This window comes from Alexandromys fortis, unplaced genomic scaffold (genome assembly GCF_014885135.2).
Source record: "Alexandromys fortis isolate MF-2015 unplaced genomic scaffold, M_Fortis_MF-2015_v1.1 scaffold_75, whole genome shotgun sequence".
Classification (NCBI taxonomy): Eukaryota; Metazoa; Chordata; class Mammalia; order Rodentia; family Cricetidae; genus Alexandromys; species Alexandromys fortis.
This window is the reverse complement of record NW_026067956.1, coordinates 3,413,058-3,635,438: the sequence shown is the minus strand read 5'-3', so window position 1 is coordinate 3,635,438 and position 222,381 is coordinate 3,413,058. Positions and strand designations below refer to the sequence as shown.

At 43.7% G+C, this 222,381-nt stretch overlaps 7 protein-coding genes across 10 annotated transcripts; 4 read left to right on the top strand and 3 right to left on the bottom strand.

The window, feature by feature from the left end:
* The first annotated feature begins 17,651 nt into the window (after positions 1–17,651).
* On the top strand, positions 17,652–143,382 carry Wdfy2 (WD repeat and FYVE domain containing 2). Of its 2 annotated transcripts, none has more exons than XM_050152181.1 (12): positions 17,652–17,983; positions 62,107–62,174; positions 76,591–76,664; positions 100,557–100,611; positions 110,420–110,570; positions 118,144–118,256; positions 128,553–128,679; positions 131,534–131,639; positions 134,430–134,531; positions 135,656–135,786; positions 137,591–137,699; positions 138,781–143,382. In XM_050152181.1, the coding sequence occupies exons 1-12, from the start codon at positions 17,847–17,849 to the stop codon at positions 138,808–138,810; spliced, it is 1,203 nt and encodes a 400-aa protein (XP_050008138.1). In that variant the 5' UTR covers positions 17,652–17,846; the 3' UTR covers positions 138,811–143,382. The 2 variants fall into 2 exon arrangements, with proteins under 2 accessions (XP_050008138.1, XP_050008139.1); XM_050152182.1 differs by lacking the exon at positions 17,652–17,983 and adding an exon at positions 24,001–24,229.
* A 23,599-nt stretch (positions 143,383–166,981) lies between these two features.
* On the bottom strand, positions 166,982–182,928 carry LOC126507671 (beta-defensin 109-like). 3 transcript variants are annotated; one of them, XM_050152349.1, is made up of 4 exons: positions 182,716–182,928; positions 175,036–175,122; positions 171,111–171,326; positions 166,982–167,257 (listed from the first exon to the last, which is right to left on the bottom strand). In XM_050152349.1, the coding sequence occupies exons 3-4, from the start codon at positions 171,166–171,168 to the stop codon at positions 167,052–167,054; spliced, it is 264 nt and encodes an 87-aa protein (XP_050008306.1). In that variant the 5' UTR covers positions 171,169–171,326; positions 175,036–175,122; positions 182,716–182,928; the 3' UTR covers positions 166,982–167,051. The 3 variants fall into 3 exon arrangements, with proteins under 3 accessions (XP_050008306.1, XP_050008305.1, XP_050008304.1); XM_050152348.1 differs by having other exon boundaries at positions 171,111–171,290; XM_050152347.1 differs by lacking the exon at positions 171,111–171,326.
* Positions 182,683–184,844, top strand: Defb108b (defensin beta 108B). The gene is made up of 2 exons (XM_050152160.1): positions 182,683–182,785; positions 184,684–184,844. Exons 1-2 carry the CDS (start codon positions 182,683–182,685, stop codon positions 184,842–184,844), a joined length of 264 nt encoding a protein of 87 aa, XP_050008117.1.
* Positions 184,845–190,284: 5,440 nt separating this feature from the next.
* LOC126507577 (beta-defensin 130B) lies at positions 190,285–193,679 on the top strand. Its single transcript, XM_050152116.1, has 2 exons — positions 190,285–190,342; positions 193,498–193,679. Exons 1-2 carry the CDS (start codon positions 190,285–190,287, stop codon positions 193,677–193,679), a joined length of 240 nt encoding a protein of 79 aa, XP_050008073.1.
* A 7,224-nt stretch (positions 193,680–200,903) lies between these two features.
* On the top strand, positions 200,904–206,983 carry LOC126507575 (beta-defensin 43-like). Its single transcript, XM_050152114.1, has 2 exons — positions 200,904–200,961; positions 206,829–206,983. The coding sequence occupies exons 1-2, from the start codon at positions 200,904–200,906 to the stop codon at positions 206,981–206,983; spliced, it is 213 nt and encodes a 70-aa protein (XP_050008071.1).
* Positions 206,984–209,429: 2,446 nt separating this feature from the next.
* Positions 209,430–212,790, bottom strand: LOC126507644 (dehydrodolichyl diphosphate synthase complex subunit Nus1-like). Its single transcript, XM_050152278.1, has one exon. The coding sequence runs from the start codon at positions 212,709–212,711 to the stop codon at positions 211,827–211,829; it is 885 nt and encodes a 294-aa protein (XP_050008235.1). The 5' UTR covers positions 212,712–212,790; the 3' UTR covers positions 209,430–211,826.
* A 7,010-nt stretch (positions 212,791–219,800) lies between these two features.
* Positions 219,801–221,604, bottom strand: Defb135 (defensin beta 135). The gene is made up of 2 exons (XM_050152115.1): positions 221,547–221,604; positions 219,801–219,970 (listed from the first exon to the last, which is right to left on the bottom strand). The coding sequence occupies exons 1-2, from the start codon at positions 221,602–221,604 to the stop codon at positions 219,801–219,803; spliced, it is 228 nt and encodes a 75-aa protein (XP_050008072.1).
* Between the last annotated feature and the right edge of the window lie 777 nt (positions 221,605–222,381).

The window sequence follows — 222,381 nt, the reverse complement described above, 5'->3', positions numbered from 1 at the left end:
CAAAAAAAAAAAAAAAAAAACAAACAAACAAAAAACAAACAAACAAAAAAAAACTAGGGCTAATAGGCCAAGCAGTGATTTAATTAATACAGTTTCTATGTGGTTATTTCGGGGCTGAGCAACCAGTAACAAACAAGCATCCTCCTACAACACTACCCAGTCTCAGGTGTTTTGGTAGAGTAACCCCCCCCAAAAAAAACCATTGCTTTAAATAATATAAAATATCATGGGAGTAACTTTAACCAAGCAAGTGAAAGAAGTATACGATAAAACAAAACAAAACTTTAAGACTTTGAAGAAAGAAATTGAAAATGGTATCAGAAAATGGGTAATCTCCCAAGCTCATGAATCAGTAGATTAATTTAGTGAAAATGGAAAACTATAGTAGAAGCTTCTTAAAAGATATACATATATGGAAGATATCTAAATGGAATCATCAAATGACCTCAAAAAATCTCAACTGAACATCTCTTTCCACCAAGCAACACCTCTGTTGCCAGGAATAGGTTATATCTAATTGAATTGTTGGCCAAAGAGGCCCCATGGAAACCCCAAACAACCGAGGATATTGCCAAGCCTGTTGGTTGATCTCCACCAACTGATGGTAAGGCCCTATTGTTGAAGATGATACTTCACATATTTTGTTGAACATGAAAAAGATGAGTTGGTGCCTTCCTAGAGATTTCCACCCACTGACTAGGATTTATGGTGATAGAAGACACTCAATATCCTCCACTGACTTTTACATGAGGGCACATTCTGGACCACACGTATGCAAGTATATCACTCACACAGAAGCCAACTTTTGGAAGGCTCTAACTTCCAAAAGCTATTAACAAGTTGACCTGCGGTAGGATGGGTGTTAGCAAGTCAGTGTGAAAACAGCAGATTCTCTCATTCTCCTTTTCCTCGTAGATTGTGCAAGGGCATCCTTGGAAGATTCAAACCACAGCTGGAGGCCTTATGAGTTTTCAGCATCAGGGAAGCCAATCCTTCTTCTTCCAGGCACCGAGGAGGCAGCAGCGAGCCAGCCGGAGGTCTCCTGCTCCTGTGGACTGGAAGTGGGTCTCCACTGATGGTACAGCAAAGTTTCCTCTACACAGGCAAAGCAGACAACCCATTTCGACTTCTGCAAATCCCTGTCATTACCGCGTGCTTGTATCTCTCACAGTATCTATACCACAAATATTCATTGAGTAGCTTCTTTAACAGACTCTGGCAAGTGCTGGGCATTCTGATGTAAGTTAGCTCTCAGGCGCAGCACTTGCAAGACTTGTGGGAACACAGCCTCAGGGACAAATCTCAGATCAACATATGCGGTGCAATGGTAGGAAAGGTCCATCAAGCACCCAAGGTGCAGATATAACACACAGAAGGGACTGGTTGACTCCTTCTAGGGCGATATCTTGGTTTGGGTTTGAAAGGTTAAAGAATGTTTCCCAGGCGAACGGAAGGGAGTGAAGGGAGTGAAAGTGGCATTCGGAGAGGCACAGAGGCCAGACAAAGGCAGGCCCAGGCCAGGAGCTATAAACTGATAGTGAAAGAACACAATGTACAAGGTACACTGGAGGCAGGAAATTGCTGGGGTTTCCAGCCAAAGGTGTCTGTTTTCTTTGTGAGATAAGAGAGAGGTTTTCAGAATGAAGCAGGCACAGGCTCAGTGGGAAATCTGAGGCTTAGATGAGCTGCGGAAATGTCCGTAAGATGAGGAATGGGGCAAATCTGAGAAAGGCTTACGGAGGCCTTGTAGGACAGATGATGATCCTACATAAAAGACCAAAAGGTATGGAAAGAGCTAAAGACAGAAATTGTTGCCGGATGCAGTGGCACATACCTTTCCGAATGAGTTATTAATTTTTTTAACATGCATTGGTGTTTTGCCTGCACATATGTCTGTTGAGGACGCCGGATCCCTCGGAACCAGAGTTGGACAGCTGTGAGCTGCTGTGTGGGTGTTGGGAATTGAACCAGGGTCCTTGGAAAGAGTAGCTGGTCGTCTTAACCACTGAGCCATCTCTCCAGCCCCACGGCACAGGCCTCTAATCCCAGCACTCAGGAGGCCGAGGTAGGAGGGTATCTGTGAGTTTGACGCCAACCTGAGGTCTACGTAGTGAGTTCCATGACAGCTACAAAGTGAGACCCTGTCTCAAAAAAACAAGCAAACAAGAAGAAATTGTTGTAGAGTCAGGTGGATCTCTAAGTACACGTCTAAGCCTGGTCTACAGAGTGAGTTTCACACAGAGAAGTCCTGTCTCAAAGAGGAAAAAAAAAGAAAAGAAAACAAAATAAGAAAGAAAAAAAGAAAGAAAGAAAGGAAGAAGGAAATTATTTAGCAGAAACAAGTGAGAAGCAGGACTGTATGTGCCAAGATACATTTTATGTAAAGACCACAAGAGAAAATTACCATTTCCTCATATGCATAAGGCCCCTCTGGCAGGGTGCATAGGAATGTGACTACTTGGTGCCCATGATGGCATTCTGGGGCTGAGGAAGGAGGAGCTGGGAGATTATACTGTGTAGACCTTTGAATTAGCATAGAACCCTAACTACCACCCTAACATACCTATAATCCCCAACTAAACTATTGTAAAGGAATTCTCTAAAATCTTTGAAGTAAAATACTTTAAAGAATAATGTGGCAATAGTGGGAAGTAACATTTAAAAGAATGTCTGGGGGTATTGGGAAGTAAAATAATCACATTTTGACCTCCTGGTTGTATTTCTTGAAGATCATATGCTTAAGCCTAAACTGGACAGAGGTGAAGGGAAATATTCATTTCCATTAGGGGTTCCTATCAGGGTAAGGTGAGTTGGTTGAGCCATGGGAACTAGAATATAAATGTATCTTTAGAAAAAAAAACAAAGGACACACAGGCATGTGTACAGGCACAACCAGGCCTGCTAACTGCTCTGAGATAACACGCCTCAAGCCACTCCCTCCTCCATAGTAGCCACATTGCTTTGGTTACAGAGAAGCAACATCTCATAAAGATTTCTAATCACTTTATTGCATCTGTTGATGCAAAAGTCATATAAGGTGAGTTTATATCCTCCCTAAAGGATCTAGGGAATTCAAACACTCTAATTATTATATCAGATTAGCGACTAATAAACCAACTAGCTTTGTGTGTGGATTGTTGAATAAAAAACATCATCATGTAGTCGTGCCTTTTTTTTTTTCAAAAACAATATTCTGGGTGTTGTTCAGCAATGAGCCAATGAAGTGTTGTGATAGGCAAGATAGTGTCAAGCCAGGGAAGACTAAATCATGGTCCCTATTGTCCTGAACCACAGGTAGCTATAAAGAGTAAACCAGAATCAACTGGGAGGCCGAGAGATGGCTCAGCCAGCAAAATGTTTGCCTTGCAAGCAGAAGGACCTGACTTGGATCTTCAGAATTTAAGTTTTAAAAAGCTGGGTATTACACTGGGGAGACTGAGACAGGCAGAATCCTGGGGCTTACTGGTAAGCCAGTATAGCTACTTAGGGAAATTCAGGCCAGTAGACAACCCTGTCTTAAAAAAAGAAAGAAAGATAGCTGGGCAATGGTGGTACTTGCCTTTAATCCCAGCTCTTGGGAGGCAGAGGCAGGTGGATCTCTGTGAGTTCAAGGCCAGCCTGGTCTACAAGAAAGCGTTCCAGGACAGGCTCCAAAGCTACACAGAGAAATCCTATGTCAAAAAACCACAAAAAAAAACCCCAAAAAACAAAAAGGAAGGAAGGAAGGAAGAAAAGGAAGAAGGGAAGAAGGAAGGAAGGAAGAAAAGGAAGAAGGGAAGAAGGAAGGAAGGAAGGAAGGAAGGAAGGAAGGAAGGAAGGAAGGAAGGAAGGAAGGAAGGAAGGAAAGAAAGGGACCAGCACCTGAGGAACAATGCCTGAAGCCAACCTCTGGCCTTTAGATGCACATACCTGTACACATCACACACACACACACACACACACACACACACACACACACACACGAGAATACAATGTGATTCATCTGTGGAATTCCGTGGCAATCAAGAGAAGGCAGGGAGTAACTCAGAATGCTTTGTGGAGAAGCAAGTATGTAAACCAGTGTAAACCCTAGCTTAAATGAGGAGCTGAAGTGAGGGTGGGGAAGACATTCTACCCAGAGGTGCAACTTTGTAGAGGTAGAAAGTTTGCAGGAAGCTCCGGGTTTGACCTTCAGCACAAAAAGAAAAAAAGAACAAAAGACAATTCAACCAGAGGACTCTGTGCCCAAAGGCAATGAAGTACAGATGACACGTGAGACAGTCTGGGCTGACACCTTCACAGATGACACATGATACTGTCTGGGCCGACACCTTCAGCGGGGTATTTTTCATGAATTGACAAGAATCCGTCATGGGAAGCAGGTTGAGACAGGTTACAAAGTATCTAATGTGTCTGCCTAACGAGTTTGGACTTTGCCTTGTCTGCAAGACTGTCTTCTCAGTGCATGCCTGGAGACCTCTACCTTTGCCATTCCCAAACACCTTTCAAGCAGTCTGTCTTTCTGTCGGCTTCCCTGGTCTTGGAAGGTGAGTTTGAAAAGTTGCAAACTTGTTGTTTTCCCTATTCTTCCTATTGGTTTGTTTGTTTTAAGAGTCTCATGCATCCCAGGCTGGTCTCAAATTAACTATGCAGCTAAGGATGGCCTTGAATCTCTGATCTTCCTGCTTCCACCTGAGTGCCAAGATTATAAGTGAGCCCCGATGCTGGAATTTAATCCATGGCCTCCTGCACACTGGGCAAGCACTCTAACAGCTGAGCTACTTACCCAGCCTTACTTCCTCGTCTAGTAATCAAAATCTGACATCTGTCACTATTATTTTCCTTTGATAAACCATTTAGCGGCATTTCCCTGTGGCAAGGACTGGGGTCAGAGCTTTATAGACTTATCTTATTCTGTCCTCAAAACCACCCCTGGGAGATTGTGTTCTATTCCAGATTCTTGCTAACAGTAGGTAACTGGATGGAAAAGAGGACAGGATTGCCCCAAGGAAAGGCTGAGAAGGGTTATTGTACGTTGGAGGATAGAACCGTCAGAGGCATCTGTACCCAGGCCATGAGGAGCGGGGAGGGAGAGAGGAAGAGGAGAGAGAGAAGGGTTAAAAGAGGAGCCACAGACCAAGAGGTCAAGAGAGGAACAAGGAGCCAAGAAAGTATGCAGACGAATGGCGGTAAAGTGGACAGTTTCCCCAAATGTAAGATGGGAAGGTGGCTGGGGTGTGCTCCCCTCTTTTGACTAGGGATAAGAACAGAAACATGGGTGTAGACCGGTGACCGCCATTTCTTCTCTCCCTTGCTGGTGCCCTGGGCTCCAGTGGAAGTTTGGAGGGCTGTCTCTTCAGTTTGCAATGCCAGTTCAGGCCACCCTATAACGGAGAACACAGTTTGGTAAAAAAGACGTTCAGAAAAATTAATAAAATCCAGAACTGATACAAGGGGATGCTTATGTACGCTCTGGTCATTTCATAGTACCAAAAGTTAAAAAAGAAAGAATGAAAGAAGGAAGGAAGAAAAATAATAAAGAAAACTAAAACAGGAACTCTCCCCTTCTGTCCAGTAGAGACAAGACCACGAGTCTGCTGTGACACACAGTAAGAATGGGGGGCGTGTTGAGGTTTGGTCAGTGGTGGAGTACTTGTTTAGATGTGAGAGGCCCTGGGTTTGATGAGGAGAGCAGAGTCACAGACAAGGGAGTAGTAGGATGGCTTTAGGAAGGATTAGACAGTAGTAGATCAGAGGCTAAGAGAGTAAGAGTTTGCTTGAAAGCTGAGGTGGAGCACGGCAGGCTTCTGAGGAGGAGCACGGAGGGCCTCTGAGGAGGAGCACGGAGGGCCTCTGAGGAGGAGCACGGAGGGCCTCTGAGGAGGAGCATGGAGGGCCTCTGAGGAGGAGCATGGAGGGCCTCTGAGGAGGCAGGTGGGAGGTGCACCAGGGCCTTAGGAATGGCGAGCGATTCAGACTCTGGAGCTGCCTATTTAGCAACTGTTCTCTTCCCATTCAAATTTCTCAGTCACAGAGTTAAGAACAACTGACCTCATTCCTAGTTCTTGGGTGGGCCCCAGTCCCCATGACCCATTCTCTTGCCACAGATGGTTCTCAAAAAGCATGTCCTCCAGGCCTAAGTGAATTAATTAGTCATGGTGTCCTCAGGGGACAGGGACACACTCAGTGCTATTGGACATGGAAGAAGCATGCAAACCTAAGATGGCTGTTTCTCATTTTGTTAGGCTAAGGAAAAGCAACAAGAAGAAAAAGCTGTCACAGAGCACTAAGGGGATCGCAAAGAAACGAAGCCGGGGACTTGACTGGACTTTGATGAAGTGGCCAGAGGCCCTGCTTTCATTGTTTAAACTAGCTATCGGAGTGGCTTCTCACCGAAACCATTTGACTCTGCGGTGTTGCTGGCTTGCGCTGACAGAGGATGGAAAACGGGCCCTGCAATGAGAGCAGAGTCTGCTCTAGAGACACAGAACGCTCCTAAGCTCCCAAGGCGGTTGGTCACGTTAGGGAGTGACATTATCTGAGATGACTTTTTTTTTTTGACTTTTAACAAAGAGTTTTATTGTATTCATTGAAATATTTTTTTTTTAAAAAATAGAGTTATCTCTCATAAGTGTCTGTCTTTAACTCTTTTTTTCTTTTTCTTCTTTTTTTTTTTTGTGAGCTTAGCCTTTAATGGCTGAGCCATCGCTCCAGTCCCTTTTATGACTTTAAAAAGATTATGTAGCCGCAGTGTGGGTGACCTGGGGAGAGCAAAGCTGAAGAGGGAGGAGCCCAAGTCATGTCTCCTCTTTTACTATTCCTCCTAAAGTGTCACTTTCAGATCCAATCTGGTTTTTTGTTTGTTTGTTTTTCTTCAAGACAGGGTTTCTCTGTAGCTTTGGAGCCTGTCCTAAAACTAGCTCTGTAGACCAGGCTGGCCTTCAACTCTCACAGATCTGCCTGCCTCTGCCTCCGGAGTGCAGGGATTAAAGGCGTGCGCCACCACAGCCTGGCTCTTCCCCACCAATCTTAAGAGGGAATTATCTTTAAAAAATATTTGAGAGAGGCCTTATCATACAACAAAAGTATATGCTCTACTATGTTCATAGCAGCATTGTTTGTAATAGCTAGAACCTGGAAACAACCTAGATGCCCTTCAATGGAAGAATGGATGAAGAAAGTATGGAATATATACATATTAGAGTACTACTCAGCAGTAAAAAACAAGGACTTCTTGAATTTTGCAGGCAAATGGATGGAAATAGAAAACACTATCCTGAGTGAGGTAAGCCAGACCCAAAAAGAGGAACATGGAATGTACTCACTCATATTTGGATTCTAGCCATAAATAAAGAACATTGAGCCTATAATTAGTGATCCTAGAGAAGCTAAATAAGAAGGAGAACCCAAAGAAAAACATATAGGCATCTTCCTGAATATTAACCTTCATCAGGCGATGAAAGGAGACAGAAACCCACATTGGAGCACCGGACAGAAATCTCAAGGTCCAAATCAGGAGCAGAAGGAGAGAGAGCACGAGCAAGGAACTCAGGACTGCGAGGGGTGCACCCACACACTGAGACAATGGGGATGTTCTATCGGGAACTCACCAAGGCCAGCTGGCCTGGGTCTGAAAAAACCTGGGATAAAATCGGACTCTCTGAACATAGCAGACAATGAGGACTACTGAGAACTCAAGAACAATGGCAATGGGTTTTTGATCCTACTGCACGTACTGGCTTTGTGGGAGCCTCGGCAGTTTGGATGCTCACCTTAATAGACATGGATGGAAGTGGGTGGTCCTTGGACTTCCCACAGGGCAGGGAACCCTGATTGCTCTATGGGCTGAGGAGGGAGGGGGACTTGATTGGGGGAGGGGGAGGGAAATGGGAGGCAGAGGCGGGGAAGAGACAGAAATTTTTAATAAATAAATAAATTAATAAAAAAAAGATTCAATAAAAAATACTTGATTCAGCCTGGTGCTGGTGGTGTTACATGCCTTTAATCCCAGCATTTGGGAGGCAGAGGCTGGTGACTCTCTGGTTCAAGGCCAGCTTGGTCTTCAGAGCTAGTTCCTAGACAGCCAGGACTACATACAGAAATCCTGTCTTGAAAACAAAACAAAAAATAAAAATAAAAAGAATCGAAAATAAAAAGTTTTTTTTTTTTTCGAGACAGGGTTTCTCTGTAGCTTTTGGTTTTTATCCTGGAACTAGCTCTTGTAGACCAGGCTGGCCTCGAACTCACAGAGATCCGCCTGCTTCTGCCTCCCGAGTGCTGGGATTAAAGGAGTGTGCCACCACCGCCTGGCTGGATTTTTGGTTTTTTTTTTTTTTTTACAATTCAGCCAGGTGTCATAGTTCACACCTTAATTCTAGGACTCAGGAGGCAGAGGCAATAGGAACTCTGAGATCCAAGCCAGCCAGAGTGACACATGAGACCCTTTCTCAGAAACAACAAGAAAGCCTAACTTGGGGATGGAGAGACGGCTCAGAGGTTAAGAGCACTTGTTGCTCTTGCAGAGGACCTGGGTCTGGATCCCAGCAAACGTGTTGGTTCATGACTCCAATTCCAGGGATGCCTTTTTCTGATCTCTAAAGGCACCAGACGTACATGTTGTATACAGACACACATTTAGGAAAAATACACACACGCATAAAGTAAATCTTCATAAATTCAAAAGTACTTCATTTGAGAGTGTATAGTGTATGTTTACAGAAAGCCAGACCTTTCTGTGAGTGAGAGGAGCCCAATGTTGGGATGTACTGTTCGGATGTCAGTAACATCTTGGTCTCCATTTTGCTCCGGCATTTGCGGTTCTTCTGTTCCTTATATGAACTTTCCCCACCTGATCAATACAGCGATTTCTTCATTTTAAAGATTTGTTTGGTTTTGCTTTCGTTTATTTTGGGGGGGGCAGTAAAAGAGTAACATTAAATCCTTCCGTACAAAAGTCCCTTTCCCTGGACTTTGCTGCTCTTCAGGGACGTGAACTGATTGATCCCAACCAATTTCTTCGCAAGTGTCTTGGGTAACAAACATTCGTCCTGATCTTTTTGACCTCTAGGACAAATTATCAAGTCAACTCTGTTGATGTTGATAGGAAAAGCATAGGCACTGGCTGGGAGCTATTTTGAAAAGATCCAAAGGGTGGGTCGGTCTTTCTACCTTGGCTGTCATTATTATTTTCCCCCATCAGGCCTTGCGCTCCATGCCAGAGGCAGGAGGTCAGGAGAGTGTTTGCCTAAAAGTTTACAATGTGGAGTCCAGGGTGGGCAGTGCTTTACAGGAGACGGTGTTGATGAGGCAGAGGCATAGACGATAACAGCTGCTTCATCTAAAGTGAGCTATGCCTATTTTATTGGCTATAGAAGCATATGAAAAGTATTTAAAAGTCTCAACAGATACATCCAAAAACCGTCAGATTCCATTTCTGCCCAGATTCTAGGGACACCATTGCAATTTTTGCTACTAGCCAGTGGACTTCAAAGAGCCTGGAGGAGAAAGACAAGTTCATTCTTCATCAACGGAGCCATTTCTCTTTCTCATTTGTATAATTTGCAGCGGAGAACTGAACGAAAAGCAGGCACCTGTTGAAAAATGTGTTATTGCCAGATTTGTCACAAGACATAAATTGTCCATTCCTTAACCAAGGAACTATAATTATACTTGCGCTTCCAAGTTAATAAATCATTTTGCCTAAATGACGATATGTGTCCCACCCGCATCCCTCCCCCATTTGACTATCCCTAGAGTCTATATTCGTGCTGCGTTGGCACTTTCTTCTAAATCCTCTTCGATGCCATCCACTTGCAATGGCCGTCTCCAAACCCTTATCTTCAGCAGAAGCCTGACTTGCACTTACTAAATTCTTGTCACATCAATTCCTCTTGTATACTTGTTCCTTGTCTCCCGGAGCTGGAGGCCTTCTAATGCTAAATTCAGGGTAAGTGCGGCTTTGGGCTCTGCCCTTGATTTCATAAGACACTTAGGAAATGCAGCGTCCAGTAACCAGCTCAGTACCTGGTGCACAGCAGAAACTGAATAAATATTTTCTGGGGAAAAAAAAAAGAATGAATGAAGAGAAGGTCTATTGAATGGTAAGTGAGGCTGAGATTGCTGAGCTAAACCAAGGACATTTTTGGTTATTAGTCCCCCGAGGTTTCTGTTCTTGCTTCGGTTAACCACCAGTTTTAGAGAGCTGCTCTGCCCTCACTTTTCCTGACCAAGTGCCCTTGGGATTTCCAAGCTTTGGGTCTTCTAAGAAGCAGACCTCCTCAGCTGTCACCTCTGCGGCTTCTGTCTGTCAGCGCAGAGCCAGTGACGGTGACTGTGTTTGTAGTGGCGTGAACGTTCTGGGAAATGCCTTGCTTTATCTCCCCTTCCACCTTCTCCACCCTGACACTGGGCTCCAGTCACCTTTTGTTTCCCTCTGGTCTCTCAGTTCCTGTGTAGAGAATTGCAAGAGTTGATCTTCCTCTGAAGCTTAGGTAAATCTAGCTGACGCACATTGCTGGTGGGAATGCAACGCTCCTTTGGAAGGCAGCTTGCCAGTGTCTTATAAACCTAAACAGTCTTACCATAAGATCCAGAAATCTTGCTCCTTCGTGCTCACTCGAGTTAGCTGAATTACGTATACACTAAAGCGAGCACAATGATATTTGCAGTTACTTTGGTCATTGTTGCTGATCCCTGGTAACAAACAAGATGCCTTCAGTAAGTGATGGAGAAGCAAAGGATGGTGTGTCTAGATAATAGAATATTTCTCAATAATAACGAGAAATGAGTCATAAGGACATGAAACACCACAGAGGACCTAAAACCCAGGTGAGCAAGTGAAAGATGTCTGAAAAGATTGCAAATTGTATACAACCATGAAACATTCAGGAAAAAACATGAGTTGCTGACCTGGAGACATGGAGTGATAAAGTCCTTTCCCTGCACATTCCCGGTCCTATAGCAAGTCTTTCTCTGTCCTTCCAGCCAGCTCCCAAATAACAATATGGAGACTTCTTATTAATTATGAAAGCTTTGTTTGACTTAAGTATTTTTCCCGACTAGTTCTTATAACTTAGTTAACCTATAATTTTAAATCAATATTCTGCCCCGTGGCTGGTTTACCTCTTTTTTTTTTCTCTCTCTGAGATAGGTTTTCTCTGTAGCTTTGGGTGGGGTCAGTTCTGGAACTAGCTCTAGTAGACCAGGCTGGCCTTGAACTCACAGAGATCTGCCTGCCTCTGCCTCCTGAGTGCTGGGATTAAAGGAGTGCACTACCACCACTGCCCGGCTTGAGTCAGCTGGCAAAATCTGAATGCCTAGCTTCCTCCTCCCAGTTCCTTCCTCTCTCTCTCCTTCTTTCTGTCTCTGCTTAGAAGTCTTGCCTAACCTCTTCCTGCCAAGCTATTGGCTGTCAGCTTTTTTTTTTTTACACCAATCACAGCAATACATCCTTACACAGTGCACAAATATCCTTATGTATTCAATCCCCAGAGCTTGTAAAACAAAGCAATGCTGTGGAGACAGTAAAAAGACCAGTGGTTGATAGAGGTCCGGGAGAAAGAGGATGAACAGCTGGTGCACAGAGGATTTGGGGGAGAAATAAACTATACCGTGTGATTTGTACAATGGTTGACACATCTACGTTTGTCCAGAACTGTAGGATGCATAATTCCAAGAATGAAGCCTTGTGGAAACTCTGGGTTCTGGGTGACAGTGGCAGCCACCTTAGCTCACTGTTGGAAACAAATGCTCCACACTGGTGGGAGATGTGGGGGCAGCTGAACCACCGTAACTATTAGCGCGAGGAGTATATGAGAACTTACTCTGGTTTTGGCTCAATTTTGCTGTGACTATGTTGTTACAAAATAAAAGTTATTTTAAAAAGGTAGGAGCTGGGCTGCCAAGATGGCTCAACCAGTAAAGGCACTAGCTGCCAAGCCCGATGACCTGAGTTTGACCTCTGACACCCACATAGTAGATGAAAAGAACCAACTTCTGAAAATTGTCTTTAACCTTCATACTCAATACTCAACTCCCCTATAATAAAAAAGTGAGGAAAAGTTTTAAGAAGGGTAACATAAAAATAGAAAGGTAGTAGATAGGGTACATAGGTAAACAGATAGATGATAGGTAGATAATGGATCGAGAATACATACGTAAATCTAGCTTCATTCCTCTATATGTGGAGAGCTTTATTATTGGCCTATATTGTCTGGGTTAAAGCAGAGGAAATGGAAAAGATGATTAAGAGAGAATAGGGCAAAAATTAAAAACCTAAAAACGTGTTTATTGTGTTTTTAGCCAGGCACTGTGGTGTACACCTGTAATCTCAGCACTGAAGGACCAATGCCAGCTTGGGTTGCACAATGAGACATGGTCTCAAAATCAAACCAGTGGGAACTGGAGCAATGGTTCCTCAGTTAAGACTGTGTATTGCTCTTGCACAGGACTCAAGTGGCTCACAGTTTCCTGTAACTCCAACTCCACAGGATCTGGCTTCCAGCAGCACCCACACACATATTACACACACACACACACACACACACACACACACACACACACACACACACCCCAAAACAAAAACACCTTCATGGCAGTTCCCAGAACAACTGAGTACAGAAAGACAAACTATTTTCTTACTCACTGGGCAACAGTAAAGATACCTGCCTAAACATAAGCATTCATTAGCAACAGTGGAAAATCCAGCAGCCTATATGGTCCTTCCTTGAGGAAGACAAAAAGATTAGGGCTAGGGCTGGAGAGATGGCTCAGAGGTTAAGAGCATTGCCTGCTCTTCCAAAGGTCCTGAGTTCAATTCCCAGCAACCACATGGTGGCTCACAACCATCTGTAATGGGGTCTGGTGCCCTCTTCTGGCCTGCAGGCATACACACAGACGTAATATTGTATACATAATAAAAAAAAAAAAGATTAGGGCTAGTCCTCCTGCTGGAGGCCCCGCTTCCACACTGCCTTCAGACTTTCTATGGTATTTTAAACTAGACTTAGAATGCTCCCTACATTAAAAGTACTTGGAAATACTGTCTACACTACTCAGACTATGCTAAAAATTAGTAATTAAGGGAGAGGGACTAGGGCATTTATATTTTTAAAAATGCCCAGGCATTTTGGTGGAGTGAGGTTTCAGAACCATCAGACTTTAGGGTATTTATTTATTTTTTATTGTTTTTGTTTATTTATTTATTTTTTATTGATTGATTGATTGATTTCTGTACTGGGGATAGAGTCCTGGCCTTCCAGTATGCTAGGCTAGCACTGTACTACTGACCTACATCTTCAGTCTCCACCAAACCTTCCTGCGGAAGGAGCTCGTGTGGCAGTTGAAAGGAAGGGGAAAGAGGAAGGCAGAAGGTTTGTTTTCTACTATTCTTTGATTGGAATGCAAGCGCGATTTGTCATAGTGCTTGTACACTGTAGAGTGTAAGTAGATGCTTCTTGTCCGGACTGTTGATGTTCCCAACTACCTGGCAGCTGTTTCCCAAATTACCACACAGAGGCTTATGTTAATTATAAATGCTCAGTCAATAGCTTAGGCTTATTATTAGCTAACTCTTACGCTTTAAATTAACTCATATTCCTTATTTACACTCTGCCACATGACGGTACTTTTATTAGCATGGCACGTTCATCTCCCGCTCCCTCTGCATCTGCTGGCGACCCTGACTCTGCCCTTCTCCTTCCCATCCTCCTTAGTTTGGTTGCCCCACCTATAGACTTCCTGTTTAGCTACTGGCCAATCCGTGTTTTATTAAATCAATTTCAGTGACAAGTCTTTACAGTGTACAAGAGGATTATCCCACAACACAAGAGCCTTTGAGTCAGTCAGAAAACTCACTCAGGTCCCCAACTGAATTCTAAACCAATTTACACAATGAAGGAGGAAGTTACTGTGAATTTCTTACCCTCAGACTTTTAACAAGTCTTAACTTTTAACAACTTTTAACTTTAACTTTTAAAAGCTGAGTGAGACTTTTACTACTGCAGCAATTTGGTCTGACTCTGATGGTGGCCCATGCCCCTTACTAGCAACCCATCCCTCACCAGTACATTCCATGGTCTTGAGACAAAGGTGTCAACGCTTTCCCATTTCTTCTCTTGAACTTCTTCCAGTTTCTTCCCTCTTGCCCTTGTCCTTTATAGCTGTTCCTTGCAAGATACAGGGATTATTCCTCCAAATGAAGGCTCTCCATTTTCCTTCTTCCTCTTCCTCTTGTATAACCACGGTATAGAGTTGACACTAGGAATGTCCACAGATGTCGAATACAGGGCTCGAAAGATTTAAGCCGTTTGCTTCAGTACACCTTGTGAAGCTCTCATTTCCTCTCATCCCTTTGGTTTGGAATATCAGTTCCTCTCCCTCCACAGCCCTTTGTGTCTTTCCTCTGTGGCCGTGGATTTTTACCCTTGCTCTTGAATTCCTACCTGAAGGTTGGTGTATGGCCACCTGCCAGGTAATGTCCACTTATGACGGACCCACTACCCCTATGGGTCTCAGACTTCTGGATGCACCTGGATTCCTGTGTATTTCATCAGACGACTCCCAGGGGCCCAGACCCCACCCTGTCTTCTATTACCAGTTTAGGTTGTTGAATGTGCCAGAAAAATACAAGTTGTTTGTTACTAAAATGGGCTGTGGAGTCTGTTGTGACCCTTGCTTTTCTTGTCGGGAAGTCTTTCATAACTGGCCATTCAAGAGTGAGAAGTTAATCTAATAGAGATCATTTTAATACACTGAGCAAAAATAGCCTTGGTAGTGGGTTACAGAGATGGCTCAGTAATTAAGAGCACTTGTTAGACCCGGGTTTAAAACCAAGCATCCATATCATGGCTTACAATAATTTTTTAAATATTTATTTATTTATTTATTTATTTATTCATTATGTATGTAGTATTCTGTCTGCTTGTATGCCTGCAGGCCAGAATAGGGCACCAGACCTCATTACAGATAGTTGTGAGCCACCATGTGGTTGCTGGGAATTGAACTCAGGACCTTTGGAAGAGCAGGCAATGCTCTTAACCTCTGAGCCATCTCTCCAGCCCCGGCTTACAATAATTTGTAAATCCAATTCCCAGGGTCCATCTCCTCTGACTTTGGTGGGCTCCTGCATACATGTGATACACATACATATATTCAGGCATACATACATATACATAATATAAAATAAAACAAAATAGTTTTAGAGAGATGGCTCAGCAGTTAAGAGCATAGGCCACTCTTCCAGCAGAACTGTATTTGATTCAGAGTATCCGCTGGAAGCTCACAACTGTCTATAATTCCAGTTCCAGGGGATCCAATGCCTTTCCCTGGGCATCAGGCACACACATGGCGTAAGAACATACATGACCCCAAAAAACCCTCAGACTGCTTTAATCCTCCCTTTCCCAATTCTGTGCAGTCACTAATCAGATTTTTTTCGTCCACGTAGTTTTGCCTCCTCTGGATATTTTATGTAAGTGAAATCTTAAAATAAAACAAATGACTCTTTGTGACTGGTTCCTTTTACTTTGTATTTTTCTTTCAAGGCTCTCCTATGCGTAACATGTATCTATATTTTATTTCTTCTGCTAAAGAAACGCTTAGCTATTTACAGCATTTTATCTGTTAGTAGATACTGAGGTTATATGAACATCTTGGCTATTCATTGTTCTCTTGGCATTATCTTCCCAGTTCGCACATTATCTCTTGAACACTCAATGGCTTTTCTAGCCAGAGATCTTCAGTCCTCTACCTTTCTCCCATGGAACTCTCCAAGACATAATGTTAGCCATAAACAACTAGGGGGAGGAAGGGTTTCTTTTATTTCACAAGTTACAGTCCATCACCTTGGAAAACTAAAGTGGGATCCTGGGGCAGGAACCTGGAGACAGGAACTAGAGCAGAAACTACAGAGGAACACTGCTTGTGTTCCGCCATGGCTTGCTCAGCTTTCTATTTTCTACAAAGGATGGCATTGCCCGTAGAGGGCTGGTCCCTCACTTATCAGTTATATTTCAAGAATATCATCAGTTGAAGTTTCTGTTTCCAGATGATGCTAGTTTGTGTCAAGTTGACAAAAACTCGCCAGCACAAATAGCATATTCAGTTTTGTGTGAGCCCATTTTCATCTTTCTTTGGTCTAGATGCAGAAGTGGAATTGCCAGGTCACATGGTATCTGTCCTAAGTAATGTCATGACCGCTCTAAAGTACATTTGAGTAGATTTTTAGTTGTAGATACCAAGGAGAGCACAGTCAGAGATTTCTGGGATAGTTCAGTACAAGGAGGGAAAGTAATAGACTAAAAACCATGGCCAGTAGACTCCAGGCCACGACAAAAGAGAGAGAGGGAGAGTGAGAGAAGAAATGTCAGGGTTAAATAGGAGTGAGAAGTTGGGGGAAGTGAGCTTGAGAAGTTTAGAGTTTAGGGTCGGGGGCAGGGTGAGAAGAGCCACAGGTCCTGTGCGACCCTGGAGGGCTAGCAGGCACTTTGGTATTTCAACAGGCACCACAGATACCTAGTTTTCAGGAGTTCCCCCCTTTCCCCCCAGAGACCAAGCCATTTCACATTCCCACCTGCAGTGTCTGGAGTTCCATTTTTCCACAACCCAGTCAACGTTTATCATCTTTATTATAGTCATTCTATTAGTTTTTTTTTTTTTGGGGGGGGGGGTTCGAGACAGGGTTTCTTTGTGGCTTTGGAGCCTGTCCTGGAATTAGCTCTTGTTAGACCAGGCTGACCTCGAACACACAGAGGTCCGCCTGCCTCTGCCTCCCGAGTGCTGGGATTAAAGGCATGCGCCACCACCGCCTGGCTCATTCTGTTGTTATTAACTGTCCATTGCTGGGGATTGGAAACAAGAACAGACAAAAAGGCTAAGTTCAAGTCCTTTAGTCATATAACACAAAGAGATGATTGACATCATGATTCCAATACATCCTCGAAGAATCCTGTTTGATTCTCTTTCCCTACTCCCAATCCCCAACTACGAGGGGTGGCGGTGTTTTGACACAGCGAGAAGACTTGCTCAGCAGGGTCTGCTCTTTAGTTCTCCCCCTTAGATACTAGCTTTGACAGTGACTTGAGCAATCACCCACAGAAGCCGCTGGGTTTCCTTTTCCCACACCTCTCCTCCAGGGCTGAGAAGTGGGAGTTACAGCCTTCTGGAACAAGGACCGGAAGAAAACTACAACACCCAGGAGTCCAGGCGGTGCTGGCAGGAGAGCGCGCTCCATTCTGGCCGATAGCACAGCGCCCTCCCCGGTGTACTACTGTTAAAGCCTGGAGGCGAGTCTCTCTTCAACTAGTTTAGCCTCTGTCCTTCTTCCAGGCCCTTTTCCGGCTGGGATGACGCAGCTTTTCCCCGCCCCATTCTCCGGAGTCTGGAGAAGGAGGGGCTCTAAGTAAGCGCCTTCACAGATTTTCAGGGGCGGAGAAGGTAGGCTAGGGCCCTCGGGAACAGAGCGCATGCGTCCCAGAGCTGCAAGGCTACGAGAGTTTACGGAAGGCGTGTAGGGGGGCGGGATGACGGGACACGGTACGGAAGTGGCTGCTGAAGTGACGCACGCGCATTGGCCGCTAGTGCCCATCCTCCGGAAGTGGGGCGACCGCCCTGCAACAGGCCCCGCCCCAGCCCCGCCCCTGCTCCCCGCCCCCTGCTCTCCTAGGTGGCGCCGGCTTGCGGCCGGTGTGGCGCCGGTATTGGTTCCAGAAGCCGGAGCGGACACGTTCCCTGGACAGGCGTCAGGGCTATGGTCGCCAGCTTCCAAAGGCCCGCTTTGCATCTCAGCCCGATCCTGAGCGCGAACCTGAACTGTCTCCTCAGCCCAGTCCCCCGGAGCGGTCGGCCGCTCCCCGGGCGCGCCCCCTCCGATGGCGGCGGAGATCCAGCCCCAGCCCCTGACCCGCAAGCCGATCCTTCTGCAACGGGTCGAGGGGTCTCAGGAGGTGGTGAACATGGCGGTGATCGTGCCTAAGGAGGAGGGTGTCATCAGCGTCTCGGAAGACAGGTATGGACTGCTTGCCCCTCGGCCGCGCGGAGGTCCGACCGGGGGGTTTGGTGGGAGTGGAGACCGTGCCTACTGGTCCAATTCCGAGCGCGGGGACTGGCTCCTGGCGGAGTCCGAGTGGCCCTTGGGCTGACAGTGCCGGGGACACCAGACCAGGGTCCAGATTCGGGGGTGGGAGGGGCAGAGGGAGGAGCCGCCCGGCCTTGCAGGTGTGTTAGCTTGGAAGAAGCCCGCCGCGCCAGGATGATTTGGGGACGCTAGTTGGTCCAGTTCTTGACTCCCCAAAAGAGAAAGGAAACGCTACTACTTTCTTCCACACATTCTATCTACTGACCTGTGTATATCCAGGACATTTTTCACCGAACTCAAGGACTGTTAAATTGTGAAGACAGTAACTGTGGGCTTCTGCGTCTCGTGCCTTTCTTTCCTAAGATCTTGAAGCTCAAGAGGGAAGTTTCTGGAAGTTGCAAGGCGCCACTTTTGCAGACAACTACTTGAGTTCCTTCCCTTTGCCTGCTTCCTTTCCACTTGCTTAGTTAGCAGAAGTAACTCTAGTTCTTCTGCCGTCAGTGTTCTCCCCTGCACTGCGTTTTTGATTTCCAGAGGAATGCCACTTGAACATGGGAACTAAGGTAATAGACATGAAATATATATGAAATTGGGTAATATCCACAAGCATCCTAAAAACAGTTGTAACACGGGAGAGGGATGTGAATATCTGAGTTTTTAGCTTCAATCAGGTGGTTAGGTTTGATACCATGTTGAGGTAGTTTTCTTCCATCATGACTCCTAAACTTGTAAAGGTAGAGCAAAAGTGTTCACTTTTTTTTTTTTAAATAATCGTTTCGGCACTTTCTATGATGTAAACTCAGACATTGTTACTTGAATGGTCCCTTAGGTTCTTGAATATAACTAGGAAGAGTGTCTTACATGTGTATATTACACATCTGCGTCATGCTTGGAATAAAGGGCACAGGCTTCATTTCCTATGCAGATCCGTGGGAAAACACTGGCAACATATGGTCAATGGCAGTCAGTCCCGGAAGAACAGAAGAAGTTGATTGAGGTGAACGTGGGAGCCTTTGAAATTCATAAGGAAGTCTTATGACAGTGTTTCACTTTTTCCTTTTGTGTCGCATGCTTAGATGGCACCAGACCGCTTCTGGGCTTCCCCCCCCCCCTTTTTTTTTGTCAAAGAATTATCTTTTGGGAATATTTCCCATAAAATATATTGAAGAACTGTATTGATAAATGTCCCTTGCCATTACTGGAGATGAAATTGTTTCCTAATTTGTAAGCAATTCATAAGTTCATTGAATCAAGTCAGAGGAGGAGAAAGCTTGTCAGACCTCAGCTCCTTCAAATTAGTTTCGAAGCATCTGATTCTCATTCCAATGTCTTTTCCCTGAAGGGAACAACTTTAGTGGAGGTGCCAGTTCAGTGTCTAGAGAAGCTAACAGTGTATGTGGAAGAAAGTGAAGAGTAAGTTTCATTTCATCGCAGGACAAAGGAAGCGCAGTGTGTAGTTATCTTTTGCTTTTCTAGTTTGCAGTGTATATAACAGAATTTATCTTATTGTGGAGTTGCTGTTGAATCAGCCCCTACAGAAAGCCAGGGTCCTTGGCTTCGTAAATCTGATTGTTCAGGTTGGCAAGGCTGTGCTTCTTTGGGTCACTCAATCATGAAAGTAACTGTTTCAGGGAGCATTTTTAGTTATTGTTTTCACTAAAAGAGAATTGATCTGTGTGTGCTTGCTTCTCAGAATCAATGTTAGTGCCTCGTGATATAATGCTAAAGATAGGAAGACAGAATATTGATTTTTTTTTCACCAGCACTTACAAAGACATTACCATTAGCTGCTTTGCCAATTCATTATTGAACCACGAGGGTCAGCTACAAATAATGCCATAGCATTGTTCTTAGGAGACCCTCATTTCCTTTTTTAGTTCTGGCTCATTATATGTGTATGTGTACCTTTGAAAAACGCTTAATATTCTTTGTTTTAAACAGTAATATACATACTTCGTGTCTATTTTGTGTTCTGTGAATTCTCTAGGGAGCTTTGTGTGTCTTATCAGTTGTGATCTACACAGTGCCTGGCACACAGGAGCCCCTCAATATTTGTTGTATCAGTAACTGTATAGAACCTCCTTCCACTCCGTTTCTGGAAACACAGCATCTTAACTGTTCTGGATTTAATTGATATTTGTTGAGTGACTACTTTGATGGCCCATGAAAACCTTATGTAGATGAATACACATTTGTGGGAGAGGTATTAGACTAGGTGGCCTCAGACGCTTTAAAACTGAGACGTCCAAACATTGCTTCATTCATCCCATTAGACAGTTGGGTTACTAATGTGTTCTCGTGTGTGTGTGCATGACTGTGATGCACACAGTTGAGTAGCAGAAATTTTAGAGTACAGGTTTTGTTTTGTGTATGTGTGTGGTGCTAGGGATGCACTCTTAAGTCTTGTGCATTCTAGGCAAGGACTCTACCACTGAGTCACATCCCGGGGCCAAGAATATTATGTAACAGAACAAAACCCCTAGTTTTTTTCTGGAAAAAGTTCTGGAAAGAGAACTTTCAGCTGGGGAAGAGTGGCTGGGCTCCACAGTCCACAGCCCTTCTTCTCCTCTGAATCCCTCTTCCTTCGGAAGATTATTTCACTTGAAGAACATTTTCACCTCAGCCTTCTCTCATTAGTAAGCAGATGGTTCTCAACTCTTCAAGTGAAGAATAGGTAAAAGAAATCTTCGCTTTCATTGTTAGGGATCTGTCATACACCCTAATTTTATGTGTTATGTTGCTGGGATTAAACTTGAATAAGACAAAATGGTTAAAAAAAAAAAAAGAAGTCTTTGCTTTCAGGTTCACTGTAGCACAGTTAGGACAACTTGGAACTTTACATGATATCCAAGGAGGAAACACAGGGAAAATAGGGAATATAAGAACAAACTGAGTCTCTCACCAGTTAAGCTCTCTGCCCTGACGCAGATCTATTTCCAGAACTCATTGGCCTTGCGGATGCTTTGATTTCCGAGGATTCACATGGTGCACGTATATACATGCAGACCCGACACTAATACATACATACAAAATAAGAATTTAAAAAGATGGATGAAGCCGTTTTGAGAGCAGAGCAGCAACTCAGATCTCTGTGCTGTTTCAGTAGAGCCTAAGGTGAAGAAAGCCAGGCAGAACCTCTGTCCAGGGGGGAGCCAGCCTGTTCAGATCCCTACCTTGGTCTTAGTTAGGTTTCTATTGCTGTAATAAATCCTTTTCTCAGAGAACTTGGGAAGGAGAGGGCCATGGAAGAGTGGTGCTTACTGGCTTGCTGTCCCCAAAGCTTGCTCAGCCTGCTCCCTTGTACTGGCCAGGACCTGCCCAGGGTACCACACCCACAGTGGACTGGTCCCTCCCACATCAACCATTAATTAGGAAAATGCCTCACAGACTTGCCGGTCTGGTGGAAGTATTTTCTCAGTTGAGATTTTGTCTTCTCATGATTCTAGTGTGTGTCAAGTTGACAAACTAACCAGCACACCTTCCTAAGTTCATTATATGCAACACTATCTTACCATACAGAGTCTCTGTAACAGGTAGTTTCTGTTAGTTGTTGGAAGCTGATATTCTCCTCTGGGTGGTCAGAGAAGTACCTCAGATGGGTATTGTAGGATGAATAGGAGTTAAAAGGAGAAAAATGGGGTAAGCCAAGCCTGGTGGTGCAGCTACTCTTAGAGGCTACTCAGAGGGTGAGTGAGTAGGGTTACGTGTTTGAAGCCACTGCAGCAATTTAGGGAGATGAGCCTCAAAATAAAACAGTGAGAAATGGACTATGGGTATGTCAGTGGTAGAGAACCGTTGCCTGGTATTCACAAAGCTCTGGATTCAACCCCTAGTGCTACCAAAAGCAAGAACAAGATCTGGGGTAGAGGACAGGGTAGTCTAGACAGTGGGTAAGAGAAGCTAGTACCTGTGAACAGGTTCTAAGATCAAGATCTGTGGTAGAGGACAGGGTAGTCTAGATAGCAGGTCAGAGGGACTAGCACCTGTGGGTAGGCGCTAGGGAACCAGCTAAGACTGCAGCCAGTCTGCACTAGTGGCTGGGCCCTCCCCCATCAGTCATTAATTAGGAAACCGCCACATAGACATGCCTGTAGGCCACTATGATAGCGAGAGTTCCTCAACTGAGGTTTCCTCTTCCCAGTTGACTCTAGTTTGTGTCCAAGTTGACCAAAACCAATGGACTCAGAGAGGTTAAGCACTGAAAAGAGGACCTTGGAGAACTTCCCTGTACTTTGGCTATTCGGAACCAACCCTTTCAGCAGCTTCCTTTAGGGGAGAACTCATGAATGATAAGGGACATCAGAAAAAGGAAACCTGGTGCCCAATGGCTAGCACAAAGGAGACTGCCAAATGGACCCCTGACTTTGAGTTGTATGGGCTGAGTTTCCCAGGCAGATATTAAAGCTGAGCCTGAGGCAGCTTGCTTTAGGCAGGCTGGGGTAAAGATGGCAACGGACTGTACTAGAGAGGACCTGGCTGTCTGTCTTTAAAGCTTCACACCTCTAAGTCTTGCAACTGACCTGTTCCTAAATGGCCTTCATTACTTAATTTTATTTGGAAAAGATAGGTTAGACTTTTATTTCTTATAAATCATCATAATAGTGGTCAATTTACTACTGATTCTTTTTCACTGTGAAGTGAAATTGCACAAATACTTACATAAAGCACAGGATGGAGTTTTATGTACCATGGATTTTTAACATTTGTATACAGTTTTTGGAAAAGAGCAAATCAAAGTTTTTCCTACAATTGAAACATAGTTATGAAAGTTGAGGATTTCTTAGAGTGATGGGCTGAAGTCCAAACTCACTTTTGACTATGTGAACTCTATTGAATGGCATAAAATAAGTAAACTTTCACCTTTGTACTAGAGAGCTGTCAGTTGGCACTAGTGTTCCTGTTTTCAAGTTCCCAAGGAGTTTGCGCCATGGCCATGGGATTGTTGAAAGTGAAACTTTTACTCTGCATTCAAGCTGTGTGGGTGCCCAGGAATCTGCAGGGGGCTGCCTGTGTGGCCCTGAGGTCAGGAGCAGACTGACTGTCAGATCTTCGTGGGAAAGTGTGTTTAGGATTACTAAGGCCTCAAGGCTGTTGACAGCTCTGACTTTCTTTTAGATTGTGGAACCGGATTTTCTGCAGGACTCTACAGATCTTAATCACTTGAATTGCAAAATTGGAAAGTGCCAGGATGGCATTTCTGACACTCTTGACATGAATGATTTTGAGCCTGTGATACATACTCCTAGTATAGAACAGAAGACACTTGAAAGAGAGAATCCTGTCCAAGCAAAGGAGATCAAAACTTCGAAAAGCAATCCTACTTTGTACTTACAGTGTCTTTCTTTGCTTTGTCATTTGGCATAGAGATAGGGACATTTTTTCATTTGTTACTGAGCATCATCTTGATGTCATTAAAAGAATTTGGAAGAGTGGGGATGTAGTTCAGTTGGTGGAGAGCTTGCCAAATGTGGAGGAAGCGCTGGATCCACTCCAGATCCAAATAAAGGGGGCCTGGTGGTGTACACCTCTAGTGTCTGGGAGGTGGAGGTCAGAGGAGCTGAAGCTCAAGGTCAGCCTTGGCTAAATATGGAGTTGGAGGTCAGGGGGGGAATATACTGGAAAAAAAAAAACCATAACACTTTGGAGTTTGGAGGAAATGAAGCCACTTTATGGCATTTAGAGGTTAGTAAATTGTGATTTAAGGCAGGAGTATTAATCTGCTGATACCTGTAGTGTTAAACTGAATGGTATATAGTATATACTTACTTACTGAGACAGAAAGCTCCTCTGCTCAACTAGACTGTTGGAACGGAGTATCAGGATGCTGAAGGCAGCAACTCCTCCTCCCCTCAAGCAGGAGGCCTTTGGGGTTAACCATTAGTAAAAATTAATCCAGGGCTCTAAGAAATAGCCAATAAGGCCGAAAGAGAAAAGGAAGTGGCCTACTTGTCCTCGGCAAGGGTGCTGCTTCGTGCGCTTCTGTTTTTAATTGAAAATTCTTGGAAGAAAGCTGGGGCAGAGGCTGAGACCCCAGCCAAATCCGTTTCGCTGCATGTTCAGCCTGAGTCTCTTCATCTGGGAAAAGTAGGGAGTTTGTGTCTCTTTGTGCCCTTGGGGCGACTGGATGAACAGAAGATCCCCGCAGCCACCTCACTCCGAAATCACCAGTGAAAAAGAGTAAGGTGGGGAGAAAGAGCATGCTTGTGTGAGATTGTCCCCAGTTCATGGAGCAACTGAGAAGCAATGCTCTTCGGAGCTTTTGGATAGCAGTGGTTGTTTCTTCCCGGCAGAAAGCTTGCAGATGTGTTTGTTTTGTTCTGGTGCCTAATATCCAGTGGAACAGGCTTCACTTTATTCCTGCTTCTAGACGGATCCTTAAGTTTCAAGTAGTGAACATTTTAGTCCTGGGTAGCTCGCTAGCACCCAGTCAGGCCTTGGGGGTGCAGAGTAATGTTTGGGAAATTGATCAGAAATCATAATATTTAGTTCCCCCCCTCCCCCATCTCACTCCCTCCAAAAGAACTGGGACAGGGAGTGAGATCCCAGCCAGCTCATTCTGACCTTGGCATTTCTTGGGTTTCCTGTGCTAAGAGGTGGTGACCTTCTCCTGTGACTTTCTGCTCTGTCATCTCTCTTTTGATTGACTTCCTGACCTGCTAGAGGGCTGGGAACCAGAGTTTGGAATTCAGTTTTCTAGAGGGGCTGCTCAGGTCCTTTCTCTGCCTTCATAGTTTTAGTTTTGTGTTCTTTTAAAACAAACCGGTGTGGTGGTTCATGCCCTAGAGGCAGAGGCAGGCGGTTTGGACCTCTGTGAGTTCAAGGCCAGCCTGGTCTAGGAGTGAGTTCCAGGACAGCCCGGGCTACGAAGAGAGACCCCTTCTCAAACAAAACAAAACAACAATATAAAATGCAGGTCAACATGGGGGTCTGCCTTTCCCTATGAGCCGACCCCTACCCCTGGTCTTCCCTGCCTTTCTGAAATTTGTACTATAGTTCTGGAATCAATCCAGTTTGAATGGAAGTGAATGGAGTTCACAAAAAGCTGGGACTGCAGCAAGGGAGTAGTTCCTTTTGGCTTCCTGTGGTGTGTTCCCTCATTACTGATTTATTACTTGAAAAATGATGCATCTCACCTAATTGTAAATGCCATTGCTGACCTCTGTATGAGGAAACTTTTCTTTATAGCTGGACAGATATGCCTGTAATATGCTGCCTAAAGACCTTAGTGCATTTTCTTATAACTACATTTATTTTATTTTATTAATTGAAAATAAAGTTGTTTTCATACAGTATATTCTGATCATAGTTTCTCCTTCCTCATCTCCTCCCAGTTCCTGTCCACCTCCCCACCTTTCCATCTCCAGGCCTTCTCTCTCTCTTAAGAAAACAGTATCTTTTCTCTAATTCTAATGAACAACTTAATTTTAAGTGATGATGATAATTCTTCTGGAATATTCTTTCATCTTAAATGAAGACAGTATCATTACAGTTAAAACAATAGCTGCCTATTGACCTCAACCCACTGTGCTGTCAAGTATTACCTTCCAGCAGCTTTCCTGAAGCAGGCTTCAGAAGTACCATCTAGTCATACTTGTCTGTAGAACTGTCCCCACTTAAAACTCTGCCAGGAGCTAGCTAGTCCTTGCCTATCATTTTGAGTGGGGATATGGCTTTCTTTCCTTCAGTGGTCACTGGTGTCTGCTAACTGCTGTGGCCTGTCTTTCCTCGGCTCCTTATCGTTGTCACTCGTGTTACTGTTGGTTCTGTGTTTAGCAAAACTGAGAGTGGGTGGTGGGGTAGAACCCCGTCTCACTCTTGGTTTTAGTGGAAGTGCTTGTTTTTTTCTCTCTCTTTTTTTTCTTTTCTATTCAGCAGGATGTTCATTCTGGGCTTGCTGTATAAATACCTTTATTATGTTGAGGTATGTTCCCTCTATTCCTAGGTTCTCTATGATGCTTATCATGAAAAGATATTGGATTTTTCTTCACTTAATGAGATGATCATGTATTTTGTGTCCTTGAGTCTATGTGATGAATTCAATTTATTGACTTATTTATATTGAACCACCTCTACATCTCTGGGATGAAGCTGACTTGATCATGGTGGATTAACTTTTTGAAGTGTTTGAGTTCATTTGACAAGTATTTTATTGAGAATTTTTGTGTCCGTGTTCATCAGCGATATTGGCCTAAATTATTATTATTTTTTTTTTTATTGGATCCTTGCCTGGTTTTGGTATCAGGGTAATACTGGCTTTGTAAAAAAGACTGGGAATGTTCTTGCCTTCTGCAGAAAAATTTCAGTAGTATTAGTGTGTATTTTTCTTTGAAGGTCTGGTTGAATTTTGCACTGAATTTATTCAGTCTCTGCTTTTTTCATTTGAGAGATTTTTAATTTCTGCTTCTATCTCATTGAATGTTATGGGTCTATTTAAGTAATTTATTTTCTCTTATTTTAGCTTTGATAGGCCACATATATCAAGAAATCCATCCATTTCTTTTAGATATTCTAGTTCTGTGGAATACAGATTTTTAAGATACGTCTTTAAGAGTCTGAATTTCCTCGAGAATTTCCTCGATATTTGTTGGGACGCCTCCTTTTTATCTCTGATTTATCCACTTTGATCCCCACTTTCTTTCTCTAGGTTAATTTGGCTAAAGATTTTCCAGCAGTGTTAAGCTTTTCAAAGAAAGGACTCTGTTTTATTGATTCTTTGTGTTGTATTTTGTTTCTGTTTCAGTAACAGCCCTGATTTTGGCGATCTCTTCCAGACTACTGCTTTGGGTGTTTTTTGTTCTGGTTTTCCCAAGGCCTTAAGGTGCATTATTGAATTATTAACTGACATTCCCTCAGTGCTTTTGATGTAGGTCTTTGTTGTTAAAATGAGATGCATTTTAAGAAGGGTCATGCACAGTAAGAAGACTGAATATATGACCTAATCTATCAGTCAGAATAGAGACCCACTCAGACTCTGTCCCTTAGTATAACCAGCTCCCTCTTTCTTTAGACACCATAAAGAGACCCTGGATCGTAGCCTGGGCCCTGGAATAGCCGTATCCTTGTGGCCTGCTATCAGTCTTGACAGTGTCCTTTAATCTACAGCGTTGTTTTGCTCCAAATAAAGTTTCCTTGCTGCTTCTGCAAATCTATGTGTGTCCCCATTTTCAACTCTTTGGGTAAGAGGCCAATCTGCTACTTACCGTCTGCTGGCAAGCTCTCATAGTACTGGGAGGTGCTGTCTGCCCACCTGAGGAGAAGAAGAGCTTCCAGTGCTATTGCTCATTGGTGAACTGACCTGCTAAAGCAAGATGTGCCCCCTGGTGCAGTAGTGGTCTGGCTCTTATAGTGGAGTGGCCAACTAATCGCTTTTGTATTGGATTAGAGGTTTGCTCCACAGGACAGAGTTCCTGTCTGGTATTGTAAGGCCCTAGAGGGCCTTTCTGTTGTCTTTCTAAATGGACATGTTGTTAAACTGCCTTCCAGATGTTTATGTGTGTACACATAGATTAGAGGCTGCCCTCTGCCTTGACCAGAGAAGCTCCTCTCTCTGTAGAGCTTGGCAGTTAATGCAGAGACTCTAACTAGTCAAAGTGCTGAGAATAAGGGACTGTTGAGTGCTTAGCTGCTCTGTATCTCACACACTTATCCCCGCCCCTACCCAAGGGGTCATAGGAAAGGAGAGCAGAAAGAATGTAAGAAGCAGAGGTGGGGAGGCGTGCTCTGAAGTGCTGTCTTCTGGATGTGCTATGGCTGTTGTACTCGTGAACTCTCTACAGTTGTGGTTACCTTAGCAAGACCAAGCAAACAAAATCAGCTAATGTTCAATCAGGCAGCACTTACTAGATTCAGTTAGTGGGGTGTGGGAGGGTGATAACATGCAATGGGGGAGCAGAGAGTTGGGAATGGACATGTTTAAGATACATTATATTATTTTTTGAGACAGTGTTTTCTGTGTAACCTTGGTTGTCCTGGAACTCACTATGAAGACCAGGTGGCTGGCCTCTGGTCTCTGTCTCCCACGTGCCACCATGCCTAGTAAGATTCATTGTTTATTTTCCAACATTGTTTAAATGTATGAAATTGTCAAAGAGTAAGTGAAAGGTATTTTATTAATAAAGAGAAAATAAAGTCCCTTACAATTGCCTCAGCGCCGAATACCTGCATTTAGTGTGTGGTGAGCTGGGCAACCCGGTCTTCATGGGAACACTTCAGCGGCTTCCGTGGGAAGCTCCTGGGACATTTGAGTGGGAGCTGCATTCTAGGTCTAACTCAGAGTGCACACTGTTTTGTTAGCTCCCCAGGAAAAATCCTCTTGGACTACTGCTGATAGGTCAAAGATGGATTTGCATTGTGGCTGCATATAGTTCACATTTTCTTCCTACCCACACCCTGTGCCCAAGTCCAGAAGGTCCAAAAGTGGCAAAGGTAGAGTCCCCTCTGTGAAAGGTTGGCTAACTTTTGAGGTGGGATATGTATTATTTACTCATGGCTACAATAAAATACCTGACAGAAAAGCAAAGCAGAGAGGCTTTGTTCGGTTTGCGGCTGAAGAAAGAACGCAGTCTGTTAAGGTGAGAAAGACAAATCTGCAGTGAGCATGAGCTGACCACGTCACATCTGCAGTGAGCATGAGCCGACCATGTCACATCTGCAGTGAGCATGAGCTGGCCATGTCAGATCTGCCGTGAGCATGAGCTGACCACGTCACATCTGCAGTGAGCATGAACCAACCACGTCACATCTGCCGTGAGCATGAGCTGACCACATCCAGAGTGTTCTTACCCCTTCAGTTAAATATCTTAGAAAACACCCTCTCAGATATCCCAGAGTCGTGTTTCCATGTCGGTTCTGAATCTAGGCAGGTTAACATAAAGATTAATCATCATAGGATGTGAGTGCATGGGCCACTCCTCTTACTAGCTAGAGCTAGTCACAGCCATAAGTGGACTCAGAGTTGTGTCATTGTTGCTGTCCCAAGCCTATTTGTCTTTCTTTACCATAATGGTCAACTATCTAATTTCTTTCAGTGGTGACAAATTTAGTAAGCTTTTGAAATGGGGACTCTTAGCCAGGGTATGGCAGCATACACCTTTTATTCCAGCATTCGGAGATAGAGGCAGGCAGATTTCTATGAGTTCTAGGCTAGCCTGGTCTACAGAGCTAGTTCTAAGAAAACTAGGGCTACATTAAGAAACTCTGTCTTAAACATAACAAAGAAAAAAAAAAGAAAGGGGTATCTTTCTATCTTATATTTCCCAAACCAGTCTCAAATGATCCTCTTGCCTCAGCCTCTTGGGCTACAGGTATGTGCCAGCATGCCTAGGTTATTGGTTATTTTCGAGGTCTACACATTGATTTGTAACTCTTAAAGACCTCTAATATTGATTGGATTTAGCCTGTGTCACTAAGAATGCTTGTCACAAAACAGTTATGTAGGTAAGATTCAGTGCGAGCACCAACAAGCAGGGACTTTGTTCTATTCTCTGTGTTTAGTACCATGTCGGATACACAGCAATACTCAGAAACTTAGTGAGTGTGGATTGAAGGTGTCCAACCACTGAAAACTGTTGCTGCTGCTTCATTTAGTCAGTTTGCATGTGTAGTATTTGAAGAATACATGTATTCGCAATAGTTCAATATTTCACATTTTATAATTAGGTGACGGTCATTATAGTTTTTAATTTTGTGATTTTTTTTTAGAAAGTATCTTTTGTTTTCAGAGAATCTCTTCATCATTGAGATTGTCTCTCTCTCCTTCCTTCCTTCCTTTTGACAATGTTTCTCTGTGTAGTCCTGGCTGTCCCACTACTCACTCTGTAGAGCAGGTTGGCCTTGAACTCAGAGATCCGCTTGCCTCTGCTGCAGCTGGGATTACAAGAATGCACCACCACTGCCCATCTGAGATTTTCTTCACTAAGCATGAAATGTCTCCCTAACTGAATGATAATCTTTACATTTATAAAGCATCTTTACTTATTTACTTTTTTGATTATTTTATTGAAATAGATTATTTTCTTACATAATATATCCTAATTACTGTTTCCCTCTACTCTTCCCAGTTCGTCTTCTCTTCCCTTCCCATCTGAATCCACTTTCTTTCTGTCTCTTTGAAAGAATTGGCTTCTAAGAGATAATAAGAAAATATCACAAAGTAAAATATAATAAGACAAAACAAAGCTAACACATCAGAGTTGGACAAGACAAACAGAAGGAAAAGAGCCCAAGAGAAGGCCCAAGAATCATACGCCCGCTCGTTTGCCCACCCAGGAATCCCATAAAAACACTAAACTGGAAGCCATATTATGTACATGCTTGTATATGAGTGACCCGGTGCAGACCTGGGCAGGCTCTGAGTTCACATGAGCCCTGCTCATGCTGATTTGTTTTCTTGCTGTCTTCTGTTTCCTCTGGCTCTAACGTTCTTTCTGCTAACTCTTCATTAGGGTTCCCTGAGCCATGAGAGGAGGGATTTGGTGGAGAAATCCCATTTAGGGTTGAGTGTTCCAAGGGCGTTCACTTTTATAGAGCATTTTTAGAATTGGCAGTTTGTTTTCATGCTTCAGCGTTTGATTCTTACTATAGTACCATGAAGTCATAGTTTCTCAATGCTCTTATCTTCACAGTTGTTTGCTTCATCCTCTTTTTAGGTTTATTTTATTTTATCTGTATATATGTATGCATGTGCATCACATATATGCCTGGTGCCCTCAGAGGTCAGAAGAGGGCATTGGATCCCCTGGAACTGTGTACAGGCAGTTTCAAGCTGCCATATGGGTGCTGCGAACTGAACCTGGGTCCTCTGCAAAAACAGCCAGTGCTTTTAACTGCTGAGCCATCTCTCCAGATCCCATCTGCATTCTTGATGGCTGAGAAGTTAACCAGAATCTTCTTTTTTTTTTTTTTTTTTTTACAAGTTTTGTTTGGGTTTTTACCCCTGTCTCATGTGACTCTAGGCTGAATCCTGTTTTGTTCAAGCCTGCTAACATTAAGTTCCCTTTGGCAGGATTGGTTTAGGTCTAGGCATGTGATCAGACATTTAAGAAGGAAGACTGTTGGAGGTAAAGCAGGGAAGCACACGTTCCCTCTTTGCTTGGAAGGGATTCTCAGAGAAGGAAGGACTCCTTTTTTCCCTGTGCCCGTTATCTTGGCTGGTTGTCACCCTCTGGGGCTCGTATTGCAGGAAGGAGAGGGAACCTGAAAATGTGGACATCTGTTGCATATAGCTGAAGAAAAAGATGGAGAGAGCCAGTTGCCACATTGCCAACTTTGGGGCTGACTTACTTCATGACTCCTAGCTAGACGCTGTCACTCTACAGGAAAGGAATGGAGACCCAGAGAGCTCGAAATGGAGTGACCACCACCAGCAGCTGATGAAGCCACTCTTGAAGTCATAACTGTAATGTGGTTACTGATTCCTTCTCTGGTGGCCCCTGTTGGAGTGGACAGCATTTCTGAAAACAGTCTTGCTTGGATTTGAGAGGAAATGAATTGACAAGGGAAAGTGTTTTATGTCTGAAATAGTTTTAGATGGTTCCTCATTATTTGATGATTGGATGACCTCTGAAAATGCTGCTCTGGAATTCTTACTGCTGGCCATGGTGGCATTTGCCGCACCATGACGCGTTTGCCACAACCCCAGCCTTCAGGAGGCAGAAACAGAGGATGCTATGGATTCTAGACCAACCAGGTTCACATAGTGAGCTTCAGGTCAACACAGCTTTGTCAAGAAGACCTTTCTCAAGCCACAAGCAAACAACAAACACGAATTCTTACTTTGATTTCATTTTCTACTTTTCTTTACCTGAGATGAGGAATACATCAATATATGTTCTTGGGAAGGATCTTCTTGGTAGCAGAGTGGTTCAGTCGTTCCTCTGCTTCTCCTCATCTGCAGAAACACTAAGGAATATGATTGATGCTGGTAGAATTTGGGACATCTTCTGGAATATTTCCTTAATTGCAGATTGATTAATAACATCAAAAAACCCAATCAGTCTTTCTTTAGTGCTAAAAATTCTCCAACTGTTTTCTCCCCTTGCGGTGCCCTGATGAGGGTGCTTTAACACCAGGGGACCGCAGGTGACACCTTGTGGTCCTGGTTACTGACTTCTCTGTAAAGACCACTCAATGTCTGCTGTAGTGCTTCATGATTCGGTTCCTCTTTTTAAAGTAAAATGTGGTTGTGAATGTAGAACTTGCCCTTTAAGCTAGCAGAGCTTTTCTTCAGGAAGTCGCTCAAGTCATGAACATGGAAAGGGTGTTTTGCTGTGTGGTTTAGATACTAAATTCTGCTGGAGTGATGAGAAACCCCAGGTCACTAGCAGTGTTCTAAGTAAGTTGGTGGGCTGCCCGCGAGTGGTGGGAGGCTCAAAGAAGCCATCCGAGGCCAAGCTGCTTCTGCCTGGTCATGCAGCCATTGCGGTGATCTCATCTGGATGCTGCTCTCCAGTCATCCCTGGGGCTGCCTTCCAGACAGCAAGGAGGAAGAGAGCAGATGGCAAGGGCATCGCCAGCTGCACCTGTTCTCAATCAGCCCCCTGGAAGCTCAGTTCAGTGACTTGTGCTCACAACTCTTTAAGCATCTAAGAATTTATACCATTGTTGTCTGTAAACTAGCGGGACTTGGGGAGAAGAGAGTGTCCGAATATTTATAAAAAGCCTGCTGCACACTGGACGAGGTGCTGGTTCTTTTTGCGTGACAGCACCCTGAGAGGCCATATATGCATGTGAGAATAAGTAAGTTTAGGGAAGACCTAAAGAGCTGAAAAGGGAGAATTAATGTATTATTTGTAAAAGCATTCACTTGATTGTCATGCGGTTGTAGTGAATTTAGAGGATTGATGCCTTGAAGTTACAACAGGAAATTTTGGCAAATGTAAATGACATTCATTTCAAAAGCCAGTGTTAAGAGGCCTGCAAGGTGGTTCAGTTGGTAAAGGCCCTTGCCTGAGGACCTGAGTTCAATCCCAGGACCCACATGGGGGGAAGAGAGAACGGACTCCTTCCTGCAAGTTGTCATCTGATCTCCACATGTGTGTCATGGCACATGCACCCCTCCCCTAAATAAACAATAATTTAAAAAAAAGTTGGTGTTGAAAGCCATTATTGTAAATGAAAGCCTGTAGGAAAAGTATTAGTAATATATATTAAAAACTATATTTTTTCAAAATAAAAGTCTCTACAAATACATAATAATAAAAATCTCAATTTTGTTAAAAACCTAAACAGGAAGACATTGCAAAAATGTTGGAAATAAATAATTGGATCATTACAACTTAAACAATGAAATACACTGAGTTTCCCGTCTTGACAAATGTTTTTAAAATTTGATATTATGCAGTCTTGCAAGGCTCTGAGGAGAGAAGGAGCCTCCATCACTATGGAGAACAGCTGGGCCGGGCATACTAGCTGAGATATACAGCATGGCCTTTGACTGGGTAAATTTTAGACAGGTGTTAACATGGTTTCACATTGTGACTAAGAAAAATGTGGGTCAAGCTGTGTGTATCTGTGAAGGCTTGGATATCTAAATCGTTTGATCCATACAATGTAATTATTAGCAACATTGTCTATCGGCTATTAAGTTGCAAAATAATGTGTAAGCCGGTTTTATGGAAATGCTTAAATTCCATGTATGTGTAAAAACTCTCGTTAATTGTTTTTATTTTGAGACAAGATCTCATTGTGTAGTCATGGCTGGCCTAGAGCTCACCATGTAGACCAGGCTGGTCTTGAACTCATAGAGATCTGCCTGTCACTGCCTCTAAGTGCTGGGATTATAGGTATATGCCACTCTCCCAGTTGTGATTGTTCATTTTTGATGCTTATAGTTTTGAATTTTTAAAGTTTTACATTATGTGTGCAGATGTTTGACCTACATGTATGTATGTGCCATGTGTGTGCCTGGTGCCCAGAAAGGTTAGAAAAAGGCATCAGGTTCCCTGGGACTGGAGTTACGGATGGTTGTGAGCTATATGGGTGCTGGGAATTCTGGAAGAGCAGTCAATGTTTCTAACCACTGGGCCATCTCTCCAGCTCCATATTTGAAATTTTTGCAAGGGTAAATTGACATGTATGTTTTGCAAGAATGAGTCATCAATTCTTTAATTAATAATCACCTTCTCAAAGGAAGAATGTTTGAAACTAAGAGGACATCTCTGCTTGATTCCTCAAATGTTAGAATGCAGAAAGCGACGTTTATGACTTGTCTTCAGGGAGGTGTGAGGGTAGCAAAGGATGGTTATGTGGTGACTAACAATCCTCAGAGAAAGGCCAGCTTCCGTTTCACTGCCTAGTGTTCATTTCAGCTGGAGTTGAAAGGCAGTTAGCAGACAATTGCCCGATCTTGGGGTCTTCTTGGTGATGGTCCGTGACAGAGCGGATCACAAACAAGCCAGAAGAAACTTGAGCAGTGTGAGTGAGGGTTTGGGAGCCCCTGCATTTGCCAGCAGGAACTGTGTAGGGTGTGGCTGACCATGATGCTCACTTAGGAGAAAGGAAATGGGTTTGGACAGTTGCTGTGTGAATGAAGGTCAAGCCGTGCAGAGTTCTGTCCTTTCAGGATGGCCTTCTCTTTGTGGCATCCTGCAGTTTCTCTTCCGTTCTGACCTTCTTTCATTTTCCATAATCATCCTACTCTTTTTATTCTTTCTGTTTCCAGGAACTCTGCTCTTGTGTGTCTTCCTTTCACTCCTGTTTTCTCACAAATGAAAAGGCTTTTGAGGACTTCCTGTTCCTCATCATGGACCATTTACACAATAGATCTTCCCCTAGAATCCAAGATAATGGAGAAGAATCTCAATTGCCTTTTGAAAACAGTAGGCCGAGTCTCAAGAGAGATGTCATGCATTATGTCCTTAGAATTCCTTTCCTGAGATAATGCAATCAAGCACTCTGAGCCCTGAATTTTCCGTCTGCTAAATTCTTTGACTTATTGGTTTAATTTTCTTTTTTAGTCATCAACAGGAAAAAGCTTTTAAAAGGTCTTTGCGAGATTTCAAGCTGCGTTATAAAACATGAAGTGTGTGTGCTACTCGTTATTCTGATTCCCCACCATTATTCAGCAGTCTTGGTCTGACCATAGCATAAAATCCTCTAACGGGGCAGCTACATCTTTATTGATGTAGATATGTGCTCTACTGTTCAAGTGCGGAGTGCTTTGTAAGGAGAAGCTGCACACACTCTCTGAATTCTACAGAATGTTGAGTCCAGATGTAGCCCCCCCTCCAATATTTACTGCTACATCTTGGCAGCATTTCCTGAGGCGTGTCAGATCAGGAGAGAGGACAGGGAAGAGAATTGCTGAGCGCGCGCACGTGCACGCGCACAGACAGACAGACAGACACACACACACACACACACACGAGCACTTCTTATGTGCTAGCACATTACTTTAAGAAGTTAGGGCAGTGGCTGACTCTCCTCACATGACTGTCAGTGGTATTGGTGATAAATTAAGAATCAAAGCCAGGCGGTGGTGGCGCACGCCTTTAATCCCAGCCCTCGGGAGGCAGAGGCAGGCGGATCTCTGTGAGTTCGAGACCAGCCTGGTCTACAAGAGCTAGTTCCAGGACAGGCTCCAAAGCCACAGAGAAACCCTGTCTCGAAAAACAAAAAAACAACAACAACAAAAAAACCAACCAAACAAACAAAACAAAAACAAAAACAAAAAACAAAAACAAAAAAAAAATCAAGATGGAACTTTCTTGGTCTGGTAATAGCATCTTGAGGGCCGAGATTGTAGGTACCACACAGGTGGTACATGATGTGTGACCAGCAAGTTATAGATTCTCCCTGACTTACAATAGGATTGTGTCTGCTTGCTTATGGGAAAGCTCGAGAAACTTGATAGATATCCTAAGAGCTGTGTTCCTGAAGAACAGAAAGGATTAAAAAACAGGATTATGGGGAAAGGAAGAAAAGAAGAAAGGAAAGAGAAACTTCCTGGTTCCCATCATTAATAGAAAATAAACGTCAAACGCATTTATTCCACCTGCACTGCCTACCATCTTAATTCAACAACACTGCACGTGGAATTAGTTGTTTGCCCTCATGTTTTTGACTGGGAGCTGCAGTTGCTACCATCCAGCATCCGGAGAGAAGGCTGGACTACAAATTGCTACCCCATGGAGAGAACCACATTCAAAGTTGAGTTTCTACTACAAGAGTTTCACTTTTACACCATTGAAAAATAAGCAAGTCAGAACACTGGAAGCCAGTGGCCACCTGTAGTTGGATGAAGCTTGTGTGAATAGATGGATGAATGAATGAAATCACAAAAAGACCACCCGGTCCTCAGTCTGGAGGATTTTGTGTTTTAGATTAGTTAATGGATCTGGAAAATGACTGGTGAATGCTTGAAGCATTTCCTAACTGGTAGAGCACAGTGTATTCTGTCTGCCCTGTGTCAAGTGAGCCTACCCGTTCCTTCCATTGCAAATGCCATTCTTAGTGTGTAGCATCCATCCCCAGTAAACTAACTCAGATTCTCAGGGAATGTTGTTGGAATTTCTTCAAACACACAGAGCATTATAGTTCTAGAAGGTGGACACTTGCCAGTGCAAGACAATAAGGACTTTGCCTCCTTTCTGCATGTGACTCCTGGAGGAGGGGATGGTGAAGAGGGATAGGCGTCCACATACCTTCACCTTGCAGTGGCCACTGGCTGCTGTGAAATGGTCGATAGTGGCGAGCTGCCGCGCTCAAAGGAGGAAAAGGGCCAATGGTGCCTTGCTTTCTTTGTGTCCCCTTCTCTCAGCTGTGACTTCCCCCTTGTTTGTCACAAGAGATCCCTTTTCTGCTGATAGGTAGACCAGTTTTCGCAGTGATTCTCTTACTTCTTCCAAAATGAGGTCCTTCAAATAAGATTAGGGATGACTTCCCTAATGCTGCTTCATGGATGGCCAGTCAACCTCTAGTGAGAAGAACCATTTCCTTGTTTACCTGTGTAGACAAAGCGAATGCTGTTTTGTTTTCTATAATCTGGGCTGATCTTTCTCACAGGTTCCTTCCTTGTACAGAAACATACACAGAGGCATATTCTCAACACAAAACAACAGCTCTCATTTTAAAGGGAGTAAGATGTAGCTCATTCTGGAGCCATTTTGAGCAACTATGGCCTGGGGATACAGATTTAGGTTACCCAATATTCTGTGTTCCAAAGTGAAAGCAGTTTCAGGACATTTTATAGTTTTACAAAACAAAGTCATAAATTTCAGCCAGTTCACAGTACCAGAGGGAATTACAGCAAGATGGGAGAAGCTTTTCTGTAGGCCCAAGATGCTCTCTGATGACATTCTTAGCTTGCTTGGTGAAAGTGAGTAGTCTGTGTCCAGATGCTGGTTCTTCACCTTTCATTTTTCTAATTAAGATGGTGTCTGGAGAGGGGGAGTGGTTGGTTGAGAGGCTCTGTGGGTTGATGGACTCCGGAGATGCTCTAGTCACCTCTGGATCCTTTTTAGCTCAACAGGGGAACAGCTGTGGCCCATGGCCTGAACTGAAGAGTGGTAAAGAATGATTCCCTCCTTGATGTCCCCTAGTGGAGACTTAGGTGGTTCTTGTCCCTCTTGGCCGGGCCATGCTTGTCAGTGCTTCTGACCAGCTCTGATTCACAGAACCTTCTGGCTTCCTTCATCTGGTCAGGCTTTCTAAGTCTTGTGGAACCAAAGCCAGGGTGGTAGGGGAAAAACAAACTGTAGCTGTTATTCTGACTGGCCTTAGCTCTGGATTTTTTTTTTTTTTTTTTAAAGCGGGCTGCCTTAGGCAGGAGATGGTGTGGTGCAGCCTGTGCGTCAGTCTTTACCCAGAATCCCATGTGGAAAATGCAGCCCAATCTTCTGGCCTCTAGGTTTCTTTTACCCGTGAGTGAGCATACCTCGTAGGGGGGAGGAGTGGACACACATGCTCATGTACTTCCTCTCCTGCTGGTGACTTTCTTAGAGTCCCCAGGTCCCACTGGCCTCAGTGATGAGGTCCATTCTTTTTCTTTCTCATGGCTCTCTAGCATTTCTGCTAGAAGCCTTGCCCAGGGCCTAACAGATTGTGGCTATTTGTATTTAGAACATAACTTGAAGAAATAGCCCTTCATTAGGTGCAGAGTTCAAGGGGAATTACCTGGGAAAACAGACTTAGACACACTGAAGGGCTATTTTGATTTAAGAGCCTGAAGGATTCTTCAGATTTTAAACAGTTTTGAGTAATAAATTATTTGAAATAGTTTTGAGTAATAAAGTAGAAATGTCTTAGCACTCTGATTAACAGTTATAAAGGGCGTATTAAAGATTACAAATTGTTGTTCCCGGTTCCCTCAGACACAATTGATCAAGGACAGTTTCCCTTGAGTTTCATTAAAATAAACTGAAGTTTAAATAGGGAAAACACGTTTAAATTTATTGATATATGTAGTAATTACTTAAAATGGTTGATTTTTTTTTCTTTTACATTTATTTGGTTGCTTTGTGTAGAGGTAGGTTCTTAGGCGCCGAAGCATGTGTGTGGAGGTCAGAGGACAACTTTCAAGAGTTTGTTTTCTCCTTCTACTATGAGTTTCAGAATTGAACTCTATCATGAGGCTTAGGGGCAAGCATCCTTCACTGCACGAGGGAGCCCGAATGGGAAGATACCATCCTGTAATGAAAGTCGTGGCAGTTCGAATGAGAATGGCTCCCATAGGCTCATATATTTAAATGCTTGGTTTGAATCGCTTAGGAAAGTTTAGGAGCTGTGAGTATCATTGTTGGAGGAGGAGTATCATTGGCAGTGGACTTTGATTTTCCCAAAACTCCGACCAGGGAGGCTTGTTCTCTCTTCCTGTCATGTACTTGTGGGTCAGATGTGAACTCTCAGCTAGCGCTCCAGTGCCATGCTTTCTTGATTGCCTGCCATGCTAGGTGGTCATGAACTAACCCTCTGAAACTGTAAAAAAAATGCTTTTTTTTTTTTTCATGAGCTGCTATAATGGGAATTTTCTTTGGGCCACCAACCAGCTCCCAAATAAAGACATGGAGACTTATTATTAATTATGAATTCTTGGCCTTAGCTTAGGCTTGACCTACTAGCTCTGTTAACTTAATTTGACCAGTTTCTATTTATCTACATTTTTCCTGGGGCTTTTTACCTTTCTTTCATTCTATATGTCCTACTTTCCTGCTTTCTCTGTGTCTATCTCTCTGGCCCCTGGTGTGTCCCTGATGGTTCTTTTCTTTTTTCCCCTTCTTTCCCACCTCCCCAGCCTAAAATCCTCCACCTACTTACTCTCCCTGCTCCAAAAAACATCCTCATGGTGTTCAGAGGCTTGTATCCTAGGTGATTCTAAATCCAGTCACATGTTGACAGAAAAGATTAACTGTCACCCCTGTTTTCAGTGAGGGAGATAATAAATCAGGGCATGCACAGTGCTCTACAATCCCATGCATTTTTACATGTGTTACTCTCCACGCTTGTAGAACCTCAACAGCACCATCAACTTCCTTTTGCTGTGCATGGTAGAGAATTAGGAGCCTTCACACATAACTCAACTTGAAAGTCCCTACCTGAGAAGCTCGGTTTCTCAAGAAACCCATGAGATATAGTCAAGGGCAGTTGAGCTTCCTCTTCCCTTCAATATCACTTCCCTTTTATTTCTTTGATTTATACACATTTTCTCTTTTTAGCTTATACAAGTATTCTTAGGAAAAATATGAGGTCTAAAAAAAGCATAAGAAGCAAAAGATGATAAACTACTCATGATCTTCCCACTGTGTTCAACCATGATATATCTTTACTCACAAATGTACTTTGTCTCACACTGTAGTACTGACTGTAGCCCAACCCGGCCTTGGACTCATAGCAATCTTCCTGTCTCAGCTGGCCAGTTTGAGATTAGAGGCATGAGCCACAATGCCTGGGATTCACGTATATGTGTATTTATAAAGTTACAAAAAGCTGCCAGGTGACAGTGCACATCTTTAATCCCAGCACTTGGGAGGCAGAGGTGCCTCTGCCACCAGGGTCAGCTCTACTGTGCTGCCCAGGCGAGGAGCAGGGCCTGCTTTCCTGAGTGCTGCAGTTGGTTAAGGGGGAAGGTCAGTTCCTTTGTCTGTTGTAGGCAGAGAGAGGCAAGAGGGGCAAAGGGTAAGAGGGCATCTCTCCCCGCCCATACCTCCACATGACAGACAAGTAGACAGCTCTCCCACACCTCCACCAACAGGGTAGGCTCTATTGTGTTGCCCAGGTGAGGTGCGGGGCTTGTTCTCCCCAGTGCAAGCTTTGAATTCGTACAGGAGTAATGGAGTAAATCTTACTCCATTGACTTAGCAACTTGTATGGATAAATGAAAACCTAAGGTTGGACTAAGAGATGACTCAGTGGTTAAGTGTACAAACTACACTTCCAAGTTTGGTCCCTAGCGTCCCTGCCAGGTGGCTTACAACTGCTGTAACTTTAGTTTCAGAGGATCAGACTCCCTCTTCTGGCATGTGCACATACCTCCTCGCTCACATACACATAATTAAAATAAAATAAATCTTAAAACCCTCTCCGATTGCAGGTAATAAACACAAGTTAGAAAAGAGACTATAAAGCTAATTGTTTTTCTAGGTCTAATTCTATCATGGGTTTTTTGTTTGTTTTCAATGCTGGAATAAGTACATAAGTACGTGTTTGCTAATGAAAGTCTAAAGTCCATTGTGAAGCCTCATAACTTCAGAACTGCTGTTCAGACTCAATAGACGCTCTATCTATCTATCTATCTATCTATCTATCTATGTATATATATACATATATACCTGCTTTGGGTCCGGTTAATAGTTAATTTTGGTGTGTGATTTTTTTATTTGCAAGTTTTTTTTATAATAAACTTTATAAAATAAAAACCCTCAAAGTCTATCTTACTCCTCTGTGTCTCTGTGATGTATATTATGGTGGTAAATTATCATATTTTATTTGCACTCACCTAGAAGCTAGCTCTGGAAATAAGGATGCCTCTTCCCCTCATTTATAGCAGCAAGGGGAGAACTAGCAAGGGCAATGCTGGAGCTCATCCTGGTAGTCAAGGCAGGAGAGCTGACAGGCTGGCCAGCCCTGCAACTACTCGGGCCCAGAACTGGGATTATAAACAGGCTCACACCAACATCCAGCCCATCTATCATCTGCTGGAGCATGTGAAGGGGCCAGTCCTGCAGACCCAAAGCTGCAGTCTCCACAAACCCAGGGCAACAACAGGGTAACCAAGAGAGGAGCGCCAGTGAGGGCCCAGCATCAACAGTGTAGCAGAAACCAGAGGCCTCAAACCAAACTAATGACTCCCTGCAATGAACACTTGCGCACAAAGATATATGGTGAAAGGGTTTACTGTGTGACTCACTATGTCAAACTGCGACTTCCAAAACAAGATTTCTCCCTTTTTTTTTTTTCTCTTAAATTTTATGTTATTTTATTTGGGGGTTGTGGGAAGGTTGCAAGGGCAGGCAGATACGAAGTGACGGGAAATGAATAGGATCAATATGCATGATATGAAAGACACAAAGAATAAATGAAAAGTTAAAAAAAGAATTCAAAGCTTGACTAAATCATCAGTTCTGTAATTATCATTAGCATAAAGAAAAATTATAATAGCATAAAAGACTCAAAAATATGCTTTCTGTATATTCTCTCTGGAAAAATGTTCTTAATGGACGATACATAATCAAGTGGGAAACAAACTGGATGAAGAGCCTAAGAAATTAGAATGTATACGGAAGTACAAAGGAAATAACAGTGAGCAGTACCACCCCAAAGCTGCATGGTCTACACAATGTGTGTTCATGACTTGAAGTCACAATGCAAATACTTAGAAAGGGCACCCTTTGTTTAAAAATCATATGACAAAATATTTCTTATTATTTCAATAAAACCTGGGAGGTAAGAGAAAAGGAAAAAGAAAATAACATTCTAAAATGCTCATATGGCCCTTGAAAACTGATTGTAGTTAAACCATCTCCAACCAAGCTACTGTTGTGTATCCCATGGCATAAAAGCGCCTGCAGGGGAAGAGAAGCTGAAAGTGCAGCCATGGGAAGCACAACAGTGTATAGAAAGCTCAGGCAGGAACGCAGTTAGTTTCTGTTGGTTGTGAACATTCGATTTGATGACATTAGCAGCTGCTATTTCTTCTATTACTTGGAAGCCTCACCCAACAGGACAAACTTCTCTACCTGAGACCCCTCTCTCTATGGGGAACTCAGGCTGGCTGCCCTAGGGAGGCTGCCACAGTGGACTTCACTTCTGCTGGATGGTTTGAGCACCTGCTTTGATGATTCTTCCCTTCAGCCCTTGCTCTTTATTCTTTTGCTTAGGTTTACTATATACTTAATGTTCCAGGTTGGTTGTTGTTGGTTTAATAAAACATTCTAACCAAAAGCAACTTGAGAAGGAAAGGTTTTATTCCAGTTTACAGTTAGTCCATTGTCAAGGGAAGAGCTCAAGGCAGGAACCCGGAGGCAGGAACCAGAGCAGAAACCAAGGAAGAAAGAACACTGCTCGTTCCTAGGCTCACATTCTGTTGCTTTGTCCTTCCTTCCTTCCTTCCTTCCTTCCTTCCTTCCTTCCTTCCTTCCTCCCTCCCTCCCTCCCTCCCTCCCTCCCTCCCTCCCTCCCTCCCTCCTCCCTCCCTCCCTCCCTCCCTTCTTTCTTTTTATTTTTCTTTTTTTTTTGATTTTTGAGACAGGGTTTCTCTGTAGCTTTTTGGTTCCTGTTCTGGAACTAGCTCTTGTAGACCAGGCTGGCCTCTAACTCACAGAGACCCTCCTGCTTCTGATCCCGAGTGCTGGGATTAAAAGTGTGCGCCACCACCACCCGGCCCTGCTGCCTTTTTTATACATTGCCGGCCCACTTGGCTAGCCATGATACCACCCATAGTGGCCTGGGTCTGCCTCCATCAATTAGTACTCAAGAAAATGCCCCAAGATACTCGCACAGGCCAGTCTGACAGAGGCCCCTTTTCACTTGAGGTCTCCCAGGTGTGTCAAGTAGACAATCAAGATTAGTATCACACTTAATAAACTCACTCATTCAAACTGAAGATACAGCTATCATAGATTACTATCTATATCAAACAGAACAGTGTGGCGTTTGAAGTGTGTGGGTGTGTATATGTAGGTGTGTTCATTCCTTTGGGTGTGTCTGGAAACCAGAGACTGACATCAGGATGTCAGCCTCAGTTGAGACAGGATCTCTGGACCTCACTATAAGCCCTGAGCATCTCCTGTTCATAGTGATTTTCTTTTCAAGCTTTTGTGGAAGTATAGATGTTTATTCCTTTTCTTTACTTTAGAATTTCCCCAGGCATCCACTGGCCCTTTATGGTGAACTTTGCTAACCTTCGAGTGACTAATTTCAATCTGATCAGCTCAGGTTTTTTTTTTTTTTTTTTTCTTTCTGAGACAGGGTTTCTCTGTGGCTTTGGAGACTGTCCTGGAACTAGCTCTGTAGACCAGGCTGGTCTCGAACTCACAGAGATCCGCCTGCTTCTGCCTCCCAGTGCTGGGATTAAAGGCGTGCGCCACCACCGCCCAGCCAGCTCAGGTTTTAAACTCTGCTCCTCTCCCATTCCTTACTCAGTTACTACATTTGTAACTGTTAATTCACCTCAGAAATTCTGGTCTCCTTAAAACTCATGTTGAAATGTAATTGCAATTGTAAGAGAACTGTGGAGTAGGATGGCAAAGAGGGCTCTCCCCTAATGAATTGGCCAATGCTGATAAAAGACTCAGACAACTGAGCCTGGTGACTCCTGACTCACTCATTTCAGGACTTGGAAGGCTGAAGCAAAAGGATTTTTGTTTTGTTTTCTTGTTTTTCGAGAAAGGGTTTCTCTTGGCTGTCCTGGAACTTGCTCTGTAGATCAGGTTTGCCTCTGCCTCCTAAGTGCTGGGATTAAAGGCATGCACCATACCGTAACCTGGCAAAATTTTTAATTCAAAACTTCTCTCAAAAAAACAAAAATGTTTGGGTGGGGAGAGAGGGAGGGAGAGAGAGGGAGGGAGGGAGGGAGGGAGAGAGAGAGAGAGAGAGAGAGAGAGAGAGAGAGAGAGAGAGAGAGAGAGAGAGAAAGTAAGCATCTTAAAAGGCTGAGAGTTTCAGCCATCGCGGAATGACAGGAAAGCAGGAGGAGGTCCCTTGACCTTGGGCATCCTGGTATCCAGATATGTAAAGCCAGTGAGCTAGTATATTTCCATTCATTTTAATGCCCGGTCTGTGGTGCCCCGTTAGCAGCTGCTTGAAGCTGACAGACACCTTATGTCTTTGACCAGCTAGTTCTATCAGTCAGGTGATGAGTTTATCTAATTATTCTTTATCAGTAAATCTCAGGAATCAGATAACTGGGTAAGAACCTGAATGATTAGAAAAGCAGCAGAGAAGCGACCAGTGACGACCTATCTCTGTCTTTTTAAGCTCCACAGGACACTTCATATCTTTCTATCCTCAGTCCTCCAAAACCTCTATGGTTAATTTTGGTCAGCTAGTAGCTAGCTCTGCCTTTTCATTCAAAGCAGACTTTATTGTCAGAACACAATCAAAATATCACCCAACAGTCAGATCTTCTCATTACGTAATTTCTTGCTTTTCTGTGCATTCAAGACTGGGTTGACCAGGTCTCCAAAGGCAGCAGGTCAGGTGTTCTGCACCAAGCCTGCACCTTATGCACTGCTCTTGGGCTAACAGTTCTGCATTCCGCCATCAAATACTATTTTCTGTTGCTTGGTTTTTATCTTTTCTCACGGTAGCCCTGTATTAGTGATTGCAGCATCTTTTTTGGATCACAGAGAGTGTTCAGAGAATGTATATTTTGACAAATGGTTCTTACAGTTACCCTAATTATTCAGGCTTTTCTACTTCTCTTAAAACAATTAGTCTGGCTCGCTAGATTCTCTCTCCTCTGCCAAGTGAGTGGTAGTTGGTTCGTTTTAGTAGTTGATACTGTGTTGTCAGAGATTATGTAGGTCATTGTTAACTCTCCTCCAGGCATAAATGGAGAAAAGAGTTAAGATTTGTCTTTTTTGTTTGGGGGGGGGCAGCTTTGAATTCTAATAGTATGGGATAGCGATGGGGCTGCAAGTAGTGGGAGACAGTTGCAGGACAGAGTGGACCTTTGTTCAGAAACAGTGTTCTTTTGTGTCCCCTTGGCCCCTTGAGGCATGCTGGGGCCTGGCCTTGGCATCTAGCAGAAGTGCCTACACAGCTGCTTCATTCCCTGGCCTCCTACAGTACAGGAGCCACCAGAAGGCTCTGCAGGGAGGATTGTGTGGGGTTGGGTTCTCTGAGGATAGCCGCATGATGGAGAGTTTAAGCTTGATTCCTAAGGTCATTGTGTTCCTATCCTAGTTTTGCTTGTTAGTGTGCGGCATAGGCTGTCTATTGACTCTCAGCAACAGTTTCCTCATGTGCTTGAGAATCTGAGATGTGCAGTGGCTTAAGGTGCTTATAGGGTGTCTGGGTCTCCTAACTGATGAACGGGAGCAGTTTACTGTCAAAGTGCTGGCTGCTGAGCGAACTGTGCCTTTCTTCATCTATTTTTAAAAAATAATTAGAAATCATATATGTATATGTACATACATATATGTATTATATTACATATATAAATTTTACATAAATAAAAGTAGTTAGTCATTGGTAGAGAAATTTCCCTACTAAATTTGGGGTACACATACCCTTGAAGGGATGAGTAGAGTCTTAAGTGTCTTGGTTCTAAATGTTCATGTGTAATTCTTTAAAAGTACCTAAAGTTCATTTTTCAAATAACCTGAAGTGAGTAAAAGGCCCACAGTTATTATATAGCTATGATTAAATTCACATTCTGCACATTATTTTTAGTATGTATTCAGTGTGCTTGCTAGTTGGACCTGTGTCTTAAAGTGGCAGGAGAGGACAGTTGGAGCAGGCACTTGGGTGTAGATCCTTTAGGCTGCTTTTGAATTCCTAAGAGGCTAAATGACTTACTTGCTTCTCTTTGCCATTTATCATCTTTAAAAGGGACATAGTGATAATGCTAGCTTATAGGACTGTAATAAAGATTAAAACAGGTAATTCTTTTAAAGTAATTAAAACTGTGCTTGGCTGAGTGTAAGGGCTTTAATAAAGCTTGCTGTTACATTTTAAGATTTACCTCCTGTTCATTGTGGACTTTCTGTTTTGGATCTAGTTTCAGAACTAAGGAGCAGAAGAATGTAGATTCTTCTCTTTCATGATTGTCGTTCCTCCTCATTTCTAAGCAACAACCATTAAAAGGCTTCAGTAACACCAAGAGCTAATTTTCTATGTAAGTAGTATTGTTCGTTACTTATTGTAACCATACCTGACCAAAGTAACTTAGAGAATGGTTTACTTTGGCTCACAGTTGGAGAGGAAGTTAATCAGCATGGAAGCTGGGCTGGGATTATAGCCTTGAACTACCAGACCCACTTTAATATGTGCTTCTGAAAATGCGGACTAAGTCTGTAGTCCTATTGCCATTAAATGTGTCCAATCTTTCTTGATCTTGGAAACTAAACAGGGTCAGGCCTGGTCAGTACTTGGAGAGAGACTGCTTGGAGATTCTAGGCTCTGTAGGTAAAAAAATAAAATAAAATAAAGTAAAAAAAGAAGGAAATAAAGAGGAAAGAAGGAAGGAAAAAAGAAAGGAAGGACAAAGAAAAAGCAACATTCTAGCCTTTTTATACTCGGGGTTTTAAAGTATGGACCCAGGTGAGAGTTAATTGAGCTAGTGTAAATTTACAATACCTGCTACACATTAAGACTGCAGAACATTTTTTTTATCCTCATGCATTCACTACCAAGAAATAAATACTAGAAAAATAAATACTAAAGAAATCAAGGAAGATTTCTTTGCTAAAACATTTATGTGCCGACCAACTGGACATGTAATTTGGATTAAATGAATTTCCTCCATATAAAAAAAAAAAGCTGGAAGACAGGTAGTTGGGGACTGTCTTGTAAAGATCTGACTTCAGAGATATGTCCTGAAGGTTTTGAGTGACTTACGAGGAGCTGGCAGATGAATTATGAAATGAGCATTTTTTCTTTTTTTGGTCATCCTGTGAAGAACACAGCTCTGTGTAACAGACAAGTGGCTTTGTCATGCCTTCTCCTGCACCTGAAGACTTGGCTTAGGATAGGTGGGGCTAGATGCCAGGAGGCCCAGGAGCTTTTCCATGGTGGCGTCTCAGTCGTAAACCTGCTGCCATGCTTCTGTACCCACCTCTTGTCCTCTTGGTCTGATTTCCTCTTCTCTGAGTATTAAACAACTTCAGAAACAATTTCATGGCACATGTTGAGGATCTCCAAAATCTGAAGTTGGCAATACTCTAAGTTAGGACATTTGAGGACCAAGTAAGGCTACAAGTGGAAAATTCCATTCCTGATCTCATGTGGTGAGTCATGGTCAGAAGGCAGACGCACCGAGAATGTCAGTAACATCACCTCGGGCTGTGTGTAACAGTGGGGTTTGTGTGTGCACTTGAGTCGTGATCCTAGGCTATTTCATTATCTATGCACAGGCATTCTAAAATATGAAACGCTACTGTCCTATGCATTTCTTTTGCCCCTTTTTCATGTGGCCCAGACTAGCTTCAAATTGACTCTTAAGCCGAGGATGACTTTGAACTTGCTGATTTCTTGCCTCTACCCCCCCAAGTGTTGGTGTGCACACTTGTTTTATGTGGTGCTCGGAATCAAACTTCATTCACGTTAGGCAAGAGCCTAGCAACTGGGGCTTCACTCCCAGTCTTAAACAGTTCTGGAGAGATTTGCAGTCTGTAAGAGTTTGCCTTTCCTGTTACACATTGTTTCTGAAATGGAAATACAAATGGGATCACCATCTTAGAATTTATATGAGAATTAAATGATGTAAACCAGGGAAAGCGTTGTGTGTCCTAAAAGTACATTGTCACTGTTTTGTTTGTCTGTTGTTTTATTTAACTCTTGCTACTAGTAGAATACTGTGGTTTCGAAGTGGTAGGCAAGGAGAGTGTGTTGCCAGTCTGTAGTGCTATTGAGAGGTAGGCTTTAAGAGGCAGTGTCTATACATGGATTCCCTGGGGTCTGGGATACAGTCTGTGGCCAGGTGGGTGTCTGAAGGCTGGGCCCTGCCAGGGCTATAATGTTTGGAGTGGCCTGTAATCTCCCTGAGGCTATGATGTTGTCCAGGCTAGGGCTGCTGCCTAGGGCAATGTCTGGGTCCATGGCCTTGCGGCAACATGGGTCTGGGTGATGTCCATGGCTCCTGTTGCCACCGAGGGCTCTGCAGATACCCAGGTCCTGTCAGCCACCCAGGACCATGTTGGTGTGAGAGTGTGTGTGAGTGGGCTGGATCTGGGGACCTGTGGACAGAAATCTGGCCTTACTGCCTGTTGCGTTGGGTGAGAGCCTGGACAGTGCTGGAGAGTTTGCCTGGGTAGTGATGATGAGGGAAAGCTGGTAGGTTGACCAACCCAGCTACCACCCAGGCCCAGAACCAGGATGTTGGGTTAGCTCAACACAACATCCACCGCACTATGAACTGTTGAAGCACATGAAAAGGACAAACCTACCAATCCAAAACTCCATGTATCTCCATGACACAGGACAACAGGCTATCTAAGAGGAGCCCCAGGGAGAGCCCAGTATTGATGATGTAACAGAAGCCAGAGGCCTCAGACCAGACCAAGGACTCGTGGCAATGAACACTTGCAGTAAAAATGAATGGAATATAGGGTGAATTGTGTGACTCACCAGGCTGCACCACAGCTTTCACAACAAGATTCTTCTACCCCCCCTTTTTTTTTGTTTGTTTGTTTGGTTTTTCCTTTTAAATTTTGTTTTGTTTTGGGAATGAGGTTGCATGGGCAGAGGATGGGAGTGAGGGGATGGGGCAGTAAGTAGAATTGGGATTGCATTGTAAACCGCCTTGGGTGGGTTACTCAGTCTAGGGGTGTAACCCACCCTGCAGTTCAGTAATTCCAGGGTCCCGGAGAGGTACTATCTGTAAGATAATGGGCGAGAGAGAGGAAGGAGGCCATGCTAGGTTTGTCAGAGCCTCCGTTTATTAGAGACAAGGTTACAGTTTATATAGGATAAGGAATTGGGGGGGGGGGCAGAGGGGCTGGATGTGAAATTCACAGAGAATCAGTAGAAGCTGATGAAAAGAAAAGAGATGGGTCTAGAAGGAGGACACTAGCCATTGAAGAGATCACTGGGGCCTAGACTTTTGATTTTCTCTCTTTGCTTCTTGACTCCAAGAAATGAATAGGTTGTCTCTGCCACATACTTCCACTTTAACGTGTGGTGCCACTAGTGGCCAAAAACCATAGGGCCAAGCAACCATGGCTGGAAACTACCCAAATGATCCTTCCCTCCTCCCAGCTGCTTATCTCAAACATTTAATCACAGACAGAAGGAGAAGTGGTGGTTTTGATCAAGCCACCACTCTCCACTTCTCTTCCTGTATCAGGCTGGGACAGACTAAGTTCCCCTTTAAATGGAAGTGCCTCATACACTCTCATTAGCCTTTTAGCTCTTAATGGAAGGGATAGAATTTTGTCTTTTGCTGAGTTTTGCTTATTTTTCACATCCATATGTGGTGTGTTCACGTACTCTTGACTTATAAATGTGTTTTAGACTAACAGGCCCCTCTTTTATGGTTAGCAAGTGTAGACAGAGGTTTTCATTGTGACTACCGTCTCTCCAGTAACCACACAGAGACTTATTAATAATCATAAATGCTCAGCCGTTAGCTTGGCTTGTTACTAACTAGCTCTTCAACTTAAATGAACCCATATTTCTTATCTACGCACTACCATGTGGCGATACTTTTTCTCTGCATGTTATGTTCATCTCGCTTTTCTCCGCTTCTTGCTGGTAACTCTGCCCTCTGTCTTTCCCATGCTCTCTTTTTGTCTGCAAGTCCCACCTGACCTTTTCCTGCCTAGCTATTGGCCAGTCAGCTCTTTATTAGCCAATGAGAGTAATACATATTCACAGTATACAAAAGGACTATTCCACAGCAATCAGGTTACTTTGCCTGTCATTAATAGACTTGTTTCTGCCAGAGGGGACAGAGAGGAAATTGATCTTGACGTCTTTTGGTATGGTCAAAACCAGTTAGTACTCGTGCTTTAGGCCAAGGAAGATCTTCTTAAACATGGAAAGCAACATCTGGAAGGAGTCAAAAGACTTTGCGTAGTATATTCATGTCAGACAGACAGAGGCACAGGAGGAGTACAGTGGACCTGGTTCAGGTCTTCTTTCATCTGCACAATCTGTTTATTCTTGGATCAGGAGCCATGTAGAGAGATGTGGGCTTGCTTAGACAGGTGAGGGACAGACTACAGTTCAGAAAGAGACCCATATGTTCAATTTGATTTTTGGAAAAAGAACAAGGGCAACTAACTGAGTAAAGAAAGCATATTCTTTTAAGTACACGGCTCTGTACCGGTTGATATCTACTCTGAGAAAATGACTTCAGGCCGTTGTGTACTCCTCCACAGACAGAAATGGACAGAAAACAGTTACAGATCCAAATGGAAACACAGGCCAAAATATTTGTGGTATGAACTGGATTGCAGTGGCACATGCCTGTGACCCCAGCACTCCAGGAGGCTGAGGCAGAAGCATCATGTGTTTGAGCTTGCCTTGACTATGTGTGAAGGCAGAGAGATCAGTCGCTTAATAAAAGGCATCCCACACTAGCTCAGAACTAAGGAAACAGATCAGTGTTTATTAAGGGGAGACTTGCAAAGTCAGGATGTTCTGCTTGAACGATGGACGAAGATCAGATCCAAAGCAAACTGAACAGCCAAAACGGGGTCCAGGGGCAAGCAGAGAGAGGAAGGAAGGGGCCAGACAGTGTCTAGGTAAATAGTCCAGTAGGGGGTTAGGTATTAGCTGTAACCTTCCTGCAGCGTGAGCAGTTCAAGGCCAGCCAAGCCCATCTCAAAAGAACAAGGGCTAGAATTTCAGTTTGGCAGGGAAATAGTCACCTAGCTTATGTGTATTGGTTACTGACAAATATCTGATCAAAGCAACAGAAGGAAGGGAGGGAGGAAAGAGGGAAGGAAGGGGATAGGTTTCTTTGGTCCAGTTTGGAGGTATAGTCTTGCATGGGGTCCTTTTCCCCAACAGAACCGCGAGGCAGCTTGACCATATGGGAATGCTGGGACTCTGTTCATTTTCTCCTTTTCATTCAATTAAGGACCGTCATCCTTGGGATAGTGCTGCCCACATTCAATGATCTTTCCTCCTAAGTTAAATCTTTCTTCAGACTCCCCATTGACACACCTACCTAGAGATGTGTTTCCATGGTGATTCTAGATCCTTTCAAGTACGGGATTGCTACTAACAATCACAATTGGGTTGGATTGCCAACACTGCACACGAGTGCCAAAATACACACACATGGCCAGAATTTGTCTTTTATTAAGATGTTCAGAAAGTTCCACTGTAAGGTGAATATTGAGATGCACTAGCTAAGCAGATGGTGGATGCTGGGGAGGACACAGTGTTTTAGCAGCAGGCCAGCGTGCATAGGGACACAGAGGAATAATGCGTCAGGGCAGCCAACTGGTAAAGCCAGCCTATGCAGGTTTACAAGTGTGCAGTGACACAGAGAGGACAGTGCAGTCAAGATTTTCATTCTTAAAATTTGATTTGTGCAAGTTCTAAAATTGTAAGGTTTTATTTTTCATAGCTTTTTAAAATAGTAAAATAAAAGGACTAACAAATCATAAGGTTTTTTTTAACTTGAATTATTCTTTTATTTGGCGTTTGCCTTCTTCTGTATTACTTATCTTATCGGCTATTTTTCTTATTGTTCCTCCTGATGCATGAAACTGAAAACTGGCAACTGCTGAGCAAGAGGACTAAGAGTAGTTTAGCGAGAACAAGGCATATTGGGAGCTGGGCTGTGTAGGGCAGGAGCAGCAGACATTGGTGAGATCCTGGAAGACCTGGTAAACCACAGAATTGTACTTAGTCCCGAGAATGCCGAATGACTAATGTAATTACGTCATCTCAGAGAAGGGTGAACTAGGAGCTAGCAGTCTGGCTAGGAGCGTATCACAAAGTGTAATAAGGCAGTGTGGCTAGCAGACAGGACCCAACTCACACTAAGGATGGAGGTAGAAATGACAGGGGTTAGTAATTTATTGGTTGGTAGAGAAATTATCCCCTGACTTTAATTTTTGGTTAATCTAATATGCTTGAATGAGTGCGAGTCAAACTTAGCAATGGATTGAAATAACTAGAGTGATTGAGCTCTGTGCAGTGTGGTCTCTCAGAGTCAAAGAGAAACTCATTAAAGTGTTATCAGAGAGTTAATCCATCTTCCCAGTAAGTACCCATTCATGAAAAGCTATGCTGTGTGACTCAGGAAATGCAGATCTCATTCAGTGTTTTCCATACATCACTCCTGGGACAGTGCTGGCTGGCAGTCATACTGGGGACCGCTAAGCTGCTCACACTTTCATCTCCGCAGGGCTTCTCTTCATGCTGGTGCCTATTACATAGAACAGGGATTTCCCCGTCAGGCCTGCATTATAGAATGGCCTTTAGTGCCATGGGATTGTGTGGCTTCCCAACTTTCACTCAAGAGTTTTAGGTATTTAGTTCTTTTTGCAGTTTAGTGAATTCTTGGAAGTTTTAGGGATTAAGCTGTAGCTGCTCCTTTGCTTCCCCAACCCCACCCCAAGAAGCATAGATTCACAAATAAATGTTTCGTGACCACCATTTCTCCAGCTTCTTGACACATTTAATCAGTTTACTTTTATGTTTTTTTGGTAAGTAAAACTTGAATCCAAGGAGATCAAGAAGTAATTATTTTTGCCAATAGTTACTTCTCCAGCCAACATATAGAGAAATTTTTACTGTTTTAGGTCCATCTCCATTTCTTTGTACTATGCATTTGACATGTCGGGGAATATTGATGCTATTCTTTGGAAATTATAGGAAAGGTTCAATGTGAAGAAAAGCTAATCTGATTTGACTCTGAGGTGTATCAACATCATGAACAGACATTATTTTAAAAACCCACAGGAAGGCAAGGTAGGTGGTGGCTCATGCCTTTATTCCCAGCACTCAGAAGGCAGAGGCAGGTGGCACTCTCTGAGTTTGAAGCCAGTCTGGTCTACAGAGTGGGTACCAGGACAGCCAGGACCACACAGAGAAACCCTGTCTCAAAAAACAAAACAACAGCAACATTCCCCCCCCCCCAAATCACAAACACCCCCCTCCCCACAACACAGGAAAGGTTATTATGGGGAGATATGTATATGCTTGGAAGAGTGGTTGGATTTTGTGAGACTTTTTTATGTTTTCTTGTTTTTAAAATATGGGTAATTCTGTTGTAGTCAGCTAACTTCCAGACTGGAACAGTGGCAACTTTGTTGGCTCCTTCGTCCTTTGATTCCATCTTCCTTCTGTTGTACCTCAGTTGTTACTGCTGTCAAAATCAGTGTCCAGAGACTTCTCTCATGATGCAAACATGGTTCAGAAACTCTTTTTATTTTTCCTTTTTAGGGTATCATGCCTGATTCTTTGAGCCCAAGTTTCAGTTGGACTGAAATGCTGCCCTGCTCTGGAGTGCCCAGATGGATCCCATTATCACACTGTCAGCTAGACTGGCTTTGGGTCACTCCGCTTGCTGCTATATTCTAATTGCTGTGTTATTGATGTCCCTATGAAAACGCCAATTTTAGAAATTCTGAGTTGTATTTATTTATTTGTTTAGATTTTTTTTAAAGACAGGGCCTTTCTGTGTAACTCTAGCTGGTGCAGTTTGTTACCTAGACCAAGCTGGCTCTCACAGTGATCCTCCTGACTCTAGCTCCTGAGCGCAGGGACTACAGCTGTGTGCCACTGCTTATTCCTTTTTTACTGCGCATAGCTAGTTGCAATTTTAGGTGTATTTTAGGTGACTTTCCGTATATAGCCAGTATTGAATATTAACACTCTTCACTTCCAGAACATCTTCATCATCACAGAGAGACTGTCCTTTCCTTCCCTGTAGCTCTGCTGTGACTTAGGTGACAGGAGATAGCAATTGCTTCCACTTGCTGATCTGGGGTCCTGACAGTCAGGACATTCTGAGTGGCTTCTCTTGCTTCTCAGTGTTAATATGACATTCCTCTGGAGCCTTCATTCCATGCCTGCCACTGTCACAGGTGACAGGAATTTACCCACAGTGGATGGAGCCAGGATCAACATTTAAATATAGGCCATTCCTCCAGTAACATCCAGGTTCTTCCTTCTGGGCAGTGCTGACAAGCATGAGCGAATCACTTAGGTTCAAAGTTTCTACTCATGGTTCCTTTGCTATGAGAACAGATGACATTCCTGACAACCAGGCTCTGCCAGCCTCTGACCCACTAGCACGTCACTTCTGCTACCCTCTATTATCAAGAATATGTTTATCTTTCTCTTTTATGTTTTATTCTTTTTCCTTTATATATTCACCTTAGCATTTGAAAGCAACCCCTCTGTTAAATAGCATAGGTGATAAAAATATCAGTATTAGAACATGTAAACCCAGAGATATTCTTAAGAGTTTAATATAAAAATACTAAAGAAAATACAAAATATAAAAATACTAAAATTTTCACAGTTGTCAGGACTCCTGTCTCCCAGGTGAACAGCCTTGCTTACTAGTGCTGACTGCTGATGTCATGTGTCCTCATAAAGACGCAGCGCAGAGTGGTCCTGGAGCTTTGTCATGTCTGACGAGTCCCAAAGGCCTCATGAGGGCTCTTCCTTAGTGAGAAGTGCTGTGCAGAAACACAGCAAGCAGGAGAGTGTCAGGAAGCCAGATGCCCACAGTGGTGAAGGACAGAAACTGCAACATGCTCGCCACAGCTTGAGGGAGCAGAACACATAAAAGCCAGACCACAGAGCAAGGACACAGTTTGCAGACACAGGTACTGCTTACTCCCACAGCTACTCAGTGAAGCCCATGGGACTTCCTCCAGGGCCCAGACTGCTACCCAGAGACCCTGGCCAGAAAATCTGCCTCTGGGTACCAGTACTTGCTCACATTAAAACTATAAGTAAAATGAGTTTACTTATAGTTTTGCCTAAAACTGGGGAGAAGAAAAGGTCCTAGTCTGTCTCTACTTTATCCACAGCACTCTTACAGTTTACAAACAAGGTGGCAGGGAAACTCAGAAGTGCTCAGTGTTAACCATGATCTGTGACCAGGACTGGAGCTAGAGTTCATCGGCATTCCCAGCATGGTGTGAGATTTCCTCTAGGAACCCTAATCCCTGTCATCATTCATACATGGGTGGTGACAGATGATAATGCAGTTGTGGTCATCATCTTCGTTATGTGTACCTGTCACATGGGTCCCTTTATCTTCATTTTAAGCCTCCATTTTATCCACTTAAAAGTACTTTCAAACCTGACAGTCATGCCTCTTGTGATTTCTGTAACCAGTGTAAACTGTGAAGGTTCTCCCAGACTGTGGAGTAAAAGAGACATGCCTCCGGTGGTAAAATGTCCAGGGAAGGTGGCTGTCACGTGCACACCTTAAGGCTGATAATGTTTGTTGAGCTGTAATTCCTTCCACTCAAGGAGCTGGGCTGTGGCACTCTACACCTCTTCTCCAGCTACCGACAGATGGCGCTGCATCAAAGAACATGGCCAGTGTCTGTCTGTGAGTCAGCAGAGCAGTGTAGGTCTTTAACAGTGGGGTCCTTGATTTGAGGAATTGAACTCTGAGGCAGAAGCGACCAGGGACTGGATGGCACCCAGCTTTAATTGTCGTTATGCACTGGCAGCTTCTGGGCACCAAAAATACGTAGGGCATCAATGAAGATTAGATTTAGGTTATTTACTGTGCGAGTTGAATGCAGTATTAGGAACAACATAGTCATCAGAAATCTATTATCCAAGTGAGAGCTTTTTCCTTTAGGTTAATCTCTCACATCCACTTTCTCAGAATCTCTGCAGTTGTCTTTGCGTTTGGAACATTTTTTATCCATTAAACCAATTACTGTAAAAACTACCAGAAGACACTGACTAACATCCCATTGCTCAAACTCTTCCTACTAACGACTTGCCAGGGCTGCCCTGTTCCTTGTCTGTGTGTTGCGGTGGCAGCGAGTAATCTGTTGGAGAGGCTTTCCCTGGAAACCCAGATTTACCACACACAGTGGAATTTGCTCTCTACCCCTCACCCCAAGTTACTTCAGTGATGAAAAAACAGTTGTCCTCAGGGAATTGAAGCTTGTTGCCATGGTAACTAATGAAGGTTGCCTCATTCTCAGGCACATTTTTAAAGCCTAGATTTCAACATGGATAGATTGTCTTTTTTTTTTTTTTTTTTTAGTAGCTTAGCAACCTGTGATACAATGTTTGTTGACACCCCAACCCTCCCTTTTCTCCTCAGAAAAGTGAACTCTGAAGATAGTATTTGTTCACTGTGAGTTTAGTGTAGTTTTTTAGGTATTTAGATGAGAATGATCTTACTTTCTAGATCTGAAATCAGGGCGCATTCTGTCTCTAAAGGGCCGTTCCTTTGCTTTTCAGTGACCTAAGCTGGGAGATCCTTGCACTTGTTTTTCTCCCACACCCCTTGGCTGTTGGCTATTCAGGGGCTGTGCGCAGCGTTCTCTTCTTTACTGCTCTCAGCTGCTGTGTGCTGTGACTCCTAGCTCACACCTTACACTGAATCCCAGGCAGGCAGTTCCTGCTCTGGCAGCCCTGAGTGTACTCTCCCACACTCAGTGTGTTCCAACGTAAACACTGCTTTCCACAAACAAACAAACAAAAACCACTTGCTAATAATGAAAGGTCCCACTGTTCTCAGATAGCCACAGCCAGTCGGCACCCGAGCCTGACAGTACATTTCTCAACCACTAAAAATCTGTCCTTGTGGTTTTAGACCCTTGGCATGATCTCTCCCTACCCCTTGGTACCATCACCCACTCGCTCAGTGCTAGGTCAGGATTGATCAAGGCCATGTGGAAATAAAATAATAAACCAACCTCAGCAGAAGCAGGACGATGGAAGGACCCCAATCTCTCCCTGGCAGTGGAGTCATTGCACCCAGGCGCAGGGGACTTGGGGCTTTATTGGGAAGTCAGGGGACCTTTGGGGAGAGAAGTTTTATCAGTGGAGGGAAGTTTTATCAGTGGATGGGTCCCTTACAGGCTCAGGGCTGAATGAGTTCAGCAGATGTTCTGTATGTTGTTTTCCGGTCAGGCAGGTGTTCTTATCCTTATGTTGAGTTGGGAGTTTCTCAGCTGTCTCAGGTTGTTTTAGGTCATTAACCCCGCACTGTGCTGGAGATATGTTGTACATGATAGGCAGTGCTCTACCACTCAGCAGAGTCCCCCAGACATCTTGTCTTTTTTTGGGGGGGGTGAGGGGGTTAGTATAAATTGAAGTTTATGGGGGTGGGTATAAAGCCAGGTTTGTGTTAGAGGCTGAATCACTGAGTAACCTTTTGCAATTGTTGACAGAATGTTGCAGATCTGGAGCCAGTTTTCTGGGGCTGTTTTTCAGTCTCTTTGAAAGTCTTTTATTGCCCACTCTGTGTCTGGCCTGACATCCTTTTGACTATCACTTAAACCTTTGACATGTAATTTTTTTATGCATTTATTAGCATATGTTAATTATACTTATTAGGCATCATTGTATCATTTTCATGCATGTGCGTAATGTATTTTTACCATCTCTTGTCCATGTCTACTCCTCACTTTTCCTATTTAAGCAGCTTCTTAGCAGAGCACTGGCTCCCACCAGTAAACTAAGAATGTCATCACTCTTGGTCCCAACCAGTGAATTGATTTGGTCTGGCTTTGTTTTGCTCTGTTACTAATAAAAGCACATGTATTTACTGTCAGTGTAGAACACACTATTTGATATAACCCAATTCCTGTTCCCAGACCATGGCCTGTCATAATTGGCTCAGAATAAATTACCTCTGAGGAGAAAGCAAACCAATTACTTTAGGGCAATCAGGACTTTCCCTGCTTCCCGCAAACAAACAAATGGGGTTCTGTCTCTAGCTCCTTATTCTAAGTGGCCTCTATAGCCCTCCATGCCCTTCTGGCTGCTCCTTTTCTCACCATTGCAGCTCACTAGGGCAGTCTCCCTGTTTGTCCATCGGCTGTCCTCAGGACCCCTGTATGCTCTCATAGTCTTTAGTCCTTACCTCCCTTTACTGTAGTTCTGCCTCTGCCAGCTATCCCTGTGAATGCGTGCAGCTTTCCCCCACCGGCCCCCCACCATGAAAGAGGGCAGGGCAGTCAGCAGGGGCCCAGTTTCCTTTCCCAGCACACTGACCTCTACTGGCTTAACCCGTCTCTGAGTTATAGTTATTTTCCTGTCTTCTTTGCTTCCCTTCCTCCCTCCACCACCATCTCCAGTGAAGCAAGGGATATGAGATAGCTGGTCACACTGTGCCTGCAGCTAGGAAACAGAGATGAATATTATGTTCTGCTTTTATTCAGGGTAGGACCTGAGCCCTTGTGGTGGTGCCAGTCACCTTGACAATGAAGACGAACCATCACACCTTTTATTTATTTGACTAGTTATCCAGGTTGTGCTGGCAGTGGCTCAAAAAAGGGGAGCGTACCTTCCTTCTTCCTAATTTTTAGGGGGAGCTTTCTGTAACCAGTGAGGATGCTCTGAGTGTGAATTCTCCATGAATGCCTAGTGTGGCTCATCTTCATTGTCTGCTTGGCTGGATTTGGAATCACCTAGGAGACGTTGGGCATGTTTGTACCAGCATTTACAAAGAGAATTTCAGAGAGAAAGACTTGCCTTGAATGTGAGTGCTTACATCTTGTAGATGGGGTTCTGAGTTGGATTAAACCGAAGGAGGAGAAAACCAGCTGCTTACCAGCATTTGTCTCTCTATTCTGTGCTTTGTTCTCAGGTGACCACTCACCATGTCTTCAGACTGTAAGCCAAGATAAAACCACCCTTTAGCTGCTTCTTTAAGTATTTGGTTTGTAGGGACAGGAAAGTAGCTAGTAGATGCCCTACATTAAGTTAAGGAAGACTCCTTCCACTTGAAGTGTACTCTTTTGTCATGAAAAATTGAATTGTGTTAAATGCATTTCAGTTAGATCAGCTACTTTCAACCTGTGGGTAGAGACCCCCTGGGAGTCAACCAAGACCATCGGAAAACACAGATATTTATATTACAGTTCACAATGGTAGCAAAATTACAGCTATGAAGTAGCAATGAAAATAATTTTTTGGTTGCGGGGGTCACCACAACATGAGGAACTATATTAAAGGGTCACAGCATTAAGAAGGTTGAGAACCACTGAGTTAGATGATCAGAGATGCTCTACTTTACTGATAAACTGTGTTATATGGGTTGATTTTCTTACTCTAAATGACCCTTGGATCTTGGAACAAGTCCCAACTGATCATGATGTACGATCCTTCTGTTGTGCTGTTGAGTTTGATTTGCCAGTGTTTTATTGAGAATCTTGGCATCTATATTCATAAGAAATATGAACTTGAGATTTTTTTATGATGTGTTTGCCTAGCTTTGGTGATTTTTTTTCTTCATTTATGGGATGGGTTGGGTTTTAAGTTTATTTTATTAGTTCTTTGAGGGTTTTTGGTTTTGTACAGTGTGGTTTATTCATACTTGCCCTGCTCCCGTACCTCTTTCCAGATCCACTCCACTTTGTCTACCCACTGACCTTTGTGCCCCCCGCCCCCGTCTTTTTAAACAAAGCAAAACAAATCCATTGAAGACCAGTTTGTGCTGCCCAGATATCCTTGCTATGAGGTCTTCCGCTGGAGCATGATCAGCTCATCTTAGAAAACTGTCTCCTCCCTCCCAGTACCTAACAGTTGCGTCACCATTTGCGTCACTGCTGGGGTGGACTTGTATGCCAAGCCCTCCCTCCAGGCTGGCGTTTGGTCTGCCTTGATCTGGCACAGGCTTTGTGCTCGCTGTCACAGTTGCTGGGAGTTGACGGTGCAGCTGTTCTGCTGTGTCCTGAAGATGCTCCTCTGGAGTCATCCACGTCTCCTGGCTCTTACTCTCTGTTGCCTTTTCTGCAACGATCCCTTAGCCTTGGGATGTTTGTGTGTGTGTGAAGTATATAAATTTCCACTGGGGCTAAGTAGTCACTTACTCTACACTTCGGTCAGCTTTGGGTCTCTCTGTGTTAATCACCATCCACTGCAAATGGACACTTCAATTAGGGCTCGGAGATGCCTTGGTCTGGATGCCCACTTAGACTTTCATTTTTGCAGGGCAGGTCAGCAGATAGTTTTGGTTGATAGTTGTTTCATTAAGCACCTTCCCTCTTTCTGTCCTCCAGTCTATGAGAAGTTGGTTATTGATGCCCTATTGAATGGAATGAGTTTTTTTTTTTTCTCTGCCTTTAAGATTTTTTTCTCCTTGGTGTTCGATGATTTGATTTTAATCTGGGTGTTAAATCTGGTATAGTCTATCTTCTTGGAGTTCTTTGAGGTTCTTGGATGTGTATGTCTTTCACCAAATTTGGTAAATTTCTATCTGTTTTTCCTGAAGTGCTTTTCTCTACCTTTCTCTTCTTGCAGGACTCCCATGTTTGTGTGCTGCTAACCTAAACCACGCGGCCCAGCTCCCCTAAGCTGAGGCTTTGTTGTTGCTTATTTTGTTTCTGTCAGTTACTCTTTTCTGTGGCAGCCTCTCATCCGGGCTCCGTTGTCCTAGCTTCAGGCTTGCCTCTTCTCTTTTGTCTGCTCAGACCTCCTGCAGGTCTTCCCTGGTCTTTCTTGTTTCTCTAGCAGTTTGGTTTCAGCTACCGTGCCCTGCAGTATTTCAGCCCAATTTCCTTATAGACTGTCCATCAGAAGTAATACTCCCAGTCCAGTCATACATTCATACTGGTTTTGTTTTGTCGTCTGTGAGTTCTTAGGCGTGCTGCCAGTAAGCCCAGTGCTTGGACTTCTTCCTGGTTAATTTCTGTCAATTTTGTTCTCCCCTTGAGATGATCCGTGCTTTCTATTTCATTGTGTACTTCACAGTTTCCTGTTGAGAGCGGGTAAGAATGCAGTAACCCTGGGAGTCAAATTCTCTGGAACGTAGCTGTCTTACTTATCTTGTGGTTTCTACAAGAACTGTATTCCCTGTGTATAATCTTTGAAAACTCTTTTCCGCTGTCTCTGAGGTCAGCCAACAGTCTGGGTCCAATAGGAAAAGGAATGTTTCTGTCATTCATTTCTGTAAGGACGTCCTTCAGCCCTAAGAGGGTTGAGTCAATGGTCAGCCTCTGTTGTGGTCACTCACTGGACACTCAGGGAAATCAGAACACATGTCACCACATTGTCGAGGACTTGTCTCCACTCTTGCTCCAGCAGCCTCCATGGCTACCTGCCATATGGAGCCTGGATGGTGGAAGATACTGAATGCTGGAATTCAGTGCCATGCCCCTCCCTCCTTTTGTTCCTAGTTCAGGTTCCTTCTCCAGGTGATGAAAACATTATTTAGTAGACCTCAGAATTCGAAGTAAATGATTTTAGCAGTTCTTGTCAGCTCGGTAGTTGATTTGGTAGAGAGACTGATTTTTCAGTGTTTTACCTCAATATCTTCTAGGATATCACTCCTGTATTGATTCCTTAATTTAAAGGGGGTTTTATTTATTTTATTTATGTGTGTGTGTGTGTGTGTGTGTGCGTGCATGTGTGTGTGCGCGTGTGTCCATGCATGTGTACCTGGAAAAACTGTTTCTTGAGATAAAAGCCTGGCTTACAAGGCATGAACTTAATTGTTTTGTCCCTTTCCTGTTATATGTTACCTATTATTTTATGTGATCTCTGCACTTTACACAGAGCAGTTTCTCTGTGGTTCAGTAGTAATGACCTGTGGTTTCCTAAAACAGTGGATGCTTTCAGCTCACTAAGACACTTGGAAAGACAAAACAGTAAAGTGAATTTTTTTTTAAACTGTAAGGAATATAAGATTATTGGATAGACTCATGTAGTACGCATCTCTATTATACCTGCCATGAATCTGTACATATATAATATTGAAAGGTTTGATTTCTGTGTATTACTGTCTTTGCATGTCTCCAAAGGCTGTGATTTCATGTATCCATTTTCCTCTGTTGTAGGACAGTTCGTGTTTGGTTAAAGAGGGACAGTGGACAGTACTGGCCAAGCATATACCATGCAATGCCTTGTAAGTATCTTGGTTTCCTGAGAACACAGATTCTATCCCAGTGGCCCTTCCTTCCCTGTTTACCTTTTTGTATTTTTATTTCGAGTTGTTAAGCCATTTATTCAAAATTCAAGACACTCAGCATTGAGTATTCCATTCTCAAGAATTGAAACATTCTAATTGGAAGTGATTCTGTTTTTACCAAAATCTTTCTGGAGAAATATGTCCTTGCACTACTAATTGGTTCAAGAGTTTACTAGTTTACATCGTTGGCATAAACCATCAAGGCAATAGTGGACTCAATCAATGGCAGCAACCAGTTTTCCACTCTGGGAGATCACAGATCTGAAAGGGGAGGAGAGGACAGGAGCAGAGAGGTGGGTGAAGAATAGAATTTCCTAGATTCTAATACAAGTTCCTCTGCAGCTGAAAAACTCACCTGTCAAGTTAGAACATTACTTTTAGTCTAGAAATGTCGTTCTTTAAAATTAGTGAGATTTGCCAGGCAGTGGTGGCACATGTCTTTAGTCCCAGCACTTGGGAGTCAGAGGCAGGTGGATCTCTATGAGTTCAAGGCCAGCCTGGTCTGCAGAGCAAGTTCCAGGACAGCCGGAGCTGCAACACAGAGAAACCATGTCTCAAAAAAGCAAAAAAAAAAAAAAAAAAAAGGAAGGAAGGAAGGAACAAAAATTAACGAGGTTATTTATTCTATTGTTTGTTTTGGTGTAAAATAATTGTTTGATTTTATATGGTAAACATTTTTTTCTTTTCTTTTTTGTTAAGATTGGGTCTTACTGTACACCTTGTCTGATCTGGAACTTGCTATGTAGACCAGGTTGGCCTTTTGCTTTTGTCTTCCCCTGTATCTCCATTGTCGGGGACTGGAGTACTGGGATTAAAGACCTGTGCAACCATGCCCAGCGTCCATTTAAATCTTAATTAAAGTTGGCATTGTAGAAAAATCTCCCTGACTTGTTAGGGCTCATACGCTCCTTGACTGCTTGTAGTGTAGGTCTCGTCCCATCCGAAGTATCCCAGCTTCAGAAGTATATGACACTATGCCAAGCCAAAGTAGGTTCTAGGTGATTTATTTATGCCTCTGACAGAGGAATACTATAATACTTTGCCTATCCATGAGTAAATGATTTATTTTTTATAGTTTTTATACAGTGTATTTTGATTGTGTTCCCTATAACTCATCCTAGATCCTCCCCATTTCCTTACCCATCCAAATTCTTGTCCTCTTTGTTTCAAGAAACCAAATGAAAACAACCCTCCAAAATGAAAATCAAAACAAACAAAAATCACTAAGATCCCATATGTCAAAGCAAAACAAAGAGCCCCCCCCCAGCCTACCCATTCAAAACTAAACTCATGGAGTTCGTTGTGTTGGTCAACTACTCCTGGAAATGGGCTGCCCTAGAGTATGGTTGATATAGACAGTGACAAATCCATTGGCAGGGGGAACCCCGATTTTCCTTTTCCTTGCAGGTATCAATTGTAAATAGCTTCCTAGTTAGTGGTAGGGCTTTGTGTCTACTTGCTTTCTGGGATTTGGCTGGCTTGACTGTGCAAGGCTTGTTTGTGCTACCCCAGTCTCTTTGAGTTCCTATGCGAATTAGTCCTCTTTTGTCTGCAAGACACTGGTTCTTTGGGGTCACCCATTACCTGTCTCTCATACTCTTTCCACCTCCTTTTCTGCATAGGTCCCTGAGATTTGAGGGTAGGGGTTTGATGAATACATCCCTGTTAGGACTGAGTGATCCAAAGTCTCTCGTGCTAGGCACATTGTACAGCTGTAGATCTCTTTGTTAATTATCATCGACTGCAAGAAAAGCTTCTATGGGTATGCCAATATGTCATTTGGAGGTATTATGTTATGTTCCTTTATCGGAATAGTAGTAGTAGGATTTCCCTTGGGCCCATGACTTATCCAGTCTCAGGTATTTGGCCACATTAGCAGGGTTAGATATGGTTTCCACCTCTCAAATGGGCCTTAAATCCAATTTTAAAAAGTTGTTGGTTACTTTCATAACATTCACGCCATGGTTGAACCAGCATATGCTGCAGGCTTGTTGCTATGATAGTCAGTGGTATTGACAATGACTTTTCTCCTCTGGTAGTGTGCAGAGTGCCTTTTAGTACCGGGAGTACAACTCAGTATGGGGAAAGCTTCTAGCTGATAACACCTCAACTTGTCTATGTTTTGTGATTCAAGTGTTGTCAATAGCAATAGGCCTTACCATTAGGTTGTAAAGAGCAACCAGTAGACCTGGTAGTAGCCTGTGATGTAAGGGGTGGGGTTCATGGAACCATTTTGGGCAATAGCTGAACAAGAGCCCTGGCGTGTGAAGTTTTACTTAGTGACATAAAATGTCTAGCTAAGACAATTGTCTTCTCCATTATAAATGACTCCATTTGGATTTTTCCATTCATGTATATATTTTAGGAAGCTTCTATGGTTATAGGTTTCCATATGGGTTTTAAAAGCCATTTATTGTGAGTTGTCCTTCACCATATTCCTTTCTTACCCTGCTCCCCCATCCTATTCTCCACTTAGTCCTTCTTTTCTAGTTTCTCCTGTGTCTTTATATAACCCTATATTTTCCCTTCACTGAAAGTCTGCTTCTGTTCCTCCTCAGTGCTTTACTAGGTGCCTAACATTTGTGGTTATTTGGATTGAAACACTTATCTGCAGGTTAAAAGCTAATACTATGTATAAAAGAAATAATGCAATATATGGTTTTTTGGGGGCGGTCTAGGTTACCTCACTCAGGAAGATTGTTTCTACCTGCATTCACTTATTTACAAATTTTATTTTTTCCTAGCAGTTAAATAATATTCTACCAAATAAGCGCACCACATTTGTTTGTCAGTTGATGGACATCTAGCCGTTTTCAATTTCTGACTATTATGAATATAGCAGCAATGAACATGAATGAGCAAATATCTCAGAAGTAGAAGTAGAGAACTTTAGGTATATATCCAAGAGTGGTATAGCTGGAAGGTTGATTTTCAGCTTTTTAAGGTACTTCCACAATGGTTTTCACAGTGGTTGTACAAATTTCCATTCTTACTAGCAATGAATAAGTGTTCTCCTTCCCCCAAATCCTTTCCAGCATGAACTGTCATTTGTTTTATTTATTTTGACCATTCTGACTGGGGTAAGATGAAATGTCAAAATAGTTTTAATTTGCCTTTCTCTGATGGCTAAAGATGAGTACATACATACATAATGTCTTACATTACTTTAAGTGTCTCTCAGTCACTTGCATTTCGTCTTTTGAGAATTGTGCTTAGTTTTTGTGACAGTTCGAATAAAAATGGCCTCCATAGGCCCACAAGGGAGTGGCACTATTTGGGGGTGTGGCCTTGTTGTCGGAAATGTGTCACTGGAGGTTGACTTTGAGATTTCAGAATCTCAGGCCAGGCACAGTGGTTTACTCTCTTTATAGAACTCTCTGCTTCCTCTCCAGCACCATGTCTGCCTGCGTGCTCATGCTTCCTGCCATGATGACAACTGACTAAACCTAAATCTGTAAGCCAGCCCCAATTAAATGTTTTCCTTTGTAAAAATTGCTGTGGTCATGGTGTTTCACCACAGCAGGAGGAACCTTAACTAAAACAGTTCTGTACCCCATTTTTATATTGCATTGTTTTCTTGATATCCAATTGTTTTAAATTCTTTATATAGTTTAGATAATAGCCTGCTATCAGATGTGTAATTGGTAGCTTGCTGCTTTGCCAAATGATGGTGTTCTTTGGCATATAGAACCTATTCGGTTTCCACTCTAGCCTGATGCTTTGTCCAAATGATGGTGTCCTTTGCCATACAGAACCTATTCAGTTTCATGAGATATCAATAATTAATTGCTTATCTAATGCCTACAGTATTGATGTTCTGATAAGAAAGTCCATCGCTGTGATAACGAGGTCAAGCCTGTTCCTCACTTTCTCTTTTACCAGATTCAGGGTATCTATGTTATGGTCATATCCTTGATTTTGGGGTTGAGTTTTGTTCTGGGTGATAAATATGAATCTGTTTGCATTCTTCCACATGCAGCCATCCAGCTTGACTACCTAGCACCATTTGTTGAAGATGCTGTCTTTTCTCCAGTGTGTATTTCTGTCTTCTTTGTCAAAAAATCAGATGCTCATATACGTGTCGTTTTATGTTTGGGTCTTTGATTCAGTTCCATTGATCAATGTGTTTATGTCAATACAATGCTATTTTTTATTATTATAGCTTTATAGTACATCTAGAAATCAGGAATGATGACACCTCCAGCAGTTATTTTATTATTTGAGATTATTTTAGCTATCATTTTTTTATTTTTTTGTGCGTGTATGTGTTTTCCATATGAAGTTGAAGATTGTCTTTTCAATTTCTGTGAAGAATTATGATGGAATTTTGTTAGGAATTGCATTGAATTTGTATATTACATTTGGTAGGCTTGTCATTTTTAAAGGATTAATCCTACTAATCCATGAGCATCTTCTGATGTCTTACTCAATTTCTTCAGTGTCTTTTTATTATGCGAGTCTTTCATTTGCTTGGTTAGAGATACCTACATATATGCAGCTATTATGAAAGTTACTATTTCCTTGGTTTGTTCCTCAGAGTGCCTTTCATTTGTGTCAAGGAAGGATACTGATTTTTTATGTGTTAATTTTCTACCCTGATACTTTGTTGAAAGTGTTAATCATATGTAGAAGTTTCCTGGAGGAATGCTTAGGGTCTTTTTTGAATAAAATTGTATCATCTGCAAATAAAGACACTTTGGCTTCTTCTTTTCCTATTTGTATCTCTTTGATCTTCAGTTGTCTTATTGCTCTAGCTAAGTACCATGTTGACTAGGTATGGAAAGAGTAGACAACCTTGTCTTGTTCCAGATTTTAGTGGAAAAACTCTGAGCTTCTCTCCATTTAAGAGGATGTTGGTTGTGGGTTTGCTGTAAATATCCTTTAGTATGTCTCTTGTATCCCTAGTTTCTCCAGGACTTTTATCATGAAGGGATGTTAGATTTTGTCAAAGGCACTCTTTGCAATGAATGTGATGATTATGTGGTTTTTTTTTGAGTCTATCTGTGTGATAAATTATGTTTATTGATATTTGTATGGTGAGCCATTCCTGTATCTCTGGATTGAAGCCAAGTTGTTCATAATGGATGATCTTAATGATGTGTTCTTAAATTGGGTTTGCAAATAATTCTATTAATAATTTTTATTTCTATATTCACATAAGGGAAACTGGCTTGTAATTTTCTTTTTTTGTTGTTGGGTCTATATATGGTTCAGGTATCAGGGTAATAGTGGGTTTGTTAAATTGAAAATGTTCCTGAAGCTTCTATTTTGTGGGATAATTGGAGTATTAGTGCTAATTCTTCTTGAAGGTCTGGTAGAATTCTGTGCTGAATCCATATAGTCTTGGGCTTTTATTTGGCTGGGAGATTTTTAATTACTACTTTGATTTTATTAGGATTTATAGGCCTATTTAAATTATTTCATCTTGATTTAACTTTGCTAGATTGTATATGTAGAGAAACTCATCCATGTTTTTTAAGTTTTCAAATTTGGAGAAATACAAGTTTTTAAAATATATCCTTATTATTTTTCAAATTTTCTTGATTTTTGTTTCTGTGTCTCTGTTTTTATCTCTAATTTTATTAATTTAGATCTTCTCTCTCCTTCTTGTGGTGAATTGCCTAAACATTTCTCAATCTTGTTGCTTTTCTCAAAGGGCCACTCTTCATTTCCCTGACTCTTAACGTAAAGGAAGGAAAGGGTATTCCAAGCAACTGGAACCAAGCAGCAAGCAGCTATAGCTATTTTAATATTTGACAAAGTAAAAGTCAAACCAAAAGTAATCAGAACAGATAAGGAAGGACACTACATACTCATTAAAGAAAAAATCCACCAAGAGGGCATTACAAGTCTAAATATTTATGTGCCAAGCCATAGCACCCAAGTTCATTAAACTTCTGCTTCTCTTAGAGTTTGTAGAACACTTGTAAAGGCCTTTCTGTTTTTTAGAGTCTCCATTGAAAAGTCAGGGGTTATTCCAGTGGGCCTGCCTTTATATGTGATTTGGTTTTTAACTCCATGTAGCTTTTAATATCCTTTCTTTGTTCTGTACATGTAGTGTTTCTATTATTATGCACTATGGAGAAGGTTTTTTTTTTTTTTTTTAGCTTGCCTGTTTGGTGTTCTATATGATTCTTGTACCTTGATAGGCACCTCTTACTTTGGATTAGGGTACTTTTCTTCTATTTTTGTTCTTTTATTGAAAATAGATTCTTTTCTCACATAATATAGTCTATTACAGTTTACTCTGCCTCTGCTCCTCCCAGTTTTTCCCCATCTCCTCTCCCATCTGGATCTACTCCCTTTCTGTCTCTCATTAGAAAAGAACAGGTTTCTAAGTGATAATAATAAAACAATAAAATATAATATAAAACAGTAATTATCACACCAGAGTTGGACAAGACAAACAAACAGAAGAAAAAGAGCCCAAGAGACGGAACAAGGTTCAGAAACCTAGTTGTCAACACACTCAAGAATAAAAACACCAAACTGGAAACCATAATATGTACGTGGAGGGCTTGGTACATATCCATGCAGGACGTGTGCTTGATGCTCTGGTCTCTGAGTTCATATGAACTTTGAGATTTAGAGAGCCTTATTTTCTTGGAGTCCTCCATTCCTTCTGGCTCTTGCACTCTTTCTGCCTGCAGTTCATCAGGGTTCTCTGAGCTTTGAGTGGAGGGATTTGATGGAGCCATCCCATTTAGGGTTGGGTGTCTCTGCATAATCTCTGCATAATGTCTGACTGTTGGTTTCTCTAGTTGTTCCCATCTGCTGTAGAAGGAAGCTTTTCTGATGATGCTGAGAAAGGCACTGATCTAGAGTATAGCACAATGTCATTAGGAGTCACTTTTTTTTTTAAGACCAGTAGTATTGATTTTACCCTAGACTGTCTAGTCTCTGGTTCTTGATTACTCAAGCAGGGTTGGGTATGGGTTTTATCTCATGTAGCGGGCCTTAAAGTCAAATCAGATATTGATTGGTTCCCATAAGGTTTGTGTCACCATTGCCCCAGTGGATCTTGCAGGCAGGACACCATTGTAGAACAAAAGGTTTGTGGCTGGCTTGGTGTTTAAGGTTTTCTTTTGGTAGCATGTCAAGTACCATACTGTACCAAATATGCTAAAACATAGAAGTGAAGGCTCTATGTAGGCACCGGCTTGACTTCTCCATGTTAAATGAGTTGTGTAGGTATTATGTTTAGCAGTGGGGCCTTGCTGTCTGTTTGTGGAGAACAACCCATTTCTCTTGGCAACAGCATGGGTTGTTTGGGGATCCCCTTGGGACCCTTTTGGCCAGCACTCAATCAGATGTAACCCAATCCCCAACCTGGAAGCTTCATTTGGTTATATGAGATGGCCATTTGGGACTGAGTCTCCAATTATTTGATGATTTCATTTAGATTGCCTTCATATATGTATATATTTTAGGAACCTTCTACTATATAATCTACCTCTCAAATGATTCTTACTTTTAGCTGTCTCTCCCTATATTCCCTTTTTCACCCCCTGCTTCTCTTTCTTACTTGATCTTCTGGTTCCAGCCCCTCCCTCCATCCATAGCTATTCTGTTTCTCTTTCCTAATGAGACCTATCTGTACCTTCTAGTTCCTTACTCTTCCTATCATTGGTTCTATAGATAGTAGCCTGATATCATTGACTTAACAACTTATACGTGGATGTTAGCTATTAAGTCTATGATTTAAAAAAAACAAAAAACATTTCCTTTGCTTTTGACTTGTGTTTCTTCCTCTTCTTCTGTACCCATGGTCTTTCTATAGTGTCCCTGATTTCCTGTATGTTTTGTGTCTAGATATTTTGGGCGGGGGGTGGGGAGAATTTAACATTTTCTTTCTGAGCTATCCATTTCTTTTACCTTGTTTTCAAGACATGAAGTTGCCTCTTCAGTGTCTTGTAATCACTTGTTGAGACTTACCTCTGAGATTTTTGTTTCACTTCCAAAAGTTTTAATCTTCAGTTCGGGTTTCCTTAATGATTTTATTTCTTTGTTAAATTGTGCCTTCACACTGTGATGTTTGAAGTCATGATGTTCTTGGCATAGATATCTGCTGTCTCCTCTGTTGGGTGGGTGTTCTGTTCCTTGGTTGCTGTTGCCCACTCTGGGTCCTATCCTAGTGTGCCTGTGGGGATCCTGATAGAGAATGTGTCTGTGGGTGACCGACTGTCACAGAGGACTAGAGATGGGATAGAAGGAAAGACTGGAAGGGGTGACAGGAAAGAACTAGGGGACCCTGGGTCTGGATCAAGAGGTAGAGTCCCTAGGGGAAGGAGGAGAGCTGGACACATGGGCTTCTGTGGGCAGGACTGGGAGGATGTGTGGAGAGCCGGAGGACAGGAAGGGTAATAAAGGTTGCTGCCCTGAGTCCCAGCCTGGTGTGGCCACTGGAGTCCCTTATGGAGAGTGGTTCTGCTGGTCAGTCAGGGGGTGTCACAAATATAGGTGGGCTAGATGGGCTGAGAGGCCAAAATAGGCATTATTAAGGATATGGTGGGTTTGGTTGTTTTCAAATTATCTTTGAGGCTGTCGATGACTCCAGAATTTTCTGTTAAGTAGGTGGTAGCCACAAAGCTGACCTGATTTTTCAACCCATTTTCTATGAAGAAGAAACTTTTGGGGATTCTATGCTTTGCCTGTTTTGGTTCTAGCAGACAAAATTATAGGCTATAGGCCTGCCATTTTAGCTGCCTCACCCTGCTAACGTGAACTGTTAAGCTGTGGTAGGAATCATGTTTTAGGAGCATGGGGCGAAAAAAAGGAAAATTTTGATTTTTTTTCTTCCCCCATGACTTTAAGTGAAATAACCAGTTTTTTCCCCTGGTCTTGCCTGTTCATCGTACTTGACACATGGCTACCCAGAAGAGGCAAGGAGTGGTCATAACTGAACGGGGATTTATAGCTCCTGTGTTGTGCAGAACAGGCAGCAGAAGCACCTGGGCAGTGTGACGTAGGTATTGAGTAAACACCTGTGGAATGATGGCCTCTAATAACAGATGTGGTTTCCCCAAGAGCATGAGCTCTGCTTCTCTAATTGTGGTACATTAGCTTTGAGAAGTAAGACTGTTTAGTTATTTGCTCAGCCTTCAGAAGGGAATTAAAGCAGACCTACTTCGATCCTTAGATGGTTTTCAGCATTGCCTGAGCAATTTGTTGGAATTATGCTATTGGGCTCTACCCAAAGCAGCTGACTTCGAATCTGTGTTTTAGTAAAATCTCCAGGTGAAATCAATGTGTATTAAAGCTGAGAATATGATCTTGTAACACTATAGTTTATGTGTTGCTGAGCAATATGTACATATTTAAATGAACCCAGGTGAAGCCCTGTGCATATACAATATTGATTCATAAATACATAAATGATGTTAGTCAAACATTTACAACCCGTCTGTTATACATAGGCCAATGATGGGTGCCAGGGGTTTGCAGATGAAGAAGGTTCATAGAGCAAGGCGATTTCTGAAATTTTTCATTCTTGAGTACTTTCAGTATTGCACACAGGTAAAAGAACAAACAAAGTCCATATATATATTCATCACAGTTGTCAGAAATTAGTCTTTATTGTCATAGTGAAACCCATTACGTTATATGATAATTTTAAAATAAGTTAAAAAAAAAACAGAATTTGGCTTTTATTTTCTAGGAATCTTAAAAATTCAGGGCACATAGTAACTAACTGCTTAGCAAGTATTTCAGTTTTACTCAGCTTGAGAGTAAGAATCATATTGCATAAGGAAAGAAGCTATACTTAACCATAGAGAACCTGAAGTGGATTTAAACTTCTAATGAATTGTTCTGCAAACTTTCCTATTAGGAGAGAGAGAGAGAGAGAGAGAGAGAGAGAGAGAGAGAGAGAGAGAGAGAGAGAGAGAGAGAGAGAGAGAGAGAGAGAGAGAGATTACTTAGTATTATCCCTAAATTAATGGTTAACTGGTATTGGTTATAAAATAAATGAAAAAGAAAGAGAACCAATTGAATATATACTACAAGGCAGCTATGACCATGTTGTGTGTTTATACTGGTACAAAGTAAGTAATATTCCAAATGCAGAATGTAGCTTCTTGACTTTGTCCTCTAGAATACTTTTAAAATATAATAATTGTTATGTTTGGTAAGAGAGTAGGTATTCTGTATCTTTGGTAAGAAGTTGATGTTTAACAGAGAAGGGGGCAGGAGCCCCTTTTCTGGATGAGAAGAGTGATTAAGGCTGAGTTTGATGCTGTGTAACTGCAAGGCAGAGTGTGATAACGCTGAGTGACCTAGGGGAGTGACAAGCCGGCAAGTGATGACCAGCAGGTGCATACATACAAGTCCCAGCTGCTGTCCTTGCTGGTGTCCTCATTGTTTTTTCTAAGCTGTTCATTTACCTGGAGGAAGGAAACTAAGAGAATCCAGCCTTGTGCAATTAAGGTTATTTTTCCTGAATCAATCTGACTTTCCCAGGAGTTTAGCACTTTGACTAGGAAATGCTGGTCTTGGTCCTGACAGGCCCCTAGAGCTGGCAACATTAAACCCAAGAGCTTCTGGGCATTTGTGCATGGAGATGCAGTAGGAACTGATGGCGGGAAAGGAAGGATGAGCCAGGCAGAGGACCCTCTGATTCCTGCTGGGAGAGACCCAAGTGGTGATGTTGGAAGGCTTCCTTCCTCATCTTCCTGGGCCACCCAGAATCCTGGCAGGGCTCTGCCTGTGAGTGCCAGACAAGACCTCTTGGCCTACCAGGTGCATCCCATATGCTTCTATTTCCCTGGCTGTCGCTGCACGTATGTGTCTAGCCTGCCTGTCTCCTGGACCTCTGTGATCTGTAAAGAGAAGGGCTGACTTAGAATCCTCTTGATGTCACTGTAGTGTTGAGCTGAACGTGGTCTGGGAGGACTGAAGCCATGGAAGGAGGGAAAGCAGAAAAGAATCGTCTATTTTCCTCTCTTTAGTTTCCTGGGACAGTTTGTCCAGCTAATGTTAAACACTGCTTCTGCCTGTGTGCATCGTCCAGAGGACGTGGTGGTAACCACGGCGGTCGGTTCCTGCCCTCTGGATGCTCACACTGGGTGAAGGAGGCAGGTGCTAGCTGAGCACTGTCCACGGTCCCTTGAGATTACAGCTTGGGAAATAATGCAATAAGGACCCAGTCACTGGTGTTCCCTGAAGAAAGTCTACTTAAACTGTTCTCAGCAGAAGTTTTGCATATGTCTGTGCTGGGAATTGGACCTTGTGCCTGTCTACTAAACACACTTGACTATATCCTTAGTGTTTCTGTGGAGAATTCAGGGTGCTTATTGCCTTGTCTTGAAGTTTCCTTATAAACAAGCTGGTATTGCGGCAAAAGAGAAATTGGAATGCATATTCTTTCACTCCTCCCCTGGCGTGTCCATGTTATTGCTGCTAATTGCTGCGGTGTCAGCTTACAGGCTGCCCAGCTGGGACCCTTCCTACCCGCCTTGGTTAACGGTAGAGGGACCTTCCTCAGGGCCCAGGGTTGAGACTTCACTGCAGCCATCCTTGTGTTCTAGGCTTCTAATGGGTCCTATTTCAACCACCATATTCTCATTATACTACAGACAAAATAACACATCAAAGTCATGGGTGTCCACGGCTGATATATTTTAGATTTACTTTACTAACAAGCTTTGTCACTGGTGGGTTTAAGATAAAAGAAAGATAGGGAGGAAGCTGAAGTGTCAGCTGGAGCGGCAGGGGGTGGAGATGTTTGTGTGAGGGGGTTGGGTGTCACAGTTGGGCCCTTGTGTCAACTTCTCCTCTGGGAATAGAGGACAGGTAAACTCCCTTCACTGCCAGAGATACAGTGCCTAGGAGGTTGAGGGGTGAAAGCCTCAGGCAGGGAGGGCCATTGGAGAGCCAGAAGCCGCTGTGGGGTCTCTTTTCAGGCCAGGCACATGAAATTTACATTAGCTCCTGAGTTTTTATGAAGTTGTCCCCAAAACAAAACAGAAGGCTGTTCCCCCCCAAAAAAAATAATTACAAATACAAAGATAGACACATCTTACAAATAACCGAGACAGCCTGTTTTGTTGTCTCTCCAACTCTTGCATTGGCTGTGAGGTTGTGGTCAGGCCACGCAGATCTTACACAGGTACAGCCACTGGACATCTGCTCAGCTAGCAAATGTGGGAACTTGCGCCCTTACTGAAACACTGATTCCAACCACCTGTTTCCCAGAGCTAATCAAGGCCTCGTTGAGAGCCTGATTGTGGTGGGCGGCATGAGCCTCAGCTCAGTTCTGAGTTGTGCATTTGTAGCCCCTGTCCATAAACACCTTCATCCACTGTCCTCCGCTTACATGTACCTCAATGTGAAATTCTCTGTGGCTATTTTTTTTTTAAAGGGAATAAGAGACAGTTCATTGTGGAGCCATTTTGAATGGCCATGGCCCGAGAATGTAGATTTAGGTTACCCCAAATTCCATGTTCTATTGTGGAAGCAGCTTCATAAAGTTTTATGGTTTTACAGGACAAAGTCATAAATCAAGCCAAGGGAGGCAGAGGCAGGTGGATCTCTGTGAGTTTGAGACCAGCCTGGTCTATAGAGCTAGTTCCAGGACAGGCTCCAAAGCTACAGAGAAACCCTGTCTCGAAAAAACAAACAAACAAAAAACATTGGTGGGTACATCAGAGAGGCAGATACAATGAGATGAGGGAAGCTTTTCTGTAGGCTCAAGATGCTATCTGAAGCTAGTGGTCTACTAAGTTAGTAGAGTCCAAAAGACTTTTATCCTTTAGTCGCAGGTGTTTGTTCCAACAGAGATGGGCAAGGAGTGTCTGTCTCTGGGGCTAGCACATGCCAAGATAAGGAGTCACTGTTCTTACACACTGCCCATACACACTTAAATTTGTAAAAGATAAATTGCGGGCACCAATATAATAAATATTGTTCAATTTAAAAGTTATACTCTAGGGCGTTTTAGGTATAAGGAATACAGTAAAGGATCCACCAAAATGGCTGCTTAGCTGCACGCTTCCAGTTCAGTGAGAGACCCTTGTCAAGGCTATAATGCAGAGAGAAGTAGGGGACGACAGCAGGACATTTTAATTGGACATCCCAAATGACCTCTGGATGTGTGTACACAAGAGCACCCATCTGCATGTGTATGAAAACACACACACACACACACACACACACACACACTCACTCTAATAAGATAAAGTAAAATGATGAATTGGGCAATTGTTTTTTATAGGAGAGTAGGAAAATCCTATCATTCTGCTAACGGAACATAGCAATAGAATGACTCCTGATGACATATTCCTGTAGCCATAGGTCAGTGCATCTCTCAACATCCATGAGGGAAGCTTCTTCTTGCAGTAGATGGCAGCTAATACAGAGACCCACAAGTGGACAACGTGCAGAGAGCGGGAGACTTTAAGAGAACACTTTTTATTCTTAATACCACCACACAATGAAGTAACTCCTACGTTAGTTTTCTCAGGCCGCTATAAGGAAGTACTACCAAGTGAGTCACTACAAGGGCAGGGTTGTCTGTCCTGCCTCCCAGCTCTGGAGACTGAGATCTCTGGGAGGGGACCCTGTGCAACTCTGGCTCCTTCTGAGGGCTGTGAGGGAACCTGAGCTTCACTCCCCTCTGACTTCTGGTGGCCTCCTGGGCTCACCCTCAGATGCTGTTCTTGCTGTGTGCATGTCTGTCTAATTCTGCTCTTTCAAAGACATCAGTGATGCTGCACCTTTGCTAATTAAACCACAACTCACAAATAAAGCTACTGTGTACCACCATAGATTTCTGTGTTTTATTTGCATTTAAACTGAGGTCTCTTTTAGCTTCATATAAAGAAATTGATTCCGCAAGTAATTTTGACACTGGTAGCTTCCATTATACTTCCTGAACACTTGGAGTAAAACCCCCCAGTAGTTTATTTGCTCCATAAATTCTGAACCAATATACTTTTCAACACTGGTGTGTGTATTTGAATGTCTAGCAGTGGAGGGTAAAATCTTTCTGTTTTCTCTCCAGCTCAGAAGACATTGCTTTCTTCTGTTTAAGTTGGGATTTGAGTGGGATTAAGAGAGTGGTGGCCAAAGGTTTACACAGCACAAAGTAGAGTCAGTCTTATGGCCAGCACAGACCAAGACTTTGGGATTTGCCATGTCTGAGAATGTCTTTCTTGTGTATTCATTAAAAGGACAACTTAAAAACTAGGTGTTTCGTTGCAAAATTTCCGTTTTTCCTTTGTTGTGAGTATGGTTTAAGTGAACTGTTTCAGGAGACAGTGGGATGAACCTAGCCACACACTTAGCTCATTAGACACCCCTGAATCAATGAGAACCATTGTTTTGTTAATTTCATCAACATGTTCATTTCTTTCAGCTCCATGTTCATGCATGTCTTTTAACCCGGAAACAAGAAGACTGTCCATAGGTCTAGACAATGGTACAATCTCAGTAAGTACAAATAAGTAAGATTTCCAGTTGAAATACTTGCCCTCTTGTGGAGTATTATGAACTGTGATAAGTTATCTAATAGTTTTTTCAAGTATATAGTCATTTTCTGGCTAAGCGAGTGCTTGGAGCACAGTAAGTTATGGTGAGGGGGAGGTTCTGTGCCAGGAGAGGATATCTTTACTTATGTGCCGTGGCTCAGCATGCCCTGCTGCTTTGCTGGATGCTAGGCTATGGACCTTAGCAGGCAAAGACAGTAGCTGTGTGTGTCTGCATCAGTGAGAGGGAGTGGACTTGCTGTACTGTGATACTGAGCTTACATCGGCTGTGACATCTGAGTGTTGGCAACAGACACACAAGGGAAATGCTTTCTTTTCCATCTGCGTGTCTGATCTTGTGTTTTGATACTCTGTGTTCTCTTGACTTTTTCTTGTTGTCTCAGCTCTGTTGTAACGGGAATAGAAAGCTGTAAACTTGAATGAACTTGTGAAGAAAGTACAGATAAAGGTTTTGGAACTAGATCCAGATCAATATTAGACCCACTGGTTATAGGACTTGAGACAACTGAAGTGCTTAGGGGTCGAACATTTAGGTTTTATCATCTTGTTTCTTACTGACTTTCATCTAGAATATTGACTGGTAGCAAGTGTGATCTGGCCGTTTCTTTATTGAATAAGTTATTCAAGCCGGGTGTGGCGGCATATACCTTTAGTCTCAGCATTCATGAGGCAGAGGCAGGCAGATCTCTGAGTTCAAGGCCAGCCTGGTCCAGGGCTACATAGAGAAACCCTGCTTTGACAAAAACAGAAGATGATCCAGGGCCCTGGGCAAGAGAAGCTCTGCTTTGGCACTTGTGAGCCAAAAGTCCTTCACTGACATGCTGTGAACATTGTAATCCAGGTGCTGGGCAGGTGGTGGTATTCCAGTGCTGTGGATTTTATAACCTGGGTACTGGGCGGGTGGTGTGAGCTGAAAGTCCTGCACTGAGATGTTATGAACCTTGTAACCCAGGTACTGGGCAGACTTTGCCTGGAATAAGGAAAATATTGTGATCAAGCCCAGGATGGGGGACATAGCAAGATCTGCTAGAGAAAGGGGTAAGGAGGAGGGAGAGGAGAAAATGGAAGAGATAGGGAGAAGGGAGCGGAGTGCTGGCAGAACTGGGGATAGGAAGGAAAGGGTAAACTTGTCCTCTGTGCCACCACGCTATGGTAGGGGACTGCAGAGAGCTGTGTGGAGCCGCACCTGATGGAGCTGGTTTCCGCCCTCCGCAGTCCCGAAAGCGAGTGCTCTCTGTGATAATCAGCTCCTATTATGGCTAAGGCCTGACTCATGCTATTATCACGCAATGATTGTCAGCTGCTTGCGTATGCGTGGACCTATGGGCAGTGCCCACCTGGCAATCCGGGGTTGGCGGCCTGTGCCTTTTTAAGGACTGGGAGAGGTTTGCTCGGAGAGAGAGAAAGAGGAGAAAGATTGCTGTGAACAAGGTCCTGAATAAACTGCTTGCAAGAAGAGCTCTGGTGTTGCGTCTTCCTTGCTGGTCAAGGCGGGCGCGACAGGGGACATCAAAGAATCTAAGAACCTGTCCTTCAAGGTAGTTGAAGGTGTATTTGTCAGTATCAGACTATAAGATCATATTTTATTTAATAGCCTGACTTAAAATTTATACATTATAGAATATAAGCCTCTGCCTGCAGTCTTATCTCAGCTCTTACAAATGTTAGAGGTGTGTTTGGATACTTCGTAACCTCAAAGTAGTTGTTTACCCGCCTTTAAGGAATATTGATAGTTATTACTAAACATAAGTCAGTTTATCAACAATATTTATGGGACTTCTCTAATGCCGTTTCTTGGTAGGATTTTCAGATTGCATTTGTAGTTCTGTAAACTGCTCCCTAGGAAAACAGAGATTACGTACTGGTCCTTGTTAGCTTTCAGGAGGGCCACTCTTTAAATGAGAGTTTTGTATGTGATAAATTTATTTTAATATTTGTTATTTTAATCTTATGTGTGTATTTTGCTTACATGTATGTATTTCATCACATGTGTGTCTGGTGCCTGCAGAGGCCAGAAGAGAGCATCAGATTCCTTATAGGAGGTTGTGAGCTGCCGTGTGCATGCTGGGAACCGATCCTGGGCTGTCTACAAGAGCAACAGATACCACCACAAGAGATGTTGTCTGCTGAATCGTTGCTCTAACATCAGTTATTTTTAAAATATTAAAGAAGCAACTGGACTGCTTAGTGAACTGGAAAAGATGAGCTGAGATCCACATGTTGCCCACCAGTTCATCGAATTATGTACAGAGCATTCACTGTCTCTGGAAAGTCTTGGATCTGTGTTACATATGAGTGGTTCTTTGTACTTTTGAAATCAGTATAGATGGTTAATTGGCATGGACAAATTTGACTCTAGAAGCAATTTATGGATAGATGTAGCTATTTATTCTATGGAAGAAGGGAAACTACTGAATCATTAGTTCTCTTAGTCAATGGAACTTCTAGGTAACAGGACATCAGTCAGGGGCAGGCCTCTTTTGTTTCTCTGGCTATTTACCACAGTGTCAAGATGCCAAACCACCTTCCTCTATAAGACTGAGGGTTCTGGCTCACGTGAGAACTCCCTTAGAAGTGCCTCCTTTGTCTCATTGAGGAAAATTAATTGCCCATCCTACTGATTTATATCTGAAGCCTTATAAAATTCTCATATGTTAGGGGAAGATAAACTGAGAGACCAGCATGTTTAAGATTCAGGTTTCTCATCACTGTAATAATAGATTTCTTGCTTTCAAATTTTACTTAGAATCTTGTCAGTTTAGTGCTTTATTCTCTAGACACAGGAAATCCTTTTTTGAGACAGTGTGTTTGAATCATGATTAAATTCTAAAACAAGGTGAGGATAAAACCAGAAAGTAAATCCTTATTTTACCTAGCCAATCCCATTATCAGTGCACAGTGGGTCAGAGATGAAGACTAAATACCCGTTTGTAGACAGAGGCTGCTTGTTAGTTTCCCAGCTGCCCTGTAAAGTTGCAGGGCATCTTTCTCCCTCGGCAGCTACATGGTGTCTCCCTGACTCCGCCTTCTTTCAGCATTCAGTTTAGTTTTCCCATCTAGCTCTATTCTGTCCTGCCCATTGGCCAAAACAACTTTATTCATTAGCCAATGGTTCACAGCAGACAGAGTGGACTCCCACATCACCCTTTGACCACTGGACCAAGAGTGGAGAGGAGACAAGCAACAAAAGAAGTGGGAATGCTTGGGAGACATTAGCAGAGGGAAGGATGGGGGCAGTTCTGAAACAGAAGGGAAAGACAGAAGTATCGCTTGGCTGTGGGGGACAGGGAAAGAAAGCATTTTCTTCTTTCTCCTGAAGTGATGACTACAGAGGCTGCAGGTGGGGAGGCTCTGTTTGCACCTGTCCTTTCACTCTGTTTCAACATGGCCCAAAACCTTGCTCACCAACCAGGCTGCAGCACTCTAGCCACCTTTTAGGATGTTGTCAGGGGTTGTATTTTACATTTATTTTATATGTTATTTCATGCAGATTGTTTCTGGACCCCAACATTAAAATCAGTCACTTGTAATGCTTAGTCGGGTTCCTGTGTTATTGCCTACTTCATTTTTATTTCATTAAAAGGTTTTAAAAAAAAATCTGTCTCTTCTACTAAAGAATTGAGTAATTTCAGATGTAGTTGAGTTGACAACCAAACAGGTGGATAATTCATAATTAATAGGAAGTGTCAACAGAGAAATAGTTTCTACACAAGGAGTTTTCACTAATCCTGCTGAATAATGGTTCTAGGATACTTATATAACATGTATATGTGTTTATCTATATAAAATATATCTTCACCAAACTGTTACAAATTCAACATTTATATTTTCTTTAATTCTTTAAAGAGTTTTTAAACAAGTACTGTTTTTATAGCACATGCTTTAAAAATTATACTTATTTATGTATTTATTTTGTGGGGATGTTTTTTCCATAGCTTGAGTTTTGAGATCAATGACCTTGTGGGAGTTAGTTCTTCTCTTCCACTGTGTGGGATACTGGGGATCAAACTCAAGTAATCAGGCTTGGCAGCAAGTGCCTTTGCCCCCTGAGCCATCTCTCTGTCCCTCGAACAGATTCTTAAAACAATATGAAAATTACCTTGGAGTCAGATGTGGTGTCACTCACCCATAATCACTTTTGGGAAATGGTAGCGGTATTATAATCAGTAGTTCAGGGTTACCCTTGTTATATAGTGAATTAGAGATCAGCCTTGATTCTGTGTGATCTGTCTCTAAAACAAACAACCCAACAAAACAAAAGCCAACAAGAAAACACCTCTGAAGGTTATGTGTTAGAGAAGTTTGGCTCAGACAAGAAGAAAGCATTAATCTATATTATTGTTATTACTGTGTAAGAATAAATGTAATTGATCATTTATGGATTTACTGTTTGGATCATGGTTTTCCTACATATGTGTGTATATACTTTGTATGACCATCAGAGGTTAAGGTTGCATGTTTTCCTCAATCACTTTCTACCTTATATTTTGAGACAGGGTCTCTCACTGAACCTGGAGCTCACCAATTAGAGTAGCCTGACTGACTAGCAAGTCCTAGGGACCCTCTTGTCTCTGCCTCTCTAGCGCTGGGATTTTATGTGTGTGCTGCTTTTTTGGGGGGGCAAGTACTATTGGTGTCAAAGTACGTCCTGACCCACCTCCCTGGCCCCATTATATTCTTACTGCATCACTTTTTGTTAGTTGACATGGGTTGAGGAAATAAGGAATAAGAACTAGAAATTTATCAGATATATCCCCTGTATAAGACACTAAGCATTGGCACCCTGCTTCATCCCTGCCTCACATTAACCCTGAGGTGTGGGCACTATTCCTCATGTCTCAGGTGGAGAGAACGAAGCCTGGAGAGCATACGTGTTTTACCCAGCTCAGAAGCGGCCGACTGACATTGGGAGTCTGTCAGTGGACTTGGGAGTCATTCTCTCAGTTTGTGAGTCTGTCTCCTTCCCAGTCTGTGAAAGCTTCCAGTTTGTGTTGAAACAGTTCCTTGGAACACCATGGTGCATTGCTGCATGTGAGGTGAAAAAAGAGAAAGAATTTGAGCTCATCTCACCAGGGCATGAGCATCGAGTTCTGCGCTGTGCCGTGATGTTAATCTGCTCTCAGTTGACACGTGAGCAGCTTGTGTTTATATGGTTAGCTTAGGCCTATAGATGCCCACCCAGACTCCACTTCTTGGAATCACCAGACTTGTATTAAGGAATCAAGTAGAAAATCCAAGTAAGATTGGAGGTTAGCTCTTAACATTTGCAAAGCTGAGAGGGAGGGAGGGAGGGAGGGAGAAGAGAAGAGGGAGGGAGGACAACATGAATGGACACCAGGGCTCAATAAGTAGAAGCAGAATGTGCTCTTGACAGTTTGAGGGAACTTAAAGCATCTTTGTCTTAATGCAGCTGAAAATCTCATAAACTTTGGCCTTCTTGCATATACTGTTCTGAAGAGATTCATATTTTGCAAGTTAAATGAACAGCTTCCTGGAAATGTCACTGTTTTCTTCTGTTTCATTAGTGGTATTCTTCAGGTGGCCCAGCTTGATGCTGTGTCACATGATGGGGCTCACAGTGGTGTGTGTTTTCACGAAAACCCCAGGGACAGAATCTGTTTTCCCGGTAACAGGAGATACCCAGGTGGACTCTTGAGCCTTCAGAGGCTTCAGGGAAAAGAAGGAAAGGGCATTTCTTTTTCAAGTGAAAGAGAAAAATTATGCCTTTGGAAATAACAGTATTCAGCATCCTTTAGAAGGGACCGGACATCATTAGAGATGTTGTCATCCCCCAAGGCCAGTGTCTCACTGCACTGAGAATGCACAGAACAGTGCACTGTTTGTAGTGACCCATATTGCGGCAGTCCCTTGTCCGCATCTGGTTCTGTAGTTTCAGTTACCCACAGACAGCCATGGTCTGAGACAGTAAGCAGAAATTCCAGAAATAAATGACTCCCAAGTTTAAGTAATCATTCTATCTTAGTTGTAATTGTTAATCTCTTATTGTGCTTAATTTATAAATTAAATTTTGTCGTAAGTTCATAAGTGTATATAGGAAACAAAACAGTTCTGTAGTGTTCAAATCAAAGCAGTCTCATAGGCATCCACTGGTGGTCTTGGAAGGCAGGCATCCCATATAGATATGAAAGAGAACTGACCCTTCCTGTGGGAGCAAGATGAGTCATGAGCAGCAGTAATACTCCAGGTATTAACACCTAGCCTGCTCCTTTGCTAGGGCTGTCAGAACAAAGCACCACTAATTGGATGGCTTTAAACATCAGAATGCATTTTCTCAGTTTCAGAAACTAGACATAGAAATCAAGATGTTAGCAAGGCTGTGCTCAGTCTGAAGCTGGCAAGGGAGGCTCCTTCCTTGCTTTTTCCTGGCCTCTTGGACTAGCTGGCAGTGCTCCGTGTTCTGTGGCTTGTACATTCACCGCGCTTGTACTAACCTGTGTCCTGATGTCATTTCCCATCTGTGTATTTATCTTACAAGATGCCAGGCATTGAGCTTAGTCATCACTAATCCAGTGTGGCCTCATCTTAACTTGTTACATCTTCACATCTCAGCCTACTCAGACTTCTGAATAAGGTCATCCTTGGAGGTTCCAGGTGACATTGTGACTCAGCTCAGATCATCTACAGTGTTCTCTTGCCGTGTTCTTACAGAGTTGCTTTACGTGAGACATGATTTATGAAGAAATAGCCAACGATGTTAAAGAGGATGAGCCAAAATTCCTCTTGGGACAGAGAAAGATCAAAATTGGAAAGAACATTCTTCTGCAACTAACGCTGCCCTCCTCTAGATAAGAGGCACATTGGGTAGGTCACAGGTCAGGACAGTATGGCTGAGCTGGCCTCCCTGACCCTGGGTAGATTTTCCAAGTATTGTTCCAGGCAGATTTTTTCTTACCATAAGGGCAGTCCGACTCCTAGGAGTTGTGTACAGCGTTTACTAGGGCATTGGGAGCACTTGGCCAGCACTGACATGTTTAGTCCTTGTTTTTAAAAGAGGAGGGAAGAATTTGACCATTTATCCTAACAAGATGCTTTGAGTAGATTTTGATTATTGGTGCTTGCCATGGAGTATTATGAGCCTACATGGACTCCACCCCACCTATGTGGTGAGGTCACGCTGTGCGGTAGTGACTAGCAGCAGAGAGGAAAGCTTTTCCGCTGTGTCCAAGTGTGCAGTCAGCCCATGAGTGCTGAAGGAAGTCCTTTGAACTCTTCTCCTAGCTCAGCCGCAGCACTGTTCTAGCTGGCAGGTGAGACTGCTCTCAGGGGTTTCTAGTTTGATTCGGTCTAGGAATAAAGCCTTAATTCTGAGAGCAAAGACGGTTCTAAAGGAAGCCCCCAGAAGTCTTGTGTTCACAGAAGTGTGGAGCTGGGGTCTTGAGGGGTTTCCTTCAGAGTGGTTGTTCTTGCAGTTACTGATGCTGCCTGATGGTGATTAGTCATCCCAGTTCCTTCCACCACAAGCCATTGTCAGGGCTGGTGAGATGGCCAGTGGTGGACTTCTTGTCACCTGTCATCATGACCTGGGCTTGAGTCCTGAGACCCACGTGGTAGAAGAAGAGAACTGGCACCCACAAGTTGTCTCTGACCTCCAAACAAGGCACAAACACGCACCCATGCGTTTACATGCACATGTACTGCCCCAATAAATAAACAAACACCATTTATGAGTTTTGTTTGGTTTTTTAAACACGTAGAGTCCCTGAGCTTTCAGGTGAGCTCTTTCTAAAGATAGCCATGCTCTCCTGCTCTTGTGCTGAGCTATAGTGAACTTAACACAGGTTTTAGAGCTTCGCTCGTGAGGAAATGGTTCTAAGGCGCCGACACACCGGAGGCTTACTATTCCCCAAGGAGGGTTTTTAATCAAAGAAAACTGTGGTGGTTACTGTACCTTTGGCATTTGTGTGGGTGATGGACTTTTCTGGAACCTCTCAAGACCATACTGTCTTTCCTAATGTTGTCGTCACCCGTGAAGCCCCTTCACCTTTTGTCTAGTGCCTTTGTGTCGATGGGAATCTTGGTGGAGCAGTAGTGAGTGGATTTAATATCAACAATGTTCTTTGACCGGAGATTATTTTCTAGTAATTGGGAATTTTTTATTCGTTTGGGTTTTAGGGGAGGCAAAATCTTACCATATTGCTGAATTTGGCCTCAAAGTCTTGATCCTCCCAGCTCAGATTCCTGAATGTTGGGCCACCATACTACCCTGTGGCTGTGGATTTTTAGAAAACCTTTGTTTGAGACAAGTTCTCATGCAGTCCAGGCTGGCTTTGAACTTGCTCTGCATCTGAAGATGGCTCTGAGCTCCTCCTGTGTCTGCCTCCTGAGTGTCAGGATTACAGGCATGTATGACCAACCAACACCTGGCTCAGAAGACCTTCTTGACCCATTTTTAAGACTGATTCTGTAGCATGAATACTTACAGGAGCACCCCAGATTGTCTCGAAGGAGGCCCTGTAGTGTTCAGAATGGGTTAAAATGATTTACACAGTACGAGCGGGAGTTCTGTTAGCCAGGCACCACAGCTCACCTGTGTTTCAGCAAGGCAATGGCAAAGAAATGAGGAGTAGGTGGCCAGGCACTTTCTGCTACTCATCTTAAGACTGCACCCTAATGATTCTTCCTCCCTTGGTTATTTCCCGTTGGCTTGGAGATTCTTAGAAACAAGAACTGAAACAGTGTAACTCTCAGCTGCTTCCCTCCTATGTTCTCACTTCTCAAAAGAGTTCTTCACAGTCACCATGGTAGAGTTCCTCACTTGGAACTTGTCTTAGGGTTTCTGTTACTATGATGACACACCATGCCCAGAGAGCAAGTTGAGGAGGAAAGGGTTTATTTGGCTTGCACTTGCATGTTGTACTCCACCACTGAAGGAAGTCAGGACAGGAACTCAACCAGGCCAGGAACCTGGAGGCAGGAACTGAGCAGAAGCCATGGAAGAATGCTGCTTACTGGCTTGCTCCTCCCCATGGCTTGCTCAGCCTGCTTTCTTATAGAATGGGGTCCACCAGCCCAGCAATGGTAATACCCACAATCAACTAAGCCCTCCCCCAACGATCTAATTACAATGCCTACTGGCTTATCTACAGCCCGATCTTATGGTGCATTTTCTCAGTTGAAGTTCCCTCTTCTCAGATGACTTTAGCTTATGTCAAGTCGATATAAAACCATCCAGCACAAAATTCAAACCCCTGCAGTTGGCCTTCTAGGACCATCAGCCTGCTTGGATTACTGCTACTGAAGGCCATGTGGACCCACAGCGTCTGACCTTTGCTGCAGTGCTTGCTGCTTCTCTCTGAAACTGGCTCCGTCTGGTCCTGCCTTCTCACGCTGTGCTCCCTGCAGTATGTAATAGCATTACTTATGGTTTCAGCAATGGCCTCTTTGTACATCCTTAACATCTGCTGGCTCTCTTCTGTCTTCCAGCTCTGGTCCAGTATTGGAGTCGTCCACTTTTGCTCTCGGCCTTGGTTCTTTTCTCTCGTATGGCCTCATCTACACCATGACTTCATTTGCTATGCATTTGGCAGAGAGCTTTGTGTTTCTGTCTAGACTGTACTCTGGGGTTCTGACTTCCTTCCTAATGTTTCCTATTGAATGTTTCAAATGAACCCCAAACTTACCAAGTCTAAAATAAAGCTTATTCTATCACAGTGACCGAGGCCCCTGTGTTGCGCGCACAAGCCAAGGGTCTTCTCCCTCTTCTTACTTGGTCTTTCTCTAGTCTCTCTCTTAACTGATTTCTCCTACTTATCAGCTTCCTTTGCCCTCACTTCTCTTCTCCCCCTTCTCATTCTTACCCTCCCTCCCACCATCCCCTTATTCTTGTCTTCTCTCTCTTACCTTCTTTAGCTGTCCCTCTCACTGGCCCCCTCATACTTATTCTGACCAACTTTGTTTTCCATATTAGGACTAAAAGGGTCTTTATAGAGATGAGTTTTTAATCACCTTTAATGGCTTTCCCTGGTGCTTAGGAGACAGGGAAAATGTATTCAGATACCCATTGTAACCCTGAAGATCTGGCTCTACCCACACTACAGCCTTGGCTTGTGCCGTGCCCTCTTTCTCAGTATTTCGCCGCACACAGCCTTGGCTTGTGCTGTGCCCTCTTTCTCAGTATTTCGCCGCACACAGCCTTGGCTTGTGCTGTGCCCTCTTTCTCAGTATTTCGCTGTAGCAGTCTAGTTCTCATTTCTCACTTCATGTTTTTTCATGCGGTAAGGACTGAGCCTCCCTAGCACCCAGGACTCTTCAACTTTAAATGCTTTGTCAATACTCAGAACCAATAAGTAAGATAATGAATGCATGAATGCAGGGATGAATGAATGAATGGATGGATGCGTGAATGAATGTAAGGTTGTTGAGTTGACATACAGTGGTTCGGGACTCAGGCTGTGGCTCTAACTGCCTGACGTTAGTCCCAGCTCTTCCTCCTGCTACTGCTCTGTCACACTGCACAAGATGCTTTGCTCTCTGCCTCGGTCTTCAGTGTGAATGGTGATTGTATTCATTTTGTATAGTTTGTGTCAGGATGACACATGGAAAACTCCTAGAACAGCCTGTGCGTAGCACAGATAAATATTAGCTGCTGCCAATGTTATTGGCGGCGGCAACAGTCTGTAACCAGTATCCATGAACCTTCAAAAGCCCTGTCAAGTGAATTTAGGAGGCCATCTCCGGGGAAGAAATGCCTTAATGGAAGCATCTTTTGTCTTTGCTGAGTCACCACAGTAATGCTCCAGTAATTTACAAAATGTAAGCCACCCAAAACTCTATTTTTCTCTAGATGTATTTAAGTTATTGCCATTTCATCTTCATCACCCTCAAAAAGAGGGCAGAGGGGCTAGGCAGTTGGCCCAGTTGGCACATTGCTTGCCCAAGGAACTGAGTTAGAATCCCAAGCACTTAAATAAAAAGCCAGATGTCATGACATGCCCCTGTAATCCTAGTGTAGGGAAGGCAGAGATAGGAGCATCTTTGGAGATTGTTGGCTGGCTAGCTATTACTGCCAAATCAGTGAGCTCCAGGTTCAGCGAGTGACCCAAGGTCAAGGTGAGTGGGTGTAGTGTATATGCACATATTTGTGTCTGAGAGCGGGTGTGCATTCTCCTGTGAGTATGAAGACAGAGATTAATGTTGGGTGTCTTCCTCAAATGTTCTACGAAGGTTTTGGACCTGTTTGACTGAATAACTTGTTGGCAGGGTTGAATGTGCATTTCCTGTCTCTACATCCTGTGCTGGAGTTACAGGTGAGCTACTACATCAACTGACTTTTACATGGATTCTGGGATCTGAGCTCACAACACAACACGTGTGTTACCCTCTGAGTCATCTCCCCAGATTCCTACAGTAGTTTTCAACAATAGGAATCAATTTTCTTTACTATACCCCTCAAATAAAAGAATATTCTCTGTAGACATAAGATGCTTCATTGGTTTTCACATGGAGTTCATCTCGTGGAGAAATTAGAGCCATACCAGTTTTCTCCTGTCGCTGTTCACAGCCCAGCTGGTGTGGTTAATCACCTGTGAAGCCATTCCTCTCTCTAGACCTCGACAGCAGCAGAACCACAGATCATATCTCCAAAGAGTCCCCTGACACTTGTTCTGTGCTGTGAAGCTTCAGAATTCACTAGAGCCAGAATATGGGAGGGAGCAGTCATTCTTTCATTGCAGAATGGCTGTCAGCTGGTTTTGATCCCAGACAGTCATGAGGACTTACGTCATCAGAGAAGGGTATGGTGTCATGTCTGCCCTGGTCTCTGGGGTTCAGTGCTGGGCTGTACAGTGGTGACCCAGAGTGTTGTAATTAGGGTAGGTTTTCTTTCCAAGGCGTTATGTTCCCTCCCAACACACACACACACACACACACACCACACACATACTAGAATGTGGATGTGCTCCACGCCACTCATCTCCTGCTCCTCCCTATTACAGATGGAGGAACAGCTGTTCTCCCAGTTGCCAGGGAGTGCTGTACATTTTCATGTTCTAGCAGCATTAGACTATCTCAGAGATGATTGAAGAGAACTGCTCACCACATTGATGCAAAGACCAGCATGACTTCCCCATCAGTAACCATCGCTTTAGAGAGAAGTCAAAAGCGTTAGAGCAAGTCTGGTGTAGTGAAACACGTCTGTATTCAGCTACTTTAGAGATAGTGGGAGGAATCTCAGTTCAAAGCCAGTGCGGGCTCCCCAGAAAAGGGTGGAGCTGGTGCTTTAGCCTTGAGCTTTCTGTTTGGGGTTGGACTGGAAGGATGCCTATAGGGTGCTATGTGGAGTGGATTCATGGTTCAGTATTTAATATGGTTTTCAAGTCTCCGAGTCCCCTCCTGATTCTTCCATTTGGCACTCTGAGGTGATATTCCTGCTCTGTCTTGTTACTCCTCCCTGTAGCTTCACTGTCCTGTTCTTCCACTCCCTGGGACTGTGCTGTGTGCTGCCCTCCTGAGCCCCAGACTCTGGCTGCAGAAACTGTCTGGGCCTTCAACCTCGGTGTCTCAGAGACACTTTAGAGTTAGCCCTTTGTCCCTTGTTCCTCTACTGAATGACATCATGTAGAGCCCCACCCAGAAACATACGGCACATCTTCCCCCAACCCCAGAACTGTCTAGTCTGTGTTTACTAGATGTAAAATTTTTCCTATCCCTTACAGTTTTGGCTGTGGCCCATTGCAGTAACCCACTGGATTGCCCCTGTTGTTTGTTGACTCTTATTTCCTCTTTTCCCTCATCCAAATTTATAGTTTAATTTTATCCCTCCTTAGGGTGTAAGTTCTCAACAACTGAGGAAGAATGAGGTTCAAAGTACTTTTTTACCCCTACTTGTCAGTCTACCTATCAGAATTCTGCTACCCAATGTCAGATATGTGTGGTTCACATCCATACCAGGAATTTGGAGCCTCATCACTAAAATCAGATGCTAGCCCTCACCCCTAACCCTGCTCTCAGACCTCCCTAGGGCTTATCCTGCTTTTCAGACTTGCCCTGGAGACCCAGAGCAGCGAGAGGCCATCTCCACAGCGTGGTTGGAAGATTCTTAATTCACATTTCTACCTTAACATTTATGTATATTCCACTCATGTCCTTTTGTATTTAATAAAACAATACATGGAGTCACTGAAAGTGTCTGAGAAATAAGAATTTAATACGTGTTGTTCCTTTGTTTTCTCTTAGCATAAGTACCTTCAAAGCAGGGAACATATGCAGTGATATTTCCCATACTCTGTAGAGAGAGAGCATTGTGAAATTGAATTCTGAGTAATATTTTTGAATGAATGAAAACCCAACCAAGCCAGGTACAGCCTTGGATCCCAACATGCAGTAGACTGAGGCAGGAGGATCCAGAGTTCAAGGACTGCCTAGGCTACAAGCAAATGAACGAGCCAGTTACATTTGGTTCCATGCAGAAGCTCCCACTCCTTATGCCCTCATTTTTTATTTTTTAAGATTTAGTCTTATTTATATGTTTGTGTATGTCTGTGCATGTGAGTATGGGTGCCCACAGCGGCCAGAAGAGGATCCAGATATCCAGGAACTGGAGTTCCAGGTATTTGAGAGCCACCCAATGCTCTCAAACTAGATGATCAAACTAGAGTAAATGTAGCACACGCTCCAACTACCAAGCCATTCCTCTAGCTCTGTATTTGTATTCCTATAATCTAGTCATTTCTTCCCAACAGTGTTTGTTGCCAGTTCTCTGGAGGCAGAAGCCATTCTCTTCCTGTCTCCCCTCCCTGCTTACTAGCATTCCTGGGAGAAACCACTGTGCCTCCTCCACTGCTGTCCCTCATCTGTGTGGCATGAACAAGGTGGCTACATACATTTACTGTTGGCTGAGGAGAATCATACGTGGAGTTGTTGTGATGGTTCTAGGAGTGACTCCCAGTAATAATTCCTTGTATGACAGAAGTGGTTTTCATTTCAACAGTAGGTAAATTTTACATTTTTGACAATTATTTTATCTGAAATTGAAAAGAATTCCTTTTTATACAATGATTCATCATCTTGAATTCAAAGTTATTTTTGTAAGCTTATCATTTTCAGACTAGTTTCCTTATTCCCTCCCCCATTTTTGTTGGTTTTGAGGGAGTATGGGATTGTGTGGGTATAACCCTGGCTGCCTAGAACTCTGTGTAGATCACACATGTAGTGATCCTTCTTGTGTTCTGGGGTCATAGAGGTCTGGTAAACTACTTTGCTTTTTGTGAGTGCTGTTTTATTAGTAAGACTTGATTTTATTTGTAATTTTGACTTAGTTGTTGTTATTTATATTTTATGTCCATATTTATTTCATAAATAGTGTTCAGGACTAAAGGAGCTGTGGACTTAAAGCCATAAAAAGATTCATAGCAAGTCAGAGTGGACACCTTGGCTATAAGTAGCTTGAGATACAGGATATGATGTTTTTGCTGACCCAGGAAGTGAACATTGTTTAATCTTGAGGTTTGAGTCAAAAGTCATTGACTGTTCTAATTGTCAGCACTGACTAGGAAAAGTAAAACCATAGTAATGGGTTCTGTTCCTTTATAAATTATTTGAGTGTCCTTTATTTTTACCCATTTTTATGTAATTGGACTTTGGGAAGCCTTGAATTGCCAGTTGAGAAGTCATATTCCCTACTTTAGATAGTCGCTGGTGGACTATTTAAATAGTAAAAAGTTAGTATCTGTCACTCTCATTTATAGTAGCTCTCACAGAAAATAAATTTCATTTTTGTATAGCATGTTACTATTTTGTGTCCTCCAAAATCTGTTAGTATTAATAGAGAACTAACTGCTCTGTCCGGATGGACATGGTCACAGAGCAATTCTTTGCTGCCTCAGAGTCTGGAACCCCAGGACATCTGTGCCTTTCATGAGAGGACCCTAGGTGGAAACAGTAGTCTTGCTGAGTTTCTGTTGTAGCACTCATGACATCATTTAGAAACAGTTTTCACTTCCATGGGGCAGCTTTTCTGTGTGTTTGGAATCATTTTCTCAAAAGTTTTGAGCCATTTTTAGAGCATCAGCAGCTAGCCTTTTGTGGTCTGGGTGAGAATGGTTCCCATTGCCACCTGTACTTGAATATTTGGTCCCCAGTTGGTGAAACTGTTTGGAAAGGATTCAGAGGTGTGTCCTTTTTGGAGGATGTGCACCACTGGAGGCGAGCTTTGAGATTTGTAAAGCCAGTTCCCCCCCCCCCCCGTTTGCTTCCTCTGCCTTGCTGTTGTGTCTCAAGATGTATGCAATACTGCTCTAGTGCCTGGCTGGCTGCCTGCTTGCTGCTGTGCTCCCTCCAATGATGGTCATGTACTCTTACCCTCTGAAACTAAGTCCCAAATTAAATGCTTTTTAAATAATTGCCTTAGCCCTGATATTTTAGCACAGCCACAAAAAGCAAACTAAGACACCTATATAAAGTAGTTTCTGATATCATTTCCTGCTTACTATTACAGCCTAACTTATTATATCCAAATGTTATTTAAAATATCCATTCTCTTTCACTGACCATGAGAGTAATAGGGCTTGAACAGGGGCTTTCTTTGTGTAACTCGTAACTCGTCTGTGATTTTGGCCTTGAGATGGACATTCCCATTTATTTGAACATTTTCCAAGGACATTTGTTCTTGACTGAGAAGTTGGTCTGGGTTTCTTGAATAGATGTGTGAGCCTTTGTCTCTTGACCTTCTCCTATCTTGAGCATCAATGTCTAGGCGTATTTTCACTCAGCGGTGGGAAAAGCATAAAAACATTGCTGAGAGAGAAGATGATGGTCGATGATAAATCATGCACCCGGCAAGCCTCTGGGGAACAGCCAGACAGCTGAGCCGTGTAGAGAGATCTTGAAATTTCTAGTTTGCTGTTTTGTGTCTGAACCAAAGTTTGTGGAAGAATTTATAAGAAAAAAGTATGTGTTGTAGTTTTTCTTCACTCTGACAAAATACTCACGAATTAACCTAAAGGGAAGAACGGTTTGCTTTGACTCTCAGGTTCAGAATTTTCCTTCTATGATTGCTTGGGCCTGTGGTGGCACAGTATGTCACATAGGAGCACATGGTAGAAGGTCCTTGTTTACTTCATAGTGGCGCGGACACAAAAGACAGGAAGAGACTGGGTCCCAATATCCTAGAGGAGGGCACACTACTTCCTCCCACTAAGCTCCATCCCCTAAAAGTTCTAAGGATAATGATACCCTGAGACCAAGAAGACTTCAACACATGGGCCTTGGGCAACAGTGAAAATCCAGACAAGTAGTTTGTACTGTTTCTTGTAGATGATGCTTTTGCTATGGAGAGATGGTCGGCTGCTGTTCCTGCACACGCCCACTTCGCTTTCCTTACCTTAGTCCGGTTGCATCTGTGTGCCGTTGATCTGAGTAGCCAGGAATGTGATTAGAGGTTTCTTACACAGCTGAGGGGTTTGAAGCTAAAGCTTTTCCTTCCCTCCATCTCTTAAAATACCCTGGCCAGAAGGGTCCCTGGGTCTTTGTCAGGCACAGAAAGGGGCACCTCGCCTCTCGATTCCTGGGTGCAAGATTCACGGTAGGCAGCAGAACCCCTTTTCATCATTGCAGACAGTCAGGAACAGCGCAGGCAAGCCAGCAGGGTCTGAAGTCAGGGCTGAGCAAACCTCAGGCCAGCTGAATCACTAAAGCCAGCCACTCCCCAAACCGAGGTCAACGAAGTGGAAGCTACTTTATGACAGTTGTAAGACCTCGTGACAGATGGACAGATGGAGTGAAGAAGCAGCATGAGGCTCCATCCGTCTTCTCTTCAGCCAGATGTTAATGAGACTTGTTAATATGCTAAACAGTACAACTATTGTCATGAAGTTTTGTTTTGAAAAAGTTTTACTTTTCATGGACTTTATTAATCAATATGAACTTGTTATTAAGTTGGCTTAATATTTTATAAATTTTGTCAGGTTTTATTTCTAGTATAACAAATATCAGTTCATACAGCCTACATAAGTGAATGTCCTTCAGAGTCCTGAGTAGTTTTCAGATGCATGCAAGTTCCAGGGTACTGTTGTGAAGCCTGCAGACTGCAGCCTAAGAAGGGGAAGCTTAACCAGAGCAGCTCGCAGACCTCACACCAAGCCTGTCAACCTTTCTGAGTTCTTATTCAAAAAGTATAACTTTCCTTCGTTCTGTCTTTTTTGAATACCCGCCTAGAGCCAACACATGCTCTCCTTAACAGCATGGCTTCCTCATTGCTCCTCCAAAGACCCTCCCTTTCCAGCACCTACTTGCCTAAAGCAGAATCCTTAATTCTTTTCCCTCTCCCTCCTCCCAGCAAGTGTTGGGGGTTTCAGCTTACCTGCCCTGTTGCTTTTCTCTCAAGCTTTAATAAAAAGATTCTCAAGTTAGAAGGTCACTTTTGGCATTATTATTCTAGGATTTGAAGTTTTATTTGTGGACTTCTTGCGTACTGTTCTGATGTAGAGATGAAGGGGTAGAGGTTCACCCGTGCCCCTGGCGTCCCTCTCACACTCTCACCAACATCTCCCTCCAGAGTGGTGTGTTTATGATCGGTGATGAGCTCATGTGGACACATTATCACATGTGCCCCTGCTGCACCCTCAGGGCTATAAGCCATGCTTGTCATCGTTGGGGTTCATGGTGGGTTGGGCAGAACTGTTGGTTACTTCCCTCCTTTGGAGCTTGCATGGTACCCATATCCACTGCCCCAGTCTAGACTAGCATCTCTGCCTCTGCCACAATCAACTTCCAGGCTTCAGACAGGACCTTTCCTGCCTGTCTTCCAAACTACCTGTCCATCCCATACCACGTCCAGGCACTCCATCCAGCCAGATCTAACCCCTATTCCAACCTTGGGCCAGGGCACACAACTGCACACCAACCCACCAGACTTCATTCCACCTAAGCTGTTTCCAGCTTCTAGGTCTAACCTGCTCATACATTCTCTCTTATGCCCCAATTATTCCGTCTGTATCAAGCCTAGAACTAACAAAAGAAGTCCACATACTCAGGTCTCATCACAAAAATATAAACAATATGAAACATCAAGCCAATATTTCACTTCCAAAATCCACTAGTCCCGTAGAAATGCTTGTCAATGAGAATTACCTAGATGAACCCAGGACACAGAATTTAAAAGAACCATCATAAACTTCATTAAAAAAAAAAAAAGGTTGAAGGAATTTAAAGAAGATACAAGCAGCTCAGTGAAAATAAGGAGGAAAATTGAAGAATAAATACCTGAGCGATGCCCGAGAAAACACAAACATAAGACTAATGGAAGTGACAGACAGCCCAGGACTTGAGAGTGCAGCTCAATAATGAGATAGAAACACTGACGAGGACTCAGGCTGACACAGAGATGGAACTGGAGTTGAAAAACCACTTGCAAGTAGCTCAACCGTAAACCTAAAGGAAAGCAACAAGTCGAGTGACTCAAGCAGAAGGCAGACTAGGACTTGAAGAGAAAGTGGAGGAGCCAGACAAACTAGAAATCAAAACCGAAAGCACAGGGAAGGAACATGAGAGAAATGTGGGTACCACACACAAATCAAACCTCAGTTAAGGTCATAGATGAAGGAGAAGCACCCCAAGTCAGTGGCAAGGACCAGCTTATCAAACTCTTGGTGTGTGTCTCTCCTCCTTTCAGGAATGACTTTGTGTAGCACACGCCCTGTTTTAAATCTGGGGACTTCTTTGTGACCTTTTGCTAGGTAATGAAGCATAAGCCATTATTTTTCCCTTCATTCTTTATTAATATGGGCTGAGTTTTTTATTTGGGTGTGACCTTGGTGACTGCTTTGTTTATTTTTCTGAGAATAAAACCTTCTTCTGGCATGTAACTATAGTTTTGTTTTCTTGATAAAAGTCAACTTATCGTGCCTTCAGTCAGAATGTCTTTGGTACACCACACACTTAACAAACAGTTGGTAGCTAATGACCTAATTTTAGATTCTGTTTTTAATTTGTGAGGTGGTGTTGGATTTTAAGAAGAGAGATTGTTGGCAGGCTTTCAAATAATGCAAGAAACTTAATTTAAAAATTATTTATTATTGTGTGTCTGATGTGTGTTTGAGGGGAGGGTTACATACATGCTGAGAGCAATTTTGTGCAATTGATTTTCCCTTTTTATTTAACATGAATTCTGTGTTATAAACTAAGCTCACCAGCCATGCATGGCAGGGGCTTTTGCTGCTGGACCATCTTGCTACCCAGTAGATGTTTTAATGTGTAAGGTACTGTGGTTTCATCATCAGGATTCTTACAGATCTGTCTCATTGATCCTTACAAAGCAAGTGAGGGGTGGACAGTGCTTAGAACTGTGTAATATCCCTTGACTGGTCACACCAGAAGAGAGAGACAGAACAACTCGACAGTACCAAGAACTTATGATGTGTAGGGTCCTAAGGATGACCAGAAACCAAAATGGTATGTTTAGTCCAGTGAAAAACACACTATACTTCCTACTCTGCTTAGACTGACAAAAACTTATTAACAAATGGGAGTAGTTGAGGGAACTAGATATCACCAAACAAAAGCCGTGGTGTATTTGACAGATGTATTTCAAATGCAAATAAAAAGTGGCAACAGTTCTTGTGAAGCGTTCAGCAGCTTTGTGATTGGCATGTGTCTAGGCAAACGTGGACTTTTTAATCCTTTTAAAAATGACAGGACATGTTAACAACTTAAAAAAAAATACCATAGCCCAATTAAAGTAATTTTACCATCTGATTAACTAATTTTGCTAGGCTTGGTTTTTAAGAGAAATTGAGAGACAAAGGAAAGCAAAACACTGGTTGCAGATGTTCAAAGCTGCTCAAACCAGTTAAAGAGATTAAATAGAAAGAACTGAGTGTAATTCCTCATGGAAGACATTTCAATTGAAGTTATTTTTATAAAAACCAAACTTTAAAATTATAGTGCTGAGGATATAGCTCAGTTGGCAGAGTGCTCACACCTAGCGTGCATAAGGGCCCTGGCTTCCACCTGCAGCACTTTGTAAGTGGCATGGTGGTGCAAACATGCAGTCCCAGCTCTCTGGGTCACATAGGGAGTTTAAGGCTAGCCTGGGCTACTTGTGACCCCGCTTCAAAACTCCCCCAACGTGCAATTTCAACTGAGGATATCACAGTTGCTTTTTGTTTATCAATGATTTTTCAATACAAAAGACCCAGTAAGTAAAGTTCAAGGGCAGGATATTGGGAGAGGGAAAGATTTTACTTATTAGACAGTCGGTTACAAAGTCTGGTAGTCAGAACCTTTCTATACTTCAGTAAGAATATTACAGAATATAAGATGGCAGGGGCCACACTGTGTTTATTGCCTCGGGAGTTAAGTTACTGCTATCCAGATCTGCTGGGTTTACTGTTACAGTCTTAACCAAAGCCCAGAGGGCCTGGTTCCTCTGCCAGTTTCTCACGTCTAGAAACACTGTTCTAGTTAGGAGACATGAGTTCTCCAGGCTGCAGATGGGGCTAGGTTACGCTATTTCCCAGTGGGTAGGGGAAGCTGAAGGCCTGCAGAGCTAGTATTACAGTCCAAAGGGAGATGAGAAAGCGGCAGGGAAATCCCCTCCCCTCCTGTGTCCTTATTTCTGTCTGTCCTGTAGACCAGCTGGATTTCTCTGAGGCTCGGGCCAGCTTGATGGTGATGTGCCAGCATCTTTCTTGATTTCTCTTTGTTGGGCCTTTGCTTGTGTTGCTGACACTTCACACCCAGATCTAGCATCAATTGCAGACTTTCCTTCAGAGTCAGCTGTTCATTGGTTCGTTTGTTTTGTCCTAGGATTTGGGGGGGAGGGCAATAAAAAAGTCTAAAGCAAAATCTAAATAGAAATTTATACAGAAAAATGAAAGCCCCCCCCCCAAAAAAAAGGAAAGAAAGAAAAGAAAATAGTCCCATATACATGAACGTTCGTGTATATTAAACCACAGCGAGGTGCCACTTTCTTGCACATTAGTTTGACAAAAGTGAAAAGGTGAACACATCTGTTGTTGGAATTGAGTAGTCACTGTGATGTGAAGGTAGGGGCTGAGTGCCGTTAAGTTTCATGGAGAGTGTGATGTCACTCTCAGTTTTGAGTCAGCAATCTTCCGTGTGCATCAGGTCGTATGGACATGCATGTTGTTTTATAACAGTGAAAAATAGCAGATAACTAACGTTACCGTTTAAAAAGGGCAGGACTTGAAAAACAAATGATATACCCATTTTATAGAGTTTTGTAGGGTCACCAAAAAGAGTAAGTTAAATTAAGTGATTCCTGGAAAGATAGCTCTGATATGTATTAAGGGAAAGTAGCTGTTATCTTATTTTTATACAACCTAATAACAAAATCCATAAATGTGTATTTTTATTCTCTGTGTATGTTTACAAAAGTGTTTATATTTTTAAATAAGGTTTATTAGTACACACCAAATGGTCTAAGTCTGTTTGCTTATAAAGGAAGATTGAAGTGCAGTTACTAACTTCTCCATTGTGCGCCTCTGCATGTTTAATGTTCTGTAAGATGCATTAAAATTAATTAGGTGATAGGTAGACAGTAGAATGGAAGTATGTTTTTTCCAAAATAATTTAAAGTGTATGTAATCTAATTTTGACTGGTCGATCCTAAAGGAAATAAATGTGAGCTTTAGCCAGAATGTCACATTAGATTTTTGTGAGTAGTAATATATTAGATATATATAAAATTCTGACTGGTCAGTAATCTGTTAGTATCATTAGACATATCCCGTCATATAACACACCCACTGAACAGTACAGCATCTTGTGAACTCATTAGAAAAAGAATGCAGTTGGTGAGTAAAGGACGGCTGTCTAATTTGTTAATATTAAAAAAGCATCACCAATTTATTTTTACCTTGCATTTTATTATAGATTTCATTATTAAGCTGTATAATACAAGTATAATAGATATACTTTCAATAATACTTATATCAAAGAAATGATCTCACAAAAGGGCCTTTAAATATTTATCTTTTGTATATTTAGACTAGCATGTGGTTTCCATAATATATATATAAAGTGACAGGATCACCCCCAAACTTTCCTTGTCTACATGTTATTATCAGTGGAAGAAAATATTTTTTGAAATTACTAGTACAAAATAAACTTGTAGTTTTCTATTTTGTATACATTTCTTAAATCCTAAGTGAAAAGCTGCATCAAATTGTTTTATTGTATGCTTTGCCTTTTTCCAAGAAAAACTGCAGTCTTTGCTTAGGACGATGAACTATGTCAGTATATTTAATATGAAGTAAACAGATTTGCCCAGTTATCAGTTGTGTTTACAGCAGACATGTTCTCTCTGTCTGTCTTGGAGGCTCTGGAGAGATAGTCTGTCAGTTCCTCAGAGGGAGCTGTATATTTCCTTTCAACTTTATCTGTCACAGTGAGTTGAGCTCTTCAGAAATGAGTAGATATGGTGCCACTCCGTGAAGGATTCGTGGTTATGAGGTTAAACTGGCAAGTTGAAGAAGCCGAATCCCAGCACTCAGGAGGCAGAGGCAAGCAGATCTCTGTGAGTTTGAGGCCAGCCTGGTCTATAGAGTGAGTTCCAGGACAGTCAGTGCTGTTGTTTCACAGAGAAGTCTTGTCTCGAAAAACAACAACAATAACTGCAAAAACCTGGCAAGTTGAGTAATGTTTTTCCCAAGAAAAACATAAAGAGGTTCCCTTTATAGAAGGGCCTATGGCAGAAAAGCAGAACCAAAGAAACTAGTATATTCTGTCATGCTACCCTATTTTACCTTTGTGGCATCTGTCACAAAAATAATACAGTATTTTCACCTAAAAAATTACATAATCTATGTGAACTCAGTAAGCACCTAATAGCAAGAAAGGAATGTCCATGTCTGTCCTCCCACCAGCTTTGTCAGTCATCAGAGAAAAAGTCTAGATGTTTCCAGCTGTTGTGAAAAGCTTCATTGTTCTGTCGTAAGCCTAGAATAAAGCCCTGCTTTATTTCATTCTGTTCCTCCACCCCTGCTCAGCAGTTCACCTTCAGAGATATGTGGGTTTGCATTTGAGAAAGTGGAAGAGCTCAGCCCTTGGCCAGGCCTTGTAAATACCTGGCTGGAGTCCACACTAGCATCAGCAACTGCATGGGTGCTTAGGTGCGACCCTTTCGTGTGTTCCCACAGGTGTGCTGTGTAGAAACTAATGTCTTCACGGCTTTTGTTGTCCTTACTTGGCTCATTAACTTTGGGTGCCTTCCACACAACTGGCAGACGTGGTGACAGCTCATTGTGCCCCTAGACACACAGGGACTGAGCAGGAGCAGCCGCAGGGAGCTTGTTAGAAGGGAAAGTGAATTGCTAATGCTAACAGTATTTCTCAGTAGAGAACTGTTGCCTAGTTGCCCACTGCTACGGTCTTTCAGTGTTTGCTGTGGTGCCAGTGAGACTTTGAATCCAGTTAGGATTGGCATTGTCCAGAACCCGAACTCGGAACATGATCTCATGTGAGTTTGGGCTACTGTTGGAGAGAGTCCCACGTGTCAAGTTGATTGACAAACCACAAATGTTACATGTAATTCTGTTATGCAGTCTGTTTACCAAAGCATAATTGCTCATTAAATAGTTTACTTTTGCTTGGGGGCCTGAAGATGACTCCACTGTTAGGAGCCCTGGCTGTCCTTCCAGAGGACCTGGGTTCAATTTCCAGCACCCCCATGCAGCAAACAACCATCTGTAGCTCTAGTTCCAGAGGACCCGACTCCCTCTTCTGGCCTCCATGGGCACTGCGTGTATGTGGTGTGCAGACGTACGTGCAGGCCAAACACCCATACACATAAAATAAAAATAAATAAAATCTCAAGAAAAAAAATCCTTTTGCCTTATGGTTTTCTTTTGTCTTGTAGGAATTTATTTTGTCTGAAGATTATAACAAGATGACACCTGTGAAGAACTATCCAGGTAGGAGTCGGAGCACTGTTTTTAGCTGGCTCTAAAACTATTTCTGGGTAGTTTTCACTCTCTCTAAGAGCACTTCAGTTACGTAGGGGAACAAAAAGAGAAACCCTGCAAGGTCAGTATTATCTTAGTTGTGAACTAAGTTGCTGAGGCCTGAAGAGCCTGGGTTTCTCGCAAGCCTTGTTCTACAGAGGTCAAGCACAGCCCAGAGTAGGTCAGGGTGACTACCACGCCCATAACTTTGTCTTTCTATACCATGCTTCCTGGAGTGGTACAGCAAGCTCAGGAAAAGTGGAGTCAGCCTCAGGTTGCTCCAGATGAACCTCATTTTATGTTTGGGGAAATGCTTTGACATGTGAGGGATGGGGTGGGAGGTGGGGTTGGGAGTGGGTTACATTTCTATTGCATTTTCAGCGTTGTCTTATTGGCCAGATTCATTCTGTCTGTCAGGAGTAGTGTCTGGAAGGAGCCTGTTTTCAGACCAACGGTATCATGTAATCAGAGCAGTAGGCCTTTAAGACCCAGATGTCATTTTATCCAGATATCCTGACCTCATTCATTCTTTGTGTTCAATCATGAGTTTGGAAGGTTCTAGACATTGCATTCTTTAAGATTTAGAGTTAAATTTCTTTCCCTGTGGATTTATTCCTTAGTTGTTTTTCATGCATCACTAATGAAATATTTACTGAGTACCTCCCTCCCATGTTCTGTTAGCTCGGGAGTGTAATAATAATATTGAACAGACATGTATGATGTCCATCTCTAAGCAGCTTATGTGAGCTGTAATAGATTGCGCCCTTCCAGTTTTTGCTAAGTTGGTTAGAACAACAGAAATCGAGTACCACCTTCTCATGACAGCCTTTGGCTTGTTTTCAACAGCTGTGAAAAGTCAAGTACTTTCTCCTCCAGTGTTCTTTCGCTTCTTTAACATAAGCATTCTATGTCCCAACTGTTTATGGTCTGAACTTTTGTTCTCTAAAAACGTGTTTGATTGTCTTACAGATCTGAGGTCTCATGTTTTACCATTAAGATCTTTCTCAAATATGACGTGATGTCTCATGTAACTTTTAGCATCGTTCCTAATGATCAGTCTCTCACCCCCATTAAGTGTGATATGGACTTAGAACATGGGACAAGATAGAGACCACTCCCAAGATTATGCGCAGAGACTGGGCATGCGTGACACTCACCTTCCTGTTCCCTGGTTTGCGTGTGTAATGAGGGGAGCTATCTTGTAGAGAAGCCTGTGTGCTAGGGAGCTAGGAAGCAGCAGTCCGGGAGGAACTGGCGCTCCCAGCTCAGCAGCCCCCCAGAACTGGACCCAGCCCAGAGCCGTGAGAGCTCAGCCCTCCCTCTGTTAAGTTTTCTCTTGAGGCCCGCACGCTCTGATTTCCTCCTAGGAAACTAAGGATTCGGCATCCAGCTAAGCTGTACTCGCATTATGACCCACAGAAACTCTGAGATAATGGAATGCTCCAGGATAGTTTGTTACACGGCAGAAGATGACTAGCGCGTGCACGTTGTCTGCTGGGCACGTCCTACTTCCCCTCTCTCCCGGGCGCTCTTCTAAGAGAGTCTGGCAGCCGGTTTCTACCCTGTGCTGGTGTGGGGTAGGGAATAGTCGGTATTCTCATGGGTTGTTTTTAGGCTGAATCCTATGTTTTGGGACTTCCATTTTTGTTTTTATGCCAAACCTTGGACTTCCCAATCTGTTACTTATCATCTCATTTAGCCTGTCCGCCCAGCTGAGCAAGATGTTCCAGTGTCCTTACATAGATACAGTTGTTAGTGAATATGTTCCCGGTGTCGTTACGTGTATTAACTCCCTTTTAGTTTGGTATTTTTTTTTCTTGCATCTTTGTTAAATATACTGGTGAGTCTGCTAGATGCGCATCTGACATGCCCACCACTAGGAACCGTTGTTCTCACGCTCTTCCGTGGCGGGTTTTCTAGCATAGTTCACGTGCTTTCAATCACATAATTACAAAACTCAGTACCCAGACTCCTGTGGATGCCTTCTTCCCAAACACCCAGAGCTGATGGTAAAATATTGTGTTTTCGTTGTTTCCTTTAATTCAATGTTAAGTTTATGAGAAAATCAAACTTTCCCGTGTTCCAGAGCAGAGAGAAAACTATATCCCGGAGGGCTGTGTACGCACATGCGCTGACTTTGCAGCTGTCCCATGGAGACAGAGAGGCTGTATGTGACCCATGCCCTTAGCAGCACGAGGTACAGCCTGAAGCCTGAGTAAGATGAAAAATTGGAACTGAGATTTCCATAGAAAGTCCGCAAAGGATCATATCCTCGTGAAAAGGAAGGGGTGGAAATCCTCCATTCATTGGCCCAGGAGACAATAGGGTATTTATTCTGATCTCAACTCTCTGTAGATGAGAAAAATCTCCTATGATAAGTCAACCCCTATCTGAAAAATCCTGCTCACAAATTATAAATCTAAAACAATTATATAGAGCTAGAAGCTCTATGTTTTACAAAATGATCATAAAAGTAGCTATTGATAGTGATATTCCCAAGCACTACCAGAAAGAAATGCAGACCTCTTTAAGACAAATTGTTGCATATGTGTCCCTAGAGCTGAACAAGAACAGCTGGAGTAACCAAGGCTGTATGTAGGTCAGTGGCAGAGCATTCGCTCAGTACACACAAGGTCCTGGAACTGAGCTCCAGCACTACGGAACGGACCAGCAGAAGGACTGCATAAGAGTGACTTTTACCTTTAAAAGTATTACAGAAGTACATGAAGCCACCACAAATATGTGTTAGCAGAGATCACGAACAGAAAACTTAGACTGCCAACAACAACGCTGGAACATGAACAGTAATTTGAAAGAGATTGTAACATCGCTTTTTAAATTTTTAAAGGAAACTAAAGCTAAGCGTGGTGGCATATGCCCACTCTCTCAGTCTAGGGCGGTCAACCTGGGCTACATAGTGAGTGAGAACCTGTCTCAAAACCAAACAGAAGAGATAAACAAATCAAGGTAGGAGCTGGAGAGATGGTTAACTGGTTAAGAGCACCTGGTGTGCTTTGAGAAGACCCAAGTTTGGTTTCCAGTGCCTGTGTGGTGGTAACCGTAACTGTCTGTAACTCCAGTTCCTGGGGATACACTGCCTTCTCTGGCCTCTGTAGACCTTGACCCATATGGTGCTTTTACATGCAGACAAAACATTCAAACACATAAATTAAAAATAAATATATTTTTAAAAAAGGCATAGAAACTAGGAGCTAACAAAACAAAAACACTGTGATTAAAATTCTTTGTGTGGGGGACTTCTCTGTGTAACAGTCCTGCCTGTTCTGGAACTCATTTTGTAGACTAGGCTGGCCTTGAACTCACAGAGATCCATCTGCCTTTGCCTCTGCTTCTGGAGTCCTGGGATTAAAGGCGTGTACTAGCACGCCTGGCTAAAAGTCATATTTTTAAAAACATGAAAAATACCATTGAAATTCTAAAAACCAGTGGGGAAGTAGATTAGACCATAAATTATTAAGCTAGTGGTAGATTTGATGTCATAGAGCAGTATGTTTAAAGTATGAAGGAATTGTTAAAAATAGAATTCTATACTCTGAGAAGGTATCTTTCAAAAATAAAAATTAAATTAAAACTTTTTCAGTCATAAAGAACCCAAAGAATTAATTTTGTATAAACCTCCACTAGAGGAAATGTCAACGGAAAATCTTCAGGAAGAAAATAATGTCAATGGGAAATATGCATCTACTCCAAGACTGAGAACAACAAAATGCTCACTGCAGTGCGGTCTCTTTAAAAGATATTTACTAACAACAACATAGAATTGGTGTCAGATATGAACTTAATGTGTGTAATGATATTTTAAAAAGTAGAAAGTAGAAAAATAGAAATATGCTGTTGTAAAGTTGTTATGCTAAACATGAAAACTGGTGAATTAGAGATACATACTCTTTCCCATAAGCAACTGTTACTATGACAAACAGCTAGTAACCAATGAAATAAAATAGAATGTAAAATTATTTCAGTGCATAAAAACAAAGGCCAAAGTAAGAGAAAAGTGGAGAAAGAAAATGGAAAAAAAGAGACTAGGAAGGGGATAGGTTTAAACCTAAAATATCAATAATACATTAAATATAAATAAGGTAAAACTAGTGACTGAAAGTCGTCAACTTTTAATCAAGTCTGTTGAGTGAGGATATGAGATTCAAATGTAACCTGTAGATGAGACACTGTTAGTCATTTGAGAAGCAAGTTGATGGCAGAAAGGTAGAAGTCATACCACGAGAACACTAACCAAAATGAAGCTCAGGTAACTTTATTAATATCAAAGCAGATTTCAGATCAAAAATAAAGAGCAAGTCCAGCAGAAGGCCATAATGAGTCCTTTTGTATGTTACTAACATAGCTTTGAGATAAGGGTAACAATGAAACTGTAGGGACAAATGGCCACACACACAGTTGTAGTCAGAAATTAACATTCTCTTCCCGGTAACTGATAGAACAGACTTGCAGAAGGTTGTCAAGGACAGTTCATTGCCTTTCCCAGTGGTCACCTGTAGAAATTCTGTTCAACTGAAACAGAATACCGATTTCAAACTGCACACAGAACTTCTGCTAGGATTAAAACCATAAAGCAAGTCTTGATAAGTTTCGAAGGATTTAGACATTTTCTAAGAATGAAATTAAAGTTAAATTTGATGATGAATATAGATTTTTGGGAAATCCTAAAATATTTGGAAGGTAAATAATACAATTCTGAATAATCCATGGGTTAAAGGAGAAACCACAAAGCATAAATAACATGAACTGAATAAAAATGAAAACAAGGATAGCAGTATTTATAGGCTACATCTGCAGCAGCATCTGAAGGGAGACTGACAGCTCAAACATTGGCATCAGAATAGAAGCAAGGTCTCAAATCAGTGACCTTGGTTTACTGCTTTGGGAGAAAAAAGGAAAGGAACAAAGAAACCTAAGCTACCCAGAGGGGAGGGAAGACAGATTAGTACAGCAGTTCATGAGATATAAAGCAGATAGAACAGAGAAGCCTGCGCCACCAAAGGCTGTTTCCTGAGTGATAAACTTCTAGCTAGACTAGCCAGGGGAAACACTGGAAGTTGTCAGTGTCAGGAAAGAGTGACCTGACTCTCTTCCAAAGGCTCCAGTGTGCACAGGGTGGTAACATGCCTTGAGCACTGTGACCTGACACTCACCCAGAGGCTGCGTGTGTGAATACTATATTGATATACGTTGATATAAAGAACAAATAAAGTCAACAGGTCTTTGAAAGTCACAAACTGCAGATCACTCAAGAAGAAAAAGATGGCCTAATAGCTCTATATGTGTAAGAAGAAGTTGACTTTTTAGTTTAAAACCTTCCCTTAAAGAAATCTTGTATTCGTGAGGGCTCTCTACAGCAGGGGTTCTCAATCTTTTTAATGCTATGACCCTTTAATACAGTTCCTCATGCAGTGACCCCAACCATAAAATTACTTTTGTTGGTACTTCATAACTGTAATTGTGTTACTGTTTTGAATTGTAATGTAAACATGTGTTTTCTGTGGTCTTAGATGACCCCTGTGAAAGGGTCATTTGCCCTCCAAAGGGGTCATGACCCACAGGTTGAGACCACTGCTCTAGAGGAGCAGCACTGAGAGATTGAATCTCTCTAGATAGACAGCTCAAACATTGGCGTCATAAAAGAAGCAAGGTTTATGCCATTGGGGGAAAAGGGAGAAAAATATATACATATGTAGAGAAAGGGATTTATTAGAATGACTTACAGGCTGTGGTCCAGCTTGCCAATAGTGGTTGTACCAATGAAAGGTCCAAGACCTCAGTGGGTTGTCCAGTCCATGATGCTTGATGTCCAGCAGTCTTCAGTCTGTGGCAGAGTCCTGAAGAAGAAGTCACTAGTAACAGTAAGGAATGGACTTGCTAGCAAGAGAGAGCAAGCAGGCAAAGAGCAAAAGCTCCCTTCTTCCATTCCCTCTATACTCCTACACCATATGGTTTTACTGATTATATTTTATGAAACATTAAGGAAGAAAATATGTGAAGCTACAGGGACTCTTTTGGAAATTGAGGAATGAAAGACTTCCCAATCTATTGCAGGAAATCAGTATTTCCTGATATTAATGTTCTACAAATCAATATGAGAAAATGAGGATGCCATTCTCCACACAAACAGATGCTAACCCTGAATTTTACTACATGCAAAAATATGCACAAAAGAATACTGTATGGTCAGGTGATGTTTGTCTCAGGAATGTAGTGTTGGATTTACACTTTAATTTCAGCACTTGGGAGGTAGAGGCTGGTGGATCTCTGAATTCAGGGCCAGCCCAATCTACTTAGAAAGTTCCAGGACAGTCACAGCTAGATAGAGAGGTCCTGTCTCAACAATTGAAACCACAAAAACTCAGTGCTGTGTTCCCCAAATAAGGGAAGTAAAACTCGGACAAATAGTCATGTGCCCATTTTCATGATCACAGTAAGCCCAGTGTGAAAACCACTAGAGTGCATCAGGAATGGAGTGGAATGATAATATATATATATATATATATATATATATATATATGAAGGCATATCACAGAGCCTTCAGAAGGAAGGAACGCCAGCATGCTCCAGCATAGCGAATGCCTGGCCCAAATGCACATATTTTGAAGGAATCCATGTATGTGTGCTACTGACTACACTCAGTGCTGTAGAGACGGAGATGAAATGGTAGTGATGATGAGCAGGGGAGCAAGGGAAGTTGCAAACTAGTGTTTAATAGGCTCAGGGTTTGTGTTTGAAAAGATGCGAAAGTTCTAGAGAGGTGATGACTATCATATGTTAATGTGAATGTTTTTAGTTCTACAGAATGCATGTCTGAAAGTGGTTAAAATGGTAAACTATATGTCATTTTCTATAAAAGATTTTAGAGAGATTTTATTCATGAATTGCCTGTTAATGTGTCTGAAGCATAGTTGACTATGTCAGTAGATATGAATTCCTTTGGAAAAATTACTCTATGCTTGATGACACATACCTAAGGCAAGAGAATTGTGAGTTCAAGGTCTGTCTGGGCTGTGTAAGGAGAACCTATCTCAAGTAAAACAGCTTTGAAAGTAATGTGGATAGACTAGAGTTGATGATGGGAATATGACATGACATAGTCTCTTTGAAAGATCTTCCATCAATTTTTCAAAGAGTTAAAATAGTTATCTTGTGACACAGTGTTTTTACTCACCCCTGTATGACTAGAATTGAAAAAAAATGTATTGACTCAGGATGTGTAAACAGATTTTTAGAAACACCATAATAGCCAAGAGAGGGAAGTAATCCTGACTCTTATTAGTGGATGAATGGAGCTTGTGTGTGTGTGTGTGTGTGTGTGTGTGTGTGTGTGTGTGTGTCTGTCTGTCTGTCTGTCTGTCTAACAGAATGGAATGGTTTTAATACATGCTGTAACATGTGAACTTAAAAACATGCTTAGTGGAAGAAGTCAGACACAAAAGCCACATCATATGACTACATTTATGTGAAGTGTCAAGAACAGGAGACTCAATAGAGACAGAAAGTATATTGACTCAAGTCAGGGAAAAGGAGAATTGAATTGTTTGGGGGTGAGGGAAATACTCCGGAAGTAGGTGGTGATGATCATGTAATATGAATATGCTATCAGCCAAGGAATTGCTGATCTCTAAAAAGGTCAGAAGTGTAGTGAGTTTTGTCTCAATAAATTCATTTTTAAAAATCAACCATTGATAGCTGATACTAGTACCAAAGATATTACTTCCTTTCTGTAGTACAAGAAAGGACAAGTGTAAAGAATAGTCCAAGTACACCGATGATACATAAATGAGTTTTCCAGCATGACCCAGCAAGAGTTATTACAGCTACGCAGAGCTGTTCAACCAAAAATCAGGATAGTCCCTCACATCAACAAGCCAAAGGAGAAAAACCCTACGGTATATGTCAGTGCAGGAAAGGGCTAGGGATGTAGTGCAGTAGTAGACAGCTCTCCTGGCCTGCACAGGGCTCTTTTCTACCCCCAACACCACCACCAGGGTGGAAAAGGCAACACAGGAAAAGCATTTGGTGAAATCCTGATTACAGCTCCGAAACCCCAGGGAAGAGAAAAGCACTTCAGCGTGGTGAGGCGCTGCCTGCAGATCCTGATGGCCTGACAGTGAGAAAGATTGCTCCCCTGCTAAGACTAGGATCCTTCTCTGCCCAGTTTCTCTTCACAATGCCAGGTGTCAAGCCCAGATTTTCCTATGAGTTTCTGAAGTGTAGAGATAACTATATGCCTTCAAAGGGCTTTCTTCTGAGTAAAAGAGTTCTTTCTTCTTAGACTGTTTTGCGTTTTTGAGATTTGGTTTGTTTTTCCACTGACAGCCAGACACTAAAAGAACTGCCATAGAAATTAAGGTTTACTTTGCTGGTGTGTGTGTGTGTGTGTGTGTGTGTGTGTGTGTGTGTGTGTGTGAGAGAGAGAGAGAGAGAGAGAGAGAGAGAGAGAGAGAGAGAGAGAGAGAGAGATTCAGACACTCCACTCTCATTCTCCACAGTGACTAAATGAATGTGTTAAACACCCTGAAGTTGGCAGATGGCTTTGCTGCAGTGGGCTGCAGACAGCCACCCACACTGTCTGACGCTGCTTGGTAATCAGGTGGAAAATCTATACCTCACCATACTCAAGAGTGTACTCCCGGCCCACCAGACCACTAGCCAGGCTGCAGAGTGTGTCTTTGTTCATTCTTTAACCGTGTTCCATTGCCTGGCATCACATAGCAAGAAAGCAGAACTCACTCTTCCTGCCTGAGCTTATTTAGTAACTGAGAACCATGAGACCTTAGCCAAACCACTGAGCTTCACTGCACCTGTTTGCCCAGGTGAGCAACAGAGAGAGGGCTAGAAGGTGTGAGCAGTCTCTTCTCACTCTGAAGTTGTATGATGTGAAAATTCTTCTGATAGGGTTGCTGTTGTATAAAGTAACCATGGGATTTTTTTTCTCTCTCATGTACAGAGTTCTGCAAAACAGGTATTTCATTCTTATTGTAGTTACTTTTTTCTGTTGCTGTGGTGAAACACTATGACCAAGTCAACTTATAAAAGAAGGCATTTATTGGGGCGTATAGTTTGAGAGGGAAAGTCCCTGATGGCAAAGCAGAGACAAGGAAGCAGTAACAGTCTGAGAGATCCCCTACTGATCCACAAGCAAGAGAGAGAGAGATTCCAATCCCCAATGACACACCTCCTCCAAGGCCACATCTCTGACTCCTTCCCAGACATTTCCACCAACTGAAGAGCCAGCATTCAAATAGATGAAACTGTTGGGGGCCATTTTCCTTCAATGGCCGCCATCCCTGTTTTGTAATTATTCTCCAAGCTTTTGGTTCTGACAGAAAACCTTGTTAGGAGTTTAAAAATCGGATTTCACCACCACCAACAAAATAATATACCTTTCCTTTGGGAGAAGTGCACATAAACTGACCCGTGACTGTGTTGTAAATGTCTTTCCTAATGTGTCTTGTGTCACACTGATCCAGTAGCCCTAGTATGCTTGGCCAAGCTTTGGGGAAGGGAGCTCTCTGAGGAAGTAATTCTTGGATGGACACACGCAAGGATGTGAAGAGATCATTTTTTTTTTAAAAAAAAGAAAAGAAAAACAAAACAAGTGTCCAAGGAAAGCTGTTGTTTTGTCCTGTCCCTGGTGGCTGTGTCCTTCAGCCTCTTCTGGGATGGGGAAAGGATCTAACAGTGGGCTGCATTTTCCCATTTTCTTCAGGATGCTTTCTTTATCATTTTCTCATCTTTTGATTTTTTTCAGCACATCAGAGCAGAGTGACGATGGTCCTGTTTGTTCTGGAGCTGGAGTGGGTGCTGAGCACTGGGCAGGACAAGCAGTTTGCCTGGCATTGCTCCGAGAGTGGGCAGCGCCTGGGATGCTACCGCACCAGTGCTGTGGCCTCGGGCCTGCAGTATCCTTTGCTGAACAAAATCCCTTTCTCTTTGATGCATAGAAATTTGGGATATGTGCATTGTTTTCTATTTTTTATTTACTGTTTTTCCGTGTGTGAAAAAAGATGCTCAGAGACCTTCTTAAGGTACAAGGTATTGGGGGGGGGGTTCCCACATAAATGGGGTGAAGTAAGGTAACAGGCCTGCTGACTGCTATGACCGAGTTCTGACACTCAGACAGGACACAGTCCACAGTGTGGTCCTCAGGTGTCAGCACTGTGATCCACAGGGCTACAACCATCAACAAAATACATTTGGTTTCAATAAACAAATTATTTCCTTAATAGGAACCCCCCCCAACCTTATAAATACCCCATTGGTGCTTAGAGAGTAGACCATGAGATTTCTGTTCATTTAGGAATATTTTGGGGAACATTGGGATTGCTTAGCAGGTAGATGTGCTTGCTGCACACGTTTGGAACTGAGTTCAGTCTCCAGAATTCATGCTGGAAGGAAACAACCAGCTACTGGAAGTTGACCTCTTAGTCCACACATACACTATGGAACACACTAATAATAATAAATTAATTATAAATATCTCTTGACAGGCTGCCATGCCGGGGACCAGTGAGCTAGCTGCCTTCTAGATGGTATCCTGCAGACTTTGTTCCAGGCATGAAACTCTGAATCCATAGTGTGAAGTTCTTTCTCCCAAGTTGTCAGTCCATGTGCTTGGGGTGGGTACCTGCTAATACCAGAGAAGCCTCAGTTCTTGCTGCTGGGCTCTGACAAACCTAGCATCAATTGGTGCGTGGCATGTTTCTCCCACGGCAAGGAAGAAAGTTCTCTGGTATAAAAGGTGGATCCTCCAATTCTGACTAGTGAGGCAGGACCCGGAAATCAACACCATTCACAGATGCAGGAGCAGGGGACCTGCTTTGGCGTTTTATCTCTGTGCTTACAAAGTGTCTAGTCAGTTGTCAATAACACAGCAGTTTGCCATCATCACCTTGCGCCTGCGTGGCAGTGGGTGTGTTTATGAGTGCACAGAGGCTAGTGCTGCCGGTATTCTCTCACTAGAAGGGCAAGATGAGGGCCCATCTTGGTGGAAGGTTGTAAAGGGGGAGAGTGATCAAGACCAGAGACAAAGTTAACAAGGAGAGGGAGCTTGTCCTTGACAGGGCAGCACAACACCTAGAGGCAACGTCCTCAGGCGTCAGATGAGCCAGCCGAAGCCTGGAAGGGGACCTCTGTTTCTGAGGTATTCTGCCATGGACTTCTGCCTTGTCCCCTTCTCTCTTGGACATCAGAACTGATAGCATCCTGTGGCTTGTTCTGGTGAGCGGCAGCATCCACAGGCCATGTAATGGTGCAACTTCCATTTATCTGTGTCTTACTCTAGCCAAACCAGGCAGGTCGAGCAAAGACACACATACGCCATCAAGAAGATAACTTTTCAAACTATCTGAAAATGAAAAACAAAAATTGAAGTTCAACTTGCCTTGACTATATTAACATTTGTTTAAGATTATAACCACTAGTTCCAAAAGTCACCTTCATGTTGTGACTGTTTTCCAAGCAGAGAATCATGTTATTGGTTATCAGAAGCCCGTGTGTGTGTGTGTGTGTGTGTGTGTGTGTGTGTGAGAGAGAGAGAGAGAGAGAGAGAGAGAGAGAGAGAGAGAGTTAGTTTGGACAGCCCTTTCCAGAAACTGCATGCCCCACCAAATTCATCTTAACAGCTCCTGTTTTCAAGCCACAGCGCCAGCCCTTGCTCCTGAGTATCTTTGCAGTACCACCACTGCCCCAGAAATATTTTAATGACACTTATCCGTAATTCACATCCACTGTTGATACTTTGGCCCCCCTTTGTCACAAATTCGGAAGCAAATTCTAGACCCTAATGTCATTTTAACTAAATGTATTTCATTATGAATCTCTAAAACTAAATATTTGTTCATAATCACAAAGATAGAGTTACCTTGGGAAATTATTAATCCCTCATAGTTCTAAATCCTCTATTCTCAGCTTGTGCTTGCTTTGCAAGTCACTTTTTGTAATAGATTTGTTTGAAATTGGATGTGGACACTACGCCTCGTCTAGACATTGTCAAGTGTTTTGATTCCTCCTCTGGAACAGTTCCCACTGTCTCTGGAAGCTTCTGAATTTGCTCTCTAGATAGTCCTCATTCTTAACTGACCCCTCCACCTCCATCGACATCACATACTTTGTTCATCTGCCTGCCCCCCGATTCTGTGTATGTTTAGCCTTTTGTCCTTCCTCATGGTGATGGTTCTTTTGCTTCACCCCATGCTTCCCATCAGGAGCCCCGAAAACTGGGTCGTCATCTTCCATTCAATCTGAGCACAACTCACGACTCCAGGGACTGCAGTGGTTTAGAGATTGGGGTTGTTGCCCTCCTCTTGTCCCAGGAAAATCAGTGACTTAGCTCCCAGCCCCCGCCAGCGTTTCTGTTAAGGTTCTGTTTAGTGGCCAAGCTTTAGCTGAGTCATTTCCCTCATGAAGGTGCAAAGTGGCCATTTTCTAGTCCTATCCTCTTTTTCCCGCATGCTAGTTGGAAGTGTCTGAGTCTCCTTACTAACTCGTGCTGTATATTTACCCTTGTAGGAAATTATTGTAGAAGAAAGGTACTCATCATTCTTGTAATTTTGTCATTTTGTGCTTTGGTGTTTGTTTGAGACAGGTCTTGATACACAGCCCAGGCTGTTTTGAAACTTATTGTATAGTTAGCCTGTTCAAATCTCTATCCTCCTGCCTCAGCCTCCTGAGTATTTGGGGCTACAGGCCTATACCACCACATCTGACTAACTCTTTTTCCTTAACGGCTAGTTTAGGTAGAGAGTTATTATCCTGCCATTTTTTTTCTTGTAATGTTAGAAACCCTTAGGGTTTGTGTTGTTGTTGTTGTGTAGGTTTTAAAAGAATATATTTTAATAAAATTTAACATATTTTAATAAATTTCATTTTTAAATATTAAAATATTTGACATATAAAATATGTTCCTTGTTGAAATAAGTAGCGGCAGGGCTGCGTCCCCAGCACCCCGGCTGCTTGGCTAGCTTACGCCCGAAATAACAACACACAAACTGTATTCATTTAAACACTGCTTGGCCCATTTCTATCTAGCCTCTTCTCAGCTAACTCTTGCACCTGGACTAGCCCATTTCTAATAATCTGTGTAAGCACCCCAAGGTGCGCTTACCGGGAAGATTCTAACCTATGTCCATCTTGGGTCGGAGCTTCATCGCGTGTGCCTCAGAGAGCAGAGCTATCAGGAGAGCAGAGCATGGCGTCTCTGCTCCAGAGAGCAGAGCTGTCGAGTCTCTCTGGAAGCAGAGCAGAGTCTGACCTCACTTCCTCTTCCTCCCAGAATTCTATTCTGTTTACTCCTCCCACCTATGCTTTAACCTATCAGGGCCAGCCAAGCAGTTTCTTTATTGCTCAATGACCTTCCTCCATCAGTTCCTTCTTTGGATAGTAAGAGTCATATAGTGGTGTGTGTGTGTGTGTGTGTGTGTGTGTGTGTGTGTGTGTGTTTGTGTTTGTACCTGTGTCTGTTTGTATGTGTTGCTGATGACCAAACCCAAGCTTTCACAAATGACAGACAATCACTACCATTGAGCTGCATTCCTGACTTTCCCCCATGAAGGCGTAAGTCACGAACAAGGCCACACCAGTTTGGAGTTATGATTAATAGGGTGTTATTTATTTAAAGGGGAAAACTTACAGCTCACCGTCCCAGACAACAGCCATCTGCACAACCAGGAAGGGAGTCTAGTCTCCGGCGGAGCAGGAAGTGAAGAGAGCGAGCAGAGGAAATAGCCGCTTTTTTAAAGGGAGAGAGACCACGCCCCAATGGGCTGGTATCACAGCAGCTATTAGTTGGAGGGGCGGAAGGACCTCCCGCAACACCCCTATCTTATTTCATAGTTTTTTTTTATTTTCTAGGATATTTTATAGCAGTTTTAGATTCACAGAAAACAATTAAATACTGAGATTTCCAGTTCTCCCCCATGTGTTACAATTCATAAACCTATGTTGGCATGTGCAACTTTTATCAACTTGTGGGCTTTAAAATCACCATGGAAACAAAGCTGTAATCATGAGTTATGTGACACTCTTCCTGGGGAGATGTGAGCAGTTGTCTTTTCACCTCAGGTAGGGGGCAAAAGACAAACCAAAGTAAGGATGCCACCAGAGTTCATCTTGGTGAACCAGTGAGTTTTATTGGGCCAGGGATTATTTACAGGAGCAGAGATTACTCAGTGATAGCCGTGTATCAAAAATCCACTCCAGCCAGATGACATCTCATGAAAGTTGGAAACCTGGACCACACAGCACAACCTGCAGGCAGCTCAGCAGTTTGAGGCTATCTCAGGCAGCTCGGGATGAGCCTCCTCCAGGTGCCTTGCTGGTCACTGCTTCTTTTCTCCTTAGTTTCTGTTTCTTCTGCAGTTCAGATGCCCTGGATGTCTTCTAGGACACAGCTGTGTTTGTCACTGTGTTGCCATACACTGCTCTGGAAGTGGCTCTCTGCTGTCCTTACAGCTTCTGTGTGCTGGGGAGGGAGGGACTGAGTGAATCCAGTCTTCCAGGTTCTCCCAGAATCTTCACTTCCTAGGGCATTAAACATTAAACGTCCCTGCAGGATGGAATGTTTCACCTCCTTTACAGCATCTCTGTCATAAGGAATTTACCTGCAACATGGGAGATTTGCTCTGCGATCTCAGAGTGTTTACACAAAACCATCCTTGCAAAGGATTCTAGGGTAGGTTAATTGCCATGAGAAGACATGCCCTAAATGTGAGTGGTGGCATTTCATGGGCAGCACCCCACACAAACACACACACTGAATGGAGAGGAGAAAGTGAACTGTGCACATCCTCGCTGTCTGCCTACTAACCACAGGCAGTGTGGTCAGCTGCCTCCTGCGCCTGTCACACTGGACTTTCCTGCCATTGTGGACTATATCCCCTGGACCTGGGAGTCACAGTAAACACTACCTAAGTTGCTTTGGTCAGATATTTTGTTACAAGTGAGATGAGACTCCCGGCATAATGGTGCACGCCTTTAATCCCAGCACTCAGGAGGCAGAGGCAGGCGGATCTCTGATGGAGGAGGGTCATCTTTCTATCTATTGTTTTATTGGTTAAGTAATAAACTGCTTGGTCTCTGATAGGACAGAAAATTAGGTAGGCAGAGTAGACAGAACAGAATGCTGGGAGAAAGAAGCTGAGTCAAGGAGTCGCCATGGTTCTCCCACTCCAGGCAGACACAGGTTAAGATCTTTCCTGGTAAGCCAGCTCGTGGGCTACACAGATTATTGGAAATGGGCTAGTCCAGGTGCGAGAATTAGCCGAGAAAAGGCTAGACATAATGGGCCAAGCAGTGTTTAAAAGAATACAGTTTCCGTGTAATTATTTCTGGACATAAGCTAGCCATGCGGGCGGTGGGGTGCCGGGGACGCAGCCCTGCTGCTTCCACTACAGATCTCTGTGAGTTTGAGACCAGCCTGGTCTACAGAGTGAGTTCCAGGACAGGCTCCAAAGCTACACAGAGAAACCCTATCTCAAAAAACCAAATATCAAAAAAAAAAACAAAACAAAACAAACGAAATGGGATGAGACAAATAACTAAAGGTAATACGTCATTCTCACCCAGAATCCCTAGCTTTCTTTGCTGTTGCGCATTGTGTGGTGTATGGATCTGAATAAATGTGCCCACCATCGTGTTGTCCTACAGAGGAATGTGATTGCCCTAAAATTCCTTCAGTATTCTGCAACACCAAAGGCACTGTGTTCCTGTGGCGGGAGCTCCCTGGCTGCATTAGATTCGTCTCCTGTTGCTGTGATAAGACCGACAAAAGCGACATGGGCAGAAAGGGTTTATCTTTGTTTCAGTTTGTTGTGCTGTCTCTGTATCTCTGCAGGTCGGCTTTGCTAGACAAGTGTCTCGGGGACTTGGGCTGTTAGGAATTCCCATCAGTAACCAGTAAGAGGGGCCTGCTCTGTCGGGACCACACAAATGGCAGGGCTTATGTCAAATCACTGCTTTCTGGAGTCTGCAGTTCTGGAGAAATGGTTCATGAGTTAAGAGAGCTTGCCATTCTTTTGTGTGGTTGGAGTTCAGATCTCAGCACCAGCTGCTGAGGGGAGGGCTCACCAGTGCTAGAAGCTACAGCTCCTACTGACATGATGACTTCTCTGGCCTCCACGGGTGCACATGCGTGTGTCTACATGCGTGTGCATACACATGCTAAAATAATAAAAATACATAAAATTAGAAGATAAAAATCCTCCAGATTGGGCTGGAGAGATGGCTCAGAGGTAAAGAGCATTGCCTGTTCTTCCAAAGGTTCTGAGTTCAATTCCCAGCAACCACATGGTGGCTCACATCCATCTGTAATAGGGGTCTGGCGTCCTCTTCTGGCCTTCAGGCATAACGCAGAAAGAATATTGTATACATAATAAATAAAATTTTAAAAAAAATCCTCCAGATTGAAAACAAAGTAAAATGGGTTTCTGTGTTGTCTTGAGTATCTGATTGTAGGCCAGACATTTAGCAGACACTTCCTCTAAAGAGAGCAATCACCAAACTAAAAGGCGGGGATTTTGCACTCAGTAGGTCAGCAGCCCTCCCAGGCAGACGACATACTGTGATCAGGTCATAGAATCTCATCTGTACATTCCTCACTGATTTACCACAGCAATAAGGGCAAAGACTGACCAAAATATATTATATGAAAAAATAATAAGTACAAATTTAAAAAATCAGAACAACAATAAAAAAAATCCAGATGAAGTGTTTCACTTTCATTTGCAGATCTTGAAAAATATGGTGAGGGTTCACCTCGCCCAAATATACGTGCTTGAATCAGAAAAAGTGTAAGCCCCACTCCAGACTCCCTTCAGGGATGCATAATTGAAGATGGCCGAGCAGTGACTGGCCAGCTGCCATAAGGACCTCAGCGGAGAGCTCCCACCAGTTGCCCAGCACGGAGGAGTTGGCAGCCATGAGCTCTTAATGCCTGAAGAGCAGGAGGCATTACTGTAAGCCCTGACCTTACAGCAGCTGCAGGTTAGAACACAGAGGCCTTGAAACTTAAACGTGCTGAGAAGGTGTTTTCATTAGAGCATATTTTACCATCCCTCTCTAAACAACAACAATAACAACGAAAAAACTTTATAGCATATTTTCATATCTGGTAGACATGGCCTCCTATTAAATGCTGTTTTGATTTTCAAAGTATTATTGTATCTTCTTCCTTCTATTTATTTTTCTGTGTGGAATTTGGAAAGAACATATCGTGCTCCAGAAAACAGGTTGATATTTTTATTGTGGTTATATTAGATGTGTAAATTAATATGATAAATGACAGCTCAGTCATGTTGTGTCTGACTATCTAGCAATATTGTATGTTCTTCATTTTCTTAAGTCCCCTTTCAGTCTCCCAGGTCCTCTCTTCAAGTTCTGCTAGTATGGCCGTGAACATTCCTTGTTAAACTACTTTAGACGTTTTGTTTCTTACTCTCATAAATCCCCACTTTACAGTCCTTAACGATTACATGATAGATTTGATGTTGAAACCCGTCATGTGTTTATTGGTGATCACTCGGGCCAAGTCACCATCCTCAAACTGGAACAAGAAAACTGCACACTGCTAACGTCCTTCAGAGGGCACACAGGTAAGATCCGAGCAAAGGCTCCCATCACCTGCAGCTTATTCTGGTGCTCCCGTGTTTGAAGGTTGCAGAGAACAACCTGGGCTTGGTTAAAACCACAGAGGATACAGGTGTGCTTAGCTGATTGTAAAATGGTTCAGTAAGAGATAACACCGAAACATTCTCTCCATCCTTCAAATGGAAGAGAAACCACTCTCTCTTAAGAATGTTAAGAGCTGGGCTGGAGAGATGGCTCAGTGGTTAAGAGCATTGCCTGCTCTTCCAAAGGTCCTGAGTTCAATTCCCAGCAACCACATGGTGGCTCACAACCATCCGTAATGGGGGCTGGTGCTCTCTTCTAGCCTGCAGGCATACACACAGATAGAACACTGTATACATAATAAATAAATAATTTAAAAAAAAGAATGTTAAGAGCTGGCTTTTGTGTTGCTGTGGAGAAAGTCAGTGCTGGCATGTGTTGAAGGGGTGCTTGAGACATGTGACCATGGTTCAAAACCCAGGAGACTGGCAGGACCCTTGTCCTTGTCATGCTTGAAGTACGAAGACAGTGTGCAAGAAGATTCCTACATCCTGACAGAGGAAAAGGGAAGAAGCGAGACTACATAAGAGAGTACAGATTCATCTTTCCTGTTGGGTCCTTGAATTTATAACATCACTAATGTGCTCAGGATCATCTCTGCAAGATAAACAATAATCATTCGTAGCCCTGGGAAGACTGGAATCGATGACAGTAATGAATACTGGCATTTTATTTTATGGAATGTCATTGGCTCCAGAAAATATTCATTTTGAGGAAATGTGCCACTGCCTGGTTTTATGGTTGCTAGTGGGCTTTGGTGTGTGTGCGCGCACACGTGCACGTATGTATGTGTGTGTTTCTTTTTTGTAAATAACCCATGCTCTAGTATAGAGATAACACTCCATCTGGATGTCATAGATAAATAAAAGTAGATGGGAAAGGGTGCTATTTAAATGATGCCCATTTAGTCATAAGGGATTTGCAGAGGCGGGGTGGTAAGAGGGCCAGAGAGATGGCTCAGCAGTTTAGAGTGCTTGCTGCTCTTTCAAAGGACCCGAATTCAATTCTCAGATCCCACATGGGGTGTCTCCCAACTGCCTGTAGCTCCAGCTCCATAGATCTGACCTGTGTGTCTAGGCTCCAGTACCTCCTTCCTTTGCCACATGCTTCCCAGTGCCTGTGTCTTCAGTTAATAGCATCCTTTCTTGGTAATCTTGATAATAAGAATAATCTACATTCGTTGCTTGTGCGAACCAAGAGCCCCATCTTCAGGTCACTCTTGAGATTTAGACCATCGACACCATTGCAAGGGCGTGATTTCCTAGCCGGGTCTCAGGCTGGCTGCTTTCCTTCTGCTGTCCTCAGAACACTCCCCATGCCAGCCTCATAACCACCTTTTCTTTTTCCTGTCCTCCAGCCACCTCCTTCAGAAGCTGTCATAGCTTTTAAATGGTTTATTTCTTACCGATTCTATACTCTGCAGCATACCTAAACAGACTTTTCTTTGTCTCTTCTCACTCTGTATGGGAGCCAGCCTTCCTCCAGACCCAGGCTAATTCTTAGGATCCTTACAGCAAGATAGACTCCCCTCAGGCAACAGCTCCTCCCCTTTTATTATCACACTTAAATTTCTTGCTTCTCTGTTCAAGAAACAAACGAACCCTCTCAACCCCATATCCTCCTGTAGCTGTTCCCATTGCTCTTCTAATTCTGTTCTTAAATTCCAAGACTTGCAGAACATAGAATTTGCAGCTTTAACCATCTTGTTTGGTGGAGTTAAAGATATTGCTGTTAGTGTGCTACCATCACCACGGCCATCACAGAGCACTTCATCTTGTGAAGCTGCAGCCTCTACCCTTAGATGGCAGCCCCTCCCCCATCACGTGACCTCAGTTCTTGCTGTGATTTCTCCTAGTGTGTCACAAAAGTGTGATCTTTAAGTACTTCTCCATTTACAATTGGATGGTTTTCACTCTACTACTAAGATTCATCCTTTTTTGTTGTTTTTGAGGGTTTTTTTTTCTTCTCCATTTGGAAAGGGCTTGTTTGCCTGCAGACTAGCAGCTAGTTCTTAGAAAGACTGCCATTCCCCTGGTGGCTCCAGGGTCCAGGGACTCACCTTCTATTTACCGTCCAGCCTAGAGGTAAACATCTGGTTTGCCTCTGTTATCTCATTTGACTTGCTCTCCCTGAGGTAACCGAGGGTCTTCTGGGATGTGTTGAAGACCTTGTTGTGCAGCATTATCCATGGTGGCTGTCCCTCCCTGCAGTTACTGCTCCCCTTTCACACCTGTGACCTAGCCTTTCTCCTCTGCCTTCTGCCTCTGGCCATTCCCAGAATCCTCTTCTCCTGAGCCTTTGCTCCACGGTGTTGGTCTCAGTGGATACTCAGTCAGAAAGAAAAGCACAGCTGTTGTCCTCAGATTCCTCAGAGCCCAGTGAGAGCCAAGCTCTGCTGTAATGGTGCCTGGTGACAAGAGGCCCGGAAAAGAAGCCCCAGGGACTTCTGAAGTAGAGCAAAAGCACAGGTAGCTAACTCGGAAGGAGGGGGCATTCAGAGAAGCTGTTGCTTGACCTGAAATCCTAGGGAATGTGTGAGTGTTGAATTCTTTGGGGAGAGCAAGAGGTCGTCCAGGACGTCCAGGAGAATGCTAGCGGTGAGAGCACAGAGACCCAAGAGTCCACGCTCAGAGCACTGACGCTGCTGCTCACCCCTCCAAGGCTGCCTGAAGGAGAGGCCAGAACGAAAGCCACAGTCCCTTCAGATCCCTAATGCATGTGCACGCACACACACCCGACTTCCTTTGGCATCCTTGAGAAACCATAATGAATATGAAGCCAAGAAACAGGCACCCAATCCCCTGGAGCTAGAGTTGTAACATTCTGATCTTCTGTAAAAACAGCATGCACTATTAACTGCGAAGCCATCTCCCTAACTCCAGAAACCGTCTCTTAAAATGGGGTGCTGAAGGGGAGCAAGGGGAGGAGTGGATAGGTTCAGGGTACAATGTAGGAAGTTGAAGATTGTTATCATTCATGATAGTACAGGTAAAAACATACACAGCTGAATTTAAGTTTCATACACATATATACACAGAGTTAAAGCTAACATGTTCACACATAAAGTTAACTCAGAAGTCACATGCATGCACACACACACACATTAAACAGGAGTTAGGTGAAGTGGATGCTCTGGTGGACCCTGCCAAAAGCATGTCACCGTGTAAAACATACATGTAACAGAGTCAGTAAGAGGAATTTAGAGACAAAAACTTAAGTAACTGGTGAGACGAGGCAAAGATGGGGACTTGGTTACCTGCTCTGCGCTTAGTCAAGGTGGCGGAGGTCACATATTGCACAGAGAAACCCACATTTTCAAAGCCACAATGGAAATTTTAAACAAATACAAATAATAAGAGGGACATAGAAGATGTGTAGAACATACATTTAAAACAGAATCACATCTGTGTGACCACACCATTCACATACTGTTTCATACATGAAGTAGATAGGAAAATTACTTAGTGCCGCATGGGCAACGAGGGCTGGGACTGAAACAGCTGCCTCCTGGATCCAGCCAGTTATGCCGGTTCCTGCTGGACCAGTGGCAGCTGTGGCAGAGACAGAATAGGAGCATAGGAGCGAGAAAAGGAGCAAGGAGCATTTGCAGGTGTGGGGAGGGAGTGGGAGGGGGAGATTGCCCAGCGAAAGGAAAAGCAGATGGGCATGAGATGCTGGCAGGACAGAGTTTAGCATGGCTGGATAGAAACCTTTCCATCTGCCTGTTTGCTGATAGAAATTAGAAAGCTCCCACTTTAGGTTGTTATTTAAGGGGTACATAGGTCATTTGTTACTGCAAAGGTGTTCCTGCCCTCTGCGTTGTTGACTGCTATGACTGTCTTGTGTTTTCCGCAGGCCTGCTGCAATATAAACGGTCACTTAGGTGTCGGGTCTTCATCTTTCTCATAGTTTAAAGCATTCTCTCATTTTTATCATGAAGTACCTCTGAGGCAGATGGCATGGCTCAGGAAGGTTGCTAGCTCACATGAGGTGATGGAGATGCTTTAACTTCTGGCAGAGAGGAGCTGCAACAGTTGGCAGCAGCACAGCTTGCTCAGCTACATTGGAGGCACAGTTCTCAGTATTCTATGTAGGAGGCCTCGTCTATGCCTTGTAGTTCCAAGTTCTAGAAAGGGGTTTTTATGAAGAACCAAACAAAGACCAAAGCCAGATCCATTAGAGAAGGGAGGTGTCTCATCAACTGAGACCTGACCCACACATAGATCTTCAGTGTTTGTGAATGGAGCCATTATGATTCTCCTCATCATTTTCTTTTCTTTCTTGGGGGGCCGTGGCCATTGGTCTGATAGTTCTCATTCTTGGGGAGCCATGGCCATTGGTCTGATTGTTCTCATTCTTGGGGATTCATGGCCATTGGTCTCACTGTTCTCTATCATTGGGAGCCATGGCCATTCACCCCATCACTGTCTCTTACATTGTAGAGAGTCATACAGAGATGTGGAGTAGGGATGGAACCATCCCAACAACTGCAGTTTCCAATCAGTGAAGATTTAGGAAACTAATTTTGTGTTCTTTGCTCCCTCTGCTGGTTTTCTTTTATAAGCTCTAAATTGAGCTGAGCAAATCAGGGAAACTATTTTGACCACTGTAAGTTAATAGCATCAGTAATATCTTCTTTATTTTTATGATTTTTGTTTTGAATGGTAAGATCTTGCTGTGTAACTCAAGCTGGTCTCAAACTCCTCCTGCTTCAACCTCCCAAGTCTGCCTCAACCTTACTTGAATTACTAGAGTGAGCCACCATGCCCAGCCCAAGAACTGTTTTAATTAACATAAACATGAAAAATAATAAGGTTTGAATAGAACCTGCCAAAGCCTTCTGATTCACAAGCAATTAAACACAGCCTTATTTACTGTTTAGGAGAACCAAAAGAAATATTGTGGCTATTTCAAAAGCAGCTGAGAAAACCAGGAAAGTCCTGTGCAGATAGGCATCTTCAAATGGTCACAATGAGAATTTTAACTTTTGTTAAATGGATACTTGCACCTAGATCTTTCTCTGAGGTCTCACTTAGTGTAGAGACTGCACTGAGTTGATCAGCATTGACTTGTTCTCTGTGTGGATGGTGTCAGTGTATGTGTGTGTGGAGGGTCAGTAAAGCAAATGTAACCCTTACCTCCACTCACCTGCAGTCTGGCTTGCAAACACAGCAGATCAATAATTGCAGATAATTAATCAAGACGTTGTGTGGGCAGAAGTGCTGTGGAGCTGCAGTGCCTCCTGTGGGAGATGGCTCAGCAGCTGAGAACACTGGCTGCTCTCTCAGGGAACCAGGTTCAATTCCCAGCACCCATTTGGCAGCTCGCAGCCATCTGTAACTTCACTTGCAGGGGATCCAGTGCCCTCTTCTGGCCTTTGCAGGCACCAGGCATGCACATGGTGTATATGCAGACAAACACCCACACACGTAGAATGAATCAATAAGTTATGCAGGAGAAATAGAGAGCAGGGAGAGCTTACAGGGGGAGCTCACAAATCCTCACCACTCCATCCTAGAGCAAAAGGTAGTGACTACAGTGGTCTGAGCACTGGCTCAGGCCCTCTGCTAGCCAATTATTAGCCTGCCTAACTTACTGTTGAGGGTGTGATGCCAGACTCTGAGCAATTACTTGTCACACTTTGGCAAAGGCAGACCCAGCAGTTTCTGTCTCTTGAGTTCACTTTTGCAAGGCTTTTGTACATGCCTCAAAAAATTAATCATTTAAAAAAAAATAGTTCATAAGCATTTTGGTAGTAGGTATTAAATTTCTAAAAACATTTAGACTCTGACCCAGTTCCACATTTGACACTCTTGTTTATGTAACAATAAAAAATATGGAGCAAACGGATGGAGTTACACAGCTACCTAGGAGGCTAAGACAGGGGACTCACCTAGCCAGAGTTAGAGGCCAGTACGAACAGCCAAGTTCTTGCTGTTTAAAAAACAATAGTAAAGGAGATGGCTCAGTGGTTAAGAGCATTGCCTGCTCTTCCAAAGGTCCTGAGTTCAATTCCCAGCAACCACATGGTGGCTCACAACCATCTGTAAAGAGGTCTGGTGCCCTCTTCTGGCTGCAAACATGCACACAGACAGAATATTGTATACATAATAAATAAATAAATAAATAGATAGATAGATAGATAGATAGATAAATATTTAAAAAAAAACAATAGTAAAGAGAGGCCAGAGAGATGTCTACACAGCAGTTAGGAGCGCGTGCTGCTCTTGTAGAGGACTGGAGTTGGTTCCCAGCACCTCTGTTAGGAGGCCCACAACCACATGTAACTCCCCCTTGGGGCCTTCACAGGCACCCACATGAAAATTCACAAAAATTCTCAAACACATAAATTTTAGAAGTTGAAAAATAGTCAAAGAATTGTGAATAGTTTTTATTGAAATGCTTATATCTGTAAATTTATAATATTCAGTTAAGAGTTGAGGAAAATCCAGTAAGTAAAAATAACCCAGTATGTATATATGTTCTAGGATTTTATGCCACCAGTAACAATTACATTCATAAAGTATCTGTAACACAGATTTTACCATTTCAACTCTTCTGGTAGCTTTTTGTTTTGCATGCTAGACTGCTCTTTCACTGATGGTATCCCTGGGCGTTTTGTCCATTTTTAAGTATACAATAGTTCAGGGAAGTATTTCTGTAGCGACCTAATTTGATAACAGAGTCCATCATCCATCGAGTCTCTGAGTTGGTGGATCTTTTCCTACCATTCTTTCTCACAGTGCCCACAGTTGTTGAAATCTGATGTGGTGCTTTAAAAAGCCAAGCTACCCGTTGTACAGTTTATAGGAGAAGTCACATCTGTCACCTTGCTTTATCTGTGTCCCTGAGTGGGTAGCAAATGGCTTCACTCGTGAAGCAGGCCACTTCCCATTTCCAAGCATCTCATCGGCTACACTGCTTACCCAGGAAAGAGGTGTTTCGGCCCTGCTTCATCTGCCAGGGAGAAGGCTGAGAGCATTCATTCCTATTCCTCATCCCTCAGCGCTAGCTCATCTGCCTGTGCAGACAGAATGTCTGCTGCAAACCCGGCAGAGACACCAGTAAACAAGCCATAGCTCTAGCCTCCCAGGGCCTCTTGTCTGTGTAGTGATAGCCACTCTGGGGGAAGACATCTGTGAGTAATGAGGGCAGCAGGGTCGCCTCTAAGGACATGGGGTTTAGGTAAGGCTTAGCACGCACTGGAGGAAAAAAGGTTTCAAATTTTCATTCATCCGCCCCACATTCTGCCCTGGCGCTGTGCTTGGCTGCTGTTGGGGGAAAGTGGAGTGGGTGAGGGTGAGGGTCTGGTTAACCACATGTTGCTAGGGGAAGTGAGGCTCATTGTGAAGAGAAGTGTATGCAAGCAGAATGCAGAGCAGGGAGAGGAAGAGGCTGACTAAATCCATAGCAGTGGGAGCAATGGGCCCATGTGTTCCGAAAGGACTCTGCTGGGACAGTTAGGAGAGAAACTTCCCTAAAAGCCTCCAAATCACTTTTAAAATGTCAGGATCCAATAAATATAGGCTACTTAATATTCTTAGAATATTTTTCAATAATATTTAAAAAAATGAGCATCTTTGAGATTCCTTGGTATTTGTTGGCTATGTTTTCATTTTATATAGAAAATTTGTTTCTATTCTCAGTATTCAAAGAATTTGAGGGGATTGTTGGAGAAGAAACTCTGTCGTTATATTGTGTACCATACACTACAGCACCTGCCTAAGGCCCATGGCTCTCAACCTTCCTAATGCTGCGACCCTTTAATACAGTTCCTCATCTTGTGGTGACTCTAACCATAAAATTGTTTTGTTGCTATTTCATACTGTAATTTTGTTACTGTTATGACTACTGTTATGAAAGGTAAATATCTGTTTTCTGGTGGTCTTTGGCAATCCCTGTGAAAAGATTGTTGATCTACAGATTGAGAACCACTGTCTTGGTCCATGTAATTGATCCAGTCTGTTCTCATCCAGGAGGTACTGAGCAGTTGTAGGAGGTACTCACCTTCCTCATGTCACAGTGAGTGTTGGTCTGCTTCCCTTTTTGTTGCTGAGATACAGCATCCTGACTTCAGAGAGGAAAGTGTTGGACTTAGGCTTCCAGACCACTGTCCATCACTGGGGGAAGTCAGAGCAGGAACCCAAGCACGAATCTAAAGCCAAAACTGAAGTAATGCTGCTTGCTGGCTTGCCCACAGCTGTTGTGTACTTCTCAGAACCACCTGCCTAGAGATGTTGTCCCCCACCATGGGCTGGGTACCCTGCATAAACAAGCAAGAGACTCCTCCACAGGCATGCCCACAGGCCAGTTCAATCTAGACAGTCTTCAGTTGAGGCATCTCCTCTCAGGTGACTCTAGACTGTCAAGTTGACAATTAAAGCTAAGTAGGACAAGGATACTAACACTTAAGGTATAATTGGTTTATAAAGGAATTGTAAACTCAAGTTCCCAAAGAAACAATTTCTACCTCTAATATTGTCCTTAATTATACCTAATACCCAAATATAAAAGCACATCACAGCATTCTCAAATAAACACATGCAAATAGGCAGCAGTTATAAGGGAAATGCTCAGTATCACTCATCGTCAGAGAAATCAAGCCTCTCTCGGCAGGTACAGTGACGGCTGCCTAGTTTCTTGTCAGCCTCACAAAAGCCTGAGTCATTCTGAAAGAGAAGCTGAGCAAATGCCCACACCAGACTGGCCTGTGGGCAAGCCAGTGGTGCCTTTTCTTGACTGATGATTAATGTGGGAGGTCCCAGCTCACTGTGGGCAATGCTGCCCTGAGCTGGCAGCCTTGTATGCTCCAAGCAGCACTTCTCCAAGGTCTCCACTTTAGGGTCTGCTTCCAGGTCCCTGCTCTGCTTGAGTTCCTGTCCTGACTTCCCTCAGGGACGGACTGAGGACAGAGTGGAAGATGATAGAATCGCTCCCTTCCCACGTTGCTGCAGGTCATGGTCCTGATGTTGTATCGCAGCAGCAGAAGCCCTAGCTAGGACAAACGGTATTGATACACGGTAGCACGTGGAGCAAAGCTGTGGGACACGGTACTGCACACTGGTGGGAGAACTGTGAATTATTTCAGCCTTTATAGAAAGTGTGATGGAGGGTCTTCAGACAATTAAAAACTAAACTTACATCCAGGCATGGTGATACATGCCTATAATCCTAGAACTCAGGAGACAACACCAGAGGGATCATCAAAAGATTGAGGCCAGGCTAGGCTATGCAGTAACACCCTGTCTCAAAACAAATGAACAAAAAATAAAATCCCACATGATCCAGGTACTAAGGTCATATTCAAAGAAAATGGAGTCGGTGTACCAGATATAGCTGCTCCCATTATTGTAGAATTCTTCACGTAACTGAGGAATGGGAACAGACAGCTTAATGCATTATGAATGGAATTACAAAGGAAATGTTATATGTCTACACATGTGACGGAATACTGTCATGCCATAAAAATAGATATAATTTGTCAACCATGTTGGATGGACTAGAGGACATTATGTTAAATGAAGTAAGCTAGACACAGAAATAAGTACCCATGGGATTTTAGGGAGTTGGCCTCATAGAAGTAGTGGCTAGGTCGGTGGTCCCCAGTTGGTCAGTGTGTACCAGATTGCAGTTAGAAAGAGTAAACTCTGATGCACAGCAGGTAGCTGTTACTAGGAGAATGGTATTGTATCTCTCAGAATAACTGGGAAGGATTTTGAATATCCACTTAGGAATGTTTGGTGAGTTGAATATGCTAATTACTCCTTTGGTTTGCTTGTTAGTTGATGTAGAACTAAATTAAAACGTCACATTGAACCCCACAAGCATGTACAGTTGTTATGTGTCAAGAAAGGAAGAGATCTAATTTAGCATTTTAATTCTCATTTTCTTCTCATTTATTATTGTCAGGGTGAGGAGCGGGTAATAGCTAAGAAACAGTTAATACTTCCAAATAATGTGATATTTCCCTTAGAATTACACCAGTGGATTGCCTTCTGTGTTTATAGTAGTTGATTTTATGATATATTACAATGGATGTGGCTGCTTAAAGACTGAGTTTTTTTATTTTGGGAGCAGTTTTTCTTTTCTGGGGCTTACGTACCCACTCATTTAACAAATACTTGAGTCAGAGACTGTGTGGGTCCTGATCCCTTCAAGATCCCATTTTGTGGCAAGGATATTGTTCTGCGACTAACCCCTGGCTGTGTCTGTTCTCTCAGGAGGGGTGACAGCGCTCTGCTGGGACCCGGTCCAGCGTGTGCTGTTCTCAGGCAGTTCCGATCACTCCGTCATCATGTGGGACATCGGCGGGAGAAAAGGGACGGCCATCGAGCTCCAGGGACACAAGTAAGGCTGTGGGCTGCTGCTCCCATGGAGTCTTTCACAGCAGGCTCCTGACGAGGCCCTGCAAAGGCACCACCCCGGCCCAACTTTAGCTTACTTTCTTAAGACAAGGTCTCTCACTTGTGAACCTAGAACTCAGCTAGGCTGACTGGCCAGAGTCCTGGGGATCCTCCTGTCTCTGCTTCCACAGCACTAGGAAGCATACTTAGCTTTTTATGTGGGTGCTGGGACCTGAACTCAGGTCCTCATGTTTGTGTGGTAAGTACTTTCTGGATTGATCCAACTCCCCATTCCCTGTGGATTGATTGTTGTAGAACCCATTGAATAGCTGTATGATCCTTAAATTAAGGGAAGTCTTAACAGCTTTGATAACAGTTGTGGATGGTGTAAGTTTGACTGGTTTTAAATGTTTTGTTTTAGATTATAAAAGTAGAATTTACTAGATTGTAAGTTAGACATGGCTTAACAGAAGAGGAAAGACATCATTATATATCCAGAAAATAGAACATTAAAACATCAATGGGATTCTAGACAACACATCCCCAATTTGTGGTCATTTTGTTCTGAGTGAGCTGTAATTCTTGTTCTGCTGGATCCTGGTTTGGTGGTGCCTGTTCATGATGCCATCTGTCCCCAGAACAAAGTGAGTTTCCATAATCTAAGGGAATCCCGATTAGTCCACTGCACAGTTTAAACACTGTCAAATCAGTGTGATGACACTCAGCGGTTTGTGACAAGGGAGCTGCTGTTCTTCACAATGTCAGTGTTTTCAAACTGAAGCCATCCTGTTTGGAAGTCTGACTTGACCTTCAGACAAACAACAGAGTAATACAAAGAGTATCTGTAGCCTGTAAAGAGTTACAGAATTCACAGGGCCTCACAAGATGGCCTAGATTGCCTTGGAACTTGGTGTAGCCCATCCCAGCCACAAATTCATGGCAGTTCTCCTGCCTCAACCTCTCAGTGCTATTACCAGTATGAGGCACTATGTCCGGATCTATTTTGTTTTGCCTTTTGTGATGCTAGATTTTAACGTAGAGCCTCGCCCATACCAGTAGCATTCTGCTACTCGTCTCAGCCCAGATCTTGGTTCTATAAATAGTAGTAACACATGCAGTGCAGTTGTGTGTAGTAAAATGTAATGCAGTTGTACATAGCATCGCATTTTAAGGTGAAGGACCAGATCATTATGGTTTTCCAGGACTGTTGTGTGATATTTTGATCGCATTCTGACAATAATGTTTGCTTTGAATCCGAGGGCAGAGCTAGCCACTAGCTGACCAAAATTAACCATAGAGGTTTTGGAGGAGTGAGGACAGATAGAGAGACAGGAAGTAGTAAGACAGGGCTTAGAGAAGATCTCAGGATTTTGGAGGGAGGAGCAGAAGAGATAAGATGTCACAGCTGGCTTCTCAGCCACTTCTGTGATCATTCAGGTTCTTATTCCGATATTTGACTCTCAATTTTTTAGTGATAAAGAATACAGTTAGGTAAACACATCACAGGACCTCTCTGGGAAATCTCTTGAGAGAGTTTGACATAAATCATCTAGAAGATTGTATTTTTTTCTGAGTAGTGATTTAGTGTGGAAAGTCACAATCAACCGTGCTGCTGAGTCTGGGCCTTGCTGAGATAGGAACACTGGCTATCTAAGCAAGGCAGTAATAAATACCTTAACATAGATACTGAAAGGCACACCATTTTAGGGAATGGAGCCTTTTTCACAAGCAAGTGCCTTTTATGCCCCTCCCTTCGAAAGGAAGGAAGGAAGGAAATCAAGGACATTAGTCAAATTAATAAAAAGAAACATAGTTCTGAAGACAGTCAACTTGGCAGTTCCACTGACTTGGAGGATCCTCTCACACTTGAGTCAAAGGCCGTAATCAGCACCTCAAAGAAGCATTTGCAGCTGAGAACATGGCCAACCCTGTAATGGACTTCCTGCAGAGACCATAAAACAGAGCTCACCACCTCCTTCCCAGTCCAGACCTTCCAAGGTTCCGCACCTGGGACCTTTGGACATTCTTCTCTCCAAAGTGTATAGTAGGGTTTTCTCGAGCTAGATGCTGAGTGGCGTTAATGGAGTAGGACACTGAGAATACCTGTATTTGACCAAGTCTCTCAGTAGGAACAATGTTAAGAACATCAAACATTGACTTTTTCTCATCACATTTTTTTCTGTTTTGAAAAATTATTTTTCCACTTAATATGCATAAATGTCCAAGTGGAATGGATTCCTCGTTGCAAATGTCAAATGAATCTGTTTTATTATTCTCATCTTAATCTAAAAATACAAAAAATACTTTATCAGTGCTTTAAACTAAGATTCTCTGGCTTCCTCAAGTAAGTTTTAAAAGTAAAGGGACAATGGACTTGGCTGGGCCTAGCTCCTCTCCCTCCCACGTGCTGAAGTTACAAGTCTGCATTGCCACAACTGACACGCGCCAACAGTCTTAACCACGCCCTTTAATTGTAATAATTACCAAAGTAGCTAGCTGAGACAACTGAGAACTGCCTTGTACAAGCATTTCAGAGACGAGCCAGCAAATGCACTGGTTTTCACCGTGACACATAAATTCCCTCAAGGGAGAACCAGCAAGATGTTATAGTCAGTTCAGTAATCATCTATTATTTGAGTGTGGGTAACTGACCCCAAGTACTTTCTCGTGGGCCTGAGAAGGCTAAGGCAACATTTAAACTCACTTTAGGTCTGGCCATTGCATGTTGAAGAGTCTGCAGAGATGCCTGGCTCCTCGGAGCTCAGTGTCGAATCTGAGTTGTCTGACTCTGATGGCCTTTCTGCTTGGAACCTCTCATTTGCTCCCGAACTGGCTCCAACCCTTGGTTTCTTCCACAGTGACAAAGTCCGAGCCCTCTCCTATGCACAGCACACAAGGCAGCTCATCTCGTGTGGCGGTGACGGTGGCATTGTCGTCTGGAACATGGATGTGGAAAGGCAGGAGGTAAGTGAGTGGCACCACACTCGGGGGAGGCCTGCAGCTGTCTCTGCTGCCCTCCTGCTTGCTTCTGTAGTGATAAAGGCAGAATAAGACACATGATGTCTTAAGTCAGGGAATGCTGAGGAGTCAGAGCCCTTAGTTTAATAGTCCCCAAACATGATGCCTTGTCCTCTTCGGCACAGATTTAAATTTTACCATGATACTTTTAACATTAACTTTGCTTTTTAATCTATAAGCATTTTAACAATTTATATGTTTACTGACTATTCCCTTGACAAGCATTTTGAAGTTAACCATTTCCTGCTGACCTAGAATTTTTCCGGGTAAACTTTCCCTTTGACAACCAGCAATCTTGTCATTTATTTCTTACAGGGTGTGAGAATTAAATTTAAAAAGCACGCTTTATAAAGACAAAATCTCCTCAGTTTTTTCCTATCCCCTCACCCCAGTCTCATCCCAAGGGAGTCACTGGTGTAACCCATAATGTAATGCCTTCAGATGCCAGTAATTAAATGCTAAGGAAGATTGCAGCTTTGCTTGTGGAATCATAAATCCACAGGAGTTCTATTAGTAACTCATTAAAATGATCCTTAGTGGTAGGAGGCCGGGAAATGTAGAACATTGCTTTTGGAAAGTACATTTGGCCCCATCCGTGTACTGGCAGGGGATCCTTAAGGCTGGTGCTGGTCATGGGAAGCAGGTTCCCCTAGGGCTGGGGATTGTGTTCTGCCTTGCCATGGGTTAGGGACAATCAGGCCTGACACAGGCCTGGCTTTTGTAGCCTTTCCTCTTAGTGGAAGGACAGCCCAAAGGAACATAACAGTGTTGTTTCCAAAGATGAAAGTCGGCGTTTGGGAGCCAGCTTTGAGCCATTTTGACATGCATATATATGAACATTCAGCTCTTGCAAATGGGTTTAAGATCTTGTTAATTAGAAGCTCTGATGAGCAGTGAGAATGATTCCATCCATCTTTTACAAATGCCATACTTCATACACGTCTGGGAATTGCTTCTGAGTTGTGGCAGGGGCTGCGGGCTGCTAACAATAGTGAAGTTTGTTCTAACCTGGAGAGCTGACAGACTTAGAAAGTCCAGAGTACTAGTAAATGGTACACGTAATGAAATTACAGTCAGCATTGGGAAGACAGAATGTCAGTGCTGGGTACGGAAGGGACGTTAGGACTGGCTCAGTGGGCCTGCACGGACTATTACTAGGAGAGTCATGGGCTTTACAGGCTAAGAAACACCAGGAGTAAGAGTGGGCTGGGTGTGAGAGACGGCTGTGTGTGTCAGTGCTGATGGGAAGTTAGCAGCAGCCAGACATCAGAGACGGGAGACAGTGTGGGGCAGGCGAGGGGAACCTGCTTGTCTGGATGCAGGCCAGCACGGCATCTCAGATGCTAAAATGTGTTTGTCTATACACCTGATGGGCTCAGTTGCTTACGTATTATTAGATATAGTACATACTCTTTTAGAAAAAGTAGAAAATACTCATTAACAGCTAGAAAACAGATCTGTTAATCATGATACCTTAATCAAGAAATACCATATTTACAAAATCTGTGACTTAACGAAGACTCCGTGTTGGCAAACCCCCATCCTTCTGTTTTTCTCCACATATACAGAAACTCTTTTGACAAAAATGGAATCCTATTAAATGTATTGATTTCTTCTCTGAATGCCCTCATCATAGGCACCCTCTGTGGCGCATTTTACACCCATATGTGTGTGAGTGTATGTGTGAAGGTGTGTGTGGAATGTGTGGTGAGAGTGTGGAGATGTTTGTTGTAAGTGTGTATGTGTGTGTGTGTAATGTATGTGATGTATATGTGTGAGTGTGGGGATGGAGGGAGGGTGTATATATGTATGTGCAAGTGAGTGTGTATTTGTGAGATGTGTGTGTGTATTGGAGCGAATTGTGTCTGTGTGAAATGTATGGGTGTGTGTATCAAAATATGTGGTGTTTGCACAAACAGTGCTGTACTGCAAGTCTAGTTCTGTCTCCACCTTCTGTCCCAGAACCATTTTGAGCTCTTCCCAACCTGCTGTAGCTCAGTGATAGAGTTCTTACTTAACATACAATCCCCAATATGACACCCACACTTACACATGTTCTCAGCATGTATGCACATGTACACGTATAAGATGTAGACAGCACACAGATGCAAGATCTGCTAAAGAATGCCTTCAAGCAGAACATACTTTTAAAATCTATCTGACAATTTATTAGACTAATTACGGTGCGGTGACATATGTGTAATTAGACGTCATAGTGTGTCATTAGAGAACAGGACTTACGTTCTCAGCGTGGTGGCCAGGAGCCTGCAGAGTGTGGCCCCGCCACTCCCCCAGCTCCACCTCCCCTCTGGTCGGCCTCTGCCTCTTCTTCTCCCTTCCTGCTTCAGGTCTCAGCTCATGCGCCTTCTACAAAGACCCCCAGCCTGTGTCAGAGCCTGTGGTCTACCTCACCAACCCCTAGCCTGCCAGAGCTGCTGTTACCCTTCCACAACACTGCTTCCCCTAGGCTTTCAAACCCTCAGACATCTTGATTGCTAATAATATTTCCTGACATCTTTCCTACTGAATGACAGTCTCTATGATTTTAGGTTCTTTTTATCCACCGCTGTATCCCATCCTCAGGGCCTGGCAATTAGCAAACCTTCTGTAACTACTTTTGACTGAGGAATCAGCTGTTTCTGATAAAAATGCTGTGATTCTGGAAATCTAACCAGTGCCCATGGTTCCTTTGTTAAACTGTCTCTCACTGTGGCTGCTCTTGTTTTATTTGGCAAGACCCCTGAGTGGTTGGACAGTGATTCCTGCCAGAAGTGTGACCAGCCTTTCTTCTGGAACTTCAAGCAAATGTGGGACAGTAAGAAAATTGGCCTAAGACAGGTGGGTGATGTGTGCTCTGCTAGAGTGTAACTATCTGGGAGGGACTGTGCCGTACGGTCATAGAGTAGTAGCCCCCCCTCTCCCCCCCCCCCGGGTAGGAGTTGTAGCTGACTAAGTGATTTTATACCTGTGACACCTAAGTGTCTGTGGCAGCCCCGCCCTCCTAGATTGGGTTTCCTAGTGGCTTGTTCTAAATGCCTGAGGTACAGTTTGAAAACTCTGGGGGCATCTCTTGAGGCATCCTTAATATTAGAGGTGTCCATTAGCTCGTGTTGGCTCCAAACCATGAAATTACATGAGGATGTTTGCTTCTTAATTATTCATGTTCCCTCCTCCTGACTTGGTTTAGTTGTCTTGATCTGTTTATAACACAGCATTTTCAAATTCTTCTTCTATGGTTTGGTCTTCCCCTGATGAAGTCAAATGTTAGGTTCCCTGGGTTGGGCACTGCTGGAGTCTAAGACACTGGGCTGGATCAGAAGTCATCAGATTTGTAATCTCTCAAGGCAGCTCTTCCTCAGTTCAGTCAGCTTTAAGATCTGGCCGCTGGGTGCTCACAGCAGTGGTAGGCGAAGTGTGTGGAGAACAGGGAACAGAAGAGGGGAGGCACGCTGCCCACAATCCTCACTCTGAACCGAGACCAAAATTAAAAGGTGTAGAAACCCGGGGTGCCCTTGGTGGGTTTCAGGACACTGTTGTGTTGTGGTATGCTGTGTGGTGTGTGTGTGTGTGTGTGTGTGTGTACTTATGTGTGCAGTATGTAGTGTAGTATGGTGTGGTAGCATATATATTGTGTATTTAGTAAGTTACTGAGGGATAACTGGTCTTTTAATCCTTTTAGCACTTTATAGTACAGTCAAATCATGTTAAGTATTCTTCTGGTTTACCTTCGTCAGCCATAAATTAAGCCGTTCTACCTAAGACACAAATAAGTCCCAGTCTGACTTTAAATACTCAGTTACTTGGCATCAGCCTCTCCCTGGTGCTGGGATTGTAAGACTGTGCTACCATGGACAGCTCTGGGACACTAGCCTGGTGTCCGCCCCCCCCCCCCCGCCCCCCAGAGCAGTGGGTGTGTGAGTGTTCCAGGCCAGACCATGGCAGCCTGTTTCCCTTTCCCCCAGCACCACTGCCGGAAATGCGGGAAGGCTGTGTGCGGCAAGTGCAGCTCCAAGCGCTCTTCCATCCCACTCATGGGCTTTGAGTTTGAAGTCCGGGTCTGCGACAGCTGCCATGAAGCCATCACAGACGAAGAGTAAGTCTACGCCCTGCCCCTTCCTGGTTATGGGCAAAGCCCAGCCTGAGAGTCCCACTCCAGAGCTAGTCCACTGCCTCACGCGCTGGGGGGTAGTCCAGACCAAAACATACAGCAAAGGCCCTGTGTGACCAAGAGGTTTCTGTGACCATGAGAGAGACAGGTGAAGGGGGACAAGCTCAAAGAACTCCCCACTGGGCTCTCAGAAATCTCGGGGCATGTGTCTGTAGCAGATGCTCTCGAGTAAAGCTGCCTGCTTGCCCACCAAGACTCTCCCAGGGGAGCTAAGACCAGGGCTTGCATAGGTACCCAGGCAGGCGTCTTCGCAGATGCTGGATCAGTCAAAGGCTCCAGCAGTTGTTGGGTTCTGGGAAGAGCTAAGCCTATTTTTCCAGGATGGAACTAGTTCCAGGTGCCTACTACTCATCTGGTGCATTCTGCCTGGTACCCTGAGATCTTAGCTGATCTGGAAGGAGCACCTCTGAGAATTCAAAACTACCCTAGACACTAAGAGAATGCACAAAACCAAGTTTGCCCCAAGTGAGTACAGGATGACCAGCCCCCAGCCTCCAGCCTCCCAGCCTTTGTGGTACAACCAGATCACGTCACCCTATCAAATACACATGGAGACGTCCTTGCCGAAGTGGTTGTTCGTGTGCGCTGATTATCCGCCCACTCAGGCACATGATGAGATTTACGAGAGCTCTAGTTAGTGAAGAAGACTGCAGGACGCCGTAGAGATGGTCAAGTTCCATTCTATCAAGACAGATCTGAGTCTAAGGAATTTTAAGTTAAGCAGAACTCATTTACAGTGATGATTTTACTACTGAAAGTCTTTCCAGTAGATTCAGCCATAGCCAAGAGACAGTCATCTTCTGGGCACTCACAGCAGTGTAGAGACCCTGAACCACGATGAGGGGGTCTGCGTGGCCTGCCCAGCTCCACCTCTGACTCTTTTGCCTTGTCTCTGGCAAGCACTCTAGACCTGCCTGTAGAGTGCCGAGGCAGCCAATGGCCTTCTCATTAAAATCGGCAGCAAAACCATAGGGCCAGGAACACAGAGCAAGCAATGATGTGTGTATGTTAAAATATGGTGCTTGGTCATGTACACACACACACACAAACACACACATTCATACATAGGTTTCACTTAGTGAAGCTTTAGAATTCCATTTTTAAAACTTTTATTTGCTTTGACAGCGGTGGGGAAAGGAAGAAAATATAGATGGTCTTCAGTTAGACAGTGGTGTCTTGGGCATATTAACAATAAATAAAAATACTTTAAAATAAGTAGGCCAAGCTAGAGCATATCCCTTCCTCCTAAGCACAGGCTTGCCAGAGGCACTGTGGTCTTTGAAAGACTTCTCCAAAGCACAAGTAGAGATTTTCCTGGATTCTATCACAGCAGAACGCTTTCCCGAAGGACTTTGGGGGCTTTCATCTTTTCTCTTCTGGAGACCAGAAGAATCATTTACTTCGCTATCCTTGTAAAGTCATGTAACAGGGCCAGTGAGACGGTTCGGTGAACAGCGGTGGTAAACAGAGCCGCTCATGCCTAGGCCTGACCACCTGAGCTCAGTCTCTGGATCCTGACAGGAGAGAACGACTCCAGAGAGCTGTCCTCTGAGCTCCACTGTGCGCTTCCACACACACACTAAATGAATAATAAAATCGAGTAGCAGATCACCAAGGAGAGAAAAGGAGCGTTTCTAGCAGTGAAGCAGTGTTAGCGTTAGACTACGTCATCCCAGATCCCTGTCGTCAGTCATGTGTCTACCTTTTACTCTGGTCTTGCCCCTTCCAGACGCGCACCCACAGCCACCTTCCATGACAGCAAGCACAACATTGTGCATGTGCATTTTGACGCCACCAGGGGATGGCTGCTGACTGCTGGGACTGACAAAGTGATTAAGGTAAGGTGCCATCTTGTTAAGCTTCCTGTTGTGGGCTCTGTATACAGACTGGAGGATCTGCGGGACTGCCCGAGAGGTTGCCCATGAGTGTTGTCGAGGACACACTGCTCTCATCGCTCTGGTTTGCGGGGGTAATCTGTTTAGAATATGGTCTTTAAAAACCAGTAATACTAGGAACCTATGGAGATGTTCCGTTGTTAAGTGCCTGCCAGGACCTGAGCATTGAAATGTGGGCATGACGACAAATGCTTTTAGTCATAGAGCTGGGGAGGTGGGGTTAGGTGTACCCCAGAGGATAGCAAGCAGCGTAGCTTAGGCAACGAGCCATGGGTCTCAGTGCGCAAGGCTGTCTCAGAAGACAAGGTGGATGGCTCCTGAGGAGCGGTGATGGAGGCTGTCCTGTGACTTTCACACACATAAGCACACACCAGACAGGAAGTCGCATATGAGAAGTCACAGGAGTAACATGAACGACAGTACCTAGGATCCACACAGGGAGGGGCTGCTGGAGAAGCTCTCTGAAGCAGGTGGCTTGAACTGAGTGGGGCTTGGAAGGCAGGCCTGAATCAGTCACCAAGTCACACAGGAGCTTTTCCTGCTGAGATGAATACTCCAGGCGTGTTTATCCAAGCCTCTGAAGCCACGTGGGTTCACGGCTACAGCAGAGGCCCCGGACAGAGGGGCCGACTCTGGCATCCTGTCCTGTTTTGGGGGCAGGAACAGGACAAAGTTGTTAGAAATGACATCAAGAAAGGTTCAGCCAAACCCTGAGGCCTGGACCCTTCCTTTTTGATGTCTTAGAGAATTGTTTGGAAGGTTATCTGGGGGATCTGTGGAAAAGCATGTCCAGGGTATGTTGGCCCCTCTCCCCTTTGGTGGATCTCGTCTGCCTTTCTGCTCCTTAGCTGGAACAACATGTAGCTGCCCTTATGTAGAAGTCAGGCTAGCGTTAAATATGTTGGCTTGATAGCTGGGAAAGAAAGCAAAGCCCCACTTTGAACTGAGGCCAGTCTAAGTATTGCTCATGCTCAGTACAGTTTCAGCTTAACTCATCCTTGGCATTTTATTTGCTTTTTTGCAGTTGTGGGATATGACCCCAGTAGTGTCATGATATCTCGCCCAGGGACTAGAAGATGGTTCTCACTAAAGAAACACTTGTTTGAGCCTGAAATCATCACGGGAGAAGCACAGAATGCATACGAGCAGAAAGAGAGACCGAAGGCTCCGAGTGGATCTGTGTTCTCCCTGGACTGTGGGGTGAACTAGTGGAAGAGTGCTCTCGGGACTCTTCCGCTGTCCTTACCTATAAAAGAAGATATTTTTTTATCAAATGGTTTATTCAGCCTGGCTGTGCTGCGTTGTGTTGAGTACATTGGAAAATCTGTGTGGGGTGTTAAAGCTTCCGTGTTCTAGCCTTCCATTAAACTCATTGCTTTCTGTGTCGGGGGGGCGGGGGGAGAAGAGAGAGAGAGAAATATCTGTGGAAGGTGTTATGTTGTATAAAACAGTGTCCACATTTTCTTCACCTCGGCATGTACCAGACGGAGCCTTTCTCTTCCCTTGAGTCTTCCTCTGGCCATACTCGCCATTACAGTTTGTTCCGGTGTACCCGTGCTTGTTCACAGCTGGCCTCTTGAGTCACCTGTGGGGAGCAATTGTGCTGTCGGCAGTGCCTGTGACTCCTGCTTCCTCCGTCTCTTTCGTCCACACTAGGAAATGCTTTCAGAAATTGCTGTCCCCACCATCAGCCCGGACAGCGGTCATGTGACTCAGCCTCACCCAGCAGTGCCTGTGTCTTTCCGAATTCAGTGAGGGCTGCTTGAGCCTTTTGCATTTTGGACTTTGGGAATTTTGGTGTTTTGATTTTGTTTTTATAGCTTTCCTTTACTCATAATATGAAAGACAAGCAAAAACGTCCAAGCTCCAGAAGTGTCTTGAAGGTGCGTCTTTCTACGTGGTATTGTCTCTAAATGTGAACATTTATAGCTTACAGATTAGCACCCTGATCTCTTCAGCTGTTCATATTTAGCCCCCTTTTTAAAACCAGGTACTTAAGCATCTTTATGGGAATGTACACTCTTCTGTGAAGCCAGCTGTGATCTAAACAGAGGCACAGAGAAACGAGCAGGGTTCTCCTAGGGAAATCAGTCCAGCTTGATAAGGTGCAGTCCAAAGGACTCACTTTGGAATATCAAGGTACAGTAAAAGTAGTAGCAAGCCCGTGCCTGGAAAAAGGCCTGTCAAGTCACCTCACACATGCTCCCCCATCAGGAATATCAGTGGGGCTTCCAGGTCAGAGTCTCGTGGGTAAACAGGCTGATTGCTTGCCCCGCCTTTCCATGTCACAACTCCGCTGTGTCTTCTTCACTTCTGACTTGACAGGTATTTCCTGGCAGGAAGTACGGAAATGAAATTACAGCCATCCCCTTTTATTTTGGTTCCATTCCTAGAAAAGCCATGTCCCCCCCCCCCCCCCCCCGTCATCATTGCTTCTCTTTCTGGAGGAAGCTGCAGTAGCCATACTCTAACAGCCCGAGTGCTTCCTAGGACACAGCGTCCTGGAGTCCCTTCTGCTGCCTGGCACTGGGAAGCAGGGCTAGTGTACTCCTCCCACAGCCACGCCCCTGGCAGCTGGGATGTGAGAGCAGGACTCTGCACACACTCCAGGAAGTCGTCACCACTGTGCTTTAACAGCCCTTTCCATGAAATGCCACCTAGGTGTGTTCCCTGTGTGACCGCTCCATCACAGAGCCTTGAAGAGGGACTCAGAGCTAAGATACTCAAATATCGATGATATGCTTGATGCTAGAATCTCCGGCCTCTCCGCAAGTTGTAGAGAACTGTCTGTTGGAAATCAGTCATGGAAGTCTCTGAACGGAAGCCTGACTGCACGTGGGGAAGGAAATACAGTATTAGGAAAGCGGAAGCTCGGGCACCCAGCAAGCCTGTGTGAATTTCCACTCATGTATGGATGAATTCAGACTCCTGGGAAACGAATTACCTTCATTAGAACCCTTTGCACTCTTGGATGGCCCTACATAGCTCTCTAGTCACCTCCCAGCTACAGCGCATCCTGAAGAGTCCCCAGAGGTTGAAGCTTCACAGTGATGAAAATCATGGTTGTCACCACAGATATCCAGGGTCTCCACGGCTCTGCCCTTTCCTGTTACCCATGTGACTACCGAATCCATTGAAAGGAGTGCATCAGAACAGCTACATATGCACAGAGCAATGCAGTGTGGGATGCTTGTGTCTGCCTGGTGTTCTTGACGCACAGAGAAGTGTGTGCTGGCTCTGATAGGTTTCCAAGCATTCTCTGAAAAAGAAGACTTTGTCTATCAGACATGAACACTGGCACGGTGCTTGGCTTGTGTCTCCTCTGAGCAAAAGAATCACAAGTCTGTCTCTCCCTTAGCAAAAAATGATTTTAGAAATAAGTACTTGGAATTTTGTGTCCTTTTATAAAAGGTCAGTCAACATAATGTGTTTCTCATTTAATTGTTTGAATTATTCATGGAATTTCAACATTGGAAGGGAATCTTAAGATCTTGAATGTCCTAGGTTAGGCACACCAGGCTGTTAGATAGAGCCACGGTAAAACGAAGAGAATCTCAAAGAACACTCAAGAAACTGGCATTTGCTATTACCAATGGCAGCCCGAGTAGACAGAAGTAACCCCTTGCGTGGGGCAGGAAGTCTCTGGAATCAGGTTGGGTACTGTTTTGAGAAAATTTGACGTAACTATGGGTGTCTGCCTGTGGTTCCAAGTGGAGCCTGTTTACCCAAAGGCAGGTAGTCCTGCTTACCCCTGTATGTCATACCCCACCAACCACCCTGGGGACAAAGTTGAATCTCACAGTCAGGGCTCTGGAGTTCCCACCGCCCTGCTGTCTAAGGGCTACTCCACCGAGTCTGGGCTTCCGACGTCCGTCCTTGGGAGACACCACCTCAGCATCTCAGAATCATGTTTCCAAAGTGTACTGTGGTTTTGTTTAATATCAATCCTTAGAAAGCTTGAATTTCAACTTCAAAGCAAAAAAAAAAAATAGCTTGGAACTATTTGTCACAGTTGGTTCACAGAAATATTCATTAATGGGGCCTTTGGTTTCATTTTTTCCTAATATTTAAATATATATATATGTATATATGTGAGTTTATTCACTAAGATTTATATTTTAAAGTAAAAGAAAAACATTTTTCCAAAGTGCTCTTATTTTTCTTTCCTTTAAAATAACATTAGGGCTCATTTTTGCTGGTGTAGAGGTAGACAGATACTCAGCACCTCCCTGAAGTGACACTTAATGGTTTGTCACCTTTTCAAGCTGTCAGCCCTACCAGGGAATGTCTGTGTGTTCTGTAAACTGTAGCTCAGCTCGACAGCCAAGAACCACCCACCAATCTTCAGGGGATTGGGTCTGCATTTTCACGTTGGATTCCCACCAAGAAGCCTCAGGGCTACCACGGGCAGCAGTGTGTGTTGTTGGCATGAGGTCCTCCCTTGGACTTCCCACGCCAGAGCCTGTTATCAAAAGGCGTTGAAAAGGAGATCAGATCTCTGAGTGAGGCATGATTTCCACCGGAGTGCTTCTAGACTTGTGACTCTGACTCTATGAATGTTGCTTATTCCGAGACCAACCTAGTTGTCAACAGCCGCAGAGCCCACCTCACTCAGGCATCTGAAAACTTTGTGGTCTGTTCCACCTAGGATCTAGTAGGTGTGGTTTTAGATAAAGACGGTAAACATATTTGTTAGTACTATCTCGTTTAAGATACCTAAAGTGTTTACCTTTAGGGGCTGAGGGACTCTGACTGAGGAGACAAAGTGTTTAGGAAATTCAGATTGGTTCAAAAGGTAGGTTTCAGTTCTGATTTAAATATTTATATTTTCTCTTGGTTCTTTGAGGTGTATGAGAGGGTGATTTTTATTCTGAAAGGGAAAGCAGCTTGAGTGTGTACATCTCATTGTTTCCATGGATATGGAGCCTTTCATTCATAGCATATGCCAGTGTGAAGTCTGGACCAAACACTCACGTCACCGTTGCCCTTGTTCTGTGTGCGCTTGCGATTCATGCCATTTGCCTTGCATTGTAAGTGGCTCTTTCAAGGTATTGTCGTTCTGGGGAGGGAAACAGTCTTACATGGCAAGCCTAAAAACTGTTAGTACCCGGACAGCAGGGAAGCTACTAACCTCCCCCACCGTCATGCCTGCCCGTGCTGTATCTTAACCAGGGACTTGGGCTCTTCCCTTTGCACAGCTGCCACCTGGGGCCCACATCTAAGTTTGTTACTTTATGGCTATCTTTTCCCAGAGAACTTGGGAACTAGGAGATTAGGCAAGGACTCAGCTAAGCATGCTGTAAAGCCTAGAAGCTGGAACAGGCATCTCCATGGTGGCTCTAGCCAAACCCCTCTGGCTCTGTGCTCTGTGCCACGGGATCCCACCAGCCAGACCCTCCGCTCTTGAGCCTGACCTCCTGATGTGATGAGGTGGTACCGAGTGAGGATACTCTGTGGCATTAAGATGACTGTACCCATGCAAATGTTGCTCGACACTGTGAATGTTTCTCTCTCCTTGTTTTCCCCTGTACTGTCCTCCAGCCTCTCATGTATGTGTAGCCTCTGCCAGTGTACGGCTCTCAGAGCAGTAGCCTCTGTGGCTCAGAATAAATGTCCAAACATCTGACTTCTGCCTTGGTCCCATCATTGTCAAATGTAGCTGCATAAACCCAACAACTCTTATTGTTTCCACCCTGGTGGGTTCTGACCCGTCAAGGCGTGGTGGGAAGTTTTCAGTTCACTCTCCACCTGGCTGTGTAGACTTCAGGAAGAGTTGCCATCGTAGGTAAGCCCTTGTTGGCCACCTGAGCTCAGCACATGGGTACATTTTCTGTGCACAGGGTAATTTCCAAGTAAAGATCAAGAACTTGAGCGTGAACAGAGTCAGGAGCCTCAGTGAAAACCCTTTAGGTCCACCTTATGGAGAAGAAAATAGGTACTAAGAAATAAGGGACCCCCGTGAGGAAGAGCTCAGGAGGGGTGTGACAGGGTGGCCCTACCGCTCAAAAGCCCCTCTTCCTGTCCTTCCTCCCAGTACCACCCATGCCCAGCACAGCAGGCAGCACAGGCTTCTTCTCACAGAAAGGAACGAGGCAGTAGACAGATGCTTCCAGCCGTGCCCTCCTGCTAGTCTGGCTATGCCCTTCTAGCAAGTTCGTGCTTAGAGCTCCCTCCTTCGGTGTTCCCTGCAGCCGAGCCGCATGGGTATGGCTCCAACTGCAGGGAGTTTCTTCCACTGTGGGGATGGGGCCCATTCAGTTTACCTTCATCACCAAGAACTTATACCAGCAGATTCGAAACTCACTGACTGGTTTTGTTCCAACTTTGAAGTTATAAGAGAAATTGAAATATAGAGTTTTTGTTGTTGTTTTTATTTTTGTTTGTTGTTTAAAGTGTATAACTCAAAGGCCAGGCGGTTCTTGAAGCTTTACAATCAGGGCTTGTTTAAATTGCCACTGAGAGCGTGTGTTATCTTCCAGAGACATGCGCAGCCAAGCAGTATGCAGCCTTCTGCCTGGGTACAGAAGCAGCTGTCCAGCGGATAGCCTGTGGGCTCCGGAGTCCTCTCAAGCTGACAGTGTCAGGGTATCTTATAAAATCAAATAAAAGAGGAACCTGCAAGGTCCCGGTGGCATCCTTGGGGAAGTAGCCTTATTTTAGGCCTCTCGTCTACACCCCTGGCGTTTTCCTGTTGCTCTTGGCCCTACACTGGGTGTGGTCTGGCCTATTTCAGTCCTGCGTCATTAGATTTTCAGTGAACTCCTCTTGTACTGGCCAGATAGCAGCCAGGGCTGGGTGGTATGGGAGGGACATTTGGAGATAGTGCCATTGTCCTAGTACCCAGAGGGCACCAAAGAAAAGGGACTGGCTTGTGTAGGAGGCCGCGCGTTCTCTTCGGATCCAGTTCCAATCTGCCAGACCAGTGAGGGCTTCCAAAGAGGAGCAAGGTCGGCCGCTGCCCTTGAGTTGCTGTGTGGCCAGTTGTGGCTGGTTGCTGCTCTCACGGGACTTGGTCAGCTTCCCAGGTATCCACCACCTAGGTAGGAACCAGGAGCAGCTCATGTGCTCAGAGGACTCAGCAAGTTCATCAAGATAAATGAGAAAGAGATCAAGATTAAGGCTCAGACACATCCAAAAGCTTAGTCAGAACAGCTGAAGGAATCGCCTCCCTAGGGATTCTAGGCCCAATAAGCAGAGGAGAAAGTCCCGTTCGCAGGTGACCTGGCCAGGTGGGCACCATTAAGGCCAAATTGCTGACCCAGCCCTTCATCGCCTGCTTCATTACCAAGAAGGAAGGCATCGTGAAGAAAGCAACCACTGAGCAGTGAGGCTCCTGCAGATGGCCCGAGGAGTGTCTGTCCCTTAGCCTGGCAGGGAAGGCTGGCATCTCCCCTGGGAGTAGGAGGGGAGCTCAACAGTGTGTGTCTGCAAAGGAAGGGTTTTTTTTTTTTTTTAATGGTTTGACTTCTTTTTTTTTTTAACATTTTTTTAAATATTTATTTATTATGTGTACAATATTCTGTCTGTGTGTATGTCGGCAGGCCAGAAGAGGGCACCAGACCTCATTACAGATGGTTGTGAGCCACCATGTGGTTGCTGGGAATTGAACTCAGGACCTTTGGAAGAGCAGGCAATGCTCTTAACCACTGAGCCATCTCTCCAGCCCCATGGTTTGACTTCTTAATGCCAAAAGTATCAAACAAGCAAACAAATGAAGTGGGGCCTTAAAGCATTCTGTTTAAAAATAGCACATATGTAAGCCATTTAGAATTGACTCCAGGAAGCCTCTCTCTGAAGGCCCTGAGCGTGGCTGGGTTGAAGATGCTGCATGTCAGAGCTGGGAATGTGATGGGTTCCTGTGTCCCCCAGGTTTCTGGGCACCTGTGCCCGGATCACCCCTCTTTCTGCAGCTGCTGGTGACGTGCCCACGCTCCCCAAGTAACTCCAATAAATGCATTGGCTTCCCGCCCTCAGCCCCTCCATTAGCCATCTCTCCCCGATGTCCTAGCCACTCTCAGATTCTGGCCTTGGGCTTCATCAACTGTTGGGTTTACCTCTTCTTAAGAAAGAGCTCCCCCATCTCCCCTGCATCTCTTCTGCATACCTGGTCGATGATATAGGCAACACTCACCTGCTGTCTGCCCTGCCTGTCCCTGTCCCACCGGTACCCTTGGCACCCTGTTTGTATGAGGGACCCAACAACACTCACTGCCAGCTCTCTGTGTTCCCATTGGACCCCAGAGCAGCATCTCCAAGGGAAGCGTGTCGGGGAACAAAGCAGATCCCTCAAGAAGCCAAGGGCAGAAGAAAAACCAGGGGTTGCCAGGCCCCACAGAGGTCTCAGGGTTTTAGAGAAAGTACATCTAATCCAAAGTGGGCCCTCATTTTTTAACATAGGGTACATTTCCTGTACACAGGGTAATTTCTACTACTGGGGTCCACTCAGCCTTCTAGGGCCCCTGGCCAGGCAGGTACCAGCACTGGTCTGTGCCTCCTCTCTCACGTGGGGCCAACACATGGCCACATGCACAGTAACTCAGACGTCAGATCCCAGCAGTGGCCTTCATAGATACAGAATATGTAGATACCAGTTAATGTTGGCATGTTCAGGATGGTAAACTTCCAGTTTAAGAAGCTGGGGTCCCGGACAGGAGAGACAGTATTTTTTCCACAAAGAAGAATTGAGAAACTCAAGAGTCTCAACCCCACCTGGTAGCTTCAGTGTCATGTGACTTTTCTAGGAAACCTTCTGTTCACCCCACATAAAGAGGGTAACGGCACACCAGAGAAACGAGCCTACCCAAGCCCAGTGAACCGGTGAGTTTAGTGGCATTACATAAAGGAGCGTGAGAACTTACTGGTAGCTATACCACAGAGGTGCTCCTGCACCCCATAATTGTTAACTGGGGGAAGCTCAGAACCCCTTCTTCCCCAGGAGGTGATGTTAACGGAGCCAATCTATGAGAGCCTCGTGTAATTACTCACATCTGTTCTGATTTCCTTCCCTGCTGTTTCATGCCCAGAGGACAGAGCTCACACGCAGTCTCCCTGAGAGCCAAGAATGTCCTTTCTGTGCACACGACAGGACGCTGTCACTGTCCTAGTCTGGCAAACCCCTAAGCTGGTTGTGGAGCCATTTTCTCCCAGTTGACACCCTGAAAGGAGGAGAAAGTTAGGGGAGTCCCCAGAGTCACAAGACCTGGCCCCAAGGTCACAAAGGCAGCAGGACCTGCTGGGGAGAAGACTCCTGCCAGGTGAGCTGCTAACAAGGCTTGCAGGGAGCTCCAGGGGCAGGTTCTGGGTCTTCACCCAGGCTAGGCTGGGCTTTTGGGTCGTGTGGCTGTTTGAGTCTCCCATGCCCCTGTGAGTAATTCCAATAGACTCGTCTCTTTGGGCTGTGGTGCGCGGATGTCCCTTGCCAGGTCTCTGGGATGCAGCCAGCAGCAATGTATATGCCTTTTCCTAGAGGAATGTGGTTGGAGCAGAAAGGAGGCCCTAGGACCTGGGTTTCTGTTTAGAATCTGATACCTGGCTGGGCCTGGCGACTCTCACCTATAACCCCAGCACTCAGAGAAGTCTACAGTAGAGGACGCATTGATCTGTGGCCAACCTGGTTATCTATTGACACCCACCTCAAAAAGTAACATGGCCTCAGATGTCTTTACTTATTGGTATGGTACAGACAGCTTTGTTTTGTCCTGCACGTTTATCATGACAAGGAGAGCGAGGGCGAATGGAGTTCCTCCATGCTGGAGCTCTGTGGTCAGTAGTCCATCTCCATTTACCAGTGCTATAACAAGCAGCTTCATTTCCCATGGTTCCATCCCTTGGCGTTAAATCTGCCAACACACGTTGACTGGCGACATTTATACCTAAAGTGTGTTCAAGAGCCAGGATCTCCAGAGCTGTGGCAATAGCCTCTGGGTGAGGCATGGCCTCTTGTGCCTCAGTCCCCTTGTTTGCTAACACTGTGGTGGCAAACAGTGTCCAGATATCTGATATATTCACGTGCCCACTGAGGGCTTGCGTTTCTCACTTTGCGGAGGTGCAGAGTGTCCCCTCCTCTTCCGGGTCATCCCAACTCTCATTTCCTCTGTGCACCTGTAATTTCCCAAATCCTAGTGCTGTTGAGGTGACATTATCGCAGGCCATATGCAGTCCCCTTCTATCCTGAAAATAACCATGCTCTCCAGGACACAGAGATACCCACATGCCTACCTACTCTCGGCCTTGCACAAGGCAGACTTGAGAGCAAAGCTATGCACAGGAGGAGGTTCTGCCTTCAGTATCCAGGCCCCTACTCCTTAGGGAGGAAACAGCTCATCAGTCCGGGTCACACTGGCTTTAGGTCATCCCAGGGAGATTCAAGCCTGTGGGGCTGTGTAGATATTTATAAATGAAGCATAGTGGCTCAGCCATGAAAGTGACAACATCACTGAAGTGTCACCCAGCTAGCGGTACTGAAGAGAAGTGTCTGGCCAGGTTCACTAGGGACCGTAGCTTAAGGAGAGAGAGAAGGCTCCCTGAGGTACAGGGCCAGCCAGGGCTGTAAGCAAGTGTGTGAGACAAGCCCCCGGCACAGCCTGGCAAGGATTCTCGAACATGTTTCTCCATGATTCCCCATCTTCCTGATGTCTCCTCTAGCCTTTTATGGACTGTTCCATCTGTGTGGGGACAAATTAAGGACCTTGCTTAATTATGGCTTCACTTGGAAACATGGAAGAAATTTGTTTCTGTGTTTCTTGTCCTCGTTGTAGACTAGACACAGAGTAGAGTCTGCCAGGTGAGGCTTCCGTGGCTCCCCGAACAAGGGAACAAGTGACCTTGTCACCGTTATAGAACATTTTGAGAGGAGCCCCCACAGACCCCTGGGACATAGTTGACCTTGGAAGTCACTGAACAAAATATTGTTCCTTTAAATCCCTCTGTCCACTAAAGCAAGTTACAAAGGTCTGAGACAATAATGTGAAAAATAAGATGTAGATATTATATTTAATTAATATATGTTAAAATCTCTGAGACTGAAGTCCAGTAACACCAAACCTCTACATAAGTATCTACATTTGGTAATGGTTACAAAGACTGGCTTAAAGAATCAAAGCATATATCCAATCAAGGTTTGTCTAAAAATGTTCAGTTTGGGCAGACAGAGGGTCCCCCTAGTTCTTTCTCACTGCCGCTCTCAGCCCATCTAGCCCACCTATATTTGTGACACCCCCTGACTGACCAGCAGAACCACTCTCCATAAGGGACTCCAGTGGCCACACCAGGCTGGGACTCAGGGCAGCAACCTTTATTACCCTTCCTGTCCTCCGTTCTGGGCTCTCCACACATCCTCCCAGTCCTGCTGCTGCCTGCCCACAGAAGCCCATGTGTTCAGCTCTCCTCCTTCCCCTAGGGACTCTACCTCTTGATCCAGACCCAGGGTCCCCTAGTTCTTTCCTGTCACCCCTTCCAGTCTTTCCTTCTATCCCATCTCTAGTCCTCTGTGACAGTCGGTCACCCACAGACACATTCTCTATCAGGATCCCCACAGGCACACTAGGATAGGATCCAGAGTGGGCAACAGCAACCAAGGAACAGAACACCCACCCAACAGAGGAGACAGCAGATATCTATGCCAAGAACATCATGACTTCAAACTCCAGGTGCCTAGATCTCAGCGCAAAAACATCCATGAAAAGCCAAGGCAACATGGCTCTTCCAGAAGGGCAGCAGGCACATGATCCATCACAGACCCTGAGAAAAGCTGTTAGCAAAAGCACAAGATAAGGACTTCAAAGTATCAATTACAAGTGTGTCCAAGGACTTTAGAGAAGATATGAATAAAAGCCTTAACGAAGACCATGAAAACAATTTAACAAAGAAGTAGAATCACTGAAGAAAACCCAAACTTAAATAAAACTAGAAATGAAAAAAAATCAGGATGTAAAACTAAGACCTCATTGATAAGCCTCATCAACAGATTAAAAGATAAAAGAGAGAATTTCAGGTCTTGAAGAAAAGGCTGAAGTGGATAGCTCAGTTATAGAAAATGTTAAATCTGAAGAATTCCAGGCACAAAGCATGCAGGAAATCTGGGACACTATGGGAAGACAAAACCTACAAATAATAGGTATAGAAGAAGAAGAAGAAGAAGAAAACAAGCCCTTTACGATAAAGGTCTTGGAGAGATCAGGGATACAAGAAACACACCTAAACATAATAAAGGCAATATTCAGCAAGCCAACAGCCATTACATTAAAACAGCAAATAGTTTTTTAAAATGTATAGCCCAGGCTGGCCTCAAATTCATGATCCTCCTGCCTCTGATTTCTTCAGCAAATCCTACCAGGGTGAACCAACCAACTGTACAGCAAATATTTTAAACAAAATTATAGGAGAAATTTCCCCCAATCTAAAGAAGGTTGTGTCTATCAAGGTACAAAAGCATACATAGCACACAACTAGACAGAACCAGAAAAGAAATCCCCCATAGCACAAAATAGCCAAAACACTGAAGTTACAGAACAAAGAGCATTAGAAGACCTGCAAGGGAGAAAGATCAATAACGTATGAAGGCAGGCCCATTAGAATAACCCCTGATTTATCAATGGAGACTGTAAGTCAAAAGGGCCTGGATATACGTTCTACATCTCTGAGAGCAAAACTGCTGACCCAGACTACCACACCCAGCAAAGCTATGAATCACAATCGACAGATAAAGAAAAACATTTCACAATAAAAACCAACTGTACAGTAGCTGCCCACCAATGCAGCTCTTCAGAAGGTACTAGAAGGAAAGTTTCAGTCTGAAGAGAAGGTTGACTGCATCCAAGGGGACACAAGGAATAAACAATCCCAGGGAAATAAACAATCCCACAAAATAAAATGTCAGGAACCAGTACACACTACTTATTAATAACAATGTTAATGGTCTCAATTTCAATAAAGAGACACAGACTAACAGATAAGATTATAAAACAAGCTGGGCGGTGGTGGCGCACGCCTTTAATCCCAGCATTTGGGAGGCAGAGGCAGGCAGATCTCTGTGAGTTCGAGGCCAGCCTGGTCTACAAGAGCTAGTTCCAGAACAAGCTCCGAAGCTACAGAGAAACCCTGTCTCTAAAAACAAAACAAAACAAAATTATATATATATATATATATATATATATATATATATACACACACACACACACACACACACAGGACCCATCTTTTTGCTGATCAAGAAACAGACCACCTCATCAAGGTCAGACATCACATCAGGTGAAAAGAATGGAAAAAGATATCCCAAACAACTTATCCCAAGAAGCAGGCAGGCATAGCTGTTTTAATATCTGACCAAATAAACGTCAAGTCAAGAGTGATCAGAAGAGACAGAGAAGGGCACTACATATTTGTCAAAGGAAAAATCCACCAAGAGGACACTGTAATTCTTAACGTTTATGCGCCAAACACGAGGGCACCCACGTTCATAAAAAGAACAATACTGTAGCTAAAATCACATGTTGACCTTGACGCAGTGATGTGGGTGACATCAGGACACCACTCTCACCAATACACAGGTCATCCTGACAAAAGGTAAACGAAGGAGTACTGGAGCTGATGTCATGAATCATATGAACCTAACGGGCATCTACAGGGCGTTCCACCCAAACACCAAAAGCTGACCACACATGGAAGAGAACTGAAATAATGTCCTGCATCCTATCTAACCACTCTTGATTAAGGCTGGATATCAGCCACAGAAACAGCAGGGAGTATACAAACTCATGGAAACTGAGCAACTCACTGCTGATGAAAATTCAGTCGAGACAGAAATCAAGAAAGAAATTTAAAACTTTTTAAGAGTTGAATTAGCTCTCCCGACAAAGTCTGCTGCGCATGCTTAGACTTGAAAGTTGCGGGATCCTAGAGCTGTTTGCTTCTGTTGGTTGCAGGCAGACTCAAGAAGTGAAGCGGTGAATCGCTTATTATTTTTGCTTGAGTTTTTTTTTTTTTTGTAATTTACTTTAGAAATATATTAACTATACATAAAACCAGGATGGGAGGGCGGGGAGGTGTTGAGACTCCCTGGCTGTCCTGAAGCTCGCTGTGTATGTTTGAGACCAGGCTGGCCTCAAACTCACTGAAATCCATCTTCCTCTGCCTCCTGAGTGCTGGGATTAAAGGCATGCGTCACCACCACTTGGCAGACTTATTTATCTTTATTTTATGTGTATGTGTAAACGTTTTGCCTAAAAGTATGTATGAGTACCACATACTTACCTGATGCCAGCAGAAGTGAAATATGGGCATCTGATCTTTTGTAACTAAATATAGATGTTTGTGAGTTATCCTGTGGGTGCTGAGAATTGAACCCAGTTCTCTACAAGAGCAGCCAATGCTCTTTACCAATGATACATTTCTCCAGCTCCTGCTTCTGTGTTTTTCAAATGTTTAAGTAGGGGCCTGTCTGGTAGTGTGTGCCTTTAATCCTAGCACTCAGGAGGTAAAGGCCAGAGGATCTTTGTGAAAGAGACCTTGCCCAAAAAAAAAAGTGTTGAATTAAAATGAAAAGACAACATTTTCAAACCTATGGGACACCATGGAGGCCATTCTAAGAGGCAAGTTCATAGCACTAAGTGCCTACATAAAAAAAAAAAATTAGAGAAATCTCATATTTGTAACTTAATGACACACTGGAAACTCTAGAAAAACAAAAAGAAATACTACCCCAAATAATCAAATTTGGGGCCAAAAAAAATCAATGAAATAGCAATACACAACAATTAAAATATAACAATACAAAGAATCAATGAAATGAAGACATTAAAACTATAACTTAATAAATGAGACCTCATGAAGCTAAAAAGACAGTATAGCAAAGGACACCATTATTTGAGCAAATTGGCAGCCTAGATGGGACAGACACTTTACCAGCTGTACATCTGATAGAGGATTAGTATCTAGAGTATATAAGGAACTAAAATAAATAAATAAAAACCTGCACAGAAGAAAACAAATAGCCCAATTAAAAAGGGGGTACACAATTGAAAACAGAGTTCTCAAAAGATGAAATTCGGATGGCTGAGAAAAATGTTCAATATCCTTAGTCATCAGGGAAAGGCAAATTAAAACTGCTTCAAGACTTCATTTTATCCCAGTCGGAATGGCCAAGATCAATGAAACAAACTACAGTGCATGCTGATGAGGATGCAGGGTCAGAACAAGTGTCCATTGCTGATGGGAGTGCAAACTTGTGCGGCTACTATGGAGGTTTCTCAAAAAGCCGAAAGCCAATCTACAACAAGGTCTAGTTGTACAACCCTTGGGCATATACTCAAAGGACTCTACACCCTGCTACAGAGACATGGATTGCTGATCCATGTCCACTGCTGCTCTAGTCATAATAGCCAGAAATTTGAACAACCTAGATGTGTATCAGCTCATGAGTGGATAATGAAAATGTACCACATTTACACGATGTTATTATGGAAAAATGAAATCATTGTGAGTGAAATAACCCATACTCAAAAGACAAATATTGCATGGTTTCTCTTGTATGAGGATGTTAGCTTTTGAGCTTAAATGTATTTCAATCCAAGAAGGCTTACAGCTATTATGTATTATCAAACTTCTGAATGTCTGTCTTGAGTTTTGTCACCTATTTGTCTGTTTGTTTGCTTGTGGCAGAATCCTTGTAGCCCGAGCTCCCCTTGAACCTGCATGGCCTTGGCTTTGAACTGCTGATATTCCTGACTCTATTTCGTGTTCTAGAATTACAAGCCTGCCTACACTGTCACTCCAGTAAATGCTCTGATTTATAAATGGAAAAAAAAAAAACGTATTTCAATCCAATTAACCACAGAGGTTAGGTACCTAGTAAGGGACCAGAGGGAGTGGGGGATCTTCCAAGGAAAGGGAAACAGAGAAGAGAAGAAAGTAGGGTGGGAGGATTAAATGCAGGAAAATGATGGAGGTCAGGTTTAAGAGGGATGTGGGGAGGAAAATAACTGTAAAGTTCTTTTGAAAAGCAATATGGAAGCCTACTACTAGTAGTCAGGGTTCCCCAGAGGAACAGAACAGATAAAATAAATATACTGGTAGAATTAATATATATTCATTGGATATGAATATAGCTTTAATGTATTCTGTGAGTATGAATGTTAAATGAATATATTCTATGAATAAGAACTGAATATAATTATTGAATATGACTATTAATTAAATATATTTAACGAATATATTTTTATATTCATCCTATCACTATATCATATATAGTCACACCTATAAGCATCATAGGCCATTGCCAAGGTTTTTGGTTACGCTCCACCATCTGGTGACAGGATCCTACTGCTGAAGACAACACCTACTTAACGCCATTGAACATGGAGAAGTCTAGTTGGTGCCCAACGAGCAGCTTCATCCCTCCTGACCAGTGATGATGCTCTAAGTGACTCTCCACGTTACTGGAGGAGAAGGATAATAAATATCACCCAACTACAAACTCTGTGACCTGTGACAGCCACCTGCCTGGCATGCTGCTGCTATAGCGGCACACGTGGGATGGGACGAGCTGTCCGCTTTCTGATTCAGCCCACTCCTTGAGGTGGAGCTCATATCTGATCCCGATAAAGGGGCCAAAAGCCTGAGCCTAGATCAGTGCTGGCCCTGGGGGAAACCTGATACTATTATTCTGCTAAAGGAACGACATTCTGTAATACCCTCAGACCAGTGCCTCTTTCGACTCCCATCGGAGAAGCTGCTTCTTGCAGTAGAAGGGAACTAACACAGAGTCCCGAAGGAGGATTAGTTGGGCTGTTCTTCTGGCCAGACCTTCCCAAGCGCCCTCAGAGACTGCAGCCAGCAAATGGAAGCGCAAAATAAGATACAAGATATGATGTGAACGTGTGTGTCTGTACAGTAGTTGTCAAAGAGAATCTCAAAGAGTGTCCGTCCCTTACCCAGGCTCCCACAGAATGGACAACAGATGGTAAATCTCCTTTTTCTTGAGTCAATAACCAGATGAGTCCCAGCCAATGCTGTGAGAATCAATTTTATTCCCTCAGTGAGCAGTTCATGGGATTCACCCACAGGCCTGTCTTTGACACGTGAACCAGTGTCGCTCTTTTCCCCAGAATCCTTCAACGTTCTCAGCTCTCCAATGAATTAAGGAAGGGAACCCTTCAGCCCCACTGTTAGAGAAGTTCCCCTTCCTCTCCCCACATCCAGTTTATAGCAACACTTACCTGAGTCTTTACTCTGTACCAGGGGCCGTGTCTGTCCCATGTAGCCTTGACCCCCACAGGCAGAGTGGAGTGAGCCTAGGATGCCGCCTGATCTGGACTGTGCCAATGAAACCCTCCCCTAAGTGTAGAAATGAGACCATTGGATGGGCACACCAACAGCTGCATTTGACCCTGTGAATGGAAGGAACGAGCTAGGCAGTTGATAAGAGTCACTGGACAGCAGTCACAGGGAGGCAAAATTTACCCCAGTTTCCGGCCTGGCCTTCCTGGACACCAGCTCTGCCTCTGGTTCTCCAAGGCTACCTGGTTACCTCATGCTGATAGCTTGTTTGAGTAGGTCTCTGTTTTTCATAAACAATCTCTAGGGCACTCATAAGTTACGGGAAGTCCAGAAGTCCTTCTGGGATAGTCAACTAACTTTCAAAATAATAATGTTTCACTGGGAAGCCTGCTGTGGTGACGCACACCTTTAATCCCAGCACTCGGGAGGCAGAGGCAGGTGAATCTCTATGAGTTCAAGGTCAACCTGGTCTACAGAATGAGTTCTATTACATCTGAGGCTGAGACACAGAGAAACCCTGTCTCAAAGAAACAAAAACAAACAAAAAGAATGTTTCTCTGGAAAGATATGGGCCAGCCATGGCTGGAAATGGTGAGTGGTTTCCGTCAACATTTTCTAGCACGATCCAATCCAGGAGCTTCTTTTCATTAAGACTCTTACCCAGTATTGGGGACAGTCAAGAATTTGATGGGGAGGGGGATGAAGCAATGATAAGGGTATAGACTCTCAGGGGAGGGCAGGCCTGGGATGGGGAAGGTACTGTCAGCTATCAGGGAATTTGCCCACTATCAGTCTTGCTGCTAGTAACAGGGGAAATGGTTCATCAGCATTGCATATATTATAAAAATACTAATCAGTATTTCTAATGTACGCAATTCCTCCCGAGAAAGTCACTATCTCAATGGAGGCTCATTACACGGAGATTTGGGAGTGGAATTTATGGTGAATACAGTCTTCTAAATACAGCAGCGAGGACTTTTATTACATGGATACATGCCTTGGAGCAAAGCTCTCGCAATAAACTAATTAAGGAAGGATGTAAAACCATGCTCTGGGAATGGTAATGGAGAGATGCCATGTTCTTAAAGTATCACTAAAATAGGAGAATCTAAAGATGATTAAACTGCAGTGTCTCGGGTGTGATCCCCTGTAACGGCATTGAAGGTGACTGTTTGATGGAAAGTATGAATTGTAGGTTGTCCTGACTGGTTTTCTGTCAACTTGGCACAAGCTACAGTTATCTGAATGGAGGGAGCCTCAGTTGAGAAAATGTCCCACAAGTTCTGACTGTAAGGCATCTTCTTAATTAGTGATTGATGGGGGAGGGCCCACTCCATTGTAGGTGATGTCATCCCAGAGCTGGTGGTCCTGGGTTCTATAAGAAACCACGAGGAGCAAGTCAGTAAGCAGCACCCTTCCGTGGCCTCTGCATCAGCTCCTGCCTCCAGGTTCCTGACCTGTCTGAGTTCCTGCCCTGACTTTTTTTTTTTTTTTTAAATGACCAACAGTGATGTGGAGGTGTTAGCCAAATATAAACCCTTTCCTCCCCAAGCTGCTGTGGTCATGGTGTTTCATCACAGCAAGAGTAACCCTAACTAAGATACAGTTTTTACACAGAGCATAGGAAAACTGATTCTATTTCCCTTAGATACCTCCCGGGCCCTGGGATGGAGCTCAGCAGCAGAAAGTGCTTTTCTAACTCTCACAAAGCCTCGAGTTCAATTCCCTGTATAGCAGAATGAAGAACCTTTAAAAAGACAACGAGGTGACTCGGAGGGTGAAAACACTTGCCTGGGAACCTGGTCCCATCCCCGGGACCCCCAGAGTGGAAGAGCGAATGATTCCCAAAAGTTGTCCTCTGACCTTCCACACACGCGATGGTGCGCACACACACAGGCACGTGCACATAGATTATTTAATAAACAAGTGAACAGAGTGATTTGAAATTTTTTATTAAAACAAAAGACCTTTAGGGCTGGAGAGATGGCTTGGCAGTTAAAAACACTGGCTCTTTCTCCAGAGGACCCTGGTTCAATTCCTAACACCCACAGGGTAGCTCACAACTGTGTAACTCCAGTTCTAGGAGATCCAACACCCTCACATAGATATACATGCAAGCAAAATGCCAATAAAATAAACAAGCTGAAAAACAAAAACCAAAATGTTTAAAGCCACCTTGAATTAAAATTATGGGGCGGGCAATGTGGTCCAGCTGATGAAGAAACTTCATAAACCTGATGGCCTGGGTTTGATCCTGAGTCCCTCAAGGGAAGGAGAAGACAAATTGTCCTCTGACCTCCATGCATGTACTTGTTCACACACACTTATGCGCTCTCTCTCTCTCTCTCTCTCTCTCTCTCTCTCTCTCTCTCTCTGTCACACACACACACACACACACACACACTCACAAATTAAAAAGGTTTAAATAAAAATTTAAAGTTTTGCTTGACTTTTAAAGGCCAATTTGGTTATTGGCCAGTGGGTTAAATACTCCGCACCTTGTCCTGTGTACCAGGGAACACTGCAGTCCTTCCATTCCTGGGCAGATCCTGGTGTTGAGTCAGAAAGACAGACTGCTGCTTAGGCTAACACCATCTGGGGAGCTCTGGCACCCACCTGCTAACCTTTCACATTATACTCAGGTGATTTCAAAGACAGTGGGGTGGAGCCTCATTAGAAAGTCTATCCAGAGACACCAGCTTGCTGTTGGGGTTCTGGCCATACGGTTGAAGTGGTAGAGGAAGAGTTGGGGTCCTCCCATCTCACCCTCAGCTCCAACACTCCCTTATCCAGTTCCATCCACTCCACACATATTTATCAAGGGCCAGCAAGTGGGCTCACTGCTGGGCAGTACCCACAGCATCAGGGCAGCAGACAGCTAACCTCCACTGGAGGCCATGGCCAAGCTGAAGTAGTGTAAGCTACTGTGGACACAGGTGGGGCACGGTGGCTCGTGCAGCAGTGAAATGACCGGTCAGCTAAGTCTAGGAGAGAGGCAACAAGAAGCAGATGGAAGGCCAGAGTCTGGGGAGGGAGAATTCAACCTTGGAGCGCCACTTAGTGGGCAAAGCAGGAAGTTCCAGGGGCAGTACACGTTAATGTCAACTTGTATGACACAAGACACAAACTGAAGCAATGAAGCCGGGGTGTGTGTGTGTGTGTATGAGGTCCCTCTACCAGGTTTGTGAAAGAAGCCTTTGGCAAGAGTCAGTGAGAAGAGAATCCTCCAAGAACACACAGCATCATGGTGGCCAACGTCCTTAGACCAGAGTGGCAGCATCGATGCTGAAGGAATAGGACCGACTTGAAGGCAAGTCTCAGAAGTATCTAGAAGGCATCGCTGATGGAGTGTGTGAGGCCAGAAGGGAAGAATCAAGGATGGATGAGCAGTGCAGGCATCACCATGGAGTCACAAAGGGTGACAAAAGGCCATTGTTGGTCATGCTGAGTTTGGGGTATTCGAGGTGTAGACTTGAAGTTCAGAGAAGGAATCTGGGTTGGGTAGAGGCCCCAGGACCCACGACAGTGGGAGAAGGGGTAGAGGAGAGAAGAGAACAGGGTAGGGCTGGAGGATTCCAACTTCTACAGGACTCATGAGGAGAAGTCATAGCCTAGGGCAGGGCTTCTTAAACTTATCCACTAGTGACCCTTTCCACATTAGAAACCTATACATGGTCCTGGGTATAGAGGTATAAAAAGTTGGCATGCAAATCAAGCATTTATTGATAACAAGTCATAAAGAAATTTATTTTATGAGGCAGACACCTAATACCAATCTCCATATGCATGCACACCTGCATATACATGGGCACATGCACAAATGTGTATGCATCTGTGCATGAGCCACACACAAAAATAAATATTAATGTTTGCCCTAGTTTGCTTTCTGTTGCCATGTTAGGCACCATGAACAAATGTAAGTTGGGGATGAAAGGGTCTGTTTCACCTTGCAGCTATCTGAGGGAAGTCAGGACAGGCGCTCCAGGCAGGAACTGAAGCCGAGAGCATGAAAGAGTGCAGCTCACTGGCTTGCTCCCCGTGGCTTGCTTAGCCTTCCCATGCCACTCAGTACCACCTTTCCAGGAGTGGCACTTCCCAATGTGGACTGGGCCTTCGCCCATCAGCCCCAATCACAATTTCATCAATCTGATGAAGGCATTCTCTCAATTGAGGTTTATTGCCCCAGATAATATCAACATGTATAAAAAAATCAATCAGGACAACTAGCCACTTGTCAAATTAGCATAGGCAGCCCATCACCACCAAACCAGCCTTTCCTTTCTTGTCTGTCCTGAGGGCTTCATATTAATGCCAATATCCACAATGTAAAAACATTCCAACTTTTAAAAGTCTCACTGTGTTTAAAAATTGAAATATCTTAAAAGTCCAGTCTCTTTAAAAATATCCAAAGTTTCTCTCCTATAAAATAAAGTGGACTCCAATAAAATAAAAAATAAATCACATACTTCTTACACCAAGAGGGAAGAACCAGGGCATAGCTATCATCAAAGCAAAGCAAAGCAAAACTCCAACAATACACGTTACTGTAGCTCACTGCTCCACTTCTGGAATTCACTCGTGATCTCCTGGGAGCCAAAGGCCTTGGCCAGCGCCACCTCTCTGGCTCTGCCATCCACAGTGCATACAACTCATCTCATAAGCTTAGGCCATCTCCAAGCCACGGCTGCTGCTGTCCTTTGGGACTGTCCTATGGTACTGCATCTCCAAAATTCTGGGGTTTCCACTGCAACCCTAAACAATGACTTCTCCTGCTCTCTCTTCAGGGACCATGACACTGCCCTGTGGTACTAAGTCTCAAGTTCTCCTCGTGATCCCTCCAATCCTGGGGCTCCAACTAAGCCTGCATCTTCACTAGTGGCCTCTCACTGATGTGGGCTGTCCTTCTGTATATGTGTTGCTTTTATTGGTTGATGAATAAACCTGTTTCAGCCAATGGCTTAGCAGAGTAGAGTCAGGTAGGAAATCTGAGATATATAGAAAGAGTAGGTGGAGTCAAAGAGATGCCATGTAGCTGCCCAAGGAAAAAAGACGCCAGAACCTTACTGGTAAGCCGCAGCCTTGTGGTGATACACAGATGAATAGAAATGGATTAATTTAAGATGTAAGAGCTAGTTAGGAATATACCTGAACCATTGACCAAACAGTGTTGTAATTAATATAGTTTCTGTGTGATTATTTGGGTCTCGGCAGCTGGGAATCAACTGCACAGTCTCTGTTTACATCTCCCAGTGCCGAGCCTTAGCTGATCTCCGAGACCCCTTCATGCCTTCAAAATCAGTACCACATGGGTTACTCTCCCAGCAAGAGACAGCCTTGGCCTGCTCTGTATAGGGTGGCTTCTCTCGTCCAGAAGATTTCACTCCAGTGATGCTGGGCTTTTCTTAATCACAGCTGACTCTTCATCCTCAGCTGACCAGAACACAGATTCTTAACTCAAAATATCACATGAGAGGCCCCAGTAGAGCCTATAAGGGACTCCCAACCCTGCCTCTGAAACTTCACCGTCAGGCCTCCGCCTCTGCACTGCTCCCAGCTCTCTCTCCCAGATTCCCACAAGAGCTCATTAAGTTTCACCACGCAGCAGCTTTCCAAGCCCAGAGTTCTAAAACCCTTCACAGCTCTCCCATGACAACAGGGTCAGGTCTACCTCCACATTTATCTACTCTCTGGAACCAATTTCTGTCTTCGTCTAACTTTCTGTGGTTGTGATAGGGATCATAACTGACAGCAGTTTGGCCAGGGAGGGATTTATCATCTCCCCTCACAGGTTACAGATCCTGATGAAGAGGAAGCTGGAGGCAGAAACTGAAGCAGAGGCCATGGAGGAACACTGCTTACTGGCTTGCTACCCTTGTTTGCCATTTTTACTCTTCCCAGTACATACAACACTGCCCCCTAGTGGGCTAGGCCCTCCCATACCACTATTTAACAAAACACCCTACAGAATTGCCCACAGGCCAAAGCCACAGAGAAACCCTGTGGGGGGGGGGGACAGAATTGCCCACAGGAAATGCCAGGGCATCAGTCTCTCAATTGACATTCCTCTTCCAAGATGCTTCTACATTGTGTCAAGTTGACGAAAACCAACCAGGACATTTTAAAAAAGAGATTTATTTAAAAGCAGCTCTTTAATGTCTATAGATATGTGTTTTACCGTTTATTAAAGGCAAAAGCAAATTTATATGCTGGTGAGATGGATATGCTTGTTTGTTTTTATGTGAAGAATTAAAGCTTGGCTGAATGTTTGATCCTGTAGGGTAACCTCTTGCCTACTACCTGCTGTCCCAGGAGCGCTCTCGGAGCTATTGTCGTCAGGGAGGCTGCACGAGGTGTGGACCGGGTGCTCGTGGGACCCAGAGTCTCCCCCACTCCAGGGACGTCATCCAGCACTCACTCAAGTTGACTGCCTACTTCCATAGGCACAAGCAGGAAGATACTCCTGTGTTTCTGGCATTCAGCTTGAATGTCGAGCGCACATGCCCCCTGCGAGGAAGCAAGCTGTGGGAACCGGGCCTCTAAGGACAGCACACTTATCCGGGAAATATTTGGAGACTCCTGGAGATCTCGGATCCTGGAGGTCTCCTCTGCCAGGGCTCTTCAAGCACCTTTGACCCACCCCTTCCTCCGCATCCCCTTGGATATCGAGGCGACTCAGAGTGTGAACGAAGTCTTGGAGAAGTTAGCAAAGGCGGAAGAGCTGTGCGCAGAAAAATGCCTAGCTTTGTGGCTGTTGTCGGGGAAAGATGCTGCTTCCAAGACTCTGACTGTGCAAACTGCCTCAAAGGTTCTCCTGATGGTGTTGAATCGCTTCTCAGACTTCATGGGTGACAAGGAGGACAGGGATGTGACCGTGACCTGCAAGCATGCACGTCAGAGCCTAATAGAAGGCCATCTGGGTACGCCCTCTATGCTGTGATGGTCCCTGTCGGTTTAACTTGCCCCAGAGGACATCGCTTCTGTTTTATCAAAGCTGGCAATGGCCAGCGGTATAAGGTGGATGATGACTCTAAGGTTGCCAGGTGTGACATGACTTCTGCCCTGCGGGAGCCTGCTTAGGTGCCTGCCTACGTCCAGCAGACTGATCTCAAAAAGGATGGTGCCACAGTGCCTGTCGGCAGAGTAAACAAGGCTCTTGGCCCCTGAACACCAGGTTGGGAAAGCCCAGCAGAGGAAAGCTCAACAGAGGATCGCGAATGGAAACCGCAGAGCCACAGGGACACACGGAGAATACAGCAAGCAAAAAAAAAAATCTCTTTAGACCTCTGGAAAGTCCTTCAGGAACACAGCAGCCCGAAGCCTGTGCTGAATCTCAGGACAGTTTAACCCACTCTGCCAGCCAAGGAAGGCAGATTCACCAAGCCAGACACAGAGAACGGTCCACCAGGCTCCTGACTGCTGGGAGTTGGGGGTAGCTGGTGGAGCCCGGGATGGTGAGTGGCAGTGGTTGGGGTAATGAACACTGCGCAATTCTGTAGTCTGGGACTGAGACCAAGAACAAGGGCAGGAGATCCGGCTGTTACCTAGCGCTCATTCCTCTTGTGGACACACTGAAACGGAGGACACCCTTGGAGCAAGAAATGGATTCACCCACCAGGCAGGACAGAACGTCTCACCCTCAGGTGCTCTCCATTTGTTTGCAGTGCCCTTGCCTGCCCTCCCCTCAACCCCACCCCAGCTGAGCCACGGGACTGACAATTTGAAAGTGGAAGAAACTGCTCAGGGTATTGATAAAAGTTAAACCTTCCTGGATTCTTGGGAGAAGTCTGCAACGCCCTCTGCTGGAGCTCATCGGCTTTGCTCGGGAAAACTTAACCGCGCACAAGCCAGGATTCAGGATTTCAATTCAGCTGATGACTTGTTTGCCAAGCCCAGGTTTGTTTGCTGTATAGAGTACATTGTAGGACTTTGTTTTGATTCAGTAACTTGAAATGCAAATCTTTTGACCAAGTCAATTTTGTTACTTGACACTTTGTCAGTCTTTTATTTTGCCGTGAATGCAAATTGATTTGAATATTATCCAAGTTTTTACTGAATATTGTAGTAATATTGGCCTCATGGATGTTTTTCCATAGTTTTCTTTAGCTAGGTCTATTTCTGAGACATGGATCACAACGGGTGAAAAGATTATCTGTTATAAACAGTGTGAAGAAAGACAAGAGGGTTTGAGTTTTGCTTTAAAGAATGTCCGTCGTGGAATAAGAAGGCCCAGGTGCTATGATGCTCTGAAGGAGAAATGGGAAAAACGTGGGTGTAGGAGAGGGAAGGGGGAAAGGATGTTTGAAGATGCTGGCCGTGAGAGGACAGCTAGAGAGACGGCTCCGATTTAGGAGTACCGGCTGCACAACAGAGCCAGCACTGTTAGCTCAGGTGTGGGTGAACCAGCCCCGAAATTGTAACAAAGGAGAGCTAGCACCCGTGTCCCACTTCGCGGACCAACCCTACAGCTGCCCAGGCTCAGACCCAGGGTTATGACTTGGCCTGCCCCAACATCCACCCATCTATGATCTGCTGGAATACGTGAAGGGAACTGACACGCGGACCCGAAGCTGCAGGATTTCCACGACACAGGGCGGCAGCGGGATGTCCAGGAAGAATCCTAGTGGGGGCCCAGCATCAAGCGTGTAATTAAGACCAAGGGCCTCCCTAGACAATAATAAGGACCCTAAGAGAGACATACATAGATCTAATCTACATGGGAAGTAGAAAAGACAAGATCGCCTGAATAAATTGGGAGCATGGGGACCTTGGGAGAGGGGAGAGACAGGGAGGGGAGCAGAGAAAAATGTAGAGCTCAATAAAAATCAAGTAACAAAATAGTTTTCTCCAGTTGGTGGTGGCATACGCCTTTAATCCCAGCACTCGGGAGGCAGAGGCAGACAGATCTCTGTGAGTTCGAGGCCAGCCTGGTCTACAAGAGCTAGTTCCAGAACAGGCTCGGAAAGCTACAGAGAAACCCCGTCTCAAAAAAAAAAAAAAAACTAAACTAAAAAAAAAAATAGTTTTCAGTATGAAATGCTGCATCTTAAATGCTATTCTGGCAACATAGACATATAAGTGAGCTATTAAAGCATGCAGCAATTTGTGGGTTACTTTTTACTAATATCTTAATATCCTAACTTTTATACTGCACTTTCACTCTACAGAATTGTTATATAGGAAATTAGCTGGAAAGGACTGAACAACAGGACCCAAATGATAGGAGATTGACATCATGCAGACTGAGCAGGTTGTATTCATGTGTTTAGGAATATACCTATGTATACATACATATATATGCATATATATATATCACAACAATTAATGTAAAAAGAGGCCATGAATCTGATCGCAAGCAAGACAAGGCGCATTGGAAGGTTTGGAGGGAGGAAAAGGAATGAAGAAATGGTGTAATTATACGATCAAAAAGAAAAAAATACAGAAAGGAAAAAACTTCCCCCCCCCAAAAAAAAAAGCAAGAACAATTGATGGACCAGTTCAAAGTTCTACAACAGGGTATAAAGAGGAAAATGGCTGACTCATTATGATATCAAGATAATGGTGGAGGTAGGCTCCAGGTGGCTACAATGAAGCACGTAGCGTATGCTAACTACGTCAGATTACAGCAATATCAGGACGCATGCTCCAGGTGAGCACGCACAGAGAGAGTGCTGATGCCCTTTCCACTGGTAAAGCTTTCTTATTCATAGATACTTAAAACTCTATGATGCCTATGCCTGCATCTTACACATCTACTTATAACAGAGCTATAGGCGTCTGGGCAGTGTCAATCCCGAGAGAGATAGAAGGGAGACTCAACATAGAGCAGTCTAAGCCTCATTCCTGACAAAACTGAGACCACTGCTGCCCTGCTCAAGTCTCTTTTCTTTCTAAAAAGTATATTGTCTCTTCTCTAATTGGTTAATCTAATTAACAGACGATACACCCTTATGTCCCAACTGAATCCTTCTCTTTGGAGAGTTCGGGAACCGAGACTGCTGCTTCATTAGAGACCAAAAAAAAAAAACAAAACAAAACAAAACCAAAAAAAAAAAAAAGAAGAAGAAGAAGAAGAAGACCAGGGGCCTCAAGCCAGACCAATAACTTTGCAATGAAGACTTGCCAGTAGAGATGTATGGTTAAAGCGGCACACGGGGTGACTCGGGTCGCACTGAAGCTTCCATGATGAGACTTTTAATTCCTTCCCTTTAAACATTTTTCTCATTTTATTTTCTTCTCTCTCTCTCTCTCTCTCTCTCTCTCTCTCTCTCTCTCGAATTTTGTTTTAGTCGGGGAGGGGTGTGTGCAGGGGCAGAGGGCGGATCCAAAGGGACAGGGAATGAATGGAATCAAGAACAACACATAGAATCAACTTTTTAAAAATTAAGAGTATTAGCTGCTCTTCCAAAGGACCCAAGTCTGATTTTCAGCCCCCATACTGCTCTTCACAACCTACAACCTTTTGTAAGCCCAGTTCAAGGAGATCAACTCCCTTTTCTGGCCTCTGCAGGCAATGTGCACACATGAAGCATGGACATGCACACAGGCAATAACACACACACACACACACACCATAAAAATAAATAAATGATATCAGAGGCCTGACTGGTTGCTCCTGCAGAGGTCCCAGGTTCGGCCCGATTCCCACAGGCGTCTTAACCCTGGCTGACTGCCCTCGGCTGGATGAAGTCACCTGCAATCCCTTACACAGTCTTTTCTGCGTTGAGGCCTGAGCTAGAGAGGAAAACAAGACCTTGTGGCGGATGGAGCAAGAAGAGGTATAGTCAGGGCGATGCTGTATCAGGAAGGGCTTCTCGCAGCCTGTGCCTAGCACTTTGCCGGGATTTATAGCAAAATGGTTAGCTCTCGTGTGGGAAAATTGTCTGTGTGGGTAAGTGTGAGGGCATACATCATCTGTAAGCGATTGTGCCGTTCGTTCATAGGAGCAAACACCAAACTGTTAGTTGGGGCTTTTATTTTTGAAGCATTTAAAAAGCAAAATATTTAAAATTTTAAAACGTAAAACAAAAAATTAAATTAATCAGTAGAAGTTTGATTTTTTATTGATTAATTTAAATTTATTTCTATTTATATTGATTAATGATGCTAGAAGCTTTTAGCCTCTTCTGTTGGCTTTCAGCTTCTCTCTCTCCCTCCACCCTCTCGATTTTATTTTTTGCTTTCATATGTTTCTAATTAATTATCATACACTTACCGTCTTCATATATTATGCCAAGTCATTCTCTCCCTTCCTTACTCCAGTCCTCTTTCCTCTCCCTGGAGCTCCCTTCCTCCCCACTCTGATACAGCCTGGAAACCTCTGCATCCTGTCTTCTAATTTATTTGTTCGGTTTGTGCAGATTTAACTATGTTTTATAATTTTATCTTCATTGTTCCCAGTTGTTAATCTGTTGAGTTTCTATTACAGTTGGAAAAAACATTTTTAATTAAAAAAAAAGTATTGTTTTTTTCCAGACAGGGTTTCTCTGTGTAGTCCTGGCTATCCTGGAACTCATTCTGTAGACCAGGCTGGCCTCAAATTTAAAGAGATCCACCTGCCGCTGCCTCCTGAGTGCTGGGATTAAAGATGTGCGCCACAACCACCCAGCCTGGAAACAAGATTTTTAAAATTCTTCTTATTTTTGTTTTATGGCTATTTGTGTTTAGCTTGCATGTGTGTATGTGCAACATGTGTGTGTCTGGGATCTGTGGGGTCAGAAGAGGGTGTTGGAGCTCCTGGAACTGGAGCTGGAGATGTTGTGAGTCAACACGTGGGTGCTGGGAAACTGAACACGGGTCCTGCTGAGGAGTAGCCATCTCTCGGCTCAAAGGGAGTTTCTTATATTTAAATATTTTGCCTAAATTTGGAAATGTCATAAAGAAATGATATCTGAGCACATTTGAATCCAATATTCAGTTTTATTGGCAAGCCAAACAGAGCCTGGTTAAAGAGCTGGAAGCGTTCAGTGTGGAGATTACGTTGCTTTAGAGGCACAGAGCTCTCCTTGGGCTGTTTACCGTGGTCTATTTTATCTTGTTCTTGAGGGGTTCTTGATAGTCCGAAAAGATAACTGGGGTTGGGATGGGCACAAGAACCCACCACATCCGGCAGCATTTCCATCTTCTTCGGCAGCCGCCGATTTCATCTTCTATAACTTTGCAGATGTCTCGTCTGCAGATGCCTTCCAGGTTGAAACAGTGGGTCTCTGCAGCACCCAAACCACTTCTAACTGCGGAGAAGAAACCAGGGCAGCAGTTAGCCCAGTGTGTGAATGCCAAAGCATCAGCATCCTCGCACGGGAAGGCATCATAGTTCTCCTCTCTCTGTGAGGGAAAGGAGCCAGATCAAAGATCCGCTAAGCAGCTGTTCCCCACTGACCCCCCCACTCACCCTCTCTCCCCTTCTCCCACAGCTTGCTCTTTGATTTTCTTATAAACACACGAAAAGTCTAGATAAAGCTGCAGACGTTACTTCGTTAAATATCAGACTGAAACAAGAAGGGTAGGGACAAAATAGATTCCCCAGATACACTGCTGCCTTCATCGCTGTACTCCTTTATGCAGAATGTCAACAAATCCTTGCTATTCACTCACGGAACACTTTTCTTTATAAGAAAGAACAGTACAAATGGCATAAAGCCTCCCTTACTAACACAGAGGTTACAAATGGTCAAGGAATCTAACCATACAAACAAAACAAACAAACAATCCACAGAGTAATGAGGTGATTCAAAAGTGGCAAATGTTCCAGACAAAAATAATACAATAAAGAATCAGATACAACCTGGGGGACAGAAGAGAGAAGACGGACAGAGACTGCTTTCTGAGGTGGTGAAAACAATAAGCAATTATCCAAGCGGAAGCAAAAGAGCGCGCAGGACAGCAAGACCTGAGTCCTCAGACTAAGACTTTGTCAGGAAAAAGTCAGCTGAGATTAAACGTAGACTCCAGCCGGTCCCAGGCTCACGGGCCATGGTAAGGAGGAAGATTCACATCTCTGATGCTGTGGTTGCCTTACTTCGTCTCCTTTCAGGCCGCTTATGACAAACGTCTTAATGTTGACTGTTCTCACTTTTTCTTGCCTTCTTTCCCTCTCTCCCTTTGGATAGGGCAGAGTCAAGATTTCATGGGAAAACTTTGTATGGTAGTCAGTTGTGGTGCTAGTCTATGCTAAGCTAATATTCCCATTTTATTATTTTGATTGATATAGGCATATGATGTTATCCATCAGGAGATCAAATAGTATTAGTTCACATTATGGGGTCACGGTTTCCATCAGGTGAGGCTGTCTCTGTGATAGAGCTGGCGTCTGCATCCCTGATATACACTGAGACTTTGGCTCCAGACTTTGGGTGTAAGCTAACTCCTTATAACAGTGACTGTAGATCTTGCATTTCATGCAGACTTTGATCACTGGTGTGCATGGCCACAGTGGCTCTGGGCTCTGGTGCATGAGTGAGTTCACTCTGGTGCCTGATTTGGTAGCCGGTGCGTAGGCGTGCACAGAGAGCTGTTAGTGGTTTTGATTTTTCTTTCTTTCTTTTTTTTAATATTTATTTATTTATTACGTATACAATATTCTGTCTGTGTGTATGCCTGCCGGCCAGAAGAGAGCCACCATGTGGTTGCTGGGAATTGAACTCAGGACCTTTGGAAGAGCAGGCAATGCTCTTAACCTCTGAGCCATCTCTCCAGCCCGGTTTTGATTTTTTCAAGACAGGAACTCTCTGTATAGCTTTGGCTGTTCTAGAACTCACTCTGTAGAGCAGGCTGGCCTCGAACTCACAGAGATCTACCTGCCTCTGCCTCCCGAGACGAGGCAGACACCACCACCGCCCAGCTACAAGACTAATTTTAAGGCTGGGGGGTCACCACAACATGAGGATATATTAAGGGGTTGTAGCATTAGGAAGGTGAGAGCCACTGCTCGAGTGAGTATTCATAACATATATAGGGTAACTCCGTGTGGTGGGCATGCGGGGGATATTCCAATTGAGGTCTTAATTGGAGACTATTAAGACCTTACTCGGAGTCTCGGGTCACAATTCCACCCCTAAAAAAGGGAACATAGGAGCTGGGGAGCGGGGGAGGAAATATACAGACAGCGGGACTGAAGAGGTTTAATGACAGGGCAGAAGACAGGACACACTGTGGGGAGGAAGCCCCTGATACCCAAATGGACTGAGAGACAGGAGCTCCAACAGAGCCCCTTGGAGGTACAGCAGTGGAGAATCCCTGGCAATAAGTGGAGACCCAAGGAGTCCCTTGGCATGGCAGCCGCAGCTCTCTGTGGGCAGAGACTACTCAAAGAGGAATATGAAACAAACAACCAAGAGTTCTTCTATTTTAGACATATTCATTTTGAAATCAAGCTTAGAGACAGCCGAGGTGCCCATGGATCATTCATTCCAAGTCTGGAATTCTCAGGAAAAGCCCAAGGGGGGATTTAAAGGACTGAGGCTAGCTAAGTCCTTAACAAGTGAATGAGAATAGACTGGAGAAGAGGGCCAGGAAACTGAGCCCGCGGGCTCGCTCCAGGAGGAAGCCCAGAAAAGATGAGGGAGCAGTGGGGAAACTGAGGTGAATCAAGTGACTTCCATACTGGAGTCTTTGGGTGACTCTGGCATGTCGTAAAGAGAGGAGGGGCTGACTTTGGGGAAATCTGCTAACAGGCAAAGTAAGTTAACCGTGATGACTGGCTGGCTGGGCCAACAGCATGGCCGTTGCTAACACTTGTGCAGGGAGGAAGAGAAAGCTTTTTCTTAATGAGTAGGAAAAGACAAAGGCAATTTCAGTATCAGAGTTTGAGGGTTGGGGAGAATGTTCGGTGGGGATCTATTTAAGAGAGAATGGAAGGGGATGATTTCAAGGACAAGACTGCAGGTCAGGATTTTAAGGTGTTTTCCACAAAGTGGAACAGGAGAAGCAAAGTTTTTTTTTTTCAAAGATCAGATGAATATTAAAATGTTTGTATTTTGATGATGATAATCCAGTAGGAATATGATTAATGTTAAATCATGGACATAATGAACTGCAGCAGAAAGATCCCTAAACACACAAGAGGAGATGGAATATCTGCAATATATATATAATATAAACACACATTTATAATAAATCTTCTAGTTTCTCTTTGAGTCTTGGGAGCACTGATGGTGATATCAACCCAGTCATCTGTGAAATAACTATTTTAAATAAGTTCTAAATTTTTTCTTGATCAGTATTACCAGATTACTATAAACTATGCTATTCTTTCAATAAATGAATAAATAAATTTTTTTGCTTTGTTGATCTTTTGTTTCCTTTGTTTCTTGTATTCATTAGTTCCTTTTTAATTTATTCTTTGGGTTTATTATGATATCTTTTCTGACGTCACATAATGCATGCTCAGCCTCCTAACTTTTAGTAACCATTTGCCATTCTTTGCATCCACGCTTATGTTCAGTCACCATGTATAAAGCTCTTACTCACCGAGTCACTGCAGCTCGGTGTCTTTGCTTATTTGTCTGCAGCGGTTGCCCTCCTCTCATCCCACAGGTCGAGTTTGCAAAATGGTTTTTGTGTATAACAACTTTTACGAAGTGTCTTACCTTGGGTTTCGTTGGTTTATATTTTGGCCCATTTCACAAAGCCAGTAAGTTCCCTCGCTAACTTCCAGTTAGCTGACAGTGGCTCCGACCTTTTACTTGTTTTGGAATAATAATCACTTTGTAGGTTTGTATCTTCCCATCAAATGTCCAGGTCTGTGTGACCCTTGTTCAACATTCCCTCTCCCTGATGAGATTCCATCCATCTCCTCTGAGAGAGCAGATGTCATTATGGATGTCCCTGCCCGTGTCCTAGAAGAGCTGGGCATCTACAAAGAAATTCCCATGCCTCGCAAGGCACCAGAGACACAACGAAACGATATAGTACAGTGTGCATTTGGCATTTGGGTTAATGGTACTGGACATCTATTTTACTCTGACATAATCTTAGTGGAACTGTTGCTATTAGGTTTCTGAACCTGTAAGGTTAATTAGTTTCTGACCTTCCAAAGAAACTTTTAAACTGAAGGCCCCTCTCTATAGTCAGCCACCAACTTACCTGGGGGTAAGAGAGTTAAAAGGAAGAGGAGAGTATGGAGGATCAGATGGAATCTCATGGCTGAAGGGTCCGCGATGTGAAGATGCAGAGACCTGCTCAAGTCTGAGGTCTTGGAGTATGGCAGATCCGGGGCTTTTTATGATGGTTTTAGGTCTGTGGTTTGTTCTTGGCTAGCAGAGCCTAACCAAGAAAATAACTTATTCTCCCACATGGAATCTTCAAACACACAAGAGGACACAAATGTGGCAATAATTCAACGGGTGAAAATCAGTAGACCCAAAATAGTCAATACAATTGTTGAGGGAAAGAACAAAGTCAAAGACCAAGCAATACCCAACTTCGATACTTACTGTAATATAAACTCACAATAATAAAGCTATATCACAAACTAGTAAATCAATGCATCAACAGAAGATAAAATTCCCAGAATTAGACTTACACAAAAATAGTTTGTCAAAAACCAAAGGCTCGTTGGGAAAAAATAAATTTCTCAACAAATAATGCTATAGCAAAACTTGAAACCCATATTTAGAACTATGTATCTAAGTATATATCTTATAACTGTCACAAAAATTAAGGTGGATGATATTGCTCAACATAAAACAGAGTGACGTGATGTTGGAAACTATCTAGGCAACCTAAGATTTAGCGTTGACTCCTTAAAAGATGAAATTTCAAAAGCGGGACTTGGAAATGACAGAACCGACAACTTAGACTTCATTAAAATAAGAACTTTCCTTACATGGAAGGCATTCCTAGGAAGATGGGAAGGACGTGACGGTTGGAGGAGAGTCTTTATAAAATATCTAATAAAGTACTGGGATCCAAAATACACAAACAATGCCTAAAAATCGATGAGAAAGCAAGCAACACAAACTTAGGTCAAAAGAATGAGCAAGAATTTTTACCAGCGATGGGCAGTAAGCAAATAAGCTCAAAAGACAAAGAAGAAAACTCACTCATCGTCATACTTTATCGCAATTGTGGACACTGAAGTAAAATCCCATTACAGAACACTATTGGATATCAGGAAAGGTGTGAAGAACAGGAGTGTCCACTCAGCTTAGGACACCAGTATAACTTTGCCACTGAGTGAAAATGTTCAGCCAAGTTTATCTTCACCATGTTAATCTTCAGAATCTACCTAAATAGAGAGTTTTATACTCATACAAAACCTGCACGTGAACTATATAATTAATAGCAACCTTTTATACTTGTTCACAATTTAAGAAGTTAACAGGATATTTTCCAATAGACATCCAGATACAGGGAGCATTTAGAGTCCAATGAGACTTGACTTAAAAAGAACCGCTCCAGGGCATATTATAGTTAAAATACCAAAAATGCAGGACAAAGGAGAAAGTTTAAAGCGGCAAGGAAGAAAATCCAAGTCACAGATAAAGACAAACTGATCATCAATAAAACCCTGTTTCTCACCAGAAGTTCAAGAGGACGTGGGCTGATATGCTGCAGGCCCTGCTCAAAGATTACTGCCAAACTAAAACACCATACCCTGCAAAGCTACCCTTCAAAACTGAACAAGAAGTAAAGGCTTTCCAAAATAAGCACAAACTAATAACTTTATAAGTACTAGACTAGTATCATATCAGATACTGGGAGAAATCTGGACTGCAAAGAAAAGTAAGGCAGACCATGGAACATGCAGAAGAGTAAGAAGAGTGTCGTTAGGAGAACAGCCAAGCAAACGAGAATTGGGAAGAAACCACAAATGATTGAGTAAAATGCCAAACCTCCAAGATGAAGGGAAAAGAAGTGAACATAACTAAAAAAGAAAGAAAGGCTTTTAAATAGCAGAAACGAGTATATATTTTTTTAATAATAACAACCTTTAATATAAATAGTCTTAATTCTCTAATTAAAAGATGTAGCCAGTGGTGGTACACATCTTTAATCTCTGCACTCAGAAAGCAGAGGCAGGCAGATCTCTGTGAGTTTGAGGTCAGCCTGGTCTACAGAGCAAGTTCCAGGACAGGCTCCAAAGTTAGAGAAATCCTGTCTCAAAACAAACAAACAAAAAAGAGTAAATTGGTTGATTTGATTTTTTTAAAATAAATAAATAAATAAATAACAACTAAATAAATCTCAACGACTTGCTGCTTGTAGAAAACTCACCTGACTGGTCAAGATATTCTCAGACTGACTATGGAAAGAATAGAAAATTGTATACAGGTAAACAAAAGACAAAAGCAAGCAGAAGGAACCATATTCATAATTAATACAGCAGGCTTCAAGGCAAAATTAGCCCAAAGAGACGAAGACAGTCATCACGTATTGCTAGAGAGAACAATGGGCCAAGAAGGTGTGAGGTGTGTGTGTATGTGTGTGTGTGCACATGCAGCTAAAACATCATATATACAAATGATGTCAGACTACACTATTTTATAAAAATATAATACTGGGTATAAATCAAGAAACAGACTCAATGTAATATTACTGAGTGATTTTTAAAAATTCCTTTATTTAATGACTTCATGTATTTATTTTATGTAAATTTGTGTTTGTCTACATGTACGTGTGTTGTATGAGGGTATCAGAGCCCCTGAAGTTACAGACAGTTATGAACTGTCATATGGGTGCCTGGAATTGAACCTGGGTCCTCTGGAAAAGCAACCAGTGCTCTTAACCACTGAGCCATCTCTCCAGCCTTCTAGTGAGTGATTTTAATGCCCCTCATTCATCAGTGGATGGACATCCAAACAAAAAGAATTAGCAAGGAAACCCTGAAGTTAGACACTATATTAAAAGGACTTAGCAGACCTCCACAAAACGTCCTATCCAAAAGTCCCAGAATCCACATTCTTTACAAGCTCATGGAATTTTTTTTTTTTACCAAAACAGATCATGTCTTCAACTATGAATCGGATATGAACAAATATAAAAATGCCATAATTTCTTGCATTTTATTGAATCATAACTGAATTAAACTAAAAATAAACAGCAAGAGAAATGTACAGATCTTTAACACACAGGCATTATAATTACACCCTTGGCCAGTGTCACCAGAGGAAAATGAGAAAAATTAAGTTTCCAGGATCAAAAGAAAATGGAAATGCAATGTGCCAGGAACTTATGAGACACAGTGAAACAGTTCTAAGACGAAGGCTTAGAGATGAGTGCTTGAATTTATAAGACAGATCTTGCCAGGCAGTGGTGGCGCTCGCCTTTAATCCCAGCCCTCAGGAGGCAGAGGCAGGTGGATCTCTGTGAGTTTGAGGCCAGCCTGGTCTAGTTCCAGGGAGGCTCCAAAGCTACAGAAAAACCCTGTCTCGAAAAACAAAACAAAACAAAAAGACAGATACAGATATCAAATTAATAACCTATTGTTTTCTTCAAGGTCTTAGGGAAAAAGCCAGTGAAATGGTTGAGCAAATAAAGTTGCCTGTTCCCATGCCCGATGACCTGAGTTAATCCCTGTGTCACACGTGGTGGAAGGGGAGAACAGACAACTGCAGGTTAACCTCTGATCTCCACACGTCACTGTGGCACGCGGGAACCCACATGTATGTGTGCAAGGACACATACAGTAGATAAGTAAGTAAGCATGATAGAAATAATTTATAATTCAGCAAATAACAGGATACAAAACCAATAGCTTTTATACTGCATATGAATTTTCTGGGAAAGAATCAAGATGCCTATCACATTAACAATAAGTGCCACACCCCTAACCCACCTACCAAAAAAAAAACAATAACCAAGCATACAAACAAATAAACAGACACTTATGAGTAACCCAACCAGGAAGATGAGAGATCAAGGCAAAGAATATTATAAAACACTGAACAAAGCAGACATGTAGCTAAGCGAAACAGATACTAAAATAGAAGACCCATAAACAAGAGCCCACATAACTACTTGGGAAGACAGGTTCTCCTCATGCTGAAGAGCAAAGCCAGACGCTTACCTCTTGTGCACAAAGTCAGCTCTACGTGGCTCATGTACAAAATCAACCCAGAATGGCTCAGAGACCTCAACGCGACACATGACATTTCTAAAATAAAAGCAAGTGTAGATATGTACTCATGATTTTGGCACAGAAAAAGGCATGCTTCTAAATAGGACACTAGTAAGGAAATAATAGGAATTGACAAATCAACTTGCATCAAATTCAAAACCTTTTGCATAGCAAAGGAATCCATTTCTGCAATGAAGAAAAAGCCTTGAGGCTGGCGAGATGTCTCAGCAAGTAAAGGTGCTTGCCAAACTGAGTTCAACCCCCAGGACCCACATAGTGGAAAAAAAGAACCAACTCCTGCAAATAATAATAATAATAATAATAATAATTTAAAAGTTATTTTCAATTGAAAAAGAAACTATGCAGGATGGGCAATAATTCTTGCCAGCAATTCATCCATCAGAAGATTAATAACCAGAATATATAAAGAATGCAAAAAGGTAACACCAGAAGAAGAAACAATCCAACCACCAAAAATGGGCACAAGAACTGGGCTGATGCTTCTCGAAATAGTTGACGATGGCCAATCATTGCACAAAGAAACATTCAACATCTTTAGCCATCAGGAAAATACAAATTGAAACTACACTGATATTCTTTTTACCCCAGTCAGAATGGCATCAACAGCAAAACAAACACAGGAAAAAATAAAGCAGCCCCAGGGAGGATTCAAGGGTGGAGCAGGAACAAATTATTCATAGACTATTGCTAGGAATTTAAACTAGTATAGCTGTGATGGATAGAGAATCCTAAAAACCCAAAAATAGAAATGCCACGTGATCCAGCTGTAGCATCCCTAGATATGTGCCCAGAGAAATCAGCATCAGCATCTTCTGCTGACGCCTGCATACATCTGTCTATCATACACTCTTCAAACTGGCCAAGCCACCAGCCTAGGTGTCTTTGATGGTCTGAGTGAGAAATATCTCCCTTAGGCCTAGGTGTGTGAACACTTTGTCTCTAGTTTGTGACAGTGTTTGGGGTAGGGGTAGGAAGTACAGCCCTACTTGAATAAGCATTTCACTAGGGAAGGAACTCCAAGAGTTTTAAAACCTTGGGCCACTTCCATTCCTTCTCCCTGCTTCCAGTGCTTGCATTGAAGATGTGTGCTCTTAGATTCTTGCTCCCATGCAGCTGTAAAGCTTGCTGCTCTGCCTCCCTGCAGCGGTCTATTTTTATATCTCCGTACCTCTTCCTTCTATAGATAAGCCGCTTCTGCTTATGGTGTGTTACTACAGAGACAGAAAAGTAACTAATACAGTCTCTATCAAAGGATGAATGTATAAAGAAATGTAGTTTTTTTATTATGTTAAATGTGTAGATTGCTTTTAGTAGTATAGACTTTTACACAATATTAATTCTGCTGAATTTTTGTTTTTTTGTATTTTTAATTTTTATTGAGCTCTACAGTTTTCTCTGCTCCTCTCCCTGCCCCCCCCCCCCCTGTTCAAGGTCCCCATGCTCCCAATTTACTCAGGAGATCTTGTCTTTTTCTACTCTCTACTTTCCATGTAGATTAGATCTATGTAAGTCTCTCTTAGTGTCCGCATTGTTGTCTAAGTTCTCTGGGATTGTGGTTTGTAGGCTGGTTTTCTTTGTTTTATGTTTAAAAACCACCTATGAGTGAATACATGTGATAATTGTCTTTCTGGGTCTGGGTTGCCTCACTCAAAATAATGTTTTCTAGCTCCATCTATTTTCCTGCAAAATTCAAGATGTCATTATTTTTTTTCTGCTGTGTAGTACTCCATTGTGTAAATGTACCACATTTTCCTTATCCATTCTTCGGTCGAGAGGCATTTAGTTTCCAGGAAGAAAACGTAGTTCATAGAGACAACAGTGTGTCACCAGTCATAAGAAAGAATGAAATCATGTCATTTAGAGGGAAATGATGGAACTTGAGATGGTCATGTCGAATGAGATAAGCCGTCTTATCATCAGGAAGGTAACGATCCCATGTACTCTTTCGTATGGCTTCAAAAGTTAACTAAGTTAGAAGCTGGAGAGATGGCTCAGCAGTTAAGAGCACTTGCTACTCTTGCAAAGGAGCCAGTTTAGTTCCCAGAACTTAAATCAAATGGCTCATCACTGCCTGGAACTCCAGCCTCAGGTGATCTGACATCCTCTGGCACCCACATGGACAAAAAGCAGATGCACACACATGCAGGTGTATGCACACACACACAATAGTAATAGTGTAATAATAATAAATAAGTCATTAAAGGACAATTAAATTTAAGTAAATAAATAAGACTTGGAGATAGAAAAGTCCTGCTACTAAGAAAGAAAGCTGGAGCAAGCTGCAGCGGTGAGGGAGAAAAGTAGGGGCAGCGAGTGTGAGCAGAGCGTTTTTGTCTGTCTTTCACCATTATTTTGTGCAACTAAATGTACCTTAGAAACAAAACAACAACAAAAACTTCTGAAAGAAGAATAAACTTTACCCAAAGAGAGGTGCGGCTTTGCCCTGGGTTACTAGAGGGATTCTGGAATGTTCCCCCTGAGAGGAGTATCTTCCTTTTTCTGGGCCCTTGCCACAAGATAGTCCGTGTGCCTTAGGATAAGATTTGGGAACACTGTGTTCGGTGCTCACATCCGGAAGAACTAGACAGTTTAGTCCAACCTCAAGCGGTTGATGGAGACTAAAGGTCATCAGCATAGGCGGGCTGTGGCTGGGCTCAACAGAGAGCAGAACCCCAGACACCTGAGCTTCCTGCCCATGAGAACACAGCAGCTCTTTCCCATGTTGTCAGAACGGCCACACGCCTCCAAAGATGGCGTAGGTCTAATGCTGGACGGCTTCCAGACGCTCTTCCTGAGCACTGTTCTTTTGCTTAATCCTGGTGTTTAAAAATACACATTAAAATGTCTTTACAACTCCAAATGTGCTTCAAAAATACTACTACTATTGTTATTTACTCAGTTTTGTAGGTCTACCTCTATTTTCTATTCGTTTGTGTCATCGGAATGTGTCCATTGCTTCTGTATGGACCACTGCTGTCCTGAGCATCCCCTCAGAACTCTCAGTTCTCTAAGTTTGTGGTCTTGGGATCTATTTTATTCCTGATTTTAGTAATTTGAGTCTCCTCTTTATTTGTTGTTGTTTGTTTGTTTGTTGTTAATGTGTTTAGTTTTACCCACTGTTTGGACTTTTAAAAGCATCATCAGCTTTTGGCTTCACTGTTTTGCTACTCTATAGTCCATGGATTCTCACTCTTTCCTTTATTGTTTCTGTTGGGTCCTTGAGGGCTGCACAAAGATGGGGAATCAACCACCAAAGTTTATTACACCTGAAGCAAACTTTATTCCAGGGGAAAAAATTAAAAATTAAAGAGATAAATCCCTATGGGGCACATAAAGCTATCAGCTAGCTGAGCCCACAGCCAGAGATGGACTTGTAAGGCTGTGGCAATGGGCTGTTTCCAAACTCCCCTTTTTATAGCAAGAAGCAAGCATTAGGTGTGAACAAAAGAATTTTTACAATCTCGAGGTAAAACTCAGATACAAATTGCCTTTTTTAAGAAAAAAATTCCACTAACAAGGGGTTTTTGTTTGTTTGTTTGTTTGTTTGTTAAACTAGTTTAGCAGGGACAGGTATGGGGAAATGCACAGCCAGAAAGTTAGGTACATCCCATTGTTTAAAAGTTAGCTCAGCTCACAGCAATTGCTGGTTGTGAGTGGCCAGGGGGTTATCTAAAAGCTGATTTTCAGTTTGCAGAGGCCGCTTCAGCCTTGCAGACAGAGCTATGGTTGTAAAGCAGAGTCACCCACTGTTAATAGTTCATCCTTAAACTGCTGAAAAAGCTGCTAAGAAAGCTGCTGACAGTCTGCTCTGGTTCTCCTAAGTTCACAACTTTGTATTTCTTTATTTCTACATTTTTATTTCTGGAATCTACATTTCTATATTCTTATCCTTGAACTCTTCCATTTCCTTCTTTTTTTTTCCCCTGCTCTGAACATGGTTTACTATTTTCCTCTGAACTCTTGAGGACAGCTTAGACTAGCCGCCTGTGCTTCCTTGTCGTCTAACACAGGTATTTGAAACTATAAACACCCCTCTTCACACTGACTCAATAGGCACCTGGGGCCATACACACCCCTCTTCACACTGACTCAATAGGCACCTGGGGCCATACACACCCCTCTTCACACTGATTCAATAGGAATCTGGGGCTAGACACACCCCTCTTCACATTGATTCAAATGTGTTCTGCAAGGTTGTATGCTTTGGTTTCATTCATAATACTGATTCCCAGTATGAATTTCTTCTTTATTTCATCCATATATTATTTAGCAATGTGCTGTTTGGTTTTCAAATGTTTGCTACAACTCCTTCATATCCCCCCCCCCCGAGTTCTTTCCCATTTAATTCCATTCAGACTGGAGAACATCCTGTTGGTAAAGGCAGTCCCATGGATTTTTTTTTTCACCCTCTGCTTGACCACATAATAATGGGTCACTGAGCTATAAACACCTACACATCCTGTTCTGGGATTATGGCACTGTGTGGGGGTAGCTTTCCGGGCCTCAGAGTCAATGTGTACTTTTTTCTGCTTAAGCAGATTTTTACAGGTTACAAATTGCTAAGGACGTAAAATAACCAAGTGTCTTCATACACAGTGCTACACCCCTCCGCAGAACAGAGGGCTCCTTCTGCATGTCTGTACTGAGCCATCTCAATGGCCTCCGGAATTCCTGCTCAATTTTAGAAATGATAAAACCTCTTGGAATGGGACTATGTGTCTTTACAGCAACCCTGTTGATCAGCGCTGTGCACAGCTGTGACTGGGAATCAGCTGATGCAGAATCAAGCGCTTGGGAGCTAGGAAGGGTTGTTAGTGTTTAAAGAAGGCATTTTTCCTGCCTAGGCCCACATCTTAAGACACTAGCTGGTCTAGAGACTTCGAACTCAAACCCAGGTCCCCTGGTCTCCCTCCCCCACAGTAGCATTTACCACCCCTGTCGTTCCATCGATGACAAACGCCTTGAGAACAAATGACCATGTCATGCAATGCCTTCATTCAATGCCTCCCTCAAAGCAAACTGTTCACAGCACTGGGTTGGAAGCCAATCTCCATGCAATAGGGTAAGCTGTTCAGGATGAACAAAGCACTGGGGAAGCTCAAACCAAGAATTCGGTGGGTGATTAATCATTAGCAAGTCTAATAATTTTGGGAAATAGTTGTCACTGGTCAAATATCTATATTTAGGGACCTAAATACGCTAGCAGGCACCTAGCAGAGCCTAACTCGCTGTAACTTAACAGAGATGGCTGCGTGATCACACACTTTCATCTGTAGCCAGACTGTTTGGAGACCATGTTCCTATTTAGCAAGGTTTTCTGATCAAAACCTGGAACGCAACCACATCCTTGATGTGTCCAGTGACCAACAAAACACGGACTCTTCAGTCTTCCCATGGAGAGCTCTCGACAGAACTCTGCCATCCATGAACATCCCTAATGAGGACAGAGGGACACTCTTTGTCCAGACAAAGACATCCCACCAATGTCATCAAGCCACAAATAGAAGTCTTCACTGCTTCCCGGAAGCAAGGCCAGGCTTTCGTCCTCCACCATGAAGATCACTGTCCTCTGCTTTACCACTGTCTTCCTCACGATTCAAGTTCTACCAGGTAAAACGAAATAAACTTGGCAGGGGCTTGGGTAAGAGGAGGTTATGGGGAAACAGTGCTCCAAGGCTAGTCACTGTCACCCGAGGCCCAAAGGGCGTTCTCACAAGAGATCCAGAAGACCCGCTGGTGGTGAAACCTGTAGTGAGTGGATTCATCCATTTTCCTCTGCAACTGTGGTTAGAGAAAAGGAAGCCGAGGGGGTTCCAAGTGCTTGTAACTCCTTTACTCTGTTGTAAGTGCGAGTTTAACTGGACAAAGTTTCTAGCAGTTTCTAGATCTGGGTAACTAAAACACTGGAACAATTCTAGTAAACCTTTATCTTCCGAGCTCTGTTAACTTCAGAAAAGTTACTGATCTGAGCCACAGACCCAAGAGCTCTGTAGGCCCAGGTAGGTGGACGGGTGGGAGTCGTGACCTAGCGAGGATTGCTGCAAGCTACAAAATCCACTCTAGTGTGTGTCTGGCCATCAGCATGAACCATAAGAAGTGGCGTTTTGCATTTTGTATAGGCTCTTGACTCTAGCCTGGCAATGTAAACAAATCAAGAAATCTCCCAGAATTCCTGAAAATGTAGAGCCAAGAGACAATAAGTGACACATTGTTTTACAACAGAAGGAATTTATTCTCATTGTCTCTGGCGCCTGCTGGACCTCCAGGGATGGGTGGGGTAGAGGCAGAAAGTGGTCTTTCCTCTAACTTTGACTGTGTGCATTATATGGGCAAAGAGACGCTGCTGAAGATGTCCAGCAGAAAATGTCATGGGAGGTATGATTGCCTTGATAAATCACATTTCTTCTCTAAACACGTGCACTTCAAGACTGCTGACTGCTAGCTAGTTCACGGAGCTTCATGCTGGGGGAGTGAGGGATGGCTTACAGCACAATTCCGACTCTGGTTCGGGAAATACAAAATGGAAAAGGGAAAGACGAAGTGGGAAGAAAATGGAGATCAAAAAGCAGTTTAGCACTGCAGATATTTACCAGGCACTGACACCCTGCCGGACAGCAAGTCCACGGAGACCAAAGTCATATGACGACCTTTGGTTCACAGAACCAAAGTACACTCATTACTCAACTCTGATTGCTACAAGAGACTCTATCTCAAAAAATTTTTTGATTAAAAAAAAAAACACCTTGAAATTTGGAATGCCTGCTCTGATTTTTCTGTGTTTGTTTGCTGGTTTCTCATTTTGGTTTGGTCTGGTTTGCTTTTAAGAATGTGGCAGGGTTTCTCGTGGCCCTTGAACTGGTTGGCTAGGCTGTCAGGGATGACTCTGAGTTTCTGACCCTCCTGCAGCCACCTCCCGTGTGCTGGAATTCCAGGCATGCACGACCACATGCCAGTGGCGCTGGGGTTCAAACCCTCACACGGGCTAGGCAAATACTCTAGTAGCTGAGGTATGCCCCCACCCCCCCTTTATTCACGTTCTCATTGCCATTCAAACAAAACAGAGGACATGTGATGTCATAAAATGAACAAAAAGAAGGCCATTTCTTGTCACCAAAACAGAATTGGGGACGATGTTAAAGAAGCCGTAGGAAGGTGGGTCCTCTCCACAGTCCTCAGGCAGACGCGTACAGTCCAGTTGAGCTTTGGGAGGTAAGATTGGGAGAGAGGGAGAGAGAGAAAGCAGATAGAGAGAGGCTGGGGACCTAAGTTGCAAGTCTGTCCTTATCACCTCCAATACTAGGTCACTAGATGGTCTGCTCCGTTCCCTCAGTCCTGTCTCCTCCTCCACCAGTGCTTTGGCCGGACAATCGGTGGATTTGCTCTGAGTCTAGATCCTGTTTGCATTCCGAGTACGTAGAAATGACAGGGGTCCGCACTATGAAATGTGCTAGGTTTATCAGCAAAGAAGTCGTTTTACAAAAGCACCCAGTTTTACTCCGATTCTTATAAGTCCACATGACATGTCACATATGAAATTTTGTAATTTCTCAGTTGCACAGCTAAGCGGCACGAAGCATGAGAGCTGAGGGTGACAGCAGATTTCCTCACCTGTTTGCCCCAGAATGGAAGCAACTGCAGCTCAAGCCATTGGTCCAGGGCCATGTCCTGAGTTCCCGCTGTAAGCCAAGACTTGAGTCTGGCTCTAGGGTGCTCTGAGATTCCAGCAATTCATTACCACACAGTGAGGTCAGCTGAGCACACAGCCACAGTAAGAAGCAAGAGCTACTGAGGTGGAGAGACACTCAGTGATTCAGCACAGTGATCATCCTCCCGGGGCTTCTAAGCTAACGTGAATCTTCTTGCTACCACGGGACAGCCTAATAGAAAGGGAACCTGTATGTACAGCAATTGGCTAATGAAGAGATACAAAAACCCAGGAATCAATCAGTTCAGATTTCAATTGGCTTCTGCCTAGCACTCAATACTTAAAAGGATCATTGGCTTAAAATCAAACCAAACCAAACCAAACTATACCCTTAAAATTATTTCCCAATTTACATTCTAAATGAAAATGGGTTGCTGCCTGCATACTTGATCTTCTCATTCATTAGGTATTTTTTTAAAATATTTGTTTATTTATTTATTTATACAATATTCTGTCTGCATGTCTGCAGGCCAGAAGAGGGCACCAGACCTCATTACAGATGGTTGTGAGCCACCATGTGGTTGCTGGGAATTGAACTCAGGATCTTTGGAAGAGTAGGCAATGCTCTTAACCACTGAGCCATCTCTCCAGCCCCTAGGTATTGTTTTCTATAAACCACAAAGAGTTACATCAATTTAAGGCATTTGGATGTCAGCTCACTTCAATTTAATAGCCCATACTGATTAGAAAGGGTTCAAGAATTGGTGTTGGTCAAATGAAGGGAGGAGCTAGGAGTGTGCTTGATGAAAACACATTGTATATATGTACAAAATTCTCAAGGAATAAAAAAATAAATAAAATGTTTGCTGGTATAGAATGAAGAACAATAAAGCATTGGCCTTTACGGGAAAAAAAATGCTTTGGTGCTTCTTTAGCTCAATGAAAAGCTTAGGAAATTGTCAAAGGAGACATGGGTTTTGTTGCTCAGAATAAAGCCACTTCTGATGGCATACGCGTGCATGTGGCCAACCTCTACAGCAGTTCGATCGTGGGCCGTAAAGCAAAGACCAGTCAGTGTCTCAACAAGTAAATCTGTCTGCCTCTTAAGAACCCGAATGATTCGCTCTCAAGGCAATGGTTTCTAAAGTAGGGCTGTAGCCACAACCAGCGTCAGAGAGGAAGGAAGGAATGATACAGCACCAATGTGCCACAGATAACAGTGAGGACGCACGCGTCCGTGAGAGGCAGACATACGGCGCCTTCCCCAGAAGAATAGCATCTCTCTAGCAACGTCCTTGAGGTATATTTTCTTTTAGGTCAGTATTTTAGTTCTAATTCTGAAAGACAAATATGTAAATATGGGAGATAGATAGATACATACATACATACATATGTACTACATACCTATGATACACTGATACACTGATACATGGATGCATAGGTAGATACATATATATATAGATAGAGAAAGGTAGATACATAGATACATAAATACATTGGTACATAGTTAGATACATAAGTAGATAAATAATGAATAGACAGCATATAATGTCTAGAGCATTATCCAACAACCTAGAAGAATAAGCAGTGAAGAAATGGTATTAAAAGCTTCTCTTTCTTGCCATAGTTGTTAGAAGATGGGAAAGAGAAAGAATAAAGAGCTGTGTGCATGCCTAGAACTCTTAAAGCAGAGAGACACTACTCAGTCTCAGCCTTTTGTTACTTAGATATACCCAGTGTTGCCAGATTTCTCAAGGAGAAATTCCCAAATGTTTTGTGACGTGGGGTTTTTAAGTGTTGGTGTAAGAAATCAAATGACAATGAACGTACGTACAAAGTCATTTTCAGATGTGACCCCCGCCCAGTCTGTAGACTAAGTAAACATTCATCAAGTCGAATAAAGGGTTACAATAACCCTCTTCTGTATGCAGTCAGGGGCAAGTTCAAAGAAATCTGCGAACGCCCAAATGGTGTTTGCCAATTGTATTGCCTTGAAACGGAAGTCTACGTTGGGAGGTGTTTAAACAGACGACCGTGCTGCCTGCCCATGGGGAATCAACCCAGAGTTGAGGATGACACACCCAAGAGCTGAAGCCTTTCGCTCGGATCCCTCACAGCGTGTTTTATCCTCGCTTCTCTCTCTCCTGTCCTCTCTTTCTCTCTTCTGTGTTTTTGAATAGGTTCTTGTCCATTCCTCAATAAGTAATAAAGAAAATTAGCAGAGAGAAGGCTGTGTTTTTAAGTTATTATTTTATGTGTGTGGGTGTTTGGGCTGTATGTCTGTCTGGGCGCTACGTGTGTGCCTGGTGCAGGTGTGGGCCAAAGACGGTGTTGAATTCCCTGGAACTGGAGTTACAGACAGTCGTGAACTGTCATATGGGTGCTGGGAGTTGAACCTTGGTCCTCTGGAAGAACAGCCAGTGCTCTTAACCGCTAAGCCATCTCTTCTTCCTGAGAAGGCTGCTCTTTAAAGTGTGTGTTCTGGGACTGGAGAAATGACTCAGTGGTTCAGAGCACTGGCTGCTCTTCCAGAAGACCTGGGATCAGTTCCTGGCACTCATGTGGCATTTACAACTGCCTGTAAGTCCAGGTGCCGAGGATCTGATGCGCTCCTCTAGCCTGTGTGGGCACTGCATGGATGTGGTGCACAGACGTCCATGCAAGCAAAACGCCCATACAAATAAAGAGAAATAAAATATTGAAGTTTGTGTTCTACCTCATGTTTGACTGTGGTTGGGCTCTCGGTGTGTCACATCCTGGCCTAGGTGAACTCCTGGTTCCCAGTGTTCCCTGCAGAGTATGGAAACCAGGCTCACATCCACTGCCTTTGTTCAGCGTCTCAACCAACCCTTCTTCACCCTTTATCTGAGTCCACTCCCTTCTCCCTTAGGAAAAAATGCCCTCCCTCTCATGGAAACTTGTAGGTTCTCGCTCCCTGTAAAGGGAATCCCCAAAACAGAAAGCCTTTCCCCAGGCAGTCAGACATCACTCGGAACGACTCGGACATGAGGAGAACGCAGAGAATTAAACACATTTGCTTCAGCACCTCTTTCAAACGCTGTGTCCTGGGCCTGCTCTACCCTGAGACTCATGGGCTTCCCCAGGTCACTGCTTTCTCCACCTTAGCAATCACTCATTGGTGTGCTGCACACTGGGGAACACAGATCTCTTACCTGTCAGTTCTGTGGGCAGGACGCTTAGTGTGGCTACAATGGGCCAGAACCACGGTCTGGGTGCTTTCTGGGAGCTTCACTGGTCCTTCCACCATTTTTACCTCAGCAAGGTGGCGTACCAGTCACGGCTCCTTCTTTTTGTCTCTAAATCCAGCAATCCCAAGTTGAGCTCGGCTCACACCCAGTGCTCCATTCATCCTTGGCCCCCATCTCATGTGTGTGGAGGGAGTGGGAGGAGGGGAAGGAGTGGGAATTTGGATTGGTATTTTTTTAAAGTAATAAAATAATAAAAAAGATAGTTAAAGGACATGATTAGCAGGTTGTATGTGTTTGAAAACATCTTAATTTGTATAGTTACTATATGTAAATATAAAATAATTAAGTAAGTAGATGGCATTTAAAGGATTTTAGCTGGATTTTATTTTCCTAGATCTGAATTGGCCAAAAGGGCATTTTAAGTCTGCCATATGGGCAACTCGAAACCTTAAAAAGTTTAAAACTTTTGAACTCTTAAAAGATCAAAGTTTTCTGTCTTGTTTTGCTTTTTTTAATTTCTTAAGGGGGAGGTTTTTTTTGTGCTTTGTTGTAAAGTTAACTCAATAAAGTAGCTCACCATATTTAACTCTAGTCCCAGGAGATCTCACACAAGTTCTGGAGCCTTCTGACCTCCGACAGGCACCAGGCACACATGTGGTGCACAGATATGCAGGCAAAACAACCTTTGCTATACAATAAAATTAAATAAGTCTTTTTTTAAATGAATGAATGAATGAATGAATTAATGAATGAACAAATGGATGAGATGTCCCAAATCTGGGGAAAGATAGAGCAACTAGGTACAACTAATCTAAGTCTCCAAACATGGTGAACCCCAAGAGCCAGGACATGTTATCACCGAAGGGTAAATAAGCATCACGGGTCTCCAAAGAAACAGATATGCAGGCAATAGCATGCAGTGTTCGGGAACAATCTCACACATCTGCAGCCAAATGATTCTCAATAAAGGAAACAAAAACATGTGGTGGAACAAAGAAAACCATTGGCAGAGTGGTCCAGGGAGCCATGACACACAAGGACGGAAGTGACCTCCATCCCTTACTGAAAATGGGCCAACAACCTAAATGTTAGCTCAGACACAATAAGCTACTAGAAGAGAATGCTGGAGAATTTAACAAGTTGAGTAGACAGTGGGGTTTTGTTGTTGTTGTTGTGTTTGTTTCTGTTGTTGGTGTTTGTTTCTGTTGTTGGATCACACCCCAAAAGCAAAGGCAACAAAGTGAATCTATACAAACGGAATCGTATCAGACCAAAAAGCATCTTTGCCTCAAAGGGAAACAATCGGCAGAATCAAGGGACAGACCACTGAATGGGAGAAATGTTTGCACACCATTTATCTGATGAGGAACTAATATTCAGAATCTATCAGGAACTCAATGTACAGCAAGAAAATCTGATTTTTTTTAAAGAGGAAAAGTTATCTGAATAGCCCTTTCTCAAAAGAGAGCACACAAATAGTCAAGAAGAATATGGAAAAAATGTAAGTGCCCAGAAAATGCAAATTCTGTTCATAATAAGGTGTCCTCTCAGCCCAGTTGGGATGGCTATTATCAAAAAGAAAAAACTCACGAAAGCCAAAAAGATTGTGAGGGGAAGTGCCTCACACAATGCCAATGTGGATAGAAATCAGTACAACCAAGAGACAGAGCTGAGTGGAGGCTGCTCGGAGTTCCAACCAGAACCACGGGGCCAGCAGTGGCGCAACTAGACAGAAATGCAGCCGTATTTCCAAGAACCATCTATCTGCACTCAGATGTTCACTGCGACACGATCCATGTTAGCAGAGAAACAGAACACACCTAACTACCAGTCTTTGGAGGGATGAAGAAAATGTGATATCCGGATCATGGGCACAATAAAATAGTGTCCCATCATTTAAAAGGGACAAAACTCTACCATTGTCAGGAATGTGGGCAGAGCTGAAGATTAATGTCATATTCTGTGAAACCAGCCACAGGAAGACAAACACCACGTTATTCCAATCTGCATTGTTCTCTCCATGACGTAGACGCGACCCCAAACTGGCTCTTCTCTCATGAAGTTTTGGAAGGTGTCTGAACATCGTTTTCATCTGTGACAGCATGGGTAGAATCAGGAAATGTACGAAGTGACATCGACCAGGCACAGAAATGCAAACCCAGTGAGCTCTCACTCGTTAGTGGAAGCTTACAGGAGCTGATGATATATGAGAAGAGAGTAGACAGCCGTCCTTGGGATTCAGCCGGAGCGGGATGGTGAGGAGCGAGGAGTAGAGAATGGGGCCGAGACAATACCAGTGTGGGGAAGAAGCTCTAATACTATACAGTTGCAATATTTTAATGTATCAATTTCTGAGTCTGTCATACTTGTCTACGATGTATTTTAATCACATCCACCACTACTCCTCCCTCTAACTCCTCCTAGATTCATCTCTCTTCCCCATCCTTTAATTCCCTTCCCCCTCCTCCCTCTAACTCCTCCCAGATTTACCTCTCCTCCCTGTCCCTCCTCTCCCTTCCCCCTCCTCCCTCTAACCCCTCTCAGATCCACCTACCATCTCCTGATATGGGAGGTGATGTATGTTGTGAATATGTTTTATTGCCATTGGCTAATAAAGAAGCTGCTTTCAGCCAATGGCTTAACACAATAAAGAGAGAGTAGGCAGAGTCAGAGAGAAGCCATGTAGCTGCCCACAGGAGACAGCCACACCAGAACCTTACCGGTAAGCCACAGCCACATGGCAATGCACAGATTAATAGAAATGGGTTAATTTAAGGTGTAAGAGTTAGCCAAAAATAAGCTTAAGCTATTGGCCAAACAGTATTGCAATTAATACGGATTTCTGTGTAATTGTTTCGGGAGTCTGGGCAGCCAGGAAATGAACAAGCAGCCTCCCCCAACACCCTCCTCCCTCTAGCTCCTCTATCCCTCCTCCTTCTCTATCCCTGTCCTCCCTAGCCACTCCCAGCTTTGTGTCTTTCTTTTTTGCAAGACACACCCATAGGAACAATTGTGTCAAGAACATAGAACACGTAGTTCACAGTTTAAACCCCGGCACTCGGGAGTCCGAGGAAGGTGGATCTCTGGGAATATGAGGCCAGCCTGGTCTACAAAGAGAGTTCCAGGACAGTCAAGGCTGTCACACAAAGAAACAAAAAACAACAAAAATGAATAACATTCTATGATGGTCTTCTCAGATTTAGAGCCCCTTCCTAAGAAAGAAACGCATGCCTAGTGTGTAAATCTGGCCAAGGACACAGAGTTGAGGAGCCGGTGGGCCCCAGAAGTAAACTTATGCAACTATTTGATAAAAATACCCTGGTATCATAGGGTCCTCTAAATGTGTATCTTTCTACCAGTAAGCTAGAGTGTGGATCTCATTAGAGAAGATTCTTTGTGCAGTGGGTGGAGGTTAACACAGAAACCCACAACTGGTCAGAGGGAAGAGAGTAAGTGACGGACACACACACACACAGCACACACACATACACACGGACACACACCAAGGAGCCACTGCAGAAGAAAGAAAGGAAAGATTCTAAGAGCCAAATGTCAGAGATGAGCAGGGCAAACTATTTCTCCTGTCCACAACAGGAACTGTCCTCATGGGCTCACGGCGGTGGTGATGTGCCCACCTAAGTCCTACACAAGATGATGTCAGTTACCATTTCAGCACAAAGTGAAGCGGTTCATGAGCACCCCACACTAACTGAGGAGCTGTGGACAGCTGACAGCTTCTGGGGGAGGGACGAGTTTGTTTTCTTTAAAGTTATGATTCCTGGTAGATGGGCCATCCCCTAGTGGATAACCTCACACTAAGTATACAGGCAGTGCAAAGGGAATACAGTGGGCTATTAGAAAAGGATATGCAACGGTTAATTAAACAGTTCAAAACACTGGGGGATAAGTGTTTGATCACGTTTGCAGAAAGGAAGTTGCTAATTATCTGAATTTAACCATTATATCCTGAGTACAAGTAGTTGAACCCAACACTGCCCTCCACAAACAGGTGCAAACATTATTTGCCATGTAAAAATTATCATCATTAGCTGTGCTTTCCAAAAAGAGAATTGGCTAGAGGTGCTGACCCCCGGTGCAATTGAGAGCGTATAGCAGAAGGAAAAGGTTAACCTCTTAGTTTTCTATTCATTAATCTGTCACCAGATTTAGAGACTCTAAGGTTTGGAACTATTCCAACAAAAGCAGCTTTTCTTCTTTGCACGTTAAGCTTCACTGAGCAGAAAGAACCTCAGTCCCCCAGAAATGAATAAAAGCCCCGAGCATCACCACCTGACCACCTTCCACACTGCTGGCCACTTAGCCATGAGACCCCATTCCTGCCTGGCTGTCCTCGTGTTGTTTGTGATGATAATGCCAAAAGGTAAGCGGGGAAATGGCGGCAGGATCGGGAATTCCAAGGATGTCTACTGAGGGGCTTTGTCCCCCATAACTCAGGTGTCAGCGCATGGACCTGAGGATCCCAAAGTCCAGCATCTTCAGAACCGATGAGGTCCAAATTCAGAAAGATGAGTCCTAGCAACATAAAAAGGAGCCCAAGAACTCCACCACGGGGAGGGAAAAGCCCAAGTTGAGAAACAGAGACCAAGAAACTACTTGACATAAAACTTAAGTCAATAGACTTTTTAAAAAAAAAAAAAAATGGCTACCACCAGCACTCCAGTCTCCAAAGGAGTGTGACGATTAATTCATGTTACTGAGTGGATGGAGAGAGATAAAGCGTTCATTGATGAGATGTGTATGTAAACGCTAGAAACAAATAAGACAACTTAGGAGCAGAGGAATTAGGGGAAAAGTGAAGATGATGGGAAACATCGATTTAAAAAATGCTAATTGTAAGGCTACAGAAAGCATGTAAGAGTCTGGTCACAACCTCAAAACCCGCAATTCACATACTTGAATGCTAGAATACAGAATCAAAATTAAAGTCACTCCAGTCTCTTCTGGTTGTTTCATGCAGATTCTGGAGAGAACTTAGAAAATTCATTCCCTGCTACTTTTTGGAAGGAAGGGGGCTTGCTGAATATACCTGAGGGAGCAGTGGGCTGCACAGCAGTAACAACACTGCCCACGGCCAGCATGATGCCCTCATCTCTCTGTTCTCACTGAGGGAGAGAGCCCTTCTTGGCTCAGCTCTGCGGTCCATTTAGAGCACAGCCAAAGCCTCTCTCTTGTGGGTTTGGACCTAATTTAGGAACATCTACCTGGCACATAGCTGCACTCTCAGAGGGGACTTGATACAATTCCCAGCTCATTTCTTAGCTCTCCTCGAAAGTTTGACTGAGGTGGACAGACTCACAGGGACGTGTGATGTAAAATATGATGGTAATTTTTTTGAATGTGGATAGCACTTTAGTGGTCCTGTCTGTCACTTTAGATAACAGAAGCCATGCTCACTTGAAGAACATGCTTCCACTAAGATCCCACGTGTGACCGCAACGCTGAACCAAGTTCTCCTTCCTCTGGGTCGCTGTTCTTTCTACCAATCCACATGGATGTAAAAATGGCAGCTGATTTCTGCCACACTTTAGCCTCAAGGTCTCTTAACTGAGTAGTGAGGATCCTGGGGAGATTCTTTGCCATGTGTGACAGCAGTAAAGAACCCAGAGGGCACTCAGCTATGTGGAATAAACCAGAGGTGTTGTTTCAGTTATACAAGGACCTAAAATAATCAAACTTGGAACAAACACTACAACAGTAGTTACCAAAGCAGGAGGAAAGAGGAAGCAGACTGGGGACTTATCAAAAACTCAGTTGGACAATTTGATGAGTAAATTTTATAGACGAATTCTAAAACTTCCTGGCCATAGCTCTTAAAGACGTGAGGATTTTTTTTTTTTTTTTTTTTTTTTTTTTTTTTTTTTTTTTTTTTTTNNNNTTTTTTGGTTTTTCGAGACAGGGTTTCTCTGTAGCTTTGGTGCCTGTCCCGGAACTAGCTCTTGTAGACCGAGCTGGCCTCGAACTCCCAGAGATCCGCCTGCCTCTGCCTCCCGAGTGCTGGGATTAAAGGCGTGCCATCACTGCCTGGCTATGGTAAGTATTCTTATCATAATAAAATAAAGAGAATAGTGGAAGTCTGTTTAGGAGGACGGGAGAGGGAGCCTGCTGCAGAGCCGACAGGGAACCGGAGGCATGCATTTCAATTCAGGGTCCCTGGTCCCTCAAGATCAGCCTTCCCTCGCTCTTCCCACCTGGGCTGTCCCATGAGGACAGAGTAGACCGGAGTCACGCAGTTCTTCAGTGCAAGCAAGCACGTCACACGACCAGGTCTCTTGTGAACCCATGATGTCAGAGACCCAGGAAAAGATCAAAGCATCTAACTTCTAGTGTGATCTCTTATTCTTCTAATTGAATTATTTGAGCTTTATGCACGCCCACAATGTTTTTTGATCAAGCCCACCCCCAACCCTTTCCCTCCCCGTTCTTCCTCTATTCCCCACCACTTTTCTCTCCCAGCATCATGAGATTTGTTTGTATTTTTATTGTTTATTTATTTTTGCTTCAGCAGCTGTTAATTGACATCAGGTGGGCACTTTGTCCCAGGCCTGGAGATGCTGTAGCAGCAGAGTCCCGGGAAGGTGGAGAGGGAAGTCTGTCTGTCTGCAATGACAGCTGAGTGGGGGAGGCCAAAGCTGTTGGGGGAGCAAGTCAGGCCCAGGGCCAAAGGTTATCTACACTGCAACCTGGACCCCATGCCCTAAGCCCTTGTGGGCTTTGCTTTTAAAAGCCAGCTTCTACTAAGTAAGCTTCTACTAAGGACCATAAGCAGACACGTGTCTTTTCTGTGACATCTGTTGTCATCATCAGTGGGGAGAATGACAATTCGTGGTGCTGGAAAGACAAGCTGAGGGCACTGACATGTAGCTATGTTCTCCTCAACAACTAAATGAATTAAGAAAACATGTGGATATACGTGAAAGGAACTTTCACCCCTGAGAAGTCTCTCCATGCACGCACACACAAAAAGCCATCGCGTAACTCAATAACCATGTTTCCTAGACAGTTCTGAAGGGTGAGCTGAGGTGAAGGCAGAAGGGTGGGTTGATTTTCTACAAAGTAAGTTTGAGCTAAGGACATATGCTTCTGATAAGGGTACTGTTGAAACTACTTCTTGGTGGAGGTATTGATGCCTTCAGTTCAGGGTGATTCACTAGAGAGGAAACTGAGCAAGCCATTGCTAATCCAGTAGAATTCCAAAGATACCTTCTCCATTGTGGTTACAGCCACCACTTCCATGCACTTACAAAGTACTGCCTGGGATGAGGACCACATCTCTAAATCCCACAAGTTAGCCTGCTCACTACAAGGTGTATATAATTCCAAACCCCTAACCTCTTTCCCTAAAAAAAAAAAAAAAAAAAAAAAAAAGACACTATTTTCTGTAGAAGCATATGATCTTTCTATGTAGACAATATTGTGTCTTCCATTCCAAAGCCACCTTCTGGGGTTGGGGCTTCCTGCACACTTTAAGCACTTTGAACATGAACTCATGGTGTTGTCCAATTCCTTCCTGTGCAGGAAAAGCTGGTGTTATCCCTGGGGAAAAGCAATGCATTTTGTTGAAAGGGATATGCAAAGACGTAGCATGCACGTCCACGGATGATACCATTGGCGAATGCGATGATGAGAAAAAATGCTGTCGGAAATGGTGGGTGTTCGAACCCTACCCAACACCCGTTCCTAAAGGAAAATCTCCTTAGAGGGGAGAAAACTGCAAGCCGTCAAGTTTCAGAAAGCATGGATAAGCTGTGTAGATTTCGACTTACGTACACTCACCTTCTCCCTTGCCTGGAAATAAATGTCCTGAGTCCGTTCTTTCTGCTCTCTCAAAGTCTCTTAAAAATCTCCTAGAAGTCAGTAAAAGGGGCTGAGAGGGGAAATGCCCTCCCTTCCTCAAGATGTATTGGAACATTTCTGCTTAGTGTCCAACTTCAATAATTTTAAAACATGGGCTTGAGAAATTATTTGGGATTTATCACAGCAATATTCTCCTTTCTAAATAATAATAAGCTAGAAGAAAATGTATAAGAACTTCATACCTTGAGAATATCTGAGCAAAATGAGTACCCAATAAAAAAGATCAAGATAAAACCCAGCAGTGGTGGCACACGCCTTCAATCCCAGCACTCGGGAGGCAGAGGCAGGTGGATCTCTGTGAGTTCGAGGTCAGCCTGGTCTACAAGAGCTAGTTCCAGGACAGGCTCCAAAGCAATAGAGAAACCCTCTCTCAAAAAAAAATCAAGATAAAACTTGAAACATGTAAAATGATGAAAATGAGGTACACTTGTTTGATTATCTTCACGGAAAAAGAAACACTGTCTCTCATTTGCCTCTGAAAAGACAGCATTTTTCTGGACTGAGAATGTAGCTCAGAAACAGAGCATTTGACTGACCCTGGCTCGAACTACTAAATATAAATATGAATTTCACTACTGATGAGATCTACTTGGAGCCTATGGGTAAAAAGGCTGTCAGTCCTGTGATCTTGCTGACAGTGCTCCGAGAATTAGGCTGTAATCCCTACTGCCTCCCCCAAAATACAGCCTCAAGTGACAGAATCCAAATCCGTAAAATCCCCAAGGATTACATTTCTGTGTCTATCTCAAAAGGTTAAGAAACTCCTAAAATATACATAATTCTGGGAGAAAAAAGCTTTCAAGTTTCCTTATAACACATCTATTAACATAAAGGGTAACTTATCTGTGAAACTTTAAAACATGACAGACCATCTTACAGGCCTTTATATACAATAAAGTACTTAAGATAATCACACAGGGTTTCGCATAATAACAATGGTTGCACAGGTAAAAAACAATTATGAACAAATCAGATACATCATAAATAGTCAAAGTGAAATATATAAATGCATACCGTTGTTATCGGTGATTGTGTGCTCCTCCTTTTATAACTATGGTGGTTTAAAAAAAATCATGACAGACCCATGAAGTCTATTAACAAAACCATTAAGAAGACACTATGAATTCCCACTACAATGGCCACCGAAAGAGCCTAAGCCTTCTCATCTTCCACAAGTGAAGATATACCCAAAAATGTCTTTATTCACTGACAAAGTCTCAACGTTCCTATGGATATGCACAATATTGAAACAGAAAGACGCCCTGTTACACTCTATGCGCTGATTTCGGAGCATGAAAACCTGTTCTGGTTGGTTTTGGTCCACTTAACACAAACATAGACATTAATTGAGAAAATATCTAAGATTGGCCTGTAGGCAAGCCTGTGGGGACATTTTCTTGATTGATGATTGATGCGGGAGGGTCCAGCCCATTGTGAGTGGTGCCATCCCTGGGCAGGTGATCCCGGGTTCTCCAAGAAAGCAGGCTGAGCAAGCCATGAGGAGCAAGCCAGTAAGCAGCATCCCTCCATTGCTTCTGCTCCGGTTCCTGGACTGAGTTTCCACCCTGACTTCCCTCTGTGATGGACTACAAGTTGTAAGCTGAAATAAACCCTTTTCTCCCCAGGTTGCTTTTGGGCACAGTGTTTTAGAAATCCCAACTAAAGCAAAATCCATTCCTCTTGCTCCTGCACACAGACCCAAGTTGACAGAAATAATCCTATTGACCCAATAGCATCTTCAAAAGTGTCTTCTCACCTCACAGGTCACATGATTAGTTGTAAGTAGATAACAACTTTCAGGCTCCTTTAGGCAAACAGCACTTTGCTTCGCTGGAAGCTCTTGAAATCTCATCAGCTGGAGGAATGCCAATGCAGGCCAAGGTGAGGGTGTGTGTGTGTGCGTGCATGTGTGTGTGTGTAAGTGTGTACAGGTACCTGCAGAGACCAAAAGAGAGCGTCAGGTTCCCTGAAGCTGGAGTTACAAGCAGTTGTGAGCTGCCTGACACGGGTGATGAGAATCAAACTTGGCGTCTTGATGGAAGAGCAGCAAGTCCTCTGAACCACTGAGCCACCCTCCAGCTCCTCCACTAAACATCTAGGGAGAAACTAAAGTCTGAAATCAAAACTCAGAGAACAAATCTCTCTCAAAAGACATGCCAAAGCCCAGAGCCATTAAAATCCAAATGAATTAGTTCGTGGAATTGTCTTTCCCACACTGGAATTCAAGGTTTTCAATTAAATGACTGAAAATGTCAGCAGCGGTTTTTGATTCTTCATCACAAAGATCCCTGGGTGGCTCGGGAAGCTTTAGTTAATTCAGTATCAAGTCTCCTGCGGTCTTCCTGTTTCATGTGAGCAGAGGATTAGATGAGGGGGTTGGAAGCCATATCAAGCAGCCGGGGAGGTAACCCAGACACCTGTACTCACTCATAGTTGATTTTTAAACATAAAGCAAAGAAAACCAGCCTACAAACCACAATCCCAGAGAATTTAGACAACAATGAGGACACTAAGAAAGACTTACATAGATCTAATCTACTTGGGAAGTAGAAAGAGATAAGATCTCCTGAGTAAATTGGGAGCACGTGGACCTTGGGGAGGGTTGAAGGGGGGAGGGGAGAGGCAGGGAAGGGATCGGAGAAAAATGTAGAGTTCAATAAAAATCAATAAAAAAAGATATTAACCCATTGCCATTGTTCTTGAGTTCTCAGTAGTCCTCATTGTCCGCTATGTTCAGCTAGTCCAGTTTTATCCCAGGCTTTTTCAGATCCAGGCCAGCTGGCCTTGGTGAGTTCCCGATAGAACAGAAATCTTTAATAAATAAATAAATTGAAAAAAGATATTAACGAAAAGCAGTGCTCTGAAAATGTCAAAAATAAGATTAATTAATTTTTTTTAATAAAAAGAAACAACAAGATCAAAAGAAGGTGAAACAGAAGTTCCAGCGCTGTCTCCTCCACAGAGAAGAAGCAAAGTAAGTGAGTGACATTCTGGAGTGAGCGGCCGTGGGACTCAGCAAAGAAAAGACAGGGACCCCTTCAGATGTGGACACTTGGAATGCTGACTGTAGAATCATGACCAGGGCACTTCCTGGCCAGGGGACTTCCCACAGAATAAAAGGTAAATAACATAGCTGAGGAGACTCCATGCCTTTGAACTCATCAATCCCAGTTCCCGGAGTGTGCCTCACTCATCCCAGGCCAGAGGGCAAACTGGGAGACCCAGGATCCTCACAGTTGCTCTGCTTCAGGAAAGGAACTTGCCTTGCTCCACTCCCAGCTTCTGGGCACAGGCTGAGCCTCTACACACTGTCTACAGAAGTCCCTATGAGGATCTTTCTTCCTGGCAGAACAGGGATTTCAATGCACAGCATCTCTGGAATCCCATCACACTTGCCCCAAAGTCTGTAGCTCCATAAATCTATATAGACCCTCCAAAAAACAGAATCCAAGACAAGATAGTGCCCTACAATACAGGGGTAGGGGCTCAGCACAGTGGAAAGTGTCATTGGAGGTTTGACCACTGCGTTCCAAGACTGATCCCTGCAGCACCCTTTACCCCCGCACCCTCACCCCTGCACCCTTGGTGCCCATTGCTGCCTTCATCAAGTGCCAAGACTTTTGCCTTCCTTATTTCACCAGTAAAAGCATAGACACACCAAAAGTAAAGGACTGGAAAGAGCTATCCCATGCAAGCAGAAAAAAGGTATAAGCAGACGCAGTTACACTCAAGTCAGTTAAAACTGAGAGGGGGTGGGAGAAGAGGGGATCAACAGGCCAATTCAATATGAGGAAATAACAATTTTACGTACAGCCAATTACACAGAGCAAAAGCAGACATTGTCAGAGCTTATGATATTTAGTGCCAACTGTCAACTGGCATGATCTGGAATTGCCAGGCAAATGAGCCTCTGGGCCCAGGTACACTGCTGTACAACTGCTTACTCGGAACTGAACATCTCAGAAGGAAGAGGGGGACTCATAAGACACAAAACTCACACAGCTCCTGTAAGATCAGGCAGCTCAGAAAGCCACAAGATCCAGAAGGCCCCTCTCCTATAAACAGGAAACAACGAGGGAGACTCCTGGGTGAAGCTGCATGTTGGGTGAGGAGCTTCAGGTTCAGGAGTTCTCGTCCGTGCTGGGGTGGGCTTTTGTGATACAGCGTCACTAGAATCACCAGTGTTCCTATAAGCAAACCGTCACTCATGTTGCTGTAACACCAATACACACACGGTCACTCCAGTAAATGCAATGATTTGAGTGAAGCATCTTGTTGGTACAATGTCTGTGCGCTTCCGGGGTGAACAAATAAATGTTTGCTCACACATCTCCAAAGTCCGTGAGCCATGCCCCACTGGCCTGAGCACAGTGCACCTTGGATCCCCTTTCCCTGCTCCACATAAGTGAAGTGTATCTGCAACCCCAGGAACCACACAGTGAGAAAACTTGGCCAGAAATTGGGTGAATACAAAAAACAAAAAAAAAACAAAAAACACCCTAGGGTAACTTTATAGCATTTAAACAGTGAAAGTAGAAACACAAAATAAGAACAAGTCAAGCTGTTGTGGAATATCTGTGAAGTGTGTTCTGTAACCGTGAAAATTATTTTGTTCACACTGCTCTCAAGGGAGGCTTGACATGACCACAGTATAGCATATGCACACTGGGAAGGTTACGGTGGAACACAATTTGTACAACTGGCATGCATTGCTTGCGCCGGCAGCACGCATGCTAACACTGAACTCATATGGAGATTAGCGTGGCTCCTGTGCAATTAACATACAGTAGTCGCCGTAATTTCAAACTGTTACTGGGAAAGAATGGAATGGGGAAAACGCTCGGGACAAAATTAGAAGCTAGGAGTAGATGTGGGCTGGCTGCCATTCTATCATTCTGATTGAACACCTTGGTCAAGGCAAGTGATACAAGGGAGCATCTCATTAGAGGCTTGCTTGGGGTTGGCCCGTCGTCATCGTGGCAAGAGCCTGGAGACAGATAGGCATGGGGCTGGAGCAGAGGCTGAAGCAGACAGGAGAGGAAGACCGGGGGCTGGGGTGGGCGTTCACCCCCAGTGACACACCTCCTCCAACAAGGCCACACTTCCTAATCCTTTCTAAACAGTGCCACCAGCTAGGACCAGCCATTCAAACATATGAGCCTATGGAGGCATCCTCACTCAAACCACCACAAGATCCCAAGAAGAAGAAATTTGACCAAAAAAACAAATAGACCAAAATGATAAACATCTTTTAATTGTAGGATTCTACAATCTATTTACCACTAGGTAGAGAATCTTATTCGTTTTTCTGGTTTTCAGATAAACTGTTTAAGAATGAGAATAAAAACATGGAGTAGGCTGGGTGAGCTGATATACACCTTTAATCCCAGCACTGCGGAGGTAGAGGCAGGTGGCTCTCTTTGTGTTCCAGGTCATCCAGGGCTGCACAGTAAGTTCAGGGCAGCCAGGGCATAGGACTGACCTAGGCCCTCTACAAAAATGTGACAGTCGTACAGCTTAGTCTTCTTGTGGGACTCCTACCTAGTGGCTTTCTGGCAAGCTACACTCAATGAAACCCATGATGCCTAGGCCCCATTTACTATTTGATAGTAACTTATTATCTTTCTTCTTCTGTAACAACTTGTACTTGATGGCTGGTGACTCTCTGACCTTTGAGGAGAGGCATTGTCAAAACATCCTACCTGTCCCCACAGAGGCCCCAGGTGATCTGGCAATACCTCGCTGTTCACCAGCCTATAGCCTGAGTAGAACAGGATTAGTCCTTTGATGTCTATGATGGCAGTCAACAGCTGGGCATCACACAGTGTTCCTGGGCCTCCGGGCAGTACCATTTCGTTCCAAACCTACCACGCAGGGAAACACATATTGATTGGAAATGTCAAAAAGTCCCTAAAAGCTCTGCTTTCAGTGTTCCATCAAGGACTTCTGTTTCTTCTCATAAATTCTGTCACCCCACCACGTAAACTCTGCTTCAAGAAGTCAAGGGTCTACAGACGTGAGAGCAAACTCGGTATATTCTGGACTTAGGATCAAAGAGGGCAAAAACTGGAGCCAGATTGCCCCGAGTGACTGCAAGATTGGCCAACAAGTAGCACATACCCCCAAGGGCCTTCTAGAATGCTGGAGAAGTTGGGGGGGGGATGAGCCTCTGTTTCAGCAACGTACAAGGAGAAAGGACCTGAACCTCATGTGAACATTCCTATACACAGACACACACACGCAGTTTTGTCTTTTTAATTTAAAGTTATAAAGATCAATATTAAGGATATGGGCATACCTTATAGTATCTAAAGTTGGGGTGCTTCTGCCTCCTGTAAACCTTCCCTGCACCCCTCAGACTACTCGTATCCACTATGTTAGCCTCCTCAGAGCCCAGTGGGTAAGTCAGGCCACGTTGTCAGAAATACACTCACGTTGCTGTTCCATTTGCTTTTGTGCTATATGCCTTTGTGTGCTTTATAATGTCTTGATTTTTCCTACATTATTTCACAACTGCAAAGTGTGAGCAATTTGTGTTCACTCAGACTTGCAGTAAAAATGTCAGTTGATCTCATTCAGTTAACTTAGGAATAATAACCCAGGTTTTCCCCCCACATCTCACTAGCGCGTGTATAGTTTCATGTCTGACTGTCCATTCCCTAAAACACCAGCAAATCGGCACGCTGTCACAAGAGCTTCTCTTCCCATTACTGGTGAATGGGGCGAATAGTTTCCCTTGGTAAGTGGGGGCTTAACTTGCACGGCTCCAGAACCCAGGAGGTGACACAGATTGTTAGCTGCATGTCCCCCACATTCTCCAGGACTGCCCCTTCCCTCTCCACTGTGTGCCCACCATCTGTGCCCACACCACGATTTGATGGTCGTGCTTAAAGTGAACGCCGGTCATGGCCATTGCATGCTACCTCCCGGTTCAAAGCCTCATTGGAACCTAGAAATGTTCTTGCTACTGAAAGGTTCAATAACCATGCAGCGGCTCATGACTCCAGGGCCAGAAACCGGCTCTCCTCATCCTGGCCGCTGCTTCTCCTCAGCCTCCCTCCTCGGCTATGAGGGTCCCGCTCTCAATCCTGGGAGTCCTCACCTTGCTGTCCATGATTCCTCTGGGTAAGACAAAAGCTTCTCATTCCAGGGACAGGAAATTAGAGGTGAAAGAGAGGATACAGTGTGTAAGAAACTTGAGGAATTCAAGAAAAGAAAAACGGGCAATTAGAAGAAGGTGGGAAGCCAGACGGGGAGGCAAGAGAATCTCTAAGTTCAAGGCCAGCCTGGTCTACAGAGTGAGTTCCTGGACAGCCAGGGCTGCAAAGAGAAACCCTGTCTCAAAAAACAAACAAACAAACAAACAAACAAACAAAACAACAGAAAGGAAGGAAGGAAGAAAGGAAGGAAGGAAGGAAGGAAGGAAGGAAGGAAGGAAGGAAGGAAGGAAGGAAGGAAGGAAGGAAGGAAAAGTGGGAGAAGGGCTAAGAGACACATCCTCCACTGTTGTCCTGGGTTCACAGAATGCTGTCAGCATTAAGCAAAGTCCTGGGTTTTATATTTCTTTTGTTTGTTTGTTGTTTGCTTTATTTGTTTTGTCTTTTTTTCAAGAGAAGATTTCTCTGTGTAACAGCTCTAATTATCCTTGAACTAGCTCTGTAGACCAGGTTGGCCTCGAACTCACAAATATCCGCCTGCCTCTGCCTCCCAAGTGCTGGATTAAAGGTGTGTGCCAACACTGCCCAGCTGTATTTCTTTAAAATCAGTTGAAACTTGGATGGTTTAACTTAATCTGTGTGGGAATTACATAAGGTAGGTGAAGGTCCTGCCTGAACTCATTTTTAATGTTTTTTAGCATATACTAATTATCCATAATAATGGGTTTTATTGTGACATTTTCATATTTATACATGATGTATTTTGATTATATTCAGTTTCCCATCTTGTCCCCATCCCTTTCTTCTTCCCAACTGGCTTTCTTCTACCTCTGCCCCCCCCCTTTTTTTTCATATGGTGGATACCCTTAGGTTTGTTTGTGAATTTGGATTTTTGTTTTGTTTTAGATAATAATAAAATTACTTCATTCCCCCCTTTCCTTTTCTCCCTCAACCCCCCATACACCCCTCCTTTTCTCTCTTTCAAGTTCACACCTTTTAAAAATTGTCATTGCAAGCATATTAGGAATATACACATATATGCAAATATAACCTGTTCGCGCTGTATAATGTTACTTGTCTGTATGTTTTCAGGGCTGACCATTTGGTACTGGATAACCTATTGCTGTGTGCTTTCTCCCACTCAGCATGCCTTAGCTGTGTGTCGTTCTTTGTGTAGGGATGAGGTCTCTCCTGAGCTTTCCCCTTGCACATTGGCGACTCTATGGCTGTTCTTGTTCAGCTCATGAATAGGCAGTCATGTTGGTGAGACTTTCTGGATGTAGCTTCTGACCTTCTTAGGAGACACAATCTCACAGCCATCTTCCTTCCGTGTTTTCTGAGCCTTGGCTGCAGAAGCATTTTAGAGATGTGTCCCCTGGGACTGGGCTCCACGACGCTGCATTTTGGTTGGTTGTGGTTTTCTATAGCGGTCTCCATGTATGTCTGTTTTTGTTTTAGTTTTGCCTTTTTCTCTTCCTTCTTTTAGAATGTGTGTGTGTGTGTGTGTGTGTGTGTGTGTGTGTGTGTGAGAGAGAGAGAGAGAGAGAGAGAGAGAGAGAGAGAGAGAGAGAGAGAGAGAGAGAGAGAGATCCGGTGAGTCTCATTAGACATGTTTATAGGCGCATGTGGGGAGGTTGTTTGCAGGAACATGGGCAAATTGCCAGCGGTTACACCACTGAAGAAAATGTCTTTCCCTCCCCCATCAACGATTAGCTGAGCACACTTTGTAACCCCACTGTCCTCCGGACAGGAAGTTGATGGCCTCCGTAGGAATCTTGTGCAGGTCATCACATCATACCCGGAATTCAGTATGTCACACACACACACACACACACACACACACACACACACCCCTTGTCCCCTTTCACTGCAACCCCTGAGCCCTGAGGGGGTGATACAGAGGTCCCTTTCATGCTGGATATCCTACGGTCATTTCTTCTCTGTATTGACCATCATGGCAATCACTGATGCCCAGTGCAGGGAGAGGCTTCTCTGGCGGTCTCTGGCAGCAGCGCTGCTCTATGGGCACAAGCAGCTACTTAGAGAGTGTTGCTGGCTCTGTCATGACCATAGCAGCCTTTCACTAGCACCCACGACCTCCCCAGCCATTGGCTTTTGACCAGGTTTGCAGCACCAGACATGCTCACAGAACTAGACTTCCCGTGGATCAGGATCAAATCTCATTTGAAAGTGGTTGTCTGTCTGTGTGGGAGGCTTGCTGCTATTGCACCGAAGGGCTGCCTGTATTGTACACGGAGCTTACAGATGAGTAAGACTGTTGGCGACAACCCTCCCTGGAAGCCTGCACAACCCCTTTCTGCAGTATGAGGGCAAGCCAGCAGGAGGAAGCCTCATCACTGTCCCAGCTCCATGCTCTGAGTCCTGTGACCAAGGCATGTGGCATTGTCAGCATCAGGGTCTTACCGATAACAATGTCACCTCCTTCATCACATGCTAAATCACCAATTTAATCTTTCTAAATTAAGTTTAAAATCTACCAGTATTATATAACAAACATATATGCCTGGTTTTACATTATTGTCTATTGATTTATCTTTCCAAATGCACACATTACCTAAAATACATTTTACTAGATACAATTAAAGATTTCCTTGACCATTAGTGTTTTTTTTTATATTTTTACTGAGACATAATTAACCATAAATTTTAAGTTTGCCCTTGAGTAGTTTCTGTACTTGTGAAGTTATGCAGCCATCAACCCTACGTATCCTAGAGATAGCGTTCCCCTTCTCCTGATATCCTGCAAGTCTCCTCTCCTCTGGACCTTGAAGACAGACATAGCAATATGAGCTACGGTCCTTTGGTCTGGCTTCTTCCACTCGGAGCAATGTTTCTAAGTTCCATTCCTGTGTTTCATTCCTTCTGGTATTGAAAATGGTCCCATTGTACTGAAGCGGTTGCTCAGTGGTTGAGAACACTGGCTGCTCTTCAAGAGGACCAGGGTTTGATTCCCGGCACCCACGTGGTGACCCAACCATCTGTAATCCCAGTCCCAGGGGATCCTATGATCTCTTCTGTCCTCTAAAGCACCACCTACGTGTGGTACACAGACGTACATTCAGACAAAACATAGATAAAATTAAAAAATAACAATAGCTCGTCTACTAAAAATTAAATAATTAAAATTAATTTTTTTGAGACAGGGTTTTTCTATGTAACCCTGGATGTCCTGGAACTTGCTCTGTGGACCAGGCTGGCCTCAAACTTAGAGATCTGCCTCTGCCTCTGCCTCCTGAGTGCTGGATTAAAAAGTGTGTGCCACCACTGCCTGGCTAAATTTTTTATTTTTTTTTTAAAAAAATTACACCGTATGACTTCTGTGTGCTTGGCATCAATAGGATTGAGTGATCCACTTTAGGGTTGTTAATAGTGATTCCATCTGTACTCGGGTTTTATGTGGATCTGTTTTCAGTTCTCCTGGGCATAAATTTGGGATTGACCTTGTGTGCTCTGTGTCTCTCAGGAGTTGCCAAACTGCACTCCATGGCTATCTGTTTTTTGAATCACCATGGCGGTGCACAAGGTCACCACTTGCTATTGTCTGTCATTCTGTCCCTCATGACAGCCATGTGATGGAGATGAAGTGACATCCCATTGTAGTTTTCATTTGAATTTCTCTACGAGGAACAATGGCTGCATGTTTCATTAGCTTCTTGGTCATTTATAGATCTTTCTCGGAGAAACAGCTGTTTAAATGTTCTTCCCATTTCTATTTTTTTTTATTATTGAGTTGTCAGCTCTTTATGTATTTCAGTACTAAGTCCTTGTCAGATACAAGTTTGCAAATATTTCTCCCACCCTCCAGATTGTTGTCTTAAAATATTTTATTGGACACACTATCGTTAAGTTTTCAGGGTCAAGTTATAGACAGGCCAGCCTCAACAGTTTTTAAATAATTTAAAAACATTTATCATCATACACAGGAAGGTGTTCATGATCAGTCAGTTCTTAATAGACCTTCCGGGGTTTGTATGGCTTTAGTGAATTAATTAGCTTGATTGAAGTAAAAGGATTTAATAATTGTTAGCTGGATGTGGCGGCACAAGTCTTTAATCTCAGCACTCAGGAGGCAGAGGCAGGCAGATCTCTGTGAGTTCAAGGCCAAGCTGGTCTACAAAGTGAGTTCCAGTACAGTCAGGGCCACACAGAGAAACCCTGTCTTGAAAGATTAATAATAATAATAATAATAATAATAATAAATGATTGCTTAATTTATTTTTAAAATAAACTGAAAAAGGACCAGTTCTTCTGATGGTGCCCACTGGCACCTGGCATCCTCCCCTTCCTATATCTCCCTCCCCAGTTCTTCCTCCCTCTTTACTTCTCTGATGGTCTCTGTCCTACTCAGAGTTTTTCATTTTTTCTAGATTTCACATATGACAGAAAGCATGAGGACACATACCTGTAACCTCAGCACTTCTGGGGCTGAGCCAGGAGGCTTGGCATGGGTCCAAAGATAGCCTGGACTACTGATAAGTACCAGGCCATTCAAGGGAACATAGTGAGTTTCTGACTACAGATCCAGAGGAGGAAAGAAGACGGAACATTCAATGCTTTCTTTCTGGTCCAGATGGTTTTGCATGATGACCTTCAGTCCCAGCTATTTTCCTGCACATGGCATGCTCCATCCTTCTTTATGGCTTGACCCCTTCCTTATCCATTGCGGATGAACACATAGACTGACCCCATGACGTAGCTCCTATGAGCACATCTGAAAGAATTTTGCTTTAGAAATTAGCCCTGTTTTTAATTTACAATTTTTTATTCATTTTTTTATTTTTGCACCATAGACAGAAATGTAACTAGTTCTCTGCCCCTGCTTCATTTACATGCTCTTTCCAGAAGGAATTATCATTTGCCTATACCTATCGCCTTCTTGTTTCCTCTTGCATTCATTTTAATGTTTTTCTGACATCCTGGGAAAGTTCTTTATTCTTTTCTTAAATCATAAGCTATTTTAAACGCTAAAAACAGCAAATAAAGAAGCCTAGAAAGATAGCTCAGTGGTTAAGAGCCCTGACTACTCTTGCATAGGACCAGACTTCATATCCTCAGAACCCACATGGCAGCTCACAGTTACGTGGAACTGCAGTTCTAGGGGACCTGCCTGGCAGTTCCTCTGGCCTCCATAGGCTCCAGGCATGCTCATGGTGCACAGATGCATGTGCAGGCAGTCATATCAAATAGACTTTCAAAACTTAAATTAACACTAAAAATAAAAGTATCAAATAGAGGGACTTGGGAGGCAGCTCAGCGGTTAAGACGCCGCTCTTGCAGAGAATCTGAGTTTGAGTCTCAGCACCCGTGTTGGGTAGCTCACAACCACCTGTAACTCCAGCTCCAGGGGATCCAACACCCTCCTCTGGACTTCATGGGCATTGTGGTCTGCGACCAGCCCAGACCAGAAATTATTTCTCAGACCAGAGTGCAGGAGTGGGAAGAGGCCCAACTCACATGTTTTTATCAAGAGGGAGTTTTCAGGGATCCTTCATGAAATCCTGAATTCACATCCTGAAAATCATCCACCCTTAATCTCCAAACAGCTTTTATACTAAAATGAAATCTGAGGGGAAGTTCATTAGCATTCTATTTCCTAGGTAGAATCTCAGTACCCATATCGGGGGCTCACAACCACCTGCAACTCCAGCTCCAGAGGATCCAACACCCTCTTCTGGACTCGCACACATTTGGCACACACACACACACACACACACACACACACACACGGAATTTTAAAGTAGCAAAAACAAGTTTTTTCTAAAGTAATAATATATAAGCAGTCCAGTGAGACATATTTGTTTTCTCTTTTCAAAGCCAGAAGCTTCCTTGAGAGCCAGGGTTGCTCCTCCGTGTACCTCCACTGCAGAATGAAGTGCGAATCCACTGAGTATGCCATCAGGTACTGTGAGGACTGGACCATCTGCTGCCGCGTCAAGAAGAAAGATCCAAGGAAGAGTAAGATGTGGTGACAAGCTGAACTCCGTCTTCTTCGGAAAAGCCATCAAAAGTATTTCAAAGTTCCTTGTCTGTCTGAGAAAAAATGGGATGATGAGTAAGAGGAGTTTTATGTGTGGATGGTCACATTGAAATAAATTTGCTTTATCACATCTTACAGTCTATTTTCACATGCACAATATTTTACCAGATTGTGTTTTCAACTGTATATGCCATGTGTATACAGGGTTGACCTTGGCAATGCTAATCAAGTTCAGTGGATTATGAAGAAGGAGGAGGACGAAGAGGAAGAGGAGGAGGAGGAGGAAGAGGAGGAAGAGAAGAGGAGGAGGAAGAAGAGGAGGAGAAGGAGGAGAAGAAGAAGAAGGAATAAAAGGAGAAGGAGAAGGAGAGGAGGAGGAAGAGGAGGAGGAGGAGGAGGAGGAGGAGGAGGAGGAGGAGGAGGAGGAGGAGGAGGAGGAGGAAGTAAAAGTTTGATAAAAAGTATTGTGAAGAAGACCTCAGCGGGAGGGGAAGAGGCATAAGAGAAAGGAGTGGGGTGACTTTAGTATGTATTATGCACATGTATGAAGTTCTCAAAGAACAAATTTAAAATTATTAAGAATGCTACCTATAGAGCGGATGGAGGGAGAACACAAACAAGGATGTCAGGACCACGAGGGGTGCACCCACCCACTGAGACAGTGGGGCTGATCTATTGGGAGCTCACCAAGGCCAGCTGGACTGTGACTGAAAAAGCATGGGATAAAACCGGACTCTCTGATCATGGCTTACAATGAGGGCTGATGAGAAGCCAAGGACAATGGCACGGGGTTTTGATCCTACTTCATGTTCCGGCTTGGTGGGAGCCTAGCCAGTTTGGATGCTCACCTTCCTAGACATGGACGGAGGGGGGAGGACCTTGGACTTTCCACAGGGCAGGGAACCCTGACTGCTCTTTGGACTGGAGAGGGAGGGGGAGAGGAGTGGGGGGAGGGGGAGAAGGGTGGGAGGAGGGGGAGGGAAATGGGAGGCTGGGAGGAGGCGGAAACTTTTTTTTTCCTTTTCTCAATAAAAAAAAAATATATATATATATATATACAAAAAGAATGCTACCTATAATGAGATATCACGATGATTACATAAATTAGAAGGTGATCTTTTTACACTTTTACAGGCCCTTCTGACTTTAAAGGTTTTCATCCAAGAGTGCAGTGTTATCTAATTCCTTGTAAGAGACCAGCTTTCAATGTTTTAACACTAATGAGCTATGGAGAATTTAATTTCTGGTCTTGACCATTTCTTGTTCTATGGGCCTCTACCTGGATAAGCGTCTTGGTCTGGAGTTGGGATATTTTCTTCTATAACTTCATTGAAGATATTTCTTCTACAACCTTGCCAGCATTTGTTGTTTGATTTCTCTCTTTCTTGTTCAAAAGAATATTTTTTTAATCTAACTGACAGAGTATCATGCGTTTTTAAAAATAAAACTTAGGAAAGATTGTCATCACAATGTAACCAAGGTCTCTTGATTTTTATTTCTCTAAATCCTCTCATTTTCTTTTTTCCGTTTAGCTTTTTGAAACAGGGTTTCTCTGTAGCTTTGGAGCCTGTCCTGGAACTCATATTGTAGACCAGGCTGTTCTCAAACTCACAGAGATCCACCTGCCTCTGCCTCCCAAGTGCTGGGATTAAAGGTGTGCACCACCACCTGGCCTCTATTTTCTTAAATGTTGTTATTATTTACAGCAAATGTTTTTAAGCCTGAGCCAAATTCTTTTCAGTCTCCTTTTCTGTAGCTTTTATCTGTTTTCAGCGATCAGTTAGATCCTGGACTGCTGCTGACACAGGCCCTGGGTTTTCCTTCACCCCGTCTTAAGGTCCCTTTTGTTAAAGGCAGCTCCCATTAGCCAGAGTCAAAGCGTGACCTTCGTAGTGGTCCTGGTTTTAGGTGAGAGCCGCACGCAAGTATCGTGTACAGCTGGGTCCTGGGTTAGACTGTGCACCCTCTGTGCTTAGGCAAGTCACACTTCTTACCTTTCAACTTCCTGCCTTGTAAGAATTGTCCAAGTCATTCTTAAATGGTAAAAATGGAAGTCACCATTTCTAGATTCGGTGAAAATTCGACTTTTATTCGACAGTTCTGGCAAAGGTGACGCCAACCCTCTTGGTTTAAATAAAAAAACAAACTATGTAACACTGTGAAGCTTTACCTGGTAAAAATGAGAATATGCTCTAGAAAAGAACACACCAGTTATGAAACAGTCTCTATCTCCAAATAAATAAATAGTCCTTCTTTGGTCACAGTTCAGAATACATACAATATTCACACAACCACTATGGTCCATGAAGAAAGTATATTCTTTTATTGAATTTTCATTCATACATGTTTCCACTTTTATTAATCAAATTCAATAAATTTGATTCGTTAATCATAAAAACCTGCTGTACACATTGTTTACATGTTGCCAAAATCTCTACTCCAAACATATCACAAAAGCTTCACCGATTCTAAGACGGGAACCACTTCACAGATGGGAGGAGCTAATTAGCATGCATTCAAAGAGTGCATCGTAGAAATGCATAATTTATTTGGCACTGTTCGTTGATATTGCAGCATTTTCTCATCAGAAGCAAGCATCCAAGGCTCAGCCATAATGTACCGGAATCTGCTACTCACGTCTAAATCAGCTTTTTGTCTTCACGCAGTAACCAGTCAGCTTGAAGAAGCAAGCCACAATCCAGCTTCAGAATGGCCTTCAGACCCTCCAAGCTCCCATCTGCAAACTGGTTCAGCTTGGCAGTTTTTCAATTGTGGAGAATGTCAAGAAGAAACAATTTAAACAAAACACCCTTTCATACACACAAATACAGCATCTCTTCGGAAGCTCAAAGGGGCTTTTGGTGGTGCCCAGCTTGAGATGATTCTGACACTTCAAGCTGTCTAGATTGAATTAGCAATCATATAAGAAGGTTCTGGAATGTTCACACTTAAATCCACACCCTAGTTACTTGCTTAAGCAATTCTTTTTCAGACTACAACAGACTTGGGATTTTGATTCTATCCCAATGGGCTTGTTTTTCTGAGTGTTTTTTATTGTTGCCTTTGGCTTTTGTTTGTTTGTTGCTTGGTTTTTGTTTGTTTGTTTGTTTGAAACACGGTTTCTTGGTTTAGTCCTAGCTATCCTGGAACTCACTAGTAGACCAGGTTGGCCTCAAACTCACAGAGATGCCCACTGAGTGCTGGGATTAAAGGTGTGCACGACCACAACCAGCTAACCAATCTTAAATCCCTTTACTTCAATTAAGCTAAGTTTAATTCACTAAAACTGACTAAACCCCCGAAGATCTGTTAAGAACATGTATATCATGTTAATGAAAGACATTAAGTTTTTTAAAGTTAGTCCCCCTAGGGGGAATAAAAACCAATGGAACATGGATCACTGCAAGGGACACCAGAAATGGGAGATTTTCTAATAATGTTTACATATGCTGTAGCTTCACACAAATTTTGGCAATAATTAAGACCTTTAAAAAAAGAATTTGTATAAAAAAACCACTTAAGTGCGAAGTAATATTACTGGGCCAAAATTCATTTTAATCATTTTTATTGTAAGTATATTTTTAACATCATAATTGGCATTTGTAATCCCAAGCTAAAACATATTCTTCCCCTCCAAATCTGAGAAGCTATTCTAGACCATACTTTTCAAACACAGTTTTTTTTCTTGGCTGTTTTTCCGATTTCTGGGGCCCGGTATTTAAAGGACTCCACTCTAGGTGAGCATGACTCTTGCTGGGAAGAGCTTTTGGAAAACTGTCCATCACATATAAAGAGTGGCTGCCATCAGAACTGGAGCAGTATGGGGAAAAACATTAAGTCGCTGTCAAGAACGGACTTATTCTTAAAGTAACAGAGCCTGTTCTCCGGGACACTAGAGAACATAAATAATCAAGCTAAATTGTCTTCCTGGACTTTGATGGCAAAGGCTCCATCCTACTTAAACATCTATGCAAGACTGTTCCTGAGATTTACTGAGGGGCGGAGGGAACCCCAGGTGTTACTCAGGAAGGGGAACGGGCTACTTCGGAGGAAACGAGCTGCCTGGTAGCTTCTCTCAAGTGCTCATTTTAATCAAAAGCTAATGGAAATGTTTTTCGGGTCCTTTGTCGCATGCTATGCATACCAGCTAAGGTATCAAAAACTGCCTTTTTAGGGAATTTTCCACCTCTGAGACGATTATTAATCTAGTTTTTGACTGCCTAATTCAACATTTAAAATTTTTATTTTCTGCACTTTATTCAGTACTGAACGATTTTATTTTTCCCAGTGATCTTCACAATCCAGAACACAGGCACCAAAGCAGTACTCAAACGTCATCGCTTCCTAGAACAAAGCAATGGAAGCAGCCAGAAACCTGAGGAGAGAGAGTTGTTTTGAACCTGAGTGTGAATACGGGATCCTGCTCCTCTGAATCGCCCTCAAAATGAGAATACTCCCATTTAATAAGTCAATATATTAGTCTTAAAAATAAATGTTTGGTCACTAGGATAAGCTGAACAAAAATTACCCTCACCCCACTCCAAACGGCCAGCTCTAATCACCCCTGTAATTCACAAAACCGGGGAAGTTGTACAGCTGAGGCCTTTAAATCCGATGGCTCCCACCTATTGCTGCATTCCCGGCTGCCTCTCTGTTTCTTTCCAAACACACACGTGCACTCTCAAGTAAGACACTATGTCTGCTGATAAATTATGAGGTTATGAACTAGATGTGCACAGGGTCTTATAAGTACTTTGTGAACATCAGAGTGATGTAAACATCACTGGGGTCCTTTCCTTTCAAAAGCCTGAATCGAATCGTGCAAACGGGGACCACTACTTTCCCAGACGCGGTTCGCTGGCCGCGTACAGACAAAGGGCAGAGAAGAAGTCCTCGTAACTGAGGTTGAGGTGAGATGGCAAGGAGATGATTTCAGTCAGTCTGATTTGCCAAGGGAGAAAGCCTAGTGTGCTGTCCACAGAACCAAACTTCAATACTAAATCCGGATCCGGGAAGCCCTGGGAACGAAGCAAGCCGTCAAACACGTCCACGTTCAGATCTGTGGCTCTCCGTTGCTGCAGCGCCACCAACTGGCAGAAGTCCTGAGCGGCTCTCACTACGTCTGCTTTTCCGTCTTCTGGGGACAGCACCTGCACTGGCGGCCAGCAATTTAAAACTAGACCGTCTTTGTCAATACTCTCTTCCAACTCTGCTGAGTATCTGGAACAATCTAAGCCCGAAAGTTCCTGTCGTCGTTTTAAAATTTCCTCCATCAGTCTGGAATGATTTCTCTTGAAAGTACCTTGGTGGTCGTAGACGCTAACGTAGGAGATCCCCGCGGCCACGCACCACACCACGATGCTCGCCACGTCCGAGAAGTTGTGCTCCAGCTCCGTGATCAGCAGAGTCAAGTGCACCGGCAGCTTGTGCAGGGTCCGGCCATCGGCGCGCCAGCGCAGCCCAGGGCGTATGGCTGCCAGCGCAGGGTCCCTGTGTGGGAGGCGGTGCAAGTGAGGGTGCAGGTGCGGGTGCGGGCAGGGACTGCTACGAGGATTCCCACGGTTCGCCAGAGGCTTGGGGAGCCGCCAGAGCCAGCTCCAAGTGCCCGGGTGCACGCGCAGCGCCGACATGAGCGTACGGTGCGGGCAGAACAGTGCGTGTAGTGCCCGCCACACCAGTGCGCGCAGCACCCGCTGCACCAAAGCCTGCAGCCCAGCCATCGTTGTAAGAGCCGGGCGCCGCCTCCTCCCACGACCAACACGCACAGCTGTGACCCGCTCCCGCGGCCCCACCCCTACTGCTGTGTGATTGCTTGATGATAGCCACCCAGACACAAGTGAGATGGGATCTGGAGGCATTTTAATAATTTTTAAAAAGAATTTATTTTTTTAAAATGTGAATGGCGAATGCGTGTTGTGCTTGTATTAAGTTTATGTACACCTCTTACATGCAGGAGCCGGTGGAAACCAGAAGAGGGAGCCGGGACTTATAGAACCAGAATTACAGTTGGGAGCCACTGAAGAAGCTGAGAATCAAGCCAGGGTCCTCTGCAATTTAAAGTGCAGGCAGTGAATGGCCGGTCTCTCCATCCCCTGGAATATGCACTTTTGATTTTTCATTTTCCTGACAGATAAAAAGACTGAACACTTTTCAGAATTTAATTGGTCGCTTGGATTTCTTTCTTTCTTCCTTTTTTTTTTTTCCTTTGATTTTCGAGACAGGGTTTCTCTGTAGTTTTTGGTGCCTGTCCTGGAACTAGCTCTTGTAGACCAGGCTGGCCTCGAACTCACAGAGATCCTCCCGCCTCTGCCTCCCGAGTGCTGGGATTAAAGGCGTGCGCCACCACCGCCCGGCTTGGATTTCTTTTTAATGACTATATATTTAATTCGTTTACTCGTGTGTGTAAATTGGATGATTTTAGAGATGGGGAGTTTAATTTGTGTAGTTTTCATAGACCTAAGTCATGGGGTTACGACACTGCGTTCAACCTCCTGGGGCACCCCTGCTCCTGCATCAGAACAGATTTCAATCTTACCGTTGGCAGTTTCCTCTCCCCGGTGTTGACTGCTCCTCTCACTCCCCCCGTTCCCAATCCATTGTGTAAGGTTTCTAGGCCAAGGGCACATGGTCCCAGGCACTTTGTAGCTAGCTTCCTGTCTTTAAATGTCATCTGAACTTCTTCATTGCCTACTAGGGAGACTCTAGTGGGTGGGCACAGATGCGCTGTGTACATCTTATTATTTAACCAAGACAATGATCTAACCTTGACCCAGTTTAGCCCTAGGCTTCCGAGAGAGTCTTAGTAGTTAAAGTAATTGGGGCTGGAAAACGCTCGAGCCACGAAAATGACATGTTTTTGCATTGGGTCAACGGCCTTCCGTGGAAGCTTAACAGCCTCTACTGGCAGACTCAAAACAAAAACAAACAAACAAACCCCCTAATTCACCCTCATTTTTAGTCCAGAGTCCTCATTTAGAGTTCTAACGAGTGAGGATCCGGGTACAAACTCATGGGTAAGTTGTCCTCTTCAGTTTTAAATGTCTTTCTAACCTAGAAAACAGTCCCTGGGGCTCGGATGTCGTTAAACATAGAAGGTGCCCATGTTAACACATTAGTTTTCATTGCTGTGGCAAAAATCCCCAAGGAATGCCATTTAAAAAGGGGAAACGTTTGCTTTGGCTCGTACTTCAAAGATTTCAGCCCACAGTCCTGTGGTTCCTTGCTCCTGGAACAGCACCAGGCAGAATGCCAGGGCAGGGAGCATGTGACAGAGCAAAGCTGCCAACCTAGGAATGAATAAGGAGATGGGTTTGTGAGGAGGAAGCCTGGGGCAGTGTGTAGTCCTAGGCGCATGCTCAGTCAGGACTAGCGCCTTCAACTGGTGCCTTTCTCCAAAGTTTCCCTCACTTCCCCAAAGCCCATCACCTCAGGAGCACAGGCTGGACTAAGGAAGTCAGAGCCCTCACCATCTGCTTACTCCTCTAAAGTGCTGTGTTGAAGACTACGCTTTCAACAGACGAGCCTTTGCGGGGCGGTTCAGATCGGAGCCATAAAAGTGTGCAAGCGACACTTTAGACTTTGGTTACTGTCACTACACGTTGTGAAAGACACAAGTTACATAAGCAGGGCCATGAAAGGTGGCTCGGTGGGTAAAGGTGCTCAGAGTGAAAGGAGAGGGGCTGGAGAGATGGTTCAGCGGTTAAGAGCACTGACTCTTCTTCCAGAGGTCCCGAGTTCAATTCCCAGCCCCCACATGGTGGCTCACAACCACCTGTAACTTAATTCCAGGGTATCTGACGCCCTCTTCTGACCTCCTGAGGGCACTGCACACACATTGCGCATAGGCATACCTGCAGGCAAAAAACTCATGCACACACAAACACTAAAAAGAAGAAAAAAAGAAGTACCTGTCCTCAAAACCTTTACCCAGTGTCTTACGGGGGGAGGGGAGAATTACTATACAGTGTGATGAGGAGGAAAGGTCAAAGGCTACCAATTACCAAAAAGAAAACCTCTTGTCTAAGATAAGCTACATAGACAATCTCAAGCATCTATTGAAAACAATTATGGGAACTAAGAAATTAGTTCACATCCAGTGGTGATGGTGGTACACACCTTTAATCCCAGCCAGCACTCAGGAGGCAGAGGCAGATGGATCTCTGATTTGAGACTGGCCTGATCTACAGAGCAAGTTCCAGGACAGCCAGGGCTACAGAAAGATACCCTGTCTCAAAAAACCAAATTAAAAAAAAATTACCAGATAATGGGTCAATATGCAAAACTCAATTGTTTTTCTAGAAAACATCCACGGATAGTAGCACTAGCTAGTGTAATATAAACAGAGAGGTCACAAGGCTTACAAGGCTCTAAAAGCTTAGACAATTATGAGACTCACAAAGCCTGCCTCCGAGGTTCCATCCACAGCAGCCATTCCAGGAGACACTGCAGTGCAGCTCCCTACAGGCTGTGCAGGAAGCTCTGGGGATGCATTGCCCACCTTGAAACGGGCTTCTCAGTGATGCCCCTGCCTGAGGGTCTATCATCATCATCTCCCCCCACTCCACCCCCGTAAGCAACTCCAATAAACTCATTGACCTGTCAATACACACGGGTGGAATCATCTCTTGGTTGTCTTTGGTGCCCTGGAGAAAACAGACACCTATTCACCTATCCCTAGAAAATGTCCCACGACGCAGTTACAGCCTGAGCACAGACAGACCACCTTCCCCACTGGTTGCTGAGTTGGCAGTGGTGTGGCCTCTGTTGTGAGCGATATGAGATGTGCGACCAAAGTCGAGCCATCTGCGCGTGAAGCATCCCAGGAGGCATGGAGACACATGACCGGTCCTACTCAGACAGTGGTGCAGAGATGGAAGTCTGTCTTTCTCCTCGTCCCGCCTTTGCTTTTATCCACTCAACGGAGCAGAGAGTGTGCCCCCTCTCTATACGGAGTGTCAAGCCTCCTTAATAAGTGGAGGCCGTCACAGGAATATGGAGATGTGAAATCTATGATTCGGTGTATACACAGGGGCCTTGGTAATGGCCCCATATAGGAAACTAGGAGTTATAACTGGAAATTATCAACCTGCATCAGAGTTGTTTGAATTGAAGAAGTCTTATAAACGGAAATGAGAGAGAGTCCTTTATAGCATGGCCCGTGAGGTCATGGGTCATGGGACAGATGGGATCAGTCTGAGGATTGTAGAAGTCGAGAAACGGAGCCAACTCAGCAACCAGTGGGGAAGGTGCTTTACCAGGCTAGGGAAACTGGAAACCAAACCCTGTCTCTCTCGTGCCCAGTTTTCTCAGCGATGCCCGTCCTTCCTGGGACCCATGGCCAGCACTAAAGCAAGTGTCCCTAATGGCTCGTATGGACCAGCCTCTCACATCAGGTCCCATCACACAGCTTGGATCTCAAGAAAGGTAAAGCAAGAGACACAAGCTAACTCATGGGAACTCTGGGAACTGTACAGGACTTTAGTTATTTTGTTGCGGCCCATGATGGGAGATGACTGTCGCAGGCTCTGGGACACTGTAGTGATGGGGACCAGCATGTAAATGGGGTTTTAGGTGCTAAAAATTTCAAGATGAGATGGGGGCAGGGAAGCAGATGACGGAGCCTGTCTGAGTTTCAGAAGCGAATGTGACAAGTTTTGTATTGAATCAGAGTTCCTAGGGGAAACTTTTGGCAGCAAACCAAAAGCCTCTGAAAGGCTTTAAAGCATGGGCAGCAGTTTACCAGGGAAATGAGAGGAGGGTGAACGGCAGAAAAGTGCAAGTTAAAAAACTAAGATTGAGCTTGTCCTGGAGCTGAGCAGCTATTTCCCACGGGGAATATACCGTGCCAGTTTCCCTCTGCCGAAAACATATACTGGAAGAGGGGGGTTGTTTGCACAGCCCGGGGCCCTTCCAACAGTCAGGTGAGGCCGATTGAGAGGCAGCAGGACTAGGAACCAGCCTGTCAGGACTGGGGAGCAAACCCCAGTAGCACGCATGGCCATCGAGAACACAGCCATGATGTTACATGAGGTAACTCGTGGCTCACCCTTCCTCCCGTTCACATGAACAGGAAAAGTTCATTATGTCTTCACCACCATTTGGTCTCGGGTTTGCACCGCTGACTCGTTGGTCTTAGACCTCTGGACTCAGACTAAATTGGTGCAGAGTTTCCTAAGCTCCCAGCTTGTGGATGGAAGGTGCCCGAACTCCTCAGACTCTAGAATCACAGGACTTGTTTGCCAAATAAACACATAAAGAGATTTCCAGAAAGCTTGATCATTAAGGAACCACAATGGTCACAATGAATTAAGACTGCATACACAAGTAAGAGTAATTATTTTAATCCAAAAATAGCAAGTACTGGTAAGAATGATGACCAATTAATTCTCTTCTGCTGGTGGAAACGCAAAATGGTGCAGTTTGGGAAATACTCTTTTCCTCAAAAGACTAAATGTATAGTTTTTATATAAACTAATACTCTTACTCCTGGTCATTTATGGGCACAAAAACTTATATTCTCACCAGCTTGAGATAGAAAAATGCAGATATAGAGAGATGCCCAGAAACTTCTTTAGATTTGCCCCAAACTCACAAGTTACATAATTTTCATCTGTTAAACAGATGGACTACGATAATTCTATAAGTTGGAATTTTTCAATACAAAGGACTGGTCCCCACGAGTCTCATCCGGTACGTGAGGAGACTGGAGGTGGCCACTGACCCTAATGAGCAAGTGAAGAAAATCAAAAGTCCACTGTTCTTCTTTGAACCACAGAGAATAAGATCACGAGGAGCAAGCGCAATTCCCCCCCCCCCACAGGCCACAAGAGGGCGCCAGACCTCGGGACAGATGGCCGTGAGTCACCGTGTGGGTGCCGGGAATCGAACTCTGGACCTTTGAAAGGAAGGGCAATGAACAATTCCGGCCGGTTGCAAGCGCAATTTTAAACAGATGTGAGTGAGTGCTATCCATGGCTCCCCTCCCCCCATTAACACAGAAAGAATGGACAGGCTAACCAACTCCCACCTTCAACCTGGAAGTGGTTTGTCTGTCTGCTCACTCCCAGACAATGCCTGATGATCAGGTTTCTAACTGGCCTGGATGTGATCGCTGGCAAGGCGTTTCATTAGTAGACATTGCCCCACTCTCCAAACCAAAATTTCAATGAGGGTGTGAGAAAAAAAAAATCACTCCGCACCAAAGAGAGAGAGAGAGAGAGAGAGAGAGAGAGAGAGAGAGAGAGAGAGAGAGAGATTTCATAGCTGAATAATATAATAACTGAATTGAAATCTTTAGTGAGGAGGTTTAACATCAGACAAGGTCAAGCAGAAGGAAAGACCCACCAGCTTGGAGACATATCCCTGACAACCAACCCATCTAAAAATAGAAAGGGAAAGAGAATATACAAATGTAAATATAAATTACGAGATGTAGCTACAGGACAGCCAAGCAGATACTGTTCCGAGAAGAGTCAGGGAGAGTCAGAAAGCTTATACAGAAAGAAAAAAGTATTTCAAGTTCTTCCTAATGTTTTTTTTTTCTTAATTTGAAAAGTATACGTGATCATCACATCTAAGAATCTAAGTAAACAAGGCAAAAATGGACAGATCTGAAAGGAGAAGTTGATGGGAACACAATAGTAAGATGACTTCACGCTCTGCTTTTCACATGGATAGAAAAGTCAAAAAGCCCAGTACAGTGAGGCACGCCTGTAATTCAGCCCCAGGGAGCAGAGACTGAGGAAAGAGATCAAGGCTTCCGGCCTGCTGGGAAAGCGCTCTGCAAACCGAGCTGCAACCCTGCCCAACAGAAAGCTTTAAATGGTGTCGTCTCACTAACCAATAGAAAAATCTACTGCTACATACTCAATACTTCCATTTAGCTGCTTTCCAGGTGACTTTTATTTTCCTGTTTTCTACATAAGCTTGAGTAAGCCCATTGCGAATAGGGATACACAGTGCTCCAACGTCCAGCTGTACGCCAGTCACAAACAAGGACATCTGACCAAGAGAGTAAACGTTTATTAATCATAGGCGAATTCAGTTACTATGATCATTAGTATACATACCCTAGAGGGAGGCCGGGGACAGAAAACACTAGCTGGGAGCCAGAATAAGAAGTAACAACATAGGTGAGAACAATAATCAGTACAATCAACTTGAGAGACAGAGGTGAGGTTTCTGGGTCCTCAACCACACGTGAATCTACTAAAACTGAATGTGACCTATAAAAAGGAAGAAAGAAACATCTGTCACAACACTACTTGTAAAACGTCCCAAACTGAAAACTGTAGATGCAATCATGTAGCCACCCAGGAAAAGCCACAGGTAAGTTCTCCTACAGAATCCTACATACCATGGAGAATGGTGACCACAGTCACATGAAACAATAGAATACATTTCCCCAAAGCATTTCAGAGCAGAAGTCAGACCAGGAGGATCCAACTGGGGCTGATCTAGCTCAGTTGTAGAACCCTTGCTTAGCATGGGTGAGACCCCCGGGATCTGTCTGCAGCCCCCCAAGAGCATGTTTCAAAGAAGTAACTACTAGACAATTCCTTTGATACAAGGTTTAAAAAAAAAACGGGTACTGGGACTTCTCCTTTAGAAACGCCTGAGGAAATGTCCCTCGTGGGGTCATGAGAAAAACACTGGCCACAAAGAATTTAATTCCAAGTATTTCCCGAAGAAAGGCAACCAAGGAACACAGCCTACAGAAGCGCTGACGGACCACAGCCAGCATGTTAACAGTACGACTGAGCTTCTCAGAATTCCCAGAGGCACCGGCAGGAGAGCCTGGATACTCACAGTTACTTCACAAACAGCGTGGGCATGTCCTTGTTGCTGATGCAGCACAGGAAATGAGTACCACAAAAAATGTTATAAATCTCCTCTTTCTGGCATTTTTCCCTGCAAATGCCTTTGGCTAGCCAGCATGTATCAAAAATTCGTCGTATGTAAATATTCAGTCCGCTTCTAGCTACAAAGAGAAAAAAAAAAGGTTAATGTGATAGCTATTGTCTCCAGTGTCATGGATAAATTAGACTTCCAGCTCACCATACAGTTTAATAAGAAACTTCATATAATCAGATATAATTCACATAATATATCCATAGTATCTATGACTACATACCCCTTCTGGTTGCTTTGGCCTCACCTTTCAGGGGCCCTGTTATAAGCCATTAGCTCTCATGATCCAGAATTACATGAACTACTGGTCATTTATATGTACAGGACAACACAGTAGGTTCAGCTTGCCGTTATTTTCTACATGGAAAGATCATTCAGCAAAGAAGTTCCGGGGGTCTGCAGAGACTCCATACCAGGAGACACGAACATCTCCCAGGTAGCTTTTGGTTGTCAAAACTTCATTCTGAAGGAAGAAAGACCAATGGCCTAGAATTCAGAAGCCATCAGTCCCATCCTGATGTGTCCAATGACTCTTTGTTAAGTGCCCCGTTACCTGTCCTAGCTCAATTACAGAGTACTCAGGGGTATCCTATGGGATAATAGGAAAGAAACGGCTCGAAGTACCTAAAACCCATACCTAAGTCTATCAATGTTAATACCTAGGTGCCCTTGGAAGCCAAGGAGTAATGGACGGGGAGGTGTGGGGTGGGACAGTTCATGGGAATGGGTGTAGCCCAGGCTATCCCTCTCTTCTATGGCAAGCCTTGCTCTCTCTTCTAGCTGCCAGCATAGACCCATGGATTAGACTTTGATCTGCAGAAAGAATCAATGTGTGCAGAATGAACAGTGTATGGTCAAATGCTACTGGTAAGCAAAGTTGCTTGCTACATGTTCACTAGCAGAGCAGCCCCTCTGGAGACAGAGGACTCAAGAGGAGACACGGTGCAGTATCCAGAGATCCTGCCAGTGTGTGCCCAGGTGTCTGTCTTTTTCATGGTTCACTCTTGATTCTCAAGTGGCAACTTTTGAATGTGAAGGTTTGGGGTAGGAAGAAGGAGCTTTCTGAACACCCACAAGCCCCTATGTTAGTTACTAAGTGGGGGTTTCTCCGTATTCTCACGTGACTCCCCCCTGTCCAGAGCACAGTTTGGCTACTCAGTCTGATGCCCTCACAGGATCCAACTATGCTACAAAGGAATTTAATGCAGACTGAGGACTAGCTCGGTGTTTAGATTCTTCTCACTGTAACATTTGCCTTGACTTCTAAATAAACAAGAAAGTGTGGGAACAGCCAACCATGAGAAGGGAGCCCCAAGAGTCCTTGGGGGACAGCTTCCCTTCTACCCCATGTCCTGTCTTTGCTCTAAGAGAGTTTTCACTCCCCTCTGCCCCGTTTCTGCCCACATCCCTCCAGCCTCACTGACAAGCTTCCGAGATGCTCAAGACCCAAATTCAGAGCCAGTTCTTCTCTGAAGAGAGCCACCTCCTGTTAGCGCCCTCGGGTCATCTCTTCGTTCCCTGCAGCGACCCACAGCATGCATCTCTGCCCATGTTCCTCCTGCTTTTACTTCTGTTCTCTTGGCCCTGCCTTTGTCTCGGTCTTGTAGAGCCTCACACAATTCCGTAAGCAAAGGGATTCATTTTACCTGGTGGAACACAGCAGAGCAAGGCAAAGACCACAAGGACCAGCTGTAGGCGCCTCATGGCCAAAGTGGTGAGCAAAGAGTCAGCTGAGCTGCAAGGCAGAGTCACTGTATGTGTGGCTTATGAGACATGAGGACCCGTGTGGCTAGTGAACCTTTTGGAACAAGGACATCTGCTTGCTCCACTGAGCAGCCCAATAAATGCAAGATCTGACTTTGAATACAGCAGCTCATCACTAACAAATACTTGCTGGCTGCCACTTCTGAGTTTCCAGCCCAGTTTACGCTGTGTCAATTCAATAGTCTCGTTCAAAGCCCTACTGGGGTTCTATGTAGATACCTTTACGTCTTCAGAGTACAACCATTTACCAAATGCCTAATGTGTTCTCAAAGCTCTACGTCTCATGTGTTGGGGATGGTTATTTTCACCCTTACACAGTCAAAGCTCAGGTGCGAGTTCTCCCCTTTTGAAAAACGAGTCTTCTGAATTGTAGCTGGACTGGACGGCCTCACCGAGTTCTTGTAAAGCGTCAATGGCAGCAGCACATTCTACAAACTGTGTGTCCTGACCTGATTCTACTTGGCTGCAAGCTCTTTAGAAAACAAGAACCCCCCAAAGGTGCAGGATAACCTGCGTAGTACCACCAGCACGGTCCCAGAGAACACTGAGCCATGGCCTTCTACTGACCTCCTATGTGCTTAGGCATGCGCAGTGTGAGGTATGCACAGGAAGTATGATAAAAATGTCTTCTTTGATGACTGAGGGTCAACAGAGCTTGGCAGCTTCCGAGATGTTTAACAAAAGCAGTACGGTCTGTGTGAAGGCCAAAGATCCCTT

What these genes read in the sequence shown, in the direction of transcription:
- Wdfy2 (XM_050152181.1), top strand. Translation starts at nt 17,847, where the DNA reads ATGGCGGCGGAGATCCAGCCCCAGCCCCTGACCCGCAAGCCGATCCTT. An exon ending in ATCGAGCTCCAGGGACACAA is followed by an intron (nt 128,680 to 131,533) that starts GTAAGGCTGTGG and finishes TTTCTTCCACAG; the next exon opens with TGACAAAGTCCGAGCCCTCT. An exon ending in GGACTGACAAAGTGATTAAG is followed by an intron (nt 137,700 to 138,780) that starts GTAAGGTGCCAT and finishes GCTTTTTTGCAG; the next exon opens with TTGTGGGATATGACCCCAGT.
- LOC126507671 (XM_050152347.1), bottom strand. Translation starts at nt 175,120, where the DNA reads ATGTCATGTGTCGCGTTGAGGTCTCTGAGCCATTCTGGGTTGATTTTG. An exon ending in GCTGACTTTGTGCACAAGAG is followed by an intron (nt 167,258 to 175,035) that starts GTAAGCGTCTGG and finishes TCTTCTCCGCAG; the next exon opens with TTAGAAGTGGTTTGGGTGCT.
- Defb108b (XM_050152160.1), top strand. Translation starts at nt 182,683, where the DNA reads ATGAGAGCTGAGGGTGACAGCAGATTTCCTCACCTGTTTGCCCCAGAA. An exon ending in CCATGTCCTGAGTTCCCGCT is followed by an intron (nt 182,786 to 184,683) that starts GTAAGCCAAGAC and finishes TTCTGTATGCAG; the next exon opens with TCAGGGGCAAGTTCAAAGAA.
- LOC126507577 (XM_050152116.1), top strand. Translation starts at nt 190,285, where the DNA reads ATGAGACCCCATTCCTGCCTGGCTGTCCTCGTGTTGTTTGTGATGATA. An exon ending in TGTGATGATAATGCCAAAAG is followed by an intron (nt 190,343 to 193,497) that starts GTAAGCGGGGAA and finishes CTTCCTGTGCAG; the next exon opens with GAAAAGCTGGTGTTATCCCT.
- LOC126507575 (XM_050152114.1), top strand. Translation starts at nt 200,904, where the DNA reads ATGAGGGTCCCGCTCTCAATCCTGGGAGTCCTCACCTTGCTGTCCATG. An exon ending in GCTGTCCATGATTCCTCTGG is followed by an intron (nt 200,962 to 206,828) that starts GTAAGACAAAAG and finishes CTCTTTTCAAAG; the next exon opens with CCAGAAGCTTCCTTGAGAGC.
- LOC126507644 (XM_050152278.1), bottom strand. Translation starts at nt 212,711, where the DNA reads ATGGCTGGGCTGCAGGCTTTGGTGCAGCGGGTGCTGCGCGCACTGGTG.
- Defb135 (XM_050152115.1), bottom strand. Translation starts at nt 221,604, where the DNA reads ATGAGGCGCCTACAGCTGGTCCTTGTGGTCTTTGCCTTGCTCTGCTGT. An exon ending in GCTCTGCTGTGTTCCACCAG is followed by an intron (nt 219,971 to 221,546) that starts GTAAAATGAATC and finishes TTCTCTTTGTAG; the next exon opens with CTAGAAGCGGACTGAATATT.